Here is a 246,967-nt window from a genome sequence, read left to right as displayed (position 1 = left end):
TCCTCAGCTGGTGGAAATAGAGTAGTAGCTCCAATGAGGCCCACGCTAATTTAAAGAGTTAATCAAAAATGGATGTCTTTTGGAAGGAGGGATGGTCCCAGGGTTAGGACACTACACTGGGATTTGGGAAAACTGGGTTCAAGTTTCTGCTCTGCCACAAACTCCCTGTGTGACCTTGGGTCAGTCACTTAGCTTTTCTGTGCCTCAGATCGTCTCTCTGTAGAATGGGGATAATAGTACGGCCCTGCCTCACAGGGGTGTTGTGAGGATCAATCTAATAAGGGTCAGGAGGGGCTCAGATAGTGGGTGATATATATGTACCTTATATAGAACTATGAAAAGCTAGATGAATATTAAATATGTAAGGAAGTCTGAACACAAGATTGGGTTCAAGGCAGGGAGATTTCAAAAAAACATCCTACAGGAGCGTTACCAAACAATGATACATTCCACCGAGAATACTGTATCTTACGGTTTGTCTATATGATGCTTTAGTCTGCACCAGAGGGGTGTATGTTTTAGTCTGCACAAGTGTGTCACGTACTAACTGGCCCATGTGGGCCCTGCTGGCATGTGCGAAAAATTCCCTAGTGTGCGTTAACGTAGAACTGTTTGAAACAGGACTATGTTAACATGCAGTAGGAAACTCTGGGGGGTCCAGGGTCCAGCAGGGTCCACGCAGGCCAGTGCGCAGCCTGTTAGTGCAGACTAAAATTTACACCCTTCTGGTGGGACTAATGCTCTATGTAGACAAGCACTAACAGATTCCCCAGCTTGCCTGAAACTGGTGGGTATGCAGTTGGCACAGCTAAGCCATGCCTCAGCTGCTACTGGTAGTGTGCTCCTGGGGGAATTCTGTGCCACTGCCCGTGCGCAGAATTCATGTCTCCCACAGATTTCTTTGCTTCCCTGCAGAAAAATGACTTCTGATGGGAAAGTAAAGGGAAGCTGCAAGAGCGGTCATGCGCCTCTCCCTGGCAGCACAGGCAGGTTGGCTCGGGTGCCCGGAGCAGCTGGTAGAGACTTAAATCACCACCAGGAGGGGGTGAGCTGGGCAATCATGCAAGCTATTGCAGCAAGCTCAGCATGGAGGGGCAGGGCTTCAGGGTGTTTCTGAGGAGATAGGCATAGGGTAGGCTCTCTCCCCTCAGGCAGAGCAGAATGAAGCAGCCTGCCTGCTTAGTGAATTGTTCCCATTGTCTTTGTGATTTCCCACAGGAGTATAAAACAGGTGCAAAAGTTTTAAGGCTCCTTCGCATTGCCAGAGCGGTGTAAAGGGCAGTGTGGCCTTATAAATGCTTATGGTGCTTTCATGATTAGAACTGGTCTAAATATTTGGACTGAAAAAATTTCCTATCAAAATGTGCTACATGAACTGTTTGCTACTGACCTTTTTGGAGATGGTCAGTAGCCAATACAAATTGTGAGTTTGAGTCCCCAGCCCTCACTTGCTCTTCAGTTACCTATGATGTAACACTGAGCATATGGCTGCATATATTTGTTGACTAATAACTAGAAATAAAGGGTCAAACCTAGCTCCATTACTATTAGGCAAGGGGGTTTGTGGATTTCCTCCAATGCTCCCCACTGCCATTCTCCATCCATTGTATTGTAGTTTAAATAAATTACCTAAATAATTGAAACCAGAGTGATTATATTACGTTATTTGGACAAATAAAATATGCAGAATTTTGCAGAATTTTAAAATATTGTATGTAGAATTTTTAATTTTTGGTGCAGAATTTTTAATGTTTTGGTGCAGAATTCCCCAGGAGTATGCTAGCTGTTCTACCACAGCTATGCTGCTATTTATACTTGCAAGGTAGCATATGTACACGCAAGCAGGGGCCCGAGCCCCTAACTCATCGTGTTGATGTAGCCATAGCTGCAACCATCTACAGCAGATAGTAACGTACCATTCAGTACACACTGTGCTTAATTTGTGCCAGGGCTGAGCCCCGGCACCTCTAGGCTTGGCAGTTCATAGCCCTGGCACCTGTGGTCTTGCTGCATCAGTTATGAAAGTAAAAAAAAATGCACATAACCCAAGACAATTCCAACAGAAAACCTCTCTCTATCAAATACTCTGGTGAACAAGAGTGAAATACATTTCTGGGTCCACCTATTTGTTCAAATGCTTCTGGTGCAGTCCATGACAAGGGATTGGAAGTGTTCAAATCACGCAGACAGTTCATGCCACGCGTATTGCCCCTCATGCTTTTCACTGCATCACTTATTTTTTCCATAAGTTCTCCAAAGTATATATATCTTTGTGAGCTGAGTTTTGTTATCAGTAGCCACCAGTAAGTAACCCCATAAGACAGCACAGTAGTCCTGAGGGCTGAATTTGGCATATTGGTTTCAGAACTGGAAAGCCAGCGTGCTTCAGTGGTTGGCTGGATGGGGGGCTGCGGTGCTCAGCACCTTGCAGGATCGAGCTCTTGCTTCTGGACTGTCCCATCTCTTGCAGAGCCATCTTGAGAGCCGTTTGGGTTGGGAGCTGGTTGGCTGGTTGGCAGGGGATAAGAGTGAGACAAAGCCTACTTAGACTGTAAGGTCTGTGAGACAGACACTGTCTTTTGGTTATATGTTTGCACAGCATCTGGCACCATGGGGCCTTGGTTCATGACTGGTGCTCCAGGATGCTATGATAATGCAAATACTGCTACTAATAATTAATCACAGAGCTGCCTTTGATGGGGTGGATGTACCCTGCCCCCTTCCTCAGCAAGGGGAAGAAAGGGTTAACAGACTCTGCAAAGAAAAGGAAAAGCCCTGCCACAAAAGGCTGGGTGCAAGCTGCCTTCACACAGGAGGGAGGAGCCATTGCCATTTACTTCAGCGGGACCATGGAGACACCGAGAGGAAGTACCGTCCCAGCTGAAGTCAATTGGAGTTTTGCCATTGACTTCAATGGGGCCAGGATTTCACCCCCAGATCTTACACCGCCCAAAATCATCTGTGATCTGCTATCACAGAATTGGAGCACAGCTAAAGATTTGTCAACAAGCAGGATGTCTCCTGCATGACTTCCATGCCCGTGTGTTCGACCTAAATATTTCATCCATGGCAGGATTTCATTGATCTCTTGTGTAAAAGAGCTACTTTGCATCTGTTCACATCCTGCAGGAATGCTTTTTTTCTCCTGCTTTTAAATGAGAGGAGTGTATTCTATAGAGCAGGGAAATCACTGCTTGGAATCCTGTGGTCAGGTGTGGTGTGCACACTTTGGACAATTGGAGAGAGGTCAAAGAGTTGCAAGAGTGATTTGAGGTTGGGTAGATATATGCTATAGGGCAAGACTTAAGGAGCCAAACCGATTAAGCTTATTAATATTATTATTTATGTTTATTATAGTAGTGTCTAAGGGACAACCAAGAGTGGGGCACAGTAACACACTGTCTCTGCTCTGAAGAACCTAGCTGGCCTCTTTGCAATTTTATCCCAAGGCCAGAGGGAGCAGGGGGAAAGCACCTCCTGGGTCCTACTGCCTCCAGATTGTGTGGGTATGTGTGGGTGTTGTGGGGGGCTCACAGTAGTGCAGTGGGAGGGAAGGCTCTGTCTGGGCCCCAACTTCCCCCCTCCACCCAATGCAGCCATCCCTGCTTTGGCTGCTTCTGCCCCTACCAGCTAGAATCTCTGGCTGGGAGGAGATATCTGACATAAGAAGGCCCTTTTATCTGGCAGACAAAGGCATAGCATTCAAACTGGAAATACGACGACTTGTTAACAGTGAAGGTAATTAACAATTGGGACGACTCCCCAAGGGATATAGTAAATTCTCCATCAGTTGGAGTTGTTACATCAAGACTGAATGTCTGTCTAGAAGGCAGGGGTGGTGCCAGCCTCTTCCTGGTGTGTGTGGGGGGGGCGGGGGGGGCTGAGGTGGGCCTTAGCCCCCCCCTTATGAGGCTGAGCCCCTCTTGGCACTCAGGGAGCAGGGCCCAGGACCCTGGGCTGAAGTGGGTCAGTCCAGGCTGCTGTGGGGAGCCCCAGACCCTCAACCTGACCTGGACGGTGTGCCCCGGTGGGTGGGAACATGGGCCAGGGGCTGCTCTCGGGCACCCCTGCCTGGGCTTACTTCTCTGCTGCTACTGGAACTGGGCGCCTGGCCAGCAGCTGCTGCTCTCTCTACTATGCCTTTAGAGTTGGGCGGCCAGAAATCAGCAGCTGCTACAGGGGGGCTAAGGCAAATTTTGGGGTGGCTATAGCCCCCGCAAGATTCTCCCCAGAGCTGCCCCGGCTAAAAGATACACTCTTGTCCATCCAAATGTTGTTGGACTCAAGAGTGTTTACCTATGTTGTGTGGGTCAATGAGTCTCTCCATTGCAGAAATTCCTAGGTGAGATTCTCTGGCCTGTGCTACGCAGGAACTCAAACTAGAGCAATGGTACCTGTATTTCCCTCTTGTGGTCCAGCAAGGGCACCCACTCGCAGGCTTCTGGCTACCTGGCCATCACCTCTCTTGGGCAGAGACACGTGTCTCCCTGCATCCTCTCTGGGTATTTCCAGGCTGCACAGCTCCTGGCCTATACTGTGATAACCCCAATAAGGTAATCTACCTCAGCAGGCCTGCTTTGCCTTCTGTAAAGTTACCACACAGCCTTTTCTAAGCAAGCACGTTTATTCTTAAGGTGAAAGCATTACAGAGAAAACAGATGGATAATAATAAAAGAACCTACACAAATGCCAGTATGTTTTTCCGAGATCACCCCAGCGTCAACCAGGGCTCTGGCAGCTGACAATCCTTCAAACCCCACTGAGTGTTTTTTCCTGTGGTTACAAGCTCAAAACTGCCTTGGGTCAGAACAAGCACACCCATGAATCTGTGAGGCCCTGCTCTACACCTGAAACTTAGGCCAATCTGGCTACGTTGCTTAAAGGTGGGAAAAACTCCCCTCCCCCCACTCCCGCCCGAGAGGTTTAGTTAAGCCAACCAAAGCCCCGTGTAGACAGCACTAGGTTGACAGAAGAATTCTTTCATCAATGTAGCTACCACCTCTAAGAGGGGTGGATTTACTGCAGTGCTGGAAGAACCTCTCCTATTCTGCTGCTGTAGCAAGTGTCTACACTACAGCCGCGTAGCTGAAGCACTGAAGCTATGCCACTAGCCTCTCTAAGGGAGACTGGCCCTCAGTCACTTCTTTATACTGTTTGGGTCTTTGATCCCCCCTCCTTTAGTCAGCAGACAAAAGGGCCCCTCCTCAGGGTGATACTTCAAAGGGCTCAGTCCAGAGGTGGGAAATTTGCATTTCCACACTCCCTTCCAAGCATTTCCTAGGAAACCGACTTACCTCTAAAAGCTTATAACTTCCCAGAGTTTACATTAGTTTGCTCTCCTCCCTAGAGATGTTACATACAATCCCACAATACTACACAAATATTTGCCTTTTTAATAGAGAACGCCTACGATACTGCAACTTAATTCAGTAAGGTTTAATTTAATTCAATGAGGCTGGTCCAGGCTATTGCAGGAAATTGTCACAACCATAACAGTCTCTGAAAATGGCCCTGTTTTTCCTAGGATCGACAAGGTGGGTGAGGTAATATATTTTATTGGACCAACTTCTGCATTTTTGCATAAGTTGAGTCATATTAGAGCTAATTTTAAACCGTGGTATGTCCATAGCATCATCAGTTGAAAAATTTCCAACAACATTTTTCCATCAGAAATGTTGTTTTGTTGAATTGAAACTTTCTGCAGGAGCATGTTGATTTTGGTGAAATGTCATGTAAAAGAAGTTGAAGTGAGGTATTGTGATAAGGGCATGTTGACCCTGTAGAGATGAAATATTTCACTTTTTCATTTTGAAATGATTTTGTTTCTAAATTGTTTGCAGTGTTGTAGTAGCTGTCTTGGTCCCAAGGTATCAGAGAGACAAGGTGGGGGAGGTAATATCTTTCATTGGACCAACTTCTGTTGGTGAACTAGACCAGATTTCGAGCTACACAGAGAAGGAGAGCTCTGTGTAGCTCAAAAGCTTGTCCCCATCACCATCAAAAGTTGGTCCAATAAAAGATACTGCCTAACCCACCTTGTCTCTTGTTTTAGAAATCTATTTCATTTCAGATTACATAATAAATTATCAAATACAATTTTAAAAAGTTAAAATCAGAAAACATACACTGTGAATTTATCAAAACAACACTTTGCTTGGCCTGAAATGAAATTTTGCAAGAAATTTCCAATTTCTTTGGTTTCAAATTTCAAAATTGCAGAATGTCCCATGAAACAGAAATTCTGGTTCCCACACAGCTTGGCTTGGACGTATCATTTCTAAAATGTTTGGACATATGATAGAATGAATGTGCACAAGATTTCTTTCCAGGTTACATCTTAAAAGACAAAATAAATCATATATAAGCATGTACCGAATCTATTTAAATGTTTACCTCTCTCTAATGTAAAAATTGATTCTTGTATCCAGTAGCTGTTCCTTTAAGACAAAATCTAGATGGGGTGCAGTGCACATACGGAAGCATTGATTAGGCAAGTGGCAAGCTATGACTTAAGATTGTCCATTTTCACCATTAAGGTCCTGGCGTTAGCAAGGCACTTATGCATGTGCCTAACCTTCAACATTCACTTGCTCAAGTCCATGCCTGGCTTTAAGTACCTTGCTGAATCAGAGCCTACAACGACATCCAACTGCAGCTAATTAGTGGTTGGTGTATAAAAATATTCATCTTTGACAAGAAAGCTACGGACAAAACCCAGATATCTAAAGAGTAATCCCTGAGTGCAAAGTCCTTATGTGTGTGTGTCTGTGGGTAGGGTCACATATGTATTCTTCCTTAAATAAAAATGATTACTTGGCTCCATTCATATGTTGATCATTTTCATCATCCTTCTATAATCTTTAACTACACTTCTGATGAACAATTAAATTAATCAGGTTTTTGCCTCATTGTCCCATCTTAATCCAGGCTTGCTAGCTGCTGACCTTCTTTGAAGCTGTTCGCTGCTGGGTTTTTTCGCACTACACAGAAGGGAATATTTTAAGTAAAACTCATTAATTGCGGTGTAGCAGAGAATGATGGTTGACTTCATGAGAACACATTGCCAATCAAACAGCAAGAACTAACCTGTGCCAATGTTCTCTATTTTGCAAGGATGTCTGAGGGGGAAAACCTTAGTAATTGCACAGATTCGTCACCAACGTTTCTCAGTACTGGAGATTGTCCTGGTCTCCAGAAATACTTTTAAATGCAGAAACACATAGTGCAGATTACACCTTTTAATGGTAAAAGTAAGTAAACTGGTGTAACACTTTGGGGACAATTTACAAATAGTGTGTGAGATTTTGATCTTTCTGTATGCGACGCTTGAATTAGTGGAGGTGGGAGTGAATTTTCATAGATCCCAAGGCCAGAAGGGACCTCTGTGATCATCTCTTCTGACCTCCTATAGAACACAGGCCAGCGAACTGCCCCAGAATAAGTCCTAGAGCAGAGCTTTCGAAAAACATCCAAACTAGATTTAAAAATTGCCAGTGATGGAGAATCCACAATGTTCCTTGGTCAATTGTTCCACTGGTTAATTACTCTCACTGGGGGTAGGGATAAGAGGGCGGGTTCCCTTCTTTTAGGGACTACCTCACTTCTGTCTTGTGGGCCCCTTACTTCCCACTACTGTTTAAATTAAAGCGAGCCACTTTTTCCCATAATTTAAGCACTGTCTTTACCAAGCTGCAAATTCTCTCTTGTGCTTTCACCTCTGTGTTGGGCTGAAATTCCAAGAGGCGGTGATACAGGGTTGACACCAGAGGGCGGTTACATTGGAATGCTCCTCTAGTCAAATACAAACAACCCAGAGACGATGCTGGCTCACGCCAAAGAGAAACAGTTTGTCAGGGGAGAGCTAGCCCAGCAGTGAAGTCACCTGGTCGGGGTCTGTGATCACCTGAGGAAGATGATCTGAAGTCACCTGACCAAGGTTATAAAATGGAAGGCTTCTCTAGTTGAGATCTTTTGTCATTTTTGCCAGCTCAAAGTAGAGGCATGAAGCTGTGGGGGACCCTGCCGACCTGAACCCAGATGGTCCCAAGGGAAGGGTGAGCTAGAGTGAGGGTCACTGTGTGCAGGGTGTTTGTTGTTTTTCTAAATGATCTGGTCTCTGTTGTGCTTTAGGTCTTAAGTAAAGAGCAATGGTGCTTTAGAATCCTGTGCAAAGTCGGTCTCTGAGTGTGTGCACACCAGCTATCTTACAGCCCTTGAAGAGTTGATCTGTAGACCCACATGGCTAGAGTTCTGGGAGTGGGTGTGTTTAAGCAATGGGGAAATCTGGGAGTCAGCACTGGTACCAGGGTTGAGGTTGTTGGACTGTGGAGGTCTCAGTTGTCAGGATGGAAAGCACGCTAGAGGTCCTGCACCCCGAAAGTGTGCCGAGAGATCCCAAGGCAGGGGCGGTGCCTGGACTTGGAGGCTAAAAGCACATGGATTCAGCATTTGGATCTCGTCACAGCAGTCTGGTGAGTGGCCAGGAGTTAAAGAGTGATTAATCAGTTATGGGGGAGGGGGGTTATATATATATATATATATATATATATATATATATATATATAATCCACTGGTGAGTGTGTTTTACAGACTTCCCTCTGTGGCCAATCCAGAGGATCTGAGTCTTTTATAGCCCCAGCTAGAGAGCTTTAGCTCAAGCTGTGGCAGTTCATGCTTTTCGGGAGCGCTCTGCTTCATTCCAAGGTGTTGGCCAAGATGGTGGCCATCATATATGCACGTCAGGTCTCTTGTAGTACAGTCTTCACGTTATGCCAGACCTTTACAGCCTGGGTCAGATTTTCAACGTCTGGAGCATGCAGCTGAGCACATTCATTTGCACATACCTGGCTTCCATGCACATCTACCCATTGTGGCCATTCAACCAGGTATGGCTGTGCATTAGACGTATATAGCTGCATGTACACAGCTACGTGGGACAGACTTTGAAAATATGGCCCTATGTGACATAAATTCAGATGCAAATGAAATGTTGCTGAACTTGCAAACGCTTAACTGAACTCACAAGTAATAAGCCAAGTGCGCTATGCTGCAAATTCTCTGCCGGTGTAAATGGGTGCAAATCCATTGGCTTCAATATGCCAGCAGAGAAGAAGAAAGTAAATTGGAACTTTTCTCTACAAGAGTGGAGACTACAGTGCCCTTTTTCTACAACTTTCAGCTCCCACAGAGTCTCCTGGCGTTACTATAACACAATTAATACATCTGCCACTACATCCACGATATTTCCCATGTATGTGACCCCCCCAACTCTACCTCCAGGGAAAGTCTTAGCTTTGCCTTCATTCCCTCTTGCCTAGTGTGCTGACTCTTCCTTCTTCATGGATTTCCCCGTCTATCATGTCTCTGTAAACACAAACTTCATACAGAACAATAAAAGCTGTACAACAGGATCAAGCCATGTCATGACACACCGTACTGCTGGCTTCCAAGCCAAGTAACTTTTCCTCTTCCAACGAAGATGAAAATTTAGCTCATTATTAGGCCAGCATGCACTTGTTTCTGATACCTTCCTTTGAAATGACACTCGCATTTGTAAACTCTGCTGATCAAATTGTACCAGTCCCTTTCAATCATCTTAGAAAAGTGCTTCCAACAACCCCTATCAGTGTCCACGGATTTGTGCTGTGTAATAGAAAACAAACTACAGGTTTTTCCAGAGCTAGTTCATTTCCATGGTTGTTGGCATAACTGAAATTAATAAGAATGCATGCTAGCACAGTGGAGGGCCCCTTAATTATGTGACCTTGCTAGGCTGATAATTGCCTTCTCCTTAATGAGTTTATTCCTGTACTGGGGAAGATGTGTGACATAAATTGGGGCACTTTGATTTCATGATTTGTTTTTTCATTTGACAGAATGAGTTTTCCATGTCTTTTATATATGGTCTAGTGCAGTGCTTCTCAACCAGGGGTACGTGTACCCCTGAGGGTACGCAGAAGTCTTCCTGGGGATACGTCAACTCATCTAGATACTTGCCTAGTTTTACAACAGGCTACAGAAAAAGCACTAGCAAAGTCAGTACAAACTAAAATTTCATACAGACAATGACTCGTTTATACTGCCCTCTATATTATATGAATGTTTCTTAACCTGGCGCGGAGGCGTGATTTATTTTATAATGATATGGTAAAAATGAGAAAGCAAGCAATTCGTCAGTACTAGTGTGCTGTATCACTTGTGTATTGTTATGTCTGATTTTGTAAGCAAGTCGTTTTTAAGTGAGGTAACATTTGGGGTACGAAAGAGAAAGGGTACAGTCATCTGTAAAGGATGAGAACCACTGGGCTAGTGGATAAGGCACTGGCGTGAACGTCAGGAGATGATGGGGCTAGTCCCACCAATGCCTCTGAATTCTTGTGTGATCTGGGTCAGTCACTTGAGTTGTGTAAGTCTCTTTCCCCTCCCACCCTTTGGCTGGCTCATCAAGTCAGACTGTAAAGTCTTTGGGGAAGAGAGCATCTCTTGCTATGTGTATATACAGCACCTAGCACGTTAGGGCCTCTACGTGCTCATGTAACGTAATCATAATAACCAGGATCTAACGACTATTGCATTACGAACTTATTCTTTGAACTGTATGTTTCGGCTTACTGGTTAATAGGTTTCAATTCACAGCCCAGTAAAGACCAAATTCCAAGCTAACCCACCTCTGATTCTTTATATTTTGCATTTCTGAATATAGGTGACCTAAACATATCCCAGTTGTCTCACAAAAATTATAGATTGAAAACCCGGCAATGCACTGCACTGCACATCAACAAAATATAGAATCATAGAATATCAGGGTTGGAAGGGACCTCAGGAGGTCAGCTAGTCCAACCCCCTGCTCAAAGCAGGACCAATCCCCAATTTTTGCCCCAGATCCCTAAATGGCCCCCTCAAGGATTGAACTCACAACCCTGGGTTTAGCAGGCCAATGCTCAAACCACCGAGTTATCCCTCCCCCTGCCCCCCAGTATATAAATATAGGCCAAGAGCTTCCAAACTGGATGCCTGAAGTTAGACCAGAGGCCCTTATTTAAGCACCTTAGTGTGCTGGATCCCCAAGGGGTCGCACTCTTCCTTCATGATAGGCCATGCAGCCTTATGCTTCCACGACCGAGCCCCTGGCTTCAGCACTCCTTCACGCCATGAGCTCAGCCCAGCGAATCCAGTTGAAATAGACTCCTGGTTCGAGACTGCGCTCTCCAGGGACTGATGCTCTGCAGCAAGTGTTTACAGTGACAAGAGGCAGGGTTTGCAAAACAGCAGGAGTGATGAGTCAACCGTCACACTAGGTCGGAAGTCCTTTGGTTAGCACAGAGGAATTGGCATTAAGAGGAAGGCCATCTGGCCAACCCAGAGCACTCCACCAGCCAACATTTCAGGCTCTGTCTCTTTTCTGACTTCTTTGGCAGTCCCAGGCACACTTTGTCCTCTGCGTGTCACCTCTCAGTCCTTTGTTCTGGAGCTGGTCTCTGGACAGCTTCCCAGCAGAGAGGTCAAGGGGAAACTTTCTTCCTTTGGATTCTTGTTCCCTCCGTGTTAATGTTCTGGTCATTGAGGCCAGCTGTTGTCTCTTTTCTGCATTGATACCGGTTGTTTTCAGAAGGTTCCATCTGGTTCCTTAACGACTCATTCATTGCAGCCAGACAGCAAGGCGACACCCACCTCTTAGGTCCTGCACTGCCCCCCAAAGCAGACTTAACTCTTGAATCCCCCACTGGATGGCAATTCAAATTATATAGGGAAACTGAGGCACAAGTAGGATTCACAAAACTATGACAAAAAATTTCCACTTTGTCGCATGTATAAAAGGAAAAAAGGTTTCTGAAATACAGCTCTTCCTTAGAGTAATGTATTACCTTCTGTTACGCCCACATTTTCCAAAAAAACAGGGAGAACAGTCTGTATGCTAAGTACATTTGGTTACTGCCTTGAAAAACATACTGTGTTTTATTCCTAATAGGCAGGTGGTGGGGGCAGGGGGCGAACAGTTAAGAGGATTTTTTTTAAAAGATGAACCTTTCCACCTGTGGGACTGCAATGCACGATTAATTAGAGACACTGAATAAAGTGACTTTGGCGCTTCCATCGCACTCCCAAGCGAACATCAGAATAACTCTGCTCTAAATAGTTTAATGTCCTTTCCTTCCATCTCTATGGATTTCCCCAAATCTCAGATTTCTGCTTCAGTTAAGATCCAAAACGAAGGTAGTATGGGGGGAGATTGACGAGTAAGTAGTCCTGCTAGGTCACACTAGAGGTCACTGCAGGGAAGGGAGAGAATTATGTACACTGCATTTCCTTTTATTACTCCCAACATACGGCTAGAGAAGGCCCCTTTTCTGACCCATCTCTGTACGTTTATTTAACCTTTGCTTTAAATCTCTAATTAAAACAAATGCATTGAATAGCATACCCCATAAAGAAACGTATGCAAAATTTAGCTATATGCAGAATATCCTATTCTTTATGTCAGAGGAATGCAATTCTCAGAGGAGCTGTTCCCTGTCATTTCTGCTAATTAGTGAGTAATAGCTTAAAAGGACAAGGAAATGTAAAAACAAGTGGTGGGTATTTATGTGGGAGGTGAGGTACCAGCAAAGTGGTAAACAGGATGCAGTCAGATTGAGTGCACCCTGGATGCTAAGTTATACAAGGACTTCTGTGAGTTGGTGCCAGAGGGCACTGAAGATTTGATCTAATGTAGGTATATTATGGGATCTGTTCAGAGGGGCCATGCAAATCCTTGGGATGGGGGTGCAGTTTTTCTGGTTTTGCTTGGCTCTGACCTGCATAGAGTGTGTTTGTCTCCACATGGTAAAAACTGGCTGGTCGGTTTTCTTACACTCTGTTGTGAAGTTGACTCCCAAATACTATTTATGGTGAAACTGAAGACAGCCTCTGAAATTAACAATAGATGACTATAAATCTTAGTCAGTTACTTAGCAACTAACCCACTAAAATGCAAAGGTTAAAAGGAGGGGGTTTATTTAGAAATACCTTGGTGTGTACACAATGCCCAGTTTTACATTTCTGGGTGGGAGGACAAAGAAAATTCATGTGATCATTACAAATTATTGTATCGATCAAGGCAGGGAACTGCTGTAAAATTATTCAAAGCGGTTTCGATCCAAATACCCCAGCAATGTGACACAAGTGCGAAAGCAACGCTCATGTGTTAGTCAGAGGGCTGTGATAATGAGCACAACAAGCCTCTATGGCATTCCACGTAAAGGATGGAACACAGAGTGCTCTCGGTGACTCTCTCTAGGCTTACTTTGCTGCTGTTTCAGACATTCAAAGTGTGTGTGTCACAGAATAACTGTGTAGTGAATATTCCACATACATTTTACCAGGATGAGAATGCTAATGGACTATGCAGCAGAAAAGCTACACAGTGCAATAAATAAATACATGAAAGTAAACGAAGCAATATGGCACGATTCATCTTGTTTTGAGTTGCTGTTCCGCCTGGCACAGCTTGAAATTCCCCATCCTGGTCTTGATGCATAATCATCTCTATTTTCAATAACCGAAAGGTCTTCAGACCAGAGTGGAAGCATCACATTGCCTCCCTAATAAAGGACCCAAGTGAGGGCGCATTTAGCCACAAAGAAAGGGTTTGGTGAATAAGCAGAAGACAGTGCTGTAAAATAGATCCCTGTTTTATAGCCCAGTCCTTCAGCGGCATGGCATTTAGAGACACTTACTTGGTTTTCTAACTCTCTTTTTGTTATTGAAAGGGCTTAGACATTTACCAGCCAGAGGGTTATTATCAATGAGATAGTAGATGGCTGCAGAATTAATAAAGGGCTGTAATTCACCTGAGCTGAAGCTCTCCGTGTCAAGAGCCACAAGAGGGCTGACTGAGCAATATATGAACAGCAGCAGCTGGGCCCACCATTGACTCCAGCGTCATTTGTGATGTAAACTATTGTCGTGGGGGTCAGATCTTCAGCTGGTGTAAACCAGTGTTGCTCCAGTGAGTACAAAGGGGTTATGATGATTTTTACTCCAGCTGAGGATCTGGTCCGCTGCCTTGTAATTTATCCCTGTCAGCAGCTGATGTTAAAATGTTCTCTAGAAAGGCCACATTCTGCTTGCCTTGCTCATGCAATGTATTTGACTTCAGTGGGGCTGCTGGCAGGATGCAGGTGGACAGGAATTAGCTCTGCACAGCACCTGGGGACAAGTATTGGAAGAGCTGGGTGAATACCACGAGAAATTTTCCAGGAACATTTGTCTAAATTTGAAGGGTTATAGTCTATATTTTACAAATATGGTACGGGGTGGGCAGCAGAAGGGAATTAGGAACCTCCCGTTCCTTGCATTGCCCTGTACAGGCAGGGCCAGTCTTATGGGTGGGCAACTGCCCAGGTCACTGTGGTAGCGCACCATGGTCTAAACAGGCAAGGAGCGGGGTGAGCCTGGGTGCGAGGCCACAGAAGGGCGTTTGGAGCAATGGTGGGGAGGCAGCAGGGCCCAGGGGCGCAGTAAGAGCCTGAGGGAATGAGTGCAGGGCTGTGGGGAGCCCAGGGAGGCAGCAGGAACTGGGGGTACCAAAATACAAGTTCACCCAGGGCGTCATTTCCCCTAAGGCTGGCCCTCAAAGGTCAGACAGAATTCCAGTGCCCACCTGAGGGGGGTTCAGAGATGGCACTCTAGCTATTCCCCTGTGTTGCCAGCTGTCCTAAAAGGGGAATGGAAAGGCACTGAGTAGTTCTGCCTGCATCCCTCCCCCACACACCTGCTGAACAGCGTCCGTATGGGAGTAATGTCGTGCATGCTCCACCAGAGCACGGGGGGCAATGTGTCTGAGGCCGTGAAACATGGCTATGAGTGCTGGGCCAAAGTCCGTGCACAATCGAGCCCCAAACAAATTAGTTGTGTGAAAACCACTCCCCCGCCTCGTGTGTGTGTGTCTGCTTTCCAAGCACCTTCACGCCATTGACTTTTGCTGCCAGAAATGTTTGCAGAGACAGAATTTTAAATGTGCTCTGCAAAACTTCATGCAAGACGTGTGCTCAGCCAGTCAGGGCATAGGAACAATACCCCATGACATATCTGACCAGTCAGAATTAAGAAACATTTCATAAATTGCTCAGTCCAGAGGAGAAAAAACTCCTGAATAAATTCCAGTTTACCCTTGGAAAAGCTAGTAAGTTATAGTGCATACTGCAGTATTTGTACACAGAAGTAATGTTTGCAGTGTAACTGGAAGCCACTCAGCGTGGTAATTGAAGTTTAGGCAGGAACTGTCCTCAACCTTCCCTGGAGCTCATTGATTGCATGCACCAGGTACAATAGAGAAGGGGTCAAATGAACTTTCCTCCCACTTTGCTCATCCCAGCAGGTTGAAACATCAAAAGGAAGCAAGAGCTCTGCTCGCTGTGGAAAAACGGGATTAGCCTTAAAAAGGAAAAGGGCAGCAATTAGAATGGACAGCTTTGCACAGGGCTGGTGGAGTGATGTGGGGCAAAATGTGCTGAACAATTTAAATAACCAAAAAGTCAACAATGTGTCAAATATATTGCCTCTGACAGATATTATCCTACTGAGCCTATTGCTGGAGGTGTCTGTCTCACCAAAAAATAATACCACATCTGAATTTCATCGCCTTCTGCAGAATAACCCACAGAAGGATGACACTTCTATATGTAGCTCCAGCGCATTTCCCTCTGGAAGGAGGGTGTTTATAGGGGCATGGGGTGGCAGGGGTGGTGGCCTTCTAATTACATGGAGGCTTGGGAACATGTGGGGATAAACAGCCAGAAAAATCAGTTCTGCTCCCTGGTTTCACCCCCCACAAAACCACGGCAGGATGGGAGCTGTGCATCACCCCGCTTTCAAAGTGGTAGAAACCATGCCCTGAGAAGTGTTAACTCCCAGTGGATTTCCTTGGGGGCAGGTTTGATGAGGGGCTGCCTCCTGGTTCCCTCTTCCTCCCAAAATGCATAGCACTCCCAAATTGCAATGATCGCATAGATGTTCTCCCGGCCCATCTCTCGACTTATGAGGCCCCTTAGCACTGAAGTATCCGAGCATCTCACCAACATTAATGAATGCCTCCTCAAAGGAGGGCTTTGAGGTAAGGAAGGATGGCCACCTCCATTCTCTTGAGGGGAAACTGAGGCAAACCGATTAAATGACTTGCCCAGGCTCACACAGGAACATTGTGGCAAAGCCAAGAATCGAACTCAGATTTTAATTTCTAGATGTTCCTGCCCCACACACCCTCCAAGCTAATCTTTCATGCCCAAGGGGTGCAAGCGCCACTTTTTGGGACACGCTGTTGTAAATCTTCATACTATACACTTTCCTCTCTTTTCTTATATGCTTTGAGCTACAAAATATATAATGTTTGAAGCATCACCATTGGCATCTGAGTTAGCACCCAGTGAAATGAACAAGGCAGTGCACAGGCTCTCTGCAAAGGCAGGCAGACACCTCTGCACTGGCTACACTCAGGTCACATTCGGAAGCTTGTCTTTGCAACCATAACACTTAGAGACTGACTTTATCTTAATGAAAGCTGAGAGTGGTGAACAATTAAAAGGTAGGTCCATGCCCCCTTCCTATGGTCTCAGGGGGCAGGCCCCAGAGGATGGGAAATATTACCCTAGTGCAAATGGAAGTAGCCACAATGTGATTTTTGTTGCAGAAGGGAGCTGGCAATATAGCCATGAATGTAACATACAATCTATATTTCTCTAGCTCCTTTCATTTTAGGAGCCCCAAATGCTTGGGAAATACTTCTGTATGTGGTGGTGTAGCCGTGCTGGTCCCAGGATATTAGAGAGACAAGGTGGGTGAGGATATCTTTTATTAGCCCAACATCTGTTGGTGAGAGAGACCAGCTTCTGAGCTTACACAGAGTTCTTCTTCAGGTCTCACTAACACTAATCATTTAAGACCACGTGAGGAAAGCAGGGATAAATGTCCCCTCTTTACAGGTGGGGAAAAAGAAGGCCAGTAAAGTTGCATCACTTGCCCACTGTTGCACAAGAAGTCAGTGACAGGACCCAGTAAAAAACCCCAGGATTCCTGGATCCCAGTCTTGTGCTTGTGATTATGATGGGCCTGATCCTTGTGTGGTGCAGAGAACCCACTGAAGGTACTAGGAGTTGAGGGGGCTCAGCAGTTTGTAAGAACAAGCTCAGTGTGCTGGGTCGGTTGAAGAATCCAGCTTTGTAGAATGCCCCGGCTGCCGACCTTATTGGAGTTACTAGTGGAGTTCCACGGGTTATGAATTTGGTCTGTGAGCAGGTCATTAGGACCATGGGGCAGGTTCTCTGTCCTGTTCAACTCCCTTTCATAGAACCATAGACATGTCGGCCTGGAAGGGACAGCAAGAGGGCATCTAGTCCGGCCCCATGCACTGAGGCAGGACCGAGTTAACCTAGACCAGCCCTGACAGATGTTTGTCCGACCTGTTCATTTAAACCTCCTAACCCTAACGCTTAACTACCCTTACAGTTCGAAAGTTTTTTCCAAATATCTAACCTAAACCTCTCTAACTGCAGACTAAGCCCATTACTTCTTGCCCTACCTTCAGTGGACATGGAGAACAACAGATCACCGCTTACAAAACGTACATGCAGGCTGTTATCAGGTCCCCACTCAGTCTTATTTACTCCAGACGAAACATGCCCAGTTTTTGTAATCTTTCCTCAGAGGTCAGGTTTTCTAAACCTTTTATAACGTTTGTTGCTCTCCTCCTTAGCAACTACATCACATTGTTGGCTCACCTTCAATTCGTGATTCACTAGAACCCCAAATACTCGTTTCAGCAGCATTATGCCTAGCCAGTTACTCCCCAGTTTGTAGCAGTGCATTTGATTTTTCCTTCCTAGGTGAAGTACTTTGCACTTGTCTTTACTGAAGTTCATCTTATTGAATTCAGACCAATTTTCTAATTTGCCAAGGTTGTTTTGAGTTCTAAGCCAGTCCTCCAATGTGCTTTGTGCCACACAGGCTGTAAAGGCTGGGGAAGCCACCTACAAATCCCCAGTGGGGATTTGCCAGTCACAGAGAACTCTGCAGCAAGCTTGTACACCTCCATCCTTGTACACACCCCCAGTGCAGCGGGTGTATTGGTAGCAGGAAGGGGTGTGCTGCTGGGAAGGGAGCACACCTTCAGCACAGTGTGCTCTGATGATCCCCAACTGACACAGGGATCTTTGGGGACCACAACAAGCTGGGACAAGTTAGAGCAGCCTCCGGGCTGGGGCTAGAGCAGAAGATCATGGAGCTGTTGTTGCTCCCCTGTTCAGCTGTCCCAGTGAGGTGCAGCGGAGAATCCGGACCCATACCCTTTTAAATTAAGAGTGAACTGCACAATTTATAAAAAACTGAACCATCTGTAGCAATTCCTGCCATATGCTCCCAGTAACTGAGCCAAGCGGGACGGCCTGTACATTAGGACTAAATTCGCCCTTGCTTAAGCGGGACCAACTTCACTGATTTCAGTGCAGCTACACCAGCAGGGAATTTAGCCCTAGAAGTCTGGATTACTTTAAAAAAAAATGTTTTAAACCTACTGCACATGTCCTGACCAGCCAGACCATTGAGGGCACTCAAACCCTTATTGCAAAAGCAATTAAACCAAAAATGATTTGCAGGTAACCTGGAAAGCATCTCCCATAGCACATTGATTCTGGTTTTAAATCATTTTTCTGGTGCTTATTTTCTTTTGGCAGGTTTAAATTGACATTTGAGGTATTCTGTACAGTACCTCATATAGGGCACCGAAATGCCATAAAGTTAGGGCCTGGTCTTGCAAGGTGCCTCGTGCCATGAAATCCCCCTGGCTTTGCCTAGAGATGAGAGTGCTCATTACTATGTTATTTACCATGTCCCATTATTAATTATTATTTGTACCATAGTATCAACTGGAAGCTTATGCAGAGATCAGAGCCCCATTGTACATCCACATATTCAAAAGACAGGCCCTGCCCCGCAAACAACTTACATTGTGTACATAAGTCACCTCCCACAGCTAACAGGATGAGAAAAAATCCAGGAGGACAAAGAGAAAGAGGGAGAAAGCCAGAAAACAATGACTAAGGGGGAGAGGAAGGTTGGGGAATGGGAAGTAGCAGGGCAAAGGAAGCATAGAAGGGGAGACAGGGAACGGGGTGGTCAACATTTTCCATTGAAATGTAATTTTGTGCAAAATTTTGTTTTTGAGAAAAATGTTGTGGTTTTTCCATAACTTCTACAGAAACTTTTAGGGTAAACATTGTTCAGTTACTGGGCTTGGAAAACCAACCATCAGACCTGGAAAACTGAACATTTTAACTCAAACTAATACATAAAAAACCAGGAAATAAGGTTTTCCGTTTCATTTCCTTCACCAAAACCTCAACAAATGCTCACTGGATATTTGGACCAACATTAAACATGATTTTTATTTTACAATTCCAGCAAAAAAGTTCCATTTTTTTATTGAAAACTATGAAACTGATGAACAGATTTTTGACTAACTCTGAGACAGGGGTCCCAAAGTGAGCGAGATAGGCGGAGAAGAGAACAAACACGAAGCAAAGGAGGGAGATGAGATGACAGTGTGAGGGACGAGAAACGCTAGGGTGAACCTACGAAATAATAATGGAGATGCTGCTCCACCATCTGGCCTGGAGATCAGCTCCTCCTGATTCTCTGTCTCTAAGCATTTCTATAGAACCCCGTTTTATGAAATGTTCTTGCCGCACAATGTTCTCTGTGTTTTGTTCCATATTGTGCCAGATTGCAAAGGCCTTAGGTCAGGTGCTGGTGTTTGGTCTGCTGCACCTATTTGATTACACTGTATAAACAATAAGAATAGCTTAATAAATATGCTGTTAACTCTGAAACTTAATGACACCATGCTGTAGTTTACTGACAACCGGAACTGTGAGGACAGCGTAAAATAAATTGAACAACATACCAAGGGCTATGTTACTGAGTACATTATTTATTCTCATATTGAATTCAATAAAATACTCACTTAAAAAGCCAACAATTTTAACTGAAGCTGCTGCAATTTCCACCTGAGTACTGTAGACTAGAGGGGCCTTGTTGCAGGGATTAGGTCCAGCTTGCAGCTCAGCACACAGGCTTGACAAAGGTCTGAGAAGCTGCAGGGGACCCCATCAGCTGGGCAGAGATCCACTGGCCGTTCAGGAAGTAGAGTGTGGGACAGGAGGCCGGGGGAGCAGGGGCAGTGGAAAGAGAGCTGAAGGAAGGAGCTGAAGGCAGGGGGAATGGGCAGGGACAGTGGCAGGGGAGCGAGCTGGAAGGAGGAGGCAGCAGGCAGGGAGAGTGGGGAGGGGCAGCGGCAGGGAAGTGAGCTGGATGAGCGGGCAGGGCATGGAGGTGAGCTGGGCTGAGGAGGTAGGGGCAGTGGTCGGGGGGAGCAGGGGCAGAGGAGGGGGAGTTACAAGGGGGCAGACATAGGTGTTGGAACTAGAGGTGCTGCTGCACCCCCCTGGTGTGAAAGAGCAATAACAACCCAGACACATGGTTTCTGCCTTCAGCCCACTATAACAATTGCTCCAGCACCCCGGGGGGCAGCGGAGGGAGCTGGAAGGAATGGATGGGGCAGGGAAGGGGGAGTTGGAACGGGGCAGGTGAGGGGCAATGGCAGGAGCAGTTAGGGCAGTGGAACTGGGCCGGGAGGGATCAGGAAGGGTGTGGGGCAGGGGCGGGATGGGGCAGTGCAGGGAGGGAGCATGGGGCGGGATGGGGCAGTGGGTGGGAGGAAGCGGGCAGGGACAGGTGAGGAGAAGTGAAAGGGGGCAGGAAGAGGGCAGCGTTGGAAGGTAGCGGGCAGGGGCAGTGGAAGGGGAAGGGGAAGGGGAGGGGGCGGGGCAGGTGCAGGAGGGAGAGGGAAGGGGTCAGGACAGGCAGCTGGGGAGCGGGGAGGGGTAGTGGAAGGGGGCAGGGAGGGAGCGGGCGAGGGGCAGGGCAGGTGCAGGAGGGAGTGGGCAGGGACAGGCGAGGGGCAGTGGCAGGGAGCAGAGAAGGGGCAGGACAGGTGCAGAAGGCAGCGGGCAGGGAGCGGACGAGGGGCAGGGCAGGTGCAGGAGGGAGCGGACGAGGGGCAGTGGAAGGGGGCAGGGAGCGGACGAGGGGCAGGTGCAGGAGGGAGCGGGCAGGGGCAGGCGAGGGGCAGTGGAAGGGGACAGGGAGCGGACGAGGGGCAGGAGCAGGAGGGAGCGGGCGAGGGGCAAGTGAGGGAAAGTGGAAGGGGGCAGGCAGGGAGTGGACGAGGGGCAGGAGGGAGCGGAAAGGGGCAGTGGAAGGGGGCAGGGAGCGGACCAGGGGCAGGAGGGAGTGGAAAGGGGCAGTGGAAGGGGGCAGGAGGGAGCAGAAAGGGGCAGTGGAAGGGGGCAGGGAGCGGACGAGGGGCAGGACGGGGCGGGGGCAGTGGAAGGAGGGAGGGGGCAGGCGAGGGGCAGGGGCAGGAGGGAGCAGAAAGGGGCAGTGGAAGGGGGCAGGGAGCGGACGAGGGGCAGGAGGGAGCGGAAAGGGGCAGTGGAAGGGGCAGGCAGGGAGCGGAAAGGGGCAGTGGAAGGGGGCAGGGAGCTGACGAGGGGCAGGAGGGAGTGGAAAGGGGCAGTGGAAGGGGGCAGGGAGCGAACGAGGGGCAGGAGGGAGTGGAAAGGGGCAGTGGAAGGGGGCAGGGAGCGGACCAGGGGCAGGAGGGAGTGGAAAGGGGCAGTGGAAGGGGGCAGGCAGGGAGCGGACCAGGGGCAGGAGGGAGCGGAAAGGGGCAGTGGAAGGGGGCAGGGAGCGGACGAGGGGCGGGGCGGGGGCAGTGGAAGGAGGGAGGGGGCAGGCGAGGGGCAGGAGGGAGCGGACGAGGGGCAGGAGGGAGCGGGGGCAGTGGAAGGAGGAAGGGGGCAGGGGGCGGACGAGGGGCAGGAGGGAGTGGAAAGGGGCAGTGGGAGGGGCAGGCAGGGAGCGGACGAGGGGCAGGACGGGGCGGGGGCAGTGGAAGGAGGAAGGGGGCAGGCGAGGGGCAGGGGCAGGAGGGAGCGGAAAGGGGCAGTGGAAGGGGGCAGGGAGCGGACCAGGGGCAGGAGGGAGCGGAAAGGGGCAGTGGAAGGGGCAGGCAGGGAGCAGACGAGGGGCAGGAGGGAGCGGGCGAGGGGCAGTGGAAGGGGGCAGGAGAGGGGCAGGAGGGAGTGGAAAGGGGCAGTGGAAGGGGCAGGCAGGGAGCGGGCGAGGGGCAGGAGGGAGCGGGCGAGGGGCTGGAGGGAGCGGGCGAGGGGCAGTGGAAGGGGGCAGGGAGCGGACGAGGGGCAGGAGGGAGCGGAAAGGGGCAGTGGAAGGGGCAGGCAGGGAGCAGACGAGGGGCAGGACGGGGCGGGGGCAGTGGAAGGAGGGAGGGGGCAGGCGAGGGGCAGGGGCAGGAGGGAGCGGAAAGGGGCAGTGGAAGGGGCAGGCAGGGAGCAGACGAGGGGCAGGACGGGGCAGGGGCAGTGGAAGGAGGGAGGGGGCAGGCGAGGGGCAGGGGCAGGAGGGAGTGGAAAGGGGCAGTGGAAGGGGGCAGGGAGCGGACGAGGGGCAGGAGGGAGCGGAAAGGGGCAGTGGAAGGGGGCCGGGAGCGGGCGAGGGGCAGGACGGGGCGGGGGCAGTGGAAGGAGGGAGGGGGCAGGCGAGGGGCAGGGGCAGGAGGGAGCGGAAAGGGGCAGTGGAAGGGGCAGGCAGGGAGCAGACGAGGGGCAGGACGGGGCGGGGGCAGTGGAAGGAGGGAGGGGGCAGGCGAGGGGCAGGGGCCCGCCGGGAGTGGACGAGGGGCAGGAGGGAGCGGAAAGGGGCAGTGGAAGGGGGCAGGGAGCGGACCAGGGGCAGGAGAGAGCGGAAAGGGGCAGTGGAAGGGGGCCGGGAGCGGGCGAGGGGCAGGACGGGGCGGGGGCAGTGGAAGGAGGGAGGGGGCAGGCGAGGGGCAGGGGCAGGAGGGAGCGGAAAGGGGCAGTGGAAGGGGCAGGCAGGGAGCAGACGAGGGGCAGTGGAAGGGGGCAGGGAGCGGACGAGGGGCAGGAGGGAGCGGAAAGGGGCAGTGGAAGGGGGCAGGGAGCGGACGAGGGGCAGGACGGGGCGGGGGCAGTGGAAGGAGGAAGGGGGCAGGCGAGGGGCAGGGGCAGGGGCAGGGGCAGGAGGGAGTGGAAAGGGGCAGTGGAAGGGGCAGGCAGGGAGCGGACGAGGGGCAGGAGGGAGCGGAAAGGGGCAGTGGAAGGGGGCAGGCAGGGAGCGGACCAGGGGCAGGAGCGAGCGGAAAGGGGCAGTGGAAGGGGGCAGGAGGGAGCGGAAAGGGGCAGTGGAAGGGGGCAGGCAGGGAGCGGACGAGGGGCAGGACGGGGCGGGGGCAGTGGAAGGAGGGAGGGGGCAGGAGAGGGGCAGGGGCAGGAGGGAGTGGAAAGGGGCAGTGGAAGGGGGCAGGGAGCGGACGAGGGGCAGTGGAAGGGGGCAGGAGGGAGTGGAAAGGGGCAGTGGAAAGGGGCAGGGAGTGGGCGAGGGGCAGGACGGGGCGGGGGCAGTGGAAGGAGGGAGGGGGCAGGCGAGGGGCAGGGGCCCGCCGGGAGCGGGCGAGGGGCAGGACGGGGCGGGGGCAGTGGAAGGAGGGAGGGGGCAGGAGAGGGGCAGGGGCAGGAGGGAGTGGAAAGGGGCAGTGGAAGGGGGCAGGGAGCGGACCAGGGGCAGTGGAAGGGGGCAGGAGGGAGCGGAAAGGGGCAGTGGAAAGGGGCAGGGAGCGGGCGAGGGGCAGGACGGGGCGGGGGCAGTGGAAGGAGGGAGGGGGCAGGCGAGGGGCAGGGGCCCGCCGGGAGCGGACGAGGGGCAGGACGGGGCGGGGGCAGTGGAAGGAGGGAGGGGGCAGGAGAGGGGCAGGGGCAGGAGGGAGTGGAAAGGGGCAGTGCAAGGGGGCAGGGAGCGGACGAGGGGCAGTGGAAGGGGGCAGGAGGGAGCGGAAAGGGGCAGTGGAAGGGGGCCGGGAGCGGGCGGGGGGCAGGACGGGGCGGGGGCAGTGGAAGGAGGGAGGGGGCAGGCGAGGGGCAGGGGCCCGCCGGGAGCGGACGAGGGGCAGGAGGGAGTGGAAAGGGGCAGTGGAAGGGGGCCGGGAGCGGACCAGGGGCAGGACGGGGCGGGGGCAGTGGAAGGAGGGAGTGGAAAGGGGCAGTGGAAGGGGGCAGGCAAGGAGCGGACGAGGGGCAGGAGGGAGCGGAAAGGGGCAGTGGAAGGGGGCCGGGAGCGGGCGAGGGGCAGGAGGGAGCGGACGAGGGGCAGTGGAAGGGGGCAGGGAGCGGACGAGGGGCAGTGGAAGGGGGCAGGAGGGAGCGGAAAGGGGCAGTGGAAGGGGCCCGCAGGGAGCGGGCGAGGGGCAGGACGGGGCGGGGGCAGTGGAAGGAGGGAGGGGGCAGGCGAGGGGCAGGGGCCCGCCGGGAGCGGACGAGGGGCAGGACGGGGCGGGGGCAGTGGAAGGAGGGAGGGGGCAGGAGAGGGGCAGGAGGGAGTGGAAAGGGGCAGGGAGCGGACCAGGGGCAGGAGGGAGTGGAAAGGGGCAGTGGAAGGGGCAGGCAGGGAGCGGACGAGGGGCAGGACGGGGCGGGGGCAGTGGAAGGAGGGAGGGGGCAGGCGAGGGGCAGTGGAAGGGGGCAGGGAGCGGACGAGGGGCAGTGGAAGGGGGCAGGAGGGAGCGGAAAGGGGCAGTGGAAGGGGCCCGCAGGGAGCGGGCGAGGGGCAGGACGGGGCGGGGGCAGTGGAAGGAGGGAGGGGGCAGGAGAGGGGCAGGGGCAGGAGGGAGTGGAAAGGGGCAGTGGAAAGGGGCAGGGAGCGGACCAGGGGCAGGAGGGAGTGGAAAGGGGCAGTGGAAGGGGGCCGGGAGCGGACGAGGGGCAGTGGAAGGGGGCAGGAGGGAGCGGAAAGGGGCAGTGGAAGGAGGGAGGGGGCAGGCGAGGGGCAGGGGCAGGAGGGAGCGGAAAGGGGCAGTGGAAGGAGGGAGGGGGCAGGCGAGGGGCAGGGGCAGGAGGGAGCGGAAAGGGGCAGTGGAAGGGGGCTGGGAGCGGACGAGGGGCAGGCGAGGGGCAGGACGGGGCGGGGGCAGTGGACGGAGGGAGGGGGCAGGCGAGGGGCAGGGGCCCGCCGGGAGCGGACGAGGGGCAGGACGGGGCGGGGGCAGTGGAAGGGGGGCGGGGGCAGGAGAGGGGCAGGGGCAGGAGGGAGTGGAAAGGGGCAGTGGAAGGGGGCAGGCAAGGAGCGGACGAGGGGCAGGAGGGAGCGGAAAGGGGCAGTGGAAGGGGGCAGGGAGCGGACGAGGGGCAGTGGAAGGGGCAGGCAGGGAGCAGACGAGGGGCAGTGGAAGGGGGCAGGGAGCGGGCGAGGGGCAGGACGGGGCGGGGGCAGTGGACGGAGGGAGGGGGCAGGCGAGGGGCAGGGGCCCGCCGGGAGCGGACGAGGGGCAGGACGGGGCGGGGGCAGTGGAAGGGGGGCGGGGGCAGGAGAGGGGCAGGGGCAGGAGGGAGTGGAAAGGGGCAGTGGAAGGGGGCAGGCAAGGAGCGGACGAGGGGCAGGAGGGAGCGGAAAGGGGCAGTGGAAGGGGGCAGGGAGCGGACGAGGGGCAGTGGAAGGGGCAGGCAGGGAGCAGACGAGGGGCAGTGGAAGGGGGCAGGGAGCGGGCGAGGGGCAGGACGGGGCGGGGGCAGTGGACGGAGGGAGGGGGCAGGCGAGGGGCAGGGGCCCGCCGGGAGCGGACGAGGGGCAGGAGGGAGTGGAAAGGGGCAGTGGAAGGGGCAGGCAGGGAGCAGACGAGGGGCAGTGGAAGGGGGCAGGGAGCGGACGAGGGGCAGGCGAGGGGCAGGACGGGGCGGGGGCAGTGGACGGAGGGAGGGGGCAGGCGAGGGGCAGGGGCCCGCCGGGAGCGGACGAGGGGCAGGCCAGAGGCGGGGCGGGCCGGGCTAGGAGCCCGGGGAGGCGGGGAGGGAGCCGGGGAGCGAGTGGGAGGCAGGCGGGGCGCTGGCTCGCCGGGCTGCGGGCGCAGGGCTGTGCCGGCCGCGCTCTCTCGCACACGGGCGGCGGGGAGCCGCAGCCCCGGGGCCGGGCGCTGCCATGTTCAGCCGGGGCTCTCGGAAGCGGCTCTCCGGCAGATCGGTGAGTGCGCCCTGCCCGCGCCCCCGGCCGGCTCCCGGGGTCCGCTGCAGCCAGGGCTCGGGGTCCGGCACCTGCTGGCGGGGAGCGCCCGGCGCTGGCCCCGGGGCAGCCGCCCTCCCTGGCCCCGGCGGTGCGGGCTGCGGCGAGCCCGGGCCGCCCCCCCGGATCCGAGCCGCTGCCGGGAGTCCGCACTGCAGGTGCCGCAGGAGGAGGCTCCCAGGCACCGACCCAGAGCCGCATCCAGCGGGGCTCGCTCGCCTTTGTCCGGGGCGAGCCGTCCGGAGGCGCCGCCTGGCCCGTTCATTTCGCCGGGGCACCTCCCAAACCCACCTGCTTTAGGGTCACCTGGGTGGGAGCAATGCGCTCCGATCGGAGCCCCGGCCAGCGGGGGGGAGGTGGGGTGGGGTGGAAAAACTCGGGTTTAGGGTTGGAGGGGGAAACACGTTGCTTTGCTTTCTTGTTTGTTGTTGTTGTTTTTTACAGCTGACTGCCTTGGGCGAGCCGGAGAGAGGACAGCCTTGCAACGCATGTGGTGACCAGTGCCCGGGGTTTGCGTTGCATAAATGGAGGTAGGAGCCCCTGAATGTTTTAGTTTCCTAGTTAACTGAAGCAACGGCAGGCCACAAAGTTCACTGAAGGGATGCAAAAGGGGGTGATTTGCGTGGGTGAATTTCCTCACTTTTTTTTCCACCTGAAGGATCAAAGAGGAGATGCAGCGGGGGTGCGCCATTCAGTGAGGCTTGTGGCCCTGGGAGCTTCCTTTCCCATGTGTGAACAGCCATGCTTAGCTCAGTGTCCTGTGGCTGGGGTTTCATTCTCCTTTCACTGAGACAGTGCTTCAGAACTTTTACAGTTCATCTCCAGTTTGAAAATGTCACCGTGGGTTTTTTTTAATTTATATAAATCAGCTGTGAATGTTGAATTGTGACCCTAGCTCCCCTACCTGTCATGTTTGGCGGATTGGTCTTCTTCATAAGCAAGTTGCTTCCCTCCTGGGGCACAGGTGGAGTTGTGATATTAGGCATTGGGATTGTAAAGCACTGAAATCCATCCTACACCCAGAGCAAGAGGAACACCAACATTTCTAAGCACTTCTTCCCTCCCCCATCCTGTGCTAGAATGATGGTCCCTGGCTGCTTGTTTCTGAACTGCCCACTCAGCTGCCACTGCTTGCTACGTGCCCAACTCATCTTTGTGGCTTCTGCCATCCCCCCTGACAGTTGGGTGTCCCTCATCAGATGGAACTGCAGACTCAAAATGAGGGACATGAACGACATGATGCTGGAAGTAGCTGGGTTAATTTATTTGGCATGAACAATGCCTGGAATAAATTGTCTAGGAAGGTTGTGGAATCTCCATCATTGGAGATTTTTAAGAGCAGGTTAGACCTGTCAGAGATGGTCTAAATAATACTTAGACGTGCCCTGAGTACAGGGGACTGGACTAGATGACCCCTCAAAGTCCCTTCCACTATGATTCTGTGATTCTATATCCTCAGTTTAATCCTGTGTTTATATCCTACTGACAATAGTGAAAGCCAAGTACTGCAAGATCTGGATAGGACGGAGGCAAATCTGGGTCCAAACTGAGGCAGGATGCTAAACATCAGGCAGGATATTTCCTCTCTTCCACTCCAGCCTGCCCCTTACTGGGCGTTTCTCAATGTAGAAATGAGCAATTATGCCCCACGTCCCAATGTCTGTCCCGTACGGCAGGTTTGAGGGCTACGGGCAGCCTTTTCCCATGGTGACTGCTCTCCTGGCTGCACGCCCCAACCTTTGGCGGAAGCAGTGTGCCCAGCGCTTGCTCTTGTTCTCTTGAGGCAGCTGCCGTGTCCTGCTGCTTTTCCCATACTCTGCATCCGCCACATTTGCGTCATAATATATTTGTACAGTCACCCCGTGCATCTTTTTCCAGGGGATATACAAGGCTTTTGTTAGCTGTCAAAGGCATCTTCAGATCTCAGGTTTGTGGTACTTGGTATTGTCCCAGAAGCTTGCGAGGTGCTTCATAATGTCAGAAAGAGGCAGGGAGACCTTATAAATATGTTACATGAAGATGGAGGCACCTCTCAAGGTTACCGTCTCTAACCATCACAAATCGCTGTGCGGGGTCCAGGTTTGGTTTCCATTATGTAAAAATCTGCAGCTACTTCTCAACATCTTGGCAGGCCATTTTTTCCCTAACGTCACAATCTGGTGATGCTGTTTTGCCACCACCAATGGAATTGCACTCATCTCGGTGGATGAATGGTTTGCCATCAACTTGCACTGACATGGCAGCAGCCGCCCTCTCTCAAAATTTCCAAGCCTTACGGAGGGTTTCTGGCAGACTGGGAGTGAGATGGTGTTGGCTCTAAAGGAAAGGCTGCCATATCAATGGAGGGAGTTATCTCCTGTATCCTAACGGAAGGCCTGATTCTGATCTCTCTTTCACCAGTGAATGTCAGGAGTAAATCCATTGAAATCAGTGGGCCAGATTCTGACTCCTGCTCCAGCTGCTTTCTAATGCTCTAGCAATGCAAAGCAGGTAGCTACCTTCCTCATGCTCAAATAAATTGGTTAGTCTCTAAGGTGCCACAAGTACTCCTTTTCTTCTTGTTTAACATTGGAGCTTCTGCACTGCCTCTATTCCAGCCAGTGCAGGGATGTTCCCAAGGACATGGGGGGTGTGGCAATTGTACTGCGCACTCTGGCTGTCCCTGGCTGCTGGAATAAGAAGAACTAGATAAGTTCAAGGTCAAAAAAGACCCTGATGAGTACACGGCGGATAGGTCCATCAATGGCTGTTAGCCAGGATGGTGTCCCTGGCCTCTGTTTGCCAGAAGCTGGGAATGGGTGACAGGGGATGGATCACTTGATGATTACCATTCTGTTCATTCCCTCTGGGGCACCTGGCACTGGCCACTGCCGGAAGACAGGAGACTGGGCTAGATGGACCTTTGGTCTGACCCAGTCTGGGCGTTTTTATATTCTTATGTTAATAGCCCATGTGCATAAGTTAGAACCTCTTTTAGCTGTTTTGTTATACTGGTGACTGTACCAGCTCCCATATAATTATTTTTAATTGCCTAAATGTATGAATATATAATCAAGTAAAACGAAGCCAGCTAATTTGCCTACTTAAATAAATATATACAGTGGACATACATTCATTTTTACTTTTGAGAGGTCTGTTCTCCCATTAGTGCCTAGGACTTATAAGTAGGCAAATATTAATAACAGTTACTTTTGTAGGTCACACACTCACAGGAGAATAGACCTGCTGAATATGGAAAAAAGTATATTTAACTAGTACTGGGGATGTTCATGAACATATTAAACCGCTGGGTGAAATTGAAAGAAACAATAGTTTTCAAGGGGATGTACGGATTAAGGATACAAGCCCATATCAATTAACCACTAGAGGTTCGTAAGCCTTTTTGTAATCCTTTAACAGTGTACTTTTGCTGATAAATGTAAATTGGACTTGGGCTTCAAAGGTGGGAATTTACAGCATAGATCAGGGACAGGGGAATTTATAAGCATGCAGACACTGAAAGTGGAATTCATCGCAGTTGCTGAGGCAAGCTTTGTGTTTTATAGATAATTATGTGGAATTGTGTGTTTTCTAATTAACTGCAGTTTGGGGCATGATCTATATGTCCATGTTAACAAGCAAGCAAAGTTGTGTCCTGTCAGATCTCAGAGATTTTTATGCTTTTACATTCATTGGAAAGTCACTTTTTTCAGGTATGGGGTTGATTTTGATTATTGATTGAAATGATCATTCTTGGAAGCATATGCATGTTTCCTGTTTGAAGGAAACCATTCATAAATAAATCCTATTCTTCCAAACTATTTCTGCCTTCCGAATAAGACCACCATGTCTAATTTAGAGGAAGTGAAATAATAATTTAAAAGGAAAGGGGTTTTCAAAAAATCTTGATTTATCATGATGAATGAATTGTTGTAATCGTATCTTTACATTACAATGTCACATTCATGGAAGCTTGTGGATTTTCTCTGTTAATGTGCCAGCATTTTTAATATATATTTCAATGGATCCAAGTTAGAATAAATCATATGCAACATATTCTTTAAATTTTGGTCCTTATATATGCACAATACCCATATGAAGCCCATGGAAGTTTGTGCGTCACTGATCCCCCACGTAAATGGAGAATTTAAATTTTCAGTTTGCAGTGATTTCGCAAAAAGAGAAGAAAAACAGGTTTCAGAGTTGCAGCCGTGTTAGTCTGTATCCGCAAAAAGAAAAGGAGGACTTGTGGCACCTTAGAGACTTATGCTCAAATAAATTTGTTAGTCTCTAAGGTGCCACAAGAAAAATAGACTATTTTATTTAAAAGAATCAAGACTGAATTTAGTCATCACCAGACATCAATTCTGCACTGCAGTCCTCCAAAGACATAACTATCAAACAGTAGCTACTGTAACCTGCAATTTCTCAGTGGTCTTGAAGAGCAAAGTGACTTTTTACTTTAATAACATGATTTTTTTAATTACAGTAGACTGTGAACTAAAGATATAAAAAGACAAATATTTGTGTATGGCCATGTTCCTGAAAATTACCAGTAATGTAAACAACAGATTACTCATTCAGTATTTAATATAGGCTGGTACTTGAAAGGTGGCGTTGTGTGAGAAAGTGAAATCTTATTCAATAAAATCTCCAACTCCTTAGGATTCTGGTTGCTGTTTCCTAATCAGATCTGCATTACATTAAACTACTTGCCATTCAGCTTGTTAACAAGCTTTGCATTAAATAAAGCTGTCACTGGAGTTGAGTGAATGAATAGCCATTAGAAGTGTCTTGTGCATAATGTCTGGCTGAAGAAAAGCCTGCAAAATAGGTGGTCAGGGGAGAGAAAAGGGAAGGGAATTTATCGCCTATTCCTAATGCAATTAGTATGAATATGCAAACCTTAAAGGTGACAAATGGGTACCAATCAGGACAACAGATCATGCTGTTTTTGCCACCCTGAAGTTTTCGATAGTCCTTTCACATGGACATTGGAGAAAGTTATACTTGAAATTGCTTTTCGTACCGCTTTTAAAATATACTGTTGAATACAATCACGCATACTGCCACACGTTGCCTGATTTTGGTGTATCATCTACAGCCCTGTATTGTTTAGGTTTCAGAGTAACAGCCGTGTTAGTCTGTATTCGTAAAACGAAAAGGAGTACTTGTGGCACCTTAGAGACTAACCAGTTTATTTGAGCATGAGCTTTCGTGAGCTACAGCTCACTTCATCGGATGCATAGCATATCGTGGAAATGTTTCCCCTTTCAGAGAGTCTTTTCACCATCAGTGACCCTCACAATTCAAACACCCCTTTTATTCCCAGCCCCCCCACCCAGTCTTCCCCCCCACACACACACAAAAAACCCCTACTCCAAGCAGTTTTAACCTCATAATTTCTCCATGCATATTCATCTTACCATAGGCCTGATCCAGTAAAGAACTGATGGGATCTAATTTAGTTGTTACCCGTCAAGACAGAGATCTTGGCGTCATTATGGATAGTTCTCTGAAAACATCCACTCAGTGTGCATTGGCAGTCAAATAAACCAACAGAATGTTAGGAAACCGTTAGAAAAGGGATAGATAATAAGACGGAAAATATCATAATGCCTCTGTATAAATCCATGGTATGCTCACACCTTGACTCCTGCGTGCAGTTCTGGTCACCCCCATCTCAAAAAAGAGATATTAGTACTGGTACAGAAAAGGGAGACAAAAATGTTTAGGGTTATGAAACAGCTTTCATATTAGGAGAGATTCAAAGACTGGGACTGTTCAGATTGGAAAAGAGACAAAAGAGGCGATTCGATAGAGGTCTATAAAATCATGATTGGAGAAAGAATAGGCAAGTGTTATTTACCTCTTTAAACCGTCATTTACTTTCAAACTAGGGGTCACCCAACAGAATTAATAAGCAACAGCTTTAAAATAAACATAGGGAAATACTTCACACAACGCGCTGTCAACCTATGGAACTCGTTGCCAGGAGATGTTGTGAAGGCCAAATTATAACTGGGTTCAAAAATAACTAGATAAGTTCATGGAGGAGAGGTCCATCAGTGACTACTAGCCAAGATGGTCAGGGACACAATCCCATGCTCTGGGTGTCCTTAAGCCTCTGACTGTCAGAATCTGGGAGTGGATGACAGGACAGAATTGTCCTGTTTTGTTCATTGCCTCTGAATCATCTGGCACTGGCCACTGTCATAAAACAGGATACTGGGCTAGATGGACCATTGGTCTAATCCAGTATGACCACTCTTATGTTCTTAAATGGAGAAGTGCCAGAGACTCCATTAAGTCCACTAGAGACTTCGCTGTTGCTATTGATTTTACATGGAAGGCGCCCAGACACCATGCTGACAGGTGGCAGTATAAAACCCTAAGATAGATAGTATTTTTAAAATTAGCCAAACTCTTGCAGAAAATCTTTGTTGCCATAGTTATGCTTCTCATTTGCAAGAGCTTTAAATAGTAGTAATAAATGTGCCATAAAAATGATGCTAATGCTTTTAGTTTTTGACTGCCACTGTGAAATCACATTTGTGTTGTTTATTGAATTCTTGTCCCTGTAACATGTGGTGACATTTTCCCTCCTAAGTCATAGTTTGATGGTCAAGAGTTCCGCTTCTCCCCAAGGAGCCTGTTAAAATTGTTTTACAGTCTCCATAACTTTGGCTTATGTTTATGTAACAAGCATTGCCCAGTACTTAAAAAGACACTATAAAGCAGAATCTTTAAAAGAAGGGAAACCATTTGTTTCTCAGTTTGGTAATATTTAACATTAATGAATGAAATCCTGTGGAGAGAACTGTTGAAAGCATTCACTGTGCTTATAAAGCGTACAATGCCTCAAGGAAAGAGGACCCTAGATTTATATAAAGGTTGCATGATTTAGTGGACAGAGTACTGGATTGGGAGTCAAGACACCTAGTTGCCGTGTGATCTCAGGGAAATCACCTAGGCTCTGTGTGGTGACAGGCCCAACCTTTGTCTGCTTTACTTCGATGGTAAATTCTTTGTGAGTAGGGACTGTCTCTTACTGTGTGTTTGTACAGTGCCTTGTCCTTGATCTCAGCTGAGTCCTCTAGGGCAGTGGCTCTAAACCTTTCCAGACAACTGTACCCCTTTCAGGCGTCTGATTTGTCTTGTGTACCCAAGTTTCACCTCACTAAAAAACTACTTGTTTACAAAATCAGACATAAAGATACAGAAGTGTCACAGCACATGAGTACTGAAAAATTGCGTACGTTCTCATTTTTACCATATAATTATAAAATAAATCAATTGGAATATAAATATTGTACAGCATATACAGCAGTATAAACAAGTTGTCTGCATTTTTAGTTTGTACTGACTTCGCTAGTGTTTTTTAATGTAGCCTGTTGTAAAACTAGGCAAATATCAAAATGAAGTGATGTACCCGTGTACCCCGGGGTACATGTACCCCTGATTGAGAACCACTGTCCTAGGGACTAACATACCATTAATAATTAATAAAATAACTAGTAATTCTATATTTGTGCATAACCCAAATCTGCATATATTGGAGTCACATTCTTCCCTGGAAATGTACACTTCCCTGGCCAGCTTTTGGTCTTCAGTTTGATTACTGGTGCAGCTTCCACAGGGCAGAAACAACAATGTTTTCAGTGTAGCACATGAATGAATAACAGTGAATTCTGAAGCATTTGTCTCTGGTTTCAAAAAAAAAAAAAAAAAGAAAAAAAAAAAGAAAATACAGATTATTGCTTCCATATGTTTTCAGCCTTTTTACACTGCTTGCAATTGTTTCCTTTCATGAATAACATGCTTTGCATCTCTGTCTCCTTTAGAATTCAGATATTCTACACATCCTTGCATTTTTATTTCTACGGCTTTTAGTTTGGAGACCATGAGCATACCCTACACAATCTTATCCTGTATGAGCTTCTGTTCATATCACTTCCATTGCAGTAACTCAAGGCCATGTTATCTTATTCAGTTTTTGTGGTGGGTTGCTGAAATAGACAAAACTGTACCGGTGGGAAGAATATTGAACCTAATGACCGTGAATACCCTTCCATTCTCATCTCCAGAAGCCATTCCTTGGACTTGCCATGTGTTCAGAGGCTCTACAGGAGTGAGTAAAAAAGGGTCTATCTCATGGAGCGCTGTTCTACGTGATATAATATCCTCTGCAGTTAACGTTGAGTCTATCAGCATTAATTTCTGCATGTTCTTGCTCTACACCGTTAAATGCCTTGGAAGCCCAGGCTCTCGGACCCTGCAAGGTGGGAGGTTCCCAGAACTCCGGCTGCAACCCAAGCCCGGAAGTCTTCACTGCAATTAAACAGTCTCGTAGCCAGAGTCCCATAAGCTTGAGTCAGCTGGCATTGGCCAGCCACAAGTGTCTAATTGCAGTGTAGACATACTATAGATACATTGGAGTTGCTGCTTTAGCCCATTGACTTTACGTCAGGACTTAAATTGTCCCATTGGGGTTCATTTTATCTCCACCTACCTGTGAGAATTTATATTTGTTTGTTTCTTTTTTAACTGTGTGTATGTATTATAAAGCGTGGAAGAAAACTAATGCCCTGACATACAATAAACATAACGAGGAGTCCTTGTGACACCTTAGAGACTAACAAATCTATCTCTAAGGTGCCACAAGGACTCCTTGTTATTTTTGCTGATACAGACTAACATGGCTACCACTTCAAAACCTGACATACAATAGTAGTCGTGTCCAACTCAAATGATTGACCAAATGTAAATTAATGTATTTTTACTGAACACTATAAAATGCTTCTAAGAAAAACATTTACTTTTAACATACTTTTGTCTTCAGTTATTGTAAAACTGATCCATCAACTGCTAAGCCCTAAAAAGGGGAAAATAACTTTCTTGCCAAAGCTGAAGTTCTTCTTCAGCCTTCTGTTCTGAGACACAAACTAGAAACTAAATTGTGGTGCTATTGAGCGATACAGACAAAAACCCTGATTTAGCAAGATACTTGTGCACGCATGTAACTTTAAGCATGTGAGTTCAATGGTCCCATTTACTTACATGTGTTAGGTTAAGCATGTGTAGATGTGTTTGTAGTATTGGGACCTAATTTATTATTTTATGACTTCTCTCTGTAAGTTTTCATAGGAAAAAACAGTGTTAATATGATTGATCTCTCTATGGTACTTACATGGGCCTCTGTGCACCTCACAATTTTTAATGTGTGTGTCCTTACAGCACCCTGTGAGGTAGGGAAGTATGAGAGGTGTGATTCCTGAGGCATAATCTATCTCCTGGGTTGTTGAGGAGTAGATGGATTTGAAGGCATCTCACATATTTCCTCATAAGAACCTGCCTTTGGTGACGTCCCAGTGCTCTGTAGCAAAGCTCCCTTCTGTAGATGATTAAGAGATGGAAGATCATGGGCTCTTTTGTCAAAACAGTCTTTCTGCTTCCACTTCCGATTTTCTTTCGTCTTCCGGACGGCTTCATTGGGATGAGATTTCAGGACGTTGGTGAATTAGATCGGATCCTTCTTTCCATTAACTGCTGAGCTGGAGCTCTGCCTGTTAGCATGGCTTGTTTTTCAATATTGCACCTTTTCCCCAAGGATCTCATAGCCTTGGCTCCTAGCCTCTCTCCTTTTTGGGGTGCCAGGAGAAAAATGGTAGCAATTACATTTTGTTTCATGCAGTTCTCCTGCAGCAATGATGTTGATGCTTCAGATAATCTGCCTGCTGGACCAAGTTCTCAAGGGGGCTGGAGGGAAGGCAGTCAGTTTTCTTATTTCTTCTACCCCCTGAAGATGAAGGGTTCTTGCTGTGCTGAGTAGGCATTGCCTCCTACGAGTAATTGAGAAGACATGTTGTACCCCTTAGGTTGATATTAATTTGTATTGCTTAGAATCCACAATCAGGAATCAAGGCTGTTTTGTGCTAGGTGCATGTAAACGAAGTAATGCTTGGTAGGAAAAGAACTGATCAGCAGCAGTTGGCGAACTTGTGAAGTGGGAGAATTTTGTCTGGGGAGGGTGGTTGCTTTGATCAAAGTTTGATCTGAATTCTACAATATTCTATTGTGCACTTGTTGAGGGGATTCAGCTGGCAGATGGATTTGAAGGCATCTCACATATTTCCTCATAAGAAGTCTTTGGTGAAGTCCCAGTGCTCTGTAGCAAAGCTCCCTTCAGTAGCTCTGTTGCAGATATTGTTCTAATTTTCAAGTCAGGTTTCTGATTTGCATAGTAACAATGTGTAGTTGGCTACCTGCTACCATTTATTTCCTGACAGGGCCTGGGCCTCGTATTTATCATCAGCACTTCACGTGCCCCATGGCTCAATGAGAGATGAAAGATTAATCATGGAAGGGGCTGAGTACCCTCCGTGGGAGCAATCTCTTGAGAAGCATCCAATGTTTCAGAAGCAGAGAGCCATCCTGGATGGTGGAAGTTAGTACAGCCATCACTGACCAAATATTTGTGTGATCAAATAGCCCTTCATTCATTCAGATCACTTGAACATTGGCTGTAGCTGACCCTGTTTATTTAACGGTTCATATTCTTATGGTTTGATGGTTTTCACAGCTGATCCTTTGCCGGAAGTTTTCTTACAGCGACATTTGTAGCCTGTTGAGAAGAGAGGTGTTTTGTCAAGGGAGCTATTCCTCTAGGATAGCGGTTCTCAAACTTCATTGCACTGCAACCCTCTTCTGACAACAAAAATTACTACAGCACCCCAGGAAGGGGGACCAAAGCCTGAGCCCACCCAAGCCCTGCCACCCCGGGTGGGGATGGGGGGCAAAGCCCCATTGCCCCAGGCTGGGGGGCCAATGCTGAAGCCCAAGGGCTTCAGCCCCAGGCAAGAGGCCTGTAACCTTCGCCTCAATGCCCAGGACTGAAGCCCTCAGGCTTGGGCTTGGGCTTTGGCTTTGGCCCTGGGCCTCAGCAAGTCTAAGCCAGCCCTGGCAACCCCATTAAAATGGGGTCGCGACCCACAGTTTGAGAACCACTGCTCTAGGATAGCAGAGTGTTTTTTAAACTAGCAATTCAAGATCCCCCCGCAATGAAAAGATTCAGAGTAATACTAGTGGGTTGGTGAGAAAAATACCTAGGTACAGAGAAGAGAAACACAGCTAAAAATTAAAAGGGTATACAAAGACGTCTAAAGGATGTGATTTACTGAAACAGTGTTTCTCAGACTGTGGTCCACTGGTGGCCCTCCCAGCACTCGGTGGAGAGCCCTGGAGAGCTGTCAGCCCACATGATGCTGGCAATTTTTTGTTTCTAGGTGCCACATTGTGACAAAGTCAACTAAAAATACATACAGTATTTCCCCAGTATTACTTTTCACTGGAAATAATGGCTGTAGTTGCCACCAGGACATTATGGGATAACAAATAGGAAGGAGAGGGTGTCTGTGGCATTGTCAGTGGGAGATGTCCACGAGACAACTTTTCTCTCTATTAAGATATGGTCCATGTTGCAAAGATGTTTGAAGGCCTCTGATATAAGAGATGGAAGATTTGATTCTCCTCCCACTTATGCTGCTGTAAATTGGGAATTACTCCTGTGAAGTCACAAGAGACGGGATGTGGCTGGTGTAAAACTGGTGTCACTCAGAGCAGAGTTGGATCCTGATTCTCTCCTGGCTAGTAGAAGCAGTTGAGATTGTCTCAGGTGTTCTTGCTGCCAATTCCCAGGAGTGAATTTTCCAGGATAAGGTCTTTTTCCTTAGACTTGAAGGTCCTTCAGTGTGGCACTCTCTTCCATAAAAGAAGGATGATCTTGTGGTTAAGCCACAGGGCTGTAGTGGGGTGGTCTGGATTCAATTCCAGATCTCTTCTATGATGCTTCAGTTTCCCATCTGGACAATGGGGATAATAATACTTCCTTTCTCCCACTCTGTTTTCTCTTCACTTTGCAAGCTCTTTGGGAAAGGAACCACATCTTTGCACGTGTGGGTGGGTGTACACACATATACAGTGCCAAGCACAATAAGTCTCTAGGTAATTGTCTGTAATGCTATAATAATTAATAACTTCCTCTAGTATTCTGACAGAGTCTGGTGTGGTTGTCCTTAAGCTGGTAAGGTGTACACATTTTGTTAGGCTTTTAGTTGACCTTAATTACACTAGCTTAAGGGCTTGATTGTTGCAGTTGTCATTTGGCTTAGTGGCTCATTGTAGTGCAGCTGTGGTTTATTGCCATCTATAAGGGAGTATGTTGTGGTTTTTTTAATTGTTTATTTAAATTTTCTTATTCTGTAAATTGACTCTGTGCCTCCGGGTGTGTCTACACCACAAAGGCGGGTGTGATTGCAGTGCACAGTCGAGCCAGCTTTCGTCCAGTTGGCGTGGGTAGCAGTGGTGGTGAGGATGTGGCCCATGCAGGCTTTGGTGCATGCTAGCTGCCTCATTCCAAGCCCGCTGGGGACCGTAAGTACTTGGGTTTTTGGCCTGCTCCGGGTTCTGCACTCTCTTGTCTTCGCTGCTATTGTTGCCCATGCTATCGAGATGAAAGCTAGCGGGGGATATGCCTACCCACGCTGCAGTTAGACTTCATTTGCGGCATAGATCTGGGAAGCCCTGTGGTCTAGTGGAATCAGCACAGGACTGGGAGCAGGGAACTCATGGATTCTAACTCTACTTGACTCACTATCAGCTTCCAAGAATCCCATACCTTGTGCTTTGTGAGCCCAAACGGGAGCCTGTTAGCTGGGTTGGGTTGTGGCTGGTGGGGAGGGACTCTGGGACCATTGTGGGAGGGAGTGTACATTGGACCCTTTCAAGAGTGTCCTCCCAGGTGTTCTCACTTGGTTTCCCCCTTCCTACTTTCTACTTCTCAGTCCCCTGCAGGGAGAATACTTCTGGGAACCCCTGGAGCATGGCTGAAGCTGGGAAAGCTACAATGCTGCCCTATATATCTGTTTCCCCACCCAGTAAAATGGGGATAGTATTATATTTCTCTGCGAGACATTGAGGGGGCTAATGAATGTTTTTGTGCAGTGCTCTAATGCATAAGGCCCAATCAAAAGGGCTCAGTATTAGTATCATTATCTCCACCATGGGTGGGGATTATAGCACAAATGGGCATTTGCGCTTTAAGAGAAACTCCTACACCTTCAATAGAGGGCTTATAGTCTCAGAGAGAAGGGACTTTAAAAACCGAAATGTGCTAGTCTAAAAAAGATCACTTTTTTTTTAGTCTAAAAAAGATCACCTGGCCAGTATTTCACTTTGCAGCCTTTCATACAGAGTCGGGATTCGTTTTCTTAAGACATAAACATTTCTGCAGCCAGATCCTGCTGTAAACCAGTGCAGTATCTATGCTGAGCTCCATCAGCGGAAGTCAGGCTCTTGTCTTTGATTGTTCCCCGTTACAGATAATTGTTCTCACTTCTTTCCAGAGATTCTCTTCCCTATTCTACTGTTTATCTTTAAAAATCTTTCCCCATTCTTTCAGTTTTGTAATCCATTAATGATTGTATCAATGAATCACTGTTTTAATAATCTGTTACATTCTAATTGACCACAATCTCCTTATAGAAATCTTGGTCCTCTAAGTATATGGAAAAGCTTAAGTATCGGCAAATAGCGTCAGCTCAGATTTTTGCCTGGTGGTCTCATAATAGCTTGTTTATGAATTTCAACTGTACATTTAATTTTTCTGCCATGAATAACCAGGCAGTTATCACACAGGAAATCAGGGGTGAAGGTTCTGTAAGCAGTGCACCCGACATGACGCTGATTTGTGGTCATTAGCTAACATTTAAGGAATTCGAAATGCTATTTGTAATTTGTCTGATTATAAAGAAAACAAATTTCTGGGTAAGCCATACAGGCATGGCTGTTGCTACATAGACAGACTTTCCAATTAAGTTTTGGTATGTCTAGGTGTACACTGCATGTGCCTTAAAATGCTGTGGCTGTTTATGGGTCTATTGTACCTTTTTTACACCAATCTAGTCTTCCATTAGTTTCAGTGGAGCTGATCCTCGTTTAGAGCCGTGTAAGGGAAATGATCTCTCAGCTGGAAATCACTCACTTTGTTGTTCACTTGTACTCCCATCCATGCTGCACGGGATGCTCCACTGCATACAGCCAGATTCTGCAAGGCGCCGACCGCCTCCTACGACGGTCCAATCCCTGTCTTCAAAGGGAGCTGAGGACATTGTGTAAATTTGGACTCCAAGCCCTCATTCTCACAGAGCTCTGCACCTACATGGCGTTTCACTGAACTCAGTGGTGCTCCGTCCAGGCACAGAGAGGTCCATTGAAATTGAGCACCAACCAGGATCGGGGCCTAAGAGAGCAGTAACTGCAGAAGTTAGGCTGGATCTGCAAAAATCACAGTGCACTCTTGCATTAAGCAGAAAGAGCCTGACTGTTTCTTCCTCTATGTATGGTTCTTACGCTCCGCAGTGATCTGACTCCAAAGCTTGGTGCTTGAAGTGCTCAGAATTGCTATTATTATTATTATTACAACTAAGGAGGGTGATGCTTCGTACTCAGTCATCCCGGCAAATATTTCATTCGGTACCAGTTGCCCTTGTAGCTGCTGCTACAATGATAAAAGACGTAATGGCTGCTCTTGGAGATAAGGAAGCTATATAAATATAATTATTGAAGTCCCTCTGCGGAGGTGGAGGTGGGAAGCCTGTAGATAGATGAGTCCCTCTGCCTTTATATCTGCAAGGGAAGCTCCTGGGGCACTTTGCTATGCCCTAGAAAAGGGATAAAACTCCACCTAACCAGCATGCTAACCACTCGCCGCAGCACGCTTTCCAGCCGGTTGCAGCTTCCGGCATACTAAATTGGAGCTGTCTGGTCACAGCTGCGAGCAATTAGCTACCCACCCTACCACCACCACCTTTCCTCCTCCTATTTCTTGTCACCAACCCGCTGGAATTCATGAGTGAAAAAAGGAAAGCCCCTAGCAAGTTGGGGAGCGAGAATATTAGAGTTTTGAGCAAATCGTGTGTAGTTAGTGAATTGCAGTTGCATTAGCCACTGTGGCTAACAGGTTTACAAAGGGCTGTTGTTCTTACCCACAGGAACAAATTCAGCCTCCTCATTCGCTATTGGGAGTTGCACCCAATTACCCAGAGCTGCCAAGGTCTCAAAAAAACTTAAAAGTTCATTTCTAAAGCCTTTTCCACAGTAGGCATTTTAGCCCTGGGGTAGCTGAACTAGTGCAAATCTGCACAGATGTGATTTGTACCACTTTAGCTCACCCCCGGATAGGAACCAGGAGAAGTTGCCCAGTGCCCGTTGCGTTGTGATGGTGTTTGTCATGTCTGTGTTACAGGCTTGCATCAGTGCAATTATGCTGGTGGCTAAAACCCTCAGTGCAGACCAGACTCAAGCTTCAAGCATATCTTTCTTTATTTTCCATTTCTTCTTGTAGGTCCCATTTTTTTTTTAACCGGGACAGGAGCATGTTTTCTAGTTCTGTAGCCAGATATTTCTGAGACCATACGGATGAAAATGATTTCCATGGCAGCAGTAACCATAGGAAACCTTCTGAATGTATCTTGTTTGCTTCCTGGCTCCTTTATTTTAACTGTGTACTCTGCAAACGGAACAGTGAGTATCACTGGTGTTTTGTGAACATTGTAACCGTGCAAAGGCCGAGAATATTTGCTGTGCCCCTTGGCTGATGAGCACCTCAAGTCTGTCATTCCTTCAAGTGTACTGGAATGTTTTCGCACAGCTTGGGGGTTGGGGAACCAAGATGTGGTGACTAATTCTCTTTAGCTGGCCAGAAAACCTTTTGTAGGAGGATCTGTTAGAAGAAATGAAGTTTCATAGCTATCGTCTGACTCCTGTGCGCACTCAAAGGGTGCAGAGGACATTGTACGTTGGATGCTAATTGCTCAAGAAAGAAAAGAGAGCTGGCTCCCAGTACCTCATTCCCTTTTGCTATCTTTCTCTGTTCTTTTCTCATACTATTTTAGAAAGATGTTGTGTTTCTGGTACAGCGAGGACGTACTATACGGTAGAACCTCAGAGTTACAAACATTTCGGGAATGGAGATTGTTCGGAACTCTGAAATGTTCGTAATTCAACAACTGATGATGGCGGTTCTTTCAAAAGTTTACAGCTGAACATTGACTTAAAGTACAGCTTTGAAACTTTACTATGTAGAAGAAAAATGCTGCCCCCCCCTTTTTTTTTAGTAGTTTCCATTTAACACAGCACTATATTGTATTTGCTTTTCTTTTTGGTCTCTGCTGCTGCCTGATTGTGTAATTCCAGTTCCAAATGAGGTGTGTGATTGACTGGTTAGTTTGTAACTCTGGTGTTTGTAACTACTGTAATTATTATTGTGTATTACTATGGTGCCTAGAGCCCACCCAAGAACAGGGCCCTATTGTGCTAGGAGCTGTACAAACACAGAGTAACACAGTCCCTGGAGAGCTGACAGTCACCCAGGGTGGGCAAAAGAGACGGAACATTCACCCTTCAGCAAGGATGGAGAATCTTGATTTAAAGAAAAAAATGTGAAAATGCCATTAACGTGTTTCGTTGAAAATAGACATTCTGTTGAAAGTTTTATCAGGAAATCGAAATAGGGAATGTTTCTCTGGGACCTATTCAGAGGACGGTGTGTCTGCTGCATGGGTACTGCTGCATGGAGGAAACTTGAAGTGAAAAGCAAATCTAGTGCTGGAAATGAAGCTTTTAAATCAATCCTCATAATGAATTGGAAACCATTGGTGCAAGTGGGAATTAGAGCTAGAGTTAGACAGGTCGTTCATGGACAATCCTGGCACTGGAAAAAGGGCAATTGTTTGCAAAAATAAAAAATACTTAGCCCAGCTCTGAGCATGAACATTATGGGGAGGGGAACAGGCACTTATGTTTTGGTATCACCGTTAGCCAGGTGAGGAGGAGGGGAAGATTCCATTAATGATTAGTAAAATTAATATTATTCCATACAGGGCAGAAATACAAATCCTTTCACTCCCTCCCGACCCCAAAAATGTATATTATTATTATTATTATTTTATTTATTATTTATTTGTATTCTGGTAGCACCTAAAGGGCCCAACCGTAGCTCAGGACCCCTTGTGCTAGGTGCTGTGGACACACAGAACAGACAGCCCCTGCTGCAAGGAGCTTACAGTCTCCGTAAATATATATTGCCTCAATGACAAGCAAACAGGTCTGCTCTTTCCTCCTTCCTTCTGCTGTTTCACAAACCACTGTTCAGTTTGTACCTTGGCCATTGCAGGGACAGCCTTCGTGCTGGTAATTCCACACGTGGGCTGCTGTGCAGAAGATCGATGTGTGGAGAGAAGCATGCATAAACTAGTCAGACTAGAGAACTGGGTGGGGTTGGAGGAGGGGTCTTCACTTGCCATCATCTTTCCCTGTCATCTCAGTGTACGCTGGCACAAATATTAAGGCACCGTCAGTCATTGGTACTCCACCGGGCGGGGGGGCGGGGGGGGGTGGAAAAACACAGCTGGACCAAGCTTTTTTTGAGATTTGCGGGGGAAGGGAGAAATTCAACTTCTGCTTCAGCAGGGCAGTTTGACAGTTCATCCTGCTTGCTGCTGGTGAGATGATGATGATAATTATGTGAAACTGTCATTTTGCATTTGATGGGAAATTCTACTTTTCCACAGTGTGACTATGACACCCTGGCCCAGTGCCATTCTGTAGGGTCCCCATCTGTTGTAAGTAGACCCAACCGCTGGGTCCCATGTGGTTGTAAACTAACTGGGTCTGGGCTGAGTCTAGCTTGTTTCTAGCTCTGGATCCACAGGGCACGTTTCCAGGCTCAGGCCATCCTTCCTTGGGATGTGGCTCTGCAATCCAGCTGCCCTAGATCCTGAAACCAGTTGTCAGACCTCCCGAGGCCCTCAGTTGCTTACATATACAACCCTAGAGCTCCAGCAAGGATGTGGGCATTCTGGCTTCTAGTTTAACTCCTTTAGGAACAGTGTGTCAGGAAAGCAAGGGATACAGGCTTAGCAAAGGAATTTCTTAACCATATATAAGCAGGGGAATAGTCCAACTCTTGTGGGGAACTTTCCTGGCTTCTGCACTACCCCGGTGAAGTGGGCTAGCGAAAGGATCTGAGTCCTCGCTCCCACTTCCTTTACCCAGTGGCCTCCCTGCCCTTGAGGACTCCCCTTCCACACTCCTGTCTGGCAGAATCCTCGTAACGCCAACAAGGCTGGGCCCAGGATTCCTGGGGGGCTCAACCCCCAACCCTGCTGTGGTCACCTAGGACAGGGGCTAGGGTGTCCCCACTCCAGGGTACTCTCTCTGCACTGGGCACTTCTCTGACCCACTGACCATTACATACAAGTTAAAGCAAATGCAAGTTATTTCATCAACAATTAATTTTAAAAAGAATAAGGGGAAATGGGAAAGGTTAAAGGAAACACATCACCCCGCTCGGTGGCAGGGAACATCACAAACAGTGTCTCTGGAACGTCAAGGCAGTTCACAGTCTGTTCCTTGTAAGTCCCAGGCCTCCTGCTCAGGCCCTGGCTGCGCTGCAGGGATGCTGTGGGTTGGACACTTGCTCTGGTGGTGGCCACACGCTCTCAGGCTCTAAGTGGTAGGACCCTTCTGCCCAGTGTTGCCCCCGCCCTGTCGGGGTTATGATCCAAGCCTGGCCTGCAGAGCCTCTTGGCTGAGGCGTCTCCCTGTGCTGGGCCCGCTGCCCAGGGTCCCCCTCGCTCTCCCCAGCTGCTCACCGCACCCAGCTCCGGACTGCTCCGGCCCCAGCTCCACCACTCGGTCTCTGCACTGCTGCTGCTGCTCTGCCTCCAGCTCCCTGGGCTGCTTCTCTGGCCCCTCTGGCTCTGGTTGCTGCAGCTCTGCTCCCAGGACAGGTCTGCTCTGCAGGCTGCTTCTGTGACTCTGCTCCCAGCACTGACCTGCTTCCTGGGCTGCTTTTCTGGCCCCTCTGGATCTGGTTGCTGCAGCTCTGCTCCCAGGGCAAGTCTGCTCTCTCTGGGCTGTGCCTCTGGCTTTGGGGCTGCAGCTCTGCTCCCAGGACAGGGTCTGCTCTTTCTGGGCTGCTTTTCTTGTCCCTCTGGATCTGGCCCAGCTCTGCTCCCCGGCTTAGCTTGGGCCCCTGCTTTCTCCTTAGCTCGGCCCCACTCTGTCTGACCCAGGCAAATCCAGCTCACACAGAGGACGGGACCTCCCTGGCCTCCTGACTCTCTGATTAGCCTGCCTGCCCTGTCATTCAGGCTGACCTGGAGCATTGGCCTCTCCCCATTGTTCCTGGGGACTATCAGTCTCAGGGTCCTGGTTTCCCATAGACCCTTTCCCTTTTAGTACTGGGAGCTAGCAACTAAAACACCCCCACTGACTGTTAGTAAGGGGGCAACAGTCCCCTTACACATAGTCATTTAACTTTTAAAAGCACTTGAGAGTTACAGATCTTTGAAAACTAACAGAAGTCTGATCTGACAACGTCTGTGGGTCCAAAATCTTGTCAGTGTTTCAGACTGAGCAGATCCTCCCCACCCAGCCCTCCCTCTCCTCCCCTGGTTCCCTGTGGCGATGGTCAGACCCCACTCCACAGAGAAGCACTCACCCTTGAATACAGTCTCTGTCTTCTTTTGCCCCGTGCCATGTTTGTCCCTTCCCCGCTCTAGGCTCCTTTACAGAGAGTCCATTGTTCCATGGGGTTGGGCCAGCAGTTTAGCAACCATCAAAGTTGATGGCTTCAGATCTGCTCTGTGATGGCTTCCCCAGGAGAGTCCTTCCACAAGGTGTCAAACACCTCTTTGGAGTAAGGCTGCTGACTGAAATACATGGAGTGATAACATTGCGTTGGGCCAGGTTAGACGTGAGTTCAGCATGTAACACAAAATGGAGGTTACAATACAACACGGAGTTCACAATTTGACCCAGACACATCCCACTCTGTCACATTGACCATTCCAGACTACAAGACCAGAGTATGTAGACCACTGTCTGTAAGGCAATGGGGCAGCCTTCATCAACTCCAGTAGCTGGGATTTCTATGAGGGAGCTGCCCCTAGACCAGGGGTGGGCAAACTTATCATGCTGCTCAGAGCAGCAGGAGCTCTCAGCCCTGCTGCCCTGACGGAACCAGCCCCACTGCCCGTGTGGCGGTGTGGTTGTGGGGAAGGGAAACAGCAAGGGAGGGGCTGGGGGCTAGCTTTTCCCACCTCAGCCCTAGACCTTGTATAGTTTCATATTAGCCTCTGACGAGAGGGTGTCTAGTAATGTGAAGGCCCTTGCTCTGGTCCCTTTTTGACTATTGGAATGGAGAAGCAATTAGGGCTGGTCAAAAACTTCCCTCGAAACTTTTTTTCTGGAAATATTTAGATTTGGATATTCCACCACAGTGCCTCATGGGAGTTGTATTTTCTTTGCCTCATATCCTCATTCTCCTCCAGGAGCCAGGCTAGGGTTGCCAACTTTGGTTGGACAGATTCCTGGAGATTTCATCATGTGACATCATCTTTAATTAAAGATTATTCTTTAATTCCTGGAGGCTCCAGGACAATCCTGGAGGGTTGGCAACCCTAGGCCAGACTCCTTGCCTGGACTGTATCTCTCATGATGCACTGTGGTCAGAGATTCCCATGATGTACCACCTCCCCTGTCCAAGTGGGGGACCATGGTGCATTGGGAGAGGTCTCATCTCTGAGCCCCATCCTATAGAAAAGAATGGGACCACAAGGCACCCAAACGACAACTATCATGGGGCACTGTGGTGGCATTTCTATACTGAAATATTTTGCGGTTTTGAATTTTCACCAAAAATTTAAATTTTCCGTAGAAAGTTTGGACAAAAAATGATTCTTTTGGTTTTCATCTAAATTTTTTGCAGGAAAAAATTCTAATTTTCTGACTAATGCTATCATGTGCATTTTCCCCAGAAGATTGCATCAGTTGGGAGTGAGGGAATAAGAGATATCGGGGCATTTTTGGAATGTTTGTATGAAGAGAATATGGGAGAATGTAGTTGATTTCCTAATTAAATAGATGAGTCCCCTGTTTTGTTATGACAAATTTTAGGTTTGCCTAAACCTGAAACTCAAAGTAAAACCTGGGTGCTGTGAAACTTCAGCAGACTAAATCTGCACGATAGCAGAAGCCGTGCGCTTCTGTTGTCAGCTATGCACAGTGGAAGGGAATCTATAATAGACTCATGAACGCTGGGAAAATGGAGCAATGGGCATAGCTCCTTGGGCCACAGACGGTTGTAATTTTGTGTATACGTACTGTGCTGAACATATCCTTAGTTCTTAACAAATCATAAACACCACTAATTGTTTATGGCAATGAACCTATTTGAGCAAAGTGCCATTTGAAGGGCAACGTGTCAGGTTACAAAGACTGAAGGACTTTTCTTGCCTGCGCTGAAAGGAATCTCTCTTGCCCGTTGCGTTCCATTTCACCAAGTTCGTAACTATTGTTTGTCTTCTACAGAGAAGGCACATATTAGATGGCGTTTGCATCATGTGCCTGAAGATGAAAATAGGCCAGCTTTACCAGACCCCAAAAGACTTGAGTCCTGACAACCATGCTTTTACTCTCTACAGATTATTTAATCACTGTAGCTCTAAAACCCCACAACTATAGAAAAGTCAGGCTTTTGCTTAAAATACATGACTATTAAAGAACAGGCAATCAGTCGAGAACAATGCGAGACACAGAATTGCTTTTTTTTCTCACATGCAGAACGAATTGTAACATTTATAACAAAGCTGCGTTCCTGCTGTATTAAATCTGCATTTTGTGCCATAAAGATAATGTGCTGGAACTGTATCGCCTTTAAATGTCAGATTTAAGGAGGGTGGAGAAACGTGAATACAATAAAAGTTAATATTGTTCGTTGCAGTTTGTACAGAGTCGTAACATGGAGCATTTAAGGCTTTAAATAGATGCGTTTGAATTTGTTTTTATTATGGTGGTTTTTCTTCCTAATACCAGGAATAATGCTGTTCTTGCAGAACAAAAATGGTTTCATATTGTCATGTGATGGATTTAGCTTGTACCTGTAACAGATGTGAAATTCGGCAAAGTATGCAAACGATCTGATTAATTCCGGAATAAAGAAGCCACATTGTTTGCTCTTATTTTCCCTTGTTATTTTCAGAGATATAAATAAATCATGTCCAAACTGCACATCCCAAAGTTCCAGGAGAGACTGTATTTATTTTTCTGCAAAGGTGATGCAACTGTGGCATATGAAACATGAATATTTGCAAGTGTCTGATGGGAGAGATCTCCAGGCATTAGCATTATGCTCAGCATCTCAGTTGCACAACATTTAACTTTATTAAACATTTAATCCAAAGTAAAATTATGAATATTAAAATTGCTCATTGGTTCTTCATTTTAAATAAAGGAGCATTTGTATCAATGTACAGCAGAGGGCACCATATAATGCTTAGCTGAGTATTTTGCTGTTTAATATCTGTATAAAGGGAAAAAAACTGCTTGAATCATATTTTTTAGAAATTAATGGCAGTGCGGCTGTATATATCATATATTTGGCCACCACTGAAGCTGGTTCAGTAGCTTGTCATATTGATTAGTGTTCAGCCTGTTGGTACACCGAGCTTCAGGGGTTTACGGATAAGGAAGATACATTTTGAGAGACACAGAGGAGTAATGATGAAAGATGTCAGCATTGTAGAGGTATGTCTGAAGGAGTCTTTCCCTACCAATTGATATAGCTGTGGGCACTATTACAAATCAGAGATTTCTTGAACAGTATCTAGGCAATATTAGATGATATGTATTTCACCCAAAAGTGTCAGAAGTGCTTCACAGCAGAAAAGGGAGACACGGTCCTGCACAAGAAGACCTTACAATCCAATGTCCAGACTTTGCCACCTTTCTCGTCGGGAAAGTGCCATACTCTACCAATACCCCCATTGATTTCAGGGGCACTCCTGGTAGGTAGAATCCTACTTGTGAATAAGGGTAGCGGGATTGGGCCTTAATTAAGATGTTTACTTGCTCACATGTGTAGTCTCTCTGAAGTCAATGGGGCTCTTTCTGTTAGTAAAGTTACTCACGCATGCAAATTCATCAAACCCCAAACATGTTAGTTAAGTCCCCAATCCTGCAAAGACCTAGGCAAGTGATTCATTATGCACACTGAGTATTCCTGCTGAAGTAAAAATCGAGGCTGTAGGCTGCTCAATGCAGTGCCATATACAGAAACACACCATTTTAAATAGTAAATCCAACACTGACACCGTTTCTCATTGAACTACTTCGTGTATATTAAGTGTTTCTTTTGAGGGGGAGGGTGACCAGACAGCAAGTGTGAAAAATCGGAACGGGAGTGGGGGATAATATATAAGAAAAAGACCCCAAAATCGGGACTGTCCCTTTAAAATTGGGACATCTGGTCACCCTAGGGAGGGGAAAAACCCCTGCTCAAATGTTCTGTATTTCATGTTGCGCATTGTTGAAGAAGTGAGATGTGTTGGCATTTGTTAAGCAAGCAGTTGTACGATTTTGAAAATGCCAAGCCTGTGTTCAATTTAAACTTTAAATTGTTTTACTTCACTATGGCATATTTAAATATTCAATACAGCTGCATTTCTGATATTACACTTTGGCCCATGTACTTTAAGGCAGACCCATAGAATTCCATACCGAATTTTAGAATTTGCCATTCATCTAACAGGATTTCAACATTCTCCCTTGGCAACCACCCCTTTTCTATTCAAATTGTGCAGAGTCAATGCAGTCTCGAAAGGCTTTACACCGACAGAGTGCAGAAAGTATGAACATCATTGTATTGAACAGGGGGTCTGGTAACTATAGCAATAGTCCTTGTAGTCAAAGATAACCAAAATTTCAAGCTATGTAAATGTTGTTACTGAATGTCTGTGGAGTGTAAAGACCAGTTAGAGAAACATGGAAATGTTGGAGAGGTTTTACGGTAGTGCGCACCACTCTCCAGCATAGACAGTACACTTATAAAGTTTGCGGGCAATACCAAGCTGGGAGGGGTTGCAAGTGCTTTGGAGGATAGGATTAAAATTGAAAATGATCTGGACAAACTGGAGAGATGGTCTGAAGTTAACAGGATGAAATTCAATAAAGACAAATGCAAAAGTACTCCACTTAGGAAGGAACAATCAGTTGTGCACACATAAAATGGGAAATGACTGCCTAGGAAGGAGTACTGTGGAATGGAATCTGGGGGTCATAGTGGATCACAAACTAAATATGAGTCAGGAGTGTAACACTGTTGCAAAAAAGAAAACATCATTGTGGGATGTATTAGCAGGAGTGTTGTAAGCAAGACACGAGAAGTAATTCTTCCGCTCTACTCTGCGCTGATAAAGCCTCAACTGGAGTGTTGTGTCCAGTTCTGGGCGCCACATTTCAGGAAAGATGTGGACAAATTGGAGAAAGTCCAGAGAAGAGCAACAAGAATGATTAAAGGTCTAGAAAACATGGTCTATGAGGGAAGATTGAAAACACTGGGTTTGTTTAGTCTGAAAAGAGAAGACCGGAGGGGCGGGGGGGGGGGGCATGATAACAGTTTTCAAGTAGATAAAAGGTTGTTACAAGGAGGAGGGAGAAAAATTGTTCTCCTTAACCTTTGAGGATAGGACAAGAAGCAATGGGCTTAAATTGCAGCAAGGAAGGTTTAGGCTGGACTTTAGGAAAAAATTCCTAACTATCAGGGTGATTAAGCACTGGAATAAATTGCCTCGGGAGGTTTTGGAATCTCCATCATTGGAGATTTTTAAGAGAATAGGTTAGACAAACACCTGTCAGGGATGGTCTAGATAATACTTAGTCCTGGACTAGAGGACCTCTTGAGCTTTTCCAGTCCTATGATTCTATGATTAAAGATCAACTGGAATGATATGGTGTCAGAATCATGCGGAGTTATATTAGTAAGGAGTTAAAAAGCCCTCAGAGTTTGGAAGGGATACAAACCTTCAGGCCTTTGGGCTTAAAACAACCTCTGAGTGTGTTAGAGACTTTCTCCATAGGCAGATTATTTGGTAAGGCCCTGATGCAGCAAATCATTTTAGTACAATGCGTAACTTGAAGGACATGAGTTGTCCCATATGCTTTAATAGGGCTGCTCGCAGGTCGAAAGACATGAAGACGCTTAAGTGGTTTACTAGACTGAGACCTAATTGCCCACTTAAGGGTTTCTTGGAACTTTCACTGCATCATTTAGTACTGGCCGCTGTTGGAAATGTTGGATCCTGGACCAGGTGGCCCACTGTTCTGATCCTGTGTTCCAGTTTTGTATAGTTGAGATAACAAGCCACACCTGTGGTTGTGACAAAAGATTATTTTTTTTCTTCTGGAATCCTGGAGGCGAGAGCTGAGTTACCAGTGATGTGCTGGAAGGAATTAACTATAACAACAGGAAACCAGTGCCAGCAGCAGCAGCTGGGATGCAGAAGCGAAAACGAGTTCTGTGGCTCATTTCCCCGTGTGCTGATACATAGCAAGGAGCAGATGAAGAATCAGTTTTAATTGGGGGGGGGGGGGCGGTTTCTATTGCCCATGTTTCAAATATGGATATTTGACATTTGAAAATACCTTCTATTCAAAATATTTGAAATAGTAACAGTTTAGTAAACCTTGCACAGCACACTCCATGCTGGAACGTCTTTTATATGCTAACAATTATCCTGTTATGGAGGTCTGAGTGGTGTTATGGGAGCAGACACCAGATGGTGCTGTTACAGATAGGTCTCTCTCTCTTTTTTTTTTAAACAAGTTCTTCATCTTAACATGAGCACTGTTCAGCCTTTTAGGAAATGTTTATCGGTTTTGCGAGGCAGCATGTTTTGGGCTGGAGCTGTGGATAAAGGAATTGCTCTCTGCCTAAATTTTTCTGCCCAGTTCGGTCAGTTCTGGAGGCAGAGTTGCTCCCTGGGAACTGGGTGTTGGTTATTTGCCTGAAATTCCTATAGCAGGTGTGATAGACCCAGGCCAGTTGGGTGTAGCCTTATTGGGATCCAGGAAGTGATCCAGGATCCAGCCTAAAGGGGGGGTCCACAGGACCTGGAAAACCAAGTAATTACGGGGGACAACTAATGAAATAACAGGAGTGCAGTCAAAGGGTAAAACGAAGGGAACCGGACGGGGACACCGAGCAGAGGACCCCGGACAGCGCCCACTGCTCCTCAAAGGCATCAAGGGAGTCAGTGGACGCCGCCCAAAGGAACTCTGCCCGGAGGCGTGAACGGACAGAGGATCGGAAATAGGCCCCACAGTCGCAGGAGACTCCATCGGCCAACCTCCTCACCCTGGTTTGATAGATGGCCACTTTAGCCAGGGCCAGGAGGAGGTTGACCAGGAGGTCCCGCGACTTAGCGGGGCCATGGACAGGGAGTGCATAGATAAGGAGGTAAGGGGAAAAGTGCAACCAAAATCTTAAAATATTCGTGAGGAGCCGGAATAGGGGCTGCAGCCTGGCGCACTCCAGGTAGACGTGCGCCAGGGTTTCCCTCACACCGCAAAAGGGGCAGGTGTCTGGGATTGGGGTGAACCGCGCCAAGTACACGCCCGTGCTCACGGCCCAGTGAAGGAGCCGCCAACTGATATCCCCGGTGGGCCTTAGGACTAAGGTGGAATAGAGGCTGGCCCACCGGGGCTCCTCACCCTCTAGAGGTGGCAGGAGGTCCCGCCACTTTGTGTCAGGCGGGATGCGAGGGTGAGGATGTGAAGGGTGTGGAGCACGAGCGTGTAGAGATGTTTCCTTGGCGTGGTCTGGAACCGGACCGGCTGCAGCTCGTGTAGCCGGCTCGTGGTGAAGGGGCGGGGGGATCGGTCGGGTCCACGGGGCAGGGGCCCAATGAAAAGGTCCGGAGGGTCTGGGGTGGAGGGTGGGCGGGGCGCGCCCTCTTGTAGGACCCGGTCGGGGTAAACCCGAGCAGCGGGTGGCAAAGCGGCCCTCACCTCCTGAAGTACGTGCAGGGGAGTACGAGGTCTGGAGAGCCCCATGTACTGAGCGAGCGTTAGGGGATCCACCCAGTCTCCCCGGTCGTAGTCCAGGAGGTCTTCGACTCTGGTAACTTCTACCAGGACCAACCTCTGGCGCACCGAGGGGGACTCCACCACCTGCACATGGAGCTGGGGGTTGTGTAGCAGGGGCTCCGCGAGGAGATTTTCCCCCACGGAGGCCGCCACGGACCTGGTCGCTGTGAACAGTTTCCAGGTCCGGAGGAGGTCCTGGTAGAAGACCGGCAGCCCGGAGAGGTCTCGTGGAAGACCCCTCTGATGGAGGTAAAGAAGCTGCCAGTCATATCGGAGCCCTCGGAAGTGGCGCAGGAAGGCGTGCGCCAGTACGCTCCACGCCGGACTACCTGCACCGTAAAGGAGCCTCTGCAGGGCCTGGAGGCGGAAGACATGGACCTGAGTGCGGAGACATTTCAGGTCCTGCCCTCCCTCCTCCAGGGGCAGATGGAGAACCCCTGCAGAGACCCAGTGCAGTCCTGACCAGAAGAACTCCAGAATCAATGTCCGGAGGTTGGTCAGGAAATCCGGGGCCGGGACCAGGGTGTTGAGCCGGTACCAGAGCATGGACAGGACTAGCTGATTAAGCACCAGTGCCCTCCCTCAAAGGGACAGACACCGGAGCAGTCCTGTCCATCTCTGGAGCTGCTCTACCACCCTGCCCTCTAAACCGTGCCAGTTCTCCGGCAGAGACGGATGCGTGGCAGAAAGGTAAACGCCGAGATAGAGCAGCGGACCCGTGCTCCACCGGATGGCCTGAAGTGCGGGTGGGAGGGAGCTCGCCTGCCGCCAGTCCCCTACCACCAAGCCAGAGCTCTTGACCCAGTTGACCCGGGCAGAGGAGGTTGCCAGGTAGACGGCCTGGCAAGCCTCCACCCGCGCCAAGTCGCTCGGGTCCTGGACCACGAGGAGCACATTGTCGGCATATGCCGACAGGACCAGCCGCAGCTCCGGCTCCCGTAGCGCCAACCCCATCAACCTCCTGCGGAGGAGACAGAGGAAGAGCTCGATCGCCAGAGCATACAGCTGGCCCAAGAGGGGGCACCCCTGCCTTACTCCTTGCCCGAAGCTGACCGGTTCGGTCAGGGTCCAGTTGAGCCTGACCAGACACTCTGCAGAGGCGTACAGTGCCTGGAGAAAACCCACAAACTGGGGTCCGAAGCCAAACGCTCTCAGAGTGCTCAGGAGATACCCGTGATCCACCCTGTCGAACGCCTTCTCCTGATCCAGGGACAGGAGGGCGAACGACAGACCATCCCTACACCCAAGTTCCAAGATTTCCCGGACCAGATACAGGTTGTCGAATATGGTGCGGCCCGGGATGGTGTAGGTCTGGTCTGGGTGGATCACGTCCACTAGCACGGACCCTAGCCGCAGCGAGATGGCTTTCGCTACGACCTTGTAGTCTGTGCTGAGGAGCGAGACGGGACGCCAATTTTGTAAATCACGGAGGTCCCCCTTCTTTGGCAATAAGGTGAGCACAGCTCACCTGCACAAAAGAGGGAGGACCCTGCTCTGCAAAGACTTGTCCCAGACGTACAGCAGAGTAGCAGAAGGCAGATATACTGGCCACTGGGTTAACAGTTTTCTGTTCCCTGACTGACCAGAGCAAAGGGCTGCTCCAGGCTAATGAGAACACCTGACTCCAATTAACCTGCAAAGAGTCAGGTGAGGCCGTTAAGCTAATGTGACCACCTGACTCTAATTAAGGCCCCTCTGATAATATAAAAGGGCTCACTCCAGTCAGGCTGAGAGGAGCCAGAGGAGAGGAAGTGCGGCTGTAGGGCTGGTTAATGAAGACACTCTCAAGTCATTGGTAAGGGAGCCCTAAGTTAAGGGTGAAGCAGGAGAGCTGTGGGGAAGTGGCCCAGGGAAATGTAGCTACTCTGGCAGTAAAAGGTTGGCTGACAACATCTGCTACCTTAGGGTCCCTGGGCCGGAACCAGGAGTAGAGGGTGGGCCCAGGTTCCTCCCCAACCCACCACTACAGAAATACTCTTGGGAGGGGAAAACAAGCCCCTGTGAGGATAGGAGGCTAAACTGTTTTGGCATCAGGCCGTAGGAGCAACAGAGACCATGGGAATTCTCTCAAACCTCCATTGCTCGCTTATGATGAAAAGGGCTCAGTAGACTGTATCCCTGGCCCTAGAGAGAGAAGGGCTATGTGGAGGGTTGCAGTGATCCTCTGAAGCTAGCATAAACCACCTGGAAGCACGGGACCCACAGGGACAAGGTCGGAGCTCTGCCACACAGGGGATTGCTTGCATGCTGTTGGTAACCACATCTGTTCCAGGACTAAGGAATATAGTCTAAGCCAGGCTGAACTGAGAATATACCCTGATTCCATATCACTGATTTCACCTCCAACAGGAGGATGACTTGATAGGCCTTGATATCTTCTACCACTTACAGCAGTATTTCACCTCCAACAGTACAACAGGAGAAATCCATGCTGCGTAGAAACATTTGTCCATATGTGAACTCAGTAGTGTCTGTATTTTTGTTTGTGTAGCTCTGCGATAGATTTCCTTACCCGAGAAGATGATGTTAGCAGTGTGTAGGAGCCCCAGTCATGGGCCAGGTCCCCGTTTTGCCAAGTGCTGTACAAACACAGAACAAAAATACACTCTCTGGTTGTCTCCTCTCCTGCCATTCAGGCTTCCCCGCCGTTGTGGGAGCTGCATGAGACACCACATGTAGCAAAATAAGAGTGCTTCAGAATATTGACCAGTCAAGAGGTTAGGATTTATGATAGTTTCATAGGGGTTTTTTAGCATTCATGTGTATTTATTAACACATCATTAGAATGACTGTGCTAATGGCAGCCCTGCTTTGTTCTGAAGACCTTCTAGTCTAAAGACTCACCTTTGCCAATGTCAATAGCCGTGAAACTACTTAAATACACAGTTAAAATATTTTCTTATATTAATGTGTGGACCTCCATGCAAGATTACTGTTTAACTATAATCATTTAAAGGACCCTCATGCAAGACATACAAAAGGCTTTTAAAACCTCACAGCATTAACCAGTCGAGTGCTGCCAAGCGTACTTCATACATGCAAAGAGCCCACATGAGTTTCCTCTCTGTGAACCAAATTCACACCTTCAGCACCCCAGTGTCTCAGTGACAGGGTTAAGGAAATGCTGCGCTGTTTTCTTTGTGCAATGAAGTCCAGCTATATAGTCGATCACATTTTTTTTTCATTACTGTGTTTTTATATGTGGCAGCCAAAACCTTTGTAATAGATAATCTTCCCGCCAAGGTTTATCACTTAATTTATTTTAAGCTGATTTTCTGTTCTTTCAGGTTTTTTCTGGATGATGCTGGAACTTGCAAAAACCCCCAAAGTAGATAAAGGGGCCAATGAAACATTCCCTTGTTGCTCATAGATTCATGGAGCAGACGCTTTACACAATATTGCATAAAGAAAAAAGTGGATTCCCTAACCTTCGGGTCATACAATGTACAATTTATCAGGGTGCTGGCAACCGTTACATAATGTTTTTTGTTCTAATTCCTCTTTTCAGTCACTCACTGAACTGAGTTTAACTGTGTACTCTTTTTGTGCTGAAATAGTCCAGGCTTGATAGGAGATCCTGCCCCCACTGAAGTCAATAGGAGTTTTGCCACTCACTGAAATGGGACCTGGATTTCATCCTTGGTTGTTGCCTGAAGATAATTTATTTTTGACAAATTTGATTATTTTGGAGCATAATGAAGATTTAAAAGACCTCTCCATGATTTCTAATAAAGAAAACCTCACTACTTTTGGAAGCTCTTCAGCAGCAATGACCGGGGGATAGAAAGCTGAAATTCGGCATGAAAACTGCCCTTCCTGGGAAGTGCCTGGGTGTGTTCCAGGGAAAACTACTTTTGATTTGGCTGACCCATATTACTTTGACATTTTGAGGACAGTGTATGCACAATACATTTTAGTGAATTCACCACTGCACGGAGGGCAAGCCCAAAGGCCATGCATGATTTAAATCCTACCAAAGCCCTAGTTTAAAAACTTCATTGGGACAAGGCTGAATAGCACTGTCCCTTCTTCACATGTGTGAATTTCACCTAAGATACACAGTTAAAGATGGTCATGCTCCCCTTGCATGAATGAAGAGTGTGTGCAACCTTAATCTGGGGGTCACCTGACTTCTGAGGTCTTACCCATGAATCCTTAACATTCTTCTAACAAGGATTGTTTTTGTTTTGGTTTGATGGACTGCAGAGGTAATGCTCAGGCTACAGATTGGACTTGAATTTGGTAACTGATACCTGCCATAGGTGCTGGAACTAAGGGAGTGTGTGTGCAGGGGGTGCTGCCGGACCCCCTGGCTTGAAATGGATTCCATTAGATACAGGGTTTGCAGTTTGGTTCAATGGCCCCCAGCCATCCTCCCCCCCTCTCCCCCCATAAAAATTGTTCCAGTGCCCCTGCTGCTACCTTTGGTTTTAGACCCTTCCAACTTCAGATCCAGCCTTGACCCAGAACTGAAGACATGGGTTTGGGCCTGAGCACTTCAGGTCCAAAACCTCATCCCTGAATTTTGAAGGGGTTCACAGTCAAAGCTTTGGCATTGTCCTCCTACTTCTAAAATATAACCATGATGATGATTGTGGTATAAATATTTTTATTGGCCGGCGTTTGGGATGGCCACTACTCACGCATAGTTTCTATAAATGATAATATTCGTATTATAGCTGCAGTCACTGGCACCAGTTACATTTCTCTTAGTATTTCTGTAATAGACCAGTGAACCCAGCTGCAAAAAGTCTGTCCGGGCTGAAGCACAGTGTCAGTAAGGGGGACATGACCTGATCTGATCTTTTTTTTTTGTATCAGATCCCGTTTTAAATAAATCACATTAAACTTACAATTCCAGCAGCTCTCCAAGCTCACTTTGGAGGATGTTTACTTTGGAGCTCAGACTGATTATTCATTCTTAACTCACTCTCTTGTGCTTAGCTAGTGCAAGGGTTTCTGTAGTGGTATAATCTTGCATACAATTATGTGTATCCATCTTGTACTTTGCACACTTCAGTTCCATTAACTTTAATGGGAGTTATAGTGGTATCTTGAGAGGATCTATATCCTCTTAGGTATTGCAGTACTTAAAAACAGCCTGGTAGGGTAGAACCGAGCCTTAACTCTGAATTTCCAGGCTTCTGTCATTTTAAGGCAAACTCTTAACACTTCTTCAGTGGGATAGTTTGTGGTTCTATACATACATGCGTAGCTTACTGAGTTTGACTGACATTCTTACTTTACAAATTGCTACTTTTTGAGTATTTTTTATTGTTTGTTTGGTTTTTTGGTCAGATACGATTTTTTCCCTTCTTCTCTGAATGTAGGGATCTCAGACGTCTGCTGATCTCTGTAAGTTTAATATTATGAGTGCTTTGATTTTCATACTGCTCTATCTTTAAGCTGATTTTATGCAATTGTCCTGAGGTGCTCGCATGCAAGGGTGCTTTAGAGACGTAAATTTGGTTTGAGAAATGATTTTCACTGTGACTCTCTCTCCGTTCAACGCGAATTGGTACTGTAGTTTTAATTAAAGTTGGTGAAGGTTTGGAAACAAGTCACTATGAACATAAAGAAGATAAGACATAATCACGTGCCACCTAATCCCCCCCTTAAGGGTCCACTGAATGTAGGAAAAATATGGGAGACTAAGATTGAAAATGATGAGGATTTGGGAGCAAATCTGTCTTTTATAGTTGGAGCTTTCAAACAATTTTACTTCAGGTTTAGGGATTTCATATATACATATTATAAGTTAACATAAACATAACATAAAAGGGCCCAATCCTCAGCTGGTGTAAATCAGCATAGCTCTACTGAAGTAGATATAGACACACACACACATATATATATATTGTGGTCTTGCAACATACGGGACCTCAGAGAGATTAATCATGTCCGGATGTGATGAGAATTAGCTTTTAGTTAATCCATGCTATGGTGCCAAGCTTCTGTCAAGGACTTTCCCCAAAGCTGGCAGTTTTTTAAACAAAAGCACCTGGTAAATTGTGTTTATGGGACTAAGAGGGAAGAGAAGTTTTCAGGCAGGCAAGCTTTTAGCATGCTCTTTCAGCCAGAGGAGCCAAGCATCCTGTGATTACCTGGTTGGGGAACTGCGCTCCAGAATTTCCACTTTACCTGAAAAACTAAAGCAAAATGGCCCACCTTGATTATCATACACATTGTAAGGAGAGTGGTCACTTTAGATAAGCTATTACCAGCAGGAGAGTGAGTTTGTGTGTGTGGGGGGGGAGGGGGGGGTGAGAAAACCTGGATTTGTGCTGGAAATGGCCCAACTTGATTATCATACACATTGTAAGGAGAGTGATCACTTTAGATAAGCTATTACCAGCAGGAGAGTGGGGTGGGAGGAGGTATTTTTTCATGCTTTTTGTGTGTATATAATAAGATCTTCTATACTTTCCACAGTATGCATCCGATGAAGTGAGCTGTAGCTCATAAAAGCTTATGCTCAAATAAATTGGTTAGTCTCTAAGGTGCCACAAGTACTCCTTTTCTTTTTGTTTCCCTAATGATTGCTAGAAAACTTTTTAAATTCAGGGATTGAGTGTAAAATGGATCTGTTGTTGTCTTCCTGAGTCTGAAGAGAACCTGAAACGAAAGCTCCAAGTGTTGTGATCTTCCCTATTATAGTTTATCCTACAGTCCCAAATGCATTCCCGAGTGCCAGAAGCCTCAACTGTCCTTCTATCTGATCACCAAAGCCTCTGCTTTCCCCTTGACAACTTCTTTGCTGCAGCTGCGTGCTGCAATCTTTCCGACATGGCAGACAGAAAATATAGCAATGAGTGCTGGGCCTTGTGCTGATTGCATTATTTATTTAGTAAAAAATCCCCAACTTTTTAATTTCAAGGCTGCTGCCCAAAGACTCAGGAGTCCCCCATCTGCCACATGAGAGTGCCAGGGATGGGGCTCAGCTTACCGCAGAATGCACAGGGTCTTGCACACAGCTTCACTAATACAACACAACAAGAATTGTTTTCTGGGTGGAATAATTATAAGACGACAGTGATAATTGGTTCACCTTTTGTAACTGTTTGAGAATTCAGGAAAGCTCTCTGTATATTAGTTTCACAATCAATAAGAGCATGATGTGATCAAAAACCATGGAAAACATATCTAAAGTACTGTTTATTTATTTATTTAATTTGCCCTTCAAACTGCGTTACCAGCTTAGGAACAAGGAGTTCTCCAAAGATTTCTGCATGGGTCCAGGTCATATTTGCTCACATGTTTCCTGTTGATGACCCGATCCTGCAAATGACTCCATTCCAGATCTTTTCACCTGCACAAAGCCCCATTGGGTTGAATGAGGAAAGGTGCAGGCTCCGGGCTATTCATAGGGCCGTGGTTTGTCAGTGCTGGTTGTGTGAATGACCATGTTTAAAGGCCAGTGTTTACATGTTATGACAGACCATGTTGTGACGTTGTGTCACAAACAGTGGTATTCAACTTTGTGTAGTTCTGGGTTAGAAACCATGCTGTGTTATGTGGTCTCGCTGTGGGGTGGGGTGGGAGAGGGAAGTTAGACTTGTGTGAGTGTGTCAAACAAGAAAGAGAAACAGAGATTCTATTTACAACCCCCCCCCCCCAAAACCGGAGTTCTGTTTTGGTGTTAGCAGTAGAAATGTAGGAGCCATTTGTGAGAGCCTTCATATAATCAGAGATGTGCTGTGCAAGATGTTTTTGAGCACCAGAAAAACTTGAATTTGACTTTAGTGCAAATTGGATAAGGCCATTCGACTGTTTGGATCTGGGGTGAAATCCTAGCCCCATTAAAGTCAATGGCAAAACTTCTGTTGGCTTCAGCTGAGCCAGGATTCCAACCCTGATTCTGTTCAGTTCTGCTATGGTGTAAATCAGGAATAACTCCACTGCAATCGATGCAGTTCCGGAGGTGTCAAATTAGTGGAAGTGTGATTGGAAGCAGACCCTAAGATTTCCAACACTTGGAGCAAGAAAAGCAGCATGAGGAATTTTGCACTTGCTGTTACCATTGGTAAAGGTAGACTTTGAACAACAAAGAGTTCAATCATCCACTCAGTGGCAAGGGGAAGAGAACAGCTAAAGAAAAGGGGGCTAAACAAATACCTGACAAAAGACTGAAGTGGACCAAATTAAAGCAAAAATGTGTCCGGCTTCCGCACTGCGGAACCCCATGGAAACTAGAAGGGTTTTTTTAATCTCTCTGTTGAATTGGGCTCAAAGCCAAGTGAAAGAAAACATTTTCCCAACACCAAATGGAAAAACGCAATACAGCTCTCTTAAGTGACCTGTTAAAGGAATAGAGCTGTGAAAAGAATACATTTGCTGTGCACCAAGGTTATGCATTTAACAGATTTTGACTGTACTTGACCTTTGCAACGTGTAGGCAGAGAAATATGTTGCTGAAATTTGAAAAAGTACCGAGTGCTGAAGACAAATATCCAGCATCTCATCAACAATAAAGGATTGAGATTTAGTTAAGAAGAATGTAAAATATCGTTCCATACTAACAAGATCTCTCCTCCCAGCCCCCTCCCCGCCCTGTCCTTTTTTCTTTTGCAGATCACTAGCAATTCTGCTCATGCTTTAAAATAATCCAGGCTAAAAAGTGTGATTTGTGTTTCAGTGATTTTGATTACGCCCACGTACTATATTTATTGCCGTTGAAATCATCTGTGTTAGCTTGCGACTTGTTTCTTATTTTTTTAAAAAGCCTACTCTGCACTGTTGCTAAGGAAAAGAAGATTTTTTTTTATCTGGGCACTGCTTTAGTATTGGAAGGTCGATAGCCATGGGAGGGGGAGTGTCAGAAAAAAATGATTACACTTTTAGGCCTTTTGGGGAACTTTGCCATATTTACTGATGGTTAACGGATATAATTTTTTCAACATTATGCATGTTGGCTTAGAGGTGCAGCTTCCATTATCATTCCTGGCAGTTGTTTTTCGTCTAGGGCTTGATCCAATGCCTATTAAAGCCAATGGGAAAAAATCTATTCACTTAAGAGGGCTTTGGATCAGGCCCCTTATTCACCAGGGCTATAAGTTTTAGCTGTATTCCCTGTTTCGTTCAGCAGATGTCCCAAGGCATCCATTCCAGAAGTTAACGGAACTTCTTTTTTCTCATCTTTTCTAATGCTACTAAGGTTAGTTTCTTACAACTCTGAAAACCATTTCCCACTCCTTTCGGAAGAGAGCTATTTTCTTGAATAATTTCTAATCTAGCAGTTTAAAGGTGTTCCTCTCCACCCTCTCCTTTGTATCATATCTGTTTGAATTAGCATTTGTCTTCACAAGGAAAGATAGTTGAATTTACTTTGGGTTTAGCTAATCCATGTTAGCTAAATCCAACATAAACCCTACTTTTTTTTCCCCCTAGCGTAGATTCAAGCCAACACCTTTAGCTTGATTTCAGCTGCTCAAGTTGTAGATTCGACTGCTTCTGTTCCTCAATGACACTTGGTTACCATGGATTCCTAGTTTCCAAAGATAGAAGGGACTATTGTGATAATCTAATTTGACCTCCTGTAGAACACAGGCCAGAGAACTTTCCAAAAATAATTCCTAGAGCAGAGCTTTCAGAAAAACATCCAACCTTAATTTCAAAATTGTCAGTGATGGAGAATCTACTACGTCCCTTGGTAAATTGTTCCAATGGTTAATTACTCTCATCATTAAAAATTAATGCTTTATTTCCAGACTGAATTTGTCTAGCTTCAGCTTCCAGCCATTGGATCATGTTATGCCTTTCTCTACTAGATTGGAAAGCCCATTATTAAGTATTTGTTCCCCAGGTAGATACTTATAGACTGCATAGATTGTATGATGTGAGTTTCCAGTTTGCAACTAGAAAAGGAGTACTTGTGGCACCTTAGAGACTAACCAATTTATTTGAGCATGAGCTTTCGCGAGCTACAGCTCACTTCATCGGATGCATCCGATGAAGTGAGCTGTAGCTCGCCAAAGCTCATGCTCAAATAAATTGGTTAGTCTCTAAGGTACCAAGGAGTACTCCTTTTCTTTTTGCGAATACATCCGATGCATCCGATGAAGTGAGCTGTAGCTCACGAAAGCTCATGCTCAAATAAATTGGTTAGTCTCTAAGGTGCCACAAGTACTCCTTTTCTTTTTGCGAATACAGACTAACACGGCTGTTACTCTGAAACCAGTTTGCAACTGAGTTCTTTAAATCCATGTCAGATTATAAGCACAGAGAGCCAGAAATGTTGCTTCTAATGAAGGGTTCAGCAGTGCTATTAGTTGTATGTGAAGTTTTCTTTTAGCTGTCAAAGCAACAAGACAGTATAGTTTCTCCTGAAAACTTACTAAAAAATTTCTCCTCCTTCTTGATAAAAAAAAAAATTGGTAACTTTGAAAAAAATTTAAGTTTTTGTTTTGACCAGGCTGGCTATCTTAGAGAGCTTGCACCTCTGTGTATTTACCAAGTGAATTTTGTAAACCTATCACGCATTATTTTCCCCCACTGGATTCGTTCAAGGAGTGCCCCAGGAATTCAATAATTATTTAATGTTAGTCTTAAAATGAAAAAATGTTCCTGGCATTGGTGTATGTAACCTGCTAAAACTTGGGGAAAAAATAAAATCTGTTTAGACTGCATGAAGCAAAGGGAATGTATATTGATTCTTCTGGTGTAACATTTATAGTCTCACCAGGGATAATCTCTATAACAGTAAAATAATGTGAGTTTTTTTCATAAAAAATACCAGTTTACTCTAGACATTTTGCTTTAACCTTAGAGGGTTAAATATGTAATAGCCTCCTAAAATGCACTTGTGGAGTTTAAAGACTAATCCATTGGTATATACAAGTCCTCAAATTTTTGCACAAATTAATATTTACATATTCAAATTGGGCAGTTAGCAGTGCAAACACTTGACATATGTGTCCAGTTATAGAGACCATCAGATATTTGAGGTTAACCTGCTTGTTAGTGTTTCTCATACAAACTACTTGACTTTTTTTGATCAATGTACATACTCTTATCATAGTTAGGACTGTGATATTTATCATGGTAACAGGAAAAGTCATTGGGCTTGGATATGGTGAAGGGCAAAATTAATGAAAACGCTGTTTTTAAAAAGTCCATCAAAAGTTAAAGGCATCCTTCAGCAAAAATACAAAACCATTTCTCTAACTTCTGTGCAAATAGCAAGAATACTTTGTATTTAAGAACTTTCATACCAGAGTAAACATAACCAGGCTCTTTTAAAAAGAAATATGCATATAAAATATAATTTTAACGTGACATCTGGAAGAGAGACATTCATGACTGGACCTATGTGCACCCTTCTCCATGTATAATTGGAAATGGGCTTGCCAACTTTTGTGTCAGGTCACCACTGTCTTTCAACTGAAACTTGGGTTTTCAGCTAAATGACTTTTTCCCCCACAAACCGTGTCTGCTTTCCATGCACAGTGTAATTTTGTCAAAAAAAAATGTCCAAAAATGGTAGGTTTCAGAGTAGCAGCCGTGTTAGTCTGTATTCGCAAAAAGAAAAAGAGGACCTGTGGCACCTTAGAGACTAACACATTTATTTGAGCATAAGCTTTTGTGAGCTACAGCTCACTTCATCGGATCCAAAAATGGCAGTATTTCAATTTGGCAATATCTCATGAGAGTCGTTTGATTTCCTCCTGTCCTCATTCTCCCCTATGGGCCTGGCTCCCCAGCTAAACTATATCTTCCATGACCAGGGACTCCCATGATCCACTTTCCAAGAGTGGAGACCGTGATGTGTCACGGGAGATCTAGTTCAACCAGCAAGCCCAGCCTAGAGAGGAAAAAAGGAAGCATGAGGAACCTGAACTCCAATGGCTATCAAATAAAAAGGTTGAGTTTGGGCTGAGTTTTTTCAGCACCTTGACCCCAGAGACGGGATGTATTTGACTTAAATACTGTCTGGCTGTACCGAACGAGCAATGAAATCTTTTTACTGGCTTTCAATGCCCAGACCACACCAACAGCTGTAGCGTTGCTATTCTTTTTTTTTTATTTTTTTTATTTCACATAAAACAGAGTTGGCTCCTTGTTGCCATAGAAACCAGCAACCTTAATTATAAGGAGTGTGATTCACTGGATGTAGAAAGCCATAATTCTTCTTTCTATTAAAAAAAAAACAAACAACAGAGCCGGGTCACAAAAATGACAACCCAGAGCTGGCACGGGATCAATCTTGAGAGCTTCCCATGAGAATAGGGTGTAATTGGATGATACAGATAGCATTGCATGAGAAGAGACCACCCCCTTAGTGTGTGATCAGTGGTGGTGGGCTTCTCTGAGATGTAGCCAGCGCTGGCTTCCTTTCGAGCTCTGTCCCTTGTACTGTGGCGTAGCTGTTTCCACATAGATACCCTAAACCAAATCAAACTGATTATGTACTAAGAATGTCGATTGGACTGTTCTGTCACTGCATCGTGTGTAGCAGCATAGCATAACTTAGTGTGACTGCTCGGAGCGTTAACCGAGCACAGTTTTAAATGTCTTCTTACGAGCTTGGTTCCTGCAAGGAACTCAGAACTCTTAGTAAGGTGAGGGTGCTCAGCACCTTACAGGATCGGGCCCTATAGCAAACCCAGCAAAACAAGGAGGCGTGTGCGTAGCTTTAAGCACCTGAGCTGCCCCCTTGACTTCAAAGGGGCTACTCGTATGCTTGAAGGTAAGCACAGGCTTAAGGGCTTTGATGGATCAGCCTTAGAACTTGCCAAATTTGCGAACAGCCGTTAAGTAGCATTGTGACTAGATCAAAACAGGATGTGAATCAGAACGTAAATAATGCACAGAGGTATGCAGTGTATGCATAAAGCAGATGACTCAAGTGTCCTCCAAGTTCAACTTTCCAGCTAGTCCTGCCATCTGTTTTCTGATGAGTCTTAACAGAAACCTACAAAATTGGGAAATGTTTTTATCTTGACCTCTTAGCTTACTTTCTTCAGGCAATGAGCTGGCAGAGGGTTAAATGACTTTAACTAGTCATGGTGTCAGTCTTCTTTGGGTCAATGAGGTTACTGGGAAGCCAGAGATTTGCACATGGAATTGATTATTTGATTCCTTTTTTAGAATGTGCTTACTGCAGTTTAAAACATGTCTTGCAAATTCATCTCATAACGTGAATATTTAAATCCTGGGCTGGAACCTTAGATTCAGAGGGGAATGTATTAAATAACTACTGAATCCTTAGTTCAATCCCTATTTCAAATATACATATAAGAGAGAGTTGTTTTCTGGTTTATCTGTCAAGAAACAAAAGTTGATATTTTAAAATACATTCCATTAAATAATGCACTGTGGGCTTTAATGTAAGGATAATGCCTATAAAGTTTGCTTTCTGACAGCCTGAAAAGCAAGCAACGTTTAGAAGGCCTATGTAGGCAGCTCTATTGGTTATGATAAATTATGCATGATCAGCCCCTTGCAACTAGGAATTTTTCCAATAATAGGTGGAGTTGGTTATGGGGAAGGATTTTATACTCCATCTGGCTATTGGGAACAGTTGGTGCGGTGGTGGTTTGTATGGCACCCAGATGCTACAGCAATGGGCGGTGTTTGAATGTCTCACGATACCCCTTTGAGACTAGGAAGTACTATCCCCATTTTACAGATAGGGAACTAAGGCACAGAGAGATTGTGGTTTGCCGAGGATCACACAAACCTGTGATGAAGCAGGGAACTGAACGCAGATCTGCCCAGTCCCAGTTCAGTGTGTTAACCACAAGATAATTTTTCCTGTGTCTTTTCAGGGCTATTGCTGGGACACAACCGGCAAGTTTGTTTAACAAGGAGTCTGTGAATGAACAACTGAAGGTGATAAATGTTAGACCCTTATCAGCCCACGCTGTCAAAATGTGGCAAGGATCTTAAAAACAAAACAAAATGCACTGCAGGCACATGGACAATTGCAGTGTTATTCTGCAGTTGGCCAAGAATGGGGAACTATAGTTTTTTCATAGCTGCACAGAATTAGCAAGCATAATTTTTTACGGGTGGTTAGCAGTGAAACTAGGAGGGCTATTCATTTTGTCTAACGTCATGTCAGATACTTTGGGGATAGTAATTAGCTGCCGGAAAGCAGTTTGGGAAACGATAATTTTCTCTAGCACTGGAGCGTTCGGCAGCTTTGAATCAGGCTGATGATTTGTGATCGCTTCGCCCCCAGGTTTGGAAAGTGACGTGTCATTCCTACAGGTGTTACCTCCAGTACTTGTGCGAGTGAGATTACAGCCCTGGGAAAAGATGCTGCTGGGAGGACATTTCTTAAGAGACAATAACTCTGCAGCTGATGGCCAGTTAGTTGTGGCCCAATCAGTGATTATACAGCAAAGGATTTAGTCATGTGCATAGCTTTAAGCCTGTGACTAGACCAACCAAAATCAATGAAATTACTCTCATGCTTAACATTAAGCAGGTACTTACATGCCTCACTGAATTGTGATCTTGGTGACTAATCCTGAATAGGAGTTCATCTGGGCCTTTTCTAAACTGGAATCATTTTGCTACATTTTACATTCTTCATGAGCTCTGTGAGCGATTCATCTCTGGCTTGAAGGTTCTTAGCCGTAGTGAACCATATCTACCTCTGCCAGCTGTTACCATGTAAGAATTATGATGTTGTGAACAGAATTTATGAAACCACAAATTACCCTTCGTATATTGAAAATTAAAACAGCACAGGCATTTTTGGACTAATGCAAAGGTAATCCATTACTTTTTCACTTAGCAAGTAACCCTATGACTGAGAGAATATTTTTTTTACCTACCCCTCATGTTTGGAATGTATATATTGGGCATAAGAAAATTATAAAAACCATTAGGCAAGAATAACAGGTTTAAAATGTATTTTACATGGTTTTCTTAGGCTGAGTCAACCATATGTTAAAATAAACTTCACCAATGGCAGCCGTTCTCGTTTGAGGCTGATTATGTCTGAATAAAATAGCATGTGGGTGGTAAATACAAGCAGATACATTACTGCCCAGAAATCAGCACTGGGATATTTTATATTATGTTTACAGACCATATAACGTAGGATACAGGTGACCAAAGTTTGGCTGACTAAGTTTCCGAAGGTGGTCCACTCATCTGCAGCGGGAAGATGATTTTTTTCCCCTGTGCTACCAGCCCTTGTGTGAGAATTTGTTCTGCTGCTGGTTGTGCTGATCAGCTCACACCTGCAATTCCTAAGCCAACAAAATGGAACCAGTGGATCTTATGCAAAAGTGGCCGGATCCAAAGCCCACAGAAGTCAATGGTAAGACTCCCATTAGCTTTAGCTCGGGCCCACAGGTGGGCTGGAGGGCTCTTGACCTTGAAAAGGAGGAATGTGTTCCCCCAGGTACAATCCGAGTAAGGATGTGGATTTCAGAGCACTTAGAAACATCACCTGATGAACAGTAAGCTAGTCTCAACCTTAACTATCGGGATGCTACCACACAGCTATAATCTGGCCCCCGATTGGCCCTCTGCGAGATCTGTGCACCTGCTGCATTAGGGTTGACTCCTGTTGCCACTGAAATCAATGGCATAATCCCTTTGTCTTCCATGAAAGCAGAATCAGGCCGTTAGTGATCACATTGGCCAGGTTGTGACATCCTCACTGATGCTGAACAGCACCTTGCACTACGAGTCATTCCACTGAAGTCAAAGGGACAGTTTGTGGAGTTCAGGTACTCTTCAGGAAGAGTACAGCAATCTGGGCCACTGGGTGCAATGGGTTGTCTAAGTTAGAAAATTCTAAGTATCCTGTGAATAGGATACATGGCTTAGCTGATCTGTTTGTGTATACACTCCCAAGTGACTTGCTACATCCTTGTAATCTATTGTGCGTCTTTCAACGTAGAAACATTTCCCCCACCGGTTTAAAGCAAGGCAGGTTGTCTGGCTAATCCTGATGCATTTTGGGGTGATGGCAGTGAGCCCTAGGATAAGGCAGACACACACATAACCGTTTTTGTGAATGGCTAATGGTCTAATAGCGTCACTGGGCCTCCCTCTCTTTCACAAGTCACTTTTGCATCTCCTAAAATCCCCAGAAGCTCGTCTATTTTGAGAGCAGGCAGAGAAATGCAAAACCTCCAGGACTTGATATATAAATCATTCTTTCAACAATCCACATGCATAGTGTGGAAGTAGTGGTGTTAACTTGGTCCTGAGTGCGTGCCCTGAGCCGTGTCACTTCCTCTAAAACATGCCACCAGTTCTGCGATGGGAAGGATAGCTTTGAAGCTATGGCCTCAACCTTTTCCTCACATACGCAGGTGCACACACTTCAGATCATGTATTTAGGGAGACACTTGAGCCATATGCTTCTCTCAGTGTGACTGCAGTAGTGGCTCCCATCTGTTTGCTGCCTGAACTCCAGAAACTAAATAAATAGGATCAAAAGGTTCGAAATCCTAGTGATGTACACCTGGGAATAGGGGGCGGGGCTCAGAAATAATTACAAGAAACACAAGGCAAGAGCTGATCCACAGTCCAAACATTTAGTCCATATTAAAAACCCTCACACAGATTAGTTTCAGCTAGGGTCATTTCCCCACGCCAGCCTTCATCTGCTGAGAAATCCAATAGCCACAGAAAGTTAAGTGACAGGATTCTAGTGGGCAGAAGGGAAGACAACCCATTAGCTACTTTTGTGGGGCATTTTGGCAATGTAGTTGGTTTATCTTCGTTTTTTGTTCCTCCAACCTTTGCAGCATGACTCCTACAGCCTTTTCTCAGCCCTTCCCCAGAACTCCATTGGTTCCCAGCGTTGGTCTCCGTGGGCGTTTTGCTCAAGAAAAGGCTAGAACATGTCCCATAGTTAGTTCAGCTACAGCAATCTGGAACTGCTCCCTTTATGTTTCAGCAGGTTTGTTCCTTTCCTGCTACTGCTTCAGGATTTTTCACTCCTTGCAGAGTCTGTGAACTATTCACAACGACAGATATATTTCCAAGTGCTCTGCTTCTTGCAGTACACAGGAAGGCCTTTGTTCAGCAAGTTTAAGCAGTGTTTAAAGGTAGGGTGTGTGTGTCTGTAATCACCCTCCCATACCAGACAAGTTTTATTAACACCATTGTAGGACACAGGGAATCCAAGGCATGGCGAGTAAGCCATGAGGTAGCTGACGTTCCATCTCCCGCAGCATATTGAATTAAGTGTGGTCTTTTTCAAGCCCTTTAACGCACAGTGGTTCATGTTTCCAGATGACAGTTTGAAGGAGTTGGACAAAGTCGGTCAGAGCTGGCAGCCTGGAATGTGCTGTAATGGACAGTTAATGCCCTGTGTAATCTCTGACCTGTGTAAACCTGACCCACCCTCCGCTTACTTTACTTTTCTATACATAACTTCCTAAAACTGTGGAATAGACCCCCCCCCCCCCCTTTTTTTTTTTAAAGCAGAATGTGCAAGAAAAAACTATTAGAGGTCAGCTGTAGCCGTGGATGTAACTAAAGGTTTCGTGGAAACCACATCAAGTGGTAACATGAGTCCAGAGATGAGCTTGACTCAGCAGTGTTCATATTCCAAACCAGTACAAATGGTTGGTTCATTGTGTATGTGGATTTCGTGGCCACCATTTCATACTGTATCACTCTGACCACCTGCTAATGCCTCAGAAGGCCAGTGATGCACTTCTAGCTTGCCCCCCCTCCTTTTTTCCTGCTCTTTTCCTTGTCAAAAATGGGGGGAAATATGGGCAAAAACGTAGCTGCCCCTTGAGGAATCTGGAATTCCATCAGTTAAACCTGCGCCTCCTTTTAATGGATGGGCTTAGCCCTCAATGGTAAACCCAGGCTTTAGATTTTCGCTGCCGTTTTCCACGAACACTGGGCTTTGCTAGTCAGTTGCCTTTTCAAGAGTGATGTCTCATGCTCGTCCTCCCGCCTTTAACTAATGCTCGTGCTGCGAGAAAATGAAAAGGAGTCAGTGTACTGGTTAGATCTACAATTTTATTTTAAAGCCAGTCTCCTGACTTCACTGGGATCTTGGAACATGAATGGCTGGGATGGGGAAATGGATGTGCCCGGAATTGTTCTGCTTTGGGGATTTTCAGGAGTGTTTGGGACGTGGCTTGTCTTTTCATCCTTGTCATTATTCTTCAGTCCTGTAGAAATGTAGGGTTTGGATCTTCTCTCACTCTGGTATTAAATCAGGAATAAGCTCAGCTGAACCAAATGGTTTATAAAGTGGCATAAGTGTAAAGGGAATCAAGTCCCTTGAGTCTTGGATGTCCTGGGCTTTTCAGTGTTTTACTAGCCTCTGATTAGAGGATCTCCTAGTTATTATCTTGGAATCACTCCAAGTCCATTGTAAAGTTTTGTTTTCTGTTTAATATTTTTTAAGATAAGCGATTGTCACTTTCTGGCAAACCAATATGTGTTGAAATCTGGGATGTGAACGGGCAGCTAACCTTCAGAAAGATCTGAGCTCTTGCAGCCAGAGGGGGGTTTTGACATTTTTTTGTTTTTAATCTGCATACTTACATGTACAGCTTGTCTATCATACGTGCTTTTATAAAAACGCCTTCTCCAAGTCTACAGCTCAATCTCAGCCACTTTCTTGGAAGCACTGGTGTGGGGTTTTGTGGTGTCAATCTGCGACATATTTGAAGAGGCAGTGTTGCAAGTACCCTCATAATGGAAGGTAGCCAAAATATTTCTCAGCTGTGTTAGCCCATTCCTGTTGGTTGTATGATACATTCTGTCACTCCAGAATTCTAGTTCTATTTATCTTTACCTCTGATCATTTACTTAACTTTGCATTCATGTAGGATTTAACTCGAGCAGCTTGTTTTAATTGCTTATACTGCAGTGTTGTTGTGCTAAACTCAAGACAGATGGTGCTTAAATACAGACCACACATGGAGACCTGCAACAATTGCTCTGCTGGTCCAGTGGAAGGCAAAAATGACCTGCTTCTCTTTGATAGGAGGGGACCCGATGGAAAATACAAAGGCTGGGAACTGGCAAGAGATTCAGCGTCATCTTTTCTGAACTGAGTGAGGAGCAGCAATTAGTACAAGGAAGAGAAAAGTAAAAGGGAATCATGTTGAAAGCGAGTAAGATCCCATGGTGCCCAACTTAATCTACTTATTTGTGCATGTTTCCATAGACACTCTCTGGAAAATCACAGAATGTTATTCAGGTGTGTAGTGATATTAAATTCAGCCAGGTAATGCTAGGGGCCTCTGATGGGGTATATAAACCCCGCACTGGGACAGTAATGGTTAAGGAGCAGTTCTGGGCCGGGGTAACTCTGCCCATGCAGAGCCTTCTGCAGCTGGGCCAGGAGTTTAAAAGGGAGCCAATGCACACAGGAGAGGAGGCCAGACCCATCTTGAGAGCTTCTGAGCAAAGGCGCCCCTTGAGTTTCTCCAGTTGCTTTTCCCTGCGAGCTAGAATCATCCTGGTTTCATGGGGCAGGGGTTGGATCCATGCCATGTGCTTGTTCAGTGCCTAGTGCAGTGAGGCCCTGATCCATAACTAGAATTACTAGGCACTATTGTCATACAAATAAGCTGGCTTCAGCCTTATCCAGCGCCATCTCAGGTGTCATCCTGGCTTCCGTGTTTGCAAGCTGTCAGAAACAAAAGAAAGCTGTTGGCTCTGACATATCGGAGAAGTGGAGTTAAGTGGCATGACTAAGCTAATATTTCTGCAACTCAAAATACTTCCCTGTCTCCTCAGGTGACCCCCACTTTGAACAAGAGGCCATGACTCAGTGGTGCCCTCAGAGTAGATTGGCAGTTGCCCAGCAACACCCTTTAAGGCTTCTTGGAAATAAAGGAAAGGAGCCACAGAAGAATAACCTTGTCCACAGGCCCTGTGGGCAAGTCAGTAAACCTGGTGGTTGGTGCTCTTATGAGCTGCTGAGAGATCTAATATAATAGCCTGACCATGTGAAGGTGCACGTGTTGTGCAAAGCTTTTCTTGTTGGTTTTATTATCCCTTGCATGGAAATCCTGTTGCAAATGGAAAAAGGAAAACTGAGAGTGACACTGTGTGTTAAAAAAGTCAGCTACGTTCAGTTCAAATAAATACAGCTATTTCGAGCCTTGCTTATGGCTAGATGACAACTAATGATAAAAGGGAAATTAACAAATGTTCTGGATCTCAGTAACTGGAGTTTAGGACAATTAAAATGTAATTTTAGGATGATTAGCATGTTACATGCTCAATAAAAACTAAAAGAAACCTTGTGGAACAAAAAATAATCTTAAACTAGAGCTGGAATAGAACTATTAGTTCATCTTGTTCAACTTCCTAACAACTGTGTGTTCTCAAATGTTTTGTCTAGCCTAGTTGAAAATGACTCAAGCAGTTGTTTCGTTGTCCAGTCTGGTATTAAATGGCTCAAGCCTTCTACCACTTCCCTTCCTTGCTATTCCACAGTCTAATAGATCTCTCTGTTTAGGAAATTATTTCCTGATATTCAATCGAAATTTTCCCCTGGTCAGTTTCACGTCGTGAGTTATGCACTTGTGCCACTCAAAGTAATTCATTTCCATTATTTGTTTGCACTTCTCGAATACTGCGAGGTTAAATGCAGTATTTAAATGTTTAATTTCCCCCTCCACATGGTCAAACAATATATATTCCTAGCATTTAATCTTCCTTCCTATATCCCCCAATAATTTTGTTGTGCTTTTCTGGATTCCCTCTGGTTTAGCATCACCATTCTGAAGTGCCCACAATGCTGGGCGGCTTTCTAAAAATTAGGGTTAGAAAGTGCATTGGTTGCGTTTTGACTAGACACCATTCGAGCATATGAAAAGAAGCTGCCATGCTTTGGATGAGATGTTAAACAAAGGTCTCTTCTGCCTTGTCTCTAGAGGCTGAACAAGTGGAAGTTGAAGATACCCTAGCGTTCCCTGCGAAGCAGAGAGCGATAGCCATTCTGTCATGCTTCACAATAGATTCTAATAGCGATGGGTGAGCTGTTGCTGAGCCTAAAATGGAAGGAGGCTGCATGCGTGTGGCTCACTGCAGGACCTGGTCCTTTGTTGCTGTGCTCTTAACACACACTATTGCTGTGTAATGCAGTTTGAGCTGCCTGGAGTATCAATTGCACAATATGAAATGAAATCCCTTTCTAGGTTGTTTACTGTGTTGTCAAGATGCTTTTAAGTAATTTTTTTTTTTGAAGCATTTTATCAAGAAGTGTGTTTTCCCTCAAGGATGCTTTTTTAAGTGGATTTTCCAAGTCAGCTTATTTTTTATAATTACATCATGTTTGCTGATTCTGGCTCATGAATTTGTAATAAATGAATGTTGTAACTGCCTTTTGCACTAAATAAACAGTACAGAGGAATGAATCCAGTCAGCTAACTAGCTTCGGCTCAGACTAAGGCCTGGTGTACATGTAAAATTTAGGTCAACAAAGCTACGTCACTCGGGGTATGAAAAACCCGCCCGTCTGACCAATGCAGTTGTGCTGAGCTAACTCCTAGAGGAGACACAGTTATGTTGATGGACGAGTGTGTCTGTCTGTGTAGCTACCATCATTTGGTGAGGTGGTCTTCCTACACCGATGGAAAACCCCTTCTGTCAGTATAGGCTTTGTCTGTGCTAAATGGTATGCTGGCATAGCTACAGTGCCGTAGCAATGCTGGTATAGTCACCATAGAGTGGACCTCGCCTTAGTAACGAAGGAATTCATGGCATGTTTATCCATGGAGTTTCATCAGCCACTGCGGGTGTTGACCAGAGGCTGGTAGAGAAGGAGTTTAAATTATTTTCTGAGTTCTCAGCCAGTTTGCATAGAAGACAAAAAAGAAGCAAATTGTAATCAGTGTTTAAGTTTTGAAATCTACCCAAATTTCCCACAGGTTGGTTGTCCTCTGCTTTAGTGCTATTGCTGGAATCATTCAGTGTAACAAATTACAGTACCAGCTGGGTGTGCTTCTGATCTTTTTAACTCTTCTGTAGAAACCAGTCTAAAAGAAACCGAAACCAAGCCTGGAGAGTCTATATTAGACTTAAGTGGATGTGGGGACCAAGCTCTTATACCTGAGATAGAGAAGAGAGCCTTATTCAGAGGAAGCCTTGTAGTTCATATTTTGTAAAAGTGAGATATTTTGTGCCAGTGTCAGGAATCTTCAGGAAAAGATCAGATTTTTCTCCTCTTTGTAAGACAGACTTTCACTAGCCCAGCTCTGTTTTGAATCGATCTTTCCCGATCTCCCCGCAATAAGGAGGTATTGTGATTTAATGAAAGCGACCACCAGATATTGTCTTTTTAAAAAGAAAAAACTCCTTTAGTTAGTAGTTTTCTGACAAATCATTTAAAATCTTTGAAAATGTTGGTAACCAAAGAAATAGTTACATAAACGAGTAGCACGGTTACCAGTGTGGTTACCAATGTAAAACCCAGGTTATTCAGAGTTTAAAAAAAATTTTTCCCTATGAAATGTTTTTAAAAGCACAAACCCACATTTTAATTACCTGTCCAATGATGGGAGGGGAATACTTTTCTTTTTTATTTTTTTTACAAGGCAACTTATCAGTGACACACATTTGTTGCAGAACTGGGCACTAATATAACATCTTTGCTGTCATTTCGCCATGCTATCCTTTGCTGAGAACAGTCTCTGAACAGATATCTCAGAATCTGAGGCAAAATGGTAAATATCTGCCACTGGGCATTGGCTTTTTCTTTTGGCACTTGACACCTTGCATAGTATCACCCAGAGCTCTTTGTACTGGGATTTTGCTTCAACATGTGGTCTTTTAAGAACCTAATAGAACTTACATTAGTTCTACTCGCTTTGGGGGCTGAAATGGGGTCTGATTTTTCACCACCTTTTCACTGATATAAGTCCATTGGCCATTGGGGAAATTATTTCTGATTTATATTGGTATAAATGAGATCAGAATCAGCTCTTCTGAAATTTTTCAGTGTCTTGTTTTCACAAAGCACATGTCAAAATGCATACCAATCCTCAGACAGTTGTCAAAACACATTGTGTCGTCAGGTACTAAATTATATTGATAAAAGTCAAAAATATGCCAACTTGTGTACAATGAATGGTTGGTTATTGTACCAGTAGTGGGTACCGGGAGATGGCAGGCCAAGAACCACCCATAGTGAAAGGTACACCCCCTTAGTTACGGGGAGAGGCACCAGAGGACCCAGGCTGCAACTAAATACTGGCGACAACAAATGAAAAAATGGATGGGAATGAAGGTCATAGGGTGAAAATCAGAGAACCAGAAGGGGACACCAAGCAGAGTACCACTGACAGCACCCATTGCTCCCCCAAAGTGTCTAAGCAGTCAGTGGACACCACCCAGAGGAAGTGTTTGGAGGTGTGACTGCACAAGGAAATGGAAATAGGCCCCACAGTCACAGAACAGCCTTCCAACCCTCATAGAACTTCCTCCTCCTGGTACGGTGAATGGCCATCTTGACCAACACCAGAAGAAGGTTGACGAGGCGGTCCCATCAGTGTGTGCTAGGGTTGCCAACTTTCTACTCACACAAAACGGAACACCCTAGCCCAGCCCCTTCCCCTGGCCTGCCCCTTCCCTGAGGCCCCACCCCTCGCTCACTACATTCCCCCTCCTTCAGTAGCTCACTCTTCCCCCGTCCAGTTGAAAACCGGACACCTGGCAACCCTAGTGTGTGCCAAGATGAGGAGGTGTGAGGAGAAGTGAAGCCAGAACATCAGTAAGAGGTTCTGGTGGTTGGTTATTGTAGGGTAGCTTATAAGTAAGGCTATGTTTTAGTCATGGGTATTTTTAGTAAAAGGCGTGAACAGGTCATGGGCAGTAAACAAAAATTCACAGCCCATGAGCTGTCCAGAACTTGTATTATATACCCCTGACTAAATCTTGGGTGCTCTGGGTGGGGGCGCAGCTCGCGGCCCGGGACCCCACTGGTGCAAGTGGGAGGGCAGGCATGTGGGCAGCGGTGTGTGGCCAGGGGCCCCTGCTACTGCTAGTGATTGTGGGGCGCAACGGCCTGGGACCTCCGCTGCTGCAGGGTGTGTGTGTGATGGCCTGAGACTGCCGCAGCAGTGGCTGGCCCACGGGCTGCCCAAGCTGGTCGGGCGGCCCCCGGGCCAGCCGCACTGGCCGCTACAGAAGTCACTGAGATCCTGGAAGTCATGGAATCCGTGACCTCTGACGGACTCGCAGCCTTACTCAGAAGTGCCGAACTGCTGACATTCTTTGTGGGGGAAAATATGTATATTTTTAATTAAAATACATAAATATCTGAGCTGGGCAAATGGACACAAGAAAGAGAAGGTAGGTCAAATGTTAGGCTTGTTAAGCTTAACTAGCAAAATCAGAGTCTGCTTATTTAGTGGTGTTCTCTGAAAGGGTTGATCCTGTATCCACTGAAGTTAAGAATGGCAACACTCCAGTTGATTTCATTCAATGCAAGTTTGAGCCCTAAGGGTGTAATCTTCACTGCAGAGATAACCCAGAGTGTTAGCCCAGCCCACCCACTACCATCTGCATAGAAAAACCTCTGCATGGAGGAGCTTTAAACCTGGGCGAGCTGGCCTGACTGGCTCTGCTTTAACTTGGGTGGGAACCCACCTGGTTGACAGTGAGGGGACCGTCTAAATCACCCGAGTGCTGATAGTCCTCCAAAGCCTTCCCATAATTCCCTCTCCCCCTCCTCCCCCCGCCCCCGGCCAAAGGGCAGACAAATTCTCCCATGGTTGATTGGGAAAGAATCCTAAAGCATCTCAGCACAAAGATCCTTGGGATATGCCCCCAAACACACATGGCCAAGTGCAGAAACAGTGAGGATGCTGTAACATGGGTAGAGCTTTGCAGTCGGAATGCTTGCACCGGGGCGAGGACAAACCCAGGTGTTCAGTCTGAGGTGCCAGTCACCCAGGTTCATTCCACAATGAAGACATGGCCTATATGACTTTCAGTAGTAACTCCAAACCTTGTTGAAAATTGCTTTAAAATTCATTGGCAAGCAGGGAGACTTTCAACAGCACTGTGCACAGTAAACTAATCAGCTTTTTAATAACCTCTCTATCAAGTTTTAGAATGGCGTTTGTCTCCAGTTACCAGTCTCTCCAAAACACATGTACTGCTCTTTGCTACTATAATCTTCTAGCATGATTTGTTAGCAAAGATCTTTCCATGTAGCCTTATTAAATGACCTTTCAGTAATTTTAGGAGTTTGATTGCACTGAGCAAATAACTTTCATATTCTGATAGCTTGATGCATTTATTTAAATCCGTGCACACTGGATTATTTTTTTCTCATGCTCAGTGATGATTTTGGTGACACTGGGTATATTCATAGATGCATATAGGAATGCCATAAAACTAAGAAATTCCAGGATTCAGACAGAGAGCGTCTGAGCACCAGTCTGTGAATGCATCTTTGCTGTCTAGAGAGTTATCGGATCTGGCAGTTTATACAACAAGGTTTGGTAATGCTCCTTTAATCTCCCCTCATCTGAGTTAAAAAACCTGTTCTACACAGAGCTGCAACCAGCCCTCCCCTGCCAAAAAAAACAACTAACTGAAAATTACAGATCTAAATATTTGCTCAGTGAACATTCAATTCTTAATTACAATTAAGCTGCTACAAATTCTCCTTATGAATTGTTTTTGAAAGAACAAAAGCTACACCATGAACACAGATCTTAAAAATAGCCTTCTACAATTGCAATCTCTGAGTGGCGAGGTCCCATCTGGAAATCATTCATTCAAACATACATCCTATACACAATAGATTGTTATTTTCCAGTTTAGTATGACTTTTGTTCCCCAGAGCATACATTATATCCAGACACTGGATCTATTTCTTATCATCTATATTGTCTCATTAATACTGCACAAACTGGCTTGCAAGGGTACGTCTCTTTTGTGTGGTTGAGTGTCATCCCTTGTAGCAAAAAGAAATGCATGCCAAATGGCTTGGGTTAGTAAACTAGACATGCACATTTTTATGGGACTATTGACTATCATCTCCCACTTAGATTTGGACTAAATTTTCTAAAATACTGACCCAATTGATGGCATTTTTAGTCAAAATAGCCTCGTGTTGATTAAAACACACACAGAGATTTCCAAGAATGGTGGCTGAAAATGGCTTTGTTCGTCTATGACAGATGTTCTCAACCAGGGCCCCCTGGGGGTTCGCAAGCATCCTTCAGGCAGGGCCAGTATGAGACTCACTGGGGCCCAGGGCGGAAAGCCGAAGCCCCACCGCATGGGTCTGAAGCCCAGGGCCCTGAACCCCGTTGCTCGGGGTTGAAGCCGAAGCCTGAGCAATGTAGCTTTGTGGGGGGCCCCCCACCGTGGCGTGGGGGCCCCAGGCAACTGCCCTGTTTGCTACCCTCTAATGCGGGCCCTGGCTTTTATATGCAGAAAACCAGTTGTTGTGGCACAGGTGGGCTGTGGAGTTTTTATCGCGTGTTTGGGGGAGGGCTCAGAAAGAGAAAGGTTGAGACCCCCTGGTCTATGGTATCTCACTTCTCGTGCTGTCCAACATTCACACTGAAGTTACAGTGTGAGCCTGCTCACTGCAGAGAGCTGAATGGTCAGGCTGGAGCAGTTAGTGACACGGACCAGATTCTCAGCTGGTGTACATGGGTGAAGCTCAACTGACTTCCATGACGTCCCCAAATTCAAAACAATTTTCCCCCCAAACGGACATGCAAATGATTTCATTTCAAAAGATTTCATTGTGAAGTTTTTCACTGGGGGGGAGGGAGACATTTCAAACCAAATAAACCTTGTTGTGCTTTTTTCAATGCCACCCCTCCCCAAATAAAATAAAATAAAATTGATCGGCTCGACCGGGATTCACAAAAAGCAACACTGGTAAAACCATCTATCAGCATTTGCCTGATAACTGAATCCCAGTCTCCTTCCCCTTGCTGGGGACTGCTCACGGAAGTAAAATTACTCACATGCATGAGTGCTTGTAGAATGAGGCTCTTTGTAAACTAACGAGGGCAATGACTTTGCATGAAATCTTGGCCCCATTTAAGTCAATGGAAATGTTGCCACTGACTTCAGTGGAGCCAGGATTTCAGCCTTTATCTTTACATTTGTCTGTAAAGTATTGCACACAACCCTAGAACCATAGAAACAGCAAATCATAGTGGTAACACTAAACAGTTTCCTCTAATCCAAAGCAGACTTTGGTGGTTATTTTGTGATCTGAGCATTGTCATTTCAAGAAAACTCCATAATGAGAACTTTCTGTCCATATTAGTGAGGTTTCCTATGTTAACACTATCTACCTTCCATAGAACCCAGGATATTTACAAATTGGACAGTATAGTTTAAGCCCTTTGGGGGAATTTTCAGTTTCTATTTAAATCACTTTAGACAATTATGTTAGGCAGCTTGTTAAAAGAAACATGAACTGCTTGGGAAAAAAATACACACACATTATTGTATATAAATAGCATATAATTTTATCCCTTTGGAGACCTGGAATGTTGCTTTTTGTGTCTTGGATTATTGGATTGCATTCACAATGTCAAATGCTTGCATCTGACAAGGTAAAAGCTTCGTGTTCCTGCACTAAAAAAAAACCAGTAGGCTACATAAATGCAGTTGGGATTTCCCCCCTCTGATTTGATGGTGCTTTCACCGCCTTCCTACTGTGTGGAACATTTGTTTTCTGGGAAGTGATAATATGCTCTTATGCAGGGTTTATTCATGGAGTGGGAATCTTTTAATTGAAATATAAGTTACCAAAAATATCATTGTTCATCTTTTTTAAAAAAAAAAATAGAATCCACTTCAAAGCCCAGTACTATATAAAGGTTAACATTCTCTACAACAACAACAACACTGAGAAGGCAAATCTGCTTGAAGGAGTGTAGACAAACTGAAATGTTCTTTCCGGCTTGGTCTTAAGAAGCATTTTGTTGATAGAGGTTTTGCTTATCACTGTTCCAGATGAGACATCGATCTAATTAGCAAACAAAGACTATACAGTAAATGCTGTGTTATCCGAAAAGCTCTAGAAACCGGCATTTCGGGGCGCGGCGCTCACCTTGGGCAGCTCCCCCCAAGCGGTGACAAGTCCCTGCTGCTCCTAGGTGGAGCATGGCCATGGAGGTTCCATGCGCTGCCCCTGCCCCACCCCAAGCACTGGCTCCATAGCTACCATTGGCCAGGGACTGCGGCCAATGAGAGCTGCGGGGGCGGTGCCTGTGGACAGAGACAACACATAGAGCCACTTGGCCGCCCCTTTGCCTAGGAGCAGCAGGGACATGTCACCGCTTGAGGGATGCTGCCGAAGGTGAGTGCTGCCCGGATCCGGCATCCCGATACCCCTCCTGCATCCCAACCCTCTGCCCCGAGCCTGCTCCCGCACCCAAACTCCCTGCCTCCACTGGTAAATATAACTCTTAGTTAACTAGATTGTTTCCCCCACCATGCTGGATAACAAAGCTTTTACTGTATTTAGTGGTGATTAAGGTTGCAGCATGGCACACCACATCCATCCAACATCTTAAAAACATGGACATAAGTTAAGGAGAAAGATTTATGCGTCCCCTTCTACCTTTATATTGCCCAGACTCCTATGCTACATAAGGTTTCTACTTCCATCTCCAGCAGATACCCTTAAGCGATGCATACTCATCCAAATCAGATTCTCACAACCCTCATACTCACACTTCATCAGACTTGTACTCAAATGCAAAACCTTAAGCTTGTATAGCAATTACATCAGCAGAGCTGCACAGCTGACTCACACATTCCGTGCATTTGGGAAGTTATTTTGCCTTAACACTGCTGTGGTCACTGCCAAGGTTTTGCATTATGTGCCTCATGCCCCCATTCTGTTCTGTGGGCTGGGTACTCCACCCGAACTATGCCGCCCAGAATGCACTGTGGCCAGGGACTCCCATGATTCACCACTGTGGCTCAGAAACAAGGGAGACCATGGTGCATTATAGGAGTCCAGCCCATACAGGAGAATGGGGACATGAGCATCTGAACTACAACCCCCATGGTGCACTGTGGCACCATTTCCAAATTGCAACTCTTCGTTTTTTAGTTTTATAGGTCAGTATGCCTTTAAACTCCACCTGGAAACCCACAGGCAGTCAGTACATCCTGGAGCAGTGGTTTAATATGGACCGAACAAGTGAGCTACTGCATTATGAGCATGCTTCCGTTTCTGAATGATTTGAGGCATAGCAATGTGTAGAGCACATCACAGCAGTCTGATAGTCTGGTTACAAAGACTTGAATTGGGGTGATGATGCCTCCACGTCAGAGAGAAGAAGTCACCGTGTTCCAGCCATACACAGGTGATAGATGGCCATTTCAGATACTACTGAAGGTTGACAATCCAGCAATGGTTGAGAATCTAACCAGACTCCCAGATTGCAAACATAAGTAACACACAGAGGAAACACACCTGTGATGCTACCCAAGGTACCCAGGTCTGTGAGACCCCTCACTACCAGCTGCCTTTGGCATAAGGAAGTCTTGTCTGTCAGGCCTGCCATGCGTCAGCTCCACCAGCTACTGGCCTCGCAAGCCCTCCTATTACTCTGTAGGTTAGCGATAGGCACATCCCAATGCTCAAGCCCTCTGAGTATCTCCCTGGAGTGTCCAGCCCCTGCTTCACTGGACGCTCAGTGTTCACAGATTCGCTGCTTCCAATGTCACAGTACACCCCAGCTTACTGGTTCCACCTCAGATCCCTGCTCTGCTTAACACACACGACCCCTACTTATGCTCAGAGTGAAATTAAGTATAAATGTGTTTTACAAAGCATAGAGATTCAAGTGATAACCAGGAGAAGTATTGACGACAAATGAGTGCATATGAAATTACGCTTTCTGGAGATAATCTCCTTTCCTCTTCAGTATTGCTCACCCAAAATCTTTGCAGCCAGGTTGGCTGTGACCCTCCTTACGTGAGACAGATGTGCTCTCAGCTTGACCCTAGCTGAAGGATCCCATGTGTTCCCTTGCACCCCAAGATATACCAGCACAATCCTTTGTCTTTATTCATAACCAGGACCACCACCCTTTGCTGTTTGTTTCATCTAGTAGATTTCCTTTCGCCATCTCTTCTTCTACCTGAGGCTCAGTATGCACATAGGCATACCTTGGGAGGCATACAGTGCCCAAATGGCCAGACAGGGAGATCGGTGTCTGTTACCTCCTGCCTCATCTGAGGTTCCCTTTCTGGATCCCTACTGTGTTGGTAGCTGCCCTGCACACCCAGCTAGTGGAGGGCTCTGTTTCCCAGTTCAAATTCTGTTCTAACCAGGAGAGGGCTCCATAATCCTGGGAGCTGGCTGCGGAGGCAAGGCCAGGTAACAGGCAGCCTGGTGCCGGCAGAGGGCCAGCAGTAGCAGAGGCAGGAGGATGCAGTGGTCTGGAAGCAGTCGGCGTGGGGATGACTGCACATATGCAGCAAAGGGGAAGCACAGAGGAGACCCCAGTAAAACTCTGTTATGGTTACGCCCCCGTACGTGGACTGTCCCCAGGGGCTGAGCGAGGAACCATTGGATGGATCTTCCATTGTAATTTAAAATCATCGTGGCGAGGGCATGAGTACTTCTTAATTTCTGGGAGCTCTAGCAAAGCTCTTCATTTACTCAGAACATGTGACTATTTATGGAATCCTCCGAGGGCTGCACCTGTGGGGCCTAGTCCTGGGAGTACTTAATTTACCTCTGAGCTCCTGGTACGCAGAGCACACTACCAGTACCAGCCATCTAGAAGGGGCTGGGGCTCCACATGGCTTGCATCAACCAGCAGTGGGTCCAGTTGCAGAACTTTTTAGATTTTGCCCTTTTCAGGGGATGAATGCTGCAGCTTGTTCTTTCCTTAGGAGCATAGGAGGGCCAGTGGTCCACCTAGTCCAGGAGACACTCAGAGAGCCCAATGCTAGATGCTTGAGAGGAAGGTGTAAGAAACACTGTAATGGAAAACTATGGAATAACAAGCTCACAGGGGAAGTTTTTCTTCCTAATCGACATTAACTATTGGTTGGTTTGTACCCTGAAGCATGAGGATTTATAGCCCTTGTAAAAACCAAAAATAATGTTTGTATCCTGTGTAATGTAACTGCACAGATCCTCATTATCCATATAAATGTCTAATCTTTATTAAGCTCTTGACCTCCATGTTTGTAGCGATGACTGATTTGCAGAACGGCACTGTAATAGTTTCCGTATTTCCTATCCCACTCCTCTGCACTCTAACATTTTGTTTGCAGTTTCAAATCACTGCTGTGCATGGACCAGGGTTGGGCTGATGATAAAGATGTCCAGGGCTTTTCCAGAGTGGCCACAGTGGTTAGTTCTGAATGTGTCTGAACTCTTGCATCTATTACTGATAGTATATTGATTTGATAAACACAGCTAATCTAGCATGCCTCTATCTTGCTTGCAGGGAGAATGTTGTTGTGTGAACATTTACCTTCACAAGCAGATTCAACTTTGCTAGCTGATCTATTTTCTCAGTTCCAAGAACTGAACTGAAATCATCCATTTTACATATTCTAGTCCACAGGCTATCATAGAAGCACGATAGCAAGATTGTGTGTCTTAGATTGCAGTTGCCTTAACAGAGAGTATCTTCTGATGAATCTTTGGGGATTTGCCTGGGGTTACAGAGGGAATTGTCTGCATTGATTTTAATATTTAATGAAATATTTACAAAGTGGTGCTACTCAGTAGGATTACCACAAAGGAGCTATAAATTTTGGTATGTCATTTGAACACCAAGTTGAGGCACCTGGGATTCTGTAGCTCAATAGTATTTTAATATTGGTTTTAACTGTGATTAAAGCTTTCAGAGAGAGGACATCTTTTTCATCCCTGAATATAACCCTTGTGGCTTTAGAATCATAGGGCTAGAAGGGACCTCGAGAGGTCATCTAGTCCAGTCTCTTGCACTCACGGCAGGACTAAGTATTATCTAGACCATCCCTGACGGTTTGTCTAATCTGCTCTTAAAAATTTCCAATGGTGGAGATGCCACAGCCTCCCTGGGCAATTTATTCCAGTGCTTAACCACCCTGCCAGTTAGGAAGTTTTTCCTAATGTCCAACCTAAACCTCCCTTGCTGCAGTTTAAGCCCATTGCTTCTTGTCCTATCCTCCAGGAGAACAATTTTTCTCCCTCTTTTATGTACTTGGAAACTGTTCTCATGTCCCCCCTCAGTCTTCGCTTCTCCAGACTAAACAAACCCAGTTTTTTCAATCTTTCCTCATAGCTCATGTTTTCTAGACCTTTAATCATTTTTGTTGCACTTCTCTGGACTTTCTCCAATTTGTCCACATCTTTCCTGAAATGTGGCGCCCAGAACTGGACACAATACTCTAGTTGAGGCCTAGTCAGCACGGAGGAGAGCGGAAGAATTACTTGTGTCTTGCTTACAACACTCCTGCTAATACATCCCAGAAGGATGTTCGCTTTTTTTTGCAACAGCGTTACACTGTTGACTCATATTTAGTGGAGCAACTTCTGTGACAAATTTGGCCCATACAGTAAAACATGATGTTGCTTCCATAGAATTATGGCAGTCAGAGATAGAAAACACACGTCCCCGTCTGTGAAGGACGACTCCCTAAAGTATATTTTTAGGGCAAAGTCCTGGCCTCACTGAAATCGATGATAAAATTCCCATTCATTTCAATGGGACCAGAATTTTGCCCTTAATGTTTAGCCTCATCTTATTTTTGTTTGTGATTAATTATTTTATTAGTTTTCATAAAGAAACAAAGAGTGAAAAATACAGAAAGATAAATGACTTCCAGCTTGTGTATGGTACCAAATACTGCACGTTTGACAGGCTATCTAATAAAATTATGCAATTGCACCAATTTACAACTTGTCAAAGCTTCACAGGACAGACCATACAAAATCAGACAATATTTTGCAGAGATAATATAGACTCATAGGACTGGAAGGGACCTCGAGAGGTCGTCTAGTCCCGTCCACTGCACTCATGGCAGGACTAAGTATTATCTAGACCATCCCTGACAGTTTGTCTAATCTGCTTTTAAAAATCTCCAATGATGGAGATTCTGCAACGTCCCTAGGCAATTTATTCCAGTGCTTAACCACCCTGACAGGAAGTTTTTCCTAATGTCCAGCCTAAACCTCCCTTGCTGTAATTTAAGCCCATTGCTTCTCGTCCTATCCTCAGAGGTTAAGAAAACAATTTTTCTCCCTCCTCCTTGTAACAACCTTTTACATACTTGAAAACTGTGATCATGTCCCCTCTCAGTCTTCTCTTTTCCAGACTAATCAAACCAGTTTTTTCAATCTTCCCTCATAGGTCATGTTTTCTAGACCTTCAGTCATTTTTTTTTTGTTGCTCTTCTCTGGACTCTCTCCAATTTGTCCACATCCTTCCTGAGATGTGGCTCCCAGAACTGGACACAGTACTCCAGCTGAGGCCGTATTAGCACAGAGGAGAGCAGAAGAATTACTTCTCGGGTCTTGCTTACAACACTTCTGCTAATACATCCCACAATGATGTTCGCTTTTTTTGCAACAGTGTTACACTGTTAACTCATATTTAGCTTGTGATCCACTATGACCGCCCCCCCCATCACTTTCCGCAATACTCCTTCCTAGGCAGTCATTTCCCATTTTGTATGTGTGCAACTGATTGTTCCTTCCTAAATGGAGTACTTTGCATTTGTTCTTATTAAATTTCATCCTATTTACTTCAGACTATTTCTCCAGTTTGTCCAGATCATTTTGCATTTTAATCCTATCCTCCAAGGCACTCGCGACCCCTCCCAGCTTGGTATTGTCCTCAAACTTTATAAGCGTACTCTCTATGCCATTATCTAAATCATTGATGAAGATATTGAACAGAACCAGACCCAGAACTGATCCCTGTGGGACACCTCTCATTACATCCTTCCAGCATGACTGTGAATCACTGGTAACTACTCTCTGGGAATGGTTTTCTAACCTGTTTTGCACCCACCTTATAAAAGCTCCATCTAGGTTGCATTTCCCTAGTTTGTGTATGAGAGGGTTACACAAGACAGTATCAAAAGCTTTACTAAAGTCAAGATATACCACGTCTGCCGCTTCCCCCTATCCCCAAGACTTATTACCTTGTCAAAGAAAGCTATCAGGTTGGTTTGACACGATTTGTTCTTAATTAACAATCAGCATGGATTTGTCATCACCTTATTATCTTCTAGATGTTTGCAAATTGATTGCTTAATTATTTGCTCCATTATCTTTCTGGGTACAGAAGTTAATCTGACTGGTCTGTAATTCCCTGGGTTGTCCTTATTTCTCTTTTTTATAGATTGGCACTATATTTGCCCTTTTCTAGTCTTCTGGAATCTCTCCTGTCCTCCATGACTTCTCAAAGATAATTGCTCAGTCCTCAGTCAGCTCCTTGAGTATTCTAGGATGCATTTCATCAGGCCCTGGTGACCTGAAGACATCTAACTTGTCCAAGTAATTTTTAACTTGTTCTTTCCCTATTTTAGCCTCTTCTGATCCTACGTCATTTTCACTCGCCTTCACTACATTACACGTCCAGTCACCACCAACCTTCTTTGTGAAAACCGAAACAAAGAAGTCATTAAGCACCTCTACCATTTCCACATTTTCTGTTATTGTTTTTCTCCCATCACTGAGTAATGGGCCTGTCCTGTCCTTGGTCTTTCTCTTGCTTCTAATGCATTTGTAGAATGTTTTCTTGTTACCCTTTGTCTCTAGCTAGTTTGAACTCATTTTGTGCCTTGGCCTTTCTAATTTTGTCCCTACATACTTGTTGTTTGTTTATATTCATCCTTTGTAATGTGACCTAGTTTCCACTTTTTGTAGGACTCTTTTTTTGATTTTTAGATCATTGAAGATCTCCTGGTTAAGCCCAGAGTGGCTTATTTGCCATACTTCCTATCTTTCCTACGCAGTGGAACAGGGTCCTAATTTGTAGAAATTCACATAATTGCTTTCTGTGTCGTTAAGCTATTCTTTCTCTGCCAACTCAGACAGGTCCAAATACCATGACTTTCTTGTAGGCCTAGGCCTACGCCTACATTTTTGTAAAATAATGCTCTTGGTAATCATTGAAGCCCTCAAGAACCAAAGGCTTTGTGGCACAGTTAGCCTAGCAAAGTAAGTACATAACCTAGGACAGTGGTTCTCAACCTTTCCAGGCTACTGTACCCCTTTCAGGAGGCTGATTTGTCTTGCATACCCCCAAGTTTCACCTCACTTAAAAACTACTTGTTCAAAAAATCAGACATAAAAATACAAAAGTGTCACAGCACACTGTTACTGAAAAACGGCTGACTTTCTCTTTTTTTACCATATCATTATAAAAATAAATCAATTGGAATATAAATATTGTACTTCCATTTCAGTGTATAGTATATAGAGCAGGTCATTGTATGAAAATTTAGTTTGTGCTGACCTCGCTCGTGCTTTTTACGTAGCCTGTAGTAGAACTAGGCAAATCTCTAGATGAGTTGATGGACCCCCTGGAAGGCCTCTGTGTAGCCCCCACCTAGGATATAATTTTCAGCTGGAACTTGGTTGCTGAACCCAAGTGCCAATTTCACTCTTGTGTCCACCTTTTTCCACAGCTGCCTGACTGTTGGACGGTCCTGCAGCATATGCATCAGGCTTCCTTTTTCTTTATTACAGAGCCCACAAACATCCGAGGACAAGGCCCCCCAGCTTGCGCAGCCTCTGTGGCATCCGATACATTTTGATTAGAATTGTTTGCTGTATCAGGTGTAATAATATGTTCTGCCATTGAGGTTCTTTGAAAAGCTGTGATAACTCCTTCCTGTGCTTTCACGAAGAACTGCAATGGACTTCCTCTTCATCGGTAAAGCATACACAGTGGGAGTGGCCCGGGGAGTTTATGAAGCATTTCCAAGGTTCCCAGTAGGGCATCTGGACCAAATTGAAATGGCAGCAAATGTTTTAGTTGTAAGTACTGCCACTCTGCTGAGGGTGGCAGGTCATATTGTTGCTTTACTTTTAGAAAAGAGACAAAGAGCCCCCATCCTTGACTAATTGGGAAATAGCTTAGTCTTGTTTTAAAAGTCCCTAGAGATGTGGCTTTGGGACTTTAAGCCTTTGATGGCATAATGAACACAGTTGTTCATACTTATGTCCATAACTATACCAGGGCATGCAATTACGACTAAAGAATATTGCTGGGAAAAATTAAACAAGAGAAACGATAGACTAAGGGAAATGACCGATATGAATGGTTGCAGTTAGAATTTTGAAGTGAGCGATATGTATAATCAATAGGCTTGGGTCATGGCAAAGCAATTTCAAGGGCAACACTAATACAATGGTTAGTCCTTTGACTTTTTTTTAACAATTGTTTGTTTGTATTTTTTAAAATAAACTTTCTTAGACCTTGTAAGTGCTACTTAGCATCCACCTCTTTGAGATGCACAGTAGCAGATACACACATATGTTAAAATCCTGCACAAACATATTGCTGATGCAGTATTGTGTTGGGGTTTTAGTCTTCCCCAGTTGCATCTGTGGTTTTTGGAAAGCTTGATTTTGTGTCAGGTTTTCCACCCTTGTAGAAGCAACCCCTCCTCCCAAGTGGTGAAATCTAACTCAATTTCTGTTAAATAACTAGGATCGATTACACTCATCCTTGCTCTGTTGCTGACATGAGCACTCTTGACAATACCAGTAAAACACACATTCTTCACTTTCCACATTAACGAGCCATCCTGAGTTGCTATATTAAATCCATTTATGCTGTTTTTTATTTTTAGCTACCAAGCAATCCTGTTAAAAAATAGTAGTAAATGGCTGAGCATAATCATTTTCTCTTGCTCTTTCCCGTTAGAAATATTATTTGGGAATTGTTCTGCCAATTCTGTATTACTGTGGGAACATTTTCTACAGAACTTTTAGCCAGTGGAAGAGCTTCATATGTGGGGCACCTTGCCAATAGAGCCTGTCATTTCTGGTTTAGTATTTGATTCTTCTTACCTATGTTTTTTCTCTTTATTCTTCACAGTGCAGGCATTTCTTACACACCAGTTCATCTGCAAGAATGAGTAATTCCTTCCCCTGCAAGGATTACTGAGTGAAATTCTGTTACCTCTATTATGTAGGAGGTCAGACTAAATGTGGCCCCTTCTGGTATGAAAATCTATGAATCTACAAGGTCCTGTTTTTCTAAAAACTGGGACTATTCAAGAAAGCTACACTTCTAATGTCATGTAATGCCTTTAATATTTCTGCAAATCCAGTGCCCTTCCCTTTAAAATTGGGATTGTCAGCTGCTTTTCTTCTTGAAAACCCCACTTCTACCAACACACTTTTGCCAAAATCATTAAATCCTTATTGACTGCTTAATCCTATATCAGGGACTGTTCAGAAAGTTCAGAATGCCCATCCCTGAAAGTCAGGCCCCTTTAGGATGTGTTCTGTACTGCAGTCATGGGGTGTGGTTGCAGTTTGAGTAGACAAACCCATGCTAGCTTTAATTTAGCTAGCTCAAGTCCTGGAGTAATGAAGATGCAGCAGCTCGTGTGCTCATGCTTCAGCACGGTCTAGCCCCGTGAGTAATTATCCAAGCTCCTGGGTGGGTTTGTACTGCTAGATTACAACTACTTTGTTTGTATCTACGTGATCTGCAGCTGTACCTTGTGATTGCAGTCTAGACATTACCCTCAGTTTGGCCACTCAGGAATTGAAGAACCACCAAATCACCGCTCACTTTCAAAAGTCTTGGGTCACAGCATTTGTTTCACCCAAGTAAAATTTTCGAATGGGTTTTCATTTTAGGTGACACATCAGGCATTTTAACTTGCCAAGATTCCACTGCAGTGTACAAATCCCTCAGCAACAGGTATCCAGGTAACCATGCCAATGTTGTTCTCCAGCAAGGTGACTGGAACAACTTGTTTCTTCAGTTGGCAGGAAGAGCAGTTCAGCAATTACTGTACAGTTTTCACACTCCTGCTGAAATTGGCATCTGAACAATACGGGTTTCTGGTTCTTGTCACTCAAAGCCAGGCACTTCCAAAGCCGATAAGGCATCAGAGGTTCAGCCACAGATCAGGATAATCTGACCTGTCACAGGTAAATTTGATTAAAACTATTTTTAATTCGTGCTTAACACTGATATTGTGCCACGTAGGATTGTTTATTGGAGGATTTTCAAAATACTTTCCCAAATGATTTCTGTCTTCTGATATTATTAAATGGTTACAGCAACATAAGTGTATGGAAGACCTCACCAGAAACTCCTTATATTTAAAAGAATAAAATAAGAATCTTAGAATAGTTCACAGCCATGTGTTGGGTGTTAATACTTTTGTGTTTGCCTGGTTTTAAAAGACAACCATCTTGTTGAGCGATTTGCATAAATAGAAATATTTACCTTTATAAAGGAATTCTCTCTCTCTCAAACATCTCTTCTTCCGCTGTCCATTTGTAAACACTCTGTTCCCTCAAAGGACTGGAGTGTTCTGTCGGAGCTCAGATACATTATAACAATAATAATATTGGGCTTCATTCTCCATGACCTTGGGCCATGTGCAGACATTGACCAGCCCCAGAGTAATTAAAGTGGCTGTAAAATGCAACCATTTTGATTTGCATTGTATGCCCATTGTACTCTCTCCTTGCCCATGACTACAGAGGTCATAGTCAATAGAGAACAAAGCATGGAATTTATACATCAGGAAACAATGCCAAATTTTTGTACTATTAGCTGATGAACCCATCTTTTTAAGACCACGTGAGTGTAAAGTCAGAGCAAATTAAGCAAATAAAGCACTAAAAAAGCAAGCAAAGTCGCATGATTCCAAAGGGAGGCCTGGCAGTGGTTAAAACAGAAAATACCTAAAATATGTAAATGAAATAGTTTTCAGCCTTTTTTAAGATGCAGGGAGAGAGAGATTGTGGTGATTTGCTCCAGGAGTATATGACCGATACTACAACAAAGGCTGGATTGCCCTTTAATTTAAAAGCACAATGGTACAACCCCTAAAATGCTGATGGTGTCATAGCATGGGCCTTGATTCGGCAAAGCCCTTAAGCACTGGCTTACGTGCCATTGGCTGCAATGGGGCTTATGCGTTTGCCACGAGTTAAGAATGTGTTTGAAGTTTTACCGACTATGGGGATTGGATGAAAGTTAAGCACATGCATCAATGCAATAGTGAATCGGGGTCCTAGATAATCATAGAATCATAGAATATCAGGGTTGGAAGGGACCTCAGGAGGTCATCTAGTCCAACCCCCTGCTCAGAGCAGGACCAATCCCCAACTAAATCATCCCAGCCAGGGCTTTGTCAAGCCTGACCTTAATAGCCAAGAGATAACTAATGTCGAGTCAGGTCCCTCATTATCAGAGAGAGTCAAAAGTCAGCAGAGACTTCTTATCAACCCACCACTTTATAGGTAGCCAGAAAGAAACCATTTCACAGGCAAGTGTCATCAAGGGAGGACTTTTGCCTAATCTGTTTTGAGTCAGACACTTTATGATCTTTGCCCAGTGCTGTAAACTGGCACTGAGCCAGGCTTTATCACTCAGTTTTACCTTCCAACTTTCAGGTGTCCTAAGCCTCTATAGCTGTGAAGGCGGATTGTGGGGTACTTATAACTTGATTAATTGCATGATGTTGGGGTGGGGCTTTTTTGTCTTCATAGGTGTGGCTAGGAATATTCTGGAGTTTGACTACAAAGGTTTTTCAAAGAAGATTAATAAAAACTCTGCAGAGTTTCCATTTTGGGATTGCATATTTGGAAGCTCTTGCGTAGCCATTCACAGAATCACAGGGTTGGAAGGGACCTCAGGAGGTCTAGTCCAATCCCCTGCTCAAAGCAGGATCAATCCCCAATTTTTGCCCCAGATCCCTAACTGGCCCCTTCAAGGATTGAACTCACAACCCTGGGTTTAGCAGGCCAATGCTCAAACCACTGAGCTATCCCTCCCCCTCTGAAAAAGAAGCACCTGCCTAGCAGAGGATGGCTATTCACTGTCTGGTCTGTATGCACGAAGATCTTTCACCATGAATACTTTCACATTTGATGATAACCTCTTACAGTAACCCGTGTAGCCTTTTTGCAGCAGCTGACCTTTACAGCAGGCTCTGAAGTGATAACAGATCCAGGTTCCCCATGCAGTCAATGCTCGTTTGTTGATGTGGAGATCCGCAGTCTTGCTGTAAAAGATCAAGCAATGCAGTTCTAACTCTTGGCCAAGGAGCATTTTATTTTATAAGTCTCAGCAGTGGGAGCTGGGCAGATCATTGTCTCTGAAGCATGTGTGTACAGATGGGTGTGTATGTGTAAAGGTGTGGGCCAGATTTTCCAGCTTGGCTAAGCTGTGCTCAGAGCAAGACCAGGAGGAGAAGGGAAAGACAAAGACAGTTGTAGGTCACATTTACACCTTTCCAGTCTCCCAGGGAAGATTAGCATCTGACCCAGCTGCCAACAGCCAATATCACTGGGGCACTGGGACACCCCAGCCGGCACCCGTTTCCACAGTCATGCCCCTGTGTCCGAGGAGAAGTAGGCTCTGGCTCTGTAGGTAGGGGGAATTCTCCATTAGCTGGATTTGCAGAGCTTTGAACTGGGAGACCCACGCGCAGGTCTGTATACGTGTATGCATGCATAGTGTGTGCATAAAATAAAGTTCTACTGGGGCATCACATGTTGAAATAGTGTCTGTCATTTGTAGGAGAGCTGTGGAATTAGAGCCTTTGCCACCACTAGACAACTTTGCTCAAGAGCCTGATCCAGTGAGCTGCATAGCACCACCTGCAGGGTGCCTGGTGCCCTCTGCTCTCAGTGACAGCTGAATGCACTCCGCATCCTGCAGGACGAGCTTAGCAGATCGCAGGACCAGATTCTGCAGATAAAAAAAAAATGAAAAAGTGTATAGGACTAGGTCCTGCTAACATTCTGGTTTTGCTTTTAGGAGCTAAAAATTGCTTACATTTTTTTAAAAAAGATATAAAATAATCCCTTTCCCCACCCCCTGCCACCCTCAGATTTAAATGTCTGTGAGTCTCAGCATGGCAGAAGTGTTTCCCATGGGAGTTATTTGGTTAAAATTCCACATGTTTTATCCCCTCCCTCTCCCCCAGCTGTTATATTTTAATATTTGACTGTGTCTCCTGAATAAGACTTTGAGCAAAGCTGGATCCGGAGAAGTCACTGCATTTCACGTCGTAACGCATCGCTGGAACACTGCAGCTTTAACCTATCTGGCTGCAGCACCTTTTAAAACAAACATAATAAGCCTGAAACAATGATACCTACAAATTCTTAAAGGGTGTTTAGGCAGCGGTCTATTCATCCTGTACAACAAAGAATAAGCAGTATATGATGGGAGCTGCTTTTTTCTGTCCTGGGGAGGGATTGTTTGTTGTTATTGTTTGGATCAGAACTTCCACTGGATTTAAGTTGGGATTTTTAAAATAGCCTAAGGGAGTTAGGTACCCAAATCACTGGGTGTTCAGTTAAAGCTCCATTGCAAACTCCAGCTTTATATAAACATATATATCTTCAAATAGTAAATAATACAATTACAGGAAAAGAAATTAAAAAGGAGAAGAAAAGATTTTGGTCAGGCAGGTCTGAGCTTCCTAAATGATTCTTCCATCATTCTTTCAACAGGATGCCAAATGGGTTATAAATTAGTTGAAACATTTTGATTTTCTGAATGTCTTTCACATGTGTGTTTCCAATAGGGAGGGTGCCCATTGGTTAAAAGAGAGTTCTAAGTGTCTCTCCTTTTCTTCAGTAAAAGAATAACAGTATCTGGCAATGGGTTTTGTGTTTTGTTTTAATATCAGCCAGATTATTCAGGGAGAGTGACTTCAGAATGACAAGTGAAAATCAACTTTCAACAGTAATGTCTATAAAATCAATTCGTTTTTTTTCTCCCAATATCTAAAGTGGTTTTGACACTCAAAGAATTTGGGATTAATTGAATCACCAGTATTATTGAAACATAGATTTGTTGGTATCAGATGTACTTTATGTAATTTTGTTAATATCCAGTTAATATCCAAAAACAAAAATCAGGTCTGAATATATGAGGCTGATTTTGAGGACTTGAACTTTTTTTCCTTATTTTAAATCAATCTTTGATATTTAGTTCTGACTCTAAATTATTTTATTCCTACATGTGATACAAAACATTCCATTGGCTTTCATGTGTTACATTTAAGTAATTTAATGTATTTTGGAGGCTGTATAAAGATTTGATGATTGCCTTCTTTTGAAGGTTATATAAAGTGAGAAAGTATGCAATATTTTAATAGCTGAATATATTTAGTCTTGATTGAGATAAACCAATAATCTTGTTGTAGACTGGGAGTTAATAGTAATGCATTTTCTCTATTTATATAATCAAGAATGTGAATATTTCTTCTATCTCTGGTTTCCAGTAAAATGCATTTTAATCGATTTCCTCCTGAGTTGTATAGATATTTATTAGGGAATAATCAGAGTATTATCCATAGCTTTGTTTCATGTAACAAATGACTTAATAATGTTAAATGTAATTGGATTATTTTCCAAAGATCTAGGAAGATTCACTATTCTAACATAAATATTACATGACATTGTCCCTTGATAAGTAACCAGGAGGGTAAAACTGAATTGTGGAGTCCATTTTGAATCGTTGAGTACTTCGGTGTATAATGAACGCTGTACAAGAAGGGCAAAGATTGCGGAAATTAACTTTTGCCTTGTGGTTTTGGAAGCTGTGCCTTTCTCTGTGTTTATTCACTGATTCTGGATTTTTCAAAAATATTGCATCAGAAATGCTGCTTCCTGGGTATGAAAACTCAGAGGCGGCATTATAACTGGTAACATGCTACATGTGTCCACAATCTGAGCTCCAACAACTGTTTGATTGACTCTGTGTGACCCACAACAATTAAGTTTCAATGGGCTTCACTTGTCAGTGTTGCCCTTGCATAATGTTAGAATTATTTTCTGCTAGGTTGGAAGTCGATATTACACATTGATTTCACTCCTGGAGATGAGCCATATGTTATCAAGGCCTGTTTGGAATGTAAGAGGAACAGCATGAGCCCAGTCTACAACAGTGGAGGCGTTGGGTCTATCTCTGAGAGCTCCCACGTTTTCACTTACATCCTGCTGTGGGTAGTGGCTGAACTATGACAATTTAACCCTTAATTTACTTGGATATGAGGGTCAACCCTTTCATTAATGCAAAGCAAAGGTAGTGCGGGAAGGCCTAAGTGAAGTGCCTTGGCGTTACTGGTTTCATTTTGTGACCATTGGAATTTGACATGATGCAAATGAAGCCACTGTACCTTGAGTGGTTGCTCATATTCTCCTAAGGTTATTGCCAGTGCTCAGCTGACCCTTTAGCTTCCCACGTTTTTGCTGCAGATGAATATCTGCATCTGAGGTGGAGTTTGTAAAAGCTGCCTCGTGACTGTGTTTCAAAATGGAGAGTCCAGGGTTTTGATCAGTCTCCAGTGTTAGTGTGGCTAAAGGAATTATGACTAGAGAACAAGCATTCAACACTAACAATCATGTAATACTCTACGGATACAGGAAAGGAGCTGAGTGAGACATGTAAGAAAGAGAAGAATGCGACGCAAACAACTGTGTTGATTCTGAACGAGAAGCTGCGCTGGTATACCCTTTCAGAGGGTAGCTGCGAGGTGAAACTGGGATCCGTTTGGAATAGTAGATCCCTACTAATAGATCACTGTCTTGCAAGGATCATTGCCTCTCTTCTGAACGGCTGCTCGCTGCTTTTGATCGTCATGAATTAGATAGTACTGCAGGGTTCCTTGCTGAAGGCAGTTTAATTAACGAAAGTGCTTACAGAAATATTTAGTCCTGCCTCAGTGCAGAGGACAGACTGGATGATCTCTCGAGGCCCCTTCCAGACCGCCATTTCTATGATTCCGTAAAAGCCAAGAAAATGCTAAGTTTCCTACCAATTTCAGGACACAGGAGCCTCTGTTTGTGTTCCGTTTTAGAAAAATAAATAAATACACTATGTCCATTGGTCAGATATCTGTTAAAAGCTGTAAAACAATGTTGACGGATTATAATCTAACCTTTCCTCAAAGAAACTAGAACATTTCAGATTTAAGATGGCCTCGCTTAGTTTGGGATACCTGGATACAGATACCTCCTAACACTGGAGAACTTGAGAATTTTATCTCTTGCACCTCTAAACCAGAGAGAGCTCCACCATTTTGGCTATCAGTATTCCTAGAAGTCTTGCCACAGACACAGCGCTTCTGAGTATCGCATCACAGCGTAAGGCATCGGCTCATGGTGTGACATAATTCACAAAAGCCCTGTTTTCCAGGGGGCAGCGCTTCGAGGAATGACCCTCAAAATCCCCCCCGATTGCTATGGAGTGACCCTGTGGTAAGTCAGACATATGGGAGCTCCTCAAAACTACGGCAGCACATATTGTCCTTTATCACAGGCTACATGGCATTATACAGCTGTAGAGATTACAATGGGCCTCGTAATGTTACCCAGTGCTGTGGAACTCATGGTATAAATACTTCCTTCTTCCTGTTCCTTCATGCATTCGGTTGACTCTTCGCATCTGCCCTATATGGGCACATGTAATGCTGCACCCATGGGTGGGTTGTTATTAGTGGGGATTGAGTCTGGGACTTCTGGTTCTGAAAGCATGAACCTCTACGGCCTGAGTTGCATGGCCATTTAATAAAATGGGTTTTAGGCCGTGATCCAGCAAAACGCTTAAGCATGTGCTTAACTTTAGGCACTTGTAGTCCCATTGAAGCCCCATTCTCTATGAGAAATAAGTTAAAGATGCCTTGATGAAGCTTTCTTGCTCCATAAGGACTTGCAATTTCAGGAGGTCGCAATTTCACTTTGACTTTTCCTTTAACTTTGCCCACTGGTCTGTTATATGTCCATCTCTGGGTCTGATCCAAAGAGCGCATGAGTCTGTTACCGCCTCCAGCTTCAAAGTGTTGGTTCAGGTTGAGATGAAGAGATCCGTGGATTTAGCTCAGAAGGTTTCCAGCGCAGATCTTTGATGTCAGGAGAAATGCTGGCTGCCCCACATGGTCATAAGCCATATGTGAAAGGTCAATGAAATGCGTGAAAATATAAGAAGATATAAGAACCTGAGTGGAATATGGTACTTGATTCTGCAAAGTCACGGTGCAAAATGTCCTAACTTTCCACTGACCTCAATGGTAGCTGAAATGACTCCACACTTTTTAGTTTGGGTCCAAACACTGTACACACCTCCAGTCAGGTGCCATTTTTCTGGAAATGTGACAAACAGCTGGAAGGCACTGGAGAAATCAGTTTTTATTCAAGGCAGCGCTGGGGTAACGTGCATTAAGATGGTTTCCCGTGCATTGGGAAGCTACTAGGTCTGTACAAATGCATGCAATTTTATTTTTAAACAAGTACATTAAAAATCAATAATCTCATTAACGTGCCAATTGCAGCTCCTACTGTTCAAGAGTATTTAACTGCTTTCTTCCGCTGTAAGTAGCCATTTGTGTATTCTTCCAGCGGAGCCGTAATTAAGGAAAGATGAGAAATGAGGGGAGCCTGTGTAACTGGAAACTGTTGTTATTGACTCAGACAGAAAGCAAAGTCCACATGCTAGTTTTGAAGCATTCCATCTCCGCAGGAGTTCCGCCACTCAAGCGTCCAATGTTGCCAACCCCAAATGCTCAACAATCATCAGGCAGGCCACCCAAAATCAGGAAATGGGCTTAAAAATCAGGAGACTTAGTTTATTAAAAAACATAAATAAAGAGAGAGAAAATGTGGGTTCTTTTCACCTGCCTTCTGGTTTTTGAGCCTGTATAGCTTATGGGTGAAATCCTAGCCCCATTCAAGTCAGTGGCGTTTGGCCATATTTTCAAGCTTTTCTCCATTACCAGGAGGACAAAGAAATTACTTTTTAAAATTAAGAGTCTCTCATAATCACCTAACTCCGGAAGCTGGGGCTTCAAAAGAAACACCAAATATTGCAAGACTCTCACTAAAAGTGTGCGAGCTGGCACTACTGAGCACTTACTCCACTTTTCCAGGCTTTTCTTTCGCTCTGAGATTACAGGGATAGAAATAATTCCTTTCTATGCGATTTCATTAAGCCACTAGACAGTGCTCTTACATTGTTTTGATCTTATAGCCTACTTACCACTATTATGTGTAGGAGAGTGTTATTAAAAAAAAAAAAGTGAAAGGTTTACTCCTTTCTTCTAATAAGCACCAGTTATCCATTGCACTAGAAATAACTGCGGAAGATGTAAGTAATCCTTGGGATTATTAAAGCAGAGACCCAGCTACAATCATCTCAATTGAAAAATACATATAGGAGCCTGCTATTTACAAAAGATCCAGAATTTCTTTAGGGTTTATTATATACTCACGAAAGGGTTCAGTTGTCTTTAAGGGAAACGCTAACTCTAATGTCTAAGAAATGTGTTTTAAAAAAGTCTGTCATTTTTTAATTCCCACATTTCTTTGGTTGTTCCCTCTCCCTCTCTTTTTGATACCATCTTGCTTTCGCATCCACAGTTACACACTAAAAATGATCTAAAGCCGAGAGTGGTTTATCCTGAAATGGCGAACCGCAGCTGTGCTCTGTGGTATAGACTATCAAGATAAAAACAGTACATGATTTTAGCTCTCGTAGTGTTTACGTTTGGTGCCAGAGGTACTCAAGCATTTTCGCAATGTATGTCTACAGTGCAGGCAGAAAGACAGAAAGAGTGTAGTATCTTTTGAAATCTGTACAGGATCTTGCTTACTCTGCTGGGTTTAATTTTAGAGTACAGAGTTTATCGTAAAGGGGAAGAATGTTTTTGGTATGTTACATTCTCTAATCAAATCCAGAAAAAAAAGCTGTTGTGGGCATCGTTCATTAGATTCATCTACACCGGCAAATTTTTGTTTCCCTTTTAGTTTTCTAAAAATCCTGCATGAGTGAAATGTATTCATTGATGGTGCGGATCTGATGTCCCTGATATTGCTGCCCATGGCGTGGAATGGCGGCAGGGTGTATGGGGAGGAGTTGAGGTGGGGCGGGGGGTGAGGGGAGCTTGGCTGCCAGTGGGTGCAGAGTACCCACTAATTTTTCCCCATGGAAAAATGCCTCCAGTCCCGGAGCACCCACAGAGTCAGCGCCTATGCTGCTGTGCCCCTTCAGAGTGCAGCTCACTAATCTCTCCCCCCAACCCCCAGGTGGCCAGCCAGCTTCACCCTCTAGCGTATAAGTGGGGAGGGGCGCCCTAGCCCTCCCAAGCCCCTTTTTGGGCACTGAGCATGCCCAGCGAATAGGGATGGAAGGACAGATCAATCCATCAGCACAATGACTAGGACTCTGCCTGGCCCTGGTCCAGGCCACGGTTATGGAAGCCAGGCTGCTTGTGTTCTCCTCCTCCCCGACGGTGCATCCTGATAAGGGGTGGGCAGAGTCTTTGCGAGCACCAGGGGAGAGGAACCTAAACACCAAAGCTGAGTGGCGCTAACATTGAAACAGGGAGTGGTTCAGGTCTTCTTCAGGGAAAAGAACTTACAATCCTCAACAGTATTTTATAAAGGGATACAGCATTTACATAGTTTGGTGTAACAAAGGAGAATGAAATAAAGGGTCCTACAGTATCAATACTGATATTTTTGTATACAGACTATCATCCAGCCTCTAGGTGTCTCTGTGTGCTGTATAGAATTCCAGAGAGGATGGGCTCCCTGGTAAACAAGAGAGACAAAATGGGAACTCAAGCTCTTTGGAAGCCTGTTAGCTTGTTTTGGTAGGGGTAGCTGCTTTATTTAATAAAATGCCTCCTGTTTGAAAAGAGTTGCGATTCCTCATACCGTGATGATGACGACATTTGGAGTGGAGTGGATAGAAATACGTGTGAATAACTCACGCATGCTGCTATGATGATATAAGCATCAGCAAACTGTAGGGAGTGCACATGCAGAATACCCAACCGGCCATTTGCATGGGCAGCCGCAGTAATTGCTTGTACAGAGTTTGTGTGTGAAAATCTGGTCCTCAAGCGTGGTGGTTAAAAAAAAATAAAATAAAATGGCTTGCTTTGTACAAGTTGGCCCTGTAGGCTTTCTGTCATGGGCGTGTTTTAATGTAGTGGGACATGATGACAGTTAAGACAGAATTAGAATGCTCAGGAAGAGAATTCCCGTAACTGCTACCAATAGAGCCCAATTAGATTTCATTTCCCTAATTCAAGAAACAATCCTTGTCATTGTAGGGTCCAGTGCAGCCAAAGAAATGGCAGAGGGAGAGAGAAGTAAGGTGTCCTCCACACAAGGAAGTGAAGGCTCTTATTTTTCATGATTTGACACATTAAAAATGTAAATTTCTAGTTCTGTTTGGAAGCGTGTTAGGTGTCTAATTTGCACTTCTGTGTATTTGTACTGTTGTACGTTCTTCTGTATGTTAACACGTGCCCTGGAGTGATGCCTTGTGAGCTACTCTGGAAATACAAAATAAATAGGGCGGGTGGCCTGGACTGCATTGCAAAGTGGAACCATTCTAGCACGCCTGCGCTAAAGGGAAAGAGACAGGCTCCACTGCCCAAATTAATTTATGGTATTTGAAAGCCCCCTCAGAATATGTTGCACACAACACACTCATGCTGGAAACAGCTGCACAGTTCCTCACTGCAATAGCCATTCCATTCCCTGAGAGGGCATTTTCAGAAACATCCACAGACCGATCCCTTGAGTGATTTACCTAGCTGAACACACGAGCTTTACAAGCTACATTCATAGGTCTCATGGCTATTTCTTATAGTGCCACCTAGTCAGTAGTTTGGGGGTCAGGACTGTAAAGCTGAGCAGTTCTAGCAATGAAGCTCTGAACTGTACCCCTGGTCATTATTCCAACCTTCCACTACAGTTGCCTATTTTAAGAAATGGAGAGGTCATGTCAAGGCATGTTTCTTCTGTTATTCCAATGCAAATAATGAAACAACTGTGACAGAATGAAAAGAATAAAAAGCACTCTGAGAAAGGGAGTTTTAAAAACAATAGGTTAGATCGTCAGCAGGTGTAAATTGCCTCGCGCTGTTGACTTCTACAGTTCACACCAGCTGAGGATCTGGCCTAAGGTGAGCAGATGTCCCGATTTTATTGGGACAGTCCTGATTTTTGGGTCTTTTTCTTATATAGGCTCCTATTACCCCCACCCCCCACCCCATCCCGATTTTTCACACCTGCTGTCTGGTCACCCTAATCTAGCCTGTGATGTTCATCAGTGGTTATCCATTTTTCACAGTTCAGAACTTTGTTGGAGCTCTTCAGGACATTTGCAAACGGAACAGACTCTTCCAGATACATGGAATGTATCTGCTCCCATGAAGTCAATGGCAAAACCGTGTGATTGCAACGTAGACCATGCCCTAGCTCCTACAACCCCACTCTAATTTCAGAGAGTAGAAGTTGGCATTCCCCAGTGCTGGGCTTAATTTCATAGCTTGGGAATTACACTAAATAATTGTGCATGTCTGTCGTGGCTTTGACCTACAGACCAAGATATGTGGTGTATTCAAATAAATATTGTTAGTTTGAAAACTAAGCTAACCCGTACCAGAAAACAAATAAAAGAAGCAATTTAGCAGAGCTCTAGATGGCTTCAAAGGAGCTGAGATCTTAAACATTTTTACAAGTCTTTTATGACTGTCTCAACCACCTTTTATCTTGATCAGTTTTGCCATAGTGACTAATGACGCCTGCTAGCGGGTACAGAATGGAACATTTGCAGGAGTTCCTGTGGTTACAAGCAGCTATGGCTTTTCATGATTTCAGCAGACGTGTTTCTTTCCTCGCTATCCCTCCCCCTACGCCTCGTGCTCCTGAGGCCAGAGCAGAATTTTCTAAACCTAGTCACCTACTTGATCTGCGTGCATAATTTCCATCTGCGTAAATGGAAGTGGCACAGATGCACCGAGAGGAAAATGTTCCTCTAATTTCTCTGTGCTCCGACCTCCCAGAGGGATTGCCTCCAAGGTTTTGCAATCAACATCTCGCCCACAACAGAGGAGAGATTTGTCTTCCTGGAGACACTGTGTTGAGGAGCAATGAAGTTTAGGGCACAGTGCAGCCTTCCTGGCTCTCTGAAGCCTTTACCAGTACAAAAGCAAGCAGCCAGCATACAGCTGATAAGTGTTGGCAAGAATTTGCTCCCCTAATTATTCTCCCTTATGCATAGATAATTTTAATATAGTTGCACTTATCAACCCTGCTGTTATTGGAGTTGCGAGGACTGACCTGCTAATCATAACCAAAAATTAATGGAAATTTTCAGTCGTCGAGACAGTGGTCTCTGAAGTGCTCAGAGAGCAGCTTCAAAGGGGAATCGAAAAGTGAAGCAGCATGTGTTGCCCTTACGGCTGTAGATAAAGTGGCCCAATGTCAGTTACTGAGGTACTTGGGGCGGGAGGCAAGAAATAAAACTGGAGGAGCGTAAATAAGAGGTTAAGAGCCAGATCTTGGGAGGTGCTGGGCCCTCTCAAGCCCCCATTCAGCAACATGCAGAAACCAGACTCCTGGGCTTAAAAAAAAGAAGAAAATGCATACTTTGCAAGAGTATGGTGGTTCTAGAAAGAGAAGCACTTCAGCAAGACAGGCCAAATCAATTCCATTGTTACCATCCCCATAGACTTTAGGGGCCAGATCCTCACGTGGTGTGAATTGGAACATCACAATTGAAGTGAAGTGACATCAAAGCATCCATTCAGAGTTACGCCACCTGTGGATCTGGCAGGTAATTGCCAAATAGCATTGTGAGTTTGTGTAGATACTTCACAAAGCAGTTCTCATTCATCTTTTCAGAGGTTTTCTTTAAAATGCCATGGATCCATTTTGACTGTAGAGATAAAATATCTTATCAGTACAGAGGACCCACAGAGTCCGTAAACATGCTTTTATGTTGGTGAGGCTAAAAGAAAGGACTGATTAGCTTGTCTGAAATATCAAAAACTTGGCTTGCATGTGTCTGAGTGCCTGTACCCCCATCTCAAAGAGAGAGAGATTTTTGAACATGATGTTTTTGAATCATAGTTTGGTACATTGCACTTAAATAGTTCTGTCTTGGGCACATTCAAAATGAATTTATAGATGGATGTTTGGAGTACTGGCTAGAAGAGAAATAGTTTTATAAAATAGGAATAAATTGCTTATATGTGCAAAATAAAAATGGTTCAAGGAACAGATTTTCTTTAGCACTAGCGAATGGAAAATAGAATATCATTTAATCCATTCCATATGTGTAGCTGAGGATCTTTTTAAAAGTATGTTTATTGGTTTTCAGGCTAATCCAATATTGGGGGGGGGGGAGAACTGTATAGACAATGAGAAGATGATTTATAGAGCAGTAAAAGAGGCTGGATAGGAAAGTATTCATAATCTGATAAATTCTAGCTTTTGAGTCCTGCTGCCTCCTGGAGAGAAATCGCATCCCACAGCCTTCAGGATAACAAACTGATATTGTTGATGTGTTTGAACATCTCTGGACAAAAAATAACTTTGTTAATTTTGAGCTAAAGTTGCTCTAACCTATTTCCTCACAGCAACTCAAACATTAAAGAGGAAGAAAACCCTCAAGTAAGGCAACTTTCCCACCCAACCCAATACCAAGCTCCAAGAGAGAGCGGCTACGTTCGTGAGATTCAGCCACACCAACATACTTGGAAACACATATTTGTAGCTGGGCCCTGTATGTGGTGGATGCAGCGGTGGAATTAGTTGTGGCTCCGATTCTGTGGCTGGCTCTACAGGGTAGAGTAGCGTTGGTGTGGCTCCAAACTTTCCCAGCTAGTTGTGCCCCAACGGGTTATAACGCCAGCCAAAAGTAGCCGGACAGCAAGAGGGCCCTGGCCATGCCCCCTCCCTCCCTCCATGCCTTCTGGGGGCGGGGGAGAGCTGGCTGTGCCAGCGGAATCCTAAGGTGGGAAGATACGGTGGCTTTCCTGCCTCTACCAGTGCTGCAAAGGGGCTGGACTGCAGAAAAGCATCTGGCATTTTCAGTGCAGCAATGCTATCCCCCTCAGTAAATGCATGGGAGAACTGAAAATCACACTGCAGTGCCCCACCTTTGCTCTGGCGTACCTTAGGAGACGCGCAAACAAACACACGTCTAGGCTGGAGTAACATTGTGGCTTGGGGGGGTGGGGCAGTTCAGCTCTACAATACACACCGCTCAACAAAAATCATGCATAAATATTCGTGACATCTTCTAGTAAAATCAGCTCCTGTGGACATTCCTAATGTGGGTTTAGTGAAATAAGAAGTTGCCAGGCTGGAGTTTTAAGTTGCTGTATTGCTGTGTGGAGGGTTTTTTTTTTATCCCTGCTGAGCCTAGACTGTGGTTGCTGGCTCAGGTGATGTTGCTGGCACATGGGGTGTATCTGGGTAACAGAGAGGCTGAAGAGGAAGGACTGTGCTACCCAGTCTCTGAAGGAGATCCTGCCGTGTAAGCAAACTGAGCCAAATACCTGGACCTGAAGCAGATCCTCTTGGACCTTAGCATCCTGCTATGGGCCAGACGAAATGTTATGGGGGACAAGCTGAATAGGTTCTTCAAGCGGAGGAGGAGTACAACCAAAAAGCAGCTTACAAAACAAGTGGAACAGAATCAGAAGCTGGCAGCTTCTCGTCTCGGCTTCAGGTGGTAGACTTTTGTTCTGGGGCTTGGTAAATGGATATAAAACAGTTCTCTTCCATTTGGTTGCAGCTCAGGTCGATAGTGTTTGAAAGACCTTTTCATCCAGTGGAGGGGCAGCTGCTTCTGTTGGTGGGCAGACAGGTTTCCACTTTCGGAGGGCGGACATGCCTCTTGTAAATAGTGCCTTTCTTGTTGGGAGCCTCAACAAAGAAGCCCAGGACTGACCATGCAAGGAGACCAAACTCCCTCCTTTTGCACTCTGCTGTGCTCTCTCTAGATGGAGGGAGGACAATGTGTTGTGGGCTGCCCTGCAGTTCTGTTGATTCTGTGGATACCCCTGAAGACATCAGTGTCCACTGCTGTCATGTTATGATGAGCGCTACAATTCACATAATTAAAACAACAGCCTCAGTAAAGCCCAGTCGTATGGTATAACTGAGGGCTGGGTAAAAACGGATTTGGGGATTTTGTCAGATACAAGTTGACTCTTGTTGGTTGCTCTGAGTAGTCTCCTGAATGAGCAGGATAACCTCCAAACTCCTCCTTAGAACCTACTTAGGCTGTGAAGTCTTCCAATGTATAGTGATGTACTGGTGGTGTCTGAATGTGTTCTTGTACTTTGACTAGTATCTTATGTATCATACCTAGGTTGTAAACTCCTTGGTAAAGGGACATTTGATTTATAAAGTACCAAGCACACCCATTAGCCTTCTATGGTAATAATAGCCTGCCCCAAATTCTGATGCTCTGGAAGATCATTGGTGAAATGTGTTTTTTCTGGGGCTGAAGTTGCTAAACTCTTTTCGACACATTTAATTTTGGCGAGAGCTGGCTGCAAGAAAATGGGGTGCTTTCAACAATCAAAAAGAGTGAGTTTCTGGAAGCCTGCTTGCTGAAAATGGTTATTCATGGTTATTCTTGCAAGCATTCTTCTGATCTTCCATCCCTTGATTTTTCTCCATCATCGCAAAAATTAATGGAAGTGAAATTTGCTTTCCTACTCTCGCTCCTTGTGATCTCGCTGAAGTTTTAAAGACTACCTTTTTTCTTGCCTGTGTTTTGGTTATTCTGGAACTTTTATTTGGAGTTCCTTTTCTGTATTTAGAATGTGTATTTTGCATCTGCAAGGTAATACTTTTGAAATGCAAAACAGTCCATTAAAGTTAATCTGGGAATACCACAGCTAAATGATTTCTCTAGCGTCACTCCTTTGCTCCCATGTAGACTTCATTGGCTTTATCCACATGCCTGTGCCAAGCTGGAAAAAACTAGTTTAAGGCTGGTTTCTGCAGTCCTTACATCAATTCAATATTCTTGAGTATACACTATAGGGCCGTGGTTTTCAACCTTGTTTCATTTGCGGATCCCTAAAAAAATGTCGAAAGCAGGCGTGGACCCTTTGGAAATTCAACCTGTGGTCCGCGGACCCCAACCGTAGAAGTCTTAAACTGAAAACTGACTGAACAGAATTCAACTATAAATGTTGCGTGTGCTCTGCCCAGCATTTGATGAGAAAGGGCGCTAAACTGTGGGCTTCTATGGTCATGACACCACTTCCAGGTTTTGACCTGTAGGTGGGGGTATTCGCATACTTCTGATTGATCAGAAAAACGGAATGCCATTTCTGGGATCTGAAACTTTTATTTTCATAGTCAACATTTGCGGATCCCTGAGACATAGTCTGCGGATCCCCAGGGGTCCACGGATCCCAGGTTGAAAACTACCACCATAACTACAACATAACTTCAGATTTATTCCGAATGCATATTTCGACTAAATTCTGCAGGTACAATATGTCAGCGGACTCTCTCCAGGATTACACAACTGTAAAAGATCAACGTTTATCACGTGAGCATAAAAGGCCTGCAGCTTCTTCCATGCTGACCTGTTGTTTGGGAATGAACAGAAAGTTTCTAGGTCACTGTGCCTCCTGTAGGAAGTGGCAGTTTATAATTTTATGAGTAGCCCCTCGTTTAGTATAAGTATCAAAAGTTATTACCGTGATCAAGCATGTCGATCTATATGCAATGAAAAGAACTGAGCCTCTTTTACAGCTAGGTTCTATCGAAAAGAACAAATGTGAACAGTATTCGGGTTATTTGCCCGGCGTCTTTTACGGCTGAGAGTTAACTGCGAGACTCATTATTACTTTTAGAACTACGTGCTGCTTATAACCCTTTTTTCTACTGGCGTACAGCCATGAGCTGTGTGGGGCAAAGCGACTTTTCCTGCACTCTGTTCGTTAAAGCTGTAAGGGATGCTGGCTCCCGAGATCGGAATTTGGTTCGAGGGACAGGGTTGGGTTGTGCCTCCTGATTTTCACCAATAAGCTAAAACTTCGGTGGGCGTCCCTGGAAACAGCCTGAGTGCTTTAACTCCCCAAAGGGCCTGACTGACTCGCAGCTCCGAAGAGCAGAGCCACTCCACACGGCAGTGGTTTAGTCAGGCTGTGTAAGAACGCTTCTCCACCTCTCGCTGAGTACCCCAGAGGGCCTCAGTAAGCCTTTTGCTCTTTGCTTCAGCCACCACACTTTTCTCATTAGGAAGACATTGAAGAGACGTCTCTCTTTTTTTTCCTCTCCATCTTTCTCCCTTTCCTTTCTCCTTCCCACTGACGCAGTGGTTTTTGTGCACACGAAATAAATGCCTGCGTAGTCGGGGTAAGTAATCGTCTTCAGTTTGTAACATAGGAAAGCATAAGCCATTTAGTCTGAGACTAATATTTACACTTGGAAAGTTGTTTTCACTTGTAATATTCTGTATCCAGCTGTAAACTCAGGGTTGCTTTTGCAATTAGGCAGGAAAACTGAGCTAACTAGCTCAAATGTTGGAGAGAGTTTTGGTCTTATTTAATTACTGCTGCTGAATTACAGTTCAGAGACTTGATTTAACTAATATAGGATATTAATAATATCTGTACTTCAAGTGGGGTTTTGTTTTGTTACCTAGGGAAGTTGTAAAATTGACAGAACCGTGGCTTTGCACAGCTTCTCTTACCAACTTCAAAACCACTGGTAGTTATTTAGTGCGTTAAGAGTCTAACATGTAAAACACTGTGGGATCTGGAGCTTATCTTTAGCTCTTAGTTTCAGAAGGTAGCGTATGTCATCTCAGCTGCTGTGGGGATTTGTGTGGAATGACAAAATGCAAATCTTGAACCTTTTGACAGCTGTGTTTAATACAGGCTAAAATGTTGTTTTTAACTCTTGGATGTTGACTTTTTATATTAAAAATATTAGCACGAATTCTAAAGGGAATGTAGACTTTCTCTGATGCAAAGTAAAGCACTTTTTTTCTTTCAAGTAAAAGACAGATTTTTTTAAGTATCTAATGAAACTTACTGGCTTTTGAATACTTTTGCAAATAAGCAACTAGCAAGTCACATTTCACATGTTCATTGGTTAGTCATAAATGACACTTTTGAGTGGAAAAAAGATACTTCTCGCAAATACAAACTAGTACGCCGTCTACAGAATGCTGGTCTGCATTAAGTTACTTTGGCTATTGGCTGCTATAGATATGTTTAACCTCCTCCTATATTTGCATTCGTTTAGCCAGTTTAAGTCATTTGTATGCTTTGGGATTCCTGCTTTCTTCAAGCAGATGTGTTTATCTGCACAAATGGTGGAGTAATTGGAGAGGCAGACATAGTGATCTGTGTATACAGACAGAGCAAATATCCACTTGGGAGGGAGTGGATTAGGACAATTCTTAAAATAATCAGTTGCAAAAACTTGAGAACATAGTGCCGGGCAAGTGAAGGTGTCAAGTGAGCTGGAGCAGTGAAAACCTTGTAAGTTTCTAATTCTGTTCATCATATTACAAACGGCCCCTTCGTGGGGATAAAAAAAAAATAAAAATGATCCAATATTATGTATCTATCGAGTCAGTGCATATCCTACACCCACAGAACTGCGCATAATCCCAATCGTAGGAGCAGTTGGCTGACGTAAAACAAGTAAAAGAGAAATGCTATGGCCAGGCTTACTTGACTTTATTTCTGTTGAGAGAAAGGGAAATAAAATATTTTTGCTCTAACAAATAGTTGATCTATCCTGGAGCAGAAGACTGTACTTGTTCTTCAGGCAAATTCCTCTGAAAGTGTGAATCATTTACTTTGGATTTTTGTGGTGGAGGCTTGGAGATGATTAAATGTTCTGTCTGCAGGAAATTACCAGGGGATTTGAGTATTTTCCTGAATCAGCCTCAGATGGGACACAGTTTTTGGTGTAATACAAGAAAGTACTGTTACAGGGCAATCTTTCTGTGTTGCGCTGCCTATTGACAGAGCAGGCCTCCCTGAGCCTTTCAAAGCTCTGGTTACGCAAGAGTATTTTTGTTACATTACCATTTAAGTAATCGGAGCAACATGCTGATTTCGCTAATGATCTTGATTAAGTTATCACTTATTTCCTTAATTAGCTGCTGGATCTACTTATACCTTCAATGAGTTTATTTTCTTTGCTCTTCTAGCGATTAGAATCTATATGAATTTTTGCAGAGGTGACTCTCTCCTTCTTAGGTAACACTAGAGCTTAAATTGAAGGGCCGTAGCACTACCGAGCCAACACATAACAGTCCTGTTTGATTGTTTATGGCCATTTGCATTGCAGGGTTGGGGAGTGGGAAATAAGGCCAGCATTGTTAAAGCTGCCTGGGCTACCAGTGAGCGCATCATTCATGAACAGAAAAGGAGTAAAGATGTCAGGGGGAGCAGGAAACTGAAAATACAGTCTTGTGTAACAGCCCTGAGCTGCTCCCAGTGAGGCGAAGCAAAATGGCATCTCTTTGGGACTTTATCTTTTGTCAGTGATGATTCAAAACTACAGAGGATCCCAGTCAGGGAGAGAGTATGGCTTTTAGAATGCCTGTCTCCAGAGAAGATGCCTATGTGCTTAAAATATTTCTGTTAGATACTTTGGTGAATCTTAACTAGACCAGAGGGCACAGCGCTGATGGAAGGCTACCTAAATATGCACCCAGACATTTCAAATCTGAGAAGGGGTGACAGCTACCCAGCATTGTTTGATGTGTCACTGAAAAACAGACCAGCCATTTGTATCTGTTGGTGGCAGTTGTTCTCAAACAGAGAGAGGATTTAACAGCATTTACAAAGTGTGTTTTAGAAATGGGCATGTTAAATATGTTAATTATATACAATAATGGGAGGGTGGTTGCTGTCTCCAACCCAACCAGGGAAAATATTTTAAAACTATATGCAGTACAAGTAGGCTAGCTGAGGTGTTTGAGCAGAGGGCCACAAGAGGGGTGTGTGTAGACATGCACTATCTGTGGGACAGCTTGGGGAAGGGGTTGTGTCCTTGGACCTTCCTAAATTCTCCAGCATGTGGGAGAAATGCGCTGTCTGCACTATCCTTTGGGAAGGTGCATCCTTCTCTTCCCAATGAGCAGGGCCGGCTCTGCGCCTTGTGGGGCAATCTGTTGATGCGAGGATGGAGTATTCACTGGGCCTTACACAAGATGCAGGGGAGAGAGGAGAAGGTTTTTTTCACCCATTTCCACTCCGCTCATGTGCAAAGGCCAGGGACGACGCAGCCCAAAATGTAGGTACAGATCTTTGTATTGGGTATCAGATAAAGTGTTGGAGGCTGACGTGGGAGGGGCGCTGCATTCGGCTTGTGCTAACAACTGTATTTAGATGGTCGCTGTTGGCAAGGGGGAAAGTGCATGCGTGGAATGAAGTCATGCATTACTGTCACACCGTCCAGTATTGCAGGAGTGCCAGGGAGTTGTCAGAGCTCCTGGGCCAATTCATTAACAGTTTCTCTGGAAATTATACACAGTGTTTAATCTTCAAATGCCTTTTCGGGTCCTTTGCTCTGAGGAAGTGCACCCAGCCAAGTCACGGAGCACATACTTTCCAGATAATAAAACACCTTCCCTCCTCCAATTCAGAGCACAGCACTGGGTGTCTTTCCAATGCAGTGCTAGCAGGCGCACTCCTAGTGGCTTTTGTAGGAAATCGCAAGTTACTGTCAAATTAGCACATTCGGCTGTGCCGATGGGAAAACTTTTGATAACATCCTGTGGAAAAACCCACTGAAGATGTACTATGTCTATAATAATGAATACACCAGAGTAGGTATTAGTGTTACTTAGTGCAGGGTCAGTTGTGTTTGTGTTCATCCATTGAGGGAGGGGAGGGGACAGCGGACTCTGACGCAGAAATTTCAGTTAGCTATCAATATTGAAACGTCTCCTTATTTTAAAAATAGCATCATAGCCGGGGGCCTGTCTGTCACTAAGAAGCGCCAATCAGTATTGAAGCCCCATTGTGGTAGGCACAATCCATACTCATGCCCCAAAGAGCTTACGGTCTAAATAGACAAAGGAAGGATTAGTATCCCCATTTTACAGATGAGGAACTGAGGCACACAGAGAGTAAGTGGCTATCTAAGGAAGATTGTGGCAGAGACAGGAACTGAACACAGATTTCCTGGGTCCTAGCCCAGAGCTTTTAACCACAAGTCCATCCTTCCTCTCCTTGTCATCAAGCAAACCAGCATATTTCATAGAGGTATCTGGGAAATTTCTTGCAACATAACATCATATACCCCTCTGAGGCTGCAAGGATTTTCTGTTTCAAAATGTTGACATTTTGGCTACTAAGGGCTTGACGGACATGTGAGGCCTTTTAACAGGAAATCAGAATTGGTTATGAGAGCAGTGATTCTCAACCAGAGGTACACGTACCCCTGGGGGTACACAGAGGTCTTCCAGGGAGTACTCAACTCATAATGATGTTTGCCTAGTTTTACAACACGCTACATAAAAAGCAGTCGCAGAGTCAGTACAAACTAAAATTTCACACAAACAATGACTTGTTTATACTGCTCTATAGGCTACACACTGAAATGGAAGTACAATATTTATAGTTCAGTTGATTTATTTTATAATTCGATGGTAAAAATGAAAGTCGGCTACTTTTCAGGAATACCTGAAATGGGACATTTTTGTGTTTTTATCTGATTTTTGTAAGCAAGTAGTTTTTAAGTGAGGTGAAACTTGGGGGTATGCAAGACAAATCAGCCTTCTGAAAGGGGTACAGGTTGAGAGCCCATGTAGTAGATCACTTGGCTCATCCCTTAGGGCAGAGATGAGCAAACTACGGCCCACGGGCCATATCTGGCCCGCAGGACCATGCTGCCTGGCCCTTGAGCTCCCGGCCAGGGAGGCTAGCCCCCGACCCTCCCCTGCTGGCTCCCCTCTCCCGCAGTTATGCTGCCGTGCGGGCAGTGGGGCTGCGAGCTCCTGCCGCTCTAAGCGGCATGGTAATGGGGTGGCGGCAGCATGCATACGGCGGTGAAAGTCTGGGCAGGAGGTTCCGGGGGGCAGTCAGGGGACAGGGAGTGGTTGGATGGGGTGGAGGTTCTAGGGCGGTCAGGGGTTGGGGAACAGAGGGGGGTTGGATAGGGCGTGGGAGTCCCGGGGAGACTGTCGGGGGGCAGGCTGTGGATAGGGGTCGGGGCAGTCAGGGGACAGGGAGCGGGGGAGTTGGATAGGGGGTGGGGTCCTGGGGGGGGTGGGAGGTACCAGGAGGGGTGGTCAGGGGACAAGGAGCAGGGGGGGTTGGATGCGTCGGGGGTTGTGAGGGGGGCAGTCGGGAGCGGGAAGTGGGAGGGGGCAGACAGGGGGCGGGAACCAGGCTGTTTGGGGAGGCACATCCTTCCCTACCCAGCCCTCCATACAGTTTCTCACCCCAATGTGGCCCTCGGGCCAAAAAGTTTGCCCACCCCTGCCTTAGGGCCTACCATTGGGTTATTCTATGCAGGACATTTTCCGGTACTTTGACATCCTATTTTACCCATGCCATGCAATGGGCCTTCCATTACTAGTCTTCGAGAACGTTCAACTCTCTGATACAGTGGTTCCCAAACAGAGGTCCTTGGACCTCCATTGGTCCACAGAGCATTTGCTGGTTATCTGTGGAGAGCAGTTGTTGCTCTGTTGTTGGCTCTCTTCACATTAAGAGAAATTAGGCAAGTATCTAATGTATTTTTAACCTGACTTGACCATGTAAGCAATTGTGGCCGCCCAAGGGGTGTTATTTGATCACCTGTGGTAGGAGAAATGTCCATGAAGTTACATCAAGGGATGGTCCACTCTGTAAATGTTTGAGAATCCCTCTAAGTTAATCTCTGCTCAGTATGTGCTTATGCATTCTTCTTCTGTGCCTGGTGCATCGAACTCTGCACGAGCGCTCATTTAGGAGTCAAAGTCTCTTAGTCCAAGGTGTAGAGGCTCATGTTCTTAGCTCTGAAGATCACTGATGATGTACAAGATGACAATTCACAGTCCTGACATTAAGCCTAATTTTTTCTGCTCCTAGTTGCATCCTGTTACTCTGAAATAGCCCGTTAATACTTCCTCTCCAACCTTGTTAAGTTATGCAGGACTTGCTGAAATGTACCATGTAGAATGAGGCTGATTCCATATTTAAAATGCAAGCCAAAAGAGACACAAATTGGGGCTGTCCCAAGTAAAACAAAACTGAAGGGTTGCTTTGTGACCTTCCGATAAATCTTAACATCTGTGCCAAAAAAGTTATATATTCTGGATGGATTATCAAGAGTTGTAAAATATGCAGGATTTACTCTGTGCTTTTTTATTTTATTTTTAGCACTGACTAAATTTTAAATATACCACACTCTTCTCTTTCTTAAGGAACTTTAGACCAGAAACATGACAGGTCAGATTCTCTGGTGCAGAACTCCAATTTCACCCTGAGGTAATACCACCAAAATCAGTGGGGTTACACTGGTGTAACACTGGAGTGATGCAGTGGGAAATCAGACCTAGCATCTCTGCAAGAGTCAGAGTGCTCCAGCTGGAAAATGTACACACGGCTGTCCTAAAAATCCCATGGGTCAGATCTGGCAGTCAATACAAGTTGGTTTCACCAGCTATAGAATACCATATTTTAGTGTTGCCAACTCTTGTGATTTTATCACTAGCCTTTACATATTTGGTGTTCCTCTTGAAGCTGCAGGTCCTGGAATCAAGTGACCACGTGAGAATCTCAGCTTTCCTTTTTTTTTAACTAAGCTGCCTGCCCTAATTGTTGCAGAGAAATATTTGAAAGCATGAACTCTAAAGGCTCAATATCTAGAAGGCAAATAAAGAGAACCTCTTATTATTATTGATTGATCTCATGATTTTAAGACAATCTCATGATATTGAGGTCCTGATTCATGATTTTTGCATGCTCGGGGTTGGCAATACTGCATCTGAAGAATATTTTGTCTATCTTTTGCACTCATTTCTTACCCTTTTTGTATGTATACATGTAGTTTAAATGGGAAAAAATTAAAGTTGGAGAAAGGAACAGTGAACATGGTTAAAAAATCAACATTTTCCCACAGTTAGCATACAGCAGCCTCTGAAATTACCTCCCTTTTTTATGCTTCTAGCTCAGATATCACTGGGGAGACACTGAGTTAACGCTGACAGCTTGATTGGAAGTATTGTACTGTAGGTGTAAGATGCTGCTGTGTGCCAGGTTGGATACTCCCATAGTGGGTTTGTGCAATAGAGGTTGTCTGGGTGGGTAAGTGAGCTGTGGTTGTGGAATGTTCTTACTGTTTACATTTTAGAGGCAGATTATCATATATGAAATGGAGTCCCTGGTGCTCAGTTCTCCCGTCCCTTAGACCCATGCAGTCTCACTGAGCTTAATGGAATTGCACAGGTGTACATGAAGCCAGAAATGAATAGAAAGAAAGGATGGGTCTGTGGTTAAGACACTGGGCTGGGCCTCAGGAGTTCTGGATTCAGTTCCTGGCTCTGCCACAGATCTCTGGGTAACCTTGGGCAACTCACTTGACCTTTCTGCCTTTCAATTGCCCACCTTTGAATCGGGATTAATAACGCTGCCTTTCACACAGACTCTGTCTGTCTATTTAAATCATAAGCTCCTTGGGGTAGGGACTGTCTCTTGCTATGAGTATGCAGTGCAGCTAGCACAATGAGGCCTGGTCTTGTTTGAGGGCTACCAGAAGATAAATAAATGAATAATGAAAATAATTTGGCCCCAAGGTTTATCCATAAACTCCTATTGCTGGCTTGTCTCTTCAGCCTTTCTGCACAAACTTTGGTTGTAAGGTGGAGCGAGGTGATTGCTATTTGAATTCCGTTACGTGACCTGACACTTTGGGTTTGGATTTTCTCCTCCTGCTTTGGACTATGGACTGATGTTTCCAATATTTCATTATATGGTCCATATTTCCAGCTCATACTGTGCTGTGAAGGGATAAAAGTGAAGGAGAAAAGTAGACTGGTAATGAGGTTGCTGCTTAATCACATCAGGACTGAAAGGGAGGTACCCATTAAATGTTTATAGGTTTGTATTCATTAACATTTTCGCTGTGCTGACACTGGACAACAAAGCTCTCCTGAGAATTCAAACCTGTGTCATGTAGTGAAATAACTGGAAAGAGTTTTAGTCCAGAAAGCTTATGAATTCTTACACTGTTATACTAATATAGTCTTTGTACCTTAATCGTACTTTGGATGAACAACAATGGCACTATGTCAGAAGTGTAAATTAGTCTGAAACCTGTCATTATGGGAATGTTTATGATAAATATTTTGGACCTGATTTTCTGACTGGCACCAACTTGGCTTCACGTTTTTCAGGCACAATTAGTAACACTTTGACATCACATCTCCTGATCCATGGACGGGACAGGTAGTTAGGCAGATAGGCCTAAATTTGCAAGTGACTAGTGATTTGGGGGTACTTCTGTTTCAGAATGCTCAACTTGGAGACATGTTAAAGGGGCCGGATTTTTCAGAGTTTGAGTTCTCCTTGATTCTGAAAACCACCTTGTTGATTCAAGGCCAATAACCATAACCCATTGTAGGTGCAAAATTATGAACAGTATTATTTTGGAGTTCTCAATTATGCCCTCAAAATTAGACGTGGGGTTAGTGTGGTACAAACACTCTTACTGATTTGGCAATTGTTATGAAATCACAAGTTATAAAACATTAAATTACTGTGTGTTAAATCACATTGTACACTTGGAATAGTTAAGCTAGCTAGTATTTGAAGTGTATTTGACTATTTGTGACAGTATAATTAATTTTAGCATACTGGCATGTGTCAATATGTATCCCTCAGTAATAAGTGAAAGTGTCTGAAGCAGTTGGAAACTAATAGAAAGATGAAACATTTCTGAGGAGAGAGAAAAGACTGAGGTTAATATTAAACTCATCTTGACAGCGGCTTTGCAGCATTCAGGATAATTTTGGAAACAAAATGCAAGTGTGCTGTTTAATTTGACAGTTGCAGAAAGTGAGGTACCAAGAACAAATAGTGAAAAGATATAGGGGAAATGTGTGCTTATTGTAGCCAGGAAGTTGAAAGACATGATGGGGCTGATTTTGCCATCCGTATGTGTTCCCATTAATTTAGGTTGGATTCTTACCAGAACAGAACTGCAGAGTCAAACACTGCAAGTAACAGACATGAATATACCTGTAATTTCCAAAGGCCTCATTTATTTTTTCCTGCAGTGCATGAGAAATGAACCTTACAGTTCCCAGTAACATTAATGAAAATTGCATGGCTCATTCTGCTCTCACAGAGCTGAGAATTTCTCACTATGCATCAACTTCTGTTGTGTCATGTTTTGTCATTTCATGTAAACTGATGCAGTGTAACACAATGCTTAGACGTGTTTGATTAACCTGCCTTCTATCCCACCGCTGAATAACTGATTCCTAACATTTGTGTGGATCATTGGCAGTGATGATTGCAGAACACTTACTGAATTTGCAAGTTAGTGGATGTCGCTTGTTTGAAATAGTCCGGATTTTCTTTTGGATGACTCAGAATTGGTCTAACAATGATCAAAGCTGTAATGCTTTTCCCATCTCGTTTTTCTAAACATGCAGTTTGTCATTCAAATACGCATTTATTTTCTTGCGCTAGAACATTTGAGGAATCTTTGTTCTGGCTTCAAATGCAAAGATTTATTTTTTCAGTCTTTCATGTAGAGTTCATTGGCATCATAATTCCATTATTTCACCATCAGTATGCACTCACTAATGAAACTGTCCTATGCAATGCAGTTTCAGACTAAATATATCCAGCCTCTTAACCTTATTTTATTATTAATATTTGTATTATAGTAGCACTCAGAGGCCCCCTAAGCACTGTATATACACATAGTTAGAGACATTCCCTGCCTCAAGGAGCTTACAGTGTAAATAGACAGAGAAAGAGGTAATGGAAAGGAAGTATCATTTTCACTATTTTGTGCATGGCCCACGGGACTAGGTGATTTGCCCAAAGTTACCCAGGAAGGTTGTGACAGAACCTGGAATTGAGCTCTGCTCTCAAGAGTGCCAGTCCAGGGCCTTAACTACAGGACCATCCTGGTCTACATCCATCCTACTCCCTAAAAGTAAACTGTCATTATCCGTTGACATTTCCAATTTCTGGGATGAGCAAATGGGGTACAGCTTGCTTTCTGAAAGACTAGCACAGAATTATATTCATAGATTCCAAGGCTGGAAGGGACCATTGTGATCATTTAGTCTGGCCTCCTGTAGAACACAGGCCAGAGAACTGCCCCCCGAAATAATTCCTAGAGCAGATCCTTTAGAAAAACATCTAATCTTGATTTTAAAATTTTCAGTGATGGAGAATCCAGCATGTCCCTTCGTAAACTGTTCCCCTGGTTAATTATTCTCCCAGCCTAGTTTACGCAATCCAGATTGCTCTGAATCAGTGACCTGTCCTCTTCGTTATTTACCACGCCCCCAATTTTTGTGTAATTTGCAAACTTTTACCAGTGATGGTTTTATGTTTTCTTCCAGATCATTGACAAAAATGTTAAATAGCATAGGGCCAAGAACTGATGCCTGCAGGACCCCAATGGAAACACACCCACTCAATGATGATTCCCTGTTGACTATTTTATTTTGAGACCTGTCCGTTAGCCGGTTTTTGTTTAAGCATTGGCTACCTTAGATGTGAGAGCATGTATCAGAATTTTATGGCACATGGCACAAATTGGAAGCAAAGTGAAAGGCATGTCAAACATTTGCTCTTTCATCTATGGCCACACCACAACCTAGTAGCCACACATCACAGGCTGCATGGCCCAGCTGACGAGCAGATGCAATGTGCCTTTCCCTTTGTTCGTATGGCTCACACATACTGGAACTCAGCATCTTGGTAAGTGTAAAGGGCCTAGCACAAACACTGTGCGATCTTAGTGGATATGTGAACTCTTGGCAAAGACTTGTGGGATTGAAGGAATCTTTGGATTCTCTATTGTGATGCCAGTCTGCCAGCTCAGATATAATGGTGGTTTGTGTGAGGTGGAGGACTTTGTGTAAATTCACATTTCAAAAATGGATGGAGGAGACCATTCTGAGTGAAAGTCTTCTCTGTTGTGTAAGTATAACCCATACTGAAGTCAGTGGAAACTGTATCCATTGTATCAGAGTGGAATACAGTACATAGATTTTGTGGCTAGAAGTTGGCATTACGATGATGTAGCCTGACCTCAGGCATAACACAGGGCTTAGAATTTCACCCACTAATTCCTTAACTTCTTGTTGAACTAGAAGCTTGCTTTTCAGAAAGATGGAATCTCAATTCAAGACCAACCGATGGAGAATCTACCACTTCCTTCTCCTGTAGGAATTCTCTTCTCCAGGCCAAATTCTTTGGCATCAGTGGAACTGCATAGGTTTAACCGAGGAGGAATCTGACCCTCTTTGATTAGCTACATGAGTTTCATACACATGGCCAGTGTTCAATCTGCAGCTAGCCCCATACTGTAGCATTGTCCAAAAATATATGCTTCAACCTACCATAGTTATGGGTGTAGCTATGAGTTGAATATTACCAAGTGTTTCTGCAGAGTAGATGGGGAAGCCGTTTTTTACAACCCGCACTACCCAACAGCATTTCCATTGCTAGCAGGGAAGGATTGAAATGAATTCCTTTTTTCCCCTGGTTCTGAGCAGAGATTGGCAGATCTCCTCCACAACAAAATGTTGCCCCAATTACAGTAAGCAGAGGAAGTGCCTTTCAACATCAAATCAAATCAAAGGGATATCTATGTGTAATCTGGTGTGTTGCTGTTAGTTCCATGACCCCATGATGGAATTAATTTCTGTCCCTAAACACCCTCCCTCCCCTCTCCCCCCTCCCCATTCTCAATGATCTTTTTCCAAATTTCCCAAAATAATTAAGCCTTATTATAAAGGAATACCACATTTTTGATAAAAACAATTACATCTGCCTCTGGAACTTGAAACTGTCAGATATGCATCTGAGCTTGATTGTGTTTAAGATTTCACCTGTTTGGCCAGGCTTTTAAAATGAGTTCCAGATCCACTTCCCCTGCTGTCAATGGCTATTGGCCAGGATGGTCTCTAGCCTCTGTTTGCCAGAAGTTGGGAATGGGTGACAGGGGATGAATCACTTGATGATTACCTGTTCTGGTCATTCCCTCTGGGGCACCTGCCTTTGGCCACTGTGTGAAGACAGGCGACTGGGCTAGATGGGCCATTGGTCTGACCCAGTACGGCCTTTCTTATGTTCTTACGTTCTTATGTTATCCTCATTACTTACTTTCTGAAGTTGTGATCGGGGGCAAGACAGGAACAAATGTCAGAGTATTACATGGGAATTGTCCATGCCTGAATGCCAGCCATGCACAGTACACCCAGCCACTTCAGAAATGAGTGACCAACAATCTCTGTGATGAACAATTTAATAAGACTTTGCAGTTTTCTATAGAGCCTTTCATCTGAAATGCTCAAAGCACGTTATGAAGATAGATAATAGGATTATACCCATTTTGCAGAGGGGAAAACTGAAGCCCAGAGGGGTGAAGTGGCTACTCCAGGATCAAACCAGGTGTCAGTCGCACAAATGAGAACAGAGCCCAGGTCCTCTTCATTCTAAACCTCTACTCTAAGCACTAGGTGATACTTCCTCAGACAAATTCTTTGAGTTCTATAACTGCATGAAGGCATCTGTAATCTGCAACCTCTGCATGTGTCACTCTAGACCAGAGGTGGGCAAACTATGGCCCGTGGGCCACATCCGGTCCACGGGACCCTCCGGCCTGGCCCCTGAACTCCTGGCCGGGGAGGCTAACTCCCGGCCCCTCCCCCACTGTCCTCCCTCCCCCGCAGCCTCACCTCGCCGCCGGCACCATGCTCTGGGCCGGGGGGGGCTGCGAGCTCCTGGGGCACGGCAGCTGCAGAGCCCGGCGTGACCCGGTCTCTGTGCTGCGCGGTGCGTAGCTGTAACGCCACCAGAGCTCCAGGCAGCGCGGTAAGGGGGTGGGGGGGTTGGATAGAGGGCAGGGGAGTTCAAGAGGGTGGTCAGGGGACAGGGAGCAGAGGGTGGTAGATGGGGCAGGAGTCCCTGGTGGGCCATCAGGAGACAGGGAACAGGGGGAGTTGGATGGGGTAGGAGCCCTGGGGGGCCATCAGGGAACAGGGGGAGTTGGATGGGATAGGAGTCCCGGGGGGGCCGTTAGGGGGCGAGAAGCAGGGGGGATCGGATAGGGGTCGGGGGCCGGGCCACGCCTGGCTGTTTGGGGAGGCACAACCTCCCCTAACCAGCCCTCCATACAATTTTGGAAACCCGATGTCGCCCTCAGGCCAAAAAGTTTGCCTGCCCCGGCTCTAGAATAACTGTCAAACCAGCCAAATAGGTTTGTTAGAAATTTAGTGATAAAAATGCTGCTTGTTAGCCAAGCATTGCAGAGACTCAGCCGTGGCGAGGTGGCTGTGATTGCGGCTCACTACGCTAATTATCATGGTCTTGCTGATACCTTGAGCTCCTCCGATCTGTCTGTTTTAGCCACCTGTTGTCTTTCCTCTTTGAGATAGGCACTGTCTTTTTGTGGTGCGCGTGTAGTGCCTAGGACAGTGGGGCCCTAATCCCTAATTTGAGTCTCTTGTCTGCTATTGCAATATAAATAAAGAGAGAACCGTTTTCTGCATAGAAGGACTTTTTATAGTTCAAGTATAAGCCCTTAAAATAAGGGGGCATCGTGTGAATACCTTAACTATAACATGGCAGCATGTGGTGCCAGTGTAAAGCTAATTTGCAGTACCTGTGATTTTTCATTTCAGCCCAAAGGGGTTGTGTTACTGATTGGGTGGCAAAGCTGAATCCCCGCAAAGAAAAAGATTCCTTCTGATCGCCACCTGTTTTTTACTGCTTTTTAGAGAAACGTTTTGTTCGTTGTCACAAAGATGTCCCTGTGAAGAACAATCCGTTCTAGAGCAGTCGGCAAAATACTTTCTGAGCCACCAAACAGCGAGATCAACAGAATCTCTGGCAGCAACCATTATTTTTAGAAGGCTGACGAATTTAGTCTGCTAATGTTTAGCAAACATGTTTGTTTCACCCTTTGAAGATAATGCTGCATGCAGCACAGTGGGGTGAGGAAAAATACGAAGAAATGGCCTGTGGTTTTTCAGCATGCTTAACGAATAATGGCTCATTGCAGCGGTAATATTAAATAATGACTTTTCCCTTAATGTTAAATACAAGTCGTGATTTTATGCTGGGCAATTTGATTTCACAAACCATTCTTGTGCTTACTGTTAGCTCACTTCGCAATGGTCAATATGCCCTCGTGGTCTCAGGGAGAGGGATAATTGCAAAGCGGGATCTTTGAGATCTGGGCCCCGTGGTTGGAAGTGAGTCAACGAGCAGCCGGCAACACAGCATGTAGCTAATTGGTGCTGCTCAGCCACTCTCTGGCATAGGGCAGAAGCTGGATGAAATACACCAAGACCCTGATCGATTGGCTTCAAGAGAAGTCTTTGCATTGTCTTCAGAGGGCCGTATCTCCTGTATCAGCTAGGGAAGTGAGGGGAGTGGGGAAGAGCAGGCAGAGTGGGTTGTAAAACATCGATCTCATTTTGGTTGTTGGTAGGATTGTCAACTTGGCAATATTTAAAAACTAGGCACTCTAGCAGGAGTGCTGGAACCTCCCCTACCCCACCTCTTCCCCTGAGGCCTCCCCACTGCCCTGCCTATTCCCCCAATGTCTCGCCCCTGCCCTGCCTATTCCCCCAATGTCTCGCCCCTGCCCTGCCTATTCCCCCACTGTCTCGCCCCTGCTCCACCTCTTCCCCTGAGGCCCCCCCCCACTGCCCTGCCTATTCCCCCAGTGTCTCACCCCTGCCCCACCTCTTCCCCTGAGGCCCCGCCCCCATCCACTCCTCTTCCCCCTTCTCATCGCTTGCTGCTTTTCCCCTCCCGCTGCCCGGATCAGGAGGGACTTGCCTGTGGAGCCGGGGCTGGGAGCTGAAGCTGCCCGACAAAGGTAGGAGGCAGCCCTGGCTGAGTAGGGGCTGAAGCGAGTGATGACCCAGCGCCTCCCACGCTCACAGTAATCAGACTTTGGGTGTCCGGTCAGGAGATCTGATTGGACACTGTCAGGTCCTCTTTTCGACCAGACTTTCCAGTCGAAAACTGGGCACCTGGCTACCCTAGTTGTTGGGTTTAGTGTGTGGGTGTTGGTGGCCTATGATAGACAGGAGGTCAGACTGGATGATCTAATGACCACATAGCTAACTCTCCAGAGAAGGAGCAAGTGCGGGGAGGAGTGTGTTGAAAGCAGTGTCCAACCTTTTGGTGGACTCAGACCCAATGTAGTCCTACTCCACCCCGAATCATAATCTTCCCTTACTGTGCTGATTACTTTCCCCATAGATCATGATATGAGAAGAGTTTTGTTGCGATTTGTAATACGGAAACTGGTTTAGCAGAGTTTGAAAAGGGATGCGTTTATAATACCAAAGGGATTCAGCTTTCAAACTGAGCAGTTTGATTGACTTCACCTTAGTCCCCTTTGATGTGGATTTGGGATTGATCTGTATTTCAACCATATAGATTTGACAGCTGACATGGTGACCTCTTTGCAGTGGCACATGGGGCTTTTTTAATGATTTTGATGCAGTTGGCTATCGTGTATTGTACTTGGTGGATGTTCCTGGTGTGGTTTTGGGAAAGGCCTATAGATTATGAGGGACTGTCCTTCTCCTATTAAATGTTACGAGGCAGAGACAATTCTCAATTACTTTATTTCAGCCAGAATATGTTTTGCCTAATTAGCAGTAAATTACCCCTGAAGAAGTTGTTGTTAAAAATATTCCTCTATATAATATCCAAATGGTTGGAAAAGACCAAATGATAATATGCTTTCTAGTCTGCAAGCTATTTCAAGAAGGCTGTTCCAATTATACACTCAAATTAGTTAATATTGAGCAAATTATTTTTATCCCGAGTTTAATATTCGTACCTCCTGAGGCAAATAAAACAATGAAATAGTTTGTGCCCCCATATTTTTTTATAAATTCAGCTGTGTAAAATTTCAGTTCTATAAGGTCTTAGAGGGAATATTAAAGCCTTTTAATTTCCATGAGTCAGATGCCATATAAATCACAGTCTGGGTGGTATATTTCATGGGTCACTTGTGGCAGGAGTGGTGAATTTCATGGTTTGTTATAAGCTAGGAAACTCTAATACAAACACAGAAAGCACAAGGCAATCTCAACATATCATTCTATAAAGCAGTTTATTCCTAAGTATGAAAAAAAACTCAAGCTATGATAGCAATGTTATTTCTAATTAAAACAGTGGGGGAAGGAGGAAATAGCAGGCATCAAATGTGATTAATACACCATACTGGCCTCTACCTGATAGACACCTGAGTTCATTCAGCCTTATTCACAAGCATGCCCAGAATGCTGGGCGAAGTTGAACAGCTGTCTGCATCGCAATGCCACCAAATCCATTGACCCGCTTTGCACATGTTGTAGTGTGACGGCCCTACCACAGGTTACAGCAGATGTAGGTTAGCAGTGAGGTCCATCAGTAAATGGGATAGGAATGCAGGAAAAGCCTCTCAAAACCTGGGTGCCCAAAGTTAGGCGTCGAAGTCCATTTTTAAACCCCTGAATAAGTGGCCTGGTTCTTAAAAGTGTTGTGGACTCGGCGTCTTCCATGGAAATGCTCAGCACTTTTGAAAATTAGGTCACCTATTTGGGAGCCTAAATAAGGGCTTAAGAAATTAACAGTAGGCACTCATCTTTCTAAACTCTTAACTGCAGCGTAGAGCAGGATGCTTGGATTTAAGCAGTATTCTCAGTCCCTCGTTTTCATAAGCCCATGCATGCGAACACTCCCCACCCCAAAAGGGTATAAAAAGCATAGTGTGAATCCACTCTTATTTATAATCCTGAACAAGCTTTTCATTTTTCCTCCAAAGGGCACAGTGCATTATGTGTTTGCTCCTGTAGTCATAGGCCCTCTCCCAAAGACCTATAGTAACCGCCCCAAAAAGTATCTTTTCTTTGTAGTTGGCATTAAACAAGCCGCATACATTTTTCTTATGTGGGTAGGATAAGAATTGAGATGTTCTAAGCTAGTCATTGTTTTTAAGTGCTTGGTTATGTATTTGCTGTGATAGGCAAATACACTGTTTCCATCTAGTAATAGTAACTAGAGTCTGAAACAAGCTTTTTTTATTTTGCAAAAAAAGTCTTTAAAATGTGACACATTCTCAGTAACGTCAGTGGAAGTGGGATAGAGTCCCTAAGCAAAAATCAGACAGGCACTTTGCTTCATGATGACTTATTTTCTTCAAATAAAGCTGGTGAAAAAGCTTTCAAGGAGATTTAACTCTGTGAAAAGATGACTGGTAATAGCACAAATAATAAAAGTGGCTTGAGCCAGTAGGAGACGAAGAAATATTAGATGAAAAGTTCAAATTCTATTTCTGTTCCTTTCTATATAGGTTCTTATACTGCACGTGAAGTTCTTGCTGCTGATCTGTAATAATTGATGAATGCTGGATGTGACCTGGTTCTTGAAGAGTTGTTTTAGCTATATTGGGTTGGAATGTTTGCTGTGTGCATGTTTTGATTTAGTTTAATAGTACGGCTATTGGGAAACTAACAGGAAGGCAATACATTGGCCCTAGATGAGTGACTCCCTGCTAATCATTTTAAGAAGGCTAAGGGGAAATACCTGGGCTATTAAACTGGGAAGATGCTATTTACAAGCACCAGGTAAGTTCCTTTTTTTTTGCCAAGGCTGGAAACTAACAGCTCAAGGAAACTAAACCATTAGAAAGGGACAATGCGGGGAGGGAGGGAGTGGTCAGTGAGCTGTTCATGGTAGAACAGGTTGACACAGAGAGACACCGATAGGTCCTGCAGAGAGAGTCTGAAGCCTTTGAGGATTGCTAATTGCCAGGGGATGGAAAGCCTCAGGGAAGACAGATATGCTTGTAAACTATTTTATTGTTCTAAAAGTCCAGTGCTGTGTTTGGAACAACTTACCCAGGGTGGTGGTGGTTGATTCTCTCTTCGCTGGCCATTTTCAAATTAAGATTCAGTGTTTTTCTAAAAGACCTGATCTAGGAATGATTTTGGGGAAGTTCTCTGGCCTGTGTTATACAGGAGGACAGACTAGATGGTCACAGTGTCCCTTCTGGTCCTGGATCTATGAATTTAGGAATCTACTGTTAAGATTAAACAATACTTTGTTGTAAGAAAGCTCCTGAAGGGCAGATTTGCAGGTGCTGAGCTCCGTGAGGCCTGCTGAGAAGTTCCAGGTGGCACATGGGGGCAGTAGCTCAAGACCGAGTGGGAGAATGGTGGGATTCCATCCCAGAACAGGTGAAGGTAAGTGGGCTAATCCCTGAGAGGGATGCACTCAGTGAGACCAGAGAAAAGATGACTGGTAATAGCACAAATAATAAAAGGTGCAGCTGGTCCTATAATCAGGACCTCATCGCCACATCTCCGCGCATTCCAGTCAGTGTAAAATTTTAATAACTGAGAATAAGTGTCATAAAATGTCTTCTTCAAGCTTTGCCTTCTGAGCAATCTGAGTGAATTTGGCAACTTGCAGTCAGAATGAAATGTTCAAGTCTAAATTATAGAGGGGGCAAAAATAGGGCTTTATGGTGAAAGCTGACTGCCTGGAGAAGAAAAGGGCCATGGTTTTACCACATGACTTTATCTATGCAGCAGATCTGAGGAAAGAGGCTGATAAGTGGTTCATGTTGGTTTCAGTGTGGAAATGGGAGCATTATGCTTTAAATAGTGACTTCCACATTCTGTCTATGGCATCAGTATCAGCCCCAGTCTACCTCCAAAAGGAGGCAAAAGCTGCATTTTTAGCCCACTGAATCACTGATGCAGATTCTCATTGTCACAGTTCAGGGCAACTGCACCTGCATATCCCCCTCCATGTTTGTGCAAGGGCACCCGTTCTCAGCTTCCAGATACCCAGCCGTTGCCTTTCTGGGTGGAAACCCACCTCTCTCTCTCTCTCCCTTCTATCCGTGGTACTCCCAAACTGCACAGTTCCCTGTCTTCACTGTGCATTTCCCAGCACAGGCGGTCTGCCTACCCAGGCCTGCTTGCTTTCTTTGCAGAGACTGACAACACAGCGACTGCTACCACGCAATTCGATCTCAGTAAGCCTACTTTATTCTTAAGGTAAAAAGCATTACAGAGAAAACAAATTAAAACCAATAAAAGAACCTACATGTTTGCTAAAAAGCTTACCAGGCATCACCCCATTGTCAGGGTTTCTTTGTGGTTACAAGATCATCGGAGCTTCAGCTCAGAAGAAGCACATGGTCTTATGGGTAGGCTAAGTCTTTCCAATGCTCCTCTAAGGACTGGGGCCCTCCATGGCCCAGGGGTCCTGTCTGTGTGCTGGATCAGGAAGAAGGCTGAGAGTCCATTGAAAACCTAGGCTTTTATCCAAAAGTATTTTCTTTGTCTGTTGGAGAATCTAGTTGGAACTAGTATATGCATCTCTCTCTGGGGAGGGAGGCATCAAAGGCTCATACAGAGGAAAGAAATTAGCATCCCCTCTCCCTACTAGAGACTAGTACAAAATTGCACAATTGCATTTTTAATACAGTGTACACCTCTCCCTCCCCGAAGTATTAACCTTAATTCAATAAGGTTTGACTTACTTCAGTGAAGTTTTATAAGGGCAGCTCATGATATGACAGAGTATTGTCAGTCTGGCACAGAAATTGTGAAAATCAAGACTGTCATCCAGGAAATCTCTTCCTCCTAGATGGATTAGCTACCACCCAGAAGCCTCTGCAGATGCAATTACTGAGCATTAGGGTGGTCACCTGTCTGTGCATGCAAGCAGCTCTGCCTGTGTTCTGGTCACAAGAGATATTTGCCAGTCAAGAGTGTCAAGGGTATCAAGTTGGTTCTGCAACCTCCATGGAGGATACTGGGCCCAATCCAATGCCAACTGATGCCAATGGGACTTTCTGTTGACTTCAAGGGGCTTTGGATCAGGGCCGTCATCCTCCCTGGCATTGGGTAAGAGGTGTAACCCAGCTCCAGTAAATTAATTCTAAAAAGAACTTCAGGAAATTGCACAATCGTTCTGTCATCCAGAATGGCCAGAGATTCATCTGTCAGCATGGAGCTGCTCAGGTGCGCACATGCAAATGAATGCGCATCATTACTGAAATATTCACACCTTGCTGAGGAGACAGATGGAGGCAGTGATCTGGAAGCTATTGTACCAGTGTCAAGCACTGCAAATGAGGGCTCTCTCTGCAATCACGGTACTGTCAACAGCGACGGTTTTTTGTTTCATGTGGGGGCATGTGGCAAACATATGAGGAAAACTCCCTGGTTTTCATCGCTATATGCTTATGGGAGTCGGTTTTGTTCTTTTGCTGTTTCTCCATATGATCACCATGTTGCTTTTCTTATCCATGGTATAGTTTGGCCTTTGCTGAGATTCCTGCTTCTCTGAAGGAGAGTCTTATGGCATTGCTCTCATTTCTGTTGTGTGGACTTAATGGACCAAAAATATATGTTTTCGAGTAGCGGAGGCTCATGCACGTCCAGGCAAAATGTACAGGAAAAACATTTTCTCATATAGGTTGGGTAAGTCAGTGCAGACAACATAACATTAAGAACCCATCTGAACACACAGAAGAGCAGAAGGGAGAAAGCGAAAAGAGAGAGAGTTGGGAGAATGTCTCCACAGGAGACAGAGGGACAAATGCATGCCACTGAAAACTGAAAATTAGGTCCGTCGTCTTGCCGTGCTGCAGCACACCTCTGTGGAGTTGTACAATAATGCCGACCTTGGCCAATCTAAGTTAGCGGGACTGTGCGCTGTTCTTCAGGAAACCTAATCGGAATCTTCAGAACAGTCTTTTGCTCTTGGGCCAGTGAACTGCCACCATCCTGTGACGGCCTACAACGTGGAAAGCCACTCAAAAGCACTCCTGCCTGCTGATTAAAGAGGTAGGTTGATGGACTCCAGAAGGCGTCATCTCCTGGCCTTACCCACAAGAAGGATGGGGCCGCAGTAAAGGGGACAGAAGATAGATGGAGGAAGATGGGAAGTTCTCAAGGCACAAGCACTGCCCCAAAACACCCCAGTGGGTATGTTTCAAACCAAAAATGTCTAACATGACATTGACCCAGACAACATCAGATAGTAAAAACAGATAGAATGAAATAAATGAAAGCTGCTGCCGGGATATATGTCAAAACAGACTTTCAAGACGAGTCAGTTTTATTGTAAATTTGTAATTTTATGTAAATAGAAAATTAATTTGTGTAACTGATCAAAGGTTTAGATCTTTTGGAAAACATCCCACAAGATAAGCAGAAGATTTATGAATTTCCTTCATCGCATGTTTTTGGAGAAAGTTTTATTGGCCATGGAAAGCCCCCAAGAAAAATATTTAATTTAAAAAAACACCAATGTTAAGTTTATTTAGCTTAAATTCAGACACATGCTTTAACTCAACCTTTGGAGATATTGTTAAAGGGACCATCTTTTCCTCCTAAAATGAGAATACTGTCAAGCTAAAAGAAAGACAGAGGGGAAAACACAGACACCACCATTGTTTAAAATCTGACCAAAATACAAAAGCAAAAAATATAATCATGCATAGTTAAGGCTGGAGGCGATGAAGAAGGCTTATTACTGTTAAGTGCTCTAAGCGTCTAGCATTAAGGTGATTATAAAAAAAGAAGATACAGTGATTGAAATTCAGTCTGTATCTTGCTCCATTGTGTCTCAGCAGTGTACGTGACATGTAAGATATGCCAGTATCTCAAGCCCGCTGCAGTAGCTTGTATAGCATGATGGGTTAAAAATGGAGTAACCATATTATACTCCTCATGTGCTGTTTTCTTTTTCTTGTAAACAGTGAAGAATTGTGATGTGAATGAAAGAGAAATTGATAGCTCTGACTTGAGCCAGCGTGCTCAGACCTACTGCAAGTAAATGCCAGCATCTCCTGTGCAATTCATCTCTCTGTGCACTTTAAGTGTGAGCTGTAATTTGGCTATTTTAAGGCCCCAATACTGCAAGCTGCTTCATTCAGTGGCCGTGAAGACTAGCTTTCAAGATGAGAGCCTAACTTTGGCGTTCTGGTTTGTTTTCCTCCTCTGCTTTCCCTCCAAAAAGTTGGGTTAAATAACACTCTATCAGTTTTTGGGAGTAGAGATTATTTATATTGTCTTCCCTGGGGGAATTCTGCACCAAAAATTCTGCTCACAGTATGTTAAAATTCTGCAAATTTTATTTGTCAAAATAACACTATATAATGACGCCAGTTTCATTTATTTGGGTAATTTATTTCAAAATACCTGTCAGCCAGTATGTCTGTAACAATACAGACACACACAAAAATTCTCCCAGGAATAGTGTTAAAGAAACCTATGACAACCCAGTTCCTGCTTCTCTGCCCCACCCAGAGCCTAGCCGGGGGGGGGGGGGCAGACATTCACCCCCTACGCCCCCAGAGCCCATCTGTGCCACCCCTGGCCCAGACACTCACCCCCTACCCACCAGAGGCCAGCTGCAGGGCCCTCCCCTGCCAAGACACACACCCTCTCCCCCAAGCCCAGCTGAGGCCCAGACATTCTCACCCCTTACCCCCCTGCCCCGCCCCCCCCCCCGAGCCCAGCCACAGACCAGACACTCACAGACCCTACCCTCTTAGAGCCCAGGGATGCAGAGGGAGAGAAAGCCTGACGCTGGGTCCCGGGCTTGCACAGAGTTTCCTGTGACCCGCTGCCTCCTTTCTTCAGGGTGTGCTGGGAACTGCCCCTGCTGGGAACCCTCCAGTTCCCTCCCCCTCCCTCTGGCCTTGTCTTCTATTTGTGAGCTGGGCTCTGCTGGGTCCAGCGATCCCTAGTGGTGGCCAACATCTCTGCAGCTCATTTTTGTGGGGCAGGGGGGGAAGGAAATTCTGCCCACCTAACATTAATTTCTGCAAAATTCTGCATTGCGCAATGGTTCTGCATTGCGCAGTGTCAGAAGGGGATTGTGATGCAATGAAGTTTGGGAACCCCTGATCTACAGTATTACTAATCTGTTACTAATATAGGGAGAAATTATTCCCAGTACAGCATTAGGCCTATTTACCACTTAAACTCTATTCTGAGAAGTTAATTAGGACTTCAGTGCTTTATAGGCCTTTTGCTGGACCAATGGGTATATTTCACCCATAACCAATAGGTGTTGAGGGTGCTTAGGGCTTTGCAGGACTGAGCATACATTACTGGATAATTTATTAATATATGTAAATAATTATTTCTACACATAAAATTACAGATATGAAAGTAACTGGGTGCAGAGGACATGGAGTACACTGCCCCTCTCATACAGCCTGCTGCCAAACTGTATACTATTTTAAACCTGCAACCAGTGTTACACGTTAACATCTAGAAAATCAACCATCCACTTCTCTTGTACGCATGTCTCTGCGTTTCGAATCAAAAGTAGCAATTATAAGCACAGGAGTAACATGTAAAGCTGGGGATTAACCAACATACAGATAAAAGCCTGAGTCCTAGGCAAACTGAAGCAAAAATATAAAAAGTCCAAGTTTTCAGAATACACTGTCACCATCTGAATTTTGTCCCTCCCTCTCTCCCCCCCCCCCATTTACTTTTGCAATTTCTTTAATGCATTCATCCAAAAGGCCAAAACTCCCTCTGGCACTGAAATTGGGAATGTCTGTGACAACATGCCCCCCCACCCCCCGAAAAAAACCCTAGTCTGTCTGAAAAAGGAAGAGTGTATTCATAGCCCATGTCTTCCAAATAACTTTTCATGTCCCCAAAACGGTTGACTTCTCCTGACAAAGACAGGGGTATAATCAGGAGGAAATGAGGTCAAAGCACCCTCCTGTTCGATCTCGCTGCTCCTTCTTGCAGCTTGTATCCGCTCTTTGCGGCCGCCAGCAGACTGGGAGGAAATCAGGAGGGTGCAGCCTCTTTGCCGACTCAGCAACATTTTCTTTTTAAACTGGGAGGCAAATCCCTTCGTTCAGGCATCCTGGAGAGGGAAGGATCTGATCTCCAGGGCTTCCAGTGGCCACTATTCATGCCAGTTTTGATCCAACTTTATATGAAAGGCTGCAAGTCTTCATTTTTCTGTGGTTAGCTTTTTTCCCCCTCTAACCTAGCTTTCATCATTCCAACCCATGTTAGTTCTAAGTGGGAGGTTTTCTCCTCTGAGGCCATCAGTCCTTCTCCGTCTACCAGCTGCTCACTTTTTCTCTCCTTCAGCTGGGGATTTTCATTCCGAGAATCCAGAGGCGTATTCATGTCTTCATTTCCCTGCACAGTCATATCCAGGAACTGAGGTTATCGTTCAGACCAGCACGCTGCCGACTAGTCTCTGAGGATGTTGATGGCATTTGGAAGTTGCTTCACCACATTGTTTCTCCTTCGGCTTTCGCCAACAGCAACCTGTCTCTCTCCAACCTCTGATCCTACCCACCTTAGCTGTCGCCTGTGGATGGTCATGCCCTTCTGACCCTACCAGTTGACAGACTGTACCTGCAAATGGTCAGGAAATGAAAAGAAAGTAACTCATTATGAAAACCACTCAATAACCAACTTGCTGCATTTTTAGTCCATATTAATGAGGAAATAACACATCCCCTGAGCGTGCTAAAGATCCTTTAGGAAGGAACACAGTGGGTGTAGTGCAGGCAAGGAATATGCAAAACAAGAGAGTATTTATTTACTAGCCATGCTACAGAATGACTTGTGGCTCTGATGAATAAGGCTGGCTGATGATGATGAATCTGTATTACAGTAGCCTCAACTGAGATCAGGGCCCCCTCCTGCAAACTGTACAAACACTCTGGGAGAGATTGTCCCTGCCCTGAAGAACATACAATACGGACAGATGATGGGAGGGAACACAAAGGCACTGAGAGGGGAAGTGACTTGCCCAAGGCCACCCAGCAGTTCAGTGGCAGAGCCAGGACTAGAACCGACAGCTCTGGATTCCCAATCTAGTGTCTTATCACTGCACCATGTGCTTCTGCAATGTAAGTTAGTTATTGTGGCATTCTTATGATCAGATGTATCAGATTTTCTGTGCAAACCGCAAAGGGTGGGGGCAGAAGGGGTGGGGGGGGACAGAAAAAATGACTGTAAAACAACCAATTCTGCATTTTTGTGGGTAAAATAATGTGGAGCAAGTGAGCTTTTGTTGTGTGTATCTGAAGTTTGAGAGGCTTATTGTGAGCAAACAAAGGATCCGTGATGGAGTACTGTGACACGAACCACAACAGCAACAAAATAATCCACCATCGCCACCAACAATCACCACCACAATTGCCAGAAGAATTCCAGCCAATACATGCTGTTGAACAAATGTATTGTTTTGTAGGTTTAAATCGGGAGCGTTGCTTAGCACTGTGTGTTTAGGGCAAGGTTTTTTACAACCTGGCACCCGGTATTTGTAGATTCCTCAGCCTGTATCTCCTCTGAAGATACATGCATTGGGAGCTAGATGTTGTTTTTCCTATCCAAAGGGGGTAATGTCCCTTCTGAAACGTACTGTAAGTAGGTCACTGCTGCTTTTATCTAACAGTGTTTCCTTTTTGCATTCTCTCACTGATGTACCTTCCTCTGATTCTCTGAGCTTCATGGGATCGCTGGCCAGCTGCAGTTTTACTCTGGCTAAAGAGAGTGCCAGCAATCAAGTTCCAAAGCAGGATTTGCTTCTTTGTGCTGCATATTCACCGAGTGCCATGTAAGGGAGCCTCAGAGGCAGCTCCTAGCCTGTGAGTCATCCGCAAGCGACCACATTCTTTCCGTAGCAGGCTGCCTTGACAAGCTTGGTCAGCCTCTTTAGAGGATGTTCACTAAATAATTCAGAAAGGCAACTTGATCTGACATCCATCTGGTTTAGGAGCCTGGTGACCTCACTGATGATTACCTGCCACTGCTACCACTCGCCGTGTAGTGTATTACTTTTTGCAGTCTAAAGAATAAATAATGTAACATGAATCCACATTGATTGACAAAAAGAACAGGAGGACTTGTGGCACCTTAGAGACTAACAAATTTATTAGAGCATAAGCTTTCGTGAGCTACAGCCCACTTCATCGAATGCATAGAATGGAATATATAGTAAAAAGTTATATATATATACATACAGAGAAGGTGGAAGTTGCCATACAAACTGTAAGAGGCTAATTAATTAAGTAAATCAGTAATCAGTAAACTGAGCTGTTGAAAAAAGCTTGTGTACTTTTAAAATGACAGTTCCTGCAGCTGTGGGGATGAATTTGTACAAATTAGTGACCATTATAGTCAGTTTTTCTGCCTTAACAACAGCAAAAAAGGATGTCACATTTCTTTGGCATAATTATTGCCCTTGCACTGCCTAATCTGGGAATGGGATTCGAAGTTCTGATGATAATAATTTCTCTTTTTTTAATTTCTGAATCCCGTCCCAAAGTTCTTCTCTGAACAAAATGGTAGCTCGGAGCAATAATCTCATCTGAGTGTTGGCAACTTCCATCTCCATAGTTGTAAAAGTCATTCAAGTGACCTTTATGAAACAAGCTCCGTTTGCTTGGCCAGCACCTTTCTCCTTAATGAAACACCCCTTTAAAATGCACAGTTTCGGTCATAGGAAACACAATTTGCCCTCTGGAGTTACTTGAACATGTGTGGTGTTTTCACAGGCAGTAGAGCAGTTAATACGAAAGTGATGATTACAAACCCATTCAGCACCTTTCCAGAAGAGAAAAGTACATTTTCATGAGAAATTTGGAACCAAAACTTGAACAATCTCATCTGGTTTGTCTCAGAATAATAGTACTTCTTGTACAATAATTATTGTACTTGGAGAATACTTTGTCTCTCAAGTACTGGAGGAGGAAATCTGCCAGGAATGAGGAGAAATATATGCCCTTCTGTGATGCAAAGGTTTCTTCTTCTAAGCAAACCCCTAGGTTAGCTGCATGGCTATAAATATTTGTTTTATGGGGCTGTTACATGAGGTCACGACCTGCACCTTCATTGTACCATTGTGTGTCAACTAGCACCTAAAATCTTGGAATTCCGCATGTAATTGCTATTTCCAGCAGTATTTACTTAACAACATAAATAGTCAAACAAATAGGCCACAGAAGTCAGACTTGAGGAGTGGCAGGGCTAGAACAGGCTGACTATGGGAGCTAAATTGTCAGCCTCAGCTTCTGATTATGCAACGCCACTTTTGTGGGAGCAGCTGATGCTGCCTTCAAAACAAAACAAAACGGGGGTGTGACCATTCTGTGCACAATAAAAGACCGTTAGTTCAGGTGGATCATATCTGCTCGCTCTACCACCTGATTTGCAATGGAAATGGGAGTGATTCCTATGCATGAAAAATACCTGCAGGATTAGGTTACCATATTTCAAGTTCCCAAATAGAGGACACTGCTGGGGGGAGGGGGAGCTGGGGAGGGAGTACAATTGGGGAGATGCTGGAGGGAGTATTTGGGGTGCTGGATGGGTCTGTGTGTACAGAGAGGGGTATTTGGGGGGTGCTGGACAGGGTACCTGCAGCCTCACACTCGAGCTGGGGGGCAGTGTCATGTTCCCTGTCACGGTAGCAGGGTGGCTGGCACAGGCCCGTGATGCAGAGCTGACCTGTCACTGCCTCCCTGCAGGCCTCTCCCCTCCCCAGGGCATGGAGCAGGGGCTTAGCCCTGTCACCCCTCCCGGCCAGGCTCTGAGGCCCCGTGGCGGGGCAAGCAGACCGGCCAAGAGGCGCTTGGCAGCTCTGCTTACCCGTTGGGCTGGGCCAGGGCAGGCGGGATCCGGCAGCTGCAGGGGAAAGACCAATCCAGATGCAGAGATGGCCCCTTCTGAGCTTCAATGGCTGGAATAGAAAAATCCTCCCAGACAGAGGAGAAAAAAGAGGTCATGTCCAGGAAAACCCAGATATACGGTCACCCTAGGATCAGGTGCATGAGGCTGGGTGCATGCACTTAGGGGCAGAGCTAAAATCTCCTGCCAACAAAACGGGGGTGTGACCATTCTGTGCACAATAAAAGACCGTTAGTTCAGGTGGATCATATCCTGCCAACTCCATACTCCTGCCAACACTTCGTATGGAGTGCAATGCTCATTACCACGAGTCACTCCATTCAGAAGTGTGTGCATTTAGTGTCCCTGGCTCCTCAATAGTAAATACAGATAAAGTACAAGCCTTTTACTAATCTGTTTAATGAAAATTAGTGCGCACCAGGAGCTCTCATACAAATGGCATTTAATCTTTGAACTGAAGAGTCCCTGACATCTGCTGGGAGAGACAATCCAGGAAGTTTTTGGAGAGTGTCGGGGACATCTTCCTGGTGCGAGTGCTGGAGGAACCAAATTGGGGCTGTGCTCCTCTTGACCTGCTGCTCACAAACAGGGAAGAATTGGTAGGGGAAGTAAAAGTGGGTGGCAACCTGTGCAGCAGTGACCATGAGATGGTAGAGTTCAGGATCCTGACAAAAGGATGAAAGGAGAGCAGCAGAATACGGACCCTGGACTTCAGAAAAGCAGACTTTGACTCCCTCAGGGAACTGATGGGCAGGATCCCCTGAGAGGCTAATATGTTGGGGAAAAGAGTTTAGGAGAGCTGGCTCTATTTTAAAGAAATCTTATTGAAGGTACAGGAACAAACCATTCTGATACGCAGAAAGAATAGCAAATATGGCAGGCAACCAGCTTGGCTGAACAGAGAAATCTTCGGTGAGCTTAAACACAAAAAGGAAGCTTACAAGAAGTGGAAACTTGGACATGATGACTAGGGAGGAGTATAAAAATATTGCTCAAGCATGCAGGGGTGTAATCAGGAAGGCCAAAGCACAATTGGAATTGCAGCTAGCAAGGGATGTGAAGGGTAACAAGTAGGGTTTCTACAGGTACGTTAGCAACAAGAAGAAGGTCAGGGAAAGTGTGGGACCCTTACTGAATGGGGGAGGCAACTTAGTAACGGATGATGTGGGAAAAGCTGCAGTAATCAATGATTTTTTTGCAGACAAGGTCAGCTCCCAGACTGCTGCACTGGGCAACGCAATATGGGGAGGAGGTGAGCAGCCCTCAGTGGTGAAAGAACAGGTTAAGGACTATTTAGAAAAGCTGGACGTGCACAAGTCCATGGAGCTAGTTTAATGCATCTGAAGGTGCTGAGGGAGTTGGCTGATGTGATTGCAGAGCCACTGGCCATTATCTTTGAAAATTCATGGCGATAGGGGGAGGTCCCAGACGATTGGAGAAAGGCAAATATAGTGCCCATCTTTAAAAAAAGGAAGAAGGAGAACCTGGGGAACTACAGACCGGTCAGCCTCACTTCAGTCCCTGGCAAGGTCCTGGCAAGGTCCTCAAGGAATTTGAGGAGAGGAAAGTGATCAGGAACAGTCAACATGGATTCACCAAGGGCAAGTCATGCCTGACCAACCTGATTGCCTTCTATGATGAGATAACTGGTTCTGTGGATATGGGGAAAGTGGTGGACGTGATATAGCTTGACTTTAGCAAAGCTTTTGACACAGTCTCCCACAATATTCTTGCCAGCAAGTTAAAGAAGTGTGGATTGGATGAATGGACTATAAGGTGGATAGAAAACTGGTTAAGTCGTCAGGCTTAACGGGTGGTGTTTAATGAGTCGATGTCTAGTTGGCAGCCGGTATCAAACGGAGTGCCCCAGGGGTTGGTCCTGGGGCTGGTTTTGTTCAACATCTTCATTAATGATCTGGATGATGGGATGGATTGCACCCTTAGCAAGTTTGCAGATGATACTAAGCTGGGGGGATAGGTAAATACCCTGGAGGGTAGGGATAGGGTCCAGGGTGCCCTAAACAAATTGGAGGATTGGGCTAAAAGAAATCTGATGAGGTTCAACAAGGACAAGTGCAGAGTCCTGCACTGAGGATAGAAGAATTCCATTCACCGCTACAGGCTGGGGACCGACTGGCTAAGCGGCAGTTCAGCAGAATAGGACCTGGGGATTACAGTGAACGAGAAGCTGGATATGAGTCAACAATGTGCCTTTGTTGCCAAGAAGGCTAACAGCATACTGGGCTGCATTAGGAGGAGCATTGCCAGCAGATCGAGGGAAGTGATTATTCCCCTCTATTCAGCACTGGTGAGGCCACATCTGGAGTATTGTGTCCAGTTTTGGGGTCTCCGCTACAGAAGGGATGTGGACAAATTGGAGAGAGTCCAGCAGAGGGCAACGAAAATGATTAGAGGGCTGGGGCACATGACTTATGAGGAGAGGCTGAGAGAACTGGGCTTATTTAGTCTGCAGAAGAGAAGAATGAGGGGGGATTTGATAGCAGCCTTCAACTACCTGAAGGGGGCTTCCAAAGAGGATGGAGCTCAGCTGTTCTCAGTGGTGGCAGATGACAGAACAAGAAGCAATGGTCTCAAGTTGCAGTGCGGGAGGTCTAGGTTGGATACTAGGAAACACTGTTTCACTAGGAGGGTGGTGAAGCACTGGAATAGGTTACCTAGGGAGGTGGTGGAATCTCCATCCTGAGAGGGTTTTAAGGCCTGACTTGACAAAGCCCTGGCTGGGATGATTTAGTGGTTTAGTGGGATGATTTAGTGGGATGATTTAGTCCTGCTTTGAGCAGGGGTTGGACTAGATGACCTCCTGAGGTCTCTTCCGACCCTAATCTTCTGTCATTTTATGAGGCCCATTTTTACTTGCATGTAATGTGGTTTTAAAAGAATTTCCAAGGAAAATTGTTACAGTAAACAAGTATAATTTGTTTCTGCTTTAAATTATCAGTCTGTAAACAAACTTCATTTTGCTCTTTGCCCGGTGGAGTTTTGTCTCATTTACTACATATTTGAATTAACATATCCTGCATTAAAGATAAAATACATCATTTGGGGGCCTTGGCAGGCAGACTGTTCAGGGCTTTACCAAATGCTTGTGCTATATCCACATTAACCATTCAGGATTGAGTTTACAGCCAGCCTGCCTATACAGTGATGAAAGCAGGAACAGACAAAATGTGGCTATTTAGTGGAAGTGTGTGTCGGGGGAGGTTGTTTTCTCTCCTACATACTCTGTTGAATTGTGTAATTTGAGGAGGGGGATAGAAACCTACCCAAATCCCTAGTGTATCCTTAGTAAAGCATTTGATACTGTTATTCTTTAATAGAATTGTACTGAGAACTGTAATAAACAAAGGGTTTCAGTTCCTTGAGTCTTGCTGAGCTGAGTCAGCAGAGGACCTGGCAGAGGAGACAAAAATGGCTTAAAGACAACTTTGTGTTTCTCATCCCCCATTTACATACATACACCCCTCGGGAGAGCCAGGGGCCAGTTTGGAGCAGCCTCTGGGTTCTGCCTCTGTGAATGCAACTGCAGGATCAGAGCCTGATTCCTTGCTCTAGAGCATATAACTTACTATGTAGGGCCATGTGTTTGAACCAGTAATTTATATAAAATGATATTTTCTTTTGAAAAAATTGCTAATTCCATAAATATTTATTTCAGTAAGGTCTGGCCCAAAGGATCTCTCCTGAGGTCAGTGGAGTTATGTTGATTTAGGCCAGCTGAGGATCTGGCCCTTGGTATATTGAGTATAATCCCACATAATGAAACCAAATTTATATCACATAATAAAATCCATCGTATATGACATTGGAAACTCATCGCTAACTTACTCACTATTGCCAATAGCAAGTACCCCAAAATCCTGAGACAGGCCCACCAAAATCATGAGATTGGTCCAAAAGTAATACATTTTGGATTCTTTTTTATTTGCCTTTGTTTTTTGCCTATAAGGGCCACAGTTTCAAGCTTTTGTCTTCACATATGAGGGCTAGAAACACCCTTTTTCCTCAATTGAACCTCAGATTCTGATGTAATCACATGACTCCAGGAGCTGGGCTTTAAGGAAAACACCAAATATTGTCAGTCTTGTAATGAAAGCCCAAGCGTTGACCACACTGTTTACTCTGTATGGTTTCTCTTCTTTTAAAACCATGGCGTGTGATGGGGATGCTCTTTCTCTATTGACTATGTGAGCTTATTCCTGTGGTCCAGAATATGTACCTGGGATATACACAAAAGATGAAAATCACATGACTCTCTGGGCCAGATAAGTACAGGTCATAAAATATGCACTAAATAAAATGCCACCTTAATAATAATGTGTATTACTCAGAATATTTAGCCCTGCTGGTGCATATATGCTGTGTCTAAGATCAGTGGGGCATCATAGGAAATTAGTGGGGAATAAAATTAAGAAGGGATTGAAAGTTAGGAGATAAATAAATTGTTATGAACTATAAAATTGGTCTCTTTAATAGCCTGCTGTAATATTAGATAATGGGGTAGAACAGCTTAAATGGGATGCAGTGACTCAAGTTGGATAGTAAATTGAGATTTGGTCAGCAACAAATAAGATCATAGGTCTAGAAGGATAATTGGTATCTTCAAACCATTCAGTTTTGATTGTGGGTAGCTAGACAACTGTTTGTAATATACACGTGAGCCAGATAAAAGGATTTTCTTGTCTGTTTCTAAACAGCCTGCAGGGATTATTGATTGGTAAGAACAGCCTGATTTACATGTAAATAAATTATAGACACTGGCCAATGACAATTTGAACTGTCCAGATGCAATGACTTTGACTTGCTGACATCACTGCTTCATTAGCATGCAGGAGATGAGAGCACTGCAACAGTAAAGATTCAGGCTCCGCTACCAAGCTGGCAATTATTCTCGATGGGCTACATATTTCCTTGTTAATGTCTTGTGCTTTGGAGAGCAAATGGAATATACTCTGGCTGCCTCTAAGGGTCATTTACCAAAGCCAACATTGTAGGGTCTGCTGAAAGCATTTGGATGGCTGGAAGAGGAGATGGTAGGGGAAAAGCAAAACGACCAAGCTGGAATTCTGAGGAAGGCAATGTAAGCTACAAAGCCCATCCAGACACAGGGCAAAAATCACACTTGTCCCCGCTAATGGTTCTCACAGCACATTTTCGTTCAAGCAACAGTGTGTTTTGTGTGTGTCTCTTCTAAAAGGCTTCCACAAAAGCCTGCTGCTCATTTCAAGAAGGCTCCTACCAGTGTGTGCCATGCAGTTTTGAGAACGAAAACAAGATGTTTTATCACACTGCAGTGCTGTCTGTGTTCTTGGTAGCAGCATACCCCAGGAAAGTAAACTGTAAAAACTAACATAGCAGAAGAATTGAGCGGATTTCCACCCCCTCCTCCTCTTCCCCCCTCCCCCCACCACCACCAGACTGGCATAATCATTGGTGAGAATAGGTAAGAAATTACCTTTTATTAGCAACTTGTATTTTGTTATGTATTTTTCGAGAGAAGCTGGAGCCTGTGCTGGGGGGCAGAGGGGATAGGCACCTATGCTATGTGTACATGTAGTGATGTGATAACTTTGCTGATTTACTGTTATTGGTACCCGTTAGAGAATTTTTTTAAACCTTGCTGTTCTTGCTGTTTGTGAATGAAAAAGGTTAATTGTTAAATTGAAGTTTACAGCTGCAGGAAGTCAAAGATAAATGCTTCAGCTTCATTAACATGTTTTTTATTTTAAAAATAATTATGAAAGGTTTTAAATAGAAATACATGCTGATCTCTCATTGGTAAATTCAGCTTCAGGAAGTCTGGAACCATTGGGTATTTTAAGCAAATTGTATACAGTACAGGTTTCTAGATGATGACATTACAATTAGGGTTATTTGTTTTATTATTTTACTGACATAATTTTGAAAACAGTTTTCAAATATTAATCATACTGCACCTTTGTTATACTGCCAGAGCACCTACTCTGTAGTTTGAGCTAGCCCTTACACCAGGAAGTTATATTTTCTAATGTAATTTTCTTTTAGTGGATTCTTCTTTATATTCCTTTGAGCGGCCATATGTGACATAGACGTGACCTGTGACCATGTAAAGATTTTAATCCAGTTACTCTTTGTTTTGTTGCCATGATTCCTGGGCTATACTAAAGACTGATTGAACCTTTATGAACCATTGAGGATTAACGTTAGACAGAATAATGCCAGAATAATTATTCACACCAGATGCAGTGTCATTCTTTTAGTTTTTAGCTCTGTTGCCTTGTACCTTACCCTACCCATTTTTATTCAGTGATTATTTTCACCTACTGTGTGAGCGCTTAAATGTCTGACCTCAGTGTGTTCTATTTATAAGGGTACTGACTTGAATCTGTGGCGAAGATTTATTCAGTAAACTGTCTGCAGTTAACAAGATTATATTTTGCTTCGTGTTTCAATCTTCTCCTGTAGTTTGTTTTAAACAACTTTATTGTACTTAACAAAATGAAATGGCTTAGCCTGTTTCCTTCAGACAGTACAGTATTTGCCAGTGTTAGCCAACATGCACAAAAATCATTCTGCTGGTGACGGCATTCTTAGATGAGTCAGTAATTCTGGTAAGCCTCAACTTTGAAATAATTACGATATTTCCAAGTGTGACATTGCTTACAATATTTCTGAGTATTTTGTCTGAGTATTTTGTCCAGGATATGTTAAAAGGGAACCATGTTTACTGCCTACCTGCTACACATCAAAGGTTGTAAATATCCTTTTAAAGCAAAAATAGCACCATGGAGACGTCATAGTGAAACAGCTTTAATTTAAAATAGAATCGACAGAGTTCATTATAAAAAATGAAACCTAGAATGTGATGGTACACAAGGGAGGGCCAATGAAATAACTGTGGAGAGGTCAATTGTTCTGTAAATTTACAAATAAAGGACTGCATATGCTACCAAGGCCACAGTTGTCTGTCTGGAGCTCAGTAAGTGCTGTGTTTGGTTAGAAATTAAAGTATAAACCCTGGTAGAATCAAACACTGTGAAGCAATCTTCTCCCTTATTTAGGAGATATAAAGAAATCCTTTGAGACTGGTCTACAGCACTGTATCTTGCTGAGCTGGAAAGCAACAGAATGGTGTAATTAAAAATGTCAAAAGATAACCTACGGTACAGTGCAAGCTTTTCAAGGGACACTGATGTTTTAACAACTGAGAGCTCTCTTGGGCAGAGGGCTGCGGAATTAAAACGAGAATGGGCGTTTAGTAAAGGATTTTGCTGAGTCTTCATTATGCAAGTCTGGTTCTCACAGTGCACTTGGAATGATGTTTGTAGAACCCAGACAATGGTGTGTTTGGAGTTGCCATTATGCGTTTGAAAGGGTCTGTTCAGTTCATGAAAAGGTTAGGAACCGTGTTTGTGCTGCCATAGGGGAAGCTTCAGGAGTGTTGCCAATCACAAGTGTTCAAAACTCATGAGTCAGGCCCCTGAAAAATCATGAGATTTAAACAACAATAATACCGGTAGTGGGTGAAATCTTGGCTCTGTTGAAGTCAGTGGGAGTTTTGCCATTGATTTCACCAGGACTAGGATTTCAGACCATGATTTTCTTGGGAAGTGCGGTGCGGGGGTATTCACCTTCTGGATTTGAGCCTTTCAGGATCACATTTTCAAGCTTTTCTCCACAATTTGAGGGCTAAAAAATGGTTGTCATGTAATCACCTGACTCCAGAAGCTGGGGCTTTAAGAAAACACTAAATGGTATGAGATTAGTGGTAAAATTGTGAGTTGACAACCTGCCTCTGCTGTGGTAGTTTATATGTTTTTTTTCCATGAGAAAGGACGGGCCCCCACAAACCATGTGTCTTCTGGACTGGCTGGACTGGGATTCAGGAAACCTGGGTTCTATTCTTGTCTCTGCCTCTGGCCTGCTGAGTGACTTTGCATACATCAGTTTGCCTCCCCGTGCCTGAGTTTCCCTACCTGTAAATGAGAGACAGTGATATGTAATGTCCTTTGCAAGTTGTTTTGAGGTCTATGGATGAAAAGTGCTGTCTAAAAGCTACATATTTATCATTATTACAAGTTCCTCATCATTATCCAGCATATACTTCATACTTATTGTCACAAATTTGACTCCTGGGTGTAAGAACAAATCAGAACATTCCTATTCTGAATCACTCTGCAGTGGTGTACAGGATTACACAAGGTACGGGGTCCTGCAGAATCAGGTCTTGAGTTTTCGTACATTCATGGGTTTTATTCTTGGTTCTGCTCCAGTAGTGTAGGAGAGGCTGTAAACAAAGCACAAATGGTCCCAGTACATAAAGGGCTTCCCCAGACTCTGTGCTCCAACTGTTCTTGGCTAGGAGACTTGGTTAGGATGATACTAAACTGGGAGGAGTGGTAGATACGCTGGAGGGGAGGGATAGGATACAGAAGGACCTAGACAAATTGGAGGATTGGGCCAAAAGAAATCTGATGAGGTTCAATAAGGATAAGTGCAGGGTCCTGCACTTAGGACGGAAGAACCCAATGCACCGCTACAGACTAGGGACCGAATGGCTAGGCAGCAGTTCTGCGGAAAAGGACCTAGGGGTGACAGTGGACGAGAAGCTGGATATGAGTCAGCAGTGTGCCCTTGTTGCCAAGAAGGCCAATGGCATTTTGGGATGTATAAGTAGGGGCATAGCGAGCAGATCGAGGGACGTGATCGTTCCCCTCTATTCGACACTGGTGAGGCCTCATCTGGAGTACTGTGTCCAGTTTTGGGCCCCACACTACAAGAAGGATGTGGATAAATTGGAAAGAGTCCAGCGAAGGGCAACAAAAATGATTAGGGGTCTAGAGCACATGACTTATGAGGAGAGGCTGAGGGAGCTGGGATTGTTTAGTCTGCAGAAGAGAAGAATGAGGGGGGATTTGATAGCTGCTTTCAACTACCTGAAAGGGGGTTCCAAAGAGGATGGCTCTAGACTGTTCTCAATGGTAGCAGATGACAGAACGAGGAGTAATGGTCTCAAGTTGCAATGGGGGAGGTTTAGATTGGATATTAGGAAAAACTTTTTCACTAAGAGGGTGGTGAAACACTGGAATGCGTTACCTAGGGAGGTGGTAGAATCTCCTTCCTTAGAGGTTTTTAAGGTCAGGCTTGACAAAGCCCTGGCTGGGATGATTTAACTGGGACTTGGTCCTGCTTTGAGCAGGGGGTTGGACTAGATGACCTTCTGGGGTCCCTTCCAACCCTGATATTCTATGATTCTATGATTCTATGATTCTATGACTGTAAGTAGCAGAACATAAATCAAGGCAGCCTTGAGGCTGCTTTAATATGTGCCAGGGACTGTGCAGTCCCCCAAGTAAGTTTTAGAATCCAGGGGAGCACAATGGTGGTTTAAAGATAACTTTGCCCCCAGCCATCTCTGTTCTAGTGCTCAGTTGAGGAGTAGAGCAGTGAGGGACTCCTGTCTCTTTCATCCTTTGCATGAATTGAAAGGCCTAATTCACAGTGAGGACAAGCTAACTGGAACATCATTTCACATTGTCAGTTTCAGCCATACACACGTTACCCCCTGAGCAAAAGGTCTCTTAACATTGATTTAAAAGGGGGACAATGTATTTTTTCACCTTTCCATAAAATAAATTATAGGTGAAGGGATTTTACTGAATCTTTTTCTTTTTTTTTAATAATAATTTGTGGTCTGAGACCAAGCAAGGAGAATTTCAGCCAGAAAGGGGAATTTTTCAGAGAGTTATCCATACCTCGAAAGGAAGTTATAATTAATCTTGGCAAAATTCAATTTTTATTTTTATAATGTTGACAACTACTATCAATGTTTCTATTTAAACCTTTTTTTATTTTTACAGATTTACATTTTCACAGTTGCGCAAAATTATGGGGTTTAAGCATTTTTTTTCTCTTTGTATCCATTTCAATTTTCCCAGTTGCGGGAAATATTGAGGGGCATCATAGATGATGAGATTCAAAAGTTAACCCTTAATAACCATTAAAACACAAATTGTCAACATCACATGTCAAAATATACAAAGTAAATATCTGTAAATGCTAATAAGGTCTCAAACAGCACTTTTCTTTCGTTGCGTACCTGTAAACGGCGGTTATTATCGATGGAAATATTTTTTTTCCTTGGTTTGTGTGTGTACAACGAAATTGATGTTTCCCAACATTTACCAGTAAAAATCATACAGTCTAGTTATAATGAAAGACTTCACATAAGCTCAGCTATAACATAAGCTGCTGTTGTCCCTATAAAAGTCCCAGGGAATTAAATCCAGGGAACATGAAGGGTATGTCTTACATCCCCAAACCAAGGACATTTAAAGTTTACAGTGAAAATACAGCCTGTCACTTGTCATCCTGCTTTGTTTTTCCTAGGAAGAGAAGGGCACCCCATGAAATGCAAATCCTATCTTGGGATGTGCAGCTATGCATGATCTATGGTAGCCACTACAATTATTCATACTACCGGGATGCTTTTTCCTTCTGTTAGTATTTTAATATATAGATGATGGTGCTTTTCATAAAACTGTAAGGCTAACGGCATAACTTCCCTGTGGTGCACTGCAGTTGCTTTGCCATCAAATTCTGGACCTACAACATCCATCACTCCATAGTAGGGGGCACAGAGTGAATGTCGCAGCATGAAGGCAATCTCACCACCCCGGCTTCTGATGTAGGGAATTAAGGCTTTAATGCTCCTGCCCACAGATAATGCCCAGCTGCCACACTGGCCCCTTGTCAGTGGCTGGTGCAAGTTATAACTTCAGGGGCTGGCCTAGTGCACAGCTGGCCCAGGACAGCTGAGTGTAAAGGTTGCTTAGAACATCCTGGTACCCCCATGTCCTAAGCTGCCCTGGGTGCTCCTCTGCCATAGCTGATTGTCTTAGAATAATAGAATCATAGAAGATTAGGGTTGGAAGAGACCTCAGGAGGTCATCTAGTCCAATCCCCTGCTCAAAGCAGGACCAACACCAACTAAATCATCCCAGCCAAGGCTTTGTCAAGCCAGGCCTTAAAAACCTCTGAGGATGGAGATTCCACCACCTCCCTAGGTAACGCATTCCAGTGCTTCACCACCCTTTGTTGCATATTTCCGTTGTGCTGGTACCAGATTTTTGAGCTTGCTTTTCATGATGGCAATCAGTGTGCATGCGTCATGGTGGCCACCAAAGCAAAATGAACCCCACTGTGAAGGGTTACCATTTAAGGCCTCAGCCATGCAAAACCCATTAGAGGACACAGTGGTTGCAATCATAAGGTGTCCTCTGGACTTCAGTGGGAGTCCTCACTGTGGTAAGCAACTCCTCATGCGAGTAAACACTCTGCCAAGTAGTGTCTGCAGGAGTCTGTTTGTACCCAACAAGCTGCACGCTGCATGACAATTGTACTGATTGTTACCAGGCTTCAAAATGGTTCCATGTTGCATATTTCACACTGTCCTCTGTCACTCTGCCTGAGCAAACCGAAAAAGCTCGTTCAACCGCCTTCAGCGGTTATTGGGTAATTCAAAAATGATCATGTCTGAATATGTGTGTTTTGAGGGGCTGCAGGGTGGTTTGGCACGGGAAGTGTTTGCCCATTTTTCCCCCTAAATCAAATTCCTTGTTTCATGAGCATTCAGTGCTATGAAAACCACAGCTTGCTGGCTGCTTCTGCAACTCGAATTTCCTAAAGCAGAGGAGTGGTAGCTTTCCTTCTGCTTCCTTGTTCGGGAAGACTTAAGATACTTTGCAGAAAAATACTCTTGCTCTATACCATTTACAACCCAGTTATACAAATGAACAATTGTACATGTTTGTTAGCTCTTTCTTCTACTGAGAGATAGTGTCATACTAATGAACAACTGAAGGATGTGTGAAGTCAAAGAAATGTTTTGTACAAAAACGACCTGCTTTGTAGCTGAAGTCTGTGGTCACTTTGGAGCTCCCAGCAGAGTGGCAGATAAGAGTTGAGAGTTTGGTACAAAGTACAGTGTCAGAATGCAGTTGGAAAAGATTGGAGTGGGGGATCAGGAGGGATCCAACATTTCTGGTCGGCAGGACTCCGGGTCAATGCATGGTTCAAGTTGGCAGCTCTTCTTTTGATCTCTCACATGATACTCCGAGGCAGATTATATTGTTCAGCCATTTAAAAATCCTATTTCAGTCTTTGCTCTTTAACAATGCAGCACATATTTTGTCCCAGATCACTATAGGAACCACTGCAAAAGTGCCTATAAAGACATACAGAAAGAGTTTGTGCTCATTAGAGAGATCATACAATTCGCTCACATAAAATGTTATTCAGGGACCCAAACTGCAACTGTTTAGAGCAAAATAATCTCTCTGGGCTTTGATGTAGCTGAATTTTAGAGCGGTGAAGTTGGAAGCATCCTGGATTGACACAGGTGAACCTGAAGGTGCATTAGGGCAATGCAATGGCCTTTCATAGACTTGAAGTTGATGGCATGCTGGAGTTTGAACACCCAGCCTCTATTTACCACTTGATTTCCAAGGGTAATTACTCTATTTGATAGAAGAAGGAGTAATAGTCTCAAGTTGCAGTGTGGGAGGTTTAGGTTGGATATTAGGAAAAACTTTTTCACTAGGAGGGTGGTGAAGCACTGGAATGCGTTACCTAGGAAAGTGGTAGAATCTCCTTCCTTAGAGGTTTTTAAGGTCAGGCTTAACAAAGCCTGGTTGGGATGATTTAGTTGTGGATTAGGTCCTACTTTGAGCAGGGGGTTGGACTAGATGACCTTCTGAGGTCCCTTCCAACCCTGATATTGTATGATTCTATGTCAATATCCAGGGGATGGTTTGCTTTCAGCTCTGTGGATTGAACTGCCAGGTTCAGTTGTGAAACCTGTTGCCATCCACAACTGCAGGGTTAATGCAGCAATATTCAAAATCCCTCTGTCTGCAGTGTCAAGAGCAACTGCAATGGTAATTCTTGGCACTGTGTTTCCACTGGGCAACCTGCCACCACCCAGCTCCTTTCTTGGCATTTCTGTGTCAGTCCCTGATACTTCAGAATCCTTCGTTCCAGAAGGGTACTGAGGAGCACCTTTGTACTGTATGGTGACCACAGTGTGGGATCTGGCCTCAGGTTGGCTATGCTAATCTCTTAAATGCCATACATTGATTTTTGTTTTGCTCTCCTGGTAGGTCTTATGTATGAATCTTCCTCAGTCTCTCTGCCATAAACTGTTGCAACTTTAGACCTCCATATTTGACAGATCATTTCTATGCAGCCAGGCCAGGCTACAGACAGGAAATTTCACTGGGCACAACCCAAAGGGTGGTGGTTGTTTTTTAATATTACTCAAGTTGCTTAAACAAAGACATATGGAGTGAGGTACTAACCCCAGCAGAACATCCCTTACATCGGTTTATTTAGAGGTTTCTCGGTTGCTCCTGTCAATATCCGGGTGCAATGTTACAAGCACAGACAATAATAAAATCCTTGTTGAAAAGGACATTAGAACAGAACCAGCTGCAGCTCAGAAACCACAGACAGGGCTTGCAGCATGCGCCATATCCAGCACTGGACCTACAAAGAGATGTGAGTTCCAAAGCTCAACGACTTTGTCCTCAGCCCTCTCTCATTTAATTCAGGAGGGCTAGTAGCTGGAGCATCTGTTAGGGACTAGGATGTAGGTAGTCTTGCCTACTGGTCAGAGCAGGAGTCAGGTCTAGTGGGTGGAACAGGCATCCAGGGTGAGGAACGAAGCCAAGGGTCAGCCCCAGAGTCAACTGCCAGTTACTAGAGCCAGGGCTCAAGCCAAGAGTCGGAACCAGGAAACAAAGCTAAGGGTCGGAGCCAAGGGTCAAGCCAGAGTCAAGGGTCAGTAGTTGGACACCAGGGTTAGAGCCAGGGCTGGTCACTGAGGATTGGAGGCAAGGATCAAGCATGGAGCAGGAGCGTGGTGGGAACAGGAGCAAAGGCGGGGGTAAGGCAGGAACCGAGCAGGAATCAGTAACAGGGTTGGGAGCAGTAGTCAGGCACAAGCAGGGTCCAATGCAGCCACAACAGAAAACCACCCAGTAACTCAGACAAACTTCCTGTTCCTCCTCCTGGCTTAAATAGCATAGTTGGACCAATTGGGGGAGCCGGGTGATCCTCCAATCAGAGCACCCGTGGTTGGGGCTATAGCCCTGGTAGCTTTCCAGGTCATCTGGTTTCAGGAGCCATTGTGTGGATGCCAGGCTGTGGCAGCTGTCTGGGACTTCCTAGGCCTGGGTTCAAGACCCGGGACATCACAGCACCTTGGAGGAAGGCAACTACCGTAGTTTCACACAGGGAGAGAGGCAGCCTCTAAAGCAGAGCCATTTAGAGCTCTTCAGTTCAAACCAACACCTTAAACTTCCCTTGGAAATCAAGTGGTAGCCAGTGTAATGTGCTGTCTGCTGAAAGGCTCCTTAGCCAGCGGACTGCCGCATTCTATGATTGGCCGTGATTTCTGAATAGCTTGAAGGCATAGCCTCCAGGAAGGCTCGTTGTGGTAACCTAATCTCAAGGTGACAAAGACATGGGTAACCACAGCGAGGGCCACATCAGGAAATAAAGAATTCAACCTTCATGCCAAGGACTGCAACTGCTGCTACCAGGATCTGCAGAGATAGCTGGGGTGTTGACATAAACGTGGATGTTTCTCCCAGCTGTATTATCCCCCCCAACACAACATTTCAGACTTGTCTTAGCCACTTAGTCCTCATCTGTGTCGCAATCATCCATACTTTAGAGCAGCATGGTCTAGGAGTGGGAGTCAGGAAACGGGGTTGCTCTTTCTTGCTCTGTCACTGGTGTGCTGTGTGACCTTGGGGGAGTCACGGTCCTTCTCCGTGCCTCAGTTTCCCCATGTGGAAAAGGAGAGAGTGATGATTACTCTGCTTTGTAAAATGCTGTGGCTGCAAGTGCTATACAACAGCTAATTATGTTAATTTTTTAGCCTCAGTGAATTATTCCTTCTCCTGGCAGGGTCAGAAGAGACGGACACATGCTGAGGACACCATCCCTCCTAATTCCTGATTAGCTCCCCTAATGGTTCCATAATCGTGTTCAGCAGGAGGGGTAACAGAACTGGACCCTAAGAAACTATGCCTGAGAAATGTGTGTTGGATCAGGCAGCTTTCCAGTAATCTTTCATGGTACACTGACTAATGTAACATGGCTCAGAGTTTCCTGACAATCAAAATCATTGTCCAATACTGCAAAAGATCATGAACTCATGCATATGTCAAGCAGCCTAGACGCAAAAAAGCACCCCACTAATTTTGCAAAATGTAGTTGATTGGAACTCAGCTGTAATTTTTGTTCAGAAACCAGAGAATTGGCTTTAAAGGGATTACAAAATCTCACACATTAATATGCACACAAATGTATGCAGATCCTTTATTAAACAGATGGCACAACCGTCTCTTCTCCTTACACTGTGAATCAAATAGGAGCAAAGCCAGTAGCTTGTGCTACGAGTCAGGAAATTGCTGCACGTTCTCCTGGTAATGAAGTTTCTGTCTGATACGATTTACTGAATTCAGTCCCACAAGAGACAACAGAGGAAGGAGAAGGAATGCTGAGTGTTCCTGATCTGTCCCTTTTCCAGCCTGACTGATGTTAGCATCTTTGCCTTGACAATAAATCTTGCCTTGATTGTTGCTGCTGCTTCCATTTTAGACAAGATCAGACTCGTACATTCCATGCATAGGGTGATCCAGTGCGGTAGGATTTACTGAAGGCTGGAGTCAAAATATAGAATGCGTATGCCCTACTGTATCCACTAGGTGTCAGCCTGCTGCCCCCACACCTCTCCTCTGCTTTGTGAAGTACAACAGGATTCCACTTGCAGAAATGTAACAACCGTGAGGAGGTTTGCGGTCCCCCGTAATGGCTAGAACAGAGGGACCCTAACTTTTATTCCTGGCTTGGACTGATATTGCCTTAAGCAAGTCACATGCTTTATCATTCAGGTCTCAGTTTAGCAGTCTGCAGAATGGGTATTGTAATAAGGGTCTGACACACAGGAGTGCTGGCAAGGGTTACAGGACAAGGGTCGATCTCCATTGACCCCAGCAGCTAATCATGGCACACGTAGGATAATCGCAGATCTGTTCACCGGGGTGTCGTGTAGCTTTATTGATTTATGGCTGCAGAATCGTTGCAACATGTCATTACGATAATGCAGGAGATGGAAAAACGTGGCTAGCGGGGGCCTGCTTGCAATCATTACACATTCACAGCTGTTCCTTAATTAAAGATGGTAAACAGCAGAATACAGGAGTGAAAAAGACCTAAAGAGAGTCGCACGTTCCACAGCTGGGATCTTTGATATTTCATTAAAGGTGACCTGCAAAGAGAAACCTGAGTTAAGGACAGATTTCTATGCTGAATGCCTCTAGTGATCAGAGGCTGTGTGTTGGAGACAAGAAGGAATCCAATACAGAAATCAATTTTAACTAATATGGTCAAAATTAGTTTCCCCATCTCCAAAACCCTCTAGCTGCCATTTGGTTATTGGACATATCCCAGAATGCATCAGCCTGGTTGGTAGGATCATCTGGCCCATAAATCTGGGCTTACCTCAGTCTTTGTTTTGCAGCTCATGTTAATGAAATATCAAAGATACCAGATCTGGGAATACTTCCCTTTTAGACATTTTTCACTCCCAGACTCAGTTGCTCACCATCTCTGTAATAACGCTAAAGAAATGAAAGAAGCTACCATTGGAGCTAGTAGTGATTTAGTGACTATGCAGTAGGCTACCAGAAATGACAAAACTGGTGGATGGTGCCTTGAAAATAACTTTGGCCAGGAAATTAAGGTTTTAAACCAGGACAGGGCAGAATAGAAGGTTTTCAGCATAGCAGGAGCTACTAGGGTTGCTATAATGACAGGCCGGGAAGAGGTATAAAATCCTGTTGCCCTGAGCTGCGCAGTGCAGAATTTGGCACAACCAGGTGATTCATTTTCACCGCCAGGTTTCCCTCGACATTTGCACCGTCCAGGGAGAAGTCACACTGGCAGACTCTAGTGCGCGAGTTAGGAGGGGTTTTGTAAAGTGGCCTCTTCTTCACATCCCACCTTCAAGCTCACCCCTTTCATGAATCTCTTCTCTGCCCCTCTGTCATTTGAGTGGCAGGTGCTGCCCTATGCTCATCCAATTAAAAGGCATTGCAGGTTCTTGGGAGCAAAGATCCTGTCTCACCGTATGTTGTATGAAGCACCGTGCCTGTTTACAATCCTCTTAATAACTCCCTAGTACTGATAAGCACCTTCCACCTATATTATCTTTCCCCTGCTGCTATTAGAACACTGCCCCCAAAAGCTCCAGTGGAGACGGAGGCCTGCCTCATGGTGCTAAATGCTGTACAAACATATAACAAAAGATCAGTGAAGCTATTGAGAAACACAGATGCGCCAGAAACTGGGAACCTGGCTGCAAACCCTGAGCTTGGATCCAGCTCCCAAACTCTGTCGATTGGGCCCATCGTTGCTACGAATTCTACTCTTCTTGTTCTCATCAGCTCACTGTTGCAGTAATCTTCGTGGGGCAGCCGAGCTGTACAACAATGTGGTGGGGTTAGCATGGCTTATCAAGAGAGCTTGCACTGAGCCTTTGTTCTCCACAGGCCAGTCTGAGCTATTCTTGCAGTGCAGTAACTGTGTGAATGTTGATTATTTTTCTGAGAGGCAAGTAGGTCCCCTTTAATTTGAAGCCCACGGGCCAGATTCTATTCGCTATTCCATTGTGGCCAGTGGGGAGAGTGTTGATGTAACTGAGAACAGAGTTTAGTCCCTTCTCTGCAGAGTGCAGCAGCAGTTATACCAGGAAAACAACAGAAAGACAGATGTTGAAAATAAAATGCCTCCATCCTGTAACTTCGTCAAATGAATTGTTGACCCCGGGTAGAACAAATTTTTCAATGCATTTAGGGAGGTTACATCTTGGTACCATGTGAAGTCAATTCAACAAGGGCTTCTTTCCAACAAAATATGAAACCGGGAAATGCTATTTTCTCCCTATTTACCTCCCTCCTTCCTGGGCCTGCTGCAAGGCAAACAAGTGTGTAGCTCCTTATAGAATAGCAATACCAAGGCTGTTCTGTAGCTCAAGCTTCAGTAGCCGAGCAGTCGGCATCCTGCTTCCTCTTTTCTTTATTCCCCTTTCACAAGCTATTAATATTTTTCAAACCCTGAGATTTCCCCGAATCCCCTGCCTCAGTTGGTCCCACACCCATTCTTGAATTCGCAGCACTGCCAACACCCATGATTTTATTGCAAGTCTTATGATATCTTTCTCTTAAAGCCCCACTTCCTGGAGTCAGGTGTTTCCATGAGGATCTCTGCTATCATTTGAAGAAAAAAAGTTCTAGTCCTCAGGGTTGTGCAGAAAAACCTGAAAAGGTGAAAATGAAAGGCTCAAAAAAACCCAAACAGAAAGTAAATAAAAAGAACCCCAAATTATTATTTTTTAAAAACTCGCATGATTTCTAAGGTAATCTCATGATTTGGGGGGGCTGACTCATGGTTTCTGAATGCTTGAGGTTGGCCATGTTGAACTTGTCTCCCAAAGGCATCTCTGAAATTAAAAAGCATGTTAGAATAGCTACTTATGAGCTTCTAACATCATATAAATTACCATAGGGCAAGCATTTCCCTAACACAATTTGGCAACCCCCCCCACTGCCATCAGTGGGGATTGTATGTGTGTATTCCAGGGCAGAATTAGACCCCTACTATTAAAAGACTGACACCAAAAAGGCTTGCTTTGGAATGAAGATGAGATTTCTAGAAAGATGCTGAGTGATTGGCTTAATTTTCTTCTCCTTAGCAAATGCACGAACTGTTTTCTCAGATAGCCTTGGGTTCCTCTGCATATGTGGAAAAGTTATGCTCTGCCCAGAACTTTAAAGATAAAAGTCTTTCTTAATCAAAACATCACTATCGTTGAGTCAGTGCTGCCGGCTGGACACAATGAAGTTAATGGGTTTACCCCGCAGTGAAATATGTGGCTATACCTGCTCTGTCTTACTCTTTATATGGTAATGTATTTGGCATGCTAGCTAAGAACCTCGAGCTTGTCCAGACTCTCATATTCTTACCTCATATGTACAACTGGCTAAATACCATCTTTGCTACTGTCAATGAGTGTTCCAATTGCTTTGGTTTGCTAGGACGTGGTGTTAGTGATACTGTATACAGAGGTGAGCATTCATGGGGCCAGACTCTGATCAAATGAGAACTAACTCCATTGATGTCACTGGAATTACACCAGTGTGAAACCAGAGTCAGAATCGGGTCCCTTTTGCCTTTCAAATATAGTACTGGCATTGTCTTGTCATTTTCATCATCTTTCTGCATAATTAGATACGCCTACAATACATAGGTGTACCTGCTTATTGCACCAATCATTGATATGGCTCTGCCCCATCAGTTTCATCTCTCAGAGGTGAAGTTTGGAATCTTCACATTTCTATCAGATTTGCATTAAGGGAGATTATTTTTTAATTGAATTGGGCTAGAAACTCATAAAACAATGATAAATATGTCTACCTATATAGAGAACAAATGGGGGTTATATTTTAGTAAAGAAAGGTACCCATAAGGTGTTGCATTTCACCGTCATGAAACATCAGATCCCAACATTCATAAAATAAAGTTTTCAGAAATATTATTTTCTCAGCTTTCAATTAAATGGTCACACAGTAAATTGTAATGGTTCAGCGATACCAGACCCAAGGGCATTCTATACAAAATGATAGGGCTGCAGCCCAGTCTGACTGACCATTGTGTACTGGTTGACAAGATGCTAGTGAGTCAGAGACTGGAGAGTGGGGTTGTTTAGGATGGTGTAACGAGAGGAAAGGTAGAAACTTCAGCTCCCTGATGGCAAGATCTTGACATCTGTAAAATCTTCCCAGAGAAGTGACAGAGGTCCCATCCTCTCAGACATTCAACACTGAGATGGACAAAGCCTTAGACGGCTCAGTGTCCAGAACAATTCCACATGGCTGGGGAGATGAACTAGATAAGCTATTTAATCTTTGCCTCTCCAGCTCCTCTGATTATATGAACCATTCTTTATACATACAGATGTTTTCCTGCTAGGAGATTGCACAGACCCACAGTAATTGGGAGACCAAACATCCTCCCTTCATAGATTATTTTTAATACGCAGACTACAGTGTGAAATGGACAGCGTCCCTAAAGGAAGGGACAAATTCATCTAGTGTAGTTGCACCCAGGATAAACTGAGTCCTCTCCGTAAGAGTGAAGGTCTGCGACCGGGATCCCTTAGAGTGTGAACATGTACACGTATGGTAACAGCAGTGGGGACCATCCTTTTGTTCTGCATTTATACAGCACTTACCACAATGGGGTGCGGGTCCAGCACTAGGGCTTCTGAGTGCTCGAGTAATACAAATATCATAATAATAATTAATAACTGAAATTTGTAGGAAGCAAGGCTATGTATGAACAAGCTTCCTGGATTTTTTCCTCACAAGCCGAGTTGTATATAGACATGGTATCAGTGATGTGATGAGTCTCAAGCTAGGATAAAGCAAGGATTCTGACTGACCATTTATCTTTTTGTGCTGCCGCGTCTCATTTTTTTAAAACACTCATCATCAATGCCCAGTTTACCTCCTTTAATAACAACTGAAAACTTTAGTCACATTCTTGGCAGTTAAGTACCATTCAATACTGTGTCCCTGTCGCTGGACTGGGGTGAACATAGATTGGGGTTTTTTTTTAATGTTACAATGTTTGTACTTTCAAAAATCTTGATGTCCGTACGATGTCACAATTACACGATCCTGTGCCTTGTGTAAAAGGCGAACCGATCTATGACAGTGTTCTGGTTTCAGGGTGAGCTACTCCAGTTCCTCCGGAATGGATGTGATTAGAAGCCCACAGTGAAAAACAGTCTAAACATTCACACTGGGGCCTGTGCCGACTCCCACTGACGTGTATGGGGGGAGCATTGCTGTTGATTTCAGTGGGAGTAGGATCAGGCCCCTGGTGAGAGGTGACCGTGACATGTAAACTGGAAGAATATAAAATATTAAAAGTAGCATCAGAGCCTACTACTAGTAATAACCAATTGGCTGAACAGTGACAATGTTTATGACATGAGCAGTATGGGGAGAGATTGTAAAGCCCATTTCCACGGTGCTTACTTTACTGCTACTTTAATATCTGCTGATTATAATACAAGCTCTTTCCTTTTAACTGCTCTTCTGTTGAGAGACACCTCCAGGAATTCAGTCAATGAGAGAGCTGCTATATGTTCTGGTTCTCTTCTCTGCCTTCCCCATTGTCTTCATTTTGCCCCTGATATTGGAGTTTATTTTGTTCGTTCCCAGTGCTTTAAATATTGTGGTGTTGGCTGGCTGGAAGAACGTGATTGCTATCCTGATAATTAAATTTTGTAAAACAGAACTAAACCCTGCTAGAATACATATCAAATTCTGAAATGCTAAGTCTTAGCCTCTAAAAACATTATTTATTCCCACCACATTGTTGCATGTTGAGCTGCTTGTAATCATATCATAAAATGTGATGGAAACAGTTGTGAAACCAACTGCTCTGCTTTTCCACAGTAGCTGATTAATTAAAGTATTCACAAGAAATTGTGCCTTGATTACTTTTTAAGGTAACAGCCACAGGCTGTACTGAGCCCCTTTGATGGACTGGATGCAAGCCAGACGCATTCTGTGCATTTGGTCGGTGTGTATTTTAGATCTGATGAAAAGTAGGAAATGGGAAAATCTGGCAGATCTCCCTGGCTTGACTTAACGGAGCCTCTTGACTTTTGCTAGAGTGCATTTTTTGTGTTGTGGAAGGGCTCAGTGGAAATTTAGACTAAAACTGGATCAGACTGCTAATATTCTTAGCTGTCTTTGAAGCAATGGCTAAAATGAAATAAGGAAGTTTGGGAGAAAAAGGCCACAGAGTCTACCTGTTCCTGCTTTCAGGTTTTCCTTGGCTGTAAATTCTAGCAAAAGAAACCAGCAATCTGTAAACCCATTCCTTCCCTTGTTTTCTGTATTGCCTCATCGTTTTCTGAGTAACAAGATAGCAGGCTTGAATCTGCCCTCTGCTGCAGTAGTGTAAATCATAGCTGAAGTCAATAGTGCAAGTGAGCACAGAGTCTTACACATTAAACGAAAAGCACACACTGATAGGCCACATTACAGAAAAGCATTGTATCTTCCCATACTGCCCATAACAACCCAGTTTATCCCAGCTCCACTCCCTCTTCTCCGAATTCCAGTCCCCCAGTGTGAATCATACCCAGCAACCTCCCTGGTTACACAGTCTCCCATCACTCCATTCACTGAATGTGATTCATGTCCTTGAAGCAGTTCAGGTAAACGGGGTTGTACTATGTATCTTCTTGGCCTTTCCCTAGCGCTTCCTGCTGCTCCCATTCAAGACCATGGAAAATCTCTCCTTGACTTTAATGATGCGAGAACAGGCTTACTGAGCTAAAAAAAGGTGACACTCACAATGAATTAAACTAGTGTGTGTCTGAATGGCAACTGTTAGGTTGTTATGTGACTAGTTATTTGTATTGCAGTAGCACCTGGTGGTCTCAGTCAGGGATTGGAGCCCCATTGTGCAAGGTGCTGTGTAAACGCATATAACATGATTCTTGCCCTGAAGACCTTACAATCTAAGTAATTGAAAGAGAGACTACTGCAGTGGGATTGTGTTTCATAGCATCCTTTCATTTAACATGCTTAGATTATAATATGTTTTATGCCATTTTAAAGCTAATTTATGCTGTTAGAATGGTAAAGGAACTTTTCATTCCCATCTTTCCATTTCATCTGACATTTTACATATTTAATAGGACAGGCCAGATCCTCAGCTGGTGTCAATCTGAAGTCACTGCAGGTCTGCCAGTGTAAACTAGCTGAGAATCTGTCTCTACACCTATTTATTAGCCCTGTGGAAGTTTATTTCTCAGCATAAAGGAGGAAACAATTCTGTCTCCCACTACCTTTAACAATCTGATACAGTCCTTGACTCTCTGGGGTTGTTTTAGCAAGTCTGGACTTTTTTCCCCCAGGAAAGACATAAATACTGAATTAGAAAACTGCTCTGGATGAATTGGCTTATTGCCAGGGGCATGCTGCCAATGAGTGTGTGTTTATAGTTTGGGATCTGAGCTTTGCTGATTGGCAGCAATCACTCAGATTGTTTCTTCTTCAAAATGAAACTCACAGTTGGATTTGTTTCTTCACAATTTGCAGGAAGATTTGCCTTCACTGTAAGTGCCCACAAGAAGACCACTTTGTAACAGTCATGCCTCTGGAGATGGAGAAGACTGTGACCAAGCTCATGTTTGACTTTCAGAGGAATTCCACATCTGATGATGACTCAGGCTGTGCCTTGGAAGAGTATGCATGGGTGCCTCCAGGGCTGAAACCAGAACAGGTAAAACCTTTGCTTTAAAATGTACTTTAAAACTCTCCTTTAGAAACAATTAGCCTGATATTCAGGGGTGTTGAGTGGGAGATGTTTACTTGCAGTATGTTATTCAGCCACTAGATGTCTCTGTGTGCTGTATAGTGTTCCAGATACTTGTGGCCTAGGTAAACAAGTGAGACAAAGCTGGGACTTGTGCTGTGTGGAACTAGGGTGACCAGAAGTCCTGATTTTATAGGGACAGTCCCAATTTTGGAGGCTTTTTCTTATATAGGCACCTATTATCCCTTACCCCCTGTCCCGATTTTTTTACACTTCCTATCTGGTCACCCCATGTGGAACCTGCCCTTTTTGGGGCGGCGGAGGGGAGTGTCATTGTAGCTGTTTTCTCTAATGTCTCCTCTTTAAGAAAAACAGAGTCTATATATCATGACACATAAGGAACCAAAGTAATCGTGTGACTTCCTGCATTAAGACCAAAGGAACATGCGAGTACCCAGCACTTCTAAAGATCTGGACAAATGCTCATACTTTCCCCATATGGGTTTGGTTTCTCAGGCATACTATCTATAGCTCACCGGGTAAAGTCACTCAAATGACTAAAATGAAGGTTGCATATTTCTAGATAGGAAATTAATAGGGTGGATTTATCCCAGTATGTTGTCAGTGTAAAGTGTTCATTTATTTTGATTACTTGCAGTTTACTTGATTTGTTTAGCCTTTATGCTGAGCTTTTACATTTTAGACTTAAAGCTTCATTTCCAGAGGAGATTGTGAAATGAGGTTAGCCTTGATAATTGCTATGGTGATCCTTTTGAAATCATGTAAGGAGGCTGAAATAGGGTGGGAAGCCTATATTCTTAGTCTTGTATTAGCTGTCTTTAAAAATTCTGTTTTCCCTAGCTTTATTCCGAAAGTCTTCGGCATTTCCTGAAATATTTTGGCACACACAGGCTGTAAATATTATCTGTCGGACTGGAGAAAATCCAGTTGCATTTTTCCTTCTTGTCTCTGCGAGCATTACAGCAATGCTCAGTCCCTGCTTTAAACTCCTTGGCACCTTACATTTCATCTATTGCCATCTAGCTGGGCTAGCAGCCGTGTTAGTCTGTATTCGCAAAAAGAAAAGGAGTACATCCGATGAAGTGAGCTGTAGCTCACGAAAGCTTATGCTCAAATAAATTGGTTAGTCTCTAAGGTGCCACAAGTTCTCCTTTTCTTTCTTCTAGCTGGGCTAGTTCAGATTTAACATTCCTTTCTTTCAGCTTTCACAAGTGAGAGATTTCCTTTGTGCCTTCCCGAGACTCGGAGGACACACATTTAGAGTCAAAAGAACCCAAATTCCAATATAATGGTGGCACATACTCCAAAAGAACATGGAGGTCAGCCCCTTGCGTGGATGCTTGTTGTATTTCCAAGATGCTTTGACTGCAGGCACATCCTGAGAAATAACGCATGTGCATGGAGCATTGGTTTAGGATCTTTTAAAGCGAGTAATCTAAAAATGCTGCCGGGGATGTTGAAAGTCTGAATTACCGCCCAGGTTAATCCATTTTAATCTATTAGTTTCTAGCTTATGCTTCTCTCTGAGGTCACTTTGTTCCTTGACATGAATATTAACTTTCTAGTTACGGTTCTCGGTCCACCTTATTTGATCTTCAGACGAATAAATGTGCAAAACTCTAGGTCTGGCTGTAGTCACCACGGAGATGACACAGACAGAATAAGTACTGTGAACGAACAAAGTCTAGTGCTGTGAACCTAAATCACTGTTGCTAAGATGGATGCTTAAAGACTTTCTGCTGATCTTAGCCAGGAGCCATTTTGGGACCCATCCTATTTCCGATGGGCCTCTAAGGGCACAGCCTTATGGTCTGACTCATCTATACTGTGGAAAAACTAGGCCAGTACTAGACTTTGCAGTCTCCCTAGGAAAAGCAGCAAGTGGGACCCTGGCCTGCTGCCATAATTAAGTCCACACACACGATACCCGTTGCTTCCCCCATCCTGCAGCCTCCTGTCTACTCGGCCCTGACTCCCACTTCTGGCCCCAGTCCATTCGTGAAGTTCCAAACCATTGGGCCATTCCCCCTAAATGGATCAGGAAGTGGAGTGAAGCACAATTACCAACAGGCAGAACTGGGGTTGCTCAGTGAGAAGATTCAGTCTCTGCAGCAACTCACTGGTACGGGAGTCGTACATAATTGCAGCCAGCCACATGGCTTCCTGACTGATAAGTCAGGTGTGTGTACATGATGTGGAGTCCCTGGAAGCACTATGTCTTTTGCAACTGCATAGGCCTAAGGCAGCCATTAAACTAGCTATTGGGCCACATTCTGGTTTGGATTCACTTCTGTGAATCTGGAGTAAATCTACTGAAATATGGATTTGCAGACAGTGACTGTTTCCATGTTTTTTGTTACTTTTCTATGGCACTTCTCTGATGTGCTGCTGGAGGGAGTTTTTCTTCCGTTTTCAACTCTACTAAAATCTCTTTTTAAAAAAAAAAAAAGTCTGAGTACATTAGGAAATAATCCCCTGGAAGACTAGGGGGATATGTTTCTTGATATGCTTGGAAGACAGAGCTTCCATCTCAGTAAGACACAATAATTTACTAAGAGTCTTTGAAGGCTATCAGAGGAGAAGGTGGCCAATATCCATCATTGATGACCAATTAGTTTAAACTACTGCTTCTGTCCGTGTTTCCTTTTTCTGTTTAGTTCCCACAGTAGATCTAAGGTCTACAAGAAAAAAAGTGTTTCCATTTTCCTTTGGCATCAGTAGATGAAATTATGAATGAATATGAGGTCACATCCCCATGTATGACCAAGTCAGAAATCCCTTGTCCACAAATACAGTAGCGGGTTTTGACAGCTTCGATATATCATTACAGAATTCTGATAGTCCAAAAAGTCTATAACTAGAGGTTTAAGTATAGCTAAGTTTCAGAGTAACAGCTGTGTTAGTCTGTATTCGCAAAAAGAAAAGGAGGACTTGTGGCACCTTAGAGACTAACCAATTCATTTGAGCATAAGCTTTCGTGAGCTACAGCTCACTTCATCGGATGCATCTCTAAGGTGCCACAAGTATAGCTAAAGGAGAGTCAGTGCAGTCAGACAAAAATGGGTTGGCTTCTTGCCCACTTGTTCAAATATGGTCAATTTGAACATGATGCGTGCTGACCATGTAAGAATCAAGTTGGTAACTTGACACACATTATTTAACAGTAATAGAAATTTGAGGTCAAGGATTTTATAAATAATGCTATAAGAATTGTGTTCATCAGCTGGGTTAAAACCATATTAGCTTAATGATGGTGTTCAATGCATGGGACAACAAAGTCTTGTGCAAAATGGCTATCCTTTGGCCTCAGCTGTGGGAAAAGATTGATCTCAGATGACAGAAAGGCTCTTAAGTCCCAATTTCAAAAGACTGGAACATTGGCATGGAAGAAATTGCTTCATGGACCTGATCCAAAGCCCATTTGACTTCAATGGATCAAGGCCTCTATGAGCATCTGATTTATAAGCTTATCTGAAAATGTCTTTTTTCTTGGAAAGGAATTTATCTCTTAGGTGAAGGAAAACACCTTCTGTGAGGGGTATGTGGAATTGTTAGGGACGGACCATTATAGGGAAGGCTCATCCATAGTTCGTTACTTTTGTATGTGTTTTGCATCTCAGTATTAAAAAGCCAATAGAGACGAGTAAATTGGAATTACAGACCAGCGCTCTCTGCTGACTCAGGAAACGTGGGAGACAGTGTCAGCAGCCAAAGTCTTGGCTGGAGCTGGTGGTCTGCTAGCTAAACCTTCGCATGGCTCCCTGCGGGTATGTCCGATTAAGGGCATACATTTAAAATTGTAAATGTGTAGTTTCTATATTGTTGGACACTATGGGGGAAGAGTGGGAGGGTTGGAGTTCCCAGGGGCTGTGGTTTGCTAGCTAGAGAAATTTAGATCAAGGTTTAACATCCTGACTTCATTTCTAGGAGGGATTTTTGCAGGTTTATAGCTTGTTACAGGAGCACTTGTTTGCTCTCCCAATGGCTTTTGAAATTCAAAGCGGCATCAGTGGTGGTTCATATTTTTCAGAACTGTTGTATATACTGAGCTACAGAGATATTTAAAAGCCCCGTCAAAGCCAAAAGCTTTACACCATCTTAATGATGGCATCTGTACTGTGCCTCAATAATATGAGATAAGGGGGTGTGATGGGCATGTTCTGTAAGTTGAACAAATGATAGTAGTTAGTGGTCCTCTCTTTCAACTGCCCCATAACCTCCAGTTGGGTTTCCTGTCATTCCCAGACTCAAACCCCCTTTATATAGCAAAATAATGTAATCTCTTTTGTTGATAGTACAATTGCTCAGGACAAGTCCCTTAAAAGTTATAAAAATATGATCTACGGTAATATTAATAGTGCGAAGGGTCATGAGACCAATTTCGTCTACAACGAACACTGCAATCTTGGCCTTGAGAGCATTGCAACGTGGTGTGAAATGAGCAGCTGTCACAGAGAATCTATTCAATAGTTAATACATTCAGTGGCTTCTGTTCTGTATCTTTGGCTCGACGTATACGAAGGAGGCCTAGTTTATAATACCCTCAAGCTACAGCGGTAGCTAGTCTAGCCGTTAAACGGTAGGGCAAAGAACAGCCAAGGGTCTCCTATAGCTTTAGTCAAATTCACAGACTTACTCACTAAATCAAAGTTGTCAGCTATTGCAGCTTTGCGTACAGGAGAAGGAAAATGTATTTTTAGACGCTCTGCCTTGCTTTGCTACCTGTGCATTGCTCAGGTAGTGCAAAAGGAACAGACCCCATCCCCTAGCTGAAGATTGCACACTGTTGGGGTGTTCCCAACAGAGAAAAGGCCAGTGTAACCAGGTCACCCTCGCTACAGCCCCTGATGCAGCGGATGTGTTAGTGGCAGACAGTAGAAGTGGCCAGGGCATGCTGTGTTCTGACAGATGTTCCCTCAGGGCCCTTTGCCAGCTGGCACAGATTAGAGTAGCCTCACACTGCTCTAGATTCATAGATTTGTTTTACTTGGAATATGTTTTATTGTCTCTATATGTCTCTATATGTTTTATTGTCTCATCCTCTAACCTGCTGTGGGGCTGTGCTGGGAATCAGGGACCAGTAACCCTGTTCATGGTGCCTGCCTCTCTCTGCTTCGCTGAATGTAATCATGATAAGGCAGAGAATCCGACCCATTGTTCAGTGGGATCAATTTGATTCTCTTTAGCTGATGGAAATGGCTGGTGCAGCTTGATTCTTGTGGAAGTTCCCTTCCCTGACTTGTACTATCACAGAGTTAATCAGCTTGTTTGTATAAACTATTACATCAGAAACCAGATGCTAATAGTTCTCCATTTATTTTTCTTTTCTTTAAACTTAATCTGAAGCAGTTCATATGTTTTGAAACTGGAAGTGTATGTGTACTGGACAGCAGAGGTAAGAAGCAGGGGAATATCAAGGACAGGGAAATTAAAATTGTCACATCCCACAGTGTTCAGTCTAACGTTGTACTGGAGCTTTATTTCAGCATGCAACATCCGCTAGCTTTGCATGTTACAGTGTGGCTCCAAGTGTTATATGCTACTGCATGTACTGTAAATACGAACGAATTCTCAGTTGGCGCTCTCCGGTGGATTTCTAAACATGCCAATTATGGTACCTGCAGTAAATGATTATCCCAATTCTTGGTGGCTCCTGGGATTTTACCGCTGTTAGGAGGGGTTTTGATGCAGTGAGTTGGTAGATCCCAGCATAAAACAACTGCTAATCATTTTTACAAGTGATCTTAAAGGGCCATTGTAAGGCTACATTGAGGTTTTGTCCCCTTCTCGTCTCCCTCCCAGGCTTTTACAACAGCTAAGCCTAGTAGATATTTTTCCACAATGCCAATGAAGTCAGCTTGCTTAAAGAATGTTTGCAAACCAAGCCTTGCAGAGCTCTGCTAGAGCATGAGAAACTGAGTGTGATTGTGAGTAGAACACCATTGAAACTGACTCATCGACGGCTGCCATCCATGCCAAGAGACGCTGAAGAAGTAAAACCAGCGAAAAGTGTTTGGGGTCATTGGTAACAAAGGGATTTTTTAACTCTATTTTTTTTCACCTGTCTCTGTCCCTTTACCTATGACTGGAAAGACAACAGGAACAACACCGCCGGATAACGATTGACTAAGAAACGTGGCAGAATTCTGATTTGCCAACAAGAGTTCTGAGCAATCCCCATAAAAAGAGCCAGATCCTCAGCTAGTATAAATTGGTATATTGAGGGGTCCCCATTTGCTCCTAAGCCACCCTCTCTGCAGTCCTGGGTGTCTTGATGGGGGAGAAAGGGCCTCTGATTTTACAGTAGCTGAGAATCTGGCCTGTGATGTACATCCAGACAATTCAGATCTACCTGTGCTTTGCCATTAGACCTCCAGAATTTTAAAGCCCCGGTTTCTAAGGGCCCTTGAGGGTGCATCTAGACTTATAGGGTGATGACGTTCTCATCCCACCTAGGATTTTCATCTACGATACACCTTACACGAGTACACCTGTCTTGTACCGTGAGGCTTAAAATCAAAGACAGAATGATTTCCAGCGCCGGAGGCATGGGATTATATGCACACCTTGGTGTTCCTCAATTATAATATGGATTAATGTGGTTTTAAATACTAACAAACATACAAGGATTCTTTTAATATAATTTCTTTCCTGCCAAAGAGATTTATTAATTCTTCCTGCGTGATCGCCGCTAGGCTCCATTAGCTAGTCAGATTGTTTGTGGTCGCTCCCCAATTTTACATGAGTTTTTATGTGTTCTCTGTGTGTTTATCGCTAGGTCCATTTCCACACTTGTTAGCCAAATCTAGTTCACCCCCCTGTGCATGTCCTCTTACCCCCCACATACACACTCTGTCTCTCTGAGCCGGAACAATGGTTCAGCCCAGTATGGAATGTTTAGGGAGGAAATTAAGTGGAGAGATTCCAGAGGCTCACGCCAAAATCCAGTCTTCATGTATTAAACTAGAAAAATAATTGCACTCACCAAATGTTTTGCCTTCCTAGTTTGGATTTAATTATAGTGTCCAGCCCCAGCCCTGGACAGAAATCAGGTAAGGGAAGGGATGGTCTTCTGGTTAAGCCATTGGATCGGGGAGTTGAGATCTGGGTTCAACTCCTGATTCTGACACAGACTCTCTGCGTGACCGTAAACCAGTCATTTAATCTCTGCTCCTTAGCTCTTCATCTGTAAAATGGAGGATATAAATACCTCCTTTCTGTCTTGTCTGTTGAGCTTGTTAGCCCTTCAGGGCAGGGTCTCTCTCTTACTATGTGTATGTACAGTGCCTAGCACATGGGCCTCGATCTCACGGAGGGGAACCTAGACATTACTGTAGTACGACTACTACGAATAGTAAGTACTAGTCATCTGTCTGTGGTATCTGACTAGCTGTATATGTGTTGACTTAATACAAAGGTTGGTTGTTGAAATATAATGTTTCCCATGAATATTATATGATACATGATGGGCCAAATTTTCAGAGAGATTTTAACCCTTCCTCTAAGTTTGCAGATGCTGTAATTTTCATGTATCGAAGTTGTAGAATTCTGTTCCATGGACATGTAAATAAGGGCACATGCAAAATTCTGGAGGTATTTTTTTTAATTTAGCCCAGTCTGAATCATATAAATATAAACACCAACTACAGCAAGAAAACAGTGTTCATTTCTTTAGAGGTATGTCCGTTTTAAACACACACTATTAAAGTCCATGAACCATCTTGTAAAAATGCCATTTAATAAGCTAGTCTTCAGGGAGAAGTCAGAGAGGGACTAGAACCTGGATCCCCGAGTTTTAAGTGCTCTGCCAGATGAGTTGCAGAAGCAGCTCTGCTAGTTCAAGCCAGTGCAGACTTGTTTAAACTGTTTGCTGCATTCTTCCCACTTAAGCCAATGTTCGTTTTCAAGCTCTCACACAGAGGGTCATGAGATGAGGCCACAAGTGGATTTCACATACACACACATGTACCAGCAGAAACGGCCCCGCACCTCATTATGTAAACAGCTCTGCATGCCGACATGATCCATTCACTTACAGTGAGGAGGGATAAGAATTTCCTATGTTCCCAGATAGGATTGTAGAACCAGGAGCTCTCTGCTGCATAAGCAAATCCTGCAGCAATGCTAGCTCTCTCATGAGTCCCCTCCTGGTCCCTGATTACTCACAGGTAAGACGTGACTCATCATCCCGCTGTCACCGGTGGACTTCAATGCATCCTACTCCCTGACTGACTGCTGACATTCATGGATTTCGCACAGAGCTCTGTGCGGGATATAAATACGTGCCTCTCAGTAACTCCTGATTGAACAATATGCTGCAGATCCACACCCAGTTATATACCTAATGCTTTTAGTTTGCATAGTGCTAGATCCTGCAAAGTTCTGAGTGCGCTGGCCATGATCCAAGGAAGCACTTGAGCATGTGTTTGACTTTAAGCACATGAGTGAACCTCACCATCAGAAGCAAGCTCCCCACAGACCGGGACACACCAATGCAAAGTGGTACCAGACCCTGTCAGAACAACAGATGCAAAACATGCAGACATAATCTTTCCACTGGTACGATGATCAATACCCCCCACAACAGATCTTTCAAGATCCACGGTTCCTATGCATGCCAATCACAACCTGTGGTGTATCTCATCCAGTGCGCTAAATGCCCCAACAACAACTATGTGGGTGAAACCAGAAAAACACTATGCTCTCGAATGAACTCACACAGAAAAATGATAAATGACAAAAACACCCTATTGTCCATGAGTTACCACTTTTCACAAAGCGATCGCTCCAAATCTGATCTCTCAGTCCTTGTCCTCAAAGGAAACCTGCACAACACCTTCAAAAGAGAAGCCTGGGAGCTGTTTAAAACCCATGTTCAGTGTTGATGTCAACCAAACCCAGATACTTAAGCTTCTTGCACTAATGATCTTGCAGCTTTGGCAACATGCATCACATACTAAGAAAGGCATTAGGGACTGGCTGGGTTGAAGCTGAGATGTTGGAAATACCAACTATGTCACACGCTACCCATGTGATCACATCTCTTTTAGTTGTGTTGTCCTGATACTAGAATATTGTTACTTTCTCACAGCGAAACAAGTTCTCCTGTAGCCCCTGAGTTAGAGAGTTGTGGTTTTGGTATTGAAGGCTCGGATATTGCAGTAATGAAGACCATGCAGCTATCTGGATGGAAAACAAAGAGGGAGATCAGTATCCCTGTGTTATGTTTTAAGAGCAATAAAGCTTTTAAATATTAAAAAGTTATTTATGTTGTGGAATTGTATTTCGGATGGTTGTTGCTACAATGCTCCCAATGAAACCGAAGCAGAGGAATAGTCTGAACTGTAAAAAGGGCTTTATTTTGGCAATTTGAGTAATCAGATCCCAGACTGACATTTTAATGAGAAATAAGTAAATAAGAGGGTCTCACTGGAATGTGGCTGGAGAAACATGAGAGCGATTATTTTTTAGAACAGCTGATGCAGATTATAGTTCTAAACACGCAATCTCAGATTTTCAGATACCATCCAGAGTTTGTCATGGGCGGAAAATAATGGCTGAGCCCCACTTTGCTGCAGCAGCTCAAGGCAAAAGGACAGCTGATGCTGCTCCCAATTCCTTGCCCATGGAATGTCTTTGTCAAACAAACAACTGAATCCCTGCAGTGTGTGCAACCTTTTCTTTCGGAAAGAGGTTCTGCATACTTAGTCACTAGAAGTAAATACATTCACCAAAGGAATCTGAAGTTATCATTTATTCAGAGTTTGAAGATTAAACTTCTAAACTGAGGAATTAAACTGAAAACACCCCCAGAACTAATAAGACTGGAAAACATACAAGCATTTGTGTACTAATGTAATTATTTCCCTCAATTAATTGAATAGAGTTGGCTCAACTTTAAAGAATTTTTTTCCTAGTTTCATTTTACAAGGATTTTTTTTTCTCTTGAAGGAGCTGTTAATTTCCAAAATACTTATTAGCTTTTTTGCTAGTAAATATCTTCTTTAAAATGTATATTGTTTGATCTACTTTTTGAGGTGGATGGGGAAAGATGAGACTCAAGTACTTTGGGAAAAGAACGATGAGTATAAAGACCAATATCTTTCATTTTGTCTTGTTTTCCTCGCTTGTTTTGTGAATTTGAGAGAACGAGACCTCCTTAAAAGCAAGACTAGACCTGTTGGAGCTACTCCCCTTGCCTTGCCGGTATTCCTGAGTCCCACCCTACAATGCCTTTCTATTCCATTACGGTCAAGTTACTGGTCCAAGTTGTATCTTGGGGTCTGTGACGTGGGTTAACTTTTATTAGGATTTGGCCTGAGATCTTGTAAATTCCTTCACAGTAAATCTAATTCAAATTGGACACAAGTCACAGAGGAGAGATGAACACAGATTAATTCAGAGTGAAATCTAATTTAGCCTCCTCGAGAGACTATGAATTATAACAGTGCTTGCTAAAATAGCTACAGATGAAGGAGGTTGTTACAAAGAGAAATAACACAAAACTGAATTTTTGTGTTGTATGTGGCAAAAGTACTGAATAATGTAGTAATTAAAAATAGTTAACAGTAAAAAAAAATTATTTGGGTTACGCTACAACACGATTCTGTGGCGTAATCAAATCGTATATGCATTTCGGGCCTCCCCCAGAGCCTGCAAAAGTCAGTGGAAAGACTCCCATTCATTTCTGTGGGTTTTGAATTAGGTCCTTACATAGCATCTTCCATCTGTATTTTACACACGATGAATTAAAAATACAATGATTCACTATGTGCCGACAAATGACATTATACCCATTTCACAGTTAAGCAGACTGAGACTTGGAAAGAACAAATTTTTCAGACATCTCTACTTATTTGGGATACCCATCTTGAATTCTCCTTCATTATTATTAGTATTTATTAGTATTACCTGATGCCTACAAGCCCAAGTTATGGACCTGGACCCCACTGTGCTAGCTCTGTACAAACACAGAACAAATAGACAGTCACTTAGGGCCTGCTTTTCAGAAGTGCTGAATACTCCCTGTTCTCATTGACAGCACAGACTTGCGGGTGTTTTGCACTAGAGCTGTTTGGAAAATGGGCCGGGGGAGAGTCTGTGGATAATTCTGACTTTTTGTCAGAAAGAAAAAAAAAACCGACATGTTTTAGGTTTTTCAATTAAAAGTTGAAGTTTTCCACAGAAAGCAGAAGCTTTCCCTGAAAGATTTTTTTGTTTAATCAAAAATGCCATTTTTCCAGAAAAACAAAGTTTTCAACGAGACTGCTGCGCTTCTGAAAATCAGGCCCCAGGTATCTCGGTTTGGCCCCCCCAAATTAATGGATGTTGTTGAAACTCTTCACTTTCGTGTGGCAGAACCAAGAATAGAACACGTGATTCCTGCCTCACAGTCCCTGTAACCATTAAATTAGACTCCCTATCCATCTGTGAATTGATAGATAGCACCCATTAAGGGTACAGTAAACAGCTAAACAATAGACTAAACATAGAGAACTGCGACAGCTTCTGAAGTTGGTTAACACCAAGGATTTGTCATATTCTTTGGTATAAACTTTCATTTCCTGGCACATTTGCTCTAAGTTGAAAACCCATTTATTTCCGAACTATTTTTTTCCCCTTACCACTGTGTGAACCTTCTGTATGGAGAGAGAATTGCCATCAAAGGTGAGATTCTCTTTCACACACGTGAATTTGTCTCAGGCTTGGTGAGACAATGCTTTATGCTCTCCAGCTGCAACCTGGCTGAATCTCGGAGCAGTCTGTCAGGACCCAACAAGGCCGACATATCAGTAATAGAACTGGGCAAATGACGGATATGTTGGTTCAGTGGCCACACCAACAAAATCCAGATGGGGGGAATTGCTTCAGGTCAATCCAAAATGACCATTTAAAAATGTTCCTCACTGAAATAAAAACAAAAATTTTGTCCAACCCAAAATGAAGCGTTTTGTTTCATTTTCAGGAGTGTTTCCCCCCCCCCCCCCCGCTTTTTTTAAGTTAAATCTAGCTCAATTTCTAAACAAAATATCATTTTGGAATGAAAAGTCAAAATGTTTTGACTATTTTGATTTTTTCCCCCCATTTTTTGCAGCCAAAACTATTCACCAAATTCAGTCCGAATTCACGAACACTTTCGGTCGTCCCTCAGCTGCATTTTTCAGCCAATTACGTGGCGCGCACACAAAATATTGCCCAGATCTACTCAATAATTCCTCAGATAAAGGGACTTCAATCTCTGTGTTAAACACTACTATATGATCTGCAAAAAACTTGTGTAGGACAGAAACAGACAGCACCTGTTCTACACAGCCATCAATGCTCCATGGCTCAGTGATTGTCCCAATCCTAGGGAAGAGAATTCAGTCCTGTGCCCACGTCATATCGCTGAGGGGTGCATTGGGGAAGGAATCTTTCTTCCGCCAGTTCCACACTGGCTGCGGCAACCTACAATTTTGCATGTGTATTAAGTCCCCACCACAGCAAGGAAGATGGGGGTGGGTGGGATTTGCATAGGAAAGATTCCTAGCTCCGATGCAACTTCTCCTTTGCATTGGGGCATAGAGCTGTACTCCATGTGTGCAGAGAGCCAGAGTCCATCGCCTGCACAACCTTCTCAATGGAGGACCCCCAGTGGAACCTCACGCACCAGGTCCACTGTCAGGGCGCCCTCCCTGCCCTTGGAAGCCGGGGAAGGATTCCCCCCTTAATACCTAGCTGGGACCCTTCACTTAAGGCTGGTCTACACTTACTGGTAGATCCACAGTGCTGCAATCTGTGCAGTGAGTGTCGATTTAGCAGGTCTGGTGAAGACACGCTAAATCGATGGGAGAGAGCGCTCTCCCTTCGATTTGTGTACGCCACCTCTCCGAGAAGCGTAAGGGAAGTTGACGGGAGATGCTCTCCCGTCGACAGCACAGTGTAGCCCCTGCGGTAAGTGGATCTAACTACATCGAGTTCAGTCACGTTATTCATGTCACTGAAATTGCGTAAGTTAGATCGATTGACTGCGGTAGTGTAGACCAGCCCTTGTATAAATGCACAAGGTAAAAAGCAGCTCCATTTCCTTGCTACAGAAGCCATAAACAAATTATATTTTTCCTTTAAAAAAAAAAAACAGTAGACAAAAGGCATCCAAGGGCTGGATTCTGGCTTGGTTCTTACACACACACTCACAAAATCAGCAATTATAAGACAGGTTGTGAGTATCCAGATTTTCCCCAAACTCAGGAAGCTGACATTCCAGAGACCCTCCTGGTGTTCCAGGGCAGGACTATGTCCATGTGTCTTGGTGTGGAACCCTTGCCATGGCCCAATCTTCCCATGGCCTCTATTCATGCTTTCCCCACTTCATCCATTTCTCTTCCAGGCGTCAGTCATTAGCATGGGAGATGTGCAGGGAGGGCAGAATGCAGGTGCTGACCATGGTTAAAGACTTACTCCTGCTATGCTACCTCCTGAGAATCAAGCAAACTTTTTTAAAAAATAACCTTAATTGTTCCCTTTCCCCCAACTTGTCTCTGTGTCCCTAACCCATGAGCTCCTTGGGAAAGGGACCATCCCTTCTTGAATATCTAGAAAGCACCTAGCACATTGTGGGCACTAACAGCATCAAAATATAACAATCACTCTGTTTTTCCATTGTTAGAGTGCACCCATTAGGGGCAAGGATTTGGTCCTTTGGGCAAATACAAGCAAAAACACCAGCCAGGGGAAATATGACTGTGCAAAATCCCACATGATGGATCATATGGCGGTCCCAAGGCATTACCAGGGAGGAGGGTCAGTACTCATAGGGAACAGACAGATGTCTTCGTGAGGACAGTCCCTCCGCTGACTCTGCAGATTGACAGATACCACGTGGAAGGCCTGCCGAAGCTGATCTGAATATGACAAAATGTTTCAGGTTCATTTTAGGCAATGCCGCGCAGGTCTGGGCCTGCTATTTTTGTTTTATTTTGTTTTGTTTTCCAAATTAATTTGCCCATCCCTACAGAAATATTTTGCTAAATTTATGGGAGCTGGCTCCAGCGGGCCTCCTGAGACGAAATGGAAAAATTCCCAGAGGAAAGACTAATGGCCATACGCACACATCTGTCTGTCTGATGGCCAGGAAACAAACACCTAGTTACCAGATACCGGAGTGCAGACCTGCATTAGATCCGTAGCTCCTTTAGCATACAATGTGTGTCTTACAGCTCATTACTTGAGGGACCTGAACAACATAATGTAATTTGGCAGCTAGTCAAGAAGAAATTATTTCTGGACTCCTTCAACTTCAAGGACAAATTGTGCATAAGATCTTCATTTACAACAATCTGAGCCCAGGTGATATAGAGCAAAGAGGCTAAGCTATCGGTACAGACACTTGATTGGAAATCAGCAGACCTCAGTAATATGGAGGGTGGTATAGCCCAGCATTTAGATGAAAGGTCTGGCAGTCAGAGCTCCTGCTGGAATGTATAAGTAACTCTGCTACCGACTAGCTACGTGACCCTGGATAAATCAGTTAACATCTGTACGCTTCAGTTAGTCCTTCCTAAAGGGGTTGTATTTGCTACCTGGCACAGTGTTGTAAGGCTTAATTGTTTGTAAAGTACTTGGATGAAGGATGCTCTATAAATGCAAAGTAAGTATTATTGTATTTAGCACTTGATTTATTATTTTTAAATAAGAGTTATTTGGAACTTTCAGTTTCTTTTCTGGTTTCCACACTAGAAGGTTGTCTATTTGTCTGTTGCATTCGTGAAATTAATTCTGTGACATCTGTTTGGATCATTGCATATTGCCCAATGGGTTCTCGGGATCCAGCAGTCCATACTGCATGTAAGCCCCTTGCCATCAGCAGAGCAAAAATACATATGGAGGCATGTAAAAAACTCACCATCAGTATGAAAGCAATGATGGGAGGATTGGAGGATTAGGCTTGTTTCAGATAAGGACTCCAGAATAAAACAGGCTGAGGGAGATTTTCAAAAGTGATTTTTGAAAGTTGTTTCAGATTAAGATAGGGTGTGACCTTAAAGTACAGTAGCTATTCCAGAATAACACCATGTGTGAACGAGCCCTCAGAAGCACAAGCCTCATTGGAGGTCAGTCCCTTAGGTATGCTGGCCAGTTTTCCCCCTTAACATGCTATGGCTCCTGCCATCTGCCCCCATTCGGTGATTGGGATGTGGGGTGTCCATAAGTGCTTTAGGGGCTAGAGGAAGGCAGGCCACCTGAAGGGTGAAAAATCTTCGTCAAACCTCTCCTACTCTAAAAATATAAATTGGACTCCACTGGCCGTGCATTCCACATTCCTCACTCACCCTTTGGGAAAAGGCCCCCAGGAGAAGAGGTAAGTCGGGCAGCAGCCACCTGAAAGCACCAGTGGGATAGAGAGTTCCAGGGTAAAGGACCCTCTCCCTAGTTTCTGTCCTTTGAAAGATCTTGTTAGCAGGGGCACCGCAGCCCTAGTTGCTGTTGCAGTGGGCTGGCACCAGGGGAGAGGTACTGTCTCAGGAAGGTCAGATCCCTTGGTATTTCATAGGCCAAACCCATCTTAAATTCCACAGGGGACCTGGTGGGAAGCCACTGTCTGAGCGAAGCACTGCTAAATTAGCAGGCAGCCACATCTTGCTCTCGATTAAATTTCTACGGTATCGTAAAGTAGAGATGCACAGCGGGAGATTAACCTCCAGGTGGCGAAGGCACGAGGAGCCGTGCTGAGATCCACACCCTTGTAGCCAAGCACAGATTAAAGAGAGCCATCTGGCCCACTGCTGCCAGCAGAGCATCTACCCACCGCTGATTCTTTGCAATTTTCAGAGCTGACCAGTGGGCGCTCTCCCTTGGCCAAAGAGGGACAATTTAATTTCTGTCAAACCTTCTGGGTGCTCTTCCCAAGCCTTCAAACATCACCACAGGGTCCAATGAGTTAAGCCTCAGCCAGCAAGCCCTCACCCAAGCCCCAATATCAGCCAGACGACTGATGAGCTGGCGTTGTGCGTGTATTTCACACACACACACACACACACACACACACTCTCACACACACACACACACAGAGGATCTCCAAGGAGGCGGGCACAATCTCCTAGGAGGCGGGCACGTTGCGCTCCACCGTGCTGTACTTTAAATAATTGTTTTAATTATATACTCGGAGACTGGAGAGAAAAACAAGCCTTCCAACAGGTTCTATCTGCTGATTATTTTCACAAATTGTTACAGAAAAGACCTTGAGGGTTTCAGAGTAGGTGGAGGCTAAAGTACCCATTAACACGTTGGGTGCCAGGGAGTAGCATTGTTAACCTCTGTTGCAAAGGCAGGTGCTAACACATTCTCCCGGCCAAGGGAAACATGCTAACAGTATGGACGTTAACAGAGAAAACGGTAAAGAACAACCCCTGAGAGTTAGGTTAGACATGGAACTCCTGCTATCTCCTCTTTATCTCTCTTTTTAAAAACAAACTGAGTTGCTTTGTTTCCATATATAGAAAAGCAGATGGTTTAACTTTAAAAGCATTTTTTGTCCATCTGCACCTTTCATTTTTAGTGACCACTTGCTCTCCAAGTGTTTTGTTCTGTCAGTTGAGGAGAATGTGTCAAAGTCAATCAAGGAATTGTACTGCAGTACCTTCTTTAATGTTTAGGTTCACCAGTACTACAGTTGCCTCCCGGAAGACAAAGTGCCCTACGTGAACAGTCCTGGAGAGAAATTGCGCATTAAGCAGCTTTTGCACCAACTGCCGCCGCATGACAATGAGGTGAGTGGTTTAAAAATACCGTAATTTAAACATTGCAATATATCATATTTGGTGTTGAGGGGAATGCACCTTTTTGATTTAGCGTTGGTGTCATGATTAGCCGATCCACTGAAAGAATCTTGCCTACATTACTGCAGCTTTCAGTTGGAGTTTTCTTGATTTCATTTTAAAAAGAACCAATAAACTTTTATGTTTTCTATCATCTGTCTGGAATATTGTGCTATGAAAATGGTATGGCCAGGTGCCTTTCACTGTCACGGATTGCTGTAAGCTCCCTTATGCACAACTCCTCCAGAATTTAAAAGCCTAACTTTTTAAACCAACCTACAGCATTCGATAGCAAGTATCCAATTCTTTATTACATTTTCTAGGATGGTTTAAAAAACCTGTAGAGAGGGGAGATCTTTCTCTGCATATTTGTAAATAAATTTCTATAGAACATTAATTTCTTGAGATCCTTACTCGTTAAATCCCTATTAAGGTGATAGCTACATTATTCATTTAGAAGCTCTTGTTTTGTTTTTAAATGTCAAGTTTTAGCTTTAATTTTAATTTTTTTAATTCATCTTCCTAAAATCGGGTGTGTGCAAAACAAAGAAACCTTTCTACACTCAAAGGCAAAAACTTTGTTACAATTGTATTAAGGTTCCAGTTAAATCAACTAGAGCTTGGTTTAAAATTAACTCCAAAGTCTATACAAAATCCTGTTTTGTCTCACCTAGGGCTTGCAAATGTGTCTAAACAGGGAGTGATTTTGTATTTGCGCTAGAGGACGAGTTAAGATCTGTGATTTTATAGACGTTGAACCTCAACTCTGAGTTTCCAGTCAAAACCATTTACAGCAATGGAAGGTGTATTCAGATAATTATTAAATCCTGTGTTGTTTATGAGACGGCAAAAAAGGGCCCCATCTTTTAAATTCTTTTCATATGCGTGCGGACGTTGAACTTGAATATCTCATGAAGTTCCATTGCGTAAACAATGATCCTCACATTGCTCCTCTCTGAAAGACATGTCCGTAACTTGTTTTATCTAGGTCGTATTTTAATGTGCTTGTCTGTGCCTGGCAAGATGCCATATAAATACAATGCAGTATTATCAGAATCAAGGAGAATTCCCAACACCAGTGAGGATAGAGTCAAATTCTTCAGGGCCCAATCCCGTAGGCCTTAAGCTTCAGCAGCTCCCTGAGAATCTGCAGTGCCTGACAATAAATAAATACGTAATTTGCTGTTACAAGTTAGGATCCTGATCCTGGAATTTTTCTGCAAACAGGGAGGGAGTTAGGCATCCATTTCCCATTGAAACTCAGTTAATTCGATGACTCTGCTCATGTGAGTAAGGAATGTGGGATTGGCTCTGTTACTGCTCATGGCGGTAACATTTCTCCCCAAATGCCATAACCCGATTCCATTAGGTTCAAATTAGAATCAGATCAAATCTGTAAGCACAAAAATAATATTTGAACTGTGGAAACCTCTCGTTCTCTGAACTTTCGGTGAGATTATGAATTTGTTGTTTACATCGTCCCCTTTCCCACCCCCCCTCACTCCCCTGCCCCCCCCCCCCCCCCAAATCTGGAATTTCTGATAAATCCTTAGCTGCAGCTGGGCATAGAGTCTTCATCCCATAGCAAATAATTAGTACCACATCATAAACTTATGAAGAGTGGGTGTCACAGGAGAGCTCGTTGCTGAACCATTACAGGGCTGCTCTAATACCTCCAGCATGAAAAGACTGAAGGAAATAAATGACTATCCTTTACTGGATTATAAAGAGCATTCATGGTCTCAGCCTTTCCTTACTTGGGCCAGATCCTCAGCCAGCTGAATCAGCATAACTGCATTTGCTCCAGATCACCCCTGCCGAGTCTCAAGTGAGTAGTTCTCACTTGGCGGTAACTCAACCAAGCTTTGAAAATAGAAGGCACAGTTACAACAGGTATGTTTGTGGTTCTGTTCATGGTAAAGCAAATTATCACTGCTTGCCTATTAGGTCCGCTATTGTAATTCACTGGATGAGGAAGAGAAGAGGGAGCTCAAACTCTTCAGCAATCAAAGGAAAAGGGAGAATCTAGGGAGAGGCAATGTTCGACCATTCCCCGTCACCATGACCGGAGCCATTTGCGAACAGGTAAGTGCCAATTACGGGACATGTTGTTATTCTGTGCAGTGGCTTCCTTTGATTCACATGAGGTTTTCTACCTCGTGGAAAGCACGGATATACATTAGCTTGGGTTATTTTAAATGAGAGCAAGCCATTCTGTCTCTGTGTCGGGCACTGGGAAGTCTGATCCCCCTGTGCCTATGTAGAGGGAATGCATGCATCTGATACTCTCACACATGCACTGCAGTCTCTCTACCTCTGCGTCCAAGTTCTCCCGCCAGAAGGCTGAATTTAGGTAACTGGCTAGCTTCCAAGTGGGAACAAGCTGGGTGTTTTTAGGGGTTTCCCAGGTCAGGTAGCAGGCAGTGGTGTCAATTTCATGTACAACTCAGTCCGGGCAGGCATCCCAACACATCCTGCCTCCCTCACGGCTGGAAATACTCCTGATTAATCTCCAGCCTGTATTCCCCACAGGAACCACTCCTGAAACACTGGTTCTTGACCCCAAAACAGGGTTGAGGCAGTTTGATTGAGCTCACGCCCAGAGTGTCAGTGAGGGAACTGGCTGGAAGCCGGAGTGGGAAAACAACAGGGAAGCAGCCCAGTGCGGGAAAGAGGGGAGAGTTGAGGAATAAGCCCAGATCTGTAGGGGAGGTTGGTTTTGGGATATTTAGAGAGTGGGTTGTGGGAAGGGCGACTGCTGGAAGAGGGAGGAGCCAAGTGATGGAGGAAGGACGAATGGGGCCCCTGGTGTTCAGTTCAGGAGGCTGTAAGTGAAAGGGAAGTATTGTTACATCTGACCTCTTCAGAAGCATTTGGTTTTGCAGTGCAGTGATAAGTGACCAGCTGGCCAAGGCGGTTACTCCATTTGGCTCTTTCATAGAGTTCCCCAAGCAGCGGAAACTCAGCCATGCCAGGAAGGCCATTTCCCCCCTTACAGGCCTATGGAGGAAATGTGCCCTGAAGGCACCATGCTTGCCCATAGGATCTGACTGGCTAGCTCGCGAAGACAGTGCCACAGAGCTGGGTGCGGCGGAAGGTAGCCAGAGTCAAGCCAGCTTTGGGACACAGCAGTAATTGTAACCGTCTAGCGTCCCAAGAATCCTCTCTGTTTGTTCTCCGGAGAAACTGTGTAGTTTGCTGCCTTTAGCTGCCAGAGAGAGACAGCTGTAGCGCATAGGGTCCTTTCGGGCTGCCCTAAACCGCGGTCTAGGATCAAAGAGATGGTGACACCAAAACCAGGTTTCATTTGATGGGTCCAAACACTGTCAGCCGGAGGGGGTGGGGGGAAAAAGCTCCTGCTTTATCACGTTGTATAAGTCACCTTCTGAAACGTGGTGTGCCCCTTCGGACTAGTGTCAAACCAAGCCCTCTTCCTGTTTGTTGTTCTTCTGCCAGTGTGGGGGCCAAATCAGTGGAGGCGACATCGCTGTATTTGCCTCCAGAGCAGGCCACGGCGTTTGCTGGCACCCACCCTGCTTCATATGCACGGTCTGTAATGAGCTGCTGGTTGATCTGATCTACTTTTATCAAGAGGGGAAGATTTATTGTGGCAGACACCACGCGGAATGCCTGAAGCCTCGATGTGCCGCGTGTGACGAGGTAAGAACAAGCTCCGCTTCGTGTTCGGTGCTTGTGTTACGCTACTTTGGGTTACTACATAGACAGTTCTGATCGCAGTGACTGGCGCTGAGCCACCTCTTCAAAAACTCAGCTCATCCATCCCAAATTTGCCGCCGTGGCTACTGGCCCATGGAATATGTGAAACTACTGGACCGTGGGAGTCACCTAGCTTCTAGCCGCACTGTCTGTTTTGCCGTGAGATACTGATTTGGGGCATCCTGTGGCCGTTCAAGTCTGCCGTTCTCCTAATTACGGCCTGTGCTCAGCCCATTGGCCATGAGACTGGGAGACTCGCCATCCTAACCGAGAGGGTCCTGCCTCTCCAACTACTTCCAGAGTCCAACTGCGGGGAGCCATGTGGGTCAAAATGGGGGGGACCAGCAAATTATTCTTGCAGGAAAGTAGTGCTGCGGGGTTCCGTTCCTGCAGCACGTGTCCCTCTTGGTCATCTCTGCCCCATGTTGCTTTCATGCTGCCATCAGTCATTTTCACCAGTAAAAGGGAACGGGAAGACACCACATTTGCATGGCACTCCGTTGATTTTGGGACTTCAGTGAGTGATGTCCCCATGAAATGAGGGGCACCAGAGAGACCTGAATAATGGGCTTGTTATTCTGAGTGACCATCAGCCATGGAAGAAAGTTTAAAGTGGCAACGCAGCCTGGAGATGGCTGAGCCCTAAATCAGAACTTGGTCCGGGAGGGCTATAGAGGGGCTTATCAGACTGAATTCTTCAGGTCCCTAGAGACCCCAGACCCCAGCTCCTCAGCAATGTAGGTAGGTTCCAACTCCCTCTCCAGCCAGCACCATGTCTCTCCTAGGACTGGGAGGTGGAGAATGGAGCCGCTGCTCAGGCAGGTAATACTAGTCTTGAACAGTCCATAGGCCAAACCGGACCCATGTCTCGGCTTCTCCTTAGGGAGATTTGCAAGGGGATTCTCACAGCTGGAGGGCTGTAGAAACCACTGTGTACTCCATGGGGATGACAGGAGAAGCAGAGTCCAGGCCCATGATAAGAGCCTGTGTTGTGTAGGTGGGGGAAGCTAATTTACCAGTTCAGCAACTCTGTACTGTGGGGGATTCTCAGGAGCTCACCTGTCCTCTGACTAGGCTGTCCACTGAACCGTCCGCTTCTGCCTCCTGGTAGGCCTTGCATGAACAGTATGGTTGTGGAGACTTTTGGATGGAGAGAGCCTCATGGTACCTTTGTGTTCAAGGTAGCTGAAAGCTGCAAATTTGCATTGACTGCCAACCATTTCCCCTCTTCTATAACGTCATGAGCTTAGCAAATACCGCAGAACATTCCCTGTTCAGTTTTTAAAGGACATTCACTTTCCATGAACATTTGTGGGACTGTGTTTTAGTAGCACCAAGGATTGTGGAAATATGCGAATCCTCACAGTGAAGCTGAAATTCTCTTTCCCCAATAATTTGCACCAGAAACCTGATTGTCAGCGTTTAAGCTCGTCCAGTCGTGGAGCAGAACCAGTGTTATCCAGCTTATAGGACAAGCACAACTATGCAATGCTACTTTGATTTCTGAGCTCAAAACTAACTTTGTGGAAAAATGTGACTAATGTTAAATAATGAATAAATCGGAGAGAATCGCAATATGTTCGCAGACCAGACAAAACGGGCTGATTCGTAAAGTAAATAATTTGTTATAAATTATTGACTCAGCTCTAACATGGACTGTGATTGGTTACTTATAAAAGGCAAAGATTTTTATGCTCAGACTAAAAATGCTAAACAGAAAAATGATGTCAGGCCTCCTGAGCTACTAGGGTTTGGCGAAAGTCAAATCTTGCCTGTAGATAGGTTCTTCCTTTAGAAAAATAATCACCATATTGTGGGATTGCTGATGTTGGGATACTCTGCATACAGCAACTAACATTAAAATAAACTCACACTGCAATGTTCTGAGTTTTGTGGATAGACCTGCAGCACCGTGTGTGTGTGTGTGTAGACCTGATATAGCTCAACTTCTACACTAAGTGGTAGAGAAAACACACAAAGCCATATAAAATTTGGGGGTTTCAGTTTGTTAGGGTTCATGAATATTTTTCCCTTTGATTTCAAGTTTGCACCCCAGGAGATTCGCAGTGGGAGGTTTTAGGTTCAAATCAGCCCAGGGTCACGCTAACCGAGGTCTAGGTTTACTCACAGGGTCAGGGGCCATGGAGAGCTTTTCAGTAACTTTCCTGTAATGACATACCAAGCGGTGCAATTTCATCCCAGCCATGGATGGTGGTGCCTCCACTGTACCCAGGTCTACCTCACATTTGCACTGGAGGAGAGAGCGTTCTATATCTTACAAGATGTGGAGTTTGACTCTACATTGTATTGAAATAGACCTTCATAGAGGAGATTAAAGGGATATGAGAAGCAGAACAAATATACAAAAAAACCTTCGAGGCTGATTCTGGATGTTTCTCAAGTGTCAATCTCAGTTTAAAGGCTGGTGAAGGAAATTGTTCTGGCTTGGAGAGTTATGAAAACTGAAGTGTGGAAAACCATAAGTATTATAAAAATCCTAAATCCCTTCTGTGCAAGTGTCCAATAAAAATCCCACTGTATATCCACATGAAGTATAAAGAGCATTGACTTATGTATCCAATTAGATTTGTAATGTTCCCAGTAAAAAACAAACTCCTAACCATTGAAATGGCCCTGTTTCTGGTTCTTTTAAGTGGAGTAACTTTTTTTCATGTACTTTTATCCTTGCAAAGTCCTGTTACAAATTCTAATACAAATACCCTGTTCAATTCCCTCTTTAAAACACTTCTTCTACGTCCAAAAATAATCACAAATAATATGAAATAACCACAAAACAAAGCTTCCTATTCACCTGTTCGGCGGAATATACTGTGCTGGTCCTAGCCTCTGTCACGGAGGCCAAGTAGCTCACTGCATAGGAGTGTTGTTAGAAGTTGAGAGGCTGAGACTCTATTTGCAACTCAGCTGTTCACTCAGTGTAACCTCAAATAACTCAGCTAACGTCTCCGGGCCTCAGTTTCCTCATCAATAAAATGGGGATGCTGATTCTTTCTCGTTTTTGGCCGTCTGTGGATGAAAAGCATTGTCGGGATGCTACGCATTACTGCTGCCGTCTCGCTCCTCACCCCAATAGGTCATCGTTTTTGTTCTGTTTCAGTCACTCTTTATATTAAGGTTCCCTTTATAAATGGTTAATAAATGATTAATAGGAGTTTAAAAATGGTTAATCAGTTATTAATCCAGAGTCCCACAGGTCAAGAAGTTGCTTATTACTTTGACTTCACATCATCCACTGATGTGCTCAGAAGCATCTATAACTCACACTACTCGTGTCTGTAACATGTTTATAGCATCTATGAGTCATTCATTAACCCTTCAGACACCAGGTACCTTAATATAACCTTAATATAAACAGTGACTCTGTTTGCACTGTAATTCGTGCAGTGATCCTAATTAGTACAGTAAGCTCCTGGTTAGAGGATCTAATCTTTTTGTTTTCCTGTGAAGTGCTGTGCCTGCCTGCAATATTGTGCTATAAACGGGGTGGATAAAATGTGATCATTTTTAAAGTAAAAAAGAAAAACCAGTTTTTTATTCAAATTGGATTTTTTTATTTAAATTAAATCCAGATTTATTTTTTTAAAAATAAACCTATTTAAAATTAAATTTTGAAATTGACAAGTTATGTTAAAAGCTAAACATTTTATAATGTATTAAAATCATTTAAATTGAATGCAAAAATAAATATTCAGCAATACATGTTTGCTGCCAAGTTTTAAAGAGTTAAACCACTGAACTGGTGGAAGTCACTGGCTAAGCACCTGGAACCAGAATCTGTCAAAAGGCTAAGTCAGCTTTTGACAGCAGTAGCCGCTTTCAGAAGATGCAAAGAGAATATTTTTTTCAGTTCAGTTTATTCCACTAGTTCAGTTCAATGACTAGTTCTTTCAAAGTAAAGAAACCAATTAGGAGTTGAAAGAGCGGGAAAGCCTGTTTTCGTCTTCCAATCTCTGGATACAGCCATGGTGTGAGAGGATGAGATCTACAGGTTCTAAAATTTGAAGGGCATGGTGACCAGAAACAATCAGTTCAGCTCACTGAGTACAGATATTCTTTACTTCTTCTAAATAAATCAGTTTGTTTGAAAGTAAAAAGCTGTTTTGATCAACAGTTTGGTCAACTTTTATTTTCTTATGTATCCAGGGTAGTTTTATTCTTTTTTTTAAAAAAAATCTGTTTTTGTGCATTTTTATTGAAGTTGACTTTCCATCCAAATGGAGCTTGGCACAAATCATAAGTACAAAATGAGTCATCATCTACTAAATCAGAAATGCATAATTCATCTTTTTTCTAACATAAAAAAAGGAAAAGTTAAGAATCTGAATAAAGGTAAATTATGCCAGTGTTTCCCAAATGGTGGGTCCCAGCTCACCCGTGGGTCTTGGGAGGGATCCGCACATGGACACGCTCTCTGGGCAGCAGGCAGTGACATGGGGAACGGGTTCCAGGCAGCAGCGGCTCAGAGGAAGTGTCCGGAGCCAGCAAGCAGACAGTCATCAGTCACAGTCTGGTCGCTGGGGGACAGACACCAGCTAGGGCTGCAGAAGGGGACAGGGCTGGGAAAGTGAGAACCAGAGGGCTGGAGGGACTTGAGCAGGAGGCTTGGGCTGAGAAGAGAGGGGAGCAGGTGATTGCGGGGCTGAGAAGGGGAGGGGAGCAGGTATGCAGAGGTGGAAGAACAGGGACAACGTTAGGTCCCCAAGAAAGACAAATTGCAGTTGGTGGGTCATGAGTAAAATGTTTGGGGACCTCTCAGTTAAACCAAACAATTGTTTAAATCAGTGGGTCCCAAACTTATTCTGCTGCTTGTGCAGGGAAAGCCCCTGGCGGGCCGGGCTGGTTTGTTTATCTGCCGTGTCCGCAGGTTCGGCCAGTTGCGGCTCCCAGTGGCCGCGGTTCGCTGCTCCAGGCCAGTGGGAGCTGCTGGAAGTGGCAGCCAGTACATCCCTCGGCCCACGCTGCTTCCAGCAGCTCCCATTGGCCTGGAGCAGTGAACCGTGGCCACTAAGAGCCGCAATCGGTCAAACCTGCGGACGCGGCAGGTAAACAAACCGGCCTGGCCCACAAGGGGCTTTCCCTGCACAAACGGTGGAACACGTTTGGGAACCACTGGTTTAAATAAAGGTGTATAGCTAGAACATAGCCTCTTGCGTATCAAACAGAAGCACCAAATTTAGTGCCAAGATTTAGGTGCAATTCAACGCATTTTAGAGATTACCAATCAATGCGAATCAACATTTCTTTAAGAAAATAACTAAGAAGTAGAAATGCAGAGCACAGTTAAAATGGATGTTTTAAATCAAGGTTTCCTGCTTGCTGATTTAAATCATAATTAAAATCAATCCCCTGGCTATAAATAAAACCAAGGCAGCTCTTTTACTTCCAAATCCTGATCAGGGCTCAGGGCTTCATTGTGCTAGGTGCCGTAGAGACAAATAACAAAGATGACACTCCCTTCCTCCAGGGAGCTCCCAGTCCACATGTTGGACAGTACGCAACAGGAGCTGGAAACTGACAAAGGCGGTGGAGGTGAGCGGCGTGGCTGGCGTAACACAAATCTCCACGTTCTAAGCCCTCTCTCCGTCCGTCTGCGATCCTGGTTGGCTCATTTCCTTCTCTGGCTTTTCCCAGATCATTTTTGCAGACGAATGCACCGAGGCCGAAGGGAGACACTGGCACATGAAGCACTTCTGCTGTTTTGAATGCGAAACGGTGCTGGGGGGCCAGAGGTACATCATGAAGGAAGGCAGGCCGTACTGCTGCAACTGCTTTGAGTCCTTGTATGCGGAGTTCTGCGACACCTGCGCACAACACATAGGTAAGGGCAAAATTCCCTGCCAGCTGTTAACAGGAGAGCACACAAGGGGTGGGGGTGGGGGGGGAAATGAAGTCATGCACCTTTTGATGTGGGTTCATTTAAGACGGTGATATAGTGCTTTATTGTGCTGTTGCTTTTATTTCATTGGTTTGGTAATATTTTGAGCGGAACACACCTGAGGCAACCTGTTGAAATGACTTTTACTTGAAAGGACATTTCTGGCACTGTTACTTGTTTCAATAAATCCTTCGGAAACCATTTGGCAGTGCAGGAGTCTGTATGGGACTTCAGTCAATACCGCCACATTTCCGCTGTGCGAGGAAAATCTATGCACAGCTGCCGCCAGCCATGTCCCTGCCCTGCGGAAATAACTATAGATGCAAACATCTGACTTTTCCTGGAGAATCAAGAAAGGTAATTTATTTGTTTAAATGACTGCTTTTACAGGGAGCAAAAGAGAGGCTGATCATATCCCCTTTTGTGCTAGGGAGGGTTTCTTGAAACAGGAAGAACATTGGAAAGCAGTCTCAGGAGATAATAAAACTACCAAAAGCAAAGATTTCACTGACTCATTTACTGTCCATTTTAACATTTTCTTTTAAATACTCTTGCACTTGTTGTAGCTGATCCTCCTCACTCCAGCTCTCAAAGGGGGCATATGGGTTAATGAGCTGTTCCAAGGGGAAATGTGTGTTCATTAGAAATCATTAACATTTCAATTTGCTTTTTTAATCCACAAATAGATGTGATATGCTCAGCAAAAAAAGAGTGAGAGAGAGAGAGAGAGAGGAAAAGAAAAAGAAAACTAACAACAACTGCAGACTTAATCTAGATTTCTGGTGCTGATATTTTGCTGCTCTACAAATACATTTGTACATTGGGTGCTAGCTCATTTCTTTCCTAAACACTGATACATTAACATTCCTTAAGCTAGTACCAATCACAATGGTTAACATGAGCTTGGCAGCTAATGTTACTACATTCTGGAATCTGCCCGGCTGTTTTGCTGTGCGTTGTAAAAAAAAAAAATCTCTTTACACGGATGGATGCACAGACAGGCCTTTATTTATGCCCATAGGTAAGTGCACATTTTTATGCAGTACTGCACTTTGGGGGTGGGGAACCCTTTTTCTCACATGAAATGGCCCAACAGTCAACGGAGGAATAAAAATTTCAGCAAAGCACTTAAGGACGTGCTTAACTTTGTCCTCCATCACGTCCCTCCTTAAAACTGATGTCTGCTGTGATGCCTTCAGAACACTCAACCCTGGAGAAGCAGCTGCTATGCTTATCACACTTGTCTCACTGTTACTTTGTGCTGTCCACCTGTCTGTCCCTTGTCTTCTACTGAGATTGTAAGCTCTCCAAGGGAGGGAATGTATTTTACCGTAGGTTTGTGCAATGCCTGGCACAGCGGGGCTTGGGCCTCTAGGTGCTACCACAATACAAATGATTATTATTAATAATAATAATAATAATGCAAACATGAGCTTAAGCGCCATATCAGTTAAAACTAAGCACGAGCTTAAGACCTTTGCAGAACTGGGGTGTATAGCAGGGCCTCTAAATGAGAAAAAAACCTCATGCTTTTCCTGGAGGTAACTTCAGGAGAGAGGGCGCTATCTGGCTGAATAAAAAGCTGATGTTCTACCCACTGCCTTCTCTCCCTTTGGCATTCAAATGCAATATAAGTGGTTTGCTTGTTACACTGGAGAAAAAAGTTACACTGAAAACAGTTCTAGCTCGGAATAGAATGTGCTAATGGGTATATTATAATGGGTTCATGGGAAAATTTATACATATAAAATTAGTCAAATGTACTCTCTATGTGCAAACTTGTGTTGCACACACGTATAGTTGAGTTCTTCATAATGTTCTTTATGCCCTTAGCATTCTGTCTATCATGCAGCCATTACTAAGGTAATTACTTTTTCCCGAGAACTGCAATGTAACCAGACATATAAAAATATGAATTATAATTGTGTCTTCAGATGCTGTTTTCACCCCCCTGGAAAATATTTATATCTTTGACCAAAAAAAGGATTACCACGTATGTACCACACACATTCTTTGTCTGCCTCTCTTTGAGCCAGTCTGTTGTCATTTCTTTTGGTGTTAGGCTCTTCCGTTTATAAATACAGAGTAACTGCTCTCCTCTTGCAGTACACATTTGGGTAGGGAGGGTTAATGAAAACGCATTTTGAATCTTCCCCACAGGATTCCCAGGAGGTTGGAGTGACAATGTAATGACTGTGTTTCGGTTTAGTGGTTGTGTAGGTTAAGTGCTGACGGATAGACTGCCCATTGCCCACTCTCCCATTGGCTACCCCATTTTTAAAAAACTGAATTTTGGTGTGGGGGAGTGGAGATACAGCACATTAGTCTGCAGTGAAGCCTTTAACACCAGTTAGTAAAGAGGATTTCAGGGAATACAAATGATTTAAAGCCAGCTTCCCATTGTGAGTACAAAGAAGAGCTAACCTGGCAGGGATAATTCTTGGGTAAATATGGTGGTGATCAATTGAAGTTACAGCTGGTGTAACCTATGACTGGTAAGCCTCGTGCGTCTGCTTGTTCAGAACAGATTCTCATTGTTCGGCCTACAATGAATTTAATTCCCTCAGTAAGCCAGGCAGGGCTGAGTGAAGGCAAACTTGATCCTCTGTATGGCTGCTACCTAATGGATTTGAGTATAAAGCAATCCAAGGTGATTGTTCGTGTAGTCTCTTTACCTCTCCTCTTTAGAGAAGAGGCTAGAATAGTTAGAAGAAGTTTGGGTCTTAAAATCTACAGGGAATAGAGCAGTCAAGGGCAGGGATGGGTTTATATTTAGCTGCGTCTCAAAGCTGGGAAAGCAGCACAAATTCCTCTTCTGGGTTGTTGGTTTTTGTGGGTTTTTTTAAGTAGCTAGTGGTTTTATTGCGTTGACTTCAACAACTTTGTGAAGAAACTTTCATGTTCCTACCATTTAAAGTATGAAATAAGCATTTAAAATTCAATAACCCCTGACTCAGCTGTGCCACCGTTTCTAACGTTAAGTAAGTCCTTTGGTTAGGCCTTGAACCTGTGAAGACTTATACTTAACTTTACACAGTTTAGTAGTCCCATTGAAGTTACCAAAGGATTGGGACCTATATGTGGATTATTTTTATGGGCTTGCTCCTCAACATGAGGAAAGGTTGTAGAATCAGGGCCTTCTGTGTTTTCATTCTTGATTTATCTTTCATGAATTGTTAGAAAATGAAACCACTGAAATTTCTGGGGACTAACTTCCAATTCATGACATAGCTCTTACACTTTCTGTATGTTTTTCTCCCCCCCTCCCCCAAGGTATTGACCAGGGCCAGATGACTTATGACGGCCAACACTGGCATGCTACAGAAACCTGTTTTTGCTGTGCTCAGTGCAAGAAATCCCTACTTGGTCGACCTTTCCTACCAAAACAAGGGCAGATATTCTGTTCGAGGGCATGCAGCGTGGGCGATGATCCTAACGGCTCGGATTCGTCAGATTCAGCATTTCAGAACGCAAGAGCAAAGGAGTCCCGCCGCAGTGCCAAAATTGGCAAGAACAAAGGGAAAGGGGAGGAAAACATGTTAAATCAGTGCAGTCAACTGCAAGTGACCTCAAATAGACTTTCTGCAGATGTGGACCCACTGTCGCTACAGATGGATTTGCTGAGTTTGTCTAGTCAGACTCCTAGCCTAAACAGAGAGCACATATGGAGGAGTAGAGATGAACTCTATCACTATGGAAATCAAATGGAGCAAAGTCAATCCCAAAGCCCCTTGCAACTTCTCAGCCAGTGTAATATAAGGACTTCCTATAACCCAGGACAGGTCCCAGGCACTCAACCAGATTTATGGGCCAAACATTTCAGCAATCCAAAGAGAAGTTCATCTATAGCAATGAAGGGGCATAGTGGAAGCTTCATCCAGGACTGCAGAGAAGATTATTACTCAGGAAGGCTTAGGTCACAAGAAAGCTACAGCGATATGTCTAACCAGAGTTTTAATGAAACCAGAGGAAGCATCAAAGTTCCAGAATATGATGAAGAGGAAGAAGGCGGGATGTCTACCCAACAGTGTCGAACAAGGCATCCAATCAATGCACTTAAATTCACTGAGGCCCTAACACCCACCGAGCGAACACCACGGGGCTCAATGGAGTCCCTCGCCCTTTCAAATGCCACAGGTAAGACACTACCGGCTAGCACAATGTTCTGTTGTTAATCCTGCAGCCAGACAGAAAGGTAGGTGAATCCACCTATTAAAACAAAATTATGGTTTGCTGTGTGGAGGTGGAATTGCAGAGCTCTGCAGCAGCATAGGGAATGCATGTGGGTGATGATGAAAAGGTAGGGATGCCTCCAGGGTTTGACAATCTAATAGCTTTTTGCAATGCAAAAATCAGAGTCTGAAGCCCTGTGGCTGTGTGGTGGAGCCAAGCAGCAGCAGAGCCGGTGACTTGCTTTTGAATCCAGAGGGCACCTCCATGGTTACTTTGTTTTCCGATTTGACTGTCCGTTGCGCTAGGCGCACATACACATAAAATCCCTAAATAACTGGATCAAACATAAGAACATAAGAATGGCCATACTGGGTCAGACCAAAGGTCCATCTAGCCCAGTGTCCTGTCTTCCTACAGTGGCCAATGCCTACAGTGGCCAGAGGGAATGAACAGAACAGTTAATCATCAAGTGATCCATTCCCTGTCACCCATTCCCAGCTTCTGGCAAACAGAGGCCAGGGACACCATCCCTGCCCCTCCTGGCTAATAGCCATTGATGGACCTATCCTCCATGAATTTATCTAGTTCTTTTTTGAACCCTGTTATAGTCTTGGCCTTCACAACATCCTTTGGGAAGAAGTTCCACAGATTGACTGTGCGTTGTGTGAAAAAAATACTTTCTTTTGTTTGTTTTAAAGCTGATGCCTATTAATTTCATTTGGTGGCCCCTAGTTCATGTGTTATGAGAAGGAGTAAATAACACTGCCTTATTTACTTTCTCCACACCAGTCATGGTTTTATAGACCTCTGTCATATCCCCCCTTAGTCGTCTCTTTTCCAAGCTGAAAAGTCCAAGTCTTACTAATCTCTCCTCATATGGAAGCTGTTCCATACCCCTCATCATTTTTTTTGCCCTTTTCTGAGCCTTTTCCAAGTCCAATATACCTTTTTTTGAGATGAGGCGACCACATCTTCACGCAGTATTCAAAGTGTGGGTGCACCATGGATTTATATAGAGGCAATATGATATTTTCTGTCTTATTATCTATCCCTTTTCTAATGATTCCCAAAATTCTGTTTGCTTTTTTGACTGCCGCTGCACATTGAATGGATGTTTTCATTGAACTATCCACAATGACTCCAAGATCTCTTTCTTGAGTGGTCACAGCGAATTTAGACCCCATCATTGTATATTATACTTGGGATTATGTTTTCCAGTGTGCATTACTTTGCTTTATCAACATTGAATTTCATCTGCCATTTTGTTGCCCAGTCACCCAGTTTTGTGAGATCCTTTTGTAGCTCTTTGAAGTCTGCCTGGGCCTTAACTGTATTAAATAGTTTTGTATCATCTGCAAATTTTGCCACCTCACTGTTTACCCCCTTTTCCAGGTCATTTATGAATATATGACTGGTCCCAGACTGGTCCCAGAACACACCCCTGGGGACACCACTATTTGCCTCTCTCCCTTCTGGGAACCGACCATTTATTCCTACCCTTTGTTTCCTATCTTTTAACCAGTTACTGATCCATGAGAGGACCTTCCCTCTTATCCCATGACAGCTTACTTTGCCTAAGAGAAGAAGTTACACACTCCTCACCAGTTCAGCTTCATTCAGAAATCACTCTTCCCTCTCACTCCATTAACCCCCCTCCCTTTTGACTCAGCCGCTTCGCAGAACCCTTGAGGATATGGCAAGCTCTGCAGTGTGCCCTGAAGGTCAGTAGGCTTGAGTGCTGTCAGACCTAGATGGGGAAACAAGTTCAAGAGACCAGCCTGCCACCATGTCTCTCTCCCATGGGGGCCAGTGGCCAGAGCATCTTAGCTGATCTCATGCACCATGCGTCTATTTGAGAGATGTCTTCAGAATGTAAATGCGAGTTGATCAGGACTGGGACAGAAGGGCATGGTGGAGGACAAGTGAGGTACACGCCCTATTGTGTCTACAGAATAGCAAAGAGAGGAAAGAAGACAGCTTGTGCTCCTCTTCTGGTCTAGCTCTACAGAAGCATAGATACCGAGCAGAGATCAGAGTGAGAACACAGTATGTGACAGCCAGCAGTACAACCTCCCTGGAACCGAGAAAGTACCGTATAGTCTGTAAAACAAGGGTGCATGCGAGTAATGGAGTGTCTGCTTTAACTGTGGAAATCCCAGAATTTGCAGGTTTAATAAGACAGTCGAGCATTGCAAGACCTTGAATTCACCTCACTTTGATTTCTCTTATTTGTTTACTAAATATAATTATTTCGGGGTGCGGGATGGGGGGGCTTTTAGTGTATTTCAAAACAAACCCGTTGCTGCTCTTTAATCCTTCCTTTAAAAGAAGGAAAATCATTAATGCCAGCTGCTGGAGAAGAGACAGATTTTAGCCTCAAGAGCCCAAGGAGCTCTCCTAAGCAACAGCTGGGGGCAAAAATTATTTCAAAATACTTTGAAATATAACCCATGACAGGCCCGCAATAAGCCCCCTTTTGTGTAGTGTTTTTTTAAGTAGAACATTATGGTGCTGACTGTTTTACTAGTCTTTCCTTTTTATATACACCACTCTTTCCCCCCCGTCTTTTCATTGTATTGTAATAACTAGTCACAAAAACAGAGATGATGCTGGCCTCCCATGACTGTAAATGTATCCAAATGAAATATTCAGTATTCGCTTGGTCTGACTACATTTGCTTTTCATTCCTTGGCCCAGCAAAGCGTGTGTGTGGAATAAGCCTGTTGGGGCTTAGGAGATATAACACATTAGTCTGCAAACAGGCTTTATGTTTGATTCAGACCCCAGTGCAATGGAGTTTTTCTTTAGTCGACAGTAGTTTACGTTATCAGATGACCACGCTAATCTGGCACAGCTAACCGCCTTTCCTCAGGAGTCCCTAAAGCATGAAACCTCCTTGAAAAGAAAATACCAAGTATGGTTTTTTTAGCCACAGATATTTACTTTGCTTTTTCTTTCCTCTCCCTCCCCCTATTCCCCTTCCCTCCTCCTCCCCCACCCCCCAGGGCTTTTTTCTTTTCGGCCAAGCTTTGTTTGGATTCAGCCATGTACGGTCCCCTCCCCCCTGAAAATCTGATCTACCTCTCATGCTTTCACCTCCTAACTAGCTGCCTAGAAATGGTTCAGAGTCCAGTTGCATGGGCTGGTATTGTTGTTCTTTGCAAGGTGCTGGCAGTATGCTTGGCACTGTGCGAACGGATGCGAGGCCCTGTCCAGCCCTTGAGAGCTCAGAGCATACCAGCCCCGCTCAGGAAATGCAATAGGGACAAGTCTGTAGGTGTCTCTGAAGCCCCTTTGTAGCATCCGGCTTTAGGAGTGGAGAGGGGTTAGTGGAGAGTGAGTGAATTTTAGAAGGGTTATGAATTTCCTCAGCCTGAAATGACAGGACTCTTTTGTTACTCCTGTGCCCCCAGGACAAGTTTATGGGTTCTGGTGTGTTTGTCTTGGAAATGTGCCAGCACCGTACCTGGAGTTGAAATAATCTGTTTCCGGCCATATCCTCGCTCAACTTCCATAAATTAAGTTCAGAATAGGACATAAGAAGAAGGCGGTCTTCCCGCCCTATATACAGTTCCAAAAGGGAATCTGAAATTGGGGACAGAGAAGGCAAAATAAATCGCTTTCAGAAATCAGTGTAAGCATGAGTGTAGGTGAAAGCAATCTGAGAGAGCCTCAGACCCACACCCTTCATGCTCCCGATATGGAAACTTTGTTAGCATAAATAAACTTGAGCCGCACTGAGGTCTGTTGCTGGATTTGCAGCATGCAAGCAATGTACAGCTATTTAAATAGTGATTTTGTAGTTTGGCGCTCACATGTAACAAGTTATCTGGGCACAGGTCAACAGGGAAGTTTTAAAAAGGGTTTTAATTATTACGATGCAAAATATCTCTATATTTAATCTTAGGACATCCCTTTTTGAAGCATTATGGGGAGGTTTTCAATGGCACTCAACTCCCGGTTGTACCTTTGAAAATCTGCCCTTAAAATCAAACTGTCCTTCCAAACACTTGCTCTATTAATGTATATTAATTAATCTGTTCCTTCCTGCTTAGTTTTCTCTACTGGAGAAGTAGCTCAGAATGCTGAGGCTTGCATTGAAGGTGTCAAACAAGTACTTATGAAATCCAGATGATGATCATAGTTTTCAATGGTAATTTGTATTACAATGGTGCCTAGAGACCCCGATTGAAATCAGGGCTCCATTGTGCTGAGCACAGAACAAATAGAATAAGAGGCAATCCCGGCCCCAAATTGTTCACTATCTGAAGAGACAAGGCTGACTTGTCTTTTCCCTGGGAGAAGAAAGAAAGGATTATTATCCCCTTTTAATAAATAGCCAGCTCAGGCACAGAGAGTTTAAGTGACTTGCCCAAGGTCGTGCAGGAGATGGGTAGCAGCGCTGGGAATTGAAGCCAGCTAGGCTATGTTCAGTAGAGTAGTGGAAGAGAAAACAAAGTACTTCACATGCTACCTTGTTTAGCTGCCCTCTCCACTCAGATGCAGGGCTCCTTCCTCCCACCCACTCTTACCGCTGCTGTTGCTCAGCCCGTGACCCAACGTGCAGCTCAGACATGGTGTTTTGCTTTTCGTGATGGCTCGGCCTGGCTTTTGGAAAGCACTCAGTACAGACCCCCTGCAAAGGAAACGCCACAGTAAATATGTCACAAATCAGAAACAGCCTAAGGTGCCTCTTGCTCCAGAGCATTCCTTGACACATCGCTAAACTGCAGGTCTCCTAAATGAAGCAAAGTAAACACACAGGGTCACTCTATCCATGCGATTTGCGACTCCCACCAAGAAAGCTCGAGTGCGTTTTTTTGCAAAACACTCCAGCGTTTCCCTTTGTACTGAAACACTGAGAAAGTCCCTTTAAAATTCTCTCTCCACACAGTTGCTCCACCTTGTAAAATACACTGTGTGGAGTGATTCATTCTGAATCTGTCCAATATTTTTATGACATCACTGAAAACATTTATTTTATATAGAGCTGAAGGGCAAACAGTCTCTGACCTGCACAGCACATGTTACAATCTGACTGACTCCATCCTGGCAGGAAATTCTGCTGTGATGTTTCTATTACAGCTCAGCCAGTAATTAGCTGGAGGTGCCAGGGAAAGCAGATAACAAACCAGGTGTGTGGCTAAAGTCCATTTTCTATGGGTAAAAAGCTACCTGTGTCTTCCACCTGTGAAAAGTTATTGTGACTGTTATATCTGCATTGCTGTCAATAGTACCTAGACACCCCAACTGAGATCTAGGTGCTGTAAAACACACAGGAAGAAACCACCACCCCCCCAAGAGTTATTGTCTAATTAAATGACAGACAAAGGCTAGAAAAACAAAGTAGCATTGTGCCCATTATACAGGTGGAAAATGCAGGCACAGAGAGATTCAGCAAAGCACATGCGTAGTCCCATTTAAGTCAACAGGGTCCTGACAAACTTTGAGGTACACACACACACGCGTAAGTGCTTTGCCCAAGAAGGCTCTTCTAAATGACTTGCCTGAGGTCACACAGGAATGTTGTGCCACGGGTGGGAATTGAACACAGATCTCCTGAGTCTCAGTCCAGTGCCTGGGCATCAAGCGGATCTTTCTTTCCTCATGGTCCTACCTAGTAAATGGTTGCACCGGATGGACAATAAGCACTGGATAAGTGTGCTCCACTGGTGACTTTGTAAGCCGGACTTTACACCCATGAGAATGACATGAAATCCTGTGGGGTTCTTCCTAAGCAGATTCTAGTTAAACCCTTTAGAGCCAATTCCTAATGGGTTAGTTAAGTAACACTAATGTTAAGGGAAAACCTACTGACCACTCACCCTGAGTGTCTAGACGTTCTCTGTCGTCACACCGTGTATACTAATATCTTGAGATTCAGCTAGACCACTGAATTTTCAGTGCTAGCCATAACTCTGCATTTCCTTTCTGTTTGTGCATTTAAATTAGATCCCTAGCGCTCTGTTCTCCCCTAGCTAGGCATGTCTAATCTCCATTAACAATTATGGGACGTAACCACACACACCAGCTAAGGAAAATAGACTCCTGATTGTAGTTTTTGTCTCTCATTTCCCTTTCATTTTTTTAATTGTGATTTGTTTAAATGTTTCCCTGGCCCCAGTATCAATCGTAATCTATGAGACAATCTGAATTGCTATGGTGCCTTCATTGAGATTAGACTAATCTCTCTAAATGTATGGGAAACAGAATCGGAAGTAGGGGCAGGAGAAGAAATACATTAGTTTTCCAATGCAGCCTGGAGCCAGCCTGGTCTCAGTGGAGCTCTATGAGAAAGTCAGAGAGCATCCTCCTACTGAGATCAGATGGGCAACTTTACAGAAGTCCCACTCCCAACAGAGGTTCATAAGAGAACCTAATTGGCAGGTCCAACATTTGGCCTCCAAAAGAGAGTGCCGCAACATTCTTAAATTCCCAGCTGTGCCATCTTTCTAGCCTCTTTGCTGGCTTTACTCTTGTGAACAGACAGGGTGCTGAAATATTAAAACATTTGTGCTTTCGAGTTCTTCAGAGAACTTCATGGAACTCTTCATTTTCAGTTATTTGTTGGCCAACAAGGATGGAGCCACTCGGGGGAGTATATCAGCATTTTAGCATTCTCACAGCTGCAATTCCAGTAAACTCAGCATTCCGAGTTGCTCTGCGATGGGTCACCCAGTTTAGAAGCTGAGATGTTAATAGATTTGCAGCTCACTCTTTGAAGGGCAGCTACTTTTCCCCTGCCTATCATATTCAGTTTCCTTTGGCCAGCCAACTTGGGGAATCTCCATTAAATGGAAGTTACCAACATCACAAAATTAGCAACAGTAGATTCTACCATTGTAAAAAGGTTTACACCAAAGCCTCTGTCTCATTCATTAACCTGGCAGGATGCTGGTGCTCTGGCGTTTGTGATCCTTATCTCATGAGAACGAGCTGATCCTGCCAGAGATTAAGCACAACTTGGAAGGCGTTCAGTCCCTTGTTGAATTGATCCTGAGCCCAATAGTTGTCTTGTTGCTATTGTCATGTTAATTCCAATGGGTGTTTCATAACCTTGTCAAAGTTGATGCAAAGCGTTGTGCACACTTAGCGACCAAATTATAAATAAAAGCTTCTCTCTGCTGATTCCCAACAATGGTTTTAGCAAAACACCAGTCGGTCTAATAGCCCCCTTTAAGAAGTACTGGCAAGCAAAATTTCAATGTCAAATAACAGTCTCTTTGTTTGCAGACAACTTGGGGAGGTATCAGAGGTCAGGCCCACATTGAATGATGACACTGTTGGAGTGCTCAAAAGGAGAAACAAATTTTAACCAGGAAACCAGCTCAGTGTAGGTTAACAACATAGAGTCAAACCCTGCCCTCATTTGACATAGGTGGAAATCTGGAGTAACTACTCTGAAGTCAGTGGGATTCCATGGGGTGTCAATCAGGGCAGAATTGGGTTTAACAGGTATAGGGCAGGTATCTACTGGAGTTATTTATATCACGAAACACCTAGAGACCCCAATTAGGTTCTTCTAAAAACTGCCCAACCAGGTGTAAAAGGTAGCTCTGCCCAAAAGAATTTCCAGTCTAGGGTTGCAGACTGGTGGAAGAGACAGACAAATGGGCGTTAGCAGAGTAAACACAGTGGCCGTAAAAATGAACGCGGTATGCATAAAAGAAGGCTGCAGTGTCTAACAAAGCCCCAGTTCTGGAATTAAAGTGGAAATTCCAGCTGAGCTTTATAGCAGCTCTGACCGCCTGTAAACAGAGAGGGAGAGAATTACCATCTCTGCTCCCCTCAAGTATGTTCTGCAAACTATAGCTTCATGTGCAAAAAGGGAAGAGAGGGATGTGAGACCATCACAATAGAAGTTGTTTCATGCTGGCATTGAAGCTCGGGGCCTTTTACGACGGAAAAACCTTTTTAAAAAGGTCATCTCCCTGTGCCAAGTCAGCCATATTTGGCAAGACTCGACCACTGTCACAGGAAGCTCAGAAGATAGTGTCTCACCCCATTGGGGCAGCTCTGTTCCCAGCCTTTCATGGCAGCATCCAAGCCCATCTGCCTCCCTGCATCGGACAAAGAATCAGAAGCGAAGGGGTGGAGAGAGTCTGTCAGTGTACGGAGTGGGGCGACAGAGGCAGTAAGACTGACCTGGCGGGCTCTTTGCCTTCAATCTGTTTCCCTTTCTTCCTCCAGGTGAGGAGGGGATTCGAAGCGGAAAGCCCTGCTTGCAGTTCAGACATACTTGCAATACCCGGGGGGCCCAAACTAGCCTCTCCCTTTTCTTTGTTGCTGTAAAGGTAGATGAAAGATCTTGGGTGGGGGTTTCCAAAAGCCCACTGAAGTCCCTGGAAGCGGGGGAGCTCAGAGTGGCCAGTGCTGAGCACTGCTGAAAATCCCACTCCTCATGTATTCTTTTCTCTTCCCCTCCCGCCCCCATTGAGGATGCGGATGTTCGTGACAGGGCGGTGGATGAAGAGCCAGACTGTTGTACCATCCAATACATAGCTAGTCAGCACACCGCTCCCAATTCCATTGAGCTGTCGCTGTCTTTTTCACTGGCAGGGAGACGTCTCCCAGCTCTTCAGCCATCCCCTTCCCGTCCCGCCCTGGAAAATGGAACATTTATTTCAAGTCACTAGGGCAACAGCACTTAGCAGACTTGTCGCAACTTCAAAATATAGAGAGAGACACCCTTGAATTTCTCAGGCAAACAGACAAAGCCTGAGAGTCTCCTTCTGACAAGGACAATATCAAGGTGTATTAACTCTGATTAGTACACTCTGTGCGCACTTTTATTTTTCATTCCTTCATTCCCCTGGAAGTTTGGCCTGCAGTCTGTGTGTATATTGAGATGCTCCTGCCTTGCATGAGTACATGCCAGTTTGCTGTTGCTGGATCTCCGGTGGTAAACACTAGGCTGCTGGCATGGACTTTTATTTTAGACAAAGGCACGGAGGCATATGCTTTGCAAAACAAAACGAGACCTGAAATAGACCCTTGGAAACCCGTATTGTGGCAAGAAAATAATTGTACATCAAATAGTTGTGCTTCCCTGACCCATCAGCCACCCTTCCAAACCCCGGGCGTTGTGTTCTACAAGATGGAATCCTGTTGGTTTTGTGGAGAGTCGTAAAATCCAACGTTAGCCACTTGGAGGGCTCTGCCGACGCTCTCTCTAATGTGTGGTGCTCCCTTGTTTGCTCACACGTTCTCAGCTGTTGCTTGCCCTGTGACAGTGTTCATCTTTCTCACCTGCAAATCAGTTGTTGGGAGAAAAACTGGAATTAGTCCCCAAAATGATGCATTGAAATGATAACCAGCCCCTTCCTTGTGCAAATCTAAGAGTTTTGACAGCTTTCTTTCCTACGGAAAACTCCTCCACTGCAAAGCAGGCAGACAAAAGGAGCAGCAGAAGGATTCTGCAAGAAGGGGGCTGTCTTTTCTGGCTGCAGGCAAAACAGAGGGAGGAAGGCGGGGGGGTCCTGTTTGCAGAATGACTGGTGTAGAAACCTCCCCTGATTGTCTCACTGAGTACCCCAAAGACTGAGGCTTCACTAATGAGGCATGGCGGATGAGATGGTTAAACCAGGCACACTGCATTAATCATTTCCAGTCAAATCTCTCACCCAGATGGTATTGGCATAGTGGCTGTTTTCAGTGTGCTGGGTGTCTGAGCTGTTTGTGACAAGAAACGTATCCTGAAATCGTTAGAAAATCTTCATGATTTACAGTGCACCAGGCTGCACAGCGAAGTGTCAGAATCGTGAATGGCTTGGCAGGCACTTCGCTTGTCTCTGAATTACAAGGTTCCTTGCCTTTCTCTCCCAGCCTTGTTTACACTTAGCTTTTTCCAGTGGTTATATAACTGTTCCCTTTTATTTCTGCAAATCCCAGGGTCGAAGTGGAGTGAAGCTGTGCTATAAACAAGTCACTGACAGTACTGCTCCTCTTTCTCTTAAGTTCCTTTCAATTCCTGCGGTGGAATTTAAAATCAAGCCCATTTCATGGGCTGTGGGTTCTTAGGAAAGTGCCTACCTAGCACTACAGAGGCAGCCAGGGGGCATTTGGGGGAGGGAAGGGAGGGAAGTTAGAAGTGAAAGTGTTCGGTTCTGTTCTGCCTGCGTACGCTGCAGTTAAACAAAGCCAATTCAGGAGACACTGATTTTGGAAATGTACACTCAGCTTTACACATTTAACACGTTTCAGACCTCAGTTATTATGCTACACAGAGGACTTGCTTTCCATTCCGTGTGGTGAGTGTAAGGAAATGGAGTGGTAGTGAATTGCTGTATTCACAAGTGGTATAATAAACTAATCAGGCATTATTGAAACCTCCTTTCTGCCCAGTTCAGCAAAGCATCAAGCATGGGCTTAAGACCAGTTGCTGTCAATAAGACAGCATGAGGGTGGGATTTAAGTTGCAGTTGGGCAAAAATGTTCACAGAGAAACCCTAAAACCGTTGCAAAACCTACCTCGTGTCTTGTGCATCATCACAAGGTTCACAAGTCTTTTAGGGGAACTTGAGCTTGGTCTAGAGTGACCTCCAGATGATGTGTGCATTCATCTAAAGTCTGGTTTTCCATGGCCCAGCATGGACACTGGTAATTGTTATTGGTTTTGACTGAAGCCCTGCCTACGTCCGAGACATTTGAAGCAGTGTAACTGTGCATGGCTATCCATCGTCCCCGATAATGGTGTCACGGCAGCTCATGTGTTTTCTTGTGGCTGTACAGCCAATCTGTGAGGAGCAAGGTCACGAACAGATGTCACATCGGAATTTAAAGCCTCTCCTTGAAGACTTGACATGACACTTGGCTCTTTTTAAATTGTTTTGTGCATCTGTCTTTCTCCAAGTGTTTACAGCTTTTATCGCTAGTTGCTCTCCATTCAGGTCTGTCCTTGGCTGGGCCTTCGAAGTTACCAATATGCAGCATGAGCTGAGATTCTCCTTGACGCATTTACGTTGCCCGCCCTTTCTGTGCTTTCAAGTGTAACTATGTCAGTGCAGTCACATCACTGCAAACCCTTAATGTAGATTCACTGCACTGACATCAAACGGGGTTTGTACAAAGGCAGCTTAATCTGATGTTACACAAGGATGCTGTTGCAAGGCGTGAGCCTCATTTGATGTTTGTGCAGCGTAACTACATTAGGGGGAGTGTACTCCTGTAACCGTATAGTTGTTGACTGGAAATAGCGTCGCTTAAGATCAACTGCTGTCAATGACACAGCAGGAGGGTAGGTAGATTTCTCAAATGTAGATGGAGTCAGTCGTGCTTTGAGGCTTTCGTGTTTGTTTGGAATTGGAAACTCAGAGGGTGTGCTGAGATATTTGCAGTCCCCCATAATTCTAGCCTTTAATGTCATGGTGTCTTGATGAGGCAGGTGCTTTCATTCGACAATTTGACACGAATCAGCAAAACAAGATGCTTGGCCTTTTGCACTGTGCCACACTCTGGTAGCACCAGGGAGCCATCTACCTTCAGCCAAGTCACACGGCAGTAGGCTTGGCAAGGCTATACAGTTGTTCCAGCTCCTCACATTGAGGCTTTGAAGCGTCATCAGGAGATGGTGATTTAATCCCAATCAAAACGGACATTTCAGAAGGTCCTGCAGATGTGAGGGGAAACGGGAAACTATATTTGTACAATAAAAACGTCCTCCAGCCATGGGCTAGCGTAAGTTTTCCGCTCGCCTGGATAGTCTGGTGAAACAGATTCTCAAATTTCTTTAATAGAAAAATATCCTTTGCATGGCAGGGTCCCTCTCTCTTTCTTCCAGGGTAACATTTCACTTGATCAAATTATGAACTGTGTTCCCAGACAAAACACATCATTAAGCTGGAGCGAAGGGGGCTGTAAATAAATATCAGTAATTTAAGGGCATCACCCCGGATTTTGTAGTCGTAATGAAAAAACAAATGCCTGAAAAAAGAGAAAATGGAAAGTTAATGGTACATTAATCTATGTTACGGAAACACAGCACTACTTAAATATTACCCTCATGTCTCCTCATTCCTCCATGGAGGGTCAATACACATCTGAGACCATAATGACGACTCATATGAAACCCCACTACCGCTGGATACCTCGGTAACTGAGAACGTCTCAAACCCTGCAGACATGTGTATTACAGACATGGTGCTGCTGACACCTTGAACCGAGGCCATTGTGGTTTATAAGGCAAAGCACAGACAGCCTAGCTGCAAAGTCACATTAGTTGTAAAAGCTCCACGGCAACAGGGAGCCCAGTCCGTGTGCACAGTGATGAGTTAAAGTGGGTGACACCTGGTTAGAACCCACTTATTGGCACTTGCTCAATCAAGCAGGAGATACGACACTTAAGCAGAGCCGTTATTACCATTCATTATCGTTAAAGTAAAGCCGTTATCCTGCAAAATAGCCTTTTGCATGGGCCCAACTCCATGCACTGTGACTAATATCTTAGGAGATATCCCAATAAAGTACCTTTTGGCCCAAAGCACTTTACAAATGATATACATATGATGCCCTTAACTGCAGCTGCGCCTGGTGAGGTGGGTACCTTCAGCCAGCATGCGGCATGAGACTGGGTGCAAGAGAAGGATGGTACAGGACACCAGGGCAAATCCATCGCCTTCCTGAATGCATGATGGATTTTCTAATGTTTGGCCAGAGCAATCAGGACATTTGAGCCAACCTATTGCCTGGGTATAAACCTAGCTTCTTGGAGACTTTTAGAAATCGTAGCCCTATTGAAATCAATGGCAAACTGACGTCAGTGGGGACAGCCCTGGTGTTTGGATCACTAAGTCGTCTCCTGTAGCTCAACCTCAAAGTTCCACTTGCATTTTAGGTGCTTTAGACATTCCACAGCCTGTGGTTGTGAATAGCCTAGAACACACGTCCTTGCTTTGCTCACTGTCAGAGTCCACAGCGTTCCTAATATCTGCATCAGTGCCATTGATTAATGAGCTAATTTTCTCCTCCAGCAATCTCAGACCAGTGAAACGTGCCCCTCGTTGCCAAGGTCAACAAGATTAAAACAAATTTGGAGTCTCTAGGCCAAGTTATTTTTTGACAGATGAGGAGGCAAAAGTTAGGGGAAATCTTCTAAAGTGAAGCCCACCTCATTTTTTTTTGACCCCCTCATATTCCACGAACACCCTTCTCCAGTTTGCTTCAAGCTTGGTAGGAAAAAAATGATGCTGGCATGAGATCGTCTTTGTGAAGTTTCAAGTGGATTTGGTTTAGTTTTTGCAAAGTTATTTCGAGTCAAGTTAAGCCAGATAATGAAAAGCTGGCTTCCCCCTTAGCTATGGCGGGCCTAACCTCACTCCACGGGTATGGTCAGAGTAGCTTTATGATGATATGCAGCTGCTGAACAGCTGACTTACTTCCTGTTTGCTTTGGAGTGTCTTCCCTCCGGGAACGGCGCTGGGGGCTTCTCAGAGTGTGTGCAGTAGTGTACCCTGCAGTTGTTCAGCAGTGATTACAGTAGATGTTCTCAGAACTGGGTTCAGGCTGTAACCAACAATTCCCCCACTCTTCTAAATCTTGATGTGTGTTTAATAACGAGGCTCCATGGGTGAAGAGCCCCAAAATCCCATGGACCTAAGAAGTGCTGCTTAAACCCCACTCTTGGATAACGCTGCATCACTTGCCCTGTATTCTGAAATCATTTTCCTGTGTGACTTCCAGTTCTCAAGAAAAATAGCTGTGTGTGTGTTGTGAGTGGGGAAGAGTCTGGAAGGCACTGAGCACAATTAAAGATCTAGGCCCAGATCCACTGAAATTACTGGAAGTTGGGAGCCTAAATACCTTTGTGGATCTGAGCAGTACAGCCTGGATCTCAACTCTGTCACACCGTTTTACGTTAGTATATCTCCATTGATGTCAGTGGGGACACACTCACATAATGGTTACACACCCCGTGTAATGGAGTGGACACTCAGGCTCCTGTTTCCTCAACTGCACCTTATTCAGTGAACACAATTTATATTAAAATGTACTAGGAATCCAATTGGGAGAGAGACAATTCTGGAGCGAGCAGGAGCCCCTGGTATAAACATGGCCCCTGGTACAAATCAGAGCAACCCAAAGGCTGCTCTAATTTACACCTGGCTGCCCATGGCCCCAAGGCATTGCTCTGGCAGCTGGAATTAGCCAGACTGCAGAGGCACTCCTGACACACCCTCTTTTCCCAGCCACCTCCCCAATGCCCATCTGCTGCGATGGGGCACGGCTTAGAACTACATCAGCTCAACAGTAGCTGAGGGTTCCCTATATGCTGAGGAACTGGTTAAAGTGGCACCTTGCACCTCTGGGGCCTGTAGCGGTTATTAGGCATGTTACTATCCCAGTACTGGGCCCTGTTAGAACCTGCCACTTTCAAACTGAGCTCAAAGGTGCGTTGAGGCAATGTGGATAAATGTCACGTATAAACCAAAAGCTTCCACAGCCACCTTGTTAACCATCAGTTGACTGCAAAGCACCTTAAAGGCCAACTCCAACCTGCCCCTTCTGCGCCCCCCCCTTCCTCGGTTATAGAGGTTCCTACGGTAGCAGTACTGTTCGGGAGCAAAGATCATGAAGCAGATGCACAGTGTGTACAAGACATGTCACTTGTCCCAAACTTTTCCCGTGAGGAGATGGGAGGGAGAAAGCATGGGAGAAATTTGGTTGCAGGAGTTCTGGGGGTCTTTAGCTTTTGAAAATTGGTCCTATTTTTAACTGTGTAATTTATATAGAAAGTCTTATATAGGCCCAGTGTATTGGTGAGTCCATCAGAGAGGAGAGGGCCTTTCTCTTTGGCAGACTTTAGCTTTTGCTTGAGAACTTTTCTTCCTCCTCCTGGTGCTCCATCTGCCCCTTTCTGCAGTTCCTATGGCGACGTGCCTCTTGTCCCTTTCCATCAACAGGCAAGCATTGCGTGGCCATCGCGTGTTCTGTTGTCAGGTAATCTTTGGCCATGTTTACCCTCTGCAGTTCTGTTTGTTTTCACTATTACAGCTGTTGTTACCTGCAGTGACGCTCTTGGCTTGAAGGTCCATGGATTGATGGGTTGCCAATACACAAGAGTAGGACCGCGTGGCAGCCAACTAGAAAGCCACATGCCATTTATTTTCCTTCTGACCCAATTGTACAATGTGGAAACATGTTGTCATCCTCAAGACATGGCCTCCTTGAAGATGTAGCCCCACCCAGCTCAATCTCTAGCCAAGTTTTTAAAGGAGGTCTGTCTGGACGTTCAATTTATGTCGGTCACTGACAGTCTTATCACACCTCTGATGCTTGTGGCGACCCCGTGATCGTCAAACACAAATTTCAACCTAATCATCAATGCCCTAATGACCCGCCCTCTCCTCCTTCGGACATCTTTGAAAAGGGTAACAGCGCTAAGGGCACATAGCAACGTAACTGTCTATAAGTTGTACTCCCTTCCACAAACCTGTCTGTCTGACTGTCTTTCGGTTGTGAACTCCCTGGGGATGGGATTGTGCCTCTTCTGTTTGGAAAGTGCCTAACACAATGTTTCTCAAATGTGGCCACCATGGCCGCATGTGGCCACCAGGGGCTCTTCTTGCAGTCACAGCCTCCTGGGCAGTGACTGGGGGCCAAAGCAGTGGCCCCTCTCCTGGGGCTGCCAGCAGGGATTGGGCCCTGGCCCTGTCTGGAGCCAGCGGGGGCAGGTTTGCATAATTTTTGGTGGTGCCCAGAAGGGGTCCAAGTCCCCCCCCACGCCTCCCCCATATGTTTTTTAAAATAATGTAAAAATGGACTGGAAAGAGTAAGCATTTAACAGTTTCCCTATATTGCACAATATCACTGTTGTAAGCAAAATATATTTAACTAAGAATATCAACTTTATTAATACTCTTTTGAATATGGAAACAACCAAGCACTCTTGGATCAATCACCCCCAAAAGCAAAAAGCTCTGTGTAATTTGCTATTGGACTCCAAGCACGTACATCTTGACAGCCAGGACTGATGAAAACTCCTTTTCTGATCTTTTAGATTTCCCGCATCTTTCTTCTGTCTAAGGTTACAGGCTGGGTGTCGGACTCAGGCCGTCACTTGATGAATTATCCTTTTGTTCTTTTTCCTCTGGGTAACTTTATTAAGAATTTATCCATTGTTGATGATTGTTACACAAAATCAATGGGGTGGGACCGAGGGGTTTGAAGTGTGGGAGGAGGCTCAGTAGGGCAGAGGGTTGGGGTGCGGGGGTCAGGGCTGTGGGGTGGGGCCGGGAATGAGGCATTCACAGTGCAGGAGGGGGCTCAGGGGTGGGGCAGCGGGCTGGGGTGCAGGGGGGGCTCTTGCTGGGGGGTGCGGGCTCTGGGGTGAAGCTGGGGATGAGGGGGTTGGGGCATGGGAGGGGCTCAGGCAGAGGTTTGGGGTGCGGGGGGGATGAGGGCTCTGGGGGCGTGAGGGCTCTGGCTTGGGGCTGGGGATGAGGGGTTTGGAGCGTGGGAGGAGGCGCAGGGTGGGGCAGGGGTGAGGGCTGCGGGGTGGGGCCCGGGATATGGAGTTTGGGGTGCAGGAGGGGTGAGGGCAGAGGGTTGGGGGTGAGGGCTGCGGGTTGGGGCTGGGGATGAGAGGTTCACGGTGCAGGAGGGGGCTCAGGGCTGGGGCAGAGGGTTGGGGTGAGGGCTCTGGCTGGGGGTGTGGGCTCTAGGGTGGGGGTGGGGATGAGGGGTAAGATTCCTTTCCTCTCCCAGGCTGGAGACCAGGCAGAACTGGATTACTGGCATGGCTGTGCAGAGCATTACGACTGGGGATGTACACTGATTTAACTGGATTTGTTGTTTTAACTCTTATACAAATATTTCAGCCTAGTAATCAAGATAAAAGGAATCTAAAAGGGTAAATCTTCATTAATGTGCATAGGGAGGTAAAGGCGAAACTCTATTATTGGGGACATGGCCAGCCGGAAAGCCAGATATTGTAAACAGATATTTCTGTACCTATTTATGACTCTTCACAGTCTGCGCATCTCTTATCTTGGACAATGAAAATCAATTAAGGTGCTTCCAAGTTCTCAGTGCTGTAACACTCGGGTTGCGAACACTTGATGGAAATTTGTCCTTGCTGTAAAACCAGTGTTTTTTCAATGGAATTTAAAAGCATAACAGGGGGAACGATTTTCTGTGGGTCTTAAGGATTTGTTTTTATAAAGCTCTTTTTTTAGATAAAGTGGAGTTGTCACCTTACTAAGGGCTTGTCCACACTGGGGATTCACACTGAGATAAACTGTACCAGCACAAGTCATGGTTAACTGGGCATGGATTGTCTACACTAGGGGCTTGCACAATTGCAGCTACGTTGGTGTAAAATCACCCAGTGCAGACAAGGCCTGCAAATCAGACAGTCTAGTACCCACAGCAATGCACCCCTAAGAACCACTTATAAAGGACAAAGGAAAGAAATGCCAACTCCTAAGCAAAGACTGAGGCTGGAGATGAGGAGTTCACAGTGCAGGAGGGGGCTCAGGGCTGGGCCAGAGAGTTGGGGTCGGGGGGGTGGTGAGGACAATGGCTGGGGGTGCAGACTCTGGGGTGGGGCTGGGCCGGGGATGAGGAGTTCAAACCTTTGGGTGCAGCAGGCTGGCTCCCCAGGGCTGGGGCCAGAGAGGACTCTCCACAGCCCTCTCACTGCCAGCAGGAGCGAGCTCTGGGGGAGCTCGTCTCCTCCCCCTCCCCCCAGCACGACACTCACCCCCGCTACAGGCTACCCCTCAGGAGGTCCAGACAGGATAAGCCCCCTAGGAGTTGCCTGCCGGGGCGGGGGAAGCTGACATGCCACCGCACCTCCTCCCCTCCTCCCTGCCTCCAGCACTGCACCCTTCTCAGGGAGCAGCCGCACGGTCCCCAGGGTATGGGGGAGGCGTGCGGGGGCAGCAGGTGGGGAACATTAGTGGAGCCAGGTGCCCGGGGCCCTGAATTTGCTGAAACACGGGCACCACGGGCCCATACAACTCACCACCCTTGTCTGGAGCCACAAATGCCAGAGGAGCAGGCAGCCGATGTGAGTTCCCCACCTTCCCGGGGCGGCCATGGGGCTTGGGCTTCCGGCTTCCGCCCTAGGGTGGCGGGTGGCGGGCGGCAGGCTCTGGCTGTGGGGCTCCATCCCCCAGCTGCAGGGCTTCACGCTCCAGCTACGGGCTCACCAATCCCCCATTGCCTCTGGACCCCGCCAATTCCCTCGGCCCTACATCGCCCCGGCCTCCGGTGCCTTCCCACCCACTCTATCCAGGGCTTAATTTGTCACCCAGTTTGTGCTGGGGCTGAGTAAGTCTGCTGTAGAAAAGCGATATTTCTGTGTTTGTTAATATCACTTTTCACTGCCTCCCAGCTAGCTAGTAAATCTGCTGTGAAAAGTGAAGATTAACAAACATATAAATATCAGTTTTCACAGCAGCAGACTTACTAGCTAGCAACTCTTAAAAAAAGGAATCAAAAAAGCAAAGGAAATAACAAAAAAGACATGACCTTGCAAAGCACCTTATTTTGTTTCCATTCTGTTTAGGTCCAGTAAAGAATAGGGACAATTGTACATTATTTTTTTTATTGAGTCAGCAGAAACCCCTACTTAAATAAATGACAGTGATTTGGACGTGGATATGTGCATATTTGTTTTTCCTAAGGTTAAGTATTTTAGGAAAAATTATCAGAGCGGCCACCAGCAAGAGATGGTGGCCGCACTCTGAGGCCACCAAAAAATTTCTTGTGAGAACCCCTGGCCTAGCGCATCATGGGCACTACCTGAAATAAATGATCATCTCTTTAGAATTTCGTATCTCGAACATGAGAAGAGCCCAGTGTGACATGCATTTCCTTTGCACATGTCTTGTTTGGTGGGATTAAGGATCCTAAATTACCTCCTGGATAATTTAAAACCATTGTTCAGCTCTAGATCTACTTCCATATTGTATGTAACTCTCCCTGGACAGTAATTTTTATTATTACTGATGATGAATTAAAGGAAACGGAGTGTTTTTAACAGAACCTCATGGTTGGAGCATGGGACTGCGAGGCAAGAGATGTGGGTTCTAATGTCTGATCTGGGAAGGCTTGCTGTGTATGTAAGGAAAATTATTTGCTTTCTTTCCCTGTGTCTGGTTCACAGGATATTGAGGCTCAATCCATTGCTGCTGTGGAAATACACAGAGGTATTTGAAACTATAAATGCAAAGTGGTGCTGCTGTTCCTTATTAGTAAAAGCCAGTTATTCCTCATTTGAAGCTTCACGTCTGTGACATCCCCAAACTGATTGCTTGAGAAGGGACTGGTGTGACAGAGTGGGGAACAAGGAGGAGGGGAAGATAACTGCTCAAGCAGCAAAGATCCGTTTGCCAGGAAAATATCAATAGTGATGACAGAGAGGGGAAATGAGGAAAGGAAAAATGAAAGTGGCATCGAGCATAAGGCATGACTGTTTCTAAACAGACATTATGGGCGGGATTTTCAAAAGTGTGCAGGGTTGCCCTCAATCTGCCCCCATTAAAGTCAGTGTGGCCAACCCCAAATGTTCCAAAATCATGAGTCTCATACCCCCAAATCCTGAGATTGGCTTAAAAATAAAAATGCATCATTGGTTTATTTGACTTCTGGGGTTTCAGTCTTTAGGAGTCACATTTTTTAGCTTTTCTCTATAACCATTATGTCTAGAAATATACTTTGTTTAAAACGAAAGCTGAGATTCTCACATAATAACATGACTCCAGGAGTTGGGGCTGGAAGAAAAACACCAGAGATCGTCAGACTCATGATAAGAGTTGGCAACGTTGCAATGGTAACACTCCCATTGGCTTCGGTGGGAGTAGGATAAGCCAAAACTGAGCGCATTTGATAATCCTGGTCAATCTTTGAAGTTTTCTGTCAAGTAACAGCTGCTTTTCAGGGACCAAATTATGCAGAAAGTCCAGAGTAACATCCTGATTTCGACCAAAGTGCTCTAGATTTAAACCATGGTTACTGAGAGCAGAATTTGGCCTTAATAAAATGAAGTTTGCCAGAAAATGGCTTATGCCAAAGAAGTCAGGCTGCGGATTAATCAATGGGAAGTTTTATTAAGTAAAACAGAACAATTTATTTGTGAATTTTTTCAACCAATGTACAGAGTGAGAATGTTTCAGCGATGGCATAAGGGGCATGCATCATGCTAATGGTGCAGAGATCTTACCAATTAGTTTGCGCAGAAAGGTTATCAAAAAATGCCAAAGTCACCCTTCGCCCTGGGATTTGGGTTAAACTAGACAGCAACTGAAATCGCTTTTGAAACGTGGCATCTAGAGAATGCAACATGAGCCTTGGGCACAGCCAGTTGCCAGGCCAGTGGGCGGATAGTCTGAGCCTCTCGGGCTGGGAGAGCAGAACTGGGAGGAACAGTGAAGGGCGTGGGTTGTATTCTGGTTCCGTTCCCAAGGGGATGTTGAGCTAACCTGTGCTCTTGTAACAAGCCCTCTACTGCTGCTAAGAGCCACTGACTTCCCACCCAGTTGCCATTCTGTACGTCTCGCTGCTAATATTAGCTTGCTCCCCCATCCTACAAGAGGAGGCTCTGGGACAGAGAATCAGCACAAGGATCCCTGATCATTCCCCCCAAATGAGGCAGTTCCCCAGGGAGGCTAGGGCCAGTCTGCACTGGTAAACCCCGCTCCTGTGTAGCAGTCTGACTCCCCTTGTGGTTCTTCCGGGGCAGCTTTGCAGAATCCCAGCGCTGTCTCGGGGAGCTCCATGGCCCTGGAGGAAAGGTGACGTGTCTGCCTGGCTCCCTATACCTCTCCACCACAGCCTGGCCAGGCCCTAGGCCCGCCATTAGCCTGGCTCCCTATACCTCTCCACCACAGCCTGGCCAGGCCCCAGGCCCGCCATTAGCCTGGCTCCCTATATCTCTCCACCACAGCCTGGCCAGGCCCCAGGCCTCCAAAGTGGGCAGGTATACGGTGCCATGGAAGCAACTGTTTCCTCTTTCCCATCCCATGTGTGGGGGACACTGTGCACCACTGTAGTGAACTGGCTCGTGTCTGTTTGCACCAGTGCCCTCTCCTGGGTGACAGAATTGCTCCTCTTTGGGTCACATAGACCATACAGTGCTGTCACATAGACCCTATATTGCTAACAGCTAAGTCTTTTGGAGCTCAAGTGGCAGAGGCCTATGCTTTTGGAGCAGGGTCAGACTTCTATCACTGCGATCGCTGTGACATTCTGGTGGCCTTGGCTTTGTGACAGTACATTGCTCTGTCCTTCCAGAATACCTCTGCCACCAGTGTCCTCTACTGGATGGCATTTGGGTCTGCTCAACCGTTTGTGGCCATGTCTCCGCCTAGTGGCTAAATAGTATTACACAAGGTACAGCCCTGACATCTCTGAATGATGTCTGATCGTGTCGCTGGTTATTACAATGGGCCATCATAGGTCAGAAGGCCTAATACTGCTACAGAAGCATGAACGTTGCCGGGGTAGCACTGGTTGTTTTCACAAAGTTTCAGTCATGTCCTAATAGAAATGTGAGGGGAGACGGGGTCCAGGTTTTGAAAAGCGACTGGTGATTTTGGAAACCCCCAATTTTTTGGTGGTGGGGGGAGTTAGGGTGGGCAACTTGCGCCACCTTGAAGCAGCCTTGATTACCAAAGCAGGGGTGCTCAGCGCTTTGTGAAAATCATGCCTCCTTCAGGTGTCTCAAGTGAGGCACCCAAAATCACTTCCGTCCAGATCCTCAGATGTGATTCCAATGGGAGTTAGGTGCCTAAATACCTTCTAAGGCTCTGGGCCTTGGTTGCTTTTGACAATTGGGGTCGGTTTTGCCAAGCAAAGTGCAGCTCCTCGCATTGTGCAGTTGCAATGGAAGATTCTCATGTTAACGGCCTTGTTTCTCCTCCTCCCCACCAGGACTCTCTGCGGACTGTGGCGCCAAGCGCCAGGAGCATCTCTCTAGATTCTCAATGCCTGATCTGAGCAAAGATTCTGGAATGAATGTCTCAGAGAAGATGAGTAACATGGGGACGCTGAATTCCTCTGTGCAGTTTAGAAGTGCCGAGTCAGTCCGTAGCCTCTTGTCTGTGCAACAGTACCAAGATATGGAGCCGAACTTGCGCGACCTTGCCAATCCCGTCAGTTACAGAGAGATGCCATCGCATGGAAGGCTGCATCAGAGTTTTGAGTATGACAGTGGGATTCCAGGGAACAAAATTCCTGGACAGGATAGTGCGAGACTTCCCCCTATGAGCGAGCGCACCCGCAGACGAACTAATCTCCGGGATGACGATCGGCGTTACCGCCCGCACAGACCCCGGCGGTCCAGACGCTCCCGCTCAGATAACGCCCTCCATCTGGCCAGCGAACAGTGCTGTCGATTGAAAGAGAGGCCCTCGCTGCGAGCCAGAGAGGACTATGACCAATTCATGCATCAGAGAAGCTGCCGAGAGACGATGGAACAGGGCCCCCGCAGAGACCTGTATGGTCAGTGTCCAAGGACTGTGTCGGACCTTGCTTTGCAGAACCATCTGGGGGAGAGATGGGGCCCCTATTTTGCCGAATATGACTGGTGTTCTACCTGCTCCTCCTCTTCGGAGTCTGACAACGAAGGCTATTTCCTTGGGGAGCCAATTCCGCAACCGGCCCATCTCCGATACGTCACCAGCGAGGAGCTCCTGCACAAATATGGATCGTATGGCATGCCCAAGTCTTCCACGTTGGGTGGCAGAGGACAGTTGCACAGCCGAAAAAGACAAAAGAGCAAAAACTGTATCATATCGTAACAGTGTCACTGCCTGGGCACTTTCTGAGAATGTAAATTAACTCATAACCTTGCACTGTTTTAGATCTTATATGCGCTTTTTATTGTAACAAAAAGCCCTGAAGACTGGGGATTTGTAAGAAGGTTGTAGATTGGCTTCTATAAGTAGTCATAAATCATTGGCACGGTGAATATATTTTGCACATTTTACTTTGGAAAAAAACAATTCACTTTAGCCTGGAGTATTTACCTAGTATTGTCCCTCTTTTTCCTAAATACTTCCACTCCTTTAAGTCCAGTTTGTCCGTATGGTTTAGTTACCCCTGTTCACTGTAATCAATAGCTCGTGTTCTCCTAATGCGCTTTGGTTTTCATTACCCATTTTGGTAAGTAATTTGTCTCTCAGTCAGTGCTGGAGTCTAAGTTATTTCCATGATTGTTGTAAATGCAATGTAAATGAGAGTTTGGAGAAAATATTTTTGTATTTTGTAATATCAGAGGAATTTCTATATCTTAGGAGTCACTGGGAAACGGCATGCACATTCATAATTGTTTTCAGCCAGAGCTAAACAAATGATACTTCAGAATTCCTTCTCATTTTGCCATCAAATGTATTAAGTATATCAGTGAAATCTTGGGGGTGGGGCAGGATTAAGTCTTTTCATTCCTGGGAAATCAAAAGAACATTTTATGCTTTGTTCAATCTTAAAGAGGCCTAGATGGCGTTTTGGAGTCTGCTCACACCTTCGATTTTCAGTTACTCTTATCAGTGACGTACAGGAGTCTTTACAATTGCAAAAGTGACTTTTTTGTCAAATAGAATAGAACCAACTACCAAATGTCTGCAAAGTTTTAACAACCAAAGTTGGGGAAGGAATTTTCCATCTCTGTAGAGAATGCTGATGTTACTAAATTTTGAACTATTATTTGGAGTAAATAAAAGTGTAAATGGTGCAATTGTGTGATGTCAGCATGACGTCGTTTTGAGTATAGAATTGTCTTATGGTGCTCTAGTTTCCTGGATTATGTTAACTGCTGTTCATTACCAAAAGGAATCTTCAACACTGCCTACTACATAGATCATTATAAAATGAATACAAACTAATCACATTGGGCTTCATTCCATCTTGGAGCTATGCCCTGCCAAGTTCCCTTGGAGGTCAATAGGAGTTTGGCATGCGTAGTCAAAGGGTGGGATTGAGCCCATTATTTGGAGCTAGAATCAATCTACAAAAGCATCAACATGGTAGAGTGTTATATAAATAGGACTCAAATGTATTGTGCTGTAGTGGATGTGAGTTTTTCTCTGTATGCTTTAAACCATTTGGGTCCTGACATCAAGGTGTGTCCCCTCCTGTGCCCACATGGGACAGTGCAGAGGGCAGATTTTCTGTAGGGTTGTAATATGGGTGCAGTTTCTTTCACATGTTCCCAGCCAGGGTGTTGCCAGGTCACGACAGCTTTTGTACTATACTGTGGAGGGTTTGGGGACTCAACCAATCGCCCATTGGAGTTGATGGTAAATTCCCATTGATGTCAGTGGCAGAAGGAGCTGAGGTACAGAGGCATTTAGGTGCCTAAAGATGCAGCAAAGTGGCTCGTGGGATTTTCAAATGCTCCTAAGCAGGTCAGACACCACTGAAAGTCAATGGGAGTTAGGCACCTAGTGGGGTTTACAAAAGCACGTGTCTGCATAGTTAGGCACCGAAAGACCTCTATACTCCTGACCCATTCCTGCAGTTAGAGCCACAAAGGCAGATTTCATTGCAGGATTGGGACCAAACGTAACGTGTTTTGTAACTGGGAACAAACTATTGCCTGTCAAAAGCAGCGAATGCGGGAAATCTTGAAGATGGAGGTCTCCATACCACAGACTATTGCTAGGAAATTTTTGTTGTTTGTAAGGAGAATGTGATGATGATTATTTTTAAAAAAAAAAGAGAGACACGACTAAGTATTAAAACAACAAATGTTTTTCCAGTTGGAATAAATGGAAATATTGATCCAAAGGGGAAAAAGACCAATGTGTGTGTGTGTGTGGTTTTTTTTAAAGAATGTCTATTACTTGTGAAGTTATGAGTCATCGTTTTCATTTATTTTCAGTCTGTTCTATTATTAAAGCACAAAAACTAACTAAATCCCCTAGATCAGTGTTTCTCAACTTTTTTGATACCAGGGACCTGCTTGCTGCCTTCCTAAACTCTGTCAGGGAGATCTCAGGAACCGGCTCCGGTCCGCAGACCGGTCATTGAGAAACACTGCCCTATATGATTTGATTTTGATGGTTTATTGAGAAATCAGCATAGTCCACATATAGGAGCTCCTTGGCAATCGGCTGTGTTAATGTGACTCTGATTCACATTTTACACATGTATGGCCATTTCCTCAACTGATGAAAATTGGCATAGCTCTCTTGGAATCTAGAGTGACACCAGTTTTCATCAGGTGAGGCTCTGACCTGTAATTTATAAATCATTTTTCTTACCAAGAATCCCAGCTTTTTAGATGGTATCCAAAAGAGTTCTGGTAAGTAGGGTCAGTTTACTTCTCTCAATGACAAATATGACATTAATCGCAGGGTACTTTATATAATTTTGCGTCTCAAAAATACAATTTCACTCACTGTCACTGATTAAAAAACACAATTAATCTCTTAGGTCCGCACACTTTCAGATATAAGTGCTTCACATAACTGAACCTCCTGAGAATTAACTGTCACTTGTATAGTCAATTCATAAATTTCTTGGCCAACATTTACAAGGTTACTGCCCTCCATGGCTTCGCATTACCAACATTAAAATGGGAAGAAAAGTCTTCTGATAAAATCAGTGGCTATAATGTTAAATTTGCCGGTTACCTAAACAGGAGGTCAAGGCTTATCACCAATCAGAGATGATTGCTACAATATAATCCCTCTCTAAGGCCCCAATCCCCCAGGCTGTTCTAGGTATGGGCCACTGACATGGAATGGCTTTGCAGAAGATAAGGATCTTAATGAATGAAGTCAGAGAAGAACTAGGGCCATTCCATAGGTGCTGAAAATATGGCCCACGTTGCAATGCCATGCTATAAAGAAAGGATTGTTGTGTCTGGGCATGCTCATTCAAGCCAGCTCCTCTCTTCCTGCTGCCAGGCCACAATCCCTACCAGGCTGCTGTTGGCCTCTTCCTCCTCCACACTATTGCTGCCTGCTGCCTGGGGAAGTGAGAGCGGGATCCAGGCAGCAGCAGCCCTGCAGAGGAAGCAGCCAGCGCTACCGAGCATGCCAGGCCACAGCCAGTTCCCACCCTGCACATGTCCCAGAGGCGCTTTCTTTGTGCTGCTGCCCGGGGAAGTGAGCACGGAAGCACCTCTAGGGCATGCGTGGCCAGCCTAGATCCTTCCCACAACCCACTGGTGCGTTGGAAGCCACTGCTTGGGAAACACTGGGTAAAGGCACTCGTGTAGGAGATATTGGTTCAAGTCTCTGCCCCAAATCAGGTAGAGCAAGGACTTGAAACATGGTCATCCCCTAACCCTTAACCCTTGGACTATTGGCTGTATGGACAGGGCAGTCTCCCTCTCTTTTTTTGCAAGCAAGGTCTGGGTTTCAGCTACTAGAGCATGGGCTGCCATAGGACTTAACGCCAAGAGAAGCTTCATGGCTGAGAATCCTGAGCAGAGGGAGATGCCTCCACCTAGGCCATCAGTCAGGACTAGGGCCCAGCTCAGTGAGAGTTAGGCACCTCCATAATTTTGAGGCTCTGGGACCCATGCACTTTGGGAAAGGTTAGCCGTAGCCTGAAGTTGACACTTGCCTTAAAAGAAAAACTACAAGGATGGAGTAAAGTAAAAGTGAATATATTAAAATCTGAGCAGCCCTATCAATGAGAGTGTCATAGGTGAAGAGAGGCAATTCGAGGACCACTGCCCTAGGATTTGTTTTGCTAATTCCTGTCAAGGAGCTCCTCGATCCCTTCGCAGGACAAAGAGAAAAGCTTGGGGTTTTTAGCAGGAGGAGGAGGAGCGGATTGCTGTTTCATGCAGATAAGAGAGAGATGCCGTGGGTCGCTGTCAATTTATTTCCCATCATCCTTGCATTGTTCTTTTCTGTTTCCCCAACGTTGTCATTTCACCATAGAAACTCCTTGCTTACCAACAGACAAAGTTCATTTACAGCTGTCTTTCTGTCACCTAACACTGAGGTTCAGTCGGCAAATAAGGCCAATTGCAATTGTATAAAACACACAAAATGGATACTGGCACCAATTCCAAAAAATGGGGGAATATTTTCACAGACATGTTATTGAAACAACTGCTTTGAAATTTCAAAATTCAAAAAAAAAAAAAAAGTGTGGACCCTCCCTTCTTAAGTTTCTGAATAATGTGAGTAGTTATTTGCGGGAAATGTATCAGTTTTTCCCTGTTTTCTGTATTTATGAAATTTTAAAAATTGTTGACATCGCTTGTGGATACAAAGTACTCATTTTCTGCTAAGAAGCTAAGCAATGAGCCGCTCCAGACTATTCCTTATATTGATGTCTCCAGTCTTCATTAAACAGCAAATGTGTTCATGCAGGGCTACTTGGAAAAAGCAATCTCTCAGAAGTTCCATGTACAATCTACCCCTTGCTTAAATCCCTCTCTCCAATATTTTCCATGGCAACGAAATTAAATAACGGCCAGTCACATCATATAGACAATTGAAACCTGCTTCTCTCCTGTGACAAAGAGAGAGAGAGAGAAGTCCTTTGCCATAGTCCCTGCTCCCTGCCTGATGGATGTGTAAGCTTTGCCACGGTTGAAAGCCAGCGAGCTGGTTTACTATCTTGGGAATATTTGGAAGGCCCACAATAAGGTAGGAGAAGGGAGGATGCCAGCTCTTTAAAGTGCCTATGAGTTCTCACAATACGTTTGAGATTATAGGCCCCCCAAAGGAAATAGGAAGCAATAAAAGTTTAGCAGTTAGCAATCGAAGGAGCAAGAGAGACAGAGCCCATCAGTTTGGGGGAGAAGTAAGCCCAACCTTTGGTGTGGTAGCAACAGCCCAGCTAAGGTTCCTATGGCCATGTGGTCGACCCGCTGAAAGTTTAGAGGATAAGATATTTACCCGACAGCATGGATTACCACCTAAAACTCCAAACCCCGGGTTCCAGATCCTCAGTGATATTTAGGCTAATTCCTATTTATGGCCTGATTCTGTAGCCATTCTCCACTGTACACAGGTGCCACAAGCACTGTATCACACCCAAAGTTACTTCCTCTCTCAATGCAATTTTATGACTCCAAGAATACAGCTGTATTAGAAGGGGGAACCCAAGAGCACAGGCATGCAGGACTGTTGTCCCACTCAACCTAGGCAAGTAACATTTTGGGGCAGAGAGACCCTTTTGGGGAGACTTATTGCTGCACACCGCACAGAAATCTAGGCCAAAATTTTCAAACATGCCTGCTAATGGTAGGCACCTAAAATTATAGCGAGGCAAGTGACCTATGCAAGTGATCTGATTTTATAGCACCTAGTACAGTGGGGTTCTGGGCCATGCCTGCGGCTCCTAAGCGCTATAACAACACAAATAATTCCTTTTCGTCGGTGGAGTTATGTCTATTAGAGCCGTGTTTCAGACGAAGAAAAGCAGGAAAAAAAGAAAGTACCAATAACGCTTTTATCAATTATTCGTGTCTAGCAACTCCAGCCATGAATCAGGGCTGCCTGGTGCTGGTCACACGGAACAGAGAGTCCCTGCACCAGAGAGCTTACAGTCTAAGGATGAGGCATGTGACAACGGCGTAGCTAGATGGGAAGCACAAGGCCGCAATGAGAGAGTACGGGTCAGCATGAGGAAAATGGTGATCTTAGCACTGCCTGACCATGTTGAATTATTTTAGGCATGTGGCAGAGGAGAGTTTTAAGGAGCTGGAGGGGTGTTCTGTCTTGAGCCCCAGGAATGATAAGTATGGTTTCAGGGGTGGGGGGAACTCAATTTTTAATCATGTTTTTGTCTATCATCTGGCTGGGATACATCTTTCTGACCTGGAGTATTGATAGTTTTGTGAGATATGCTACTACAGAGAAGACTTTGCATACACATGGCTTTCCCTCTAGCGAGCCCCAAAGGTCATTTCACATACAGCGTGTAGGACCAGATGTGACCTCGCTGTTAGGCCACGCTGCTTTGGGTGTATTTGAGGGCAGTCTAGATACTTGGGACCTGCTTCTCCTTTATACTAGAATAGCCACTGTCCACCTTGAAAGATGACTGCGTAAGCATAGTTCAGTTACTGTGTGTCACGGTACAGCACCACGCATGGTTAAAACGTCCAGTTCTCATCTGACAGTCCTTACCCCAGCTAATCATGTGTGAGGCACAGGATGGCGGCCTACTAGTCTTGAGGCCTGCTGTGCTTTCTTTTCTCTCAGCCACCTCCCTTCAGCCTCTGTGACTCCCTGATGTAGTGCAGCCCTCCAGCGTTGCCTGTTCCTAACTCCCTCTTCCCACTTGTTACGTCAATATTGAAAGTGTTCAGGTCCCTCTGAACCTGGAACCTGCACCTACATCGGCCCAGTGGCCTTGGCGCAGCCACGAGGTCCCCTGCAGGAGAGCCTTTGGAATGCGCCTATTGGCCATTCCGTGCAAAATGACTAAGCCAATGGAGCTGAGGCTAGTGATTAGACTTGGCAATTTTGCTTTCTCAAGTACTTCAGTGTCAAGGACTTGATATTTAGAATATGGTGAGGACAATGGGTGTGGAAGATGTTTAGCCTTCTCTCATGCCTGCTGTAGGTGGGCCAGGTCTTGCCACCATGCAGCAGCAGGCTTAGAATGCACATCTGGTAGACCTGTAGCTAGTTGTTCAGTGTTAGTTTCCTGTTTTCACACATGCATTGGTCAGTTGGCCAAATGTGGTATCTTGCCAATGTGAGAATTAAGCTATTCATCTGGAGTTAAGTTTGTGCACAAGGTTTGCTATCTATGATCTACTGTGTTGGCAATGTCCAGTAGAGCGCACTAGCTATTCTAACTTCTGGTGCAGTCAACCCACCTTGTGCCATAATCATGGTCTTCTTTAGACTGATGGTTAGTCCAAATCCATCATAAGCTGGAGCAAAGCTACTGCAAAGTTGCTGGAGCTCCTCTTCGCTGTGCACAATGAACACTGCAGCATCAGTGAAAAGTTCTGGTATCAGCAGGTGTTTGACATTGCCTTTATCTCTTAGACATGCACTGGTGAAGCATTTTCCACCTGATCTTGCATGGAGCTGTACATCCTTGAGGCTAGATGAGACAGCGTGTCAAAGCGGTGAGGGAAGAATATTGGTGGCAAAGCGCCTCCTGGTTTGACAGCACTATGGATTTCAAAGCTGTCCACTTCATCATCATCATACTGGACTTGGACTATAGGCTTCGTGCTACCACGGAAGGATCAAATCGGATTGAGATTTTTGGTGTGGGGGAGGTGGGGGGGGAGGGGGGAAAAGGGAACCAATTCTCTCTTACAATTGGAAAAGGCCCTTTGTGCTGACCAGGTCAAAAGCCTTTGTAAGATCAATGAAGACCATGTAGCGAGGTCTTCCTTGGTCTTGATACTTGTCTTGCAATTGCTTTAGTGTGAGGACTGCGTCGATCGTTGATCTGTCCACACAAAAGCTGCACTGACTGCTGGGATATACCCATTCAGCAATACCTTAGTCTTTTGAGAATGACCCATGCGAATGCCTTGCCTGCAACACTAAAATGATAGCTTCCTCTTTAGTTGTTACAAACACTACGATCTCCTTTGTTTTTTATATGTTATGATGTTGGCATCCTTTGTATCGTGTGGTACCCCTTCTTCCCTCCAGCAGGCAGGCAAGACATTGGCCAGATGTTTAAGTACAATCGGTCCTCCTTGTTTCAGTACTTCAACTGGAATTTCAGGTTTTTTTCCTGTAGGATTTCCTGTGGCCAGGGAGGTGGTTGCCATTTTAAGCTCATTCATCAATGGTTCTATAGCAACGCTTTAATAGGCTGGAGCCTTGGCCGTCACATTTAGTGCTGCTTCAGAAACAGTGGTTTCAATCAAATAGAGTTTGTGATAGAATGCCACCCAACCTTGCATATGTTTGCTTCTGTCAATGAGGTCTCTATTAAGAGATTTGAGTGCGGCAAACTTCTTGGGTGAAGATCCTCTTGTGGTCTTGATTCCATCAAATACACTGCTTAGATCTCCATTCTCAAAGGCTGTTTGCATCTTCTTGCACATACCGACCGCTGTGAATGGGCACATTGCCTTGCTGTTCGTTGCAATGCATTCTAGGCCACTCTGAGTTTAGCACATGTCTCAGGACATGTGGTAGTGGAAGTATGCGGTACAGCTGACTTCAGTAACTGGAAGCAGTTCTTCAGAGTATGCTGCAAACCAGTCTTTATCGCATACAGATTTTTTTTTTAACCAGAAGTTAAGATTGCAGCCACATGGCTATTATTCTGAGTGCATTTCATGCTACATTAGCATTCAGGGGAGGTGCAATCAATGACATCTCTTCCCTGAGATTTGTAGTAAATTGGAAACACCTTCCTTGGTCTTTCGTGTTGTTGATGTTAACAGCTGTTTTTGGTATGATGGAATTTCCACAGAGAAAGCCTTTTTTTGGCAACATACACACTTCTGGCCTGTGTCACCGTCTGCACTGGGAAAACGGAGAGTATGGAGAACATCCTGTCGGTGTTTTCTACAAGTGACAGTTCAATCCAGTTGGTGCCAGGGTCCAGCTCCGAAGTGTCTCTACCAGCCCTTCTGGAGGGGACCACCTTGGAAGCACGTGTTGGGTAATGCAAAATCGTCAGTGGGTGCAGCGCTCCAACATTCTTTACCCATTGTCGTTCATTTTTCCCATCCCATGGTGACCAATGCATAGCGACCACATCTTGTGATCTGACCCAACTCTAGCACTGAAGTCTCCTGGTAGATAGAGGTCCTCACCCATTGGTAACTTACTGATGACACCACGGAGTTGCTGATAGAGCAAGTCCTTTTCTTCAGAGGTGGAGGAAAGTGTTGGGCCATATGGAAGGGTGAAAATGACAAAGCAAACGGTGAAGGATATTCATGTTGCAACGGGACATTCAACCACAGGTTCTAATAAGGTTTTGACTGCAAAACTCACCTCAGGTTCGCAGCAATCTTGTTTGCTTTTTCCAAAGTCGAACGAGATGTAAGCTCATGTAGTGAACCTGGGGCAGCTAGGCTGGTTTCGGAGAAGTGGCTATGTCTACATCAAGCGTCTCCAGCTCTCCGTCAATGATGGAGGCCTTTCTTGGATCACTGACCACCTCTAGATTGTTCGTTTGTCATTCCTGTGCATGTACAAAAAGAGCAACCATCATAACCAAACCTTTGGCATGTCTGCCTTGGCAGATACTAGTAAGCAGGCAAAGCCCCACTCTTGGCAGCACCAACTGGGCCCAAAGTCTCGGAGGCCAAGACATTCAGAAGCCAGCATGGCTGCAGAAGATGCCAGAGGGCAGAGCTGAGTTGCAGTGCCATGTGTCTAACATTTTTCCCCACCTTGCATTTGGTTCAGGGTTTACACCTCTCACCTTTATTTGACCAAGAACTAGCTGCAGGGCAGCAATGCCAGAGGGAGATGCTCCTTTACGGATACTGGTTTTCATTCAAGTGGGTATCTGGCATCCCCGCCTCCCACCCCCCCCCCCATCACTCAGTGAGTGGTGGGGTTCCTGGTTTAGGTACCGAGCACCCGACCCATGGTATGTTGTACTAGGTTCCATGGTGCCAGGAGCAGGCCATAAAGGCCTGACCTGACTGCATGTATACCCTGGACCTTTTATACTAACAGGGTAAACAGCAGAGATTTTAAAGCCAGAAGGGACTGTCCTGATCCTCGAGGCTGCTCTTCTGCATAACACAAGGCAGAGAATTTCACCCTGGGATTCTGGCAGTGGAAGGAATTTTCCCTCTAATTTTCAGTGAATTAGGCTACATCTTTCCTAAGAATGTTGCAACATTGCCATTGTTAATCTCTGTTTTAGCTCCTCTTTCATCCTGATCCTCAGAGCTCTGCGCACCCATGGCTCCCATTGAAGTCAAGCTCTGTGGTCAATGGAAGCCTGGGGGGTGAGCTGCTCTTTCAGAAACCAGGCCATTCGTAATTCAACTTGAAGGACTGTGTCTTCCCCCACCCGCCGGCCATCAGCTGCTTTCCTTTCAAGCACATCCAACACCATCTGTAAGGGATCGAGGCTGTGAAGCGGAGCTGCTATCTGGCTCCTTCTGCCCTGCGTGGAGTCTTTTGTGTGGGCTGCCTCCAGGAGACTTTTTGAACATTTTTAGCTTGAGCTCTGTGCCCTGCAAAATGGAGCTAATGCTTTACTGATGTCTGCGCTACAGATGGAACTTTTCAATAAGATTGCAGTGAAAGAAACCAGGCCTTTTCCCCCAGAGGCTTGATACAACTGTGTGTGTCGAGTAGAAGGAAGCTGCCTATTTGCAGGGTATGTCTATGCGGCAGAGGTCTGAACGCAGCCTGTGTAGACCTACCTGAGCTGGATTTGCCCAAGCTAAGCCCTCGTACCGATAGCCGTGAAGCTGCAGTCGCGCGTTCTGCACCACAGGCTGGCTACCTACCTGAGCACTGACTCAGGGCCCCCGGGGGAGGCCTGTACGCAGGCTTCTCGCTCACGTTGCAAGCTGCCCCGCGATTAATGCCTGAGCGAGCTACATGCGCTGCACTCACATCTCCCGCTTGCAGTGGAGAGGAACTCACGGACGCCGCGCCCAGTTTCTGTCCCGGCATCTGGGAGAAAGCAGCAGGCCGAGGTGTGTGAAATCTCCCAGGCTTGCTAACTATCCCTTCGAAAAAAACCACCTCAGCTTAGTCACCATATAACCGTGGCGGGAGAGAGTCAAATTTCCATTTTAAATTGAGGGCCCGAGGCTGGGGCAGAAGAGTGGGGCTCCGGCCTTCACCCCGTCAATTCCCAGCAGAGCTCGGCGATGCCGAAGGGAGGTTTGCACACTGATCTCGTGGCATCATGACTGCTGGGTGAGTGACAGTCACCTTCACCCAGGGAGAAAATTAACCTCACCTTTAGCCCCACAGCTATTCTGCCCTTTGTTTGGCTTCCTTCCCCTGCTGTCCTTTCTCTGGTTTTCTCCCCCTTCCCTGTCTCTGTGTGGCTCTTCTTTTCTCCCCTCTGCATTTCCTTCCCAGGAACTCCTCCTTCTCCCCAGGGGAGGTCACAGCCAGTGCCTTCCCAATCCTGTTGGATAAGATCTGCACTGGGGAATGGTGATTCCCTGGCTGGGATGATTTAGTTGGGGATGGGTCCTGCTTTGAGCAGGGGGTTGGACTAGATGACCTCCTGAGGTCCCTTCCAACCCTGATATTCTACGATTCTATGAGTCTATGATACGGACAGTGCTAGCACGAGATGTTAGACTTAAGAGTGTAAGTACGTGGGCATGTTCACACACCTCTAAGCCACTGTTTCAGGCTGGCTGCAGACTCAAGCAGCCATCGCTGTTTCAGTTACACTCTGGTCACGTGGGGGGAAGGGGAGGGACAGGGCCATAAAGTGGGCGGGGCCTAAGGTTGCCAGGTTTTCGACCAGGACATCCGGTTGAAAAGGGGAACCTGGCAGTACCCGACCGTCACCACCTGGCAGGAAGGGAAGAGACGCAACCCCCCAGCCTGATGGAGAGACCTGGCTGCTCCTATCTACCACCCCCCACACCCCACTGTGCCCCGATTTCCCCAGGCCTTTGCTCCAGGGACAGACACCCCCCCCACACCCCTCTGTGCCCCAGCCCCTCGCTCTGGGTTCCCTGCACCCTGCTGTGCCCTGATTAGCCTGGCACCTCGTTCCGCTCACCTCCCTCCTGCCCTGCTGTGCCCCGATTTCCCTGCCAATTACTCCAGGGACACCCTCACCGAGCTGTGCCCCAATTTCCCCAGCCCTTTGCTCCAGGGACAGACACCCCCATCCCGCTGTGCCCTGATTTGCCCAGCCCCTCACTCTGCCCCCCCCCCCCCCCCCGCATCCCGCTGTGCCCCAATTTCCCGCAAATTGCTCTCGGGATGCCCCCACCCCCGCCCAGCTGTGCCCCAATTTCCCCAGCCCTTTTCTGCACGGACAGACACCACCCCCACCCCGCCCTGCTGTACCCCAGTTATCCCAGCCCCTTCATAGAATATCATAGAATATCATAGAATATCAGGGTTGGAAGGGACCCCAGAAGGTCATCTAGTCCAACCCCCTGCTCAAAGCAGGACCAAGTCCCAGTTAAATCATCCCAGCCAGGGCTTTGTCAAGCCTGACCTTAAAAACCTGTAAGGAAGGAGATTCTACCACCTCCCTAGGTAACGCATTCCAGGGTTTCACCACCCTCTTAGTGAAAAAGTTTTTCCTAATATCCAATCTAAACCTCCCCCATTGCAACTTGAGACCATTACTCCTCGTTCTGTCATCTGCTACCATTGAGAACAGTCTAGAGCCATCCTCTTTGGAACCCCCTTTCAGGTAGTTGAAAGCAGCTATCAAATCTCCCCTCATTCTTCTCTTCTGCAGACTAAACAATCCCAGCTCCCTCAGCCTCTCCTCATAAGTCATGTGCTCTAGACCCCTAATCATTTTTGTTGCCCTTCGCTGGACTCTTTCCAATTTATCCACATCCTTCTTGTAGTGTGGGGCCCAAAACTGGACACAGTACTCCAGATGAGGCCTCACCAGTGTCGAATAGAGGGGAACGATCACGTCCCTCGATCTGCTCGCTATGCCCCTACTTATACATCCCAAAATGCCATTGGCCTTCTTGGCAACAAGGGCACACTGCTGACTCATATCCAGCTTCTCGTCCACTGTCACCCCTAGGTCCTTTTCCGCAGAACTGCTGCCTAGCCATTCGGTCCCTAGTCTGTAGCGGTGCATTGGGTTCTTCCGTCCTAAGTGCAGGACCCTGCACTTATCCTTATTGAACCTCATCAGATTTCTTTTGGCCCAATCCTCCAATTTGTCTAGGTCCTTCTGTATCCTATCCCTCCCCTCCAGCGTATCTACCACTCCTCCCAGTTTAGTATCATCCGCAAATTTGCTGAGAGTGCAATCCACACCATCCTCCAGATCATTTATGAAGATATTGAACAAAACCGGCCCCAGGACCGACCCCTGGGGCACTCCACTTGACACCGGCTGCCAACTAGACATGGAGCCATTGATCACTACCCGTTGAGCCCGACAATCTAGCCAGCTTTCTACCCACCTTATAGTGCATTCATCCAGCCCATACTTCCTTAACTTGCTGACAAAAATGCTGTGGGAGACCGTGTCAAAAGCTTTGCTAAAGTCAAGAAACAATACATCCACTGCTTTCCCTTCATCCACAGAACCAGTAATCTCATCATAAAAGGCGATTAGATTAGTCAGGCATGACCTTCCCTTGGTGAATCCATGCTGACTGTTCCTGATCACTTTCCTCTCCTCTAAGTGCTTCAGGATTGATTCTTTGAGGACCTGCTCCATGATTTTTCCAGGGACTGAGGTGAGGCTGACTGGCCTGTAGTTCCCAGGATCCTCCTTCTTCCCTTTTTTAAAGATGGGCACTACATTAGCCTTTTTCCAGTCATCCGGGACTTCCCCCGTTCGCCACGAGTTTTCAAAGATAATGGCCAAGGGCTCTGCAATCACAGCCGCCAATTCCTTCAGCACTCTCGGATGCAATTCGTCCGGCCCCATGGACTTGTGCACGTCCAGCTTTTCTAAATAGTCCCTAACCACCTCTATCTCTACAGAGGGCTGGCCATCTCTTCCCCATTTTGTGATGCCCAGCGCAGCAGTCTGGGAGCTGACCTTGTTAGTGAAAACAGAGGCAAAAAAAGCATTGAGTACATTAGCTTTTTCCACATCCTCTGTCACTAGGTTGCCTCCCTCATTCAGTAAGGGGCCCACACTTTCCTTGGCTTTCTTCTTGTTGCCAACATACCTGAAGAAACCCTTCTTGTTACTCTTGACATCTCTTGCTAGCTGCAGCTCCAGGTGCGATTTGGCCCTCCTGATATCTTTCCTACATGCCCGAGCAATATTTTTATACTCTTCCCTGGTCATATGTCCAACCTTCCACTTCTTGTAAGCTTCTTTTTTATGTTTAAGATCCGCTAGGATTTCACCATTAAGCCAAGCTGGTCGCCTGCCATATTTACTATTCTTTCGACTCATCGGGATGGTTTGTCCCTGTAACCTCAACAGGGATTCCTTGAAATACAGCCAGCTCTCCTGGACTCCCTTCCCCTTCATGTTAGTCCCCCAGGGGATCCTGGCCACCTGTTCCCTGAGGGAGTCGAAGTCTGCTTTCCTGAAGTCCAGGGTCCGTATCCTGCTGCTTACCTTTCTTCCCTGCGTCAGGATCCTGAACTCAACCAACTCATGGTCACTGCCTCCCAGATTCCCATCCACTTTTGCTTCCCCCACTAATTCTACCTGGTTTGTGAGCAGCAGGTCAAGAAAAGCGCCCCCCCTAGTTGGCTCCCCTAGCACTTGCACCAGGAAATTGTCCCCTACGCTTTCCAAAAACTTCCTGGATTGTCTATGCACCGCTGTATTGCTCTCCCAGCAGATATCAGGAAAATTAAAGTCACCCATGAGAATCAGGGCATGCGATCTAGTAGCTTCCGTGAGTTGCCGGAAGAAAGCCTCATCCACCTCATCCCCCTGGTCCGGTGGTCTATAGCAGACTCCCACCACTACATCACTCTTGTTGCACACACTTCTAAACTTAATCCAGAGACACTCAGGTTTTTCCACAGTTTCGTACCGGAGCTCTGAGCAGTCATACTGCTCCCTTACATACAGTGCTACTCCCCCACCTTTTCTGCCCTGCCTGTCCTTCCTAAACAGTTTATAACCATCCATGACTGTACTCCAGTCATGTGAGTTATCCCACCAAGTCTCTGTTACTCCAATCACGTCATAGTTCCTTGACATCACCAGGACCTCCAGTTCTCCCTGCTTGTTTCCAAGGCTTTGTGCATTTGTATATAAGCACTTGAGATAACCTGTTGATCGCCCCTCATTCCCAGTATGAGGCAGGAGCCCTCCCCTCACAGACATTCCTGCCTGTGCTTCCTCCCGGAATCCCGCTTTCCCACTTACCTCAGGGCTTTGGTCTCCGTCCCCCGGTGAACCTAGTTTAAAGCCCTCCTCACTAGGTTAGCCAGCCTGCTGGCAAAGATGCTCTTCCCTCTCTTCGTAAGATGGAGCCCGTCTCTGCCCAGCACTCCTCCTTCATGGAACACCATCCCATGGTCAAAGAATCCAAAGCCTTCTCTCCGACACCACCTGCGTAGCCATTCGTTGACTTCCACGATTCGACGGTCCCTACCCAGGCCTTTTCCTTCCACGGGGAGGATGGACGAGAACACCACTTGCGCCTCCAACTCCTTTATCCTTCTTCCCAGAGCCACGTAGTCCGCAGTGATCCGCTCAAGGTCATTCTTGGCAGTATCATTGGTGCCCACGTGGAGAAGCAGGAAGGGGTAGCGATCCGAGGGCTTGATGAGTCTCGGCAGTCTCTCCGTCACATCGCGAATCTTAGCCCCCGGCAAGCAGCAGACTTCTCGGTTTTCCCGGTCAGGGCGGCAGATAGATGACTCAGTCCCCCGGAGGAGAGAGTCCCCGACCACCACCACCCGCCTTCTCCTCTTGGGAGTGGTGGTCGTGGAACCCCCAACCTCAGGACATCGCATCTCATGCCTTCCAACCAGCGGAGTCTCCTTCTGCTTTCTCCCCCCAGACATATCATCTGGTCCACTCTCCGCAATGGTACCTGTGGAGAGAACATGAAAGCGGTTAGTTACCTGTGTTTGTGTTACTGGAACCCGAACATTCCGCTTACCTCTTCTGGAGGTCACATGTTGCCAAGCTTCTTCACTGGCCTCTTGGCTCCTCTGTGCAACCTGCTCTATATCTTTAGAGCTTTGTGTCCCTAGAAGCCTATCCTGAGTTTTGTCCAGAAAATCCTTGCTCTGGGTTCCCCCCCTTTGCTACAGGGACAGATCCGCACCCCGCTGTGCCCCAATTTCCAAAGGCCCTCACTCCATTCCCGCCCGTGCCCCAATTTTCCCGCCCCTTGCTCTGGGTCCTGCCCCTGCCAACCCTGCTATGCCCTGATTTTCCCAGCCCTATGCTCCAGGTACAGACCCCCACCCTGCTGTGCCCCGATTTCCCTGGCCCCCTCGCTCTGGGCCTTTCCCAGTGCCTCAATTTTCCCAGCCCCTCGCTCTGGGGCCCGTTCTACCCTGCTCTGCCTGAGTTCCCCTCTCCAGCCCCCTCGCTCTGGGAAGTGACCCATTGGGCAGGTGTCGAGTCAGCGCCTCCTAGCCCGACTATGCGGGTGGCTGGTGAGTCCCAGTGGATGGCAGAGGGAGCACGGGGTGGGGAGGGGGCTTTCTAAAAGTGTGCGTGTGTGTCTTCCCCCCCGCACACACTTTTAGGAAGACTCCATCTCCCCTGGACACTGTACTCCAGCGGATGCCTCTCCCGTGCTGAATACAACAAACCAATTTCCTTTCATAAGGCACTTCTGGTAGGGTCTGAGCCCTGCCCACCCCCCACCCCCCGTCCCCCCCCGCAGGGCTGGCCTAGCTGCTCACCCCCCTCCCCCACACGTTCCTCTGCACCTGTGGGCATTTGTCCCATTTGCTCTTGCTGGGATGGCCGGGACAGGGCTTAAAAAAGGGCCTGTCCAGGCCATATGGTCACCCTGGTTAATGGGCTTTGGGTTCTCTACATGTGAACTGACTGTATGGAACGGCTCAATGTTCAAGCAGTCCCAGCTCCAACACGTCAAACGCCGCATTGTCGCCAGGAAAACACGCTCGCCCCCGGGTGGGCTCTGTACATGCCACGGCTCAGATGCCAACCAGCTTTGCAGTAGGCCTGCGTTGTTTTCAAACAAACACAAGGAAGTGTGTGGGATGGCTGGATGACGATGGGAGACGTGGCGCATCGCTTTGCCCTTCACTGAGTTCAGACATTGCTGAAGGGATTTTTTTGCTTCAGTTTTTGAAAGGCATCCACCGCTGGGAAATGCCAAAGCATATAAAAAAATTCAGCGCACAGGATGAAAACACAGGGTTAGTATGGGCTCTGAAGTGGCCGCTATCTACCACCCACTATACGTGAGAAAACTATTAATGCTTTCTGTTAGCCTATGTGGGGCATGATTAAATGGTTCTGACAACCCCACTGAACTAGGACCATGAGGCTACAACCCTGTAACCTTCTGCTCTGTAACCATCAGGCCCTGCTGGTTTACCTTCTGCACCAGCGGTGGCTAGACTCTTTGATCCCCTGTGGGAACGGCAGTGCGCTTAGAGAGTTATCTTCTTCGCTACCGCTTTGCAGTTACTAAATTTCACAGCCCCCGGAAAGAAAGGGTGCAGGCACTCTGGTTACCTTAAAAGGTGCAACGTTTATGGCGAAAAAGCCATAACGTCCATGAAAAATTATTAAAATCATAGTGTATTGCCTTTGTCAAAAGAATAGACATCTTGTCCTTTAGAAACTTTGACACCTGTATGAGCCGAACTAGTCTAGCCTGCCGTCCCTTTTGCTAAAAATCTGATCAGGTATATGATGCTAAAACAGTCAGTCCAAGCCTATATTTAGTACCCATTTTATCAGCCCTCTCCCCCGCTTCGTTTTATTCCAGCCCTAATTACAATTCATTTAAACATCCGCTTGGAAATTACTTCCGTTCTGATTCATTTTTTCGTCTTGGTCTCAATTGTTGTTTCAGCTGCTGTCTTCTTGGCCTGGTTATAAATAAAATGAATCTCGTCTGGTCAGGGCCACCCAAAGTGACCATAAAGTGCATGGCTGAGCTGTGGACGGGGCTGGGGAATCCCAGCTGAAAGAACCCAGTGGCATGTAGAGTTAAGAAAAGAAGCAGCCAGGTCAGCATGATTCCTAGATAAAAGGGTTAGGGGGTGCACCTAAGAACAGAACCATCACTAAGCACACGGCTTAATTGTGGGTACAAGAACCAGCTAGCATCCTGATTAAATGTAAAGTCCTCCCAGTGATACTTAGCCACTAGTTCAGGGGGAGGGAAAAAACCCCAGGGACCTCGTCAAACGTAATAGTTTCTAAGGCACGGTAACCGCACAACACTGGGTCACTAGTTCGTGCCCTGAAATGAGCTGATTATTCGTCCAAGTCAAGCTTCGGCTGCATCCCCAAAGGAAACAATTTTTGCATCCACAGCATTCCCATTGATTTTGAATGTGGACGACGTGTCATTGAAAGGATCGTGATTACAGTGACACATGCCCGTAAAATCATTGGCAACAGGTGGCAGAAGAACCAACTCCTGATACGTCCTAATGTCCCTGGCTCTCTCCTGTGTCGTCAGACCTGCTATGTTAAACAAATCAAAACTGGTTTCTGGGGTGGCACTTGACATTGGTGATGGCATAGCTGGAGGTAACAATGTCATTTTGGTCAAGCAGCTGCATTGTTCCCCCAAAGTCTATTCAACTGACTAGAGGACATAAGTGGAACTTACATGGTGAATTGGGCATGTGCTGGCCCTATGTATGGGCATACATTTTACCCAAAGCGACTCAATGGGGATATGCTATGACTGCAGCTATTTGTCAATTCCAAAGCCAGAGAACACCACTGTGAGCATCTAGTGTGACCGTCTATGAACGGCCATGAATTTATTTTGCAATATTTGTCCAGCCCTGCAAGGTCCCCGAGGACTAAACTGAGGTCCACCAAGGATTCTCGTACCATTTTCTCTTTGAGCAGCTTGCCCTTAAAGCCCATTGTTTCATTTCATGGCATACTGCTGCCCAGCAAACCAGCACTGAGTGGATACACTTACTGTCCTGGAGTGTTTGTATGGGGAAGCAGTGTTTCCTAGTAGTTAGAGCAGGGGGCACTAGGGAAGTCAGGGTGCTGTGTTCTACTCTCCACTAGCTGTATGACTTTGGACAAGTCACTTTAGCATGTACCTCAGTTTCAGCATCTGTAAAATGGGACTAAATATTAACTTGCCTCAATGGGGTGTTGTGAGTCTTAGTTAATTTATGTGTAAAGTGCCCTGAATTTCTCCAATGTGGTGTGCAAAGTATAGTTGTCCCATTCCCTAGCAAAAAGCTGGTACGGCTGTCCTATGGTACAGCAATAGCAATCGCCTATCCGAGATGGGTTCTGGCTCAGGAGAGCTATGTGTGCATTGTGAGACTCCCAACAACTCACTGTCTTCTTGGCTGAGCCACTTCTTGCAGTCATTAACAAACTGAGTGGTAGACTCAGGCCTCAGAACAAGCCCGACACTTGGCTTAGAAAAGATCCCGCTTCCAGTAAAGCCACCCAGTCTATTTTCCAGTGCTGCCCCACTGTAACTAACCAGCTTGAAAGCAAGAATGGGCGTAGTTGAAAGAACAGTGTAAAACACCAGGTACTAGAGGGCTCTTTCATGTAGAAGAGAAAGGCAGAACAAGAACCAACGGCTGGAAACCAAAGCCAGCCAAATACAAATTAGAAATAAGGCAAAACCTTTTACGCAGGAGGTTTATTAACCATTGCAACAAACTACCAAGGGAAGGCATAGATTCCCCATCTTGATGTCTTCAAGTCAGGACTGGATGCCTTTCTGGAAGGTGTGCTTTAGTCAAACACAAGTTCTTGGGCCCAGTACTGGGCTACCTGGATGAAATTCTGTGAGCAGAGTGAAAGAGAACAGAGAACATTTTAGTGGGTGAGCAGAAATATTTTTTTCCATGTGAATCTGTGGGATATTGCTTGATGGCTCCAAAGTCACGTGTTGTGAACAACTTGCTGCAGTCTTCCTGAAAGTGATAAACTGCTCTATAAAGCATGTGTGAATCCTGTAATGTACTTCTGGGTCTTTGCAGCAAGAAACATCACCCCCAGGGCAGATTCACATTTTCAAATTCTCTCTGTCACTCTGAAGCCATAAATACCCAGGAAAACTCCCAGAAATCTGGAGTCCTAGTTACAGAGAGTTCAAAAGCCACACAGAAGTGAATTCACCCAGACAAATTATAATCAGATGGGCATAGACTCGCTAAAGGAGCCAGCAATAGGAAGTAAAAGATTTTTAAATAATCAGAACCACATTGATCTAGAAATGGTTATACTCAAACTCATATTTGCAAGTGGAACAAATTCGTTTATTTCAGTCTCCCTATGCAATGCATTGTGGACTTGCACCAGCCAATGTGCAAGAGCAAGCAAAACCAAACCAAAAATCAATCAATAACATCAGTGCACACTTGCGATGGGCCAGATATCGATTTCAATGGAAGTTGAAGGTGCTCAGCAGCTTGGAAAAATCAAGCCAATTATTTAGGTGTCTCCATGTGGCTTTAAGAACTCTGGGTTGACCTAGCTTTGATCTCATGGATGTCAGTGGGCATCTGACTGTTGGCTTCAATGGGAGAAGAGTGAGGCCAATGTTGAGCACTTCTGAAATCCCTCCTTAAGTGCTTCAACTTCTGAGCTTGCAAGTCCTGGCCATAGTCAATTCAACACTGCTCAAGGGATCCAGGTCCCTCCAGTACAGCAGCTGGCACCCACCTCGTGGGAGATGGGGTTGAGTCACGGTTTGGCCTGATGCTGTGTAGTGCTTTTGTTTTCTCCTTTGATTTACCCCCTTTTAGTTCAAATCCTATTTTTCCTGAGCCTCCAGCATCTCTCCTTCCAGAGAATCCATCTACCTTCCCTCCACTCATCACAACCAAAACAAACATACACCGGCGCTACTTAGCTATCAGCAAGTGGGCTACTCAATCTTCTTAAATTCCAGCGCAGGCTACAAAAATACCTGCCCTGTCATTGCAAAACCTGAGAAAACAGAGTTCTCGCAAAGGTCATGCATTTGGTACCAGCATTTAATACTCAGAAAGGACTGCCTGGAGGTTGGACTAAATAGTGCCTTCTCCGTATTCAGCACCACTGCTTCAGCATGACAAAAGAGAAATATAAGGAGAGCAGTTAATTTTCTCTCTCTCTGATGGGTCTCTTTCCCAGCTTACCCTAGGTCAGGCAACTGGCAGGTGGTGCAGCTGGAACAGTGCTGTCACACACAGCTGTACATACAATGCTGACCACTGTAAAGAGACGTTCAGGCTACTCTTTTGCTATATGCTTCCTTGAATCTCCAGGAAAAAAAAGTATCCAACACCACTTATCTTGCCTAGTAGAAGAGCTTGCGTCTGGCCTGGATAACCATGGCTCACCTTGCCATTATCTGACAAACTGTTCTTTTTTAGGTCGCGAAGAGGCAAATATTTCTCAGCGCTGTTGTACAATTGTGCTATTCTTGAAATCTAGGGTGCCCTCATTCTCTCTGAGAATATCCGTTAGAGCCGTTTGACTAACGTCCTCCAGTACCAGGGGATAATTCAGTCACTGAGAGCAGATTTATAGAGCTTGAAGGGCAATTTGTCCTCTTTGTTCCCATTTGACTCACTACCACTCCTTAAACACCTGAAACAAAGTGTCTAAGGGCCAGATCCTCAAAGGTGTTTAGGGGCCTGACTTCCATTCAAGTCAACAAGAGTTAAGCATCTAAAGACTTTGGAGGATCTAGACCAGTGGCTCTCAAACTTATTTCATCCCCCCCCCCCCCCCCCCCGCCGCCGCCTTCTTTGTGTCTGTAGTTATTTATGCACAGTGCAGTGACTGCTGGCTGGGCACCCAGCTCTGAAGGCAGCGCCATGCCAGCAGCAGTGCAGAAGTAAGGGAGGAAACGTGAAGAGCGATATTCCCCAATATCACTTTTCACAGCAGCCTTAGCGCCCGATTGCCACCCTTAACTTCTGTGCTGTTGCTGGTGCCCCGTGGCTGAGAGCCGGCGCCCTGCCGCAAGGGATTGGGGGGGGCGGGAGGGAAGGAGAGCTTGAGCCTGGGCTTCCGTCCAGTGAGGGATGGGGGCAGAGGGGAAGGAGGGCCTCAGAAAGGGTGGCAGGGCTGCAGCTGTCCTCTTTACCCCCGCCATTCAGGTGTGCACGGCCCTTGTGCACAAGCCCCAGCCGTCACCCGAGGCTGACAGCCAAAGCGCTTCCAAAAAAAAAAAAAAAAAATCAAGCACACAGCTTGCGCCTCCCTTGATACATTCCTGCACCTCCCTTGGGAGGCCTGCCCCTTAGTTTGAGACCTGCTGATCTAGACCTTAGTGACTTAGGACCCTAAGTCCCATTTTCAAAGCACCTAAATCCTTTAGCAGCCTAAGCCCTAATGACTTTAAAAATGGGACTTAGGTATGTTTGAAAACCTTACCCAATGATAACGTTCTCCCGGTCCCACTAGTTTCCAGAGGTTTTTAATCAATAACGAATTTGTAGGGCACTTCTCTAATCTAGCCACCAAAGTAGCAACTCAGTCCTGTGATGCCAGTAACGATTACCAAGGGCTTGGCTCTCTGTTCCATGTTTTCCCTTCTTTCTTTGGAAGTTGTCTCTGAGCATGCTGTCCTCTGCTAGTGCCAAAACCTGAACAAATTCAGTAAGCTGGAGGTTTTGACTCTTTTCCAAGGGTCACAGGATGATTGTCTTGCAAACATTTAGTTTCAGGATCTGTCTAATCATGCTGAGACAATGGAGAGGACTGTAACAGAAAACTGGTTCCTGCTGTTGGAAAGCTCTTCTTGCCACTTACCCATTGAGTTTTGTGGCCTTCGCTTTAAAGAAATGGAGATGCCCTCAAACTCTACCGTGGCTTATAGTGATAGGTTGGTGTTTCTTGCACCATCATGAGTTCAGTTGGCCAGGTGCCTTACAAATTCCTTTTTTTGTCTGTCTTAAGTAAGTCTCTAGGCACTTCCTTTAGCTTGTCTATTTGAATCTCTTGGCAGGTTTATTAGTAAAGATTTACTAATTCTTGACTTCAGTAGGAGGTAAGCACCCAACCTGGTTAGGTGATTTGAAAATCCCACTAGACAGCTATCTGAAAATATAGGCACTGAAATACCTTTGAAAATCTGATCCATTGTCTTTTAAGAAAGAGCTTTAGTCTTTCACAGAATGATTTTCTACCTCTGCACTGTGGAAAAAAATAATTCTCTTCTCCTGAACCCAGACAGTTATTCCCAGATGCTCACATATTTGTTCAGCACCTGGCCATCCTCTTATTAGCGTTTAATGCAAGGAAACTGGTCTAGATCGCCTGAATTCTCTCAGGCACAAGAGGAAGCCATAAACTTTAACTTGCTTGACTCAACCGTCCCTTCCACTGAAACCTGCTCCTGGGTTGAGGCACTCTTCATTGTCTCTTCATCCTTCACTGCAAGCAGCAAACACAGCTGGTTAAGACATAAGCCTCAAGCTCTCGTTACCCTGTCTTCCTTAGGAGAAAGCTGACTTCTGTGCACTTCCATCATGGTTCAAACTGCGATAATTTACTATGTGCCCGCAGTATTCTCTTTCTCAATACCATGTTTTTTACAAAGCTCAAAGCACTTCTGACCTTTGTGTCTACAGACAGAGGAATTGAGATGCAGCTAAAAATGGAGGTAGCACCACCCCGCAATGTACGGTGTAGTATGATGAGTGGAACTTGAGCAAGAGGTGAGATTTCAGGAGGGACCTACTTCAGTATCGCATCACGGAGGCTCAGGAATGGAGGCCTTTGAGTCTAGACTGCTGGCACACAAACTCTAGAGCTCCCGTCATGTAACACTGGCCACTCAGCATAATTTACTTAAAGATCTTTCCCACAACTTTGCCTGCCTGTTGCATTGCTTCTTGCTAATGAAATGGTGACAGGGTACCTGCTTCCCTACTTTAAACAAAACCATGTAATCAATTGCTGAAGAATTCCCAGGCATGTTATTCAGTTGTGGAGGCAAATGTTCCAAGAATATCTGCTGTACTTTTTTTTTTTTTAAATCTGCGGATACGGTCAGTTTCATAAGCAACATCTGACTAAATGAAACTGATAAGCAAACAAGGTCAAATGTAACAAGTTGATTAAATCTAAATAAACGCGAAAGAATGTGCATTGTATCACGGTACATATACATCATTCATAAAATAAAATATGCATTAAGTCTTGAATGTGATCTTGAATTACAATATTCCTCTATGAAAAAATCATGGATCCCTTAGAAATAAGGCTAGATCCTTTAAGTGTAAGACTATGGTCCAGTTGTCAGGACAGGAGACAGGGAGTCAAGACTCCTAGGTCCTAATCTAGTCACAGTGTAAATTCCTTGGGGGGCAGGGACTGTGTCTCATACAGAGCTGAGTGCACCGTTGGTGCTCAACAAATCAAACATAATAATTACCACTTAGCATTCCAGTTCTGCCACTGATTGGCAGAACGACACAACTTTTCTGTGCCTCAGTTTACCCATTTATAACTGTTCTATCCTACGGGGGTGTAATGAGGCTTAATTACTGTTTGTAAGGTGCTTAGAGCTTCTTGGGTGATAGGTGCTATAAAAGTATTTTAAGGTCTTAACTTCCTCTTGACAATCACCGTCCCCCCCCCCCCCCATACACACACTCCCTTTAAGGCTGACTGGTCTGTTTTTTCCTTACCGTAACTGAAGGAGCCTCTAGGTCTACTTACAGTCGTATGGCTATAGCCAGGATATTTCAGCCTTGTTACGTGGCCTGTAGTTTTTATTCGGGAGTTTTCCACCTCTGGAACACTGTTATTGCTTGCACGTGTTCTGTTTAGCATTCACATACCTGCCTGGTGACCTGCACACGGATACCCTCGTTTGCATAAAAGCCGAAAGTTCAATCTAACAACTCTCTTGAGGACGCCGGGAGTCCTGCAGAGACAGAATAAAGAGTGCGTTTTGCTCTGCAGTGGTAAAGGGACCGGGAGACTGCTAACTCCTCAGCACAGAGACTGACCGCATCTGTGTTCTGTATAGCGCCCAGCACAGTGTCATCACAGAACAAATAATAAATAAACCCACACTGCTAAAGCCTTCGTTTGCTATATATACAGGGCCTGATCCTTAGCCTTCAGTGGCTCCAGCTCCTGGCGATCCCCCCCGCCACCCTCAAAGTAGGAATTGTGGTTCTATCTCACTAGCATAGCAGTTGTACTGGAGCTTGGAGGGGGTGTGGGCAGACCATGCTGTGCTCCAGCAATCTTCACTGGTAGAACAGCCTCTCTTGGAGGTGATTATAGGTAGCAACCAGAGAAAGCCCTGGGGCTGTTGTAACTTGGCCTAGAGAGGAAATGGCACCTGGCTGTCCCCCAGGGGCAGAGGGAGCGAGTTAAGAGGGTGGAAAGAAAGAGGGTGCTGCCCAGGTCCTACACCAAGCAGAGCTTGGCCAGACTGGAAGGTCTAGCCCATATTTGAAAAGTGCTTGCCCAAAAATGACTTGACCTGTCACATGGCAGTGCAGAGCTTAGTACCAGTGCTGACCAAGCCAGTAATTAATGTAACCCCAATGCGCTCCTTAGGTTATGTGGGGTTAAAACACAAAAAGGGAGATGTGAGAAGGAAAAGTCACTTCACAGGAAAGCTAGTAGTGACTGTATCGTACAGCATGTTACGACTGATCAGGAACAAGACAATGTTTTCTCGCTGTACGTCACTGGGAAATGCCTTTGTTGACGCCACGTTGATGATGTGACTGGTCCCTACAACCATGGTTTGGTGCAGTCTCACAATACTTCAGACCTTCCCTCTGAAGTAATCTCCTCTTCAATATCCTCCTTTGGGAAGGGATGTGGCTTTGAATGGGCTCAGGCCATTTCTTCACTGCGGCAGTCATGTCTGACTACCTGGGCTAGCCTAGCCTGGGCATGAGGAGCCACACGCAAATGACTGCATCCTCATTGGTGCCACGCTCCCCTGTGCACGTCGCTAGGACTTTTGGGGTCGCAACCCATGGGTCTTTGCACTGTAACAAGTTTAGCTGCTCTCTGATTCTTCCCCAGGGAATTGTGGGAGAATGGCTGTGTCTTTCTGGGCACATGGCAGGAATTGTGGGAAGGTATTGGAGGCCTATCAGCATTGGAGTGATTTAGCCTGCAGCTGCATAGTGAAGTGGGTGGGTTAACAGCCTTATTGAAAGCCTCATGAAGGCTTTAGCCTATACCCTGGGGGTGGCCAGCTAGCCTGGGCTGAAAGCACCATCGATCGCATGTGAGAGGACTTTGTATGTGGACAGGCGGGTGTTAGGGCCAACACCAGGGTAAGAACCTGGGTTAATTCTGCAGTGAAGACAGACCTGCATGTTTGAAAACACAATGAAAGCATGTAATTAAAGGCAGTGCCTGTTGTTTAGACTAGGCTTTTAAAACAGGTTAGTTAACATGTTAGCTAGTCCGTGTTAACATCACAGCTTAAATCCTGGTCTAGATGAGCTGTGTGTGTTAGAGAGAGTGAGAGCTGAGAGGAAGCAATTGTGTGGCTATCTGTGGCCGTATCGGTATGACATAGAGGCTGCCTTAAAAAGGGTCTCCTGTTCTTTGCAAACAACTCTCATCTCAAACCTGACAACTCTTACACTGAACATGTCTTGCAGCATATTTATCCGAGAAGGGTAACATTTAAGGTATCTACAGAAAGCTTTTAACTTCCTGGGACTCATCATCATTGCGAGGTACATACACAGGTAATATTTAAGGAAAAATATTGAAAGTATGGTTTATAGTCTTGATGTAAAAGTCCCCAGGGAATAATATGGCTAGGTGATGGCCCATTCACATGCGAAGGAGCTGTCACCCTCCCTAGTTAACTGGTGATGCAATGCCAAGCTCACTGGTCTAGCCACGCTCCATCCCATGACTATCAATGGAAAAATCACCAGAAACAACTGCAAACAAACAATCGAAACCACTTGGAGGTGAAAAAGGAATATTCCAGGCGATGAAGATTCACCCTGTCTATGACTAAAGACAAAAGACTACTTTGTTAGATAGGAAAGGTAACTATTAATAAGTGTAGGCCCAGATGGTTTTGTTTTGTTTTGTATTGCAACAATTTGTTTCCACCACTCCCTCTTGTTTCTAGTAGAATCTCTATCCTTTCTTAAATAAACTTTCTTTGGTTTCACTACAAGTGCTGTGTGTATACAGGAGTGAGGTTTAAGGTGAAACTGATAAATTGGGGTACCCTGCTTTTTGGGGGGCAAAGGATCTGGGATTTCTGTGAGTAGCCAGAGTCAGGGGCAGGCTATCACAGGGGAATGATTCAAAGGGATTGGGGAACTGGGATGCACCTATTTTTAACCTACAAGGTGAAGAGGGGGCTAGCAAAGCCCAGAGGACAGGGCTTGAATGCTGAAAGGCTGCTATTAAGGAAATGACACCCCAGTTACCACAGACAAGACCCCTCATGCTAGATGCAGGGGGGACCCTGAGAACCATGGGTCTGTCTCTTCCTCCGTGCCCATGGATTTTATTTGTTGTAGCTGGTCGCTGTCAGCCCAGTGCAACTCTCCACTCCACTGAAAGGCTCAGCCCGCTCCAGCTACACCCACATCACACTGAACTGCATGTTAAGAACAGTTGCAAGCACTGAGCTCTGAGCCGCCCATTGTTCCCACTTCAGTGATTGCACACTTGTGTTCAAGCTCCATTCATTTATTTATGCATACGCTTCACTTGGAGCTGCAGAATCGTAAAGAACTCGGTTCAACTGTATAAGGGTTTTTTCCCCTTGAAGTCAGAGCCTTTAATCTCCAGTTATTAGCTCACAAATATTCTTTCGTGGGCAGCTGACACTGGATTGGACAAACGGTTTTATTTGGTGCTTGGTTTAATTAGCTGTCTTTTGTTTTGAACTCATTTTTGCAGCTCATCACAGTAGAGCCTGAGACTTACGAACACCTCAGGAATGGAGGATGTTCGTAACTCTGAACAAAACATTCTGGTTGTTCTTTCAAATGTTTACAACTGAACATTGAATTAATACAGCTCTGAAAGTTTACTATGCAGAAGAAAAATGCTGCTTTTAACCATCTTAATTTAAAGGAAACAAGCACAGAAACAGTTTCCTTATCTTGACAAATCTTTTTTTTTAAACTTTCCCTTTACTTTTTTAGTAGTTAATGTTGAGCACAGTACTGTACTGCATTGGCTTTTTTTGTCTCTGCTGCTGCCTGATTGCGTACTTCCGGTTCCAAATGAGGGGTGTGGTTGACTGGTCAGTTCGTAACTCTGGTGTTCGGAACGCTGAGGTTCTGCTGTGTTTACATTTTCAGTACCCAAGTAACTCAACACACAAAACAAAGCAAAAAAATGAAGCCTGGAACATATACCAAACATCTGGGAATGTTGATTACTATTTATCGTCTGTAATGCACAAGAGTTCCACAAAGTGCTGCATAGCGGTTAACAGAACTTATTAGCTTGTTTGCAAGAATATTAAAATACTGCCCTATTATGTTTAGTGTCTTGTTAATTTCTAACAGGGAACTCTGTATCTTCACACTCTGGCACACACATTAGCAAACTACCATGGTAAATAAAGGCTGACCCTTGTTCTCATTTAATTCAGTCACAAAACTCACAGGGGGAGCAAGAACTGATGCACATTTTCAGAAATACTTACATTTGGTGGATTTCGCTTCGACTTCTTATGAAAACACCAGTCATCTGAACACAGGTGAATGGATTTTTACCATCTCTTTTTCATAGAATTGTTTTTCTTTTATGAATTTTAACACCAAGAAGTAGCATTTTCTTCAAGCAACGCCATCTTGAGTAGCATGTGTCACACTGGGAGAGGGCAGCTAACCCAAGCACTCCAAAATCCCCTGATCTGATTCCATCCATGCAGTGTCAATTTCATTCTGGCTCAGAGTCAAAATCTGAAGGGGTAAAATTTCTAGTTCTAGTTCGGAGGCAGAAGCCTTTTGAGATTTTAGCCCAAGATTGTAAATACACCTGGTCAAATTACAGCCATCAAATAATGTATGTCATGATTTGTGTGGATTCAGCAAGGTTTCCCCTCCCTCTCACTCCCTCCCCTCCGCTCATTATTTATCCAATTTATGCAACTGGTTGAGTATTTTATATATTCAAGCAGGTATACAAAATTCACAACCTTTTTTAAAAAAAAATGTTTTGAAAATGTTGAGTGAAATACTTGCAAATTATGTTTCATTATTCACCCAGCTCTAATGGTCAAAAGTCAGCAAGAACTGCTGATACTGCAAGACTTCCATCATTTGGAGCCAAAGCCTTGCAAGATTTCATTGCCATCAGACTGGAACCTGAACTCCACCTTTGATTTTTCCAAACACTAGACCTACTTGACATCTCTGAGAGCTTTTTCCATATACAGATGTTAAATTACACTATTGAGCTATGAGAAGAGCTGGGTGAAACATGGTAGTGCCAGCTTGTAAGAATTTGTGTGAACATTTTCTTCAGTTTTGGTTTACCCGGCGTTTGCTTGGCATTCAAGGTTTCTACAACCTACAACCAAACCAGCCCAAAGCTCAGTCAAAACCCCAGGTTCATCCTCTTTTGAATCAAAATCTTCAGTGGGCCCAACTCTGCTCTTAGCTATGCTTACATCTCTGCAAACTTTTCAGTTAACCTGGTCTATTTTGGGGATTGTAGTATAACCTAGGAAACTCCTCAGACATGCCATTCCAGGCCCAGTCCGGTGCGCTCGGAGGAAAGGAGAACAGCTCTTCCCTGAAAACCAGAGTGTCTCATTGATAGCTAGCCCCGGGGAAGAGGAGGTGCAGCACAGCATTGCCTCATGGGAAAGTTCTGGGAGGAATGGTGCCTTCAGAGGATATCCCAGGTGTGCAGGCAGGGAATGTGGCCATGCTGTTACATCCCTCTGGGATCCCATTGTGCTACCTTCTTGGGATCTGATGAGCTCTCTCCATTGCTCCTTGCCCTCATTGGGGTAGGTTGTGCTTCTGGAGGTACAAGGAAGAAGCAGTCCTGCTGCTCCCCCAGGACACAGGTGCTGCAAATGTACCTGTTCTTGTCATCAGGAGCATAAGTGGGGAAGAAAGAAAGGTGCCTTATACTTACACACATGAACAAGCTAGACACACTCTAGCTCTTCAAAAGTGCCTGCTGCCAGCCAGCACTGCTGTCCACCAGAGAGACAGTCAGCACTCCCCTTTGGAAGGGAGGAGAGGAGAACGGCTGTAACTCAGCCATGTAAATAAAGAGGTTTCCTGAGGGGTAAAAAGGTATTCACATGTATGTCCTCAGAGTCCAAACTGGACTAAGGTTCCCTCAAACCCTGCAAGAAGAGGACCTTGCACTTAGATAGCTGCAAGACAGTAAAACTTCACACACCTGACTCAGATATGTCCCAACAGCAGACAAATTAATATTGCGAAAAAGTGTGTTGGGAAAAATATCAACTGCTTTTGCATTTCCACGAAGCTGAGCAGAGCTAGTGTGGTCAAAACCCAACATGATCTGGCCCCCCCGCAATAGCTTATTTTTCTGACTGTTAACGCTGAATATTTTGTGCTCAAACCAGTGATTTCATTTTTCTTGATCTGAAGTCAAATGTATCATTCCCCAGTGGCTGAGAGATTCCTTTGCTCCTTCTGCAACACTGAGTGCAAGGCCCTGAGCACAAGTGACAGGCCAATAAGAAGCACACTTGGCTGCGGAGCTATGAACTGATGGATTGTGGTTCAAGGCACATTGCCTCTGGAAATACTGTCTAGCCAGAGTATTTTAGAACGCAGCGGCATGGTTCAGCTGCTTCATATAAAGCCTGCATTTTTCTTAAAGTTATTTTCCCAGTAGTTTGTTTCACAATTGGAATTATTTGGGTAACTTCGCCTCCTTGAGTTTATTACTATGCCTGACTTGACCACCTGTTAATTGTCCCAGACCTGAAGCAGAGCTCTGTAGAGCTCAAAAGCTTGTCTCTTGCACGAGCAGAATTGGGTCCAATAAAAGATATGACCTCACCCACCTTGTCTCTCTAACGGTCCCCTTTGTCAGAGCTCAGGGTTTTGCTTGGAGCAAAGAATTCACTGGATATTTATGAATGTAGTGATTTATTGCAAAAAGGTACGACAGGAGATGAATCTGGATATACAGCATGTGAGGGCCTAGCAAACAAGGGGAAGCATTTAGCATCACTTGCCATGTTGGCTTAATTACAGAATCACAGGTAACTAACCTGATGGGAGTCATAACAACAAACTACTTGTACGGGGAGCTTGCTTGCAGTTTAGCAAAGGCGACACTGTCCAGTTAACATTGTTTGAGATATTTTTTCTTTATTTCGTTCTTTAAAACTAATGAGTACAAAGAAATAAAAGAAAAAGGAAAGTACGTTTAAAAATGACCTAATTATACTGTAATGAGGACTGCACCACCATTACACCTAGTGTGCAGGGCACTGGACTGGGACTCAGACCAGTCTCCAAATCCTGGCTCTGCCACTGGCCTTCTCGTGACCTTGGGCAAGTCACTTCCCTACTCCATGCCTCAGTTTCCCCATGTCTAAAATGGAAATAATGATCCTAACCCTTTCCCCCTTTCGTAAAGTGCTTTGAGATCTAAGCCTGAAAAGGGCTACTTACAAGCTAGGTATTATCATTGTCATTACAACAGCTCCAGAACATGGGCCAGATGCCCAGTTGGTGTCAGCTAGAATAGCTCCACTGAAGTCAATGAAACTACACCAGTTCACAGCAGCTGAGGATCTGGCCCCATAACTCTAAACCAAACTTCCTTTTAAACTTCCTCCAACATCTTGCACGGTCTGCAGGTCCTTCTCACTCAGGAAAAACTCACCACAGAGCAGCGTTGCATGATTTTGTGTGTTGTACAGAACACATTTCCATTGACACTGTGGATAAGAAATGCGGTTGTTGAACCTCTGTATAATCATACCATGCTTTCAACATTGTGCAAAAGAAGAAAGCATCCAGCAGACAGACACCATAGCCCCTTTTCAAAGTCAGATAACTGCCACATTGAATAATGAGTAATAAACACAATGGGGCCCAATTCCTGAGATCCCCTCAGGTTTCATTCAGTCCTCAGACAAACTGCACATATGGCAGGTCTTGGCCATAAGGTGCACGATAAATGCGGGGGGCAGGAATACATCGCTGAACTCACCAACTTCTGCCTCCCATTTCTGGACGAGTCAATATTGTAAAACTACTCAAGAGAATTAATTCTTTAGAAATCATGACATGATAAATCCTAACCCGATGAAAATGGCTGCCGACTCATCATGAAAAAGGCAACATACCACTCGCCATATGGACACTGGTGAGCATTGTTAGATTAAACCACATGAGTTTCAAGAAACTAAGACGAAGAATGAAATTAACTAAAGAACAGGCAAAGACAATAGAGAGCTAAGTAGGAGCCTATGCCAAGGCTCTGAAGCAACGAGTGAAACCCAGAGAGATGAAATACAGAGGGTACTTGTGAGTGCCAAATTGATAAACCATGGATAACTTTCCAGTTTTAAAGACCTGCAGAATACAGACCCTGGACTTCAGAAAAGCAGACTTTGACTCCCTCAGGGAACTGATGGGCAAGATCCCCTGGGAGAATAACATGAGGGGGAAAGGAGTCCAGGAGAGCTGGCTGTATTTTAAAGAATCCTTATTGAGGTTACAGGGACAAACCATCCCGATGTGTAGAAAGAATAGTAAATATGGCAGGCGACCAGCTTGGCTTAACAGTGAAATCCTTGCTGCTCTTAAATACAAAAAAGAAGCTTACAAGAAGTGAAAGATTGGACAAATGACCAGGGATGAGTATAAAAATATTGCTTGGGCTTGCAGGAGTGAAATCAGGAAGGCCAAATCACACCTGGAGTTGCAGCTAGCAAGAGATGTTAAGAGTAACAAGAAGGGTTTCTTCAGGTATGTTAGCAACAAGAAGAAAGTCAAGGAAAGTGTGGGCCCCTTACTGAATGAGGGAGGCAACCTAGTGACAGAAGATGTGGAAAAAGCTAACGTACTCAATGCTTTTTTTGCCTCTGTCTTCACGAACAAGGTCAGCTCCCAGACTACTGCACTGGGCAGCACAGCATGGGGAGGAGGTGACCAGCCCTCTGTGGAGAAAGAAGTGGTTTGGGACTATTTAGAAAAGCTGGACGAGCACAAGTCCATGGGGCCGGATGCGTTGCATCCGAGAGTGCTAAAGGAGTTGGCGGATGTGATTGCAGAGCCATTGGCCATTATCTTTGAAAACTCGTGACAATCGGGGGAGGTCCCAAATGACTGGAAAAAGGCTAATGTAGTGCCCATCTTTAAAAAAGGGAAGGAGGATTTGGGGAACTACAGGCCAGTCAGCCTCACCTCAGTCCCTGGAAAAATCATGGAGCAGGTCCTCAAGGAATCAATTCTGAAGCACTTAGAGGAGAGGAAAGTGATCAGGAACAGTCAGCATGGATTCACCAAGGGCAAGTCATGCCTGACTAATCTAATTGCCTTCTATGACGAGATAACTGGCTCTGTGGATGAAGGGAAAGCAGTGGACGTGTTGTTCCTTGACTTTAGCAAAGCTTTTGACACGGTTTCCCACAGTATTCTTGTCAGCAAGTTAAAGAAGTATGGGCTGGATGAATGGACTATAAGGTGGATAGAAAGCTGGCTAGATTGTCGGGCTCAACGGGTAGTGATCAATGTCTCCATGTCTAGTTGGCAGCCGGTATCTAGCGGAGTGCCCCAAGGGTCGGTCCTCGGCCCGGTTTTGTTCAATATCTTCATTAATGATCTGGAGGATGGTGTGGATTGCATCCTCAGCAAGTTTGCAGATGACACTAAACTGGGAGGAGTGGTAGATACACTGGAGGGTAGGGATAGGATAAAGAGGGCCCTAGACAAATTGGAGGACTGGGCCAAAAGAAATCTGATGAGGTTCAACAAGGACAAGTTCAGAGTCCTGCACTTAGGACGGAAGAATCCCATGCACCGCTACAGACTAGGGACCGAATGGCTCTGCAGCAGTTCTGCAGAAAAGGACCTAGGGGTTAAAGTGGACAAGAAGCTGGATATGAGTCAACAGTGTGCCCTTGTTGCCAAGAAGGCCAATGGCATTTTGGGATGTATAAGTAGGGGCACTGCCAGCAGATCGAGGGACGTGATGGTTTCCCTCTGTTCGACATTAGTGAGGCCTCATCTGGAGTATTGTGTCCAGTTTTGGGCCCCACACTACAAGAAGGATGTGGAAAAATTGGAAAGAGTCCAGCAGAGGGCAACAAAAATGATTAGGGGACTGGAACACATGAGTTATGAGGAGAGGCTGAGGGAACTGGGGATGTTTAGTCTTCAGAAGAGAAGAATGAGGGGAGATTT

The 246,967-nt window shown here is 45.2% G+C and overlaps 1 protein-coding gene across 4 annotated transcripts; it reads left to right on the top strand.

Annotated features, from left to right (window-relative positions):
• Window positions 1-25,991: 25,991 nt before the first annotated feature.
• Window positions 25,992-214,859, top strand: PRICKLE2 (prickle planar cell polarity protein 2). 4 transcript variants are annotated; one of them, XM_037905132.2, is made up of 9 exons: window positions 25,992-26,136; window positions 26,620-26,705; window positions 159,176-159,359; window positions 176,048-176,161; window positions 178,157-178,294; window positions 179,666-179,869; window positions 185,579-185,765; window positions 189,096-189,959; window positions 211,869-214,859. In XM_037905132.2, the coding sequence occupies exons 1-9, from the start codon at window positions 26,095-26,097 to the stop codon at window positions 212,735-212,737; spliced, it is 2,688 nt and encodes an 895-aa protein (XP_037761060.1). In that variant the 5' UTR covers window positions 25,992-26,094; the 3' UTR covers window positions 212,738-214,859. The 4 variants fall into 4 exon arrangements, with proteins under 4 accessions (XP_037761060.1, XP_043407597.1, XP_037761061.1 ...); XM_043551662.1 differs by lacking the exons at window positions 25,992-26,136; window positions 26,620-26,705 and adding an exon at window positions 108,148-108,246 and having other exon boundaries at window positions 211,869-214,752; XM_037905133.2 differs by lacking the exons at window positions 25,992-26,136; window positions 26,620-26,705 and adding an exon at window positions 108,157-108,409 and having other exon boundaries at window positions 211,869-214,752.
• Window positions 214,860-246,967: the final 32,108 nt, after the last annotated feature.

Source organism: Chelonia mydas, chromosome 7 (genome assembly GCF_015237465.2).
Source record: "Chelonia mydas isolate rCheMyd1 chromosome 7, rCheMyd1.pri.v2, whole genome shotgun sequence".
Taxonomy (NCBI): Eukaryota; Metazoa; Chordata; order Testudines; family Cheloniidae; genus Chelonia; species Chelonia mydas.
The sequence above is the reverse complement of the archived record's forward strand: the minus strand, read 5'-3'. Positions and strand labels throughout refer to the sequence as shown.

What these genes read in the sequence shown, in the direction of transcription:
- PRICKLE2 (XM_037905132.2), top strand. Translation starts at nt 26,095, where the DNA reads ATGTTCAGCCGGGGCTCTCGGAAGCGGCTCTCCGGCAGATCG. An exon ending in CCGGAGCCATTTGCGAACAG is followed by an intron (nt 178,295 to 179,665) that starts GTAAGTGCCAAT and finishes TTCTTCTGCCAG; the next exon opens with TGTGGGGGCCAAATCAGTGG. An exon ending in GATGTGCCGCGTGTGACGAG is followed by an intron (nt 179,870 to 185,578) that starts GTAAGAACAAGC and finishes GGCTTTTCCCAG; the next exon opens with ATCATTTTTGCAGACGAATG.